General features: G+C 35.6%; 1 protein-coding gene and 1 pseudogene across 1 annotated transcript; one reads left to right on the forward strand and one right to left on the reverse strand.

The window, feature by feature from the left end:
• Nucleotides 1-25,258: 25,258 nt before the first annotated feature.
• Nucleotides 25,259-175,723, forward strand: TECRL (trans-2,3-enoyl-CoA reductase like). Its single transcript, XM_049887101.1, has 12 exons — nt 25,259-25,492; nt 59,312-59,363; nt 103,763-103,807; nt 120,784-120,887; nt 133,348-133,463; nt 139,244-139,349; nt 140,552-140,624; nt 143,147-143,190; nt 152,955-153,012; nt 173,999-174,084; nt 174,649-174,694; nt 175,596-175,723. The coding sequence occupies exons 1-12, from the start codon at nt 25,259-25,261 to the stop codon at nt 175,721-175,723; spliced, it is 1,092 nt and encodes a 363-aa protein (XP_049743058.1).
• Nucleotides 175,724-236,234: 60,511 nt separating this feature from the next.
• Nucleotides 236,235-236,724, reverse strand: LOC126077577 (ubiquitin-conjugating enzyme E2 C-like; annotated as a pseudogene).
• Between the last annotated feature and the right edge of the window lie 51,634 nt (nt 236,725-288,358).

Below are 288,358 nucleotides of genomic sequence, written 5' to 3' on the forward strand. Positions count from 1 at the left end.
ATTCATTGCTAATGGGATTGTAAGAGGCACAGCCGCTGTGGAAAACTATTTGGCAGTTCCTCAAAAAAACTAAATATAGAATTTCCACATGATTCAGCAATTCCACTCCAAGGTATATACCCAAAATAATTGAAAGCAGGAACACACACAGACAATTGTACACCGATGTACAATGCAGCACTATTCACAATGACCAAAACATCAGAACAACCTAAATGACCATCAACATATGAATGGATAAAAAAATATGCCTACATATGACAAAATACTACCCAGCCTTAAAGAAAAATGAAGTCCTGATACATGTCGCAACATGGATGAACCTTGAAAACATTGCTCTGAGTGAAATAAGTGAGTCATAAAATGACAAATTGTGTATCATCCCACTTATATGAAATATCTAGAATGCTGCTTTGTTGTTAGGTGCCATCGAGTTGGTTCTGACTCATAGCAACCCTATGTACAACAGAATAAAATACTGCCCAGTCCTGCACCATCTTCATCATTTTTGTTATACTTAAGCTCATTGTTGCAGCTACTGTGTCAATCCATCTCATTGAGGGTCTTCCTCTTTTTCGCTGACCCTCTACTTTACCAAGCATGGTGTCCTCCTCCAGGGACTGATTCCTCCTGACAACATGTCTGAAGTACGTAAGAAGCAGTCTCACTATCCTTGCTTCTAAGGAGCATTCTGGTTGTACTTCTTCCAAGACAGATTTGTTTGTTCTTTCCACAGTCCACGGTATATTCAATATTCTTCTCCAACACCACAATTCAAAGGTGTCAATTCTTTTTGGTCTTCTTTATTCATTGTCCAGCTTTCACATGCGTAAGAGGCAACTGAAAATACCGTGGCTTGAGTCAAACGCACATTAGTCTTCAGGGTGACATCTTTGCTTTTCAATACTTTAAAGAGGTCTTTTGCAGCAAATTTGCCCAATGCAATGCGTCTTGATTTCTTGACTGCTGCTTCTATGGGTGTTGATTGTGGACCCAAGTAAAGTGAAATCCTTGAAAACTTCAATATTTTCTCCATTTATCATGATGTTGCTTACTGGTCCAGTTGTGAGGATTTTTTCCTGAATTTAAAGCATGCAGTATCCCTGTGTTCTGTTCAAACCACTGCCCTTTGATCTACGTACAAGTTCCTCATGAGCACAATTAAGTGTTCTGAAATACCAATTCTTCACAACGTTAACCTCAATTTGTTATGATCCGCACAGTAGAATGCCTTTCCATAGTCAACAGACACAGGTAAACATCTTTCTAGTATCCTCTGTTTTCAGCCAGGGTCCATCTGACACCAGCAATGATATTCCAGGTTCTGTTTCCTCTTAAAAATCTGGCTTGAATTTCTGGCAGTTCCTTGCTGATATACTGCTACAGCCACTTTTGAATGATTTTCAGCAAAATTTTACTTGTGTGTGATATTAATGATATTGTTTGATAATTTCTGCATTCCGTGGGAACACCTTTCTTAAAAATAGGCATAAATATAGATCTCTTCCAGTCAGTCGGCCGGGTATCTGTCTTCCAAATTTCTTGGCATAGAGGATTGAGTACTTGTAGCACTGCATCCATTTGTTGAAATATCTCAATTGGTATTCTGCCAATGCCTGGGGCCTTCTTTTTTTGCCAATGCCTTCAGTGCTTTTTTTTTTTTTTCAGTGCAGCTTGGACTTCTTCCTTTAGTACCATTGGTTCCTGCTCATATGTTACCTCCTGAAATGGCTGAAAGTCAACCAATTCTTTTTGGTATAGTGACTGTGTGTGTTCCTTCCATCTTCTTTTTTTTTTTTTTTTTTTTTTATTAACTTTTATTAAGCTTCAAGTGAACGTTTACAAATCCAATCAGTCTGTCACATATAAGTTTACATACATCTCACTCCTACTCCCACTTGCTCTCCCCTTCTTGAGTCAGCCCTTTCAGTCTCTCCTTTCGTGACGATTTTGCCGGCTTCTCTCTCTCTCTATCCTCGCATCCCCCCTCCAGACAAGAGCCGCCAACACTGTCTCAAGTGTCCACCTGATACAATTAGCTCACTCTTCATCAGCATCTCTCTCCCACCCGCTGACCAGTCCCTTTCATGTCTGATGAGTTGTCTTCGGGGATGGTTCCTGTCCTGTGCCAACAGAAGGTCTGGGGACCATGGCTGCCGGGATTCCTCTAGTCTCAGTCAGACCATTAAGTTTGGTCTTTTTATGAGAATTTGGGGTCTGTATCCCACTGATCTCCTGCTCCCTCAGGGGTCCTCTGCTGTGCTCCCTGTCAGGGCAGTCATCGATTGTGGCCGGGCACCAACTAGTTCTTCTGGTCTCAGGATGATGTAGGTCTCTGGTTCATGTGGCCCTTTCTGTCTCTTGGGCTCTTAGTTGTCATGTGGCCTTGGTGTTCTTCATTTTCCTTTGCTCCAGGTGGGTTGAGACCAATTGATGCATCTTAGATGGCCGCTTGTTAGCATTTAAGACCCCAGACGCCACATTTCAAAGTGGGATGCAGAATGATTTCATAATAGAATTATTTTGCCAATTGACTTAGAAGTCCCCGCAAACCATGTTCCCCAGACCCCCGCCCTTGCTCCGCTGACCTTTGTAGCATTCATTTTATTCCGGAAACTTCTTTGCTTTTGGTCCAGTCCAATTGAGCTGACCTTCCATGTATTGAGTGTTGTCTTTCCCTTCACCTAAAGCAGTTCTTATCTACTGATTAATCAATAAAAAACCCTCTCCCACCCTCCCTCCCTCCCCCCCTCGTAACCACAAAAGTATGTGTTCTTCTCAGGTTTACTATTACTCAAGATCTTATAATAGTGGTCTTATACAATATTTGTCCTTTTGCCTCTGACTCATTTCGCTCAGCATAATGCCTTCCAGGTTCCTCCATGTTATGAAATGTTTCACAGATTCGTCACTGTTCTTTATTGATGTGTAGTATTCCATTGTGTGAATATACCACAATTTATTTACCCATTCATCCGTTGATGGACACCTTGGTTGCTTCCAACTTTTTGCTATTGTAAACAGAGCTGCAATAAACATGGGTGTGCATATATCTGTTTGTATGAAGGCTCTTGTATCTCTAGGGTATATTCCCAGGAGTGGGATTTCTGGGTTGTATGGTAGTTCTATTTCTAACTGTTTAAGATAATGCCAGATAGATTTCCAAAGTGGTTGTACCATTTGACAAATTCCCACCAGCAGTGTATAAGAGTTCCGCTTTCTCCGCAGCCTCTCCAACATTTATTATTTTGTGTTTTTTGGATTAATGCCAGCCTTGCCGGTGTGAGATGGAATCTCATCGTAGTTTTAATTTACATTTCTCTAATGGCTAATGATAGGGAGCATTTTCTCATGTATCTGTTGGCTGCCTGAATATCTTCTTTAGTGAAATGTGTGTTCATATCCTTTGCCCACTTTTTGATTGGGTTGTTTGTCTTTTTGTGGCTGAGTTTTGACAGAATCATGTAGATTTTAGAGATCAGGCGCTGGTCGGAGATGTCATAGCTGAAAATTCTTTCCCAGTCTGTAGGTGGTCTTTTTACTCTTTTGGTGAAGTCTTTAGATGAGCATAGGTGTTTGATTTTTAGGAGCTCCCAGTTATCGGGTTTCTCTTGATCATTTTTCGTAATGTTTTGTATTCTGTTTATGCCTTGTATTAGGGCTCCTAGGGTTGTCCCTATTTTTTCTTCCATGATCTTTATCGTTTTAGTCTTTGTGTTTAGGTCTTTGATCCACTTGGAGTTAGTTTTTGTGCATGGTGTAAGGTATGGGTCCTGTTTCATTTTTTTGCAAATGAATATCCAGTTAGGCCAGCACCATTTGTTAAAAAGGCTTTCTTTTCCCCAATTAATTGACACTGGTCCTTTGTCAAATATCAGCTGCTCATAGGTGGATGGATCTATGTCTGGGTTCTCAATTCTGTTCCACTGGTCTATGTGCCTGTTGTTGTACCAGTACCAGGCTGTTTTGACTACTATGGCTGTATAATAGGTTCTGAAATCAGGTAGAGTGAGGCCTCCCACTTTCTTCTTCTTTTTCAGTAGTGCTTTGCTTATCCGGGGCTTCTTTCCCTTCCATATGAAATTGGTGATTTGTTTCTCTATCCCCTTAAAATATGACATTGGAATTTGGATCGGAAGTGCATTAAATGTATAGATGGCTTTTGGTAGAATAGACATTTTTACTATGTTAAGTCTTCCTATCCATGAGCAAGGTATGTTTTTCCACTTAAGTATGTCCTTTTGAATTTCTTGTAGCAGAGCTTTGTGGTTTTCTTTGTATAGGTCTTTTACATCCTTGGTAAGATTTATTCCTAAGTATTTTATCTTCTTGGGGGCTACTGTGAATGGTATTGATTTGGTGATTTCCTCTTCGGTGTTCTTTTTGTTGATGTAGAGGAATCCAAGTGATTTTTGTATGTTTATTTTATAACCTGAGACTCTGCCAAACTCTTCTATTAGTTTCAGTAGTTTTCTGGAGGATTCCTTAGGGTTTTCTGTGTGTAAGATCATGTCATCTGCAAATAGTGATAAATTTACTTCTTCCTTGCCAATCCAGATACCTTTTATTTCTTTGTCTAGCCTAATTGCCCTGGCTAGGACTTCCAGCACGATGTTGAATAAGAGCGGTGATAAAGGGCATCCTTGTCTGGTTCCCGTTCTCAAGGGAAATGCTTTCAGGTTCTCTCCATTTAGAGTGATATTGGCTGTTGGCTTTGCATAAAGATGCCCTTTATTATGTTGAGGAATTTTCCTTCAATTCCTATTTTGGTGAGAGTTTTTCTCATAAATGGGTGTTGGACTTTGTCAAATGCCTTTTCTGCATCAATTGATAAGATCATGTGGTTTTTGTCTTTTGTTTTATTTATGTGATGGATTACATTAATGGTTTTTCTGATATTAAACCAGCCTTGCATACCTGGTATAAATCCCACTTGATCATGGTGAGTTATTTTTTTGATGTGTTATTGGATTCTATTGGCTAGAATTTTGTTGAGGATTTTTGCATCTATGTTCATGAGGGATATAGGTGTGTAATTTTCTTTTTTTGTAATGTCTTTACCTGGTTTTGGTATCAGGGAGATGGTGGCTTCATAGAATGAGTTGGGTAGTATTCCGTCATTTTCTATGCTTTGGAATACCTTCAGAAGTAGTGGTGTTAACTCTTCTCTGAAAGTTTGGTAGAACTCTGCAGTGAAGCCGTCCGGGCCAGGGCTTTTTTTTGTTGGGAGTTTTTTGATTACCGTTTCAATCTCTTTTTTTGTTATGGGTCTATTTAGTTGTTCTACTTCTGAATGTGTTAGTTTAGGTAGGTAGTGTTTTTCCAGGAATTCATCCATTTCTTCTAGGTTTTCAAATCCGTTAGAGTACAATTTTTCATAATAATCTGAAATGATTCTTTTAATTTCATTTGATTCTGTTGTGATGTGGTCCTTCTCGTTTCTTATTCGGGTTATTCGTTTCCTTTCCTGTTTTTCTTTAGTCAGTCTGGCCAATGGTTTATCAATTTTGTTAATTTTTTCAAAGAACCAGCTTTTGGCTTTGTTAATTCTTTCAATTGTTTTTCTGTTCTCTTTTTTAATTCATTTAGTTCAGCTCTAATTTTTATTATTTGTTTTCTTCTGGTGCCTGATGGATTCTTTTGTTGCTCACTTTCTATTTGTTCAAGTTGTAGGGACAGTTCTCTGCTTTTGGCTCTTCTTTTTGTATGTGTGCATTTATCAATATAAGTTGACCTCTGAGCACTGCTTTTGCTGTGTCCCAGAGGTTTTGATAGGAAGTATTTTCATTCTCGTTGCTTTCTAAGAATTTCCTTATTCCCTCCTTGATGTCTTCTATAACCCAGTCTTTTTTCAGGAGGGTATTGTTCATTTTCCAAGTATTTGATTTCTTTTCCCCAGTTTTTCTGTTATTGGTCTCTAGTTTTATTGCCTTGTGGTCTGAGAAGATGCTTTGTAATATTTCGATGTTTTGGACTCTGCAAAGGTTTGTTTTATGACCTAATATGTGGTCTATTCTAGAGAATGTTCCATGTGCACTAGAAAAGAAAGTACATTTTGGAGCAGTTGGGTGGAGAGTTCTGTATAAGTCAATGAGGTCAAGTTGGTTGATTGTTGTAATTAGGTCTTCCGTGTCTCTATTGAGCTTCTTACTAGATGTCCTGTCCTTCTCCGAAAGTGGTGTGTTGAAGTCTCCTACTATAGTTGTGGAGGTATCTATCTCACTTTTGAATTCTGTTAAAATTTGATTTATGTATCTTGCAGCCCTGTCATTGGGTGCATAAATATTTAATATGGTTATGTCTTCCTGATCAATTGTCCCTTTTATCATTATATAGTGTCCTTCTTTATCCTTTGTGGTGGATTTAAGTCTAAAGTCTATTTTGTCAGAAATTAATATTTTTACTCCTCTTCTTTTTTGCTTATTGTTTGCTTGATATATTTTTTTCCATTCTTTGAGTTTTAGTTTGTTTGTGTCTCTAAGTCTAAGGTGTGTTTCTTGTAGGCAGCATATAGATGGATCGTGTTTCTTTATCCAGTCTGTGACTCTCTGTCTCTTTATTGGTGCATTTAGTCCATTTACATTCAGCGTAATTATAGATACATAAGTTTTTAGTGCTGTCATTTTGATGCCTTTTTATGTGTGTTGTTGACAATTTCATTTTTCCACATACTTTTTTGTGCTGAGGCGTTTTTCTTAGTAAATTGTGAGATCCTCATTTTCATAGTGTTTGACTTTATGTTAGTTGAGTCGTTACGTTTTTCTTGGCTTTTATCTTGAGTTATAGAGTTGTTATACCTTTTTGTGGTTACCTTATTATTTACCCCTATTTTTCTAAGTAAAAACCTAACTTGTATTGTTCTATATCGCCTTGTATCACTCTCCATGTGGCAGTTCAATGCCTCCTGTATTTATTCCCTCTTTTTGATTATTTTGATCTTTTACCTATTGACTTCCATGACTCCCTGTTATGTGTATTTTTTTTTTAATTAATCTTAATTTGTTTGTTTTTTTGATTTCCCTATTTGAGTTGATATCAGGACGTTCTGTTTTGTGACCTTGTGTTGTGCTGATATCTGATATTGTTGGTTCTCTGACCAAACAATATCCTTTAGTATTTCTTGTTGCTTTGGTTTGGTTTTTGCAAATTCTCTAAACTTGTGTTTATCTGTAAATATCTTAATTTCGCCTTCATATTTCAGAGAGAGTTTTGCTGGATATATGATCCTTGGCTGGTAGTTTTTCTCCTTCAGTGTTCTGTATACGTCGTCCCATTCCCTTCTTGCCTGCATGGTTTCTGCTGAGTAGTCTGAACTTACTCTTATTGTTTCTCCCTTGAAGGAAACCTTTCTTTTCTCCCTGGCTGCTTTTAAAATTTTCTGTTTATCTTTGGTTTTGGTGAGTTTGATGATAATATGTCTTGGTGTTTTTCTTTTTGGATCAATCTTAAATGGGGTTCGATGAGCATCTTGGATAGATATCCTTTCGTCTTTCGTGATGTCAGGGAAGTTTTGTGTCAGGAGTTCTTCAACTATTTTCTCTGTGTTTTTTGTCCCCCCTCCCTGTTCTGGGACTCCAATCACCCGCAGGTTATCCTTCTTGATAGAGTCCCACATAATTCTTAGGGTTTCTTCATTTTTTTTAATTCTTTTATCTGATTTTTTTTCAGCTATGTTGGTGTTGATTCCCTGGTCCTCCAGATGTCCCAGTCTGCATTCTAATTGCTCGAGTCTGCTCCTCTGACTTCCTATTGCGTTGTCTAATTCTGTAATTTTATTGTTAATCTTTTGGATTTCTACATGTTGTCTCTCTATGGATTCTTGCAACTTATTAATTTTTCCACTATGTTCTTGAATAATCTTTTTGAGTTCTTCAACAGTTTTATCAGTGTGTTCCTTGGCTTTTTCTGCAGTTTGCCTTATTTCATTTGTGATGTCTTGAAGCATTCTGTAAATTAGTTTTTTATATTCTGTATCTGATAATTCCAGGATTGTATCTTCATTTGGGAAAGATTTTGATTCTTTTGTTTGGGGGGTTGGAGAAGCTGTCATGGTCTGCTTCTTTAAGTGGTTTGATATGGATTGTTGTCTCCGAGCCATCACTGGGAAACTAGTTTTTCCAGAAAATCCGCTAAAAAAAAATGCAGTCAGATCCCTATCAGAGTTCTCCCTCTGGCTCAGGCTATTCGGATGTTAATGAAGCCGCCTGGGGAGGGTGGGGGAGGGAACAGAGAGATAGGAGAGTAGCACCTCAGAATATAGCCAGAGTTGCTTGTCTTGCTTGGAATGACTATTATATCTGAGATTCCCGCGGGCATGTCGCCTATGTGTGCTGGCTGTGTGGAGATTGCCCCCGGGGGGTCTGGCCCGCTGGAGTCAAGGTCAGATCCTCCGCTTCCAGCCCCACGCCCAGCGTCAAGGCTCCCCTACTGGGACGGTGCACTCTCGACTCCAAAATCAGTCACTGCTCCCGGGGACTTGTCCTCCCTCCAGCCGCATTTCCGTGTTGCCCCCGCGAACCATTTGGGCCGCCTCCCGGGGTTAGTTCAGGTGGGTGGAGCAGCTCCCCATGCTTGTGCCGTGACCGAGTGTCCCGGCTGGGACGCTGTTCTCCCTGCTCCAATACCAGTCGCTGCCTCCCGGGGACTTCTCCTACCGGCTGCGTCCCACGCCACCTGCGCGACCCGACTGGGCCCCCTCCCGGGGTTAGTTCAGGGGGGTGGAGCAGCTGTCCATGTTTATGCCGTACCTGCATCCAGTCCAAATCCCGGCAGGATGGTTCCCTGGCTGGGATGCTGCTCTCCCCGTTCCAAGACCAGTCACTGCCTCCCGGGGACTTCTTCTACTGGCTGCGTCCCACGCCACCCGCGGAACCGGCTGGTTCCCCTCCTGGGGTTTGTTCAGGGAGGTGGAGCAGCTCTCTGTGCTTGTGCCGTACCTGACTGGTACGCTGGCTCCAGGGTCTGAAAACAATCGCTGCTTCCCCGTATTAGTTCGTTTTCTGTCTCTAAATCTGTGTTTGTTGTTCAGGGTTCGTAGATTGTTATGTATGTGATCGATTCACTTGTTTTTCCGTGTCTTTGTTGTAAGAGGGCTCCGAGGTAGCGTCTGCCTAGTCTGCCATCTTGGCTCCGCCCCTCCCTTCCATCTTCTTTTGATGATTTCTGTTTAGTTCAATATTTTCCCAGTAGAATCCTACAGTATTGGAAATCAAGGTTTGAATTTTTTTCAGCTTGAGAAAAGCAGAGCGTGTTCTCCCCTTTTGTTTTTCCATCTCTAGGTCTTTGCACATGTCATTGTACTACTTTGTCTTCTCGAGCTCCCCTTTGAAATCTTCTGTTCAACTCTTTCACTTCATCATTTCTTGCTTTATCTATCTACTCAAAGTTCAAAAGCAAGTTTCAGAGTCTCTCATGACATCCATTTTTGTCTTTTCTTTTTAATGACCTCTTGCATTCTCCATGTATGATATCCTTGATGTCATGCCACAGCTCATCTGGTCTTTGATCATTTGTGTTCAAAACATCAAATCTATTCCTGAGATGGTCTCTAAATTCAGGTGGAATATACTCAAGGTCATACTTTGGCTCTCCTGGAATTTTTCTAATTTTCTTCAGTTTCAACTTGAACTTGCATATGAGCAATTGATTGTCTGAGCCACCGTCAGCCCCTGGCCTTGTTCTGACTGATGATATTGAGCTTTTCCATCCTCTCTTCCCTCCGATGTAGTTGATTTGATTCCTGTGTATTCCATCTGGCTAGGTCCACATGTATAGTCACTGTTTATGTTGGTGAAAAAAGGTATTTGCAATGAAGAAGTCGTTGGTCTTGCAAAATTCTATCATGTCATCTCCGGCATCATTTCTACCACCAAAGCCATATTTCCAACTATCAATCCTTCTTTGTTTCCAACTTTGACGTTCCAGTCACCAGTAATTATCAGAGCATCCTGATTGCATGTTCAATCAATCTCAGACTGCAGAAGTTGATAAAAATCTTCAATTTCTTCATCTTTGGCCTTAGTGGAAGGTATGTAAATTTGAATAATAATCGTATTAACTGGTCTTTCATGTAGGTATGTGGATATTATCCTATCATTGACAGCGTTGCACTTCAGGACAGATCTTGAAATGTTCTTTTTGGCAATGAATGCAATGCCATTCCTCTTTAAGTTGTCATTCCCAACATAGTAGACCATAGTATGGTCCAATCCAAAATGGCCAATACCAGTCCACTTCAGCTCACTAATGCCTAGGATATCAAAGTTTATGCATCCCATTTCATTTTTGACAACTTCCAATTTTCCTAGATTCATACTTTGTACGTTCCTGGTTCTGATTATTAATGGATATTTGCAGGTGTTTCTTCTCATTTTGAGTGCTGCCACATCAACAAATGGAGGTCCTGAAAGCTTTACTCCATCTGCATCATTAAGAACAACTCTACTTTGAGGAGGTAGTTCTTTCCCAGTCATCTTTTCAGTGCCTTCCAAACAGAGGGGCTCATTTCCAGCACTATATCAAAAAATGTTCCATTGCTATTCTTAAGGTTTTATTGGCTAAATCTTTTCAGAAGTAGACTGCCAGGTTCTTCTTCCTAGTCTGTCTTAGTCTGGAAGTTCAACTGAAACCTGTCCACCATGGGTGATCCTGCTAGTATTTGAATACCAGTGGTATAACTTCTAGCATCAGAGCAACAAACAAGCCCCCACAGTATGACAAGCTGACAGACTTATATGAAATATCTAGAATAGGCAAGTGTACAGAAACCAAAGTCTATTAGTGGTTTCCAAAAGTGGGAAACAGGGAGGGAAGAAGGAGTCATTGCTTAGGGGGAACAATAGAAAAAGATGAAAATAGTGGTGATCGTTGCACAACATAATGAATATACTTAATGTCGTTGCACTGTATATGCCAAAGATATTGAAATGGCAAATATTTTGTTACATATTTACTTACTAATGTATAAAAAGGAAAAATTACAGGCTAAATTCTCTCATGGACATAGAAACAACAATTCCACGAAAAAGGTGCCAAAGTGAACCCAGCAATACATTCAAAGCATAATACATCGTGATCACATGTGGCGCATCTTGGGAATGGAAGGACATTTTAACATTTGAAAATCAATCAGTGTAATTGACCACATAAACAGGAAAAAGGAAAAATATCATATGATCGTCTGGATGAAAAAACCAAAGCCATTGCTGCTGAGTAAATTCTGATTCATAGCGACCCTACAGAACAGAGTAGAATTGTCCCATAGGGTTTCCAAGGAGCATCTGGTGGATTCAAATTGCCTACCTTTTGATTAGCAATGGAACTTTTAACCACTACACCACCAGGGTTCCAATCATCTAGATAGATGTAGAAATATCATTTGTTAAATTTCAACACCTATTTATACTAAAAAATAGACAATATAATAAAAGAATGAACAAAATAAAATATTTTTAATCAAATAAAAACCACCGAATACTTACCAAAGTTGTAACACATAATTTTGCATGTGCTTAACAGTTACCGAAACCCTTCTCCTGAGTTTGTAAATGAGAACACCTATTCCTTTTACAATGTATTGTTTGAATCTGTATCCTGTGCAAATTCCTTAAGGAAGGAAACACAAATTAAATCTGTAAAAATGAGAAGAATGATATGAAACTAGCGTTATATATATGACAAATCCTAAAGGATCTATAGATGCTTAACTAGGATTTATCATTTTTTGACTTGTGTAAATTCATTATTTATTTTTTTCCTGAGCCATTTGAGAGTCAGTTCCAGACATCACGGCCACTTCTTCCTGGATAATTCAGCATTTATTTATTAAGAAGAACATGCTCATACATAATTACAATGAAATGATTTACCTCAGGACATTTATGTCTATATAATAATACAACTTAATATATAGCTCAAAGTTACTAGATTGAAAATTTACTATCAGGAAGTCATGAATTGTCCTCAGAAGACCTGAGGTCAAGCATCTGAGTACTTTCACATTGCAAATGGCACTATTTTGCAGAATCCGCTTCTATTTAATGAAGACAAAAACCTATTATACATGAATAATTTAAGGAACAACTAAGATTATATTTTGAAAAGTATATCAAATGGTATTTAAAAATGTGAGTTTTTTTCTGTACTTATTTTTCAATGTCAGTACACCTCAAGAATATTTGTACAAAATTTTATGCTTTCTGTAATACATTTTGAAATTGTATTAACAGAGTTTGAAGCAAGCACACTTATTTTCCTTCCTTCTGTATTAAAAACAGGCATTACCTCATAGCATATGACTTGGTCATTTGTGAAACTAATGATGGCACAGTCCAAACAACACGAGGTGCTGGGAGCTTTTCCACACGAGGGAGTTTTGAAAGTACAGCATGACCCACAACGCAGTTTAAGATTGTGACTAATAATAGTAACATAGAATTAAAAAAAAAAAAAAGTCAATTTATCTGTGTTATTTTGACATCAGATCTTCAAGTAAAATATGTAATTATATAGTAGTAAATCGGGCAAGTATGTGTTTTATTTTTATTTCAAAATTGTATTTCATGAAGTAAAATGCACATCAGAGAACAACCATTGAGTAATATTTTTTAATCAAATTTGTCTTTGTTAATCAAATTAGAAGTAGCAAGAGCCTATCACTTTGCAGAGTTTTTCCTGAAGTGTCTTCAGACACAGAATTTATGAAAATTAATATGTTTATATTATTTCTCTTTTAATCTAAAGGAAATATCTTAAAGTTTTGCCAGGCTTTAAACATTTGAAATGAAAAGTAGCCACGAGTTATAATTAACTCAATGACAACTAACAAACAACATAGAATTAACAAGTGGTTTTTGAAAAACATGTATGTGGGATGAGTACGGTGCTTCGTGATGCAAAATTACATCACTTTATGGGACATAATACCAGTATAGGCTGAACTAATAAGGATTTTAAAGAGAAAACTGATATCCATCTTCTGAAGCCAACGTGTTGTTGTTGTTAGGTGGAGTCGAGTTGATTTCGACTCACAACGACCCTATGTGCTACAGAACAAAACACTGACCGGTCATGTGCCATGCTCACAACTGTTTTTCTGCTTGAGCCCATTGTTGCAGTCACCGTATCAATCCATTTTGTTGAGGGTCTTCCTCTTTTTTTTGCCAACCCTCTACTTTACCAAGCATGATGTTCTTCTCCAGGGACTGATCCCTCCTGATAACATGTCTAAAATATGTAAGACATAGTCTTGCCATCCTTGCTTATAAGGAGTATTCTGGTTGTACTTTTTCCAAGAGAGATTTGTTCATTCTTTTGGCAGTCCATGGTATATTCAATATTCTTCTCCAAAACCACAATTGAAAAGGCATCAATTCTACTTCAGTCTTCCTTATTCATTGTTCAGCTTTCTCATATGCATACAATGTGATTGAAAGTACCATGGCGTGGGTCAGCCACACCTTATTCTTCAAGGCAATATCCTTGCTTTTCAACACTTTAAAGAGGTCTCTTTCAGCAGGTTTCCCTGTGCAACTGCGTCTTTTGATTTCTTCACTGCTGCTTCCATGGGTGTTGACTGTGAATCCAAGTAAAATGAAATCCTTGACAACTTCAGTCTTTTCTCCATTTATCGTGATCTTACTTATTGGTCCAGTTGTGAGCATTTTTGTTTTCTTTATGTTGAGGTATAATCCATACTGAAGGATTGGTGAGGACGCTGGTACTAGTCCAGAAAAAAAAAACAAACCCAGTGCTGTCGAGTCGATTCCAACTCATAGTAACCCTATAGGACAGAGAAGAACTGCCCCATAAAGTTTCCAAGGAGTGCCTGGCGGATTCAAACTGCCAACCCTTTGATTAGCAGCCATAGCACTTAACCACTACACAACAAGGGTTTCCTATATTAGTATAGTAAATATATTCTTATCTTGCAAACTATAAACAATCTTTTTTAATGCTAGGGAAAGTGTCATGTCTCTATGTGTTTCTTCTTGTATCAGGTACTATATTAGTTTTCATTCTTTACCAATTTAGTTTTTCTCAATATCCCATCTAACATTTATTCTTTGTTAGAGTAGTTGGATTAATGATTCATTTAGCTTTGTCAGCTAAATAAATATGAACTTGGAGAATATGCAAAAATATAGAATGACAGATGATTTTTACAAGAGAGAAAAAAGAAAGCTTAAAAATGTGAGGAAAATATTGCTATTAATGATGAAGTGAGTTAGGGAAAATGAGAGAAAATTTAAGAGTTAGCCCATTAAATAAAATATGTATAAGTTAGTTGAAATTACTTTTTTTTAAGTAGTTTTTAAATCGCAAAACATAAGAATTTATTTATTTGAACTGATGCTGAATGCATTAACATCAACAATTGCCTCTGTTCTCAAAATTGGCAAGGTGTATATACCTGTTCTCTATCAATTATTTTTTATTAAAAATTCAGGATATGAAGTTATATTGACAGTCAAGAAATATTAGTTCTTCTATACATCTTTTTCTAACTTACATAAAATGTTCTTCCAGAAAAAAAAAAAAAAAAAAAGAAAGTTTTTTAAAAAGGCAAGAGTTGTGAAAGAAATAGCTTCTAGTCTAGAAAGGGTTTCTAGATGTTGGTGAGAATGTCAATTATTGTATCTTTTATTTTTATTCTGACAGTTGTAAAACAGCTAAACCTTAAAGACTATTTTTTGATACAATGGTCTACAGATCTTTAAGTTTTTTGCTTTGCTTTGTACCAAATGCATTCAAGACGCATTAGAAAAATATTTCTCATTTCCTACTATATGCTGGGCAATTATTTTCCATGGTGAAGGTACAATAGTGAACAAAACCAGATTAGTTCCTACTCTAGTTGAGTTAATATTCTAAAGGGGGTAAGAAGGAGAAAAATATATACTTAATGTGTCAAATGATGATATGTGCTAAGAATAAGAACATACTGTTATGAGAAAATACCAATAAAGTTGAGGTGGCCAGGGTGGTCCTCGTTGATATGGTGATATTTAAGCAGACATCTAAAAAATAATAACTGTAGTCTTAGAAATATCTGGAGTCAGTGCACTCCAGGAAGGGTGACGATCAAGTACAAACCTGAGGGGAGAGATGCTTTCTAGAAATAACTAGATCAGGGTGATGGAGCAGAAAGAAGTAGAAGAGTAAGGAAAGACAACAGGAGATTGGGGCTCTGACATTACAAGATTTTGTAGTCTATGATATTATCTTTGTGTTTACTTCTGAGATGGTAAATGCAGAGAAGCCTTATGGCCTTATCCATATTTTAAAATCAGTATTTTGGTTTTAATAATAATAATAAAAATAACGAGAAGTAAAAAAATCACATTAATGTTTATCATTTAGTAAATTACCTATATGACACAGAGTCTAGCTTTAGAGTGTTTATAAAATCATCTTGTGTATGTAATAATTTTTAGAGAAAAAAGAAAAGAGTCATGAATAACAACTCTCAAATAAGGACAAAATATGGATTATTTGTATGGTATTTTATTTTTATTTTTTTTATTTTGTCACAGTTCCTGGTTGAAGATAGTTGGTGCAATGTGGAATTTATACCAATATCATGGCAATTATTCATTTTTTAATTTATTGCATGACCTTTCTGTGTAGACTACACTAAAATATAAATGATGGGATGTCCTAAGAGTGAAACTCAGTACTCTGAACACTAGATGTGAAACAAAGCTACTAATATACTTATCAGGTAATTAAACTCTGTTAAATGCAAGATGTCATTGAGTTCTGGATGAAGACTCTAGATTCCTACTTTATTTTATGTCTGCATGCATTTCAAGTGAAGAATACCTTTCAAATATAAGGTAAAGGTTTTTACACTTATGTATTCATCTCCCATACCTTTTGAATTTTATATATCATGGCTTCTTCATTTTTAAAATCTATTTCTTATTTTGAAATAATTATAAGCTTGCAGAAGAGTTCTGATAAAAATACTAAAAAAAAAAAATTCTGTATACTTTTAATCTGAATTTACTATTTTTTGACATGTGTGAATATATTATTTTTCCAGAACCAGTTCCAGATATCATAGGCCTTTTTCTCTAATCAATTTAGCAATTATTTCCTAAGAACACTGTCCTACATAACTATGATAAAATTATTCCACTCAGGACACCTAATATCTATACCATAATATTATTTAACATATAGTTAACTATTTTTTCCATTATTTCAAATACATTCATATAGCATTATAGTAATGTCTACCTGATCCTGGATCAAAACCAGAATTAAAGATTAACTCTTTCAGGAGTTGTAATATATATAGCTACCACTTACTTTTTGTACCTCTGGGGTTCATTGGGAAGCATCTGTCCCATTGGTATGTGCTGCTGGGAGGTAGGGACCTATGTAACATTTTGAAGTGGAAAAAAATAGATGTGTGCTGCAAATTACTGTTTTTATACAGTATTGTATGAGGTAGTGCTGAATCATTGAATTTTCGGTGGGAAAAACATGAATTTTGAAAACTCTTATTTGGTACACACACGTACTATCACATGCAAGTAAAATTTTGCTGAAGATCATTCAAAAGTGGCTGCAGCAGTATATCCACAGGGAAATGCCAGAAATCTAAGATGGATTCAGAAGAGGATGTGGAACCAGGGATACCATTGCTGATGTAAGATGGATCCTCGCTGAAAGCAGAGAATACCAGAAAGATGTTTACCTGTGTTTTATTAACTATGCAAAGGCATTTGACTCTGTGGATCATAACAAATAATGCATAACATTGCAAAGACTGAGAATTCCAGAACACTTATTTGTGTTCATGAGGAACCTGTGCATAGACCAAGAGGCAATTGTGTGAAAAGAACAAGAGGGATCCTGCATGGTTTAAAGCCAGGAAAGTTCTGCATCAGGGTTGTATCCTTTCACCATAGTTATTCAATCTGTACGCTGAGCAAATAATCTGAGAAGCTGGACTGTATGAAGAAGAACGGGGTACCAGGATTGGAGGAAGGCTCGTTAACAACCTGTGTTATATAGATGACACAACACTGCTTGTTGACAGTGAAGAGGACTTAAAGCACTTACTGATGAAGATCAAAGACTACAGCCTTCAATATGGATTATACCTTAACATAAAGAAAACAAAAATTGTCACAACTGGACCAATAAACAACATCATGATAAACAGAGAAAATATTGAAGTTGTCAAGGATTTCATTTTGCTTGGATCCACAATCAACACCCACAGAAGAGGCAGTCAAGAAATTACAGGACACATTGCATTGGGCAAATATGATACAAAAGACTTCTTTAAAGTGTTGAAAACAAAGATATCACCTTGAGGACTAAGGTGTGCCTGACACCAGCCATGGTGTTTTCAATTGCCTCTTAGGCACGTTAAAGCTGCACAATAAATAAGGAAGACCAAAGAAGAATTGATGCTTTTGAATTGTGGTTTTGGTGAAGAATATTGAATATGCTATAGACTGCCAGAAGAACGAACAAATCTGTCTTGGAAGAAGTACAACCAGAGTGCTCCTTAGAGGCAAGGATAGGGGAACTACCTCTCACATACTTCTGACATGTTTTCAGGAGGGATCAGCCCTGAGAGAAGGACATCGTACTTGGTAAACTAGAGAGTCAGCAAAAAACAGGAAAATCCTCAACGAGATGGATTGACACAGTGACTGCAACAATGGGCTTAAGCATAACAACAATAGTCAGGATGGCACAGGACCAGGCAATGTTTCTTTCTGTTGTACATAAGGTCTCTGTGAGTTGGAACTGACTCAACGGCACCTAACAAACAACAATAATGTATATCTGGACTCTGGGGGAAAATTTGAGTTCACAAGGGGTACACATATGTATCTCTGGATTCCAAGGGTATGATTTTTGGAATGAGATAGTAAAAAAAAAAAAGTATTTCAAACAAGTTACCATCAAGTTGATTCCGTCATAGTGACCCTATAGGACAGAGTAGAACTGACCCATAGGGTTTCCAAGGGGCTACTGGTGGATTTGAACTCCTGATCATTGCTTAGCAGCCTAATTCTTAACCACTGGACCACTAGGGCTCCAAACCTACCTAAAATTCAGACACTGTCGATGACTCAGCATGCCCTCCATTTCTGAAAACACATAGTGTCAACAATAAATTAAGAGAAAAAAATAACTGGGCCATGAACTATTGTTCATGTTTCGTTAAACCCATTGTTATCTAGTCAACTCTGACTTACAGTGACCCTATAGGACAGTGTAGAACTGCTCATAGAGCTTCTAAGGGTGTAATCTTTATGGAAGGAGACTGCCATGACTTTTTTCTGTGGAGCAGCTGATGGGTTTAAACTGCTGATCTTTTGATTAGTGGCCAAGTGTTTAATCACTGTGTCACCAGGGCTCCTCATGTTTCATTAGTCTCCTTTAATCTGGAACAGTTATTTGGTCTTTTTTTTTTTTTTTTAACGTTGACATGTCTTAAGAATTTAGTGCAGGTGTGTTTTTGGAATGTCACTCAGTTTGTTTTTATCTGATGTTTTCTTATGATTGCTGTTAGTTGCCCTTAAGTTGGCTCTGACTCATGGCAACCCCATGTACAAAAAAAATGGAATGTTGCCCAGGTCTGCACAATCTTCATTATCTTCAATTTGTGTGTATTTACTTCTCTGGCCATTGTATATTGTGAGTGTGTTCCATCTTCCAGCACTATAAAAGACAACATTCTGTTTCTGATCCATAGGTTTGTTATTGGCTAATTTTCGGAAGGAAATCACTAACCCTTTTGTTCTAGTCTGGGAGCTCCACTAAAACCCATCCATCGTGGATGGCCTTGTTGGTATTCTAAATAGTGGCCCCATAGCTTCCAGCATCACAACAAGTAAGTCATTATAGAACTACAAACTCATAGATGGGAGGTGGTCCTTTTGAGTAGAGTGAATTTATTTATTTATTGCAGAAATACCACAGACTAATATTGTGTTCTTCAGTGCCTATCAGTAGACATGAAATGCCAGTTTATTGTATTTTTGATGATGTTAACATAAATCACTTGGTTACGGTGGTATTTACCAGGTTACTTCCCTGAAACATTAACATTTTCTCTCTAATTAGTAGTTATTATATGGGGAGACACTTTGAAGCTACGTAAATACTCTGTTTCATCATCTATTGAAGATTCTTATATGAAAAATAAAATTACTAAAGTTATTGCAAAATGGTATCTTTGTGATTCTATTATTCTTTTGAAGTATTATTCTACTATAAGAGTATCTTATCACCCTCCAATGCTTATGTTTTGGAAAAGCAGATAAGATGAGAGAATTTTTTTTTTAGAAATTGAATTTTACAGTTACCTGCTATATAATGCTTCTTCATTCATCTATTATGTATGAACATGAAAAGTGGTGCTGTGAAAGGATTAAGAGTATAAACTCTGGCTTTGTAAAAAGTTGAGCCAGCTGAGTGATACTTTTTGATAGTATAACTTTGGGAAAATTACTTAAATTCTTTGTGCCTCTGTTTCTGCATCTGCAATAATACCCCATCTTATTATTTTTTTTTTTTATAGAGTTAAGTTAATGAGCATTGAGGGCATTGCATTTATAATAATAAGCATCACATGAGTATTTGCTACTATTATTGGATACCAAGTAGTTTAATACAGACATGTTTTTGTTTCTTTTTCTAAATTGTTTAAACAACACAAATATCACAGAATAAAATATGCCCCAAATTAAAACAATCTGAGAATTCCAGAGAATCACAGGACAAGATGATATCTAAAATTCTGATAGTCAGTCCCTCTGCTTCTGGGTAGAAATGTGCCTTAATCATCTCAAATCATATTACTAAACTTTGAAATATGCATAATAGACCAGAATAAAAATAATATTGCTGACATTTATATGATGGAAGAAAAGTTAATCCCTTCTCTATTTGTAATGCCTCATTCATTCATATCTCTATGTATATTTTAAGTTTTCTTGAAGATCCATGAAACTAACATGTATTATCTCCTGTCTCCCTCCTCAACTGAACAAAACAACCCATATAATTATAAAAAAAAAAAAATTTGTTGTTGATTATTATTTTACCAATCTATTTAGAGATAAAGCCAGGAAGAAAATGTTTAATTTTGTTTCTAAATATGTGGATGCTGAGTATTGGGATTATTATTATTTAAGTTTTTCTTTCAACTTTGATAAAGGGGTTCTAGAATCCACAACCATTCATGGAAAGAAAACCCCTGAAAACGTCAGGGTAAATAGGCATGACCTCGGCTGCCAAAATAAAGGGCACTTTGTGCCAATACACGTAGAAGAACAACTGTAATCCAAAGACTTTGACTGTGGGGAAGTATGGGCCTGAATTGCCTGGAAGCTCTCCAGCAATGATTCAGAGAACACAAGAGAGGGAAGAGCCATCTGCCCTAATAAAATAATAGCATGTAATTGACAAAAAAGGGGCAGATAGAGCTGAATTAAAAGACCAAGACAGAATGGGCTATGGTGAGTTTGTATAAATTGTTCAATCACAACATTTTAATAAATATTCAAGTTAAAATTTTAAAAGAAAATATATATAATCAAGATGAATAGAAATACATGAATTGGAGTCCTGGTGGTGAAGTGGTTAAGACCACAGCTGCTAACCAAAAGTTTGGCAGGTTGAATCCACGAGCCATTCCTTGGAAACCATATGAGGCAGTTCTACTCTGTCTTATAGGGTCGCTATGAGTGTTAGAATTGACTTGCCAGCAAGAGGTTCCCCCCCGCCCCAATTCCATGCATATCTTAATTTTACAAGAAACTAGAAACTTTTGCATATAAGATGAATTTTTTTTTCTCAGTTTTCTTAAAAAGGAAAGATTAAACCTCAGTTCAGTTGATTTACTCTTCAGGAATCCATTGAATTTCACCCATTCTTGGTGAAGTTCAGAGTCTTCTACTCCAGTCTGATTTATTAATTAATAATAAGGTCATAGTATTTCATGCAGGTTTTATTTCTTCTTTTTTTAATGGCTGATTTTAACTGAAAAAAACATTAAAAATATTGCTTGGAAATCATATTGTAGTTGTTGTCAGGTACCATAGAGTCATAGAAGAGTCATTAGAGATATTGAGAATGTGCTCATTTCATGGATGATATAATTAGTGTTCACAGAGGCTACCCAAGTTGTCCAATATCACCTGGCACATGGTGGCAAATTTCGAACTTTAACTCCAGAGCTCTTATCACCCTCTCTGGTAGCCACACTGTCTTTTTTGGTAGGACATTTGTTGCATCTCTATAATTTTAACTGATTTATTCCTCGGTAGTTCTCACTGATGATTGCTTTGGATCAACAAGCCTAACTTATTTATCAGAAATGAAAAACTGAAACTTTGTCATAGTACCCACGCCACTTTTACCCTCTTCTCTCTTTCCTTCTCTAACAGGTGATAGACATCACGTAACCAAAATAATTTTTTTTTCAATTAAATATTAGTGATTTCAATTTTATTGGTAGGAAACTTAAAAAAAATGTTTAGGACTTTCAGAAGCTTGTGAATTGGATCAGAATATAAAATATTCTTTTGGGAATGCATCCTCTAGAGACTCAGGAAATAATTTACTATTTTTATTATTATTTTTTTTTTATATTAACAAGTTCCTTTGTATGTGCTCTTTGGCCTGTGATTCAGAGCCCATTTCATAGTTCACTGGTTTTACTATAAACAGGTAAAATAGAGAAAAATAAATCCATATCAGTTTTACAGGAGAAGAGGATAAAATATGTGTAGATATTTTTGGGAGTCAATTGACTTAAGTTGAAAATGTATCTGCTTCTTAGTGTGGTTATTAAGAGTAAATTAGATTATCCTATGAGCTAGTATTATAATTATCTAAGTTTTGAATGGTAGAGAGCAGGAAGAATCTGAATGCTTAGATGATGGAGTGAAAAAAATTGGAGGTTAGAGTCTACCCAGAAGTGCCTGGGAAGAAAGGCCTGGTGATCTGCTTCTAAAAAAATCAGCCACTGGAAATTCTATGGAGCACAGTTTTACTGTGACACACATGTGGTCACTATGAGTTGGTATCAACTCCGTGGCAAGTAGCGTTATATAAATACTAATTCAAAGTGTTATTTTTATTATGATTCATGTAGCAATAAGCTTCTAAAAGTGACTTAGGCAAAAACAATATATTTCATTCTTTAAAACTACTTTATAGTTCCATAATAGAAATAATAGGTAACGTAAATCTGAAAATAATGATTTTATTACCTTCCAGAGATTTTAACTTAGGTAAATGGACAGATAAATATAAATGATTTTGAATAATGTCCTTTTTTAAAATTTTTCTATTTTTTTCATTTCCCTTGGGAATACTTTATTTTTTTTATTTTGGAATAATTTTATATTTATAAAATATTGCGAAGACCATAATAGATTATCTGTGTACTCTTTAACCAGCTTCCCCTAATGTTAATATCTGAAGTAAACATCCAAAAACATGGTATATATCAAAATTCAGAAATTAACATTAGTATAATACTATTAAACATTGGTACAATAGTATTAAACTATTATTCATATTTCAACAGTTTTTCTACTAATGATCTTTTTCTATTTCGGGAAGCATCCAGAATACGAAGTTGCTTTTTCTAGTCATGTCACATATTGGTTGGGTATTTTGTATAATACCCCTCAATTTGTGTTTGATATTTTCTTATGTTTAGACGACAGTTGAGGGTTTTGGGAAGAACTCAACAGAGGTGAAGTGCTCTTCTCATCTCGTGATATAGGCAGAAACATAATATCAACTTGATTTTTGTGGTGATAATAAGTTTGACTACTTGGTTGAGGTGCTATCTGCCAAGTTTTGCCACTATAAAATTTTTTTTTCCCTCTCTGTTCACAATTTTTTAATTGTATTTTAGATGAAAGTTTACAGAACAAATGAGTTCCTCATTAAACAATGAATACACATATTGTTTTGTGACATTGGTTGCCAACCTCACGACATGTCAACAGTCTCCCCTTTTCCACCTTGGGCTCCCCATTACCAGTTTTCCTGTCCTCTTCTGTCTTCTTGTCTTTTCTCCTGGGCTGGTGCACCCATTTAGCCTCCTATGAGTTGGAATTGGCTCAATGGCAATGGGTTATTTTTATTTGTTTGTTTTGTTTTATTGGCCTGTTTAACCTTTTGCTGAAGGGTGAACCTAAGGAATGACTTCAGTACTGAGTTATAAGGGTGTCCAGGGGCATATTCTTGGGATTTCTCCAATCTTTTTTAGATGAGTAAGTCTGGTCTTTTTGGAGTTAGAATTTAGCTTTACATTTTTCTCCAGCTCTGTCTGAGACTCTCTTTTGTGATCCCTGTGACAGCAGTTGGTGGTGGTAGCTGGATACCATTTAGTTTTGCTAGGCTCAGTCTGCTGGAAGCTATGGTAATTGTGGTCCTTTAGTCCTTTAAACTAATGTTTCCTTTGTGTCTTTGGTTTTCTTCATTTTCTCTCACTCCAGACAGGGTGGCAACAGTGGAGTATCATAGATGGCTGCTCGCAAGCTATTGAGACCCCAGATGCTACTCACTAAAGTAGGATGTAGAACGTTTTCTTTATAAACTGTGTTATGCCAATTGAGCTAGGTGTCCCCTGAGACCATGGGGATCATTCACTTTTTTTTTTTTTTTTTGATTGTTTGTCTTGTTTCACTAAGTGAAACCCACATTGAAGGGGGAGAATATCTGCATGTTTTATTAGAACTCTTCTGTAAGGAAGTTTTGTCCCTTCTCCTATTTATTTACCCAATCATTTATAAGACTAGTGCTCTCACTGCTATGTTAAAAATAGACTATTGATTGGCCAGTGTCAAAGCAAGAGACTGGTTTGGAAGAGCAATATGAAAGACTGATGATTGGATGGTAGCTGGAATGGTGAGCTGGAATGGTGAGAAAGTTTTCTGATGAATTCAGTATGAGATGTGAGAAAAAAGGAGGAGTTAAAGACGATTTTAACAACTAGGAAGAACTAGGTTGATAAAGTTGCACAGGATGTGTGTGTGTATATATGCCTGTTTTTTGCTTTAAAAAATATTGTATACCAATTATAGGGTGTCTTAGAAAAAAAAATTTTTTTTTTTTAGTTATCTAGTGCTCCTATTACAGAAATACAGACTTTAACAAAGAGAAATTCATATTCTTTCACAATTTAGAAGGCTAGATGTCAGAATTCAGGGTGCCAGCCCCAGTGGAAGACTTTCTCTCTCTGTCAGCTCTAGAGCAAGGTCCTTGTCCTCAGTCTTCCCCTGGACTAGGAGTTTCTCTCAGTAAGGACCCAAGGTCCAAAGGACGTGCTTTTCTCCTGGCACTACTTTCTTGGTGGTATGAGGTTCCCCATCTCTCTGCTTTCTTCTCTCTTTAACAACTCAGAAAAGACTGATTTAAGGCATAGTCTAATCTTGTAGATTGAGTCCTGCCTCATTAACATAACTCTCTCTAACCTTGCCTCTTTAACATCTTAGAGGTAAGATTTACAACACTTAGAAAAATCACATCAGATGACAAAATGGTGGACAATCACACAGTACTGGAAATCATGGCCCAGCAAATTTGACAGATGTTTTAGAAAGACACAATTCAATGTATGATATAGGATTATCTAGGGTATAAAAATTATAACTGAACAAAGTTCAAATAAATCTCCAGTCCTTAATGTCTAGTCAAATTAATAATAATAATATATTTAACCTTATATGTATACATAAACAATAGCTTCTACAGTTTTAATAATTTTTTTTTTGTTATTTTCATTGAAAATAGAGTCCCAAAATTGACTCGATGCAATGAGTATTTATTTTTTTTTTTTTTTGGTTTTTATTCTAATATCCAACATACCTTAATGTGAATGTGTGTGGTAGGAAATGTGTGTTTGAAGGTTAGTACATCCAGAATTTAGAGATAAGGAAAATCCTCTGTTCAGAATCTTTACTTACTTTGCAATTTCAAAACTAGTGATCGTATTAAGAAGTAGAACTAAAAGAAGAGAACAAAATACAATTCAAATGCTGGTAAAGAGATTCTTTTCATTGCAGCAAATCACAATACTGTGTTATATATAGAAATAAGACCAGTCATTGTTTTCAAGCCTGCTAAATAAAACCAAACTCTTGGAATGGCATGCCACTTGACCTTCCAGGGTTTCACCAGCCGTATTTAACTGATGCAAAGGGAACACACTTGCAAGTGTCTCCTGTTGACATGACAGATTCTCCAGTTAGTTCACACAATGTTCAAAAGACACAAATCCCTTGCTTCAGCACGCAAGAAAGAATTATTTTCCAAAGGAGCATCACGGTTCATATTGAAGAATGATTTGAGAAATTTTCAGTGTGTGTCGCAACTTGTGCTCTCAGCAGGCCCTCTGAAACCAGCTCCAGTGGTCAAACATTCAAAAACTATTCATTTTGAGATTGAAATACTTGACGCTCAAACAAGAAAGCAGATATGTATTGTGGACAAGGTGAGTTTTCTTTCTTTCTTTTTTCTTTCTTTTATAGACCCCAGAGATTATTGATCACTTGATTGAATGTTGACAAGTCAGTATTATACTGAATTCCTGTTCTTTAACCCTAAATTTATGAAAAGTAGTACAAACACTTTACAGATTCTTTCATGAAAGATGTGCTGCATATTTTGTACTCAATGTTGGTGGTAGCTAGTAATTAGATTTTAGTTTTCTGGCTAATTATGCCATTGTTTAGGCTGAAATTTCCAGTGCTTAGCCTCTCAGACTACATGACTAAGTATCTTTAGGTTTTCTAATCCTGGAGCTATAAAATAACCCATTGCACATTAAAATTATCATAGTTTTTTTTGGGGGGGTGTGTTTGATGGGACATTTAATTGGTCTTTAAAATCTGAGTAGTTTGCAACAATCATAGGGCCACATTCTGGCCATATAAAAAATTCACTGAAGCCCTGTTTTACTTATGCTATAAATAAATATTGATTTGAAAGGCCGGCATAAATTTAAAGGCTTGCTTTAGGTCTACATGCTATGGAAGAATTTGCTGAGCTTGTATTTCCTAATTCTCTTAGGAAATGAGGCAGGGCCCCTTGGAAGTCATTCTTTGAAATTATCATAGTTTTAATAGTATTTGTAGAAGATAACAAGCCATAGTCTATGAAGTTATTAAGTTAGAGCAGTTTAGAGTATATGACAAAATTTAGTCATTTAAGAAAGTATACTGAATTGTCTCAATCATTTGCTTTGAAAAAGACAATCTCATCTTTTATGTAAAATTTTCTGTTTTCAAAACCACAGTATGCAAGTTCCTAAAACAGTCACTTGCATAATACAATATCCCATTTTTGTCATATTTGCAGATGTTTCACTAAACCAAAAAAAAATCAATTGCTGACTAGTCTATTCCCACTCATAAGTGACTCTCTATATATATGCTTCGCTAGGTGAGATAAAAACTGTATTTCCCAGGTTTAAAATTAAAACACACACGTTTATTTTGTAGAGGTATATACGTATGTGAAATTTCAGTACTAATGAGTTTGAAAAGACACTAGTAGTATAACTTATTATGAGAAAGACAGATACTTTCCGTAAAATTATATCTTCATCTATTTTGACTTAACAGAAACATTAAATTTTTTTCCTAAAAAAAGAAAAAAAAGTCTATCACTTATTCCCTATACCCACAGTCTAGCTGTGCTTCTAAATAAGAAGAAAAATTGTATATTGCTTTAATTGCCCAGCAGATTATGCATGCTTTTTTTTTTTTTTTAGTAATTGCAACACTGTGACTAGCCTATTAGTAGAGTAATATTAACTTTTATTTCTAGATAAAAAAAGAAATATTTAGAGTGTTTCCAAGTTTATACAGGTCACAAGTGGCAGAGAAGAGATTCCAAACCATTTTTATGTAACTTTAAATCTATGCTTTTTCTGCAATACCACTGGGTCTATATATAAATGATGAATATGTATTTGTGTTGTTTGTTGCTGTTAAGTTGATTATTACTCACAGAGACACCAAATGCATGGAGTAGCACTCTATAAGGTTTTGAAGGCTGTGACCTTCAGAAGCAGATTGCCAGGTCTTACTTTCAAGGTGCTTCTGAGTGGGTTTGAACTGCCACCTTTTGGTTACTCCTGCAGGGCTTAACCATTTGCACCATCCAGAGACCTGAATATGTATGAGTTCAATGCAATTTTAACTTATGAATTTTGTGCGTAGTATAGTTTCCTTGTTTTATTTTAGTACCTCAGTATTTAGACTTTTTTTTTTTTATCATACAGGAATAAGTCAAATCTAAAAAAAAAAAATCACCATTCAAAAGTTGATATAGTATCGCACTACAAAAAATAAATAAATAAAAACTTACAAGAAGAATACAATTAAATAAGGGGAAACATGGCAGTGAGTGGAATTGAAATGAACATGGCCAGGGATTTTCCAACACTAAGATTCTGAATTAAAAATGGTTATTGTGCACTTTCAGGCATGTATCCAAAGTTTGAAAACAATCCACCTTCAAATAATATGAGAAACTAATGGATTTCTGATGATATTCTTTGTTATTAAGATTTTATTTGAAGCTAAGTCATGGCGTTTTACATTTCTAGGTGTAAAGTAAACTACACAAAATTTTAAGAATTCAGGAAGAGTGTTTTTTAGAGATAAGGACATTAGCTTCAGAATCACACGTTTGAACTAGGAAGGACCTGGTATTTACATCTCACTTGGCAAAAGCTTAGAGAAACCCAGTAGGCTACACAGGGGATTAACTTTGGATCCCTCTCCATCTTCCAGTGCATAATCAGAGCTACGTTACTACATCCAGATCTTTGACTTCTCAGAAGAACTGGATTTCGTTTCGTATTGTCTGGTTTTGTAATTTGATAAGTTGTTTTATACTGACAGCAAGACGTTTCAGAGGACAAAAAAAATCTGGATTCATTTACATATTTTTGCTTCATGGTTTCTAACAATTGTATTTCATAAACATGAGAGAGATTGATTTTTCTGTTCAAGATATTGTTTTTGTAGACAAATTAAGGTCATATTAAGTGACTCTTTGAACTTGTCTCTACTCAGTATGCAAAGAAGTGTTGTTTATTTCACTGTATTTCAGTAAACACTATTTCATAAAATAGCAAAAGTTAAAGATCTTGTGCTTTGGAAATATGTATTACTGTATTTGAATCCTGTTACATCACTCGTATGTGTCAAGGCTTAGGAAACTCACTGAATATTTGAAACACAGGACCCTTTTAAGAATATGGTTTAATAAAATCTTATTTTTAAGTTTTTCTAGTTTAAAGTAAAGGGTCGGAATAATATATGCATGTTCTTAGTACTGTGACTTGAACATAATGGGGATAAATTTAAAGAAAGTTTTTTTTTTTTTATTTGTGTAGTTTTAATTGTCATTTGGAGAAATAAATTCTTATAAATGTCCAAGTAAAAATAAGTGATGGACCTTGTGATGCTGAAGCATAATTTAAATCTAACTTCTTGATATTTGATTATCCATTCACATGACTTGTATAATGCTCAGGTTACATACAATGTTTTCAAATATCATGGGGGGGTATATATATTTTATTCATATATGTTGATCTAAGACAAAATTTATTTTGCATCTAGATATTGTAATTCAAATTTAAAATGGACAATGTATGTCCTCGAATATTCCTAAGATAAAAAATATTGATTGAAATTTCTGGATTAAAGAAAATAAACAAAATCATATTGTTTTATTAATCACACACACACACACAAACAAGCAAACAAAAAATATTCTCTTGCCTCCACTATCTTCTTCAGCTTCTTCCTCATATCCTTCTTTACTTTCCTGAAACGTTCAATTTTTCTCTCTTCTTATTCTTGCCTAAACCCGTTTCATTCTGGGGTTTGCCTGCACTACTTCTCAGAATCTGTTCTTGTTAAGGTCACCAGTGAGGCAGTGGCAAAGGTTGATTCTCAAGCTTTGGCTTACTTGATATATATCCGCAACATTTACCACTGTTAATCACATCCTCTTCTTTAGGCTATTTTTGTTATTTGGGTTCCAGGATAATACGCACATTTTTTTTTTTTTTTTTTTAATGCCTATTTGATTGTCCTTGTCGTCTTCTTTGATGATTCTTCATCACCTGATATTAGGTGATATGTGGAGTGGTGCCAACTCAGTATCAGAACTTCTTCTCAACTACAATCATTTACCTCATTGAGCCCCATAGCTTTAAGTGTTATCTGCCTTTTGGAGGATGGTGACTCATATATAACTGCAGCCTATTCTTTTCCCCTGAAATGCAAATCCTTATATCTATCTATCTGGATAATTTCTAGGCATCTGAAACCTAATTATATCTAAAACTGAGAACTTGGTCTTCCCCAAATATCTGCCTCTCCCACAGAGATCGCCAAGTTAGTAAGTGGCAACCGTATCCTCCAAATAGTTTAAGCCAAACACTTGGCAATGTCATGACCTCTCTCTTAATCTCACACCCCATGCAAAAGTCATCTTGGCGATACCTTCAAAATATATCCAGACTCTGACTCAATTTTCCCCACCAATGTTGCCAGCACTTCCACATCTTCCATCTGCTTTTTCCATAGTTCCTTCAATATATTTCCTACCGAGTAGCCAGAACTACCCTGTTAAATCTCAGATATCGTTAGTAATTCACATTTCATTCTACTTTATGTCTTTATTTAATTCATTTTTACCTCAAGCCTTTTCCTATCTATTTAAAATTGTAAAATCCACCAACCTTATCTATATTCCTCCTAATGGTTTATTTCTCTACTAATACTTATTTTCATCTAACTTTTTTTTTTACCATGTATATTTTCCTGGTTTTATTTCGTTTAGTATTTGGCCTACCCCAATAATATTTCAGTTTCATGACATGGGAGATTTTTGTTTTGTTCACTGCTGTAGCTCTAGCACTTAGAAAAGTGCTTGGCACACACATAACAGTCTTAAATCAGTATTTGCTGACATGATGAATGGTTGTCCAAGGCTGTATGGATATGACATTACACTCATGTTTAGTAGTGATAGTGTTGGGATGGAGAAGCATAATTTTGGAAACACATATGATTTTTTTTTTCCAAATCAAATTAACTTTGGGATAAATATAAGCACGTTCATAGAAAAAGACACTTCCTCAAACCATTCCACCAAATGCCTAAATTACTCTTGGCTTTCCCTTTTTCCCTCAGCATGGATGTATAAAATTAAAAATTGTAATACTGTATAATTTACTAATAAATAACCATGTTCTAAATGTAAAACCTAACATGTTTTTCATATAAAACATTGCATATAAAGTTATTTATTTAACTAATTTAATAATTCTCTAAGAATGATAAAAATTATATAGCAAATCAAGGTGATAAAATGAAGGGCAACAACTATTGTTTAAAAAAGTTTGCTAATGTCAGTCTTTTATGGTGATATCAAAAGATTCAAGATATTGTAGAAAAAATAAATTTTAGAAATTTAACGACGAATTATTTCCAGTTGCTAACAATCCTTGCCTCACTTCTATTTTAGAAAATACCAGGAGCTTGTCTAGCCATAAGTCAATGATTCAAGAGCACAGCATGAACTCTAAAAGCTGGGGCTGGTGAATGTCCCCAATATTATTCTATTCTTTTTTCTTTTCTGCAAGGAATTTGACTTCACAAGCCCTCTTCTTCCTCTTATTTTATTTTCTCTGCATTTAAACTCTCAAAAGCTTTTTTTAAAGAATTCTTTTCACAAATAAAATAAAATATTCAATTATTCTCTAATCTTTCTAATAGTAAAAATACCAATTTGCACAAACCCAAATACCAATTTGTACTAGAAAATAGAATTATAGGACAAATTTTAAGAATGTAAGTAAATTCATATGTAAAAATTATACCTTTAATAATCTGGGTAGAGATTTGGAGAATTTGTAATTTCCAACATTGTCACTGTTAATGTACGACCTTAGGCATGATACTTAGTATATTTTGGCCTCTATTCCTTCATCTGTAAAATGGGAATGGTGCCTGCTTTAAAATGGCATCATGATAGTTTTAAGACTTTCATGAATATGCAAGTTATACCTTCTTCATTTTCTTCCTCTACTCCTCTGCCTTGAAGTCCCTCTCTTCCTCAGTTCTCTTCCTCCGACTTCTTGCTATATTGCATAACAAAATTGAAAGCTCCCAAAAGTTGAGTTCAGAGAGAACAGAATTTTAATATAAATGTGACACTTATTTTTCCTTTATCCTTTGGCATGGCCCTATATCTTTAACCCTCATTGTCCTTATGTATAAAAGTAATTAGGTACTATTACTCTTCCTTTTTACAGAGGGAGAAACTATGGCATGGAGAGTTTAAATGACAAGCTAAGTGTATGGTAGTATATGTTCTGCACCTTTCTTCTGTTATAAACTACTTCTTTAAAAAAAATAATAATAACATGTCGTTAGCATGTGTAGTTTAAAAATGCCCATGTTCAGTTTAATTTTATGACTGCACTGTTTGATTTCCCATATAGACGCTGTATTTCAGAACAGGGGAGCATCTTTGGAGGATTATGTTTGCCCTTCCTTTTGAGACAAATAATAATGGCTTTTAAGTTTGTTTTGTTTTAGACACTAAGGATGGTATCATTTACTGAGTCCTCTTTGTTTTGTTGTTATTTGTTTGTCTGCTTCTTATTTTTAGTACTAACAAGTAGGGGGTAGATAAGAAGCACTCAGTTTTGTTCATTTTTAAGCTGGAGATGTTTGTGAAACATCCAATTAGAGATGAGTTAGAATGGATTCCACTGCAATGTTTGTTTGTTTTTTTAGTAGGTGACTAAGTTCCCCTGGTGGTACAGTGGTTATAGCAATTAGCTGCTAACTGAAAGGTCAGTGGTCTGAACCCACCAGTCTGAAGGAGAAAGATGTGGCAGTCTGCTCCCATAAAGATTACAACTTTAGAAACTATGAGGTAGTTCTACTCTGCCTTATAGGGTCACTATGAGTTTGAATCAACTCAACAGCAATGAGTTTTTGCTTTTAATAGGTAACTGGGTGTGAAGATTAGTGCCTAGATCTCAGGTGAGTGACATTTATTTAAGCATATTGGTTTGGGAATCAGGGATAAATAGGTAGTCCTTGCAATCATGAAAGTAAAGATGATAGAATTCAGAAAGGACAGTGTGATAGACGAAAAGAAAAGTACCTATGACAGAGGCCTGAGGAATCTCAACACGTTATGATCTGGCACTTAAAGTGTAGATAGCAAAGGAAATTGGAGCCAGAGGAGAAAATGTTGCATCATAGAAGCTTAAAAGAGAGTGTGTGAATGAGAAGGGAGTGTTTGGGAATGTCAAATACTGCTAAGAGGCACAGATAAATATTATAGGTATCCCTTGTATTGAATGTTTGGGTGTCCATTGTCGAATTTAGTTCGACCACTTTAGATAGAGTGGTTTTGAGGAAAAGGTAGTCTGGAATGGGGTGACACCCAAAGGGAACTTAAAAAAAAGTTTACTGGAAGACATTTCTTTTGTATGTAATAGTATCTGAAAAAACATATTTGTCCCAAACTCTTCTTTCTTGAATTCTATACTATCTGTTATGTAGCCCAATTTACATCCTTGGAATTATTTTCTACCCCTTCTCTATAACTCCACATTTTAGCAGGTTTTTTGAGTATACTGCTCACCAGTCCCAGAATACATTTTGTAATTTTCATTCTTCCAGTTTGGGGCAAATGTGATCCCTCTGCCTGGATTGTCTTCTGTCACAATTTGTCCTTTTCATATTCATTCTTCAGGGTTCAACTAAGATGACAATGGCTTTGTGTGCTACTCTTGATCTCTTATAAGCAGATAGATTCTTTTTCCCAGAAACTGTTTTAATGTAATCCAGAAGTTAGGAATGAGCATTTATAAACTATCCTATCAATTTATTTTGTGTTTATTGAATCTAATAAAAATAATGAAAATTTGAGGAATTGTATTAGCTATATCAATATTTCATTTTTTCTATCAATTTCTTTTTATTATATTTTAAGAGAAAAAGAAAAAAAAAATCTTTGTCCTCTGTAGTTTGAGAGCATCTGAACTGGATGACATGGGCATGAACTTTCCAACATTGCTACAATCCAAATGGATCAAGTGACCTGAATGATATAGTGCAATAAATACACCTCAGATACAAAATTAGAACATGTCATCTCCAGGCTTCTCACAATTTTCATCCTAAAGATTCAATTTTTTTGACAGGCAAAGTAAAACAATCATTCTCAAAGGCTTGAGTGGTAAGTACAGAACAAAACATACAGCTAAAGTGACTTAAAGGTTTAAACCAAGAAAAAAGTGGCAAAATCATGATTTCTTGGGAAAATTCCTATTTGACCAAAGTAAATATGGAAAAATAGGAGAACAAAGTCTAACCATTAAAGGAAGGGAATTCAGAGGAGCATATTGTACAATTAAAGGAATTCCTGCCTTCTATTAAATCAAAGGAGCCCTGGTAGTGCAGTGGTTAAGAGCTACGGCTGCTAATCAAAAGGTTGGCAGTTCGAATCCACCAGCTGCTCCTTGGAAACCCTATAGGACAGTTTTACTCTGTCCTATAGGGTCGCTATGAGTGGGGATTGACTTGGTGGCAATTTTTTTTTTTTTTGGCTTGTTTTATCAAAAGGCGCCCTGGTGTTGCAGTTGTTAAATGCTCAGCTCCTAACTGAGAGGTTGCTGGTTCAAACCCACCAACCACTCTGTGGGAGAAAGATGTGGCAGTCTGCTTCCATAAAGATTACAGCCTTGGAAACCTTATGGGGCCCTTCTACTCTGTCCTATAGGGCTGCTATGAATCAGAATCAACTTGATGGCAATAAGTTTGAACTTTTTTTTTAAATCAAAACTGAGTTAAAAAAAATCAAAAGCTAGAAATTCATATTTAAAAACTACATAGGCATAGATAAAAATTCCCGTGTAAATAATCTAGCAGTAGATTAGTAGCTATATCCAAGGGAGACATGTTAAGGCCGGAGGACTATGCTTACTTTGTTATTAAAATTAAGCAGCCATTTTACGAGTGGCTACTGGCATAATGGTTAAGCTTTCAGGTGCTAACCAAAAGATTGGTGGTTGAAACCCACCTAGCGGCTGAGTGGGAGAAAAACCTGGAAATCTTTTCCCATAAAGATTGCAACCTAGAAAACCCCGTAGTACAGCTCTACTCTGTCACATGGGATCGCTGTGAGTTGAAATCGACACCATGGCACTCAAGAACAACAACAACAGCTATACTTTAGATTACATGTGGTTGAAAATCAGGTATATTCCCTTATCCGAAGATATATGGATGTAATTGGAATGACAGGTACACATGTGTAATTTAAAAGAAATTATTGTACGGCCAAAAAAAAAAAAAATGTGATTTTAGCACAAATTATACAAAGAATAATAATGAAATAATTTTATCCAATAGAGGCTTTGGCATGAGGTTGAGAATCTAATCATTATTCAGCTGAAGGAAATACTCAGAATAATCTAAGAAACAAACAAACAACAACAAAAAACAGTAAAATATACAAACCTGGTTGGGGTGGAGAAAGCTTTCCAAGAAGAGGAGTTAGAATGGCAAAGGCAAAACCCAGGAAAGGAGCAAACAAGACCTCTGGCCTTTTATGATTAAGTTCAGGATGCGATGGTGCAGACTAAACTGAGACTGGAATGGTGTGGTTAGAGCTGATTGAGGAGGGCCTGGATGTCTTGCTAAAGCATTTGTAAATTTTCTCTCAAATCGAGGGTTCAATATCAGATGTAACTTTCAAGAAATTGACTCTGGCCACAAGATGGAAGATAGAATGGATACAATAAAGACTTAAGAGAGAGAGTCCAGTAAAACTGAGAAGGAAAGCTTTAGTGAGCTTTCCCAAGACCTCCATGTTTGGGAGGCAGCATATCATGGAATCTGCTTAGGTCGTGGAGCTACTCACACATCTCTCCTCTTTAACCAACTTTGTGGTTACCATGTGGTAATCCCATTATTTTCCTAAAATTTTGTCTTCTAATTTGTAATTTTTTAAGATATCAATACATTTTTAAAACATTTATGTTTATCGACACCATATTTATATTTACTGACACCATTATCTTATTGGAGGCACCGGGTAAATATCCTTTTCTTTAAAGAATTCCTAGAAATGGCTATGGCCCAGAGTATTGAATAAATTAGGACATGTCTAACAAGTTAAAATTGACAACCTTAATAATAATTAATATAAAAATTGTTACATCCATATATGTTAGAAAATTTTAAAATAAAGGAAGCAATAAAATTTTCACATTTGTAATTAACGTATTGAATGTAGATAACTATCTTATCTTTTATGTATCTGTGTATAATATGAGTTTGGGGAATAAGTATAAAACTGTTCAAATTAAGTACAAATCCTTGGGCATGTGTCTAGGACACACTTGAAACCTTTTAAAACATTTGAACAACGATCATGTATTTAGCAAAATAGAATCAATAATAAAAAAAAAAATACTGTAGTTGCTGTTAAATGTCACAACAGTCCACACAGGTTGTACAGATGTATATTGCCAGGTGCAATAGAATTTAAATGTGTTATTATAAGGGAAAGGAATATGATATTTCATTACTGTTTTAATTAAATTTAGTTTATCCTACAATTTTATCCTTTTCATTTGTAATAAATTACGACAAGCTCCCTGTCTATAAACCTGGAAATTTACATTCTTTACTAATTAGTTCTTTTGCGGTCTAACAGTTCAAACAAAAAAACATAAAAACTGTGTTTGCATAATAAATTTTTGAGGGATAATCTTGGGGTGCATTTTTTTTTTTTTTGCTTTTGTTTGATTCTTTTTTCAGAAATTAAAGTTTTATCATAGGCATGTCTCTTTTCCAAATCTGTTGATTTTATCTGTATTTTTTTCCAGCATAACAAAAAATGTCACAATCATTGCCTAACTTTATTCTGTGGCTTAGAGTATATTTAATCACACTATGATTTTTTTGTTGTTATTTTTCTCTTTCACTACTCTTCATGAGCATAGGTTACTAGTAACGACTTTGTTTTCTGAAACTGTTCCTCAAAAAATTACATTTAACTAATGAGCAGTGACTTGAGGCATTGATAAGAAAGAAAATTCCATCACTTCATATTCTAAATTCTCTAAAGCCTTTGGAGAGAGAGGTCTGAAGGGGCAAAAGTACAAGTGGAAACTGATATTTATAGCACAATATGACTTTTAATGTTCTCACACCACATGTTTCTGGGCACAAATGTGTGCCCTCTGAGATCTGAAACATTACATTGTTAGAGGCATGGAAGTGATGACATTTATATTTTTTTCTAGAATTTATATAACAAAACATCGAAGCTCAGCATAGTCCTAAATTATGCGTACATGTGTATGATCTTAGATTTACATATATTGACTTTGCATCTTGTTTTCTTCTATGAAACATATGATATGTGTGTGGCTACAAGGCTTTGCCTTCTTCCACAGATGCTCCAGAGATATCTCTACAGCAATGTGCCTTCAGTTAAAGCCAAAAAGGCTGGGGATCTAAGGCATTTACAGGAGATAATTCAAAGGCTTAAAGGACAATTGCTTGAAAACAGTATTACCACTTAAACGATTTCAGTTGATTATTATCAAGGACCAACAAGAATATCTTGCAGGGCATAATCTTAGGAACATTGCCTTCCTTCCTCCCTCCCTCCCTCTTCCTTTCATCTTTCTTCATTATTAACCAAGCATCTTTCAGTTGATAGTCACTGTAATAGACCCTGGGAACTCCAGCATGAAAACAAAATATAACAACACAAAATATAATACAAGTTCTTCATACGTTCAGGGAATTGTGACGGATAGTGACATGTAAACAGTCTAACTCAAGATAATGCAATGCAGGCTGAAATAGAGGTATGAATACGGGGCTGGCTCAGCACAGATGACGAAATGTTTTTTTACTGAAGAAAATGAGAACAACTTTGGTAATCTCTTCCAGCCCCAGCATACTGAAGGATCATCATGGGGACATCTCTAACAGTAAAGGGCAGTCTCCTAAAGTAGAAATTATCTCCTGTAAATGCCTTAGATCCTCGGCCTTTTGGGCTTTAACTGAAGGCACATTGCTGTAGAGATATCTCTGGAGCATCTGTGGAAGAAGGCAAAGGTGAATTCCCTACTCACTTAAGAGTTTCAAATGTGCAAACCTTTCAGGCTTCACGCGATTACTATCTTTTATTAGTGGATTTTAAAACTGACAGTCACCGAATAAATTTCAATCCCTGTTGATCTACTGGGATTCAATTGAGTAACCTGAGCCCACCAGTCTGTCACCACTTAAGGCCTATGAATGTTGCACTCACTTATTTTCCTATCGGAAGTCAGGTCTCTTTGAGACACATTTATTTTGAAATGCCTACTGTATCTAGATAACAAACCTTATACTTGAGAACTGCTCTTATTCTTAAATTTTAAGGAATGCTTCACTTCTGCCTACTTATAAACTCATCATGCCAACATTATTTTGTGAAAGGAGTGAATTATTTCAATTCCTGTCTTTTTTAAAATTATCTTTTAATTTTTGTCATTAGGAATCATTAGCGTTTCCAAAATTAGAAGTTAATATTACTTCAATTTGCTTATTCAGGCCTTTCTGACTTTGCAACGATTGGTTATTTGATTTAAAAAATTCAAAATGCAATATAATTACTAATTTCTTTTAGCAAAAGATTTGATAAATTACTGGCTGTATCACTGAGTCCTTTATTGCCAATACTGATTTGTGTGTCTTTGAATATAGATTTATTATCTGTTATGGTAAGCTGTATTTAATAAAAACCTGTAAAAACTATTATAACCCACAACATAATTTAATCATGATTATCACACAGAATCCTGAGGCAATAATCCGAAGGATGTGGTACTCATCTGTTGCAGCTGGAAACATTTCCAAAACCTCTCACTCTCAAATTCCTGAGGAACTATCTTTATCTTATGGGCTATTTTTATGTAGAAATATCTTAACTCTTGACGTGATAATAAGAACATAAACAGCAAGAACAGCCAGAAACCTTGAAGAGCTGATTACTAAAATAAAATATGAATCATTTTAACATAGAAAGGAACTATCAAATAGGTTTTTTAGTTACCAAAAAAAAAAAAAAATAGAGCCATAAATTTACTTATTTGTGTTTCCTTTTCATTGACCATTTCTGGCATTCTATAAATATCTTTTTAGACCTGTGCTGTTAATAGAATTCCTACAACTTAAGTTAATGGTCCATGCATGTCAGCTTAGTTATTTACATATAATTTGGCTTGAAAATTAGGTATTTTAGCAAGGGACTGAGAGATGGTCAGGGGGCTCCCTATAATATAGAACTCACCTATCCAGCTAATTCTTGAATAATTTGATCAATAAAGTCTCATTTAGACAGATTAGACAGCAGCTGACTTTCTGGATTCCCCTTTTTTTCACTACATCCAGTAAATTGATTAATCATGCCCATTACATATTTAATTTGCTGCCTCACTGACCTGTTATCATCATCGTTTAAATCACAATCATCTCAAACATCAAATAGTTTACACTGGCTTTCACTGAACACCAACGATGTGTTAAAAAAAATAAATAAATAATACAGTTCTACCAATTGGTTATAGCATAGATAGGTTACACAAATTTATATTGGCAGGTGATATAGAATTTAGAATTTGGTATTACAAGGGAAAAGATCACGTTATTCTCTTATCATTTGAATTGTCCTCTGAAGTTCGTTCTCTTTCTAGGAACCAAACTGATTCTTTTAAAGTTATATTACATCACTCCTCTGATCGAAACTTTCTAATGGCTACCGTATCATTCAGGACAAAATCCAAAGTGCTTTTCCATGGTGTACAAGGTTAAGCATTATTTCCTCACCCTTATTTCTTGGATCAGAACTTCGACCACTTTCTCCCAAACTCACTTTGCTGGAAGCACACCAGCCTGCTCGAGTTTCTCAAAAAGTCCTGATGCAGTGATCACTTAATATCTCTACCCTTGAAGTTTTCTCTGCCTGGAACAACCTTCTTCAGGATATCTGCGTAATTTGCTAGCTAGCTTAGGTCTTTATTCATAGATCCTTCCCTTCCCTTTCTATCAGAATCATACTTATTTCCATCATTTCTACTTAAGGTTGCTATGAGTCGGAATTGACTCGACGGCAATGGGTTTAGTTTGGCTTTGGTTTTACTTGCTTTATTTTTTTCTCCTTAGAACTTGTCATCCTCTGATACATTACATGTGTATTTCCTCATTGCCTGTCTCCTTTCTTATGGAATATAAATTCAGCAAAGGTCATTATGCCATAGCAATTTAAATGTAGATTCAGGTACCAGACTGTTTTTAATCCAACTCTGCTGCTTACTGGCAATTTGACATGGGTCAGATTACCTACGATATTACTATATCAGTTTTCTCACTCTCAAGTGGCATTAAGAATAGTATTTGACTTGTTAAGAAGGATTAAATGAGGTCACTGTTTATGACAACGCCTGGTACCTAGAAGGCATTGTATGAATCCATAAGTGTTATTTATTGTTTTAAAACAGAGTGAGGCATTTTTTCTGCTCCTATATATACGGAACATAGAAGAGTTACAGCTGTGTAGTTACTGCCCAATGAATATTTTTTTGAATTAAAGAAAACTCATTTTTTTACATAGTTTTATCATATTATATTTGTTTAGCTTAGATTCTTCAGAGAATGATGGATTTGTAATTCACCAATGTGTTAAAGTTTATATATATGTATATATGTACATCTATATGAGTCGTAATTATGTTATTGCAATATATAAAAAGTATTTTGATACAATACAAAACAGTTTTCCAATTTCCTAAACAGTAAAGGAAGTCCAGATTACCTTTAAATACTTAAACATCATTGAAATGGATAATTCTCCATTTGGACAGTACAATTTGATTTTACTTACAGTGAAAATTCTTGATAGTCTATAAAATTCTGAATGTATTCTGCATTCATAAAAGTTATTTTATATAGATTGTATTTTAGGTAAAATCTGGAGATGACTTACCTGTAAGATATTTGCTTACTAAGAAACACTCCTGCCTTGTCCATTCTGAGTAAAATGCATACAATTACGTAATATATTTGCTAATATAAAACCTTTTAATGGGAATTCTAACAGGTTTTCTTCCCCCCCAACTTTCCCAAGTAAATATGACTTAAACATAATTCTCTAGGCTAGTAGTCTTTCTCATGTACCAAAGATCCAGAAGGAAAAGCTCTTGCCAATGTGGATACTTGATCCTCAATTGTGATAAATTAACATTTAGAAGCAAAATTTTGGTCAAAATAAACTTAATTTACTTTTTTTTACTTACTATTTTAAGATTAATCTCCTTTGATAAGACAGAATCAGTAATGGGGAGAATTTTAAGGTTTTCAGATTCCGGCTTACTTACTTATTTTTCCCATCTACACAATTAATGGACATTTTAGAAAATGGATAAATAATTTTGATGATTCTTTATCCTTTTTAACAGCTGTCAAACTAATAAAATGTATAAAAAATTATGAATAAACTTCTTGAAGCTACAGGGACATCAACTTAGTAATTAGAAGGTCTTATATGTTTTGTTAATTATCATCTTTTCCTGTCTTTGTGCTCTGAGTACAACTAAAGAATTGAAAGAGTAGATCAAGCACAGACCTGTGACTAGTTGAGTAGCACTGTCTGAATCAGTTAGTGGTTAATTACAATTTTCCTACTCTATTTGTCTAAAATTGATCCAGAAAGGGCACTTCCAAAGATTTATTCAAAATTAGCATTTTTTAACATGTGAAAGTCAAAGGGAATTTAAAAAAAAAAAACTTCATTAAATCTTGTACTAAAACCTATTCCTTCAGAAGAACGTATTAGTCTTCAAAGTTTACACATTCAGAGCAAAAAATACATGTCAAATTGGAATATTGTTATCTAAATTGTTCTAAAGAAAAACATACAATGTTTCCAAAGGAATTTAATCTTAAAACACTTTCTATATCAAATAAGGGAATTTAAATCCTACTCAATTATCCGACTTGATAAAAGAAAAAAACAAACAAATTATCACGACTTGATACACGTGGTTTATTTTGGACTTCTTCAAACATTAACTAAAAATGTGTTAAATCCCGTATAATGTAAATAAATGTTGAAATATTAACTACAATAACACTGTTGTTGTTGTTAGGGGCTTTGAGTCAGTTCCAATTCATAGAGACTCTATGTAGAACAGAAGGAAACACTGCCTGGTCCCGCTCCATCTTCACAATCATTACTATGTTTCAGTTCATTGTTGCAGCCACTGTGTTAATCCATCTCAGTGAAGGCTTTTCTCTTTTTCACTGACCATCTACCAAGCATGATGGCCTTCCCCAGGTACTGGTTGGTCCCTCTGGATAGCATAGCCAAAGTACGTAAAAACAAAAGTGTATCATTTTGCCTTCTAAGGAGCATTCTGGCTATGCTTCATCCACAATAGAAATGTTTGTTCTTCTAGCAATTCAAGATATATTCAATATTCTTCATCAACACCATAATTCAAAGGCATCAGTTCTTCTTTAGCCTTCCTTATTAATACTCCAGCTTCTGCATGCAATCGGGTATGGGTATGAAGCAATTGGAGATACTATGGCTTGGGTCAGGCACACGTTACTCAAGGTGAAATCTTCACTTTTTAACACTTTAAAGGCATCTTTTGCAGCATATTTCCTCAATGCAATATATCTTTTGATTTATGGACTGCTGCTTCCATCGCCATTGATTGTAGATCCAAGTAAAATGAAATCCTTGACACCGTCAATATTTTCTCTCTTTATCATGATACTTGTTATTGGTCCAGTTGTGAGGGTTACTGTTTACTTTATGTTTATGTGTAATCCACACTGAAGGCTGTAGTCTTTGATCTTCAACAGTAACACTAGCTTATTATCATTAAGGCTCTTATGGATTGTTGGAACAACCAATATGTAAACCTTTGATAATGGACCTTCATAAAATGCTAGCTGAACACATGCAAAACTCTTACTAAGTAAGGGGTTATGGATGATTCCAATTATTTTTTCCTAAATTTAATGGATCTTGAAATGAGTCTTGATAGACGTATTTTTAGTCTTGGAATAAATAGCATGTGAGCTTGAGGTAACCCTATCAAAGAAAGGCGCATATAATAGCGCTAATGAGTAAGTAAAACTGAAACAAAACAAAGAACCATGTTAAAAAAAAATAGAATACAACATTTCCAAAATATAATACAAATATCTAATTTTAATGATCAAAATATAAGTTAAATATACATGTGCAAATATGTAATATATGGAGCCCTGGTGGCACAGTGGTTAAAGCTCGGCTGCAAACTAAAAAAAGTCAGCAGTTTGATCCTCCAGCCGCTCCTTGGAAACCCTGTGGGGTCCTCTGTATAGACCATTTTAAAAATATTTTCTATTATCTTCTAGAGGGATCAGTGCTATAAAACATTTGAACATTTCATACTCATAGAATGCTTTAGTGTCTTTTGTTATTTGCATTATAACTCAAATGGGAAAAAAAAATACTTGTCTTAGGCTGGATTCTCTAGAGAAGCAAAATCAGTAAAACATATAAATATATATATAACCAAACCAAACCCACTGCCGTCGAGTAGATTCCGACTCATAGCGACACTATAGGACAGAGTAGAAATGCCCCATAGAGTTTCCAAGGAGCACCTGGCGGATTTGCACTGCCACTCTCTCGGTTAGCAGTCATAGCACTTAACCACTATGCCACCAGGGTTTCCATAAATATATGGAGAGAGATTTATATCAAGGAAACAGCTCATGTAATTGTAGGGGTTGGAACGTCCCAAGTCCTTGGATCAGAATAGAGGCTTTCTCCAGTTCATGGAGCGGCAAAAGCTGGTGAACCCAAGATGAGCAGGTTGGTGAGCAGGGCTCCAGCTCACAGGCTATGATGGTCAAGGAATCCCCAAGGCTGGCCGCCAAGACTACAAGGTTTCTCCTGAGTCACATAGCTGCAGGGGCTGGCAAACTCAAGATAGGCAGGTCAGGGAGCAGGACTCTTGGAGGCTGTAAAGGTCGACTAATCCCAAGGTGGACAGGTAAGCTGCAAACTCAAGTCCCAAGAACCAGAGATCAGACAAGAGAGATCTGCTGGATCCAGAACAAGCCAACAACCTTTGCAACATGAGCAGAAAGGAAGTAGGCAGTGGAAGGTGGAGAAATGAAGGCTGATAGGGTGGTGAACCACGACAGGTCTTAACCCACCAGTATCACTCAGCAGATTCCATCATGGGGGTGATCACACATCAAATTTCGACACGGAAGTGATCACAACATTAGATAACTTCCAAAACACTGAGAATCATGGCCCAGCCAAGTTGACATGCAATCTTAACCATCACAGTCCACCGTTTTGTCAACTTGGCATCTGTACACATCTCCCAAACCACACATAATCTCTGAATTACAAAGTTATGCTTGTGCCTAACATGATACAACTAACACACATAAACCAAAACTGCAGTAGCCCCATTTACATCTTATATTTTTTAAGTGAAAAAAAAACAAAAATATCTGATGCACACATACAAAGCAGAAATATTCAAAGCAATTACAGCCCTCGCTTCTGCAATGGGTCATGTGGCTGTAACCAGTATTTAGAACTACCTTCTTCCACCACCCATTCTGTATTCCCTTTGCCCTTAGCAAGCACCTCAGCTGGTCGTGATTCTTTGCCTGGTGACCTTCATTCCTGAAGGGCCTGGGACATTATTAGTCATGTCAGAGCTGAGTTGCTGTAGTTTTTCATTGATTTTAATCAAAGAACATGGTAATGCTAAGAGAGCCACTAAGGGTTCTTCTGAATTCCAGGCGTACTCTTCTTTACCTCCATTATGTAATATCAATCTGATTTCCTCTTGGTAGTCTGACTAAATCACATTAGCCAGTATGGTAACTCCCTTCTTTCCCTGTTGATCCAGAAGCATAAGGAGCCCAAAGTGGCCAGCTGGTGTTCTTAGCTTCTAGTTCAATGGAATCAGTGATGTGTCTCCAGGTGGAAGCATTCCTCCCTTTGGAACTAAGGCCTCTAGTTCTGTAACACATAAGCTCACAAAGACAGAAAGAAAAAAATCTTACAAGTGGGTTACTAGGGCAATTGTGAGTGGTGCCTCTCCCATATCCACCCCTTGATTCCTGGACCCATGAATCCTTGCTATGGAAGAAACAGCACCATATATTTGACGCTGGTTTGGAGCATATACAGTCTACTAGAGAACATCACCCCAACCCTGCAAGGTATTGCCACCTAGCTGGCACTGTAATTGTGTCTTTAGGAGGCCATTCCATCATTCTATTAAGCCAGTTGCTTTAGAATCATGGGAAATATGGTAAGACCAGTGAATTACATGAGCATGGGCACACTGCCACACTTCATTTGCTGTGAAGTGAGTCCATTGATCAGGGGCAATGCGGTGTGGGATATCATGACAGTGGATAAGGCATTCTGTAAGTCCATGGATGGTAGTTTTGGCAGAAGCATAGAGTGCAGCAAGGCCAATCTATATCCAGCAAAGACAAAACATTGCCTTTTCCATGATGGAAATGGTCCAATGTAACCAACCAACTTTCCACCAAGTTGCTGGTCGGTCACCTTGAGAGATGGTGCCATATCAGGGACTTAGTGTTGGTCTCTGCTGCTGGCAGATTGGGCACTCAGCAGTGGCTCTAGCCAAGTCAGCCTTGGTGAGTAGAAGTCCAAGTTGCTGGGCCCATGCACAATCCCCATCTCCACCACCATGGCCACTTTGTTCATGAGTCCATTTGGCAATGATGGGAGTAGCTGGGCAAAGAGGATTAGTGGTTTCCACAGAATGCGTCATCTTACCCACATTGTTAAAATCATCCTCTGCTGAGGTCACCTTTTGGTGAGCATTCACATGAGACACAAATACCTTTACCTCTTTGGCCCATTCGGAGAGGTCTATCCACACATCTCTTCCCCATAAATCCTTGTCTCCAATTTTCCAATCATGCTCCTTCTAAGTCCCTGACTATCCAGCCAAACCATTGGCCACAGCCCATGAATCAGTACACAATCACACATGTGGTCATTTCTCCTTCCAAGCAAAATGAACAACCAAGTGCACTGCTTGAAGTTCTGCCCATTGAGAGGATTTCCCTTCACCACTGTCCTTTGGAGGGGGGGTCCCAGAAAGAGGCTGGAATGCTGAGACTGTCCACTTTCGAGTGGTGCCTGTATATCTTGCAGAACCATCTGTAAACCAGGCACGAGTTTTCTCTTCTTCAGTCAACCAATCATGAGGAACTCTCCATGAGGCCATAGGTGCAGACTGGGAAATGGAATGTAATGTGACAAGAGTGGAGACTGTGGGCATTTGGGCCACTTTCTCATGCAACTTACTTGTGCTTCAGGTCCTGTTTGGGCCTGATCTCGTATATACCACTTCCATTTAATGATGGAGTGCTGCTGTGCACATCCAACTTTATGACTCTGTGGGTCAGACAACACCCAGTTCATGATGGGCAGCTCAGGCCACATGGTGACTTGTTGGCCCATGGTTAAGCTTTCAGTCTCTACTAAGGCCAAGTAATAAGCCAAAAGCTGTTTCTCAAAAGAAAAGTAGTTATCTTCAGAGGATGGAAGGGCTTTGCTCCAAAATCCTAAGGGCCTACACTGTGACTTACTGATAGGGGACTGCCAAAGACTCCAAACAGAATCTCTATCTGCCAAGGACACTTCAATCACTATTGGATCATATGGCCGAAGTGGCAGAGTGGCTTGCACAGCAGCCTGAACCTGTTGTACAGCCTTCTCTTGTTCTGGTCCCCATCCAAAACTAGCAGCTTTTTGAATCACTTGATAAATAGTCTGGAGTAGCACACCAAATGAGGAATATGTTGCCTCCAAAATCCAAAGAGACCCATTAGGCACTGTGCCTTCTTTTTAGTTGTGGGAGCAGCCAGATGCATTTACTTGTCCTTCACTTTAGGGGGAATATCTTGACACGCCTCACACCACTGGACTCCTAGAAATTTCACTGAGGTGGAAGGCACTTGAATATTTGTGCGATTAATTTCCCACCCTCTAGCAAGCAAATGTTTTACAAATAAGTCCACAGTCATTGACACTTCTTCCTTACTGTGTCCAGTCAGCATAATGTCATCAATGTAATGGACCAGTGCAATATCTTGTGGAAGGGAAAGACATCCAGGTCTCTGTGGACTAAATTAAGACATAGGGCTGAAGAGTTGATGTAGCTCTGAGGTGGGTAAGTGAAGGTGTATTGCTAGCCTTGCCAGCTGAAGGCAAACTGCTTCTGGTTGTCCTTGAAATAGCTGTGGAGAAAAAGGCATTCACCAGATTAATACCTACATACCAGGTACCAGAAGAAATATTAATTTCCTCAAGCAATGAAACTACATATGGAACAAGAGCTGTAATCAAAGTTACCACCTGTTAAGTTTTTGATAATCTACTGTCATTTTCCAAGAGCCGTTTGTTTTTGTACAGGCCAAATAGGAGAGTTGAATGGGGATATGGTGGAATCACCACTGCTGCATCCTTCAAGTACTTGATGGTGGCAGTAATCTCTGCTATCCCTCCAGGAATGCGGTTTTGTTTTTGGTTCATTATTTTCCTAGGAAGGGGCAGTTCTAATGGCTTCCACTTGGCTTTTCCTACCATAATAGCCCTTACTTCAATTGTTAGGGGTCCAATATGGGGGTTCTGCAAGTTGCTGAGTATATCTATTCCAATTATGCATTCTGGAACTGAGGAAATCACTATAGGATGGGTCTGGGAACCCACTGGGCCTACTGGAAGGTGGACATGAGCCAAGACTTCATTAATAAACTGACCTCCATGTTTCCCTACTCTGACTGGTGGGCCACAGTGATGTTTTGGGTCTCCTGAAATTAATGTCAATTCAGAGCCATTATCCAGTAATCCCTGAAAAGTCTGATTATTTCCTTTTCCCCAATGAATAGTCACTCTTGTAAAAGGTCATAGATGCCTTTGGGGAAGGCTGGGGAGAGATTAACAATATAAATTTTTCGTCAGTGTATTGGAGTCCTTCCTCAAGGGGTCCCGGCCTCCCCTTCAGTCAAGTGGTTGTGGGTCTTTAAATTCACTCAAGCCTGGGAATTGCTTGAGAGACTGTGACTTTCTAATTTGGTTATTTGAGTTAGATTGCTGTTCACCTGATCTAGAATTCATCCATTTGTACAGATCAAGCAAATATTTAGTAGGTCTCTCATTTATCTCACTCCTATGGACACCATGACTAAGTAGCCAGTGCCATAAGTCCATATAAGTTAGACTATTCTGATTACTGCTTTGACTCCACTGTCCATTACTGTAACTATGTCCACCTTGTCTTTGTTGATTGAGAGCAGCTATATGGCCTCTATTACTATGGGCTCCCATCAGACCCACTGTAGCTAGGTGTCTGAATTCAGTTAGGGCAGTTCCCACTGTCAAACCTGATTTACATAAAATAGCAACCACAGTAGTCTTCAAGAATGCTGGAGCTCCCTTCACAAATTTGTTCCTCAGAGTTGCAGTAAAAGGTGTGTCCTTTAGGGGTTCCATGTGTGGGTCTCTGGGTCTAACCTGATAAATCCACTCTAGCATGCCAATTTTCCTAAGCCTTTGGAGACCTTCTTCTATAGTACATCAAAGCAGGTCTGGTACTTCGACTTGGTTTAGTGTAGGCCACCGTGTAATCCATGCTTCAGCAACCCAGCCAAATAAACTATTAGATCCTTTCCTAACTTCTCAAGCTGAAACATTGAATGAACAATCTGTGCTTAATGGACCCATATCAATAAATGCAGACTGATCCACCTTTATGTTCCTTGCACCATTATCCCACACCCTTAACAGCCATTCCCACATATATTTCCTAGGTTTCTGTTTGTACATATTAGAAAAGTCAAGTAGTTCTTTTGGAGTGTAGCGTACCTCCTCCTGGGACACACTTTGTACTTCACCTTTTGGAGTTCGCTGTGACTTAAGTCTAGTTATAGGCCTAGAAGCCAGGATCCATAGTGTGGAATTTTTTTGAAAATGTTCAACATTGTCTTGTAAAGCATCTACCTCATGCAATGCCACAGGCAATGACTCTGACAAGCATGCTCTTTAGAGGAAGCTGGGCTAGCTAGTGGTAATCTCATTAGATGGGATTGGAGGGACTGATGGTTTTTCTGGGAAGGGGAGTGTAGCAGACAAACATGAAGTAATCTCTTCAGATGGGAGTGGTTCTGTTGGCCGGAGTGATTCAATGTAATTTAGGGGCTCCGTGTCCTGATTATCTGCCCATATGTCTCCATTCCAAGTTTCATGATCCCATTTCTTCCCAATCAATGCCCTCACTTTAACTTCAGACACCTCCTGAGGTTGTCTATTGAGCTGGCATTGTAATTCAGCCTCTTTTACGATAAGAGTCTGGGTTTGGCTTTCAGCAATATCAGTTCTGTTACTACAAGAAATAAGGCTTTCTTTCAAAGCACAAGTGGAAGCTCTGAGGTCATTTATGAGTTACTTGAGGTTTGGCTCTGAAGCCCTGAGCTCATCTCTTTCTTTCACCACTTTGTCTAGTGAAAGTAAGACCCACCAACCAGCTTCTTTATACTTCTCATTCTGACAAAATTCCAGAAAGATATCGCCTTTCACTGATGCCTGATCTGGTGATATTTTGTGTATTTGTATCGCCGCCTCAGCCCATGGATTAGCAGCACCCACTTCACTGTTGGAAGCAGAGTCATCAACATCTTTAAGACTAACCAGACTTGAGAAACATCTTAGAAATTCATCCTTATAATTTTGTTTCTTTAGAACCACTCTTGGTACCAAATGTCTAAGGCTGGGTTCTCTAGAGAAAAACCAGTAAAATATATAAATATATAGAGAGATATTTATATCAAGGAAACAGCTCACGTGATTGTAGGGGTTGGAATGTCCCAAGTCTTTGGATCAGGAGAGAGGCCTTCCCCAGTTCACAGAGCCGCAGAAGCTGATGAACTGAAGATGAGCAGGTTGGAAAGCAGGGCTCCCACTCACAGGCTGTGAAGGTCAAGGAATCCTCAAGATCAGCTGGCAAGACTGCAAGATTTCTCCTGAGTCACATGCCTGCAGGGGCTGGAAAAACCAAGATAGGCAGGTCAGGGAGCAGGACTCTGCTTGCAGGCCGTGAAGACTGATGAATCCCAAGATGGACAGGTAAACTGCTAGCTCAAGTCCCAAGGACCAGAGGTAGGATGAGAGACAGCTGCTGGATCCAGAACAAGCCTTTGCAAGGCAAGCAGGAAGGAAGTAGGCCATGGAAGGTGGGGAGATTGAAGGCTGATGAGGCAGTGAGCCACCACAGGCCCCCCCACCCCACCACCGGTACCACTCAGCAGATTCCATCATGGGGGTGATCACATATCAAATTTTGACAGTAAGTGATCATAACATTATACAACTGTGAAAACACTGAGAATCATGGCTCAGCCAAGCTGGTACACAATCTTAACCATCACAATATTATCCTCCAGTGATCAAATCTTAGAACTTTATTATTTCATAGTACATATACAAAATTTTTTTTCTTTTTTTTTGTACATATACATACAAGAAATCAGAAAAAAAAATTCTGAACAATATAGTGAACACTTGCTCATAAAAAAAAAAAACATAGTTCTTTTAAATGAGGGTAGAAATACGGTATATCAAATGTGTTCATCGTCATACTTTTTAATGTGTAATAAGGCATTAAAGATAATCTAGATTTTTTAGTAATATGATAATATTAATAAGAACTGTCTGAAAAGTTGTAATGTGTCTGGAAATGTTCTATGTGCTATGCTTTATGTTCCAGTTATTCCTTTATTGATGATTGTTCCATCAATCCAAAAACTCATGCAATTATTGACAGTTGTTCTATCAATCACACAGAAAAAAAAACAAAAACAAAAACATTACTATTGGGTCAATTCTGATTCATAGCAACATTTTAGGACAGAGTAGAACTGCCACATAGTATTTCCAATGCTGTAAATCTTTAGGAAGCCGACTGCCACATCTTTCTCCCCTAAAGCAGCTGGTACTTTCTAACTGCCAACCTACCGGTTGACAGCTGAGAATTTAACCACTGCACCACCAGGCTTCCTCCCTGCCTCTCCATAGCCTTATGTAAAATTTTGTTTGGTAAAAAGAAATTTAGGATGTACATATATGATCATAAGACATATAATCAAAATTCTATGGTTATCCACAAGAAGGAAATACAGACATGCCTCATTTCATTGTGCCCTTCTTTATTATTCTCCTCAGATATTGTGTTTTTTACATATTGAAACCTTGTGGCATTGAACCAGTCTATCTAGACCATTATTTCAACAGCATGTGCTCACTTCGTGTCTCTGTACCACATTTTGGTATATCTCACAATATTTCAAACTTTTTCATTATTATATCTGCTATGGTGATCTGTGATCAGTGATCTTTGATGTTACTATTATAATTGTTTTGGGGTGCCGTGAACTGCACCCATATAAGACGGTGAACTTAATCTATAGATGCTGTGCGTGTTCTGGCTGTTCCACTGACCAGCTGTTACAGTGTCTTTCTCAGTCTCTTCGGGTCTCCTTATTCCCTGAGATACAACAATATTGAAATTAGGCCAATTAATAACCCTACAATGGCCTGTAAGTGTTCAAGTGCAAGGAAGTGTCACTCATTTCTCACTTTAAATCAAAAGCTAGAAATGATTAAGCTTAGTGAGCAAGGCACATCAAAAGCTGAGACAGGCCGAGAACTAGGACGCTTCCTCCAAACAGTTAGACAAGTTGTGAATGCAAAGAAAACTTTTTGAAGGAAATTAAAAGTGCTACTCCAGTGAAAACACAAATGATAAGAAAGCAAAACAGCCTTATTGCTGATATGGAGAAAGTTTTAGTGATCGGATAGAAAATCAAAGGAGCCACAACATTCCCTTAAGCCAAAGCCTAATCCAGAGGAAGGCCTTAACTCTCTTCAATTCTTTGAAGGTTGAGAGAGGTGAGGAAACTGCAGAAGAGAAGTTTGAAACTAGCAGAGGTTGGTTCATGGGGTTTAAGAAAAGATGTCATCTCCCTAACATAAAAGTGCAAGCTGAAGCAACAAGTGATGAAGTAGAATGTCCGGAAGATCTAAGACAATTGAGGAAGGTGGCCACACTAAACAACAAATTTTTAGTGTAGACAAAAAAGCCTTATATTAGACAAAGCTGACATCTAGGACTTTCACGTCTAGAGAGGAGAAATCAATGTTTGGCTTCAAAGCTTCAAAGGACAGAGTGACTCTCTTCTTAGGGGCTAATGCAGCTGAGGACTTTAAGCTGAAGCCAATACTTATTTTACCAGTCCGAAAATCCTAAGGCCCTGAAGAATTATGCTAAATCTACTCCGCCTACGCTGTATAAATGGAACAACAAAGCCTGGATGACAGCACATCTGTTTACAACATGGTTTATGGAATATTTTAAGCCCACCATTGTGACTTACTGCTCAGAAAAAAAGATTTAAAATATTGCTTATTGACAATGCACCTGGTCACTCAAGAGATCTGGTGGAGATATACCAGGAGGTTAACCTTAGGTCATGTCTGCTAACACAACATCCATTCTGCAGTCCATGGATCAAGCAGTGATTTCAACTTTCAAGTCTTATTATTTAAGAATTACATTTCATAAGGCTAAAGCTTCCATAGATAGTGATTCATCTGGTGGATCTGGGCAAAGTAAATTGAAAACCTCACAGAAAGGATTCATCATTCTAAATGTAACGAAGAACATTCATGATCCATGGAAGAAGGTCAAAATATCAATATTACTTGGAGTTTGGAAGAAGTTATTCCAGCCCTCATGGGTGAGTTTGAGGGGTCCAAGACTTTAATGGAAGAAGTAATCACAGACTCGGTGGAAATAGCAAGAGAGCTAAAATTAGAAGTGCAACCTAAAAATGTGACTGAATTGCTGCAATATCATGACAAATTTTAACTGGGGGTGTGAGGAGTTGCTTCCTACAGATAAGCACAGAAAGTGGTTTCTTGAGATGGAGTCTACTCCTGGTGAAGATGCTGTGAACATTATGGAAATGACAGCAAAGGATTTAGAATATTACATAAACTTGATAAAGTAGCAGCAGGGTTTGAGAGAATTGACTCCAATTCTGAAAGAAGTTCCATGGGTAAAATGCTATTGAACAGCGTAGCATGCTACAGGGAAATCTTTTGTGAAAGGAAGAATCAATCAATGTGGCAAACATCGTTGTTGTCTTATTTTAATAAATTGTCACAGCCACCCCAACCTTCAGCAACCACCACCCTAATCAGTCAGCAGCCATTGACATCAAGGCAAGAGCCTTCACCAGCAAAAAGATTATGACTCGCTGAAGGCTCAGATGATGGTTAGCACTTTTTACTAATAAAATATTTTTAATTAAGTTATATACATTGTTTTTTAGACAGAATAGTGTAAACATAACTTTTATACCCACTGGGACACCAAAAATTTGTGGGACTCACTTTTATTTCAATATTTTCTTTTTTTGTGGTGGTCTGGGACCTAAGTTGCAATATCTCTGACATATGCATATATGTTTTCTTGAATGATCAAGAAAATATCTTGATCATTAGATATTTTGTATTAGATTTTGAAGGACAATTGTTGATGTTTTTGTTTTTTAATGCTGATGAAGGGACTGTAAAACTAGCTACAAAGTACAAAAAATTATAAATATAATTCCAGAGGTGGAGGTGATTTTCAGTTTTCAAGTTTGATTTGAACAAAGTTATAAAATCAAAAATATTGAGATAACTAGTGGTGTTTTGGTACAATTTGTTATGGATTGAAGTGAGTCCCCCCCAAAATAAGTGCTTTAAATCCTAAATTCTATGTCTTTTGTTGGAGCCCTGGTGGTGCAGTGGTTAAGAGCTTGACTGTTAGCCAAAAGATCAGCAGTTTGAACCCACCAGTCACTCCTTGGAAACCCTATGGGGCAATTCTACTTTGTCCCATATGGTCACTATGAGTCGGAATTGACTCAACGGCAAAGGTTTTTTTTCAGTGCCTGTGGTTATAATCCCATTTGAGAACGGGTTGTCTTTGTCATGTTACTGAGACAGGATTAGTGTAGGGTTTGTCTTGAGCGAGTCTCTTTTGAGATATAAAAGAGATTAAAGAAGCATGACAGAAGCAGAGAGGGGGGAAGAGAGATATCAAGCCTCATAAAGATCACACAGAAACAGAAGCTCAAGAAGACAAGGACTTTCCTCCAGAGCTGACAGAGAATGAAAGCCTTCCACTAGACCCAGTAGCCTAAATTCAGACTTCCAGCCTAAACTGTGAGAACATAAATTTCTGTTAACCACCCACTTGTGATATTCCTGTTATAGCATCACTAGGTAACTAAGGCAGAATTTGGTACTGAGAAGTGGGGATGCTGCTCTAACAAGTATCTTCAATGTCAAAGAAATTTTGGAATTAGGTAATGGGAGACTGGAAGAGTTCTAACATGCCTAATAGTAAAAGCTGAGATTACCTTGAAAAGACTGCAGGTAGGTTTATGGACGTCAAAGGCAATTCTGACGAGGGCTCAGAAGGAACTGAGGAAAGCTATAGAGAGAGTCTCTGTTGTCTTAGAGAATATATACGCATGAACAACAGAATGATGCCAGAAATGCAGGCATTAAATGTGCCTCCAGTGAGGCTTTCAAAGAAAATGATGGACATGTGATTGGCAATGGAGGAACGGTAATGTTTTTTGTGCAGTGGCAAAGAACTCATCTTTATTACGTTCAAATGTTTAGTGGAAGGTAGAACTTGTAAGTGACGAACTTGGATATCTGAATGATGAGATTTCTAAGGAAGATCTTAAATGGGCTGCAGGGCTTCTCTTTGCCCTTTATAGTAAAATATGAGAGGAAAGAGATGGACTTAAAAACCAACTGTACAAAATGAAAACAGAACTTTAAGATTTGGAAAAGTCTTTTCCACAAACTGAGGACACTTGCCCTAGAATGTGGCCACACAATCTTTTGTTAAAGAGATTAAGCCTGTGACTGATGGAAATAACCAACTACCACAGCAGAAAACCCATCAGCTTAGATTAAAGTGGACAGAAAAAGAACAAAAAGCAAAAACGCTGTCTGTCTCTTGGAATTCTACGTTGTTGCTGTTGTTGTTAGGTGCCATCGAGTCAGTTCCGACTTATAGCAGCCCTATGCACAACAGAACGAAACACTGCCCAGTCCTGCACCATCTTTACAATCACTGTTATGCTTGAGATCATTGTTGTAGCCACTGTGTCAATCCACCTCGTTGAGGGTCTGTCTTCCTCTTTTCCGCTGACCCTGTGTTCTGCCAAGCATGATGTCCTTCTCCAGGGACTCATCCCACCTGACAACGTGTCCAAGATATGTAAGATGCAGTCTCGCCATCCTTGCCTCTAAGGAGCATTCTGGCCACACTTCTTCAAGACAGATTTGTTCGTTCTTTTGGCAGTCCATGGTATATTCAATATTCTTTGCCAACACCACAATTTAAAGGCGTCAATTCTTCTTCAGTCTTCCTTATTCATTGTCCAGCTTTCACATGCATATGATGTGGTTGAAATACCATGGCTTGGGTCAGGGCACCGTAGTCTTCAAGGTGACATCTTTGCTCTTCAACACTTTGAAGAGGTCTTTTGCAGCAGATTTGCCCAATGCAATGTGTCTTTTGATTTTTTGACTGCTGCTTCCATGGGTGTTGATTGTGGATCCAAGTAAAATGAAATCCTTCACAACTTCAATCTTTTCTCTGTTTATCATGATGTTGCTCATTGGTCCAGTTGTGAGGTTTTTGTTTTCTTTATGTTGAGGTGCAATCCATACTGAACGCTGTGGTCTTTGATCTTCATTAGTAAGTGCTTCAAGTTCTCTTCACTTTCAGCAAGCAAGGTTGTGTCATCTGCATAAGCAGGTTGTTAATGAGTCTTCCTCCAATCCTGATGCCCCTTCTTCTTCATATAGTCCAGCTTCTTATATTATTGTTCAGCATAATAGAACCCTGCTGCACACCTTTCCTGATTTTAAAGCAATCAGTATCCCCTTGTTCTGTCCAAACTACTGACTCTTGATCTATGTAAACGTTCCTCATGAGCACAATGAAGTGTTCTGAAATTCCCATTCTTTGCAATGTAATCCATAGTTTGTTATGATCCACACAGTCGAATGCCTTTGCATAGTCAATAAAACACAGGTAAACATCCTTCTGGTATTCTCTGCTTTCAGCCAGGATCCATCTGACATCAGCAATGATATTCCTGCTTCCATGTCCTCTTCTGAAACCAGCCTGAATTTCTGGCAGTTCCCTGTTGATGTACTGCTGTAGCCGTTTTTTAATGATCTTCAGCAAAATTTTGCTTGAGTGTGATATCAATGATATTGTTCTATAATTTCCACATTCAGTTGGGTCACCTTTCTTGGGAATAGGCGTAAATATGGATCTCTTCCAATCAGTTGGCCAGGAAGCTGTCTTCCATATTTCTTGGCATAGACCAGCGAGCACCTTCAGTGCTGCATCTGTTTGTTGAAACATCTCAATTGATATTCCATCAATTCCTGAAGCCTTGCTTTTTGCCAATGCCTTCAGAGCAGCTTGGACTACTTCCTTCAGTACCATCGGTTCCTGATCATATGCCACCTCTTGAAATGGTTGAATATAGACTAATTCTTTTTGGTATAATGACTCTGTGTATTCCTTCCATTTTCTTTTGATGCTTCCTGTGTCGTTTCATATTTTCCCCATGGAATCCTTCACTTTTGCAACTCGAGGCTTGAATTTTTTCTTTAGTTCTTTCAGCTTGAGAAAAGCCGAGCATGTTCTTCCCTTTTGGTTTTCCACCTCCAGCCCTTTGCACATGTTGTTTTAATACTTCACTTTGTCTTCTTGAGAGGCCCTTTGAAATCTTCTGTTCAGTTCCTTTACTTCATCAATTCTTCCTTTTGCTTTAGCTGCTCGCCACTCAAGAGCAAGTTTCAGAGTCTCCTCTGACAATCATCTTGGTCTTTTCTTTCTTTCCTGTCTTTTCAGTGACCTCTTGCTTTCTTCATGGATGATGCCCTTGATGTCATTCCACAACTTGTCTGGTCTTCGGTCACTAGTGTTCAATGCATCAAATCTATTTTTGAGATGGTCTCTAAATTCAAGGTCATATTTTCACTCTCCTGGACTTGTTCTGATTTTCTTCAGTTTCAACTTGAACTTGCATATGAGCAATTGATGGTGTGTTCCACAGTCCACCCCTGGCTTTGTTTTGACTGATGATATTGAGGTTTTCCATCGTCTCTTTCCACAGATGCAGTTAATTTGATTTCTGTGTGTTCCATCTGGCGAGATCCATGTGTATAGTCGCTGTTTATGTTGGTGAAAGAAAGTATTTGTAATGAAGAAGTCGCTGGTCTTGCAAAATTCTATCATTCGATCTCCAGCATTGTTTCTTTCACCAAGGCCATTTTTTCCAACTCCTGATCCTTCTTCTTTGTTTCCAACTTTCACATTTCAATTGCCAGTAATTATCAATGCATTTTGGTTGCATGTTCGATGAATTTCAGACTGCAGCAGCTGATAAAAATCTTCTATTTCTTCATCTTTGGCCCTAGTGGTTGGTGTGTGAATTTGAATAATAGTCGTATTAACTGGTCTTCCTTGTAGGCATATGGATATTATCCTATCACTGACAGCGTTGTACTTCAGAATATACCTTGAAACCTTCTTTTTGACGATGAATGCAATACCTTTCTTCTTTGACTTGTCATTCCCAGCATAGTAGACTATATGATTGTCTGGTTCAAAATGGCTGATGCCAGTCCATTTCAGCTCACCAATGCCTAGGATATCAATGTTTATGCGTTCCATTTCATTTTTGACGATTTCCAATTTTCCTAGATTCATACTTCGTACATTCCAGGTTCCAATTATTAATGGATGTTTGCAGTTGTTTCTTGTCATTTTGAGTCGTGCCACATCAGCAAATGAAGGACCTGAAAGCTTTACTGCATCCGTGTCATTTAGGTTGACTGTACTTTGAGATACCAGCAGGGTCACACATGAAGGACAGGTTTCTGCTGAGCTTCCAGACTAAGACAGACTAGGAAGAAGGACCCAGCAGTCTACTTCTGAAAAGCATTAGCCAGTGAAAACCTTATGAATAGCAACAGAACATTGTCTGATATAGGGCTGGAAGATGAGCCCCCCAGGTTGGAAGGCACTCAAAAGATGACTGGGGAAGAGCTGCCTCCTCAAAGTGGAATTCTCTATAGGCAGGGAACAGGCCAAAAGTAACATCTGTTGTCCTCCAAGAAAAGATAAGGACCACACTTGGAGCAACTCAGAGATCAGAAGAAACATCACCTGCTGGGTTTCAAAGGGTGGGGCCATGGCTTCCTAGATTTAAAAGAGTCAGATCTTCACCAACTAGGTTCTGGAGTGTGGGGCTGCCATTCACAAGTGCCAGGGGGCTGGGACACTGCTCAAAGCTGAGGAAACAGACCTGTCATGGCCAAGGGGTAGAAAAATAGGTCTTGCCTGCTGGGGCCATGGGGGTGGCATTGCCACTGAAATGGACTAAGAGAATGGGGCTGCCCAAGCTGAAGGAGCAGAGTTGCTGTCTCAGTGGGCCTTGAAGGCAGAGCTGAAGTCCAGGGCTGAGTGGCCTCCATCCAGAATTCAGTAGGCGTGGCCAACACCCAGAGTCCAGAGGGCAGGGCCGTTGCCCAGATAATCTCAGAACAGAGGATTATTCTAAAGCCTTGAAAGCTAATGAATTTCTTCTGCTGGGTTTTGGACTTGCTTGGTGCCAGTTATTCTTCTTTCCCTTAAATTTCTCCCATTTGTAATGGAAATGCCTACCTTACATTTGTCCCACCGTTGCTGTTTGGAAGTAGATAACTTGCATTCCAGATTTCACAGGTTTGTAGGTAAAGAGGAACTTTTCCTTAAATTCTCACCCATATTTAATTTAGATGATATTTTGGACTTGTAGTTGATTTAAAACTTTTGGGATGATGTGATGGGTGAACGTATTTTTCATGTCCCACGGACATGAATTTTGGGGGCCAAAGGGTAGAATGTTACGAATTGAAGTTTGTCCTTCCGAGCTGACAGAGAGAGAAAGACTTCTGCTAATGCTGGCACCCTGAATTTGGACTTCAGCCTCCTAAACTTCAGAAAACTCATTTTTGTTTGTCTAAGTCACCCACTTGTGGTATTTCTGTTATAACAGAACTAAATAGGAAGCCCTGGTGGCATAGTGGTTAAGAGCTAAGGTTGCTAACCTAAAGATCAGCTGTTTGAATCCAGGACATGCTCCCTGGAAACCCTGTGGGCAACTCTACTCAGTTCTATAGGGTAGCTATGAAACAAAATTGACTCGATGGCAATGGGTTTTTTTGTTTGTTTTAGAACTAGGTAAGCAAGATATAACTCTTGTTCTCAAGAATTTTCCCGTGTAAATGAAGGAAAAGATTTAAGAATAATAATTAAAATAAAAATTTATGAATAAAGAAACTTTTTCTGATATGGAATACATCATTTTTAGTAGCTTAGGCATAAATATTTGGCCAAACTTCATATATCTAAAGAATCCAAATAATACACCTCGTGTGGATTTTTACTGGAACTGTATCATTTTGAAACAGGCATTTTTACAACATACTAATCAGTCATAGCTTATACAGGTGATTTTTCCTATGATATTCTTATATAAACTTTTTCCTTCGTTGCCCATGTAAATCGGTTCCTCACCCTCAGGCACATCTCCTATTAATTCTTTTACCCCCTGTCTTGTGCCTTTACTCAGGCTTCTGTTTGATAGCATCATCCACCTGAAAAACAGAAAGTGAATATTTTAGGCAAAGAAAATTAAAAAATGTATTCTAGAGTTCAAAATTTGGATGAACACATATAACACCGTTGTTGTTATATACAAATAAACATATTTTTAAAGGTTTGTTGTTTATGATTGCTATGTTCTAAAGTTTTCAAAGTTGCAGTGACTAATAAACAAAACAAAGCAGTACATGATTTTCTCCGTGTACTCTTTTACTTTTAAAGTTATTAAAGTATTTTTCATCTTAAACAAACATCCAAAGAAAAATTAACACGTGAATTTTTTTCTTATAATTCTCTATTTTTGTTTTTCTTTTTCAGGTGACACAAAAATCTACTATTCATGATGTTAAACAAAAATTCCACAAAGCATGTAAGTTTTATGTACAATTTAGAATTTATATTGAAATAATTTTCTTCAAATTGTTTCAAATTACCTGTAGTAATAAATTCAATATTATAATTGAAAGAGTGTATGGAGACCATATTTTTACACAGAACTCAGAGATTACATTATGTAAATTTATTTTTGACCACAACGTTCTTGCATCTCTGTCTAATGGATGCTTTAATCTCCAGTACTATTCTAGTTTTTCATGAAGTTTTTTCCTAGTTCATTAGTTGTAGCTTTTTTATAATAACAAGAAATTTCCTGTATATGAAAGATTTTAATAGACACAAAATATTTCTTTTCACTAAACTAAATGCTAAGCAAAAGTCTTACTCCATGTATTTGATTTTTTGATCAAATTTCTTCCACATAGGAATGATTTGTGCAATAAATCACAACTTCCTTATTTAATTTTATTAATAGCTAAATTCACCTCTTGAAAAAGATCTATTATGATTTGCTTGGGAATAATTATATGAGGTATATTTAAATTAGATTTTTTTTCCATCATCTCAAAAAGGTTTACTCATAAATGCTAATCAAAGTGAAAATATCTCTAATTAGTGTTGTTGTTGTGTGCCCTGGAGCCAATTCCAATTCATAGTGACCCCGTAGAACAGAGTAGAACTGCCTGGTAGGATTTCCTAGGCTGTAATCTTTACAGGAGCAGATTCCCAGGTGTTTTCTTGCACAGAGCTGCTGGTGGGTTCAAATTGCCAACTTTTCGGTTAGCAGTCATGTGCTTAACCATTGCACACCAGGGCTCCTTCCGTAATTACTAGGGAGCATTTATTATACCTTTAAATTTAGTAGAACATATTTTTTTTCTAAAAACTAATCTTGAAGTTCTCAGATATATTAAATAATTTAATAATACTTGGGAGTAAAACAAGCAAAGTTTGTGTTCTACCAGGGAAAATTTTTTTAAAAAGCATATTTACTGAATAATTTCTATATAGTGACATTATGCTAGGCATATCAACTAATTCAATGAAAGTAGAAGCAGTGACGTCACTGGGTGGTACTGGGAATGGGGATCACACTGGGTGACAGTCAGAGGGGATGACATCAAAGCGACTCTTAAATTTTTGTACAATGTTTCAGCAGAAATGTTTATATAAAAATATTCCTGTGGGTATTATAGTAACAAAAACAATTTTTGTAAACCCAGATATATGTGTCAATATGCCTACAATGCTAAAACTCTATGCTTACTTACTATGAGTAAGTAATCCACTCAAAGGCAACTGGTTTGGTTTAATGCATTCCAGTTTTTTTTCTTTTTAGAGCTGTCATTATTACCCAATTACAATGACACTTCGAATTCCTGGTTTCCTTTACAAGCAGACATTTTTTTTTTTCTGTCGTGGCTGGTATTTTTACAGTCATAGATTTAGTCAAATTTTCTGATGTTTGAGCTACAATATTGTGGTAATCAGTATTTGTGAATCTATATCATTAACTTTTTTGAGAATGAAGTAGTAATTAAAGGAAAAAGAAAAATTCAAATAAGTCTTCTGTTCATTTATTAACAATATTGTAATTCAATGTAGATATATGTTACAAAACAATTTTGCTGTTAATATTCATGTAATCTAAGAATATTACATTTAAGTAATTTACAACTATATAAAAAAAAACTAGTGCCATTAATTTACAACTATATTTATCACATATTATTCTATGATTAAAACTGATAACAAACATTACTAAGGATTCTGTAAGATCTGGTACTGGAGAAGGTCTGTAGGGGGCTAACACCATGAGTTACCACACTGAATGACACCAACTGTAGTAACACCACTGATAGAAGTCATATTATTTGCCCTTAAAAAAAAATAGAAATAAATTCTGAATATCTAAGCTTTATAAACATCTGTGAATAATGCACTCAGCAGCTAACCAAAAGGCTGGCAGTTCAAATCCACCAAGTGATCCATGGGAGAAAGACGTGGCAGTCTGATTTTATAAAGTTACAGGCTTGGGAGCCCTATAGGGTAGTTATATTCTGCCCTATAGGGTCACTATGAATGGGAGTCGACTCCTTGGTGATGTTTTTTTGTTTTGTTTTGTTTTTTGAAATGCATAATACTAACAGATCTCATATACAGATGGAATATAAAATGCCTTGAAGTATGATGTCTTAGTTTGGTACTCTAGAGGGATGAAGCCAGTGGGACGTGTATACATGTATACATTATATATGTATATATATATATATAAAGGAAATTCACCTTTCAACTGATTATATGATCACATCACATCTCAGAAGGTGATTATATTACAATACCTTATGTTATATTGTATTGAGTTACACTGCATTGTATTGTGTTGCCTGCCTTCTGTTGTGTTGCATTGTATTGCATATGGACTAGCAGCATGTAGTCAAACTGCTGAGAATCACAGACTAGGTAAGCTGACACATAAAATTAACCAGTTTAAACTCCTCTATTTTTTTTCTGAAATACTTATATGATTTTTGATCTTAACAATATAAATGATCTAGATGTGTTGAAAAGAGTTAAAAAGGCATCATAGTATGGAAAAATAAACAGAAGAAGAGAAGTATAGAGATATGCCATGATTTAATTCCCTAACTTGTGGTACAATAGTTGAATTAATTGTATCTTTATATCAATAATTTCTAAAATTTCAAGAATTTCTAAAAACTCAAAGTTTGTATGATATCAACTAATGTTTGTGAGCCATGTTACCCTGGATATTTCCACAAATATTTCTATTCTAAATGCATTTGTTTTCAGAGTTACTACTATCTTGTATTAGACCAGCAATTTATTTGTCATCTTTGGAAGGCCTTAGATCATTTATTATTTACAGTAAAGTTGCCTGAAAATGTCAAAATTAGTCAAGACTAACCTATGTGTAGAATATGCAACCACCTAGCTGTTTGATCCTATGGCTACTTTTAAGGTAGTATATATTACCTAATAAACACAATTAACAATTACATAGAATCTCAAAATTTTAGAACCAGAAGTACTACATTTATATATTTCAGGCCTACAAAGTAATTAGGAAACAAAGTGAAGCAGCTAGTGAAAAATTCCAAAAATATTCAGTTACAGAACTAGACAACTGACAATATGCCAATAGTACAATAGTATGGTTACTATTGCATGATTATATTCAGAACAAGGCCAAGGGCCTACTGAGGAATAGACTGCCATTTGCTCACCTACAAGTTCAAGTTGAAACTGAAGAAAAATAAAACAAGTCCACGAGTGCCAAAGTATGACCTGGAGTATATCCAACCTGAAATTAGGGACTATCTCAGGAATACATTTGACACGTTGAACACTAATGTTTGAAGACCACATGAGTTGTGGAATGACATCAAGGACATCATACATGAAGAAAGTAAGAGGTCATTAAAAAGACAAGAAAGAAAGAAAAGACCAAAACAGATGTCAGAAGAGACACTGAAACTTGCTCTTGAATCTAGAGTAGCTAAAGTGAAAGGAAGAAAGGATGAAGTAAAAGAGCTAAACAAAAGACTTCAAAGGGCAGCAAGAGAAGACAAAGACCTGGAGATAGAAAACCAAAAGGGAAAAATGCTGTCGGTATTCCTCAAGCTGAAAGGACTGAAGGAAAAATTTGAGCCTTGAGTTGCAATTTTGTGCGATTCTAAGGGGAAAATACTAAATGAAGCAGGAAGAATCAAAAGATGGAAGGAATACACAGATCACTGCACCAAAGAGAACTGGTCGACATTCAACTATTTCAGGAGGTAGTATATAATCAAGGACTGATGGTACTGAAGGAAGGGGTCCAAGTTACACAGAAGGCAAAAACACAATCTTCAGAAATTGACAAAATACCTATTGAGATGTTTCAACAATCAGATGCAGCACTGGAAGTGCTCACTTGTCTATGCCAAGAAATTGGGAAGACAGCTACCTGGCAAACTGGCTGGAAAAGATCCATATTTGTGCTCATTCCAAAGAAAGGTGATCCAACAGAATGTGGACATTATTGAACAATATCATTAACATCACACAAAAGTAAATTTTTGCTGAAGATCATTCAAAAGCAGTTGCAGCAGTTACATTGACAAGGAGCTACCAGAAATTCAAGCTGGATTCAGAAGAGGATGTGTAACAGGGATAAATGCTGATATCAGATGGATTATGGCTGAAAGCAGAGAATATCAGAAAGATATTTACCTGTGTTTAATTGACTATACAAAGGCATTCCACTCTGTGGATCATAACAAATTTTGGATACCATCGCAAAGAATGGGAATTCCAGATCACTTAATTGAGCACGTGAAGAACCTGTACACAGATAGAGAGGCAGTTGTTCTAACAGAACAAGGGGATGCTGCATGATTTAAAGTCAGGAAAGGTGTGCGTCAGGGTTATATCCACCAGCCACTCCTTGGAAACACTACAGGTCAATTCTACTCTCTCCTATAGGGTCACTATGAGTTGACTCAACAGTAACAGGTTTGGTTTTGGTGTGTGTATACACGTGTATAATTTTTATATATGTGTATATATATGTATGCGTGTATATACATACACATATATATATGTATGTATCTATATACACGTATTATATATAAGCATTTAAAAAGTTGTATATATGTATATATACATACTTTCATGTGTATATATAAAATTTTTTTCTTTTATATATACACATGAAAGTATGTATATATACATATATATACAATTTTTTAAATTAGTAAATGCTCTTAAGGTTTCAATATCTTTTTTTTTCTTTACTTTTCAAAGTCCTTTAAATGCTTAAAAATTTAATAAGGAAATCCATCAGAATTAATACTACTATGAAATCGAAATGCTGTTTTGTGAGATTTTTCACTTACTGGTGTGTGAACTAGTAATGTATTTGTCAAAATTAGTCATCATTTTTGTTTAAGATGACTGGTGGAAGCTGTAATGGTAGAAAAATGAGAAAGATTGAATTGTGTCCACCATAATATGTGTTATAAATCCTAGCCTCTATGCCTGTGGTTAGAAACCTTGCTGACGTAGTGGTTAAGAGCTACAGCTGGTAACCAAAAGGTCAAATCCACCAGGCTGTCCTTGGAAACTCTATGGGGTAGCTTTACCCTGTCCTATAGGGTCGTTGTGAGTAGGAATCAACTCGACGGCAACAGGTTTTTAAGGGTTATAATCCCATTTGGGAACAGGCCAGTCTTTTCTGAGATATAAAAATGATTAAACAAGCAAGCCAGAGAAGCAGTTATGAGGGAAGTGAGATGACAAGGCACATTAAGATTGTCCAGGAGTAGAAGCTCAGAAGAGACCAGGGCCTTCTTCCAGAGCCAACAGGGAGAGGAAGCTTTCCTCTAGAGCCAGCACCCTGAATTCAGACTTCTAGAGTCCTAAACCGTGAGAGAATTAATCTCTTTTTGTTAAAGCCATCCACTTGTTATATTTCTGTTATAGAAGCACTAGATAACTAAGGCAGTTTTTTTTTTTAACTTGAAATTTTTTTTCTGATTATTGTTTTCTTTATTGCCTTCAACTGTAGATGTTTCTCCAAGAAATAATTAGTATCCTTGTGCTCTTCAAATATTTTCCGTGAAAAGTGTGTCTGTTGTAGCTTTTATCATTCTTGGTCTGGTGAAAGTTCTTCTTATTGTAGAAGCTCTTTCAAAAACCTGCACAGTATATCTCCACATAGTTGTCCCTTGATACTTAAAATGTATATTCTTCCTTCAAATGAGACTCTGTTTGTTAAATTTAATATTTTCTATCAGCAATTATGTCATTATTTTTTTCTTGGTTCCTTGGACATCTAAATCACCTTTGAAATGTTTTTCATTAAGGTAAATTTTCTGTTAGAGTGCATATTCCTATTCTTCTTTCATATGCACTCAAATCTTTTTATACTACTTGAAATTATCTTTGTATCTTTAAAAAATTCACTCAGTTTTTAAGGTGTCTACACCTTTTTGTCTTCTATGAGAATTTCCCTAACTCTCTAATTAATAATCTCACTTTTCATAAATTTTGCTAAAATTACAATTAACATGCAGTATGAGCACTTACTGTCAAGTACTGTTCTATATACTCTTTCATGTCCTACTCTATCTACATGTTATACCATTAATAATAGTAATAACAACACTAAGTATAAAAAAATAGATAACTATTATTCACTCTATGCTACAAATGCTACTAAGATATGTAGCAACTATTTTATTAATTCAACAACTCTATTTTATGATAATCTAGGTGCTACTATCATCTTCTTTTTACAGATGAATGTATTTAAAGAAAGACTAGATACTTTGACCAAGGTCACATAGCTACTAAGTGGCAGAACTGGAATTTAAACTCAGACAATATGACTCTGTAGCCTGTACTCTAACTACCATTATTATTTTACTGTATCATACAAAAAAAAAAAAAAAACAGAAATATTTGCCCCGGAGTTGATCTTGAGTCATGGCAACCTGGGATGTAGCAGAGTAGAACTGCACTCTATAGGATTTTCAAGGCTGTAACTTTTCAGAAGCAGATTGCCAGGCCTTTATTTTAAGGTGGCTTTGTGTGGGTTTGAACCACCAACCTTTGGGTTAATTGTCAAGAATTTAATCATCTGTGTTCCCCAACAACTCTGTATAAAGTGCCATATTTTTTTAAATCAATTTCTTCAAGAAGAAAGAAAACATACTTGCTTATTTTACTTGAGAAAGTCTGCCATTAGTCCTCATTTTGCAATTAGGGAAATAATCAAAAATTTTGTGTTAGAAAGCATGTAATAAGCACAGTTACTTATTCACAGTTGGTTACAATAACTGAAATCCCTGTCTAAAGTCATACTGGCAGTGTAAAACAAAGTATTACAATTAAAACAGCATTTAATATGAATAAAGGGAAAAATGCAAATACAGCCCAAAATTGCTAATGGAATTTTCTTCTGTCACACCTACCTAAGAAGTAGTAGTAAGCAAACAGAATTAAAAAGCCAATGAATGACAAGCATTTTCAGTAAAATTTATACACTGTTTTTGTGGCATAAAATAAGCTTCACAAAGAAAGAGAAAACATCATTATACCCATGATTTCTCCTTTATGTATTAGTTGGCAACACCATAGAAATTTCAAGAATGTTTATAATCTATTAGACTATTGTCTATTCTACCCAAAGCAATCTATACATACAATGCAATTCCAATCCAAATTTCAACATTTTTTAATGAGATGGTGAAAAAATCACCAAATTCATATGAAAAGGGAAGTGGCCCTGGATAAATAAAGCATTACTGAAAAAGAACAAAGTTGGAGGGCTCACACTACCTGATTTCAGAACCTGTTATACTATCAACATAATCAAAATAGACTGGTACTCGTACGACAACAGACACATAGACCAATGGAACAGAATTGAGAATTCAGACGTAAAATCATCCACCTATGAGCAGGTGATATTTGACAAAGGCCCAAAGTCTGTTAAATGGGGAAAATAAAGTCTCTTTAATAAATGATTCTGGCTGGCATAAGTGGATATCCATCTACAAAAAAATGAAACAAGACCCATACCTCACACATGTACAAAAACTAACTCTAAATGTATCAGAGACCTAAATATAAAATGATAAAGATCAGGGAACAAAAAAATAGGGACAATGCAGCAGCCATAACACATAGCATAAAGAGAATACAAACCCTAACTAAGAATGCACAAACCCCAGAAGAGAAACTAGATAACTGGGAGCTCCTAAAAATCAAGCATTTATGCTCATTCAAAGACTTCACCAAAAGAGAACCTACGGACTTGAAAAAAATTTTTTAGCTATGACTTATCTGATATGGGTCTAATCTCTAAAATTTATAAGCTACTGTAACATCTCAACAACAAAAAAGTCCAATAACCCAATTAAAAAAATGGGTAAAGATTTTGAACAGACACTTCAGCAAAGAAGATATTTGGGTGGCTAACAGATACATGAGGAAATGCTCATGATCATTAGCCATTAGAGAGATGCAAACCAAAACTACAATGAGATACCACCTCACCCCAACAAGGCTGGCACTAACCCAAAAAGCACAAAATAATAAATGTTGGAGAGGTTGTGAAGAGACAGGAACACATAGCATTGCTGGTGGGAATGTAAAATGGTACAACCACTTTGGAAATCAGTTTGGTGCTACCTTAAAAAGCTAGAAACAGAAGTTCCATACAATCCAGGAATCCCACTCCTTGGAGTATATCCAAGAGAATTACAAGTCTTCACATGAATAGATATATGCATACCCGTGCTCAGCGCAGCATTGTTCACAATAGCAAAAAGATGGAAACAACCTAGGTGTCCACCAACAGACAAATGGATAAACAAATTATGATATATGTATACAATGGAATACTATGCAATGATAAAGAATAATTATGAATCCAAGAAACAACTTACAACATGGACGACTATGGAGGGCATTATGCTGAGAGAAATTAGTCAGCTGCAAAAAGACAAATATTGTACAAGACCACTATTATTAGAACTCAAGAAAAGGTTGAAACACAGAAGAATTCATTATTTAATGGTTACAAGAGTGGGGTGGGAGGGAGAGGGGAATTCACTAGCTAGACAGTAGACAAGAATCATCTTAGGGGAAGGAAAGAACAGCACACAACACAGGGGAAGTCAGCACAACTGACTTAGCAAAGATATGAAGTTTCCTGAACACAAACAAATGCTTGAGGGACAGAGTACCTGGGGCTGGGATCTGGGGACCACGGTTTTGGGGGACATCTAGATCAATTAGCTTAATGAAGTTTTTTTAAGAAAATGGTCTGCATCCCACTTTGATGAGTGCCATCCGGGGTCTTAAAAGCTTGCGAGCAGCCCTCTAAGATGCATCAGTTTGTCCCAATCCACTTGGAACAGAGGAGAATGAAGAACACCAAAGACACAAGGAAAATATTAGCCCAAGAGATAAAGGGGCCACATAAACAAAAGAGTCCATCAGACTGAGACAAAAAGAACTGGATGGTGCCCAGCTACCATCAATGACTACCTTGACAGGGAGCGCAACAGACAGTCCCTGACTGAGAAGGAGAAAATGTGGAGGAGCACTGAAATTCAAGTAAAAAGACCAGACTTAATGGTCTGACTGAGACTAAAGGAATCCCCGAAGCCATGGTCCCTGGATGCTTTGTTAACCCAGAACTGAAACTATTCCCAAAGCCTACTCTTTAGGCAAAGATTAGACTGGACTATAAAACATAAAGTAATACATGTGAAAAATGTGCTTCTTAGTTCAAGCAGATACACGAGACCAAATAAATGGACGGCTTCTGTCCAGAGGTATGATGAGAAGGCAGGAAAGGACAGGAACAGGTTGAATGGACACATAAAAAAAACCCAAGGTGGACAAGGAGCCAGTGCTGTCACATCACAGGGATTGCAATTAATGTCACATAACAATATGTGTATAAATTTTTGTATAAGAAATTAACTTGAGCTGTAAACTTTCATCTAAAGTGTAATTAAAAAGAAAGAAAGAAAGAAACCAAAAATAAATAAATGTGCCTCAGGCCAGCACCTGGAATGTGGCAAAGAGAAGCAAACTGCTGAGAGGCAGAGATTATTATTAGTACCACCGCTGTTGGGTACTTTCTTTAAAAAAAAAAAAAAAAGATCAGGTTAGGTTGCAGAAAAATAAATTATAGAGAAGAAGGAGAAAAAAAAATTGTCTACTGCTACCACAAGAAATAAAAAAATCTTTGCTCTAAGCAAAAAGAATCACTAGCCTTGTCAATAATTTAGACAGACAAATGAGGTAAATCGGCAAATTATGCATTCTTTGGTAATAGTGAAAATTGCATTTTGAAAAGCTATGGGAATTAAATTGTCATTAACCTCCTAGTAACTTTAATCCCTGAAGTCCAATAAGAGCTTTTCTTTAGATAGCCATGACAAGTTTTTCATATTATAGGTAAATATTAAGATGGAGAAAAGTTGATAAAACTTGTTGATATTGGTGCTCTGGTCATTGAAGATATCTTAACAAATGTGCCTACTAGGGAAACAGAAACTGGACACACCCTACCCAATCTGAGCATTGCGAAAGAGATCTATCCAACAAAATGTTACAGAAAAAGAAGGCAAGCATACTCATCTTGAATTCATACTTGATTTTTTTTTCTGCAGTGTCATGTTTAAAAAGCAGAGCACATCAATTATATTTCTCCCATTTAAAATTGAGCAGAATTTTCAAAACTTCTATTGTTCATTTAACGTACTTTAACAATTTATGCCACTTACTGTTAATTTTTCTTCAATTAAAAAAAAAAGAGAATCATAATTTTAAAGCTCAATAATATTTTGTAATTTACAAAATTTTGTTGTATATAAAATTTCATAAATTCCCAGTTAAGTGTCTTACATCTCAAGAGTTTTTTTTCTTTTTCAATTTTATGTTAAAAACTGTTTTCTCGTTTTGCTACTCAAGTATCAAAAATAATTATTTAATTCAGCAAATACTCATGAATCAAGTTAAATGGGCAGGAAATTTGCTATACCATTAAAAGATGAATATAATCTAGCCATCAAGAAGTTCTGGCACACAGAAAGACACGCACTCATGCCAGTTCACAAATATAATGATATTCTAGAATGTATTAATGTTCAATACATTAAGTTAAAAAATTATAAAATTTTATTTTATGTCTTGTTAATCAGTGTCACTCTGTGAACTCACAGATGCTCTTTAGATCCTTAAAAGAAGTTGCCAGGATATTTCCAACTTACTTTTTCTTAAGCATAGTTCAGAATAGTTCAACAAATATTTATGCATGTTATTGAATGAATGTCAAATCTTAATATAATAATTCTGGAGGAAGTTGGCTTCATTAACCTTCAAAGTTCAGGGAGATGAATGATTACTTTGTTCCTAAGGTGCAAAGTGGAGATAGAAAAATATAGAGTATCATGAAACAGCCTAATATTAGTAAATGCAAACATATGTAGATAATACATTGAGAAACATTGTATTTCAAATAGATTCCATTATGCTATGCTATATGTACTATTAATCATAAAATGTAATAATACATTGTTGAAAACATTGTTTCTTATGGTACCTTACTTAATAATAGCTAATAATATATAACATAATATAATTTTTATTGTATTATCTGTAATTTTTCTTGGCTGTTTCGTTAAAAGGTAGATTCCCTAACTTTCTTACAGGGCCCTTGTGGCACCGTGGTTAAGAGCTCAGGCTGCTAATGGAAAGGCCAGCAGTTCCAACCCACCACTCACTCCTGGAAATCCTATGGGGCAGTTCCACTCGGTCATATAGGGTCGCTATGAGTCGGAATCAACTCGATGGCAACTTTTCTTTTTTGGTTTGGTAGAAGTTACTGTCTCAGGCTGTATTTGGCACTGAAAATGAACCTATTCTCACTGCAACTACTTTAAAATACTGGTCAAATTTACATTGTTACACTCTTTATACTACGAGATACTCAGGTTCTGAGAATTCCATTTTTTTTTTTTTTAATGTGTTACATGTTGGCTTGCAGAATCTTAAGGAGTTCAAACTGTTAGGAAGGTTCATGTAATAAAACTGTCATAACCAATACTAATAAAAGTGCACAAAGTGTGACTCTGTCTACAAATATTTTTGTTTGTTTCTCATTATGGCACAGCATTTAAACTGTGCATTTCTGTGCAATGTCAGCGTTATTTTGTTTGATCTTTCACGATATGGTCCATCACGATGACACGTTGACGTTTTCTAAGCTGGATATTACAGAATACTTTTGCTTTATAATGTCCAGGCATTGAGATGGTTGGGATAGCAATATCTGAACACAAGCAGGCACCTACGTTACAGACGTGCCAAATAGTAGAAGTGATAGACTGTTTACAGCAGAATGGTTGATCTAGAAAACACTTGGGCACTGAAAGCAGATTGTTGCTAAAATTTTAATCAAAATTGACTTTTTTTTTTTTACTTTTTTTGGCAGCTACTGTTTCTGATTTAATTGCATTTATTAGCAGGACTATGGATATAATGTATGATGAGTAATAAAAATTAAAAACAAAAACAAACCAAACAAGCAAAAAATCAAGGGAACCCACTGAGGCAAAGCTTGAGGCAGCATTAGACTTCCCTTTCCCCTAGGATTTGCCTCTACAAGGATATTTTCAGAAATACAAGGAATAAATCACAGTGACTGTCTACGTAAACAATCTAAAAACAAGCACATGAGCTTTTTAATACTTTATTAATGATACTTCATTATTATAAGGAAATGTCAGAAAGTGGCTTATTAATTCTTATACATTTTCTCATCTATGTAGTTGGTTTTAAATCATTTTTCATTTTTCAACTTTTATAAGCAGGTCATATTCTAGTAATTACTTAGACCCTTTTATAAATATCTTGAAAATATTATAAATAATCTCATTGTTAAAAGCCAACTGTGCTAAATTGTATCACAATATTTTGTGACATTCCAAAAGCTGATAGTGTCATTTTCTCATTTTTATGAGTAATTTTTTTATTTGTACACCTTATTTTTTGCAAATAGCATGCCCACGTAGATAATGCATACACATATAATGTGCAGAAATCACAACATTTCCAGAAATGAATTTCGACCTTATTCACCCTCATTAAATAGTTGAAAAATGTTACTTTTTATCATATTTGTGTAATGGGGTATAACCATGCTCAAGAGGTCATGGATCAAGTTTGGTAGCACCCTGCTGATGAGAAAATAAACAATGGAAACTCTGCATTTTCTTCTATTAATTTAAGTTGATAATTAGAATTCTGTCACTTTTAGTTATCAGTCACATCCTTGAACTTATTGAAGCCTGTCCATAAGTCACGTGAATTCAATTGGCAGCGTACACAAAGTGAAGCCTGCACTGGCATAAAAGACATGGAATAGCTATTTATAAGAATCTCGATTCAATCTACATTGACATAATTATCTCAGTTATCTTCTTACTCTGGCTTTTAATTGGAGGAGTATACAATACAAAACTGATGCATTATCACTCTTGACTCAACAGTTGAATGAGAAAACCTTACCAGATCATCTTAATTGGGACCATTAAGCTAAGTTAGGTCTCTTTATTTTGTAATCTAATTATGTCTTACTAGCTCCAATGTCTTTGATTAAAGATCATGAGTCATCTCAATCATATTCTCGTGAGCATATAAAAAGACCATTTATTCTTATACACCTCGCGTTTGAATTTTGCCATCCCTTTACTAGAACCAGCCAGTTACTGATTATATTGTGCACAGTTTTTCGCTTCGTAAATCTAAATCTTAGGACCCTTCAAGATCATGTCAGGAATTAAATGCAAGTCCTACACTACCAAAATCAAGCTAAAAGTCCTTGCGAGGGCAGAAGAAACAAGCAAAAGAGCAGCAGCGAGAGAGTTTGAGATTGGCGAGTGGTCCACACAGGAATGGAGAAAGGAGAAAAAGGAATTGGAGAAAATGAATCTATGAAAACGCACTCATCATGGGCCCAAAGAGAAATGGCCTAAGCTGGAGAGTGACTTGAAAAAGTGGATTATTTCTCGAAGGAAACAAAATCCAGCCGTCTCTAAAGTTTTAATTCAGATCAAAGCTAAGCTTCTGGAAAATAAAAGAGATATCCCAGATTTCGAGGCGAGTTTCACCTGGATTTCTAAATTCATGAAAAGAAATGACCTTTCCTTCACAATGAGAACCACTGCATGCCAGCAACTTTTAGATGACTTTGAGCAAAAAATGGTCAACCTGCAGGAATTTGTCACCAAAGAAATCTCTGAACTAGGTATCTGTGTAATGGATGTAATTAATATGGACAAGGCTCCAATGTCTTTTTGCATTCCAGCCACCAGGATTATAGCTGCTTCAGGAAAGAAATCTATAGCCATTACAATCACTGGGCATGAGAGTGTTTACTTCACTGTGCTCCTTGAATGTACTGCAAAAGGGGTGAAATGAAAACCAGTGGTGATTTTCAAGACAGTTATCATGCCCCATGAAAAACTGCCTACCAGTGTGGTTATTCATTGTAATAAGAAGGGGTGGATGGGCTCTGATGTTATGAAAGTATGGGTAGATAAATATAGGTTCAGCCACTGGTAATTCTTTTCAAAAAAGTCTTAAACTAATTTTTGATGCCATGACTGCTCACAAAGAAAAGAAAGTTCAAAATTATATTAACTCAATTTGTGTTCACATAGCAGCCATACCTGGTGGCCTTATTTGCAAGCTCCAGTTACTAGATATAGTGGTCAATCACCCTTTCAAGACTTTCTTGAGAAGAAGTGGGATGAATCGATGCAGCCTGGGATTCATGAGTTCATAACTGATGTGTGAAGTTTACAGAAGTCTGCAAGCGGGTGGCTTCTGTTTGGGGGAAAATAACTCCAGAAACAATTCAAACAGCTTCAGAAAGGCTGGGACTGTGTACCAGCAGAATATCAATGATGAAAATGAAAACTCAAAAGCAACGATAATGATGACATCACTTCAGAAGTCACAGAAGATTGTCTGCAGGCAGCTCTGAGGTATTTTAACAATGATATTGATGACAGATCAGACTTTGAAGGGTTCTGGGAGTTGGATGATGATGGTGATGGTAATGAATGAATAAACTAGAATGGCCTATTTGAAGATGAAAACAGAATTTTTTTTGTGACTTTTATTTGTTGACTTCAAAGACATTCATTACCAAAAATTACATTTCAATTCAAGATTTATGAAAGCAATAAAATATAAACAACATCTCGTTCTTGTAGTTTTAGGACTAGGATCACAACTGCATTATGCAGATGACACAACATTGTTTGCTCAGAGTGAAGAGGACTTGAAGTACTTACTGACGAAGATCAAAGACCAGAACCTTCAGTATGGATTACGCCTCAACATAAAGAAAACAAAAATCCTCACAACTGGCCCAATAAGCAACAGCATGATAAACAGAGAAAAGATTTAAGTTGTGCAGGATTTCATTTTACGTGGATCCACTACAAACTCCCTGGAAGCAACAGTCAAGAAATCAAAAGACGCATTGCACCAGGCAAATCTGCTGCACAAGTGTTAAAAAGCAAAGACATCACTTTGAAGACTAAGGTACACCTGACCCAAGCCCTGGTACACTTGACCCAATCACCTCATATGCATGCGGAAGCTGGACAATGAATAAGGAAGACCAAAGAAGAATTGACACGCTTGAATTGTGGTGTTAGCGAAGAATATTGAATGTATCACGGACTGTCTAAAGAATGCACAAATCTGTCTTGGGAGAAGTACAACCAGAGTGCTCCTTAGAAGCAAAGATGGCAAGATTATGTCTCACATACTTTGGACATGTTATAGGGAGGAATCAGTCCATGGAGAAAGACATCATGCTTGGTAAAATAGAGGCTCAATGAAAAAGAGGAAGAACCTCAAGGAGATACATTGACACAGTGGCTGCAACAGTGGGCTCAAGCATAACAATGATTGTGAGCACGGCGGAGGACCAGGCAGTATTTCGTTCTATAGTCCATACGGTTGCTCTGAGTCAGAACTGACTTGAAGGCACCTAACAGCAACAATTTCTAGCTCAACATGCAGTCCCATTTCATCATGATCCCGTTCAGTTCACCATTGTTTGGGTTTGGTTTAGGAAAAGATCTACCTTAAATGAAGTTTCCATTAAATCATTTTTATTGCAGGAACATTAAATCCATTGGACAGGAAAAAATTGAAATTGAAATCAGCAACATGTAAAAAAATGTTGGTATAGTGGGCTTATGAAAATAACACGAGGCATTGTGTAATTTGTAAAATTATATAACATTCATGTTATTTGAATAAAATACTGCATACTATTTTGGGAAAGCATCAGATTCAACGATACATTTTTTCAAGATAATAATTGCTTTATTTTTTACTATAACATGATAAATAACCAAAACAACAACAGTAACAACAAAAAGTTGCTGTTGAGTTGATTCTGACTCAAAGCAACGCTATGGGACAGAGTAGAACTGCATCATAGGGTTTCCAAGGATCTGCTGGTGGATTCAAACTGTTGACCTTTTCGGTTAGCAGCCAAGATCTTAACCACTGTACCGCCAGGGTTCCAACATGATAAACATGATAAATTACCCAAACACAAAAACTTACAAGAATAAGGTATTATCCACTTACTATTTTAACTTAACGGAAACCGTGGTGGCACAATGTTTAAGTGCTATGGCTGCTAACCAAAAGATCGGCAATTTGAGTCCACCAGGCACTCATTGGATGCTCTATGGGGTAGTTCCGCTCTGTTCTATAGGGTCGCTATAAGTCAGAATTAACTTGAAGGCAACAGGTACAGGTGTTAACAGAGTCCCAGTGGTGCAGTGATTAAGAGCTTGGCTACTAACCAAAAGGGTGGCAGTTCAAATCTACCAGATGCACATTTAAAACGATGTGAGGCAGTTCCACTCTGCCCTCTAGAATCACTATGAGTGGGAATTGACTCGATGGCAATAGGTTTGGTTTCGTCTATGTCAGTCAATTCCAAGTTGTATCTAAGTAATGTAAAACAAATTGGAAAGTGAAACATTCAGTCTAGAAAGAATCGTTTAGATAGAAAATTTTACAGCATTGTTTTCAGGTTGATGTAAAATCTATATAGTTTCTCACAAATCTCAGTAATTCATTTATCTAATTTTCTTTTAAAATCTAGATCAGTAAGTTTTATCTCTCATAAAAACTTCACCAACTATAATATTTACATCATTCTAGTACCTTTCATTCTTTCTTTCCTTGTTTCATGCTTACCTATTAAAATTATTCCTAATTTCTTTGAGGTCTCTGGAGCTGTCTTATAGATTTCCTCTTCATTCTAATCCCTGACATTACATTGAGAATTACATCTAAAATAATAATTCACCTAATATGCTAATCTCAAAGCTAATTTCTATTCTGGAAACTTCGCTCCCGCTATGCTTTAGCTTCTCACTCACACATTTATCCACACCATTGGTCTTTCTATTAATTAAAATAGAATTTTAATGTTTGAAACTCTAAACAAAGTCATTTGACTATTATTCTGTCTCATTCTTTTGCCCCTGGACTACCGGTTCCTGGAATTTACGGAGATGAATATTCTCTAGAACATTCTCTTTCTTTCAACTTAAAGAAACTTTTAAAGCTTGATTTTGTACTTCATCACTCTACTCTTACTCTTTGATCAATATTATCACTCATCATTTCAAAAGATTCAGTCTCCACCATGCCAGTTCCATTCCATCTATCTGTATGTTTTCTCTGACATAAAAGTTCTTTCACTGCTGAGTTCAATTGGAAAAAAAAACACACACACACACACAAGCAAAACTCAAAAAACAACAAAAAAACATGTATCTAAATCATTGTTTTCAGCCTCTGGTATGTTACATATAATATTTAGTAATATCTTTAGTGATTATCACTTTCTCTCATTTCTTAGAACCTTTCCAAATATTAATTCCTTTATTCAAGATTTCTCATATTATAGACCATGGATTTTTCTCCTGCTTCACCAAGAAAATTCCCTACCCTCTCCCATTTGATCTACTGCCATTCTGTCTCCCCTGTTTTTAAAGAAAAGCATGTACATGTTTCTGAACCTGATTAACTTACCTACTTGTGTAATGAATTTTAATTTCTCCCATATCATTAGAGGATTTTTTGTTTTAAGCTTCATCGCCCTCCTTTTTATAGCTTCAACTCCTTCCTTTTTTTTTCTCTTTTTAAATTTTTATTGTGCTTTAAGTGAAAATTTACAAATCAAGTCAGTCTTTTATACAAAAAATTTATATACATCTTGCTATATACTCCTAGTTGCTCTCCCCCTAATTCCACAGCACACTCCTTCTCTCCACTCTCTATTTTGGTGTCCTTTCAGCCAGCTTCTGACCCCTTCTGCCCTCTCATCTCCCCTCCAGACAGGAGCTGCCCACATAGTCTCATGTGTCTACTTCATCCAGGAAGCTTACTCTTCACCAATATCATTGTCTATCCCATAGTCCAGTCCAATCCCTGTCTGAAGAGTTCACTTTGGGAATGGTTCCTGTCTTGGGCTAACAGGTCTGGCATCCTTCTAGTCTCAGACCATTAAATCTGGTCTTTTTTATGAGGATTTGAGGTCTGTGTCCCACTGTTCTGTTCTCTCAGGAGTTCTGTGTTGTGTTCCCTGCCAAGGCAGTCATCGGTTGTAGCCAGGCACCATCTAGTTCTTCTGGTCTCAGGCTGATGTAGTCTCTAGTTTATATGGCCCTTTCTGTCTGTTGGGCTCATAATTACCTTGTGTCTTTGGTATTCTTCATTCTCCTTTGCTCCAGGTGGGTTGAGACCAATTGATGCATCTTAGATGGCCGCTTGCTAACATCTAAGACCCCCAGACACTGCTCTGCAAAGTGGGATGCAGAATGTTTTCTTAATATATTTTCTTATGCCAATTGACCTCAATGTCGTCTGAAGCCATGGTCCCCAAGCCCACACTCTTGCTACACTAGCCTTCGAAGCGTTCAGTTTATTCAGGAAACTTCTTTGCTTTTGATTTAGTACAGTTGTGCTGACATCTCCTGTGTTGTGTGTTGTCTTTAATGCCTTCCTATTTAATAACTGTTTTATCAAGAGCTTCTTACAAACCACCCGTAATTGTATCACCCTCTTCCCTATTCATCATGTAACATTCATTTCATTTTATTTATTTATTTGTCAGCATGCCAAAGACCTTTCTAAGGTCACTGGCAGCTTCTTCTCCAGCAAAACAATGCATTGTTTTGGTCTAGTTTGAATTCTCTACTTCATTTGAGATTATACACCATCTATCCTTTGTTTGACTTCTTTGGTTTGTTTGTTTGATTTTTACTCTCTACTCACTTCATTTCTAAGATATTATATTTTATTTGACTTTTCTAGCCTCGTACTCAGACTCCTTTGCAGACTGCTCCTCATTCTTTGACCTTTAAATCTTATTGCTGCCCAGGTCTTATCTCCGACATTCTTTCCTTTTAATTGTACATTTCCTTGTCTTTCTGTGTGCTCTCAAAATCTCCAATGATTTTTTAAAAAGATAACAGCAATAAATGGATGAAATCAAAACTATCTCTTTCCCAGAACTTTTTACTTTATGTTCAGGCATCTCAATATCTTGTATATGTATTTCAGGCTCTTCAGCTTCAACGTGCACAAAATTAAACGTATTAATTTACTCCCTCAAACTTGCTTTTCTTATTTTTCTTTATTCATTCTGTAGTAATTCAACTCAGCTAATCAGACTTGAAATCCATGAAACATTACAAACACCACTGTCTCTTTGTTATTCTGTCTCCAATTATCCACTAACCTTATAATTTCCATGCCATTGGTATATGTGAAGCTTGCACATTTTTTCAATTCTCACTACCACCACTCAAACCTTCAATTTTTTAAATCTATGTACCTATAATAGTCCCCTTTTGGGGTACATTTTCTTATTTATTGGCCTGCTCGAATATGTCATTTATTTCCTATTACCTCCAGCATCAGGCTCAATTAAAAACTCCTTATGATGTAAAAACAAAACAAAACAAAACAAATCCATTGTCATCAAGTTGATTCCAATTCATGGTAACCCCATGTTTTACAGAGTAGAACTGCTGCATAGGGTTTTGTTGGCTGTATACTTTATGGAAACAGATAGTCAAGCCTGTCTTCTGCAATGCAGCTGGATGGATTTGAACCACCAATTTTTAGGTTAGGAATGAAGTGCAAACCCTTTGCACCACCCAGGGACTTTCCTTATGGCATAGAAAACAAAAACAAATAAAGAAAAACCAAACTTGTTAACGTGAAGTCGATTCCAATTCATTGCGATTATAAGTATTATAGAGTAAAATAACTCCATGGAGTCTTATTGGCTGTAATCTTTATGAAAGCACGTCCCCAGGCCTTTCTTTCACATTGCAGTTGCATGGGTTTGAACCGCCAAAATGTAGGTTAGTAGGCAAGCAAAAACCTTTTGTGCCACCCAGGGATTTTTATGGCATAGAAGATCCTCCTAATGTCCTCACACTCTAAGTGTTAGCAAGGTTATACTTCTTGCTTTTTTTGTACTTTAATAGTATTGGGTTTATTGTTCCCAAGCACTTCTCATATAATTTTGTGATCATACCTTCACTTCTCAATTTTCTGTGGGAAAATAGTCATGCACTATTCATCTTTATTAACCACATGACTATTGTTCATTCTTTCAAAATTCAAGTAATCTCATGGTATAAAAATGTGTAATTTAAAAAGTTGATACATTGGAACAAACTATACAACCTCTATAGAGTTATTAGTTGGCTATGTGAGATCTAATCTGCATTACAAGAAAGCATGTTTTGACTTCAATATTTGCTTGTGTACATGCACACTTTGGCATATGTGTGATGACTGTGTATATGTGTGTACGTGCATGAATATATACGTACTGACAGAAACAGCTCTCTTTAGAACAATGTATATACAGTTTCTTTCTTTTTTTTTTTTCAGATTAGGAGAGATTTCCTAAAACTGTCACATGAGTCTTGAATTATTGAAGGGAAAATTGTTAACTTTATACATCTGTGCTATAGAATTGGGTGTGTAAGATTGGGAGAGAAATTGGAAGAGGATTTTTTTGTTCATTTGTTTTCAGAAAAAATAGCTGTAGAACATATGCCTTTCAGAGGTGAGAAATATCTTGACCATCAGAATAAAGTTCTCAGTTGCTTTCAACATAAATGCCTGTTGTCGTTAGGTGTTCTTGAATGGGTTTGACTCATATCAATCTTTTGTATAACAGAATGGACCTTTGCCAAGGCCTGCACCACCATCACAATTGGAGGTATATTTTAGCCTATTTTTGCAGCCTTGTGTCAGTCTATCTCATTGAGAGTCTCCTTTTTAGCTGATCTTTTACTTTACCAAGCATGATGTCCTTCTCCAGACATTGGTCCCTCTTGATAACATGTCCAAAGTAAGCAAGATGAAGTCTAGTCATCCTTGCTTCTAAGGCACATTCTGTCTGTACTTCATCCAAGACAGATTTGTTCATTCTCCTGGCAAACCATGGTCTATTCAAAATTCTTTGCCAATAACACAATTTAAATGTGTTAATTCTTCTTCAGTCTTTTTTGTTGTTGTTGCTCAGCTTTTGTGTGCATAGCAGGTGACTGAAAAGACCACAGCTTTGATCAGGCCTACCTTAGTCCTCAATATGACATCTTTGCTTTGTAACCTTTTAAAAAGGTCTTTTGTAGCAGATTTGCCAATGCAATGAATCAGATTTCTTGACCACTGTTTCCAGGGGCATTGATTATAAATCCAAGTAAAATGAAATCCTTCACAACTTCAATCTTCCTTTGTTTATCATGGTGTTACTTTTTGGTTCAGTTGTGAGGATTTTTGTTTTCTTTATGTTGGACTGTAATCCACACTGAAGGTCAAAGTCTTTGATCTTCATCAGCAAGTGCTTCAAGTTATCTTTACTTTCAGCAAGCAAGGTTGTGTCATCTGCATAACACAGGTTGTTAATGAGTCTCCCTCTGTTCATGATGCTGTATTCTTTGTATAGTGCAGCTTCTCAGTTTTTCTTTTGCTTAGCATACAGATTCAATAAATACGGTAAAAAGACACAAGCCTGACACACACCTTTTCCAATTTTAAGCCACACATTATCCCCTTTTTTGTTCAATGATTGCCTCTTGATCTATGTGCAGGTTGTTCATAAGCATAATTAAGTGGCCTGGAATTCCCATTTTTGGTGACATTATTATAATTTGTTATGATCCACACAGTCAAATGCTTTTGCTTAGGCAATAAAACACAGGACTATTCTCTGCTTTCAGCCAAGATCCATCTGATATCAACAATGATATCCTTTATTCCATGTCTTCTTTTGAATTCAGCTTGTATTTCTGGTGGTTCCCAATCAACATATAGTTGCAGCCATTTTTCAATGATCTTCAGCAAAATTTTACTGGCATGTGATATTAATGATATTATTTGATAATTTTCACATTCTGTTGGATCATCTTTCTTTGGAATGGGCACAAATATGAATCACTTCAAATTGGCTGGCTAGGTAGTTGTCTTTTAATTTCTTGACATAAATGTCTGCTACTGACATAGAACATCATGGAGAGTAATCAGGTAAACACCCACAGGTGCCTTTATCACCCATTACTAAGAAAACCAGGTATTTAATTATTTTTAAGAACAATAGGTAGGAGTATGTATCTGAGAAGTCTTACCAATATTTTCTCCCTTCTCAATTTCACAAAGAAGAAATTTTTCCTTTTCTTCTTTCATATTTTCTATGTAGGTCAAATTAGAATAGTATCACTGAAGTATCTAAATATTGTGTTGCATAGTGTCATATCTCAAAATTACTATATCTTAAAGAATAATTCTTTCTTCCTACAAGAGTTCAGTATTCTAAAGAAGCTATATACAAAACAATTTCACCTTCTCTTCTGGTTCATTTTATTAATTTTGTTTACTTTTCACTTTGTTTGGGGCCCTGTTGGCACAGTGGTTAAGAGTTTGACTACTAACCAAAAGGTCAGCAGTTTGAATTCACCAGCCGCTCCTTGGAAATCTTATGGGGCAGTTCTACTCTATCCTATAAGGTAGCTATGAGTCAGAATTGACTCGACAGCAATGGGAGTTTGTTTTGGTTGGTTTACTTTACTTATTCTAAACTAAAGCTCTTAGAATAGCCATAAGGTATAGTTATTTGACAGAAAGTCTTTCATTTACTGAAATAAAACTTTAACGTAATATAATTATTCTATAAATGTCCATAAATATATTTTCTTAAAACTCCCTTTGGAACCCTGGTGGCGTAGTGGTTAAGTGTTATGGCTGTTAACCAAAAAGGTCAGCAGTTCAAATCCGCCAGGCGCTCCTTGGAAACTCTGTGGGGCAGTTCTACTTTGTCCTATAGGGTCGCTATGAGTCAGAATCGACTCGACGGTGGTGGGTTAGATTCTGAAAGGGATTAATCATTTATTATTATGGAAATTTATTCTGCTTAATTTCAGAAATTATGCCCAGGAGGATTATTATGAAAGTATCCTTTATAAGACAACAAAATTCTAAGCTTGGAAAAATTCTGAAAATTTTCTGTAGAATAGCCAAAGATATTATTACCAAAATTTCTAATTAGGTGAAATATTTAAATGTTTTTCATTACTGTTATTTGTTGTTGAGTCACATTGTTTGTTACTTGAGAAGTAAAAACTATCTAATAAAGAAAAAATGTTAAACCATGTTTTATATCCCATATACTTTGGAAGTAATACATTTTAGGATATTATATATATTTGTCCAGGTTAAGAATCAAAAATGGTTAATTTTCTTCACTATATTTTTCTTGACCCCTGTTCATGTGTCAGTTTGTCATACTGTGGGGTTTGCATGTCCGAATGAAATGGAGCACAAAAGCATTGATATCCCAGACATTACTGAGCAGCTCTTTGGAAACCCTGTGGGTTCTAATCTGTCCTACAGGGCCATTAAGAGTCGGAACCAACTCAATGGCACACAATAACAACAAAGATTAGATTGTGACACTCAGATAATCCAGAACTCTCTATTTTTAAAATTTGTAACCTTAATACAAGGAGCCCTGGTGGTGGAATGGTTAAGCCCTCAGCTACTAACCAAAAGATTAATGGTTGGATCTCCTCAGCTGCTTTTTGGATATGGCGGTCTGCTTTCATATAGATTTAGAGTCTTGGAAACCCTATGGGACAGTTCTACTCTGTCTTATAGTGTCACGATCTTTTGGAATCAACTTGTTGGCAACAGGTTTTTTTAAGCTTAATTACATCCATTGTACTTGTTATAAGTTGCCTTCCAGTCCACTCCCACTCATGGAGACCCCACATGCTACAGGGTAGAACTGTTCCATGGGGTTCTCTTGGCTGTAATTTAATGGAAGTAAGTGGCCAGTCCTTTTCTTCCATGATAATGCTGGATAGGTTTGAACTGCCAACATTTAGGATAGTGTTCAGCACAAACTGCATGTGCCACCTAGGTATCTTGATTATGTCAGCAACTTCCCTTTAACTTGGTAACGTACCATAGCCACAGGTTCTAGGGATTAGAAAGTGATATTTTTGGAGACCAATTATTCTGCTAGCCATGTTTGGTTAGGTTCTTTTTTTTTTTTTTTTTTTTAATGTCTTTTGGTCACCAACTGTCTTAAGTATAGGTGTTTGTTGAACTGAACTTTAGCTTTCAGGGAGACTTAACTGTATAAAATTAATGCGAAAAAATAACACATGCAAATTTTGGTAGATTTTCTGACTCTTACCATTTGTGTCTTGGTGGTCAAGTCACTGAGCTTAACATTTAAGCTTGAGAAATGAGAATATTATTGTGAAGGCTACAGGACTGTTATAAAATTTAGGTAGCTTATCTACCTATATACTTATATATCTATCTTGCTTTCTTCTACCTGTGTATTTAACTTTCTTATTTTTGCACCCAGAAAAACAACAAATCTAAAATCATACAGTCAAAATTTGTTTAAATATTCATCTCAAATATAAAGCAAAATTAAATTTAACTTAATATTTGCAAAAATGGTTCCCAGGTAGAAAATATTATTTCAATTTTCTTTTCTAGGCCTAGTTAGGGCTCGACTCAGCTGCTTTACAAAAAAAAAATGCATATTTTACAGCAAGGTCTTGATGTTAGTGCTTTGAGCAAATTGGTTAATAAAATTAATGTGTTCAGTGGATTAGTACTAAGCAATAATATCTTACATTAGAATAAGGCTCTGATTAGAATAATTTGTAAATTGTATTCACAAGCATCCTCCATAAAATAAGATGTAGTAATTACTATGTACTTAGACTGTCTAAGTGTCAGTTTGTTGTACTTTGGAGGCTTGAATGTTTCTGTGATGCTGGAAGCAATGCCACCAGTATTCAGATACTAGCAGGGTCATCCATGGTGGACAGGTTTCAGCTGAGCTTCCAGACTAAGACAGACTAGGAAGCAGGACACGGTGTTCTATTTCTGAAAAGATTTAGCCAGTGAAAACCTTATGAATAGCAGTGGAACATTGCCTGATATAGTGGCAGAAGATGAACCCCTCCAGGTTGGAAGACACTCAAAAGACAATTGGGGAAGAATTGTCTCCTCAAAGTAGAGTCAACCTTAAGGACATGGATGATGTCGAGCTTTCAGGACTTTCATTTGCTGATGTGGCACAACTCAAAATAAGAAGAAACAGCTGCAAACATCCATTGATAATCAGAATGTAGAATGTATGAAGTATGAATCTAGGAAAATTGGAAATTTTCAAAAATGAAATGGAACACACAAACATTGATATCTTAGGCATTAGTGAGCTGAAATGTATTGATATTGGCCATTTTGAATCAGACAATCATATGGTCTGTGTTTTATTGACTATGAAAAGACATTCGACTGTGTAGATCATAATAAATGATGCATAACATTTCAAAGAATGGGAATTCCAGAACACTTAACTGTGTTCATGAGGAACCTGTACATAGATCAAGAGGCAGTCACTCAGACAGAACAAGGGGATACTGTGTGATTTAAAGTCAGGAAAGGTGTGCATCAGGGTTGTATTCTTTCAACATACCTATTCAATCTGTATGCTGAGCAAATAATCCAAGAAGCTGGACTATATGAAGGAGAACCAGACATGAGGATTGGAGGAAGACTCAGTAACAACCTACATCATGCAAATGACACAACCTTGCTTCCTTGCTGAAAATGAAGAGGACTTGAAGCACTTACTGACGAAGATCAAAAACCTCAGCCTTCAGTATGGATTACACCTCAACACAAAGAAAACAAAATTCTCACAACTGGACCAATAAGCAACATCATGATAAATGGAGAAAAGATTGAAGTTGTAAAAGATTTCAATTTACTCGGATCCACAATCAACACCTGTGGAAGCAGCAGTCAAGAAATCAAAACACACATTGCTTTGGGCAAATCTGCTGCAAAAGACCTCTTTAAAGTGTTGAAAAGCAAAGATGTCACCTTGAACACTAAGGTGAACCTGACCCAAGCCATGGTATTTTCAATTGCATCATATGCATGCGAAAGCTGGACAATAAATAAAGAAGATCGAGGAAGAATTGACGCCTTTGAATTGTGGTGTTGGAGAAGAATATTGAATATATCATTGACTGCCAAAAGAACAAACAAATCTGTCTTAGAAGAGGTACAAAGAAAATGCTCCTTAGAAGCGAGTACAGCGAGACTGCAGCTAATACACTTTGGACATGTTGTAAGGAGGGATCAGTCCCTGGAGAAGGACGTGGTGCTTTTTAAAGTAGAGGGTCAGCAGAAAAGAGGAAGACCCTTAAGGAGATGGATTGGCACAGTGGCTGCAATAATGGGCTCAAACATAATAATTGTGAGCATGGCGCAAGACCAAGCATTGTTTTGTTCTGTGGTACATGTGTTCACTATGAGTAGGAACCGACTGGATGACACCTAACAACAACAATTTAGACTAATTTTTTTTTTTAATTAAAATGTTACTCTGCCACACACAATAGTTTTCATTCCATCTTAGTGTTATCCATGTTAACATATTTTTCAAGTGGTAGCACTTACATGAATTACCATTGCAAAAAGTTAACTGATAAAACTTATTTAAAAAATCACCAATTTCCAGAAACCTTTCCATACAATCTAAGTAGTTTGGGCACTTACCGATGGAAATAAAGATTGTGTTATTCTCTCTACCTCATTTGGAATTGAGATTCACGGGAGACAAGTTTTGTGAAAGCATTACAGTGATAAATGAGATTGCAAGCTGAATCAATCCTGTGATTATTCTTCTTGAGAAAATTAAGCCATAGCAATATTTTATGGAATAAGGTACAACTATAAGTTACCTTTTTGTTTCAACTTACCACTTTATTAAAGTATAGTTTTGTGGGCTAAATACGATATTTTTTAACTAAGTGCCAATCTTGCTTCAGTGCAACAAAACAAAACCAAAAAAGGAAACCCTGGTGGCGTAGTGGTTAAGTGCTATGGGTAGACATTAATTCTTCCTTTATGTTAAAATACTGAAAATAAACTCCATATTCTTTAAAGATGAATCATTAGATAATATTAAATATTTTATAATTTCTCATGAGCCAGTATTTTAGTTATTGGAATCTGAGCAATCGTGTTTGGAAGATAATTTTGAGAATTGAATTAACACTTACTAATACTTTTTTTTTTTAATAGGGTTGCTATGATTCAGAATTGACTCAATGGCAATTGATTTGATTTGGTAAATTTGAGGGATCACTGAATAATGCATTCAGTTGCTAACAGAAAGTTTGGAAGTTCAAGTCCACCCAGAGATCCCTTGAAAGAAAGTTCTGACAATCTATTTCTGAAACTCAGCCATTGAAAAATCCTATGAAGCATAGTTTTATTCGGACATACATAGGGTGGCCATGAGTTGGAATTGGCTCAATGGCAACTGTTTTTTTTTTTTGTTTTGTTTTAATTTGAGGGGTCTCTTTTCTTTTAGCCACATTGCCATTTCTCACATGTAAATTTTATTACCCTCTTCCATAAATTATAATCAAGCTATTTATTTTTGTAATGGCATACATATCCCTTCCAGAAATGTTAGAATTCCATGTGGGGAGTGGCTTCTAATCAAGTTATCTCTTCAAAGTTACCCCTGGGCACTGCAGCATGCTGTAGTATGTTATTTAGGTTTCATTCTTTATAGCTCTCACATTTAAATATTTTGTTGCACTTTAACTGTCCCATGGTTTTTAATCTTACGCTGTCAGTAACTGTATAAGCTCATGAATGGTAGAGGCCATGTGGTATTTGTTTCTTTCATTCTTGATTTGCTTAGCATGGCATTTTATAGTCACTGCTCAACACATACAGAGCACGTTAGATATAAAAATCTACGTTTTATTATGAAGAATTATACTTTTAAGAATTTAAGTTGCTTGCAATATTTTCAAATTTGGAACTTAATGTGATGTCTTAGTTTCTTAGTGCTGCTGTAACAGCAATACCAGAAGTTGGTGGCTTTAACAAATAGAAATTTATTTTCTCAGTTTACGAGGCTAAAAGTCTGAGTTCACACACTGGCTCTAGAGAAGGCTTTCTCCCTATGTTGGCTCTGGGGGAGGTCTTTGTCTCTTTTTAGCTTTTGCTCCTGGGTTCCTTGGCAATCTTCATACGGCATGGCATCTCTCTTCCCATATCCGGAATTCCTTGCTTCTGTGCTTAACCTGCACTTTTTATATCTCAAAAGTGATTACCTTATGGCATATCCTACACTGATACGACCTCATTAACATAACAAAGAAACTCTATCCCCAAATGGAATTACATCCACAGTTATAGAGGTCAGGATTCCAACACATATTTTGGGGGGGACACAATTCACTCCATAACATATTATATTTCAAAATGTTTTTTTTTTCACTGAAACAGTATTAAGATAGGTATGAGTTTTTTAAAAAAAAAAGAATAGAAAAGGAAAAATCATCTCTATTTCAGTGGTAGCTAAGCTTATGGGTCATTCAATTAGAATAATATTAGAAAACCATTTCTGAAAACTTTTTGCAGATTTATATTACACTGTTTCTTTGGGATATTAAACAGAACTTCAAAGTATATATGATGTAAGATCCCCTTGTGGTAATTGCAGAACTTATTTGTATAAATGGGATAAGAGCAGAATTTGTAGCCGTGAAGTTTGGTCTCTTCTAATAACCAGCTATTCAGTTTTAATCAATTCAATGAATAATTTTGAATATTGTGTTTCTTAAAATTTAAACTATGATGCTTTATTTTAGGGTACAGCCAGAGTCAAATAGGTAAAAAAAAAAACCATAGTCTTCAATTAAATATTTCATATTAAATCACTTAATATACATCAATATGCTAAACAATATTAGTCTTTTCAATGCATATAATGTTTACTTAACATAATATTTTCCGTTATGTAAATGGTTAGGATTTAGATTTATCTTCGTGAGTCTAAAAATGCTTTTGTAAAATTTTGAATCTTAAGTCAGGGTAATCAGACTTTGTCTTATTTAAAAGCAAGACCATAGAGGCTCACAGGACCAAAGTAACCAAAGCAGAGAAGAAGGTGCACTTCTGCCCCTTTACAAATGCATGAGCTGCTGGCTTTTGTTGCTGCTTCTCCATCAGTTTCCCCGGGGTATGGAGTGAACAGTTTCCCTAGGAACTATGTAAGGTTGTGGACAAAGGACAGACAAGACCTTAGAATTAAACAACAACAACAAAAAATCCCAAAGGGTGCTCAAAGAAGATAGACTGGAAGAGGGGATGAAGGTGGAGGTAGGAAGACAGGTAATGAGATAGCTCAATAGACTCCAGCCTGTACTTTGGATGTGGCAGTAAAGCAGGGAGAAGTGACCAGACTCTGAGTAGATCATAATGATAGACCCAGAAAAAATTTCTGCTGTGCGATGTGAGCAAAAACAGAAAGTGGAGGACCATCCCAAGTTCCTTTGCCTCAACATCTGGAAAAATGGACGTTGAAAAGTCATGGAGAAGCAGGCTTGAAGGGGAAGATCAGGAGTTGGATTTTGAACATGTTTATTTTGAAATGTGTAAGAGTAAAGGCATCACATGGGCAGTCAGACATGTTCCCATGAATGCAGAAGTATACATGGGCTTTGTGCAGGGCTATGTGACCTTTGAGGATGTGGCCGTGCACTTCCACTGGAAAACATGGGAGCTGCTTGATGAGGCTCAGAGACTCCTGTGTCATGATGGGATGCTGAAGAACTTTCAATTGTGATATCTCTGGGTTGTTGGCATTGAACGGAGGATGAGAAAACACCTTACTGAGCAGAATATTTCTGTAAAACTGTCAAAAATAAGGACTTCTAGGGCAGCTCTGCCTACTCAGAAGTACCACTGTTGTGAAATGTGCAGTCTTGAAAGATATTTCTCACCTCAATGAGCATCAGGGAATTCAGTCTGGGCAGAAACAGTACACATGTGAGCACATGGGAGAGGCTTTGAAACTTACAGAAAGGATGAGGACAGGGCCTTGTTTGTGAGGAAATACAGTGTCCACATGTGAGAGATGGCAGGGATAATAGGAAGATCTTGCTGACCAGTGCTGGTCTTCTTTAGCAACAGGCTATATGCGTGAATGAGAAGCCACCAAGAAGCACCCATTGTGGTGAGATCTTTCACAGTAGATAAAGGCCTTACATGCGTAGCAAATGTGGAAAGCCCTCAGCTACAAATAGCCAGTTGTTAGGATCAGAAATTTCACAAAGGAGAAAGGTCTTATGAGTGCAGCCAATTTTGGAGAACCTTTGGGTACTTTTCTAAGGTCATCCTGCAGCAGAAAGTTCACCCTGTAGAAAGGCCCTAGGAGTGCAGAGAATTTGCTATATCCTTGTTCAACATAATGGCTTACACCAGAGAGAACCTCTGAGATTGTGAGTAAGCAATCAGTCAGAAGCTGAACTTCATACATCAGGAGGTCTCCGGGACTCCGCAATCAGTGTCAGCTATCTAAGAAATTTGGAGGAGTTGTATTACACTTTCCAACCTTCCCAGTGTCTTTGCCAGAGTTATGTCACTACTAGTGCGTATGGCAGAAGACACATCACCCTACCAACTGGCAGAGAATCACAGTGTGCATCTGCCACCGTGATATGCTCAAGGAAGGCAGATCTCTGAGTTTTCTCTCTAATCGCTGAAGGAAATCATAAGGATCTCAAGCTCATTGTGCACGTCAGGCCCTTCTCTATGATGGGTTAGGGTATGGGTATGACCCAGCTTTACTCAAGAGGACTTAACTGGTGTCTGCTTGTGACTTGCAGAGAAGTCGTATCTCCTTCTTGGACAATGTTGGTCATGGATGACTTATGATAGGTTTGTTCAGCCTCCAAATTACCCAACCCAGGACCTGCCTACCTCACATTCCTATGATATATGAAATAATAAAAGTGTTATTGTTTAAGCGAAAAACCAAGGGAAAAAAAAATCATACGGCATTCCTTTTTTTTTTGTCTGATTTTTTCTTATCATTTTCTCTTTGCTGAGAACTGTGGTTGGTAATGTACATTTAGTATTTCGTTTTATCTGAAGCCTTAAAGACTTTTAGTTTTAGGCAGGATCTGTGCTTTAAATTACACTTGAAACTGCTTGCACAATTTTCAACACTCACTATTAATGTCTCTGACTGCAAATAGTAAGTAATTGCAAGTCTTTTCACCTCAGTCTATTTTCCACTCTGAATAAAAATAACTCCAGGTGTGTTTTTCCTCATGATTTATACTAAAATACCATAAATTGGGTTCCTTCCATATTGCTTCTTATAATGTACCAGTAATTTCATATTTCTATATCATAAATCACCAGAGTCCTGGTGGAACAGTGGTTAAGAACTCAACTGTTAACCAAAATGTCGGCAGTTCAAAATCACCAGCAACTCCTAGGAAACCCTATGGGTCAGTTCTACTCTATCCCATAGAGTCACTATGAGTTGGAATCAACGCAAAGGCAACAGGTTTTTTGGTATCATAAATCAGAACAGATATTTAGCATGTGTGGATTTCTTGAATTTTTTTTCTGATTTTTCCTCCATTTTTTTCCTTCTAGGTTATAAGTTCTGACAGTTTCTAAATTCATTGCACATAGTAACCTAACTGCTTTGCTTTTTATTCATTCATCTATTCCACTAATATTTATTGACAGATAGAGAGGTAGAGAGAGAACGAGCTGCCATTCAGTTGACTCCAACTCACAGTGACTTATGTTCAAGAGAATGAAATGTTGCCCAGTCTACATCATCATCATGATTGCTGGGGTGTTAGGGTCCATTCTGATGGCCAGTGTGCCAATCCATCTCACCAAGGGTCTTCTTTGCCCTCAGTGGCCCTCTACTTCACCAAACATATTGTCTTCCACCAGAGTTTTATCCTTCTTGGTGGTGTGCCCAAATCACATGAGTCAGACAGTGTTTGATTGTGATCTGTAGGGTTTTCATTGCTTAATTTTCAGAAGTAGATTTCCACGTCTTTCTTCCTCATCTGTCTTAGTCTGGAAGCACCACTGAAACTTGTCCACCATGAGTGACCCCAGTGGTATTTGAAATACTGGTGGTGTAGCCTCCAGCATCACAGCAAAACACAAGGCACAACAGTACGACAAACTGACAGACAGGTGATGACATTTACTTATAAAACCCAGTGCCGTAAGAGTTATGAAAAAATGACGGAAGACCCCCTCTCATCTATTAGTGTTAAACAAGAAGATTTACTTTCTTCCATGGTTTATGTTTCTAAGCATTAAAAAAGTCAGTTTCCAGTTTATAAATAGCAGGAGAATAAAATTTTCTCCTCAAGCCATGACATCTTATTCATCCTCCATTTTTTATCTGTGGCTGTAAAAGATATATTTGTGGTTAATCTATTGACAAACTGATGCTTCAGCAGCCCACCAGGAAGATTGTTTAAGCAAATTTCCTTTCATGACTTCAAACACAAGTGTCGAATAATCTGGTAACAAGAACAATTTTTCTCATAAACACATCTAATGGCAGAGTACATTTTATTTACCAGTTTATTTTTGGAGATGCATGAAATTTAGTCTGAAAGAAATGTTTTGATTATGTATGCACATTCAAGTGTGTGTGTGTAATCCAGTTGCTAAGAGTAAAAATCTATCAATTTAACAGAAAAATTTGAGTGGTCGATGAGAACTGTTTGTTTTGTTCCCGTGCGACAATTCCATTTGGACTATGAGACAATTCCTACTCAATTATATAGTTTTGCTCTACTTGCTTCTGTATCTCTAATTAGCTTATTCATGATTGGTAAATAAGAAACAGCAGTATCAGTATAACGTGGAGTTTGTAATTGTTCATGCACAATTTTCCTGAGCATGATATCATTTTGGAACACTAAGGAGCAGTAGCTGAAAACAGAGTTTATAACACAGCTAAATGCATAAAGACATAGACTAATACTATATCCCAATATGTACTTCTTAACTTGCCTCAGTTTGGCCATGTGCACTGGCTTGAAGTGTTTATTTTCTGTTTCTCCTTTACCTTTTGTCTTAGTTATCTAGTGCTACTGTAACAGAAATACTAGTAGATGACTTTATCAAAGAGAAGTTTATTCTCTCACAGTTCAGGAGGCTAGAAGTCTGAATTCAGCATGCCAGCTCCATGGGAAGGCTTTCTCTCCATGTCAGTTCTGGGGGAAGGTCCTTGTTATCAATTCTCCTCATTTGGGGAGCTTCTTAGTACAGGAATCCCCAGTCCAAAGGACACCCTTTTCTCCTGGCTTTTGTTTCTTGGTGGTATGAGGTCCCCCTGACTTTCTGCTCACTTCTCTCTTTTACATCTCAAAAGAGATTGATTCAATACACAACCTAATCTTGTAGATTAAGGCCTGCCTCCTTAACATAATTGCCAATAATCCCACCTCATTAGCATCATAGAGGTAAGATTTACAATGCAGAGGAAAAACACCAAAAACCAAAAAACCAAACCCACTGCCAGTAGAGTCGATTTTGACTCATAGTGACCCTGTAAGACAAGGGATTTGAACTGCTGATCTCTTGGTTAGCAGCTGTAGCACTTAACTGCTACGCCACCAGGGTTTCCATCAGATGACAAAATGGGAATCATGGACTAGCCAAGTTGACACACATTTTTTGGAGGCACAATTCAATACCTAACACCTTTGTTAATTTTGTTTGTGTCTTTATAATTTAGCGGTCTCAATCTTTCTTATACACCTTAGCATAATTTTTTTTTCTTTCTAAGATAAATAACTACTTAATTGCAGATCCAAGATTCAAACTCAATCAGTAACTGAAAATTTTGCAATTAACTAGCAACAAAACACTGACCATCTATATTGGGAAAGGATTTATTAAAGGTAAAGTCTTAAATTTTCTGTGGCATTTATTTTTTTAGGAGCATCTTTTTTAACTGTACTGGTGTTTTTACTATGATTATTATTATTTCTCTTAGTTGTATAAATATTGAATAATCTGCCCTGACTCTATATTTTCACAATTTCTGTTATTTTCAGAGTGTGATTGTTTTAGCAGAAATATTTATTTATATACAAATGACTGATATTTTTGGTCTGAAACTAAACTAAATAATACATAGTAATTGAACATTTGATACTTTTCCAATAACTTACATGAACTCATTTACTTCTCACAATAGTCCTAATAGTTGTGTTTGTTACACTTTCACTTTTTTTTCCTTTAACAAATGAGGAAAATAAGATTCAAAGAGGTAACTTGCCCAAGATAAATAACTACTTAATTGCAGATCCAAGATTCAAACTCAATCAGTAACTGAAAATTTTGCAATTAACTAGCAACAAAACACTGACCATCTATATTGGGAAAGGATTTATTAATAATAACTAATCCCACATTTTAATAAAACCATATATATGTGTGTATATATATACTTATATATAGGTGTATGTATTTATATATATAAACATTTATATCTTGATGTTGTTGTTAAGTACTGCCGTGTTGGCTTTGACTCACAGTGACCCTATGAACAACAGAACAAAAAGCTGCCCCGTCCTGCAAAATCCTCACGATCCTTATTATGCTTGAATCCATTGTTGCAGCCACTGTGTCAATCCATCTCGTTGAGGGTCTTCCTCTTCTTTTTTTTTTTTGCTGACCTTCTACTTTACCAAGCACGACACTATCAGGAGGTATCAGTCCCTGGAGAAGGACATCATAAATAAAATATATATATATATATATATATATATATATATATATATATATATATATATATATATATATATACTGATATAATCTGCCAGGCGCTCCTTGGAAACTCTATGAAGCAGTTCTACTCTGTCTTATAGGGTTGCGATGAGTCAGAATCGACTTGATGGCAACGGGTTTGGCTTTGGTTATTCCTCTTCAGTAATAAAACTATGTAGTTATTCAAATCTTATAAAATCACTCAGTCTTCTATCTCTACATATTTTGTAATGATCACGACTACCTGTTCTCATAGAGGTTGCATTATAGTAAGGAGAGATGTATACTAAACTTCTCAAGAGGTATAAAGATACTTTCAGAGAGGAAGATCAAAAACAATGAAATGGGCAGAAAAGTACCTGGGGAGTAAGTACTGGGATCTGCTCAATTTGATAGTACCAGGGAAATCCTTTCTGTGCAGGAGTCATTCAGAAACTCAGATTCAGACACGGGGAATAGGATGGATGAGGTTAACCATCTACCTGGCTAAGTAGTGAGACAGAGGTTGAGTAGAGAAAAAGTAAAGAGTATTTGTCATGTTGTGACTGCAGCTATAGTTCTTAGTAATTAGCCTGGGTAAGAATGAAAATATGAGAGCAATAAGGAGCTTATGGCTTGACAAATTATTGGGTAATTTTTATAAAATCAAGAAATACTTGAGAAAAAAATGTTAACAAAGAATCTGGAAAGGTAGATGTTGGTGGATAGAAAGTAGGATGTTTGAAATTTGCATTTTGGAGGTGGTGCATTTGTTGGGGAGTATAAAACTCGGGAAAGAGGGACAGAGTAGACAGATAATCTTTGGATTCGAGTAGGTCAGAGAAATGAAGGACAGAGCATTAAAGCTGACATTAAAGTCACCAACAATAATTACTAATCAGTGAGGATGGAGAGTGTGTTATGAGCTTTAAAGTCACCAGTGATACAGGTCCAAAGACCAGTTGATCACCAAAGGCAGCAAGGAGAAATAATATTGGGTAGTAAAGTTTAGTGATGTTGATTCCAAAAGTAGAATGGAGAGCAAACATTTTGGAAGCAACATTTAATAATAATGAGGACGCCTAACACACAAGTAGGTCCACTTGGGGGGGTTTGGTGTGAAGAATAAATACCAGTTAAAGAAACTTCAGGAAGTTTTATATTAAAGCAAGATGATGGAGGCTTTTTTTTGAGTGCAGTTTGATGATGTAGAAATATTTGCTGATTGCAGGTTATGAGTCCTGCAGTATAGTGGGAGAGTCTGAGAAGGCATGGAGGGGTAGCCAATCAGGTTTGATAAGTGGTTCTACAAATGACAATTGGAAATGTCTCTGTGATGACAGATGCTGTGGGAGGTTGGACAGGTGATGATACCCAATGAAAATGGAAATGTAGGCAGGATGGAATGTAGATAATGGTGGTTAATTAGGTGAATATGCTGATGATTTACGTGCAAGGTAAGAAATCCATTAGGATGAAAGTAGTTAAAAGACATAGCTCAGTTGCACTCTATATAATTTTCTTCCTGTCCCACATTATTCATGCTTTGTGTCTTGCATTTTGCTGGGATATTGGCTTGTGTCTTTACGCTTCTTCCCCTCATCACTTTTTATTTTATAATTCTGAGTATTTGTTTATGCATCTTTTAACTACTCCATTTTTAGTACTATATCCTTTTTACCCCTGCAGAAGGCTTGCTCTGCAGTTGTTGATTATTCAGTGTTATAGCGCTCTGTCTTTCTTACTTGAGCACTTCGTTATAGCAACTTCTGGCAGATGCGTTTTCTTTTCAGGATCAGCAAAACTCTATGCATTGATTGGGCTGAGATGAGTGTTAAAACCTTTTTCAGGGGATGGAGGATGAAAGAGGAAATGTGTCTCATATTTTTTAGATACATAAACACCAGTACACATTCATGCTAAAGCATTAAACATCTTACTGACATCCTTGATTCTATTTTTTTTTTTTTGATCACTTAACTATGCAGGTGAAATTTACAAGACTGCAAAAAAATGTTTTACGGGGAATAAAATGGTTCATTTAGTTCTAGTGAAGTACTGAAATGAATGAATCATTTCAAACAAAACAGCTGACTCAACAATACTAAATCAGAAGCCATTATTTTTAAAACAAAAAGAGAAAGTTTTTGATAATATTTAATGGTTATTTCATATGTAAGAGAACCAGAGAATCCATGTGCCTTCTATTTACTGTAAGCTTTTAGGTATTTATCGTTTGGAAACATAAAAATATTAACTAAAAAACAATGTACATATTGAGATAATTTAACGTAAACAGAAAGTTCTGTCATCCCATTACGTTCTTTATTTAGCATCCTATTCCTTTGTCAATGCTTTCTCCTCTGCTCACTATGATTCCTGTTCCTTTATTTTGTGTTGTACAAGTGAGAACTTCCTTTCGGATCAAGGCTCTTTCTTGGTAGGAAAGAGAAAGACATATAAAACCTTGAATTCCAAAACAAAGAACATAAATGAAAGTTATTAAGAAAAAGTTTAATTTGATAAAACAGTTAAATTAAACTAATGAATGGTACATGAAATTTTAAACTAAACCCTTTTACTAAAATCTGAGATTAATTAATATCAAAGCATTTAGATTGCTTTCTTCATATATGATGTCCTTGATATCATACCACAACTTGTCTGGCCTTTGGTCATTAGTGGTCAACGCACCAAATCTATTCTTGAGATGATCTTCAAATTCAAGTGGGATATACTCGGGGATACTCAAGGTCATGCTTTGGCATTCATGGATATGTTTTAATTTTCCTCAGTTTCAACTTGAACTTGCATGTGAGCAAATTGATGGTCTGTCCTGCAGCTGGCCTCTGGTCTTGTTCTTACTGATATTGAGCTTCTCCATAGTTTCTTTCCACAGATGTAGACTATTGCATTCCTATATATTCCATCTGGTGAGGTCTGTGTGTATATTCATTGTTTATGTTGTTGAAAAATGATATTTCCGATGAATAAGTCATTGATCTTGCAAGGTTTTATCATACAATATTCAGAGCTGTTTCTATCACCAAGGCCATATTTTCCAAATACCAATTCTTGTTTGTTTTCAATATTTGCACTCCAATCACCAGTGATTATCAATCCATCTTGATTGCATGTTTAATCAATTTCAGATTGCTGAAGCTTGTGAATATCTTTAATTTCTTTATCTTTGTCATTAGTAGTTATTGCATAAATTTGAATAATAGTCATATTATGTGGTCTTCCTTGTAGATGCATGGATATTATCCTATTACTGACACCTTTGTATTTCAAGACGGATTTTGAAATGTTCTTTTGGACAATGGCTGTGATGCCATTTTCCTTCAATTTGTCTTTCCTGGCATAGTAGACCCTATGACTGCCTGATTCAAAATGGCCAATACCAGTCTTTTTCAGCTCATTAATGCCTCAGATAACTATCTTCAAGTGTTCATTTAATTTTTGTCTACTTCCATTTTTCCTTGCTCATACTTTGTACATTCCACATTCCAATTATTAATAGATATTTGCAGCTGTTTCTTCTCATTTTGAGTCTTGCCATATCAGCCAATGAAGGCCCTGAAAGCTTGACTCCATCCAAGTCATTAAAGTTTACTCTACTTTGAGGAGGCATCCTTACCCAGTCATGTTTTGAGTGCCTTCCAATGTGAGGGGTTCATCTTCTACACCACGTCGTACAATATTCTGCTGCTTTCTAAAGAGTTTTAACTGGCCATTTTTTTTCCAAAATAGAATGCCAAGTCCTTCTTTCCCCCAGCCCATCTTAGTCTGGATGCTCTGTTTAAACCTGTTCCCTTGGGTGACTACCACTTGTCTGTCAGTCTGTAATACTGTAGTGGCTAGCATGTTGCTGTGATGTTGGCAGCTGTGCCACTGTTATTTCAAATAAATTACTATTATTATTATTTTATAATCTCAAATTTCATAGATATTTTGTTATTTGACACAGAATTATCCATAGTCATGTTTTTTGCTCAATGTTACTTAGTTTATCTCATTTCTTCCTCCTGGAATCAATTTTTTTTTTTCTTAAAGTTGACCCTAGAAGTGTTCATCTAATAATAGACCTATTGCCGTTGAGTTGATTTCAATTCATAGCGACCCTATAGGACAGATAGGGTTTCCAAGGAGCAGCTGGTGGATTTGAGCTGCTGACCTTCTGATTAGCAGCCAAGCTCTTAACTACTGCACTACCAGGGCTCCAACTCATCTAATAATAGTCTATTAATTGTAATATTTGTCTTTCTAACTAATGTCTTAATTTTACACTTTCTTTAGAAAGAACCATATTTGGAAGCTGTTTGGTCAATACCTTTTATTTTTTCCATTTAGAAATCTGCTATTAATCTTATTGACATTCTTGATGGTGTTATATATTTATTTTTTAATCTGTTTTTGGTGGTTTTCTTGTGTTCATCAATAATATTGCTCAACATGATTTTCATTGTATATTTCATTTTGGCATTTATAGTATTTCTCTAACCTATATTACTTTATCTTCTGCCAGTTTTGTAATACTCACAGCCATCAACTCTTCCGACACAGCTTTTATACTTTGCTTTCACTCTTTTGTTTTAGGACTTCCGTTTCATCCTCATTAGGCTGTTTTGTTGCATGTTACTTACACCTCTTATACTCTTTTCTGTTCCATGTTGTGGTCTCTCTTTGCTTTAGTCTGAAAATTTTCTTCTAATTTCCAGTTCACTAATTTTCTATTCAGCTTAAAATTATCTTCTCTTAGACCTAGTCATGAAGTTCTTAATTTCATTTATTATATTTTACAGTTTCAGAATATGTGTTTGGTTCTTTCTGTAGTTTCTAGATTTTTAACCAAAAGTCTCAATCTTATATTTTGTGGGTACATTAATCATAGTTATCTTTAAGTCTGCTTAAAACCACTACTAGATTCTCTGTGCATATTTAAAATTTCTGATGGATTTTCCCTTTGTTTTTGATCATGTCTTATTTTATACCTGGTTATCTTTATTGAGGCCTGTATTTTGATTATGAGCATGTTAGAGGTAATTGCAGACTCTGGATGAAGTTATTATTATCTATATGTGGTTGCTATGACTATGAATGGACTCAATTTTGTTTCTGTTATAGAGGATTTACTCTTCTTACAGAATACAGTTGGACAGAACATTCAAGATTACAAATGATTTTAACATAAACAGGGATTGAGATGACTCAATATTTGGCTTCATTCCCTCTAAGGATTTGTCTATTTCGGATTCACCTTATTTTAGATTCCAGTTGAAATATTGAGATTTTACCAGGGCTTCTCATTTTTGTTGGGCATAAAAGTTTTGACTTTTTCCCTTCAGCCTGCAAATCTGTGTAAATCCTCACTCTGATTCTTAACTGCTCAGTTTCCTATTCCAATCTATGCAGATAAAAAAAAAAAAAATGCAGATGCCCATCGGAAAATGAGGCTCCTATTGCAGACTCGAAGGCACTGGTTTATTTTTTATTGCAGAACTCACCTTCCTAGGCTTCCCTTCTCCTGATGATGGTTTGGTAATTCTTCATTGTTGTAATCATTATGTGAAGACTTGTATAAAATATTTTGTCATGATTTTCTAGGTATTTTTAGGAAGAAAGATGAGTAGGAATGCATAGTCTGCCATTGCATTAAATAGGATTCTTTGCTTCTGAATGACTAAAATTTGTTACACCATTGAGTTATAACCTCCATTTCTTTTCATCTGCCTTTCATAATTTTTCTCTCTTTATCTTTTTGTTTTACTTTCTGAGCAATTTCTCTGGTCCACTTTTCTGTTCACTAATTTTCTCTTTAGCCTGATCCATTCTGTCATACAATCATTCCATTACATTTTTTTTTAACAAAGTCCAATTTTTTTATTGTTATGAATTTCATTTGGTCATTTGTCAAACAAGTTTGTGAATGTTTATATAGTGTCACATTCTTTTCTTATATTTTGGATTCTATATTTTATATCATCAATTATTTTTTAATGCATTTTGGTGATGAGTTTTGTAAAAATCTTCATATATACAGTGATGTCTGAAATTAATATTGTTATTTATGATTTCACTTGGCTTTTCCCCAGGGTGGATTGACTCCCTGTATGTTTTGTAAAATTCATATTGTAAGTTTATCTCTTTCAGTGGGCACATAATAGGTATTAAAATATATTATGTAACCATGAAATGTATTTCCATTCCTATGGAAACAAAAAGACATAAATTATTATGCATTTGGTAAACATGCAACTACTTTCCATGTCGAGAGGCTCCAGAGATGATATAAATCATTTAATAGCTGTATGTTTTATTTTTGACTCTTTGAATTTGCTACTGACATTTCAAGGTTTCAAAGACATTAATGTATGTAACAGACAAAAGATGAAATGAAACAAGAATTTAAAATTCTTATTTAAGTCTTAGAGCAATCAAAGAAGTCAGGAGTAAGAGTGGCAACAGGTGTTGTCCTTCCTTTTTCTGCTTTCTTTCCTTCCTTTTATTCCTCTTCTCCTTGCTACTTACAGATTAAAAATAATGTTAGTAAAAACACAATTTGGTACATTAGAAATGTTACTAAATTGAAAAGAGTGCCTTGAATGCTAGATGAGATTTAATCATTGAATTTTTTTGTTGAAATCAGCGAATAATTTTTTCACACTTGGTCTTATTTTTCTCATTGTTAAAATTATTGTTAACAATACATGTTTCAAAGACTTTTACAGCTTGAACAGTCTATGCTGAAAAAGTAATTTGGTATATGTTTTAGTATGCTAGTCATTTTTATTAGTTTAGTCTACATCAATCAAGTATTATAAGTAAATATTATTAAGATTACTATCACAAAACATTGAAAATTTCAAGGTATCTTTTTTTTTTTTTAAATAATGGTATGGAATGAGATGCTTTTTGGAGAAGTGAGAACTATCTTAAGAAGTTTTTAATTCCAACTTTCTACCAAATAAGAGAATATAAGGTACACTATCCTTTCACTGTGATCATCACCCATACATTTTTTTTTATTGTGCTTTGAGTGAAAGTTTACAAATCAAGTCAGTCTCTCATACAAAACCTTATATACACCTTGCTATATATTCCTATTTGCACTCCCCCTAATGAGACAGCACATTCCTTCTCTCCACCCTGTGTTTCTGTGTCCATTCAACCAGCTTCTGCCCCCTCGGCCTTCACATCTCCCCTCCAGACAGGAGCTGCCCACAAAGTCCCATGTGTCTACTTGACCCAAGAAGCCCACTCCTCACCAGTATCATTTTCTGTCTTATAGTCTAGTCCAATCCCTGTCTGAAGAGTTGGCTTCAGGAATGGTTCCCGCATTGGGCTAACAGAAGGTCTGGAGACCATGACCTCAAGAGTCCCTCTAGTCTCAGTCAGACCATTAAGTCTGTTCTTTTTACTAGAATTTGAGGTCTGCATCCCACTGCTCTCCTGCTCCTTCAGGGATTCTCTGTTGTGCTCCCTGTCATGGCAGTCATCGGTTCTAGCTGGGTACTATCTAGTTCTTCTGGTATCAGGCTGCCGTCACCCATATTTATGACAGGGAACCAATTGTTAACTAATTTTAAACTTAAGAGAATTCTTAACTTGCACATAAAACTTTTTTCTTCCAATTGACGCCACAGCTGTCCTTTTGAACAATCGTTGTCTTTACTCTACTTAACAATTTTTCAAATATTTAAAAATGACTTCAAATTTTCTGATATCTTTTCTTCTTTAGATGAAATATATACAATACTTCAGAATCATCTTATAAAAACAAAGTTTCAAGTCCAGTCATGATTCTAGACCTTGTCAAATGATAGTTTCTTACCCATTATATGTTTTCTTTAAAATATTAAGTCTTGGAATATATGCTAAACTCAGATATGGCTTCATTTAATTTAAGTTGCTGTTGTTAGGTGCCACAGGGTTGGTTTAACTACAGGGAGACTATCCTCATTTTTTTCTGGAAAATTCATTACATTTATTTACTTTGTACTTTTAACTCCTTTAATTCAGGGCATTCTTAATTCAGGGCATTCTTAGGAGTTTCTTGATGGTCTCCGATTCTTCCTTGCTCAAATATTCAAGACAATTTCCCCTCTAACTAGAGCTTAAGAGAGCAGAATCATTGTTTATTTTTGCCTTCACAGAGCATAGTATGTGTCAGGCACATACTATGGAAGTCACTCTGATATATTAAACCCAATGCCATGACATTTAATTTCATTCTATTCCATTCCACTCCAACACATCCCATTCCATTCGATTCCATTCCTACTAGCATGTTCCATTTATCCCATTGTATTTCTTTCTTGCTTTTTATTTAAAGCTGAGAAAGACACACTAAATGCATGTTGCTAATGGGTCATAAACACCAGTTTGGAAAAACAATGATTTATTAAATATGTTTTAATTACAGAAGGGCATTACTTATCTGAATTGTTATCACATAGTGATATGAACATTTCAATTATCAAGGAAAGAACTCTAAGGCAAGTATAGAATATGATAGGAGTTACACATATCAAGTTCAATATCTTAGATAACATAAGGTATTGACAGATGTGGTGGCAACTGTCACATGGTTATAGTTGAGCCGTAAGACATTTACCCAACTTCAATGCACTCAGGATTGCAAATAATTTTATAAATTACTCATATATGCTAAGTATCCCTTTGGGATATATGTCTTTTATGATTTAAAAATTGTCTTGGTTCTAGCCTTCTTCCAGGCTTACCCTTATAAGCACATAGCATTTCAGCAAATCCTTATTTTGCTGTTTGAAAAGATGACTGAAACGAACGCAAAGGATTGTATATACAATTGTAAACTTTCTTTCAATGGGATATATTGTTAAAAAGCTATAAATGCTAAGTAGACACAGTTTGTCCATGTTGAGAGAGTTGAAGGGCCAGATTTTTCTTAATGGAGTTTCTATAGAAACATTAAAAGTACACATGAGATTTATTTTAAGTGGAAACAATAACATTTTGGGACATGTCAATCAACTTTTCATTATGGCAGTGTATAACAAATATTTTTGTTTTTCCTATAGGCATAACATTATTTAGTATTGTATTTATTCCTGAAGGTTTTATAAGGAAAACATCATAACATCAATATTTCTGCTATCATTAATATACTCAGTATATTAGAAGTCCATATTGCATATTACCAATGGTATGGTATGTCACTTTCAGGTGCCAATATGAAAAAAAAAAATTAAATAAGATCAAAGATCTTTGCTTGCAGATGAATATTTATAAGCTTTTTTATTGAAGAATACATTATATAAAATAAGAAACACAAATCATAGGTCACACAGCTTGAACCATGATCACACTGAACACACCTGTGTAACCAGTACACAGATCAAGAAGCAGGAAACTACCAGCATCCCTGAAGATCCACTCTTGTCTTCTTCCAACTAATATCCACCGCTCCCTTAGAACTCCCTGCCAAAGATAACCTTTATAACCTCTTCTAAACTAGGTAGCCGTTTTATTCACTTCCTAAGATCTAATTTGTCTTCCAATGGAAATTACTAAATGCATAAAATATGTATTCAATTGTGTTGAAAATTAAATGCAGTTATTTTTCTTGAATAGGTCCAAAGTGGTACCCTTCCCGGATTGGTCTGCAACTAGAATGTGGTAAGGAACAACTTACAATGATTTATTAATTAAATTTTGAATCCATTTTCTATCAACAATATTTAACATTTATTTCAACTCATCTCAGTCCATTGCCGTCGGGTTGGTACTGACTCATAGCGACCCTGTAGGACAGAGTAGGACTGCCCCATAGAGTTTCCAAGGAAAGCCTGGTGTATTTGAATTACTGACCTTTCAGTTAGCAGCTGTAGCACTTAAGCACTAAACCACCACCAGAATTTCCAGCTCTTACTAAATGCTAAGTAGGAGCTCTGGAGGAGTGACTAAGCAATCAGCTGCTAACAGAAGTTTCAGTAGATAAAACCCACCACCTACTCCACAGGAGAAAGGTGTGGTAGTCTCTGTAAATATTACAGCCTAGGACACCTATGGGGCATTTCTACTCTGTCCTGTAGTAAACCCACAAGAAGCATGTCTGTTAAGATAATTCAATCCCTAAGTTTTTCATACACTATCAAACTATGTTTGTTTGTTTTTCTTGGTGTTTCTGCTGATATCCAAGCTGTCCTCTCTCAGCTACTATGTGCACGTGAAAACAAATGATGATTTTTGTGAATCTCTCAAAGATGGAGTGCCTGCTTCTTTGCTATCTTAACCATTCCATCTTTCTGTGAGATCTGTATGTTGGAAACCTAGGGTTTCAGGGCATTCTTAGGAGTTTCTTGATGGTCTCAAATTCTTCCTTGCTCAAATATTCAAGACAAATTCCCCTCTAACTAGAGCTTAAGAGAGCAGAATCATTGTTTATTTTTGCCTTCACAGGGCATAGTATGTGTTAGGCACCACAAATGCCTTTTCATGGTCAAATAATATGAACTGGAATTGTGGTATTATTTTCTAAACTTGACTCTTATACAAAGTGAACTCACTGAGAATGCCACACATATCAATGTTAAATGTAATTTCAATTTGAAGGACACTATAAAGACTAAAAAAAAAAAAAAAAAAGACGGGAATTTCTATTAATTCAACCTGTCAGGTGAATGTGACTTTTTACTTTCCCCTCACCTTTATTAGCTTGGTTGAATGTAACAAGGTGTTGTCTGAGTGAGGGATGGGTGTCTAAGCAGAGTGGAACATGACAATGCGTTTGAAAAAAAGGAGCCAATTAATTTGGTGAGAGCAGCAGGGTATGATGCAAACAAAAGGTTATTTGAGTCACTCAGCTCTGAATTTTAACCGTCTCTTCTACTCACATATCTATAGTGTCTCCTTATGTATAGCAAAGCTAGTGAGGTAGGTAACAGTAACACACTTTGTGTGTGTGTGTGAGTGTTATCTCACATTATGTTTCTAAAACAGTATAATAATTGACATATGGAAGATACTCCATATAGTTATAACTTATTATACCAAAGCAAGTTCTTTATATTTGCATATTTTTCTTCCAGAATGTATTTTCCAGAATGAATGTACCACAGAAAATGCACCTGTGTGAATTAAGCATACTTTTGAGTTTCCTCACACAAAAGAAGTCCCAAAAATATAAATAATATAGCAAGTATTCATTTTTATGTATTAAAATAACAAATATTTGTTTAGCTCATGAGTCTATGCTCAGTAGTTCTGTTGAGCTGGACTTGGTTAGGGTCATTCACACAGCAGCAGTCTGTTGACAGATTTTTGGGGATTATCAGGTCTGAGATAGCCACACAGCAGCAATTCCCTTCTACTTTTTAAAGTCTTACACCCTTCATCACGCTAGTCTGGGCTCATTCACATGGAGAAGCAAGGGTACAAACAAATGAGAATACTCAAGAGCACTTATGACCTAGGCTGGATACTGGCAAGTATCCCTTCACCCACATTCTGTTGATGTTGTTGTTAAGTGCTGGCTCATAGCGATGCAATGTGCCACAGAATGAAACACTGCCAGGTCTCGCGCCATCCTTACAATAATTGTTATGCTTGAGCTCATTGTTGCAGCCACTGTGCCAATCCACCTCATTGAGGGTCTTCCCCTTTTCACTGACCCTGTACTTTGCCAAACATGATGTCCTTCTCCAGGGACTGATCCCTCCTGACAACATGTCCAAAATATGTAAGACCAGTCTCGCCATATTTGCTTCTAAGAACCATTCTGGTTGTACTTCCTCCAAGACAGATTTGTTTGTTCTTTTGAAAGTCCATGGTATATTCAATATTCTTTGCCAACATCACAATTCAAAGGTGTCAATTCTTCTTTGGTCTTCCTTATTCATTGTCCAGCTTTCACAGACATATGATGCAATTGAAAATACCATGGCTTGGGTCAGGCACACCTTAGTCTTCAAGGTGACGTTTTTGCTTTTCAACACATTCTGTTAGCCAAAGCAAATCACTAGTGCAGAATAAAGGAGTGGGTAAATAGATGAAAACTCTTAATGAGAGGACTAAAAAGTCATATTATTAAGAGTGTGAATCTGGGAATACATCTATAATATAAGCTGTACAGTAATTCATCTATAATATAAGCTAGTAAAATAATTTTTTTTCTCTCTTCTTACTCTGATTAGTATACCTTTAACATGCTATATAAAGGCAGTTTTGAATCTCTAAATATTGAAATCATTGAAGTTCCATGCTGGAAAGTTGAAGCATGGTAGAGCAATCCTTCTTCTCTTCCCACCACTGGCTCCAACTCACACAACAAAGATCCATGCACACCATTTATACAACGTCCCTTTGCAAATATCTAGGTTTATAACTGTGAACCTAAACCTAGGTTTGGCTCTTGAGTCTATCCTTGGGAGCAAATGTTAAGAGAAGAGATTATGCTTAGGTTAATTTTTGCAAAAAATTCTGGAAGTTTAGATGGCTGAAGCATGATCTAACAGGAATGGCATAGATTTCAGTTAGCATGTTCCCTTGACTACCCACACTCATCTCTCTTTGGAAAGGGTCACAACCAAGGACAGGACACTGTTGCCCAAGTCTAAGGGTAATGTGATAAATGATGCCTGTGCCTTTTCAGATTTTTTTTTCTAAATGGCATATTGATGAGACAACATTTTTCAATGTAATGACGATGTTCTCCTCTTTGAAGTGATACTACAAAAGTAGAAATTAACCCCCTCAAACCAAAATCTAAACCTACCACCATCAAGTCAATTCCAACTTATAGCAACTTCTCAGAGACTATTAATAGCAATTCTGATCTGGGTGTTGTAAAACATATTTTTGGGACACTTTCATGTAGTACAAAGACATTAGAATTTTTTGTCTTTATTATAATTTTCTTGTTTTTATATATGATTACCACAATGGCACTTTTCACCATTTGAATATAGTTTTCTTGATTCATATGGTATACATTTCCTTTTGCTGTGTAACAGATTATCACAAATTCAGCATCTTAAAACAAATAACTTATAAGCTTACAGCTATGATGCAGCTAGAATATCTAGTGAGGGTATCGCAAGGCTGGAATCAAAGTGTTGGTTGGCTGGGCTGAGTTTTTATCTGGAGGCTTTTGAGGAAAACCTACTTGAAAACTCATTCTTGCTTTTGGCAGAATTTAGTTTTTTGTGCTTTTGTATTACTGAGGTATCTTTTTCCTTGTTGGCTGTCAGCCAGGGACAATTTTTATTTCCTAGAGGACAACTACATTCATTTACATGTGGCCCTTTCCAGCTTCAAGTCAGTATTGGCACAGTAAATCCTTCTAGTGCTTTGAATTTCTGACTACATTTGTCCATGACTTCTAGATTCAGATTCAAGGGCTCAAGTGATTAGGTCAAGCCCAACAGGGTAATCTTCTTTCTTAAATCCATATAACACAATCTAATAATGAGGCTGAGATCCTATCATATTCACAGTTCCACAAATTATATAAAGTATAAACATAAGACATAAGGAATATTAGGAAAACTTTTAGAATTCATCATACAAAACACATCATCTTTGCTGAACTCAGGGCTATATTAACATTCCCATAATAATACCAAGTTATCTTTATATGAAAAAATACATATATGTGTGCCACAAGTGTGAATCCATTTAGCATAGATGTTGCAATGTAACTGTGAAATGGTTTTTATTTTAAAAAAAAAGCAGAGAATGAAATACATCATCACGACCCCCTAAATTCTCTATTAAAAATGGATTTACTGAGTTTCTGGTCCAACACGTAAAGAGTGTGGAAGTTTTCATTCCTGTCTACAACAGTTAAAAAAAACAACAAAAACTGAACATACTGAAAATCAATGTCTTTCTCTTAGATCCATTAAAGAATTGACAACACAGTGTAAAATGCTGCCACCACAACTTGACAGACAGACAGGAAAACACTGAGAATCAGAGTGTATCTGGTGTAGAAAGAAGTCCAGAAGCAGAAAGTCATAGCAGGGGACAGTACTGATAGAAACACTAAAAACTGTCATTGACAAATTGTGGGAGGCTCTGTATGGACTAGCACGAAAGTCAAAAGTTCAAGGAAGCCTAGGCTTATGGGGTCCCCACAGTTCTGTGAGTTTTAATTCTAGGAGCTCCAACAGGTTTCCACTGTAAATATTAGAAGAAATTTCTCATGCTTCCAGCAGGAAGGGGAAAATAAAAATTATTAAAGATGTATAAAGCTCTCTGTTCTGCCTAACAAGGCCTACCCTCAAGGGAAATTATTTTACCAGACCCTAGCTGACTTGGATTTTATCAAAGTCTAACTGATGTGGGATAAGGGAAACAACCCAACTCTAAATCCTTTTAGCCTTTAAAGTGGGGGAAGAAAAATAATGAATTCCAGCCTCCTCTAGTCTTCCTGCCTCATAAAAGGATTAATAAAATAAAAATATGAGGATTAATTGTGAAGTTCCCAGCTTAGTGACATGGGATCAATAAAAGACTGAGATCTTATTAAAGAACAATAGAATGTTTCCCCCAGCCCCTTATACCTCATATCACATCAATAAAGCTATTGTATAGAATATTAGAGCTAAAACAATTGCCAGCTCAGATCCTGGTTAAGAAGGAATCTCTAGGAAAATCCAAAGAGAAGAAGAGAGACAACAAAAAAAAAGACATCAGAAAAAATGTTAGCCTCTGACACTAGAGTTACTGCAAGCAGTAAACACAGCCTAACTCCAAGTCAGAAAAATGTAATACCTCACACTGAGGAACTATGGGCCCAGGTTTCTTTTACTCAATACATCATGGCCAGCTTTCAACAAGAACAAGAAAAAATTACAGGAAATGCTAAAAGGCAAAAAAGACAAAAGTAAAAACAAAACAAAGCTGTCTGAGTACTGCATCGGAACCAGATTCAGTTATGACATAGAGTTTGGAAACATCAAGCTGGGAATTTAAATTACCAGTAATTGATAGGTCTCACAGTGGTGCAAAAGTTTGAGCTTGACAACTAACAGAAAGGTTGGCAAATCCACCCAATGGTGTTGAAGAAGAAAGTCCTGGCAATTTGATTCCATAAAGATTATTGTTAGGTGCTGTACAGTTCGTTTTTTTACTCATAGTAACCTCATGTGACGGAGTAGAACTGCCACATAGGGTTTTCTAGGCTGTAATCTTAATGAAAGCAGATCACCAAGCTTTTCTCCCACTGAACCCCTGGGTGAGTTGGATCCGTGAATCTTTCAGTTAGGCGAGTGATAACCACCAGAAGATCCTATGGAGCTCAGTTCTATTCTGTAAAACATGGGGTTGCCATGAGTTGGAATCAATCAGAAGGCCATGGGTTTTTTTTTTTTTCTTTTTTGAGTGATATGCTAAGGAATTTAATGGAAAAAGGGGACAACATGCAAGAAAAAAAAAATGCAAGAGTAGATGGATAATAAAGCAAAGGGATTAAAACTTTTACAAATACTCAAAAGGAAATGTGAGAAACCAGACACTGTAACAAAAATGGAGAGTGTATCTGATGGGCTGACTAGCATAGTGGATACAGCTGACAAAAGAACCAGTGAACCTGAAGATATACTAAAAAAAAAATTCCCAAACTGCAAAGAGAAAATAAATAAATAAATACAAAGTCCAAAAAGATAGAAGAGAATACCCAAGTATCGTAGGAAAATTATAAAAGGTATAATATACAGGTAATGTGGACACCAGAATTAGGAGATAAATAAATAAAGGAAGGGAGGAAGGAAAAGAATATTTGAAGTAATAATGGCTGAGAATTTCCTAAAATTGCTGATGACATGAAACAACAGATTAAGAAATCTCAGAGAACATCAATCAGGATAAATGTCAAAACATATATATGTAGTAAGAAGTCAAAAGACTCTGGTGGTGCAATTGTTAAGTGTTCCACTACTATTCTAAAGGTCAGGGGTTCAAACCCACCAGCCACTATGTGAGAGAAAGATGTGACAGATTACAGCCTTGGAAACCCTGTGGAGTAGATCTACTCTGTCCCACAGGGTCATTATGAGTCAGAATTTGACTCAATGGCAATGCGTTGGTGGGATAGGCAGAAATTAAAGACAAAGGAAAAAATCTTGAAAGAATCCAGTGGGGAAAAATATCTTACCTGTAATGGAACGGGAACAAGAACTACATCTTTGCTTCAGAAACAAAGCAAGTAAGAAGAAAGTAGAGTGAAATATTTAAAGTGTTCAAAGAAAGAAAGAAAAAAAAGCTACCTAGATTTCTCTACCTGGTGAAATTATTCTTCAAAAGTGAAGGAGAAATAAAGATGTTCTCATAAGAACAAGAATTGAAAGAATATGTGACCACCATGTCTGCCTTGTAAGAAATGGTAAAACAAGTTCTTCAGAGAGAAGGAAAATGATACAAGTCACAAACTCACATCTGTGTAAAGAAAAGAAGAACATTAGCAAAGGAACAAGGTAATCTTAAAATAAATCTTTTATCTTTTATTCTTAATTGATCTAATAAATAACAGTTGGATCAAAATAATGATAGAACAATGTATCAGGTGATTTTACTTATGAATAAGTGAAGTGGATGACAACAATGCAATAACGGTTGAGAGAGAGGAACTGGTCATCTTCTTTTATAATGTATCTGTTTACCAGTGAGTCAATATAAGGCTATTTGGAAATGTACTTAGATTAGTTGTAAATGTATAATGAAATCTCTAGGACTACAACAAAGGAAAAAATATTAAAGAATAATTGATATGCTAAAAGAGGAGAAAAAAATGGAACTACATAAAATGCCCAATTAGAACCAGAGTACATAGAAAATATGTGGAAGTCCAAAAGGGAACAACAACAATAAGAAGGCCAAAAAATTAAAAAAAAAAAGTTAAAAATTTGGTAGATATAAATCCAACTATATCAATAATTACCTTAAGTATAATTGGTCTAAAACCACCAATTAAAATAAAGATATTTTCATAGTGTATAAAACAATAAGGCCCAACTATATGTTTTTGTTTTCTTGTGTTGTACATAAGGTTGGTATAAATCAGAACCAACTCGATGGCACCTAACAACAACAACAGCACATGTTTTCTACATAAAACCTACTTTATGTATAAAAATGCAGGTAGATGAAAAGTAAAGGGATGGAAAAGGATATATTATCCTAAAATTAATCAAAATAAACATGTGGTAGTTAATTTCAGACAAAGCAGACTTCAGAGCAAGGAAAATTATCAAGGATAAAAATGGCGGTACATAATGATAAAGGGGTCAGTTCTTCAAGGAAACATGAGAACTTTAATGTGTATGTACCTAACAACATAGCGTCAAAATACATAAAGTAAAAACTGGATAGAACTATAAGAAGAAATAAACAAACTAGTATAGTTGAAACTTTTAACATCCCCCTATTAGTAATTGAAAGGACCCCTGGTGGAGCAGTCGTTAAGTGCTCAGCCACTAATTGAAAGTTTGGCCATTTGAACCCATGAGTCACCCTACAGGAGAAATGATGTGACAGTCTGCTTCTGTAAAGAATTATAGCCTTTGAAATCCTGTGCAGCAGTTCTACTCTGTCCTATAGGGTTGCTGTGAGTTGGAATTGACTCCACAGCAATGCATTTGTTTTGTTTATCAGTAACTGACAGATTCAAAAGCAGAAAATCAGTGGGGATATAGTTGCACTGAATAGCAGTGTCAATCAACTGGATACAATTAGCTATATAGACTAATTCATCCAACAATGGTAGAACACACATTCTTTTCAAGCTCACATCAAATGTACACCAAGATAGATCACATCCTGGGCATTTAAAAATTAAGACAAATCATGCAAAATAAGCTCTCAGACTAAAAAGGAATGAAACTAGAGATCAATGAAGATAGCTAAAAGTCTCAAAATATTTGAAGATTAAAAGACATTTCTAACTAACACACGGGTCAAAGAAGAAGTCTCAAGAGAGATTAAAAGGTATTTTGAACTAAATGATAGATGCTGATTTTTGTAGACGTACTTTATTGAGCTGAGGAAGTTCCCCCTATTCCTAGTATGCTGAGAGGTTTTTTTTTTTTATCACGAATGGGTGTTGGATTTGTCAAACACTTTTTCCGTGTACATTTGTATGACCACATGACTTTTATTCTTTAGCATGTTGATGTGAGGCACTATACTGATTGATTATAAAATGTTGAACCAGTCTTGACTACCTGAGATAAATTGCACTTTTTATGCTGTTTGACACTTTTATACATTTTTGAATTTGATTTGGTAGTATTTTTCTGATGATTTTTGTATTTATGTTCATGAGAGATATTGATCTGTAGATTTCCTTTCTTGTAATGTCTTTGTCTGACTTTTGTGTTAGGGTAATGCTGGCCTCATAGAATGAGTTAGAAGGTGTTCCCTCTGCTTCTATCTTCTGGAAGAGATTGCAGAGAATTGGCATTATTTCTTCATTAAACGGTTGATAGACCACTGCTGAAACCATGTTTTTGTATTTTTTTTTGGGGAAGGTTTTCTTTTTTTTCAATTTCTTTAATGGTGGAAACCAGATGCTTTCCTTTTAAGACTGGGAACAACAGAAGGATGTCCCATCTCACCACTCCTAATAAATATCATAACCAAAGTCCTATATAGAGCGATGCAACGAGAAAAGAAAATGTTTACACATAGGAAAGGAACAAGTAAAATTGTCTTTGTTCACAGAAGCTATGATTATATATGTAGGAAATTCCGAAGAATCAACACCAACCAAACAGAACAAACTCATGAAAGTACTGAAGAAATTATAACAAGATTGCAGGATTCAGGGTTAATATATAAAAGAGGGTTGATATATAAAAATCATTTGCTTTCCTGTATATCAGCAATGAGCAATTGGAATTTGTAATTAAAAAATAACACTATTTACTTTAGCACCAAAAAAATGATAATTAGATGAAAATCTAACAAGATACGTATATGATCTTACGTAGAGGAAAACTACAAAACTCTGATGAAAGAAATAACAGAAGAGCTAAATAAGTGGAAAGATATTCCATGTTCATGTGTAGGAAGACTCATTGTTAAGGCTGACCCCAATTTGATCTACCGATTGACCACAATCCCAATCAAAATTCCAGAAAGTTACCTGGCAGCTAATTACAACAGATTCTAAAGTTTATTCAAAGGAAAGGAAAAATACATCAAACAGCCAACACAATACAGGTAGTCCCTGAATTACGAGGTATTTGAGTCATGATGAACCACACTTATGTCTGTCTGCTTTCAGTTTTTTTTTAGTGTGTTTTTTGTACACTTTATCATTGGCACATCTTCCTGGGAAGAAGTTACAAGAAATGCAGAAGATATGGGAAAAAATTGCTAAGTTACGTGAACAGGCTCCAAGGATTTGATCAGAATAACAAGATGGAAAAGATCAATGGAAAAACCATACATATGGCAAGAATCCTGAATTTAGAACATGACATCACTGATGTGGAACAGCTTATAGATCATGAAGAAGGAGACTTGACATATCAAGACTTAATGAAATTTGAAGGGGAAAGAAATCCTGAAGAAAAAAGAGATAATGAGGAAGAGGAAAAGGAGAAGTTGTCAAAAAATTTTACAGTGAAAAGATTAGCTGAAGTTTTTTTTCTAAATTATTTCAGGGGCTTCAGTTGCTTGAAAACATGGACCCAAACACTGATCCCTTTGCTGAAGTCGATAGGCAGATTTGGGAAGCAGTGAGATATTACCACAAAATATATGAAGAAAAAAGATCATACAGACAACTCTCACTAATTTTCTGACTAGAAATGCCATCCGCAGTCCCAGGGATAATCCAGATGATCCAGAAGCTTCCATAAATAGAGTTATTACTTTAACTGACAAAACTTCTTCATCATTAGAGTAAATTTTTACGTGTTGTGTGTGTTTATTAGACACATTGCGTTGTATTGGGCAAATCGGCTGCAAAAGACCTCTTTAAAGTGTTGAAAAACAAAGATGTCCTTGAAGACAAAGGTGCACCTGACCGAAGCCATGGTGTTTTCAATCACCTCATATGTATGAAAGACTGAAGAAGAATTGATGCCTTTGAATTGTGGTGTTGGTGAAGAATATTGAATACTCTATGGACTACCAAAAGAATAAATGAATCTGTCTTGGAAGAAGTGCAACCAGAATGCTCTTTAGAAGCAAGGATGGTGAGACTGCTTCTTACATACTTCAGACATGTTGTCAGGAGGAATCAGTACCTGGAGAAGGGCATCATGCTTGGTAAAGTAGAGGATCAGTGAAAAAGAGGAAGACCCTCAGGGAGATGGATTGACACAGTGGCTTCAACAATGGGCTCAAACATAGCAACAATTGTGAGGATGGTGCAGGACCAGGTAGTGTTTCGTTCTGTTGTGCTTAGGGTCACTAAGAGTCAGAACCGACTCAATGGCATGTAACAACAACAACATGTATGTGTCGAAATATATCTGTAAGTTTATATATAATGTTTCCAATCCCCAAAGGCAAATAAAGATCATATCTATAAAGATACTGATAAGAAAAGGCAATAATAATGAAAACTAAATTAAAAAAAAAATGAGGTATTTGATTTAAGTCAGAACCAATTTACAACGGAGAGGAACCTTGTTGTAAGTCAGGGATTACCTGTACTGAAGGAGAACAAAGTCAGACTACTAACACTGCTTACTTTCTATAAAGTTATAGTGATCAAGACAGTGTGGTACTAGTCAAAGACTAGATAAATAGTTCCATGGAACAGAATAGAGAACTCCAAAATGGACCTACGCATATATAGTTAACTGATCTTTGACAAAGGAGTAAAGATGATCCAGAAGAGAAAGCACAGTCTTTTTATTTTATAGTGTTGGAGCAATTAGACATCTACATATAAAATAATGAATCTATGCACTTACCTTTTAACTTACACACACAATAAAAAAAAAAATTAAAAACCTCAAAATGAATAAATGTAAAATATGAAGCTATAAAACATCTTCATTATAACATAGAGGAAAATCTGGTGACTTTGATACAGCAATAAATTTTTAGATACAACACCAAAAGCATGTCTCATGACAGAAAAAATGATAAAGTGGATTCATTAAAATAAAAATATCTCCTCTGTAAATGACACTTATAATAAAATAAAAAGATAAGTAACAGACGGGCAGAAAACAATTTGCAAAACATATAGCTCATAATGATTTGTATCCAAAATACACAGATGAAACTGTACTATAAGAAAACACACAACTCAACTACGAAACACTTCACAAAAGAAGATATACATATGATAAATAAGCATAAAAAAGATTTTCAACCTCATAGGTCATTAGGGAATTGGAAAGTCAAACAACAATAGCACTACACACCTATTAAAAACCGAAAAAAAACTAAACTCGTTGCCGTTGAGCCAATTCTGACTCATAGCGACCATATAGGACAGAGTAGAACTGCTCCATACAGTTTCCAAAGAGTGCCTGGTAGATTTGAACTCCCGAAGTTTTGGTTAGTAGCTGTAGCACTTAACCTCTACACCACCAGGGTTTCCACATACCAAGGGCTAAAATCCAAAGCAATTATGACACCAAATGCTCACATGAATGTGGAGCAACAGGAACTTTCATTCGTTACTAGTGGGAATGCAAAAGAATACAGTCACTTGGGAAAAGAGTTGGTATTATGTTACAAAGCTAACATAGTCTTACCACATAATCCAGCAATTCTGACACTGGGTATTTATCTAAAGGAGCTGAAAACTTAGTCTACACAAATATCTGCAGATAGATATTTCTAACAGCTCTATTCATTATTACTAAAAATTGGAAAAAACAAGATGTCCTTCAATAGGTGAATGTATAAGCAAACTATGCTGTTGTCGTTGTTAGGTGCCCTTGAGTTGGTTCAGACTCACAGAGACCCTATGTACAACAGAAGAAAACTCTGCCTGGTCCTGGCTTATCCTAACAATTGTTATTATGTTGGAGCCCATTGTAGCAGTCACTGTGTTAATCCATCTTGTTGAGGGTCTTCTTCTTTTTGTTGGCCTTCTACTTTATCAAGCATGATTTCCTTCTCCAGGGACTAGTCCCTCTTGATAACATGTGCAAAGTACAAAGTCTTGCCATCCTCACTTCCAAGGAGTATTCTGGCTGTATTTCTTTCAAGATGGACTTGTTCATTTTTCTGGAAGTCTGTGGTGTATTCAACATTCAGAGTCTCAATTTTTCTTTGGTCTTGCTTAGCCATTTTTCAGCTTTTGCACTCTTATGAGGCGATTAATAACAATATTACTTGGATGAGGCACACCTTAGTCCTCAAAGTGACGCCTTTGCTGTTTAACAGTTTAAAGAAGTCTTTTGCAGCAAATTTCCCAAATGCAATGTGTTGTTTGATTTCCTGACTGCTATTTCATGGGCATTGGTTGTGGATCCAAGTAAAATGAAATCCTTGACAACGTCAATCTTTTCTCCGTTATTATTATTTTTTTTTTCTTTAGTGGTCCAGTTGGGAGATTTTTTTGTTTTGTTTTCTTTATGTTGAGGTGTTATCCATACTGAAGCCTGTAGCCTTTGATCTTTATCAGTGCTTCACATCCTTTTTACTTTCACCAAGCAATTTTTTGTTATTTGCATGTTGCAGGTTGTTAATGAGTCTTCCACAAGTCCTGATGCCACATTCTTCTTCATGTAGTCCAACTTCTCAGATTATTGGCTCAGTGTACAGATTGAATAAGTATGGTAAAAGGATACAACCATGATGCACACCATTCTTGATTTTAAACCACAAAGTTCTAATCCACCAGGTGCTCCTTGGAAACTGTATGGGGAAGTTCTACTCTGCCCAAGGGGTCGCTATGAGTTGAAATTGACTTGATGGGTAAGGGTTTGGTTTTTGTTTTTAGTATCCCTTTGCTCTGTTCAAAAGACTGCCTCTCGGTCTATGCACAGGCTCCCCATGAGCACAATTAAGTGTTCTGGAATTCCCATTCTTCACAATATTATCCATAATATGTTATGATCCACACAGTTGAATGACTTTGCCTAATCAACAAATTATGGGTAAACATCTTTCTTGTATTCTGCGCTTTAGCCAAGATCCATTTTACATCAGCAATGATATCCCTAGTTCCATGTCCTCTTCTGAATCCAGCTTGAATTTATGGCAGTTGCCTGTCACCATACTGCTGCAACTTTTTTGAATGATCTTCAGCAAAATTTTATTCGTGTGCAATATTAATATTATTCTATAATTTCCTCATACTTTTGGATTACCTTCCTTTGTAATGGAGAAAAATATGGATTTCTTCCAGTGGGTTCGCCAGGTAGCTGTCTTCCAAATTTCTTGGCATAGATGTGTGAATCCCTCCAGAGCTGCACCCTTTGTTGAAACATCTCAATTGGTATTCCATCAATTACTGGAGCCTTGTTTTTCACCAGTGCAGCTTGAACTTCTTCCTTCAATTCCACCGGTTCTTGATTATATATTACTCCTGAAGCGGTTGAACATCTACCAATTCTTTTCAGTACAGCGGTTGTGTTCCTTTCATCGTCTTTTGAGGTTTCCTGCACCATTCAATATTTTCCCCGTGGAATCCTTCTAAATTGTAACTCAGGGCTTGATTTTTTCCTTCAGTTCTTTCATCTTGAGAAATACTGAGTGTGTTCATTGTTTTTGGTTTTCTATCTCCAGGCCTTTGCACATTTCATTACAATATTTTACTTTGTCTTCTTGAGCTCCCCTCTCAGATCTTCTGTTCAGCTTCTTTACTTCATAATTTCTTCTATTTGCTTTAGCTACTCTATGTTCAAGAGCAAATTTAGAGTCTCTTCTGACATTTAGTTTGGTCTTATCTTTCTTTCCTGTCTTCTTGATCACCTCATGCTTTAGCATGTATGATGTCCTTGATGTCTTCCCACAACTTATCTTGTCTTAGGTCGTTAGTGTTCAGTGGGTCAAATCTAGCCTTGAGTTGGTTTCCAAATTCAGGTGAGATGTACTTGAGTTCATATTTTGGCTCCCACGTGTATGGCATATCCATAGAATTTAATGTTATTCATTGTTAAAAAGAAATGCGCTACAAGCCAAAAAAAAAAAACAACTTGGAGGAAACTTAAATGTATATTGCTAAGTGAAAAAAATCAGTCTGAAAAAACTCCTAACTGGATGGTTCCAACTATTTGACATTCTGGAAAAACGCAAAAATATAGAAACTATAAAATGATCAGTGGTTGTCAGGAGTTTGGGCTAGAGACTAGATACTGGATAAATAGATGAAGCATAGAGGATATTTAGGGCATTGGAACTATTCTGTATGACACTGTAATGATCAACATATCTCATTATGCATTTATCAAAATTCATAGAACTGAACCAACACAAAGAATGGATCTTAAAGTAAACAATATAAATGTTGGTTAATAATAACTAGTTGGTTAATAATAATGTATCAATATTGGTTTATTAATATATTTGTGATAAATGCACAGTATCAACATAAGATGTTTTTAATAGAGGAAATTATGAGCAAGAGGAGAGGGAGTTCATGGTAACTGTGCTTTCTGCATAATGTCTCTATAAACCTAACATTACTCTAAAAAAAATTGTCCATTAATTTAAAATGCCACCTTCTAATTTAATCTACAACTTTTGTATATTTTATCAACTTGTTTTAAAACACCTGAAGTTGTAAACATAAATAGCTATCTTAGAGACTCTGAATATCATCTAATAGTAGTGATAAATACTTTAGTTTCCTTCAAAATTAGACAAAAATGGAGCAAGATTTTTCATAAATATATGTTATAATTTAAATCATAATACTATAAATGAAAACTAAAATGCCATTAAGTATAAAAAAAAAAAACTAGTTTTTTTTTTTATAATACTATAGTGTGCCATACCTGTTGCCATCAAGTCCATCCTGACTCTTAGCTGTAGAATATTAATAATAATAATAAAGAAAACTCTGTTAGTGACATACATTCATATTGAGAGATCTAGCCCACTCATTTTTTCTTTCAGCTTGCCTATAACAAAATGTACTTAATTATGTCAGTTATGAGCATTCAAATTGTTTCCAATTTTTTTTCTATTACATATAATTCCGAAAAGGACATTTTCATCAATATTTTCTTTTGTGTTCATGCCGGAATTGTGTTTATTTTTCAAAATGGAGCACTTCCTGTATAAGTCTTGAAGACATTTCTCTTCAATTTCCCCATATTCCATGAGTGCTCCGTTCAATGTGTTGCCACCTCCTCCATTGTTATACTCTATTTTACAGACCTAGGTCAACAAACCAGTTGGACTATAGTAAGTATTGGTTTGAATGCAATGTATTACTCCCACATTTTGCTGGGAAAAATTTGATGGCAGAAAGACTAATTCTACCAAATAAACTCATAGTGAAAAAAAATACATATTATTGGATGATATTTCTAATTTTTCGGTCTTAGTTTCCATTGTTTTCTTTTTAAATTGAATATACAATAATCTCATCAAGCCCTATGGTGCTAAATGTTAGTAGCATCTTGCAAATACCTGCAGAAACATCTACCCAGCTGCCTACTTGACAACTACTACTTGAATGTCTATTACATATCACATATTTAACAGTACCAGGAGAGAACTCTTAATTTTCGCCACCAAATCCTACTCCTGTCCAACCTTCTTCATGTCATTTAATGAGATTACAATGCATCCCAGGGCTTATGCCAAAAATCTTAGAGCTCTTTATCTCACTGAATCCTCTTCAGGCAATCAATATAGTTCAGCAAGTTGAACCAGAACTATGTTCAAAATATAACTGGAATTTGATGAATTTTTAACATTTCCATCAGCACCAGCCCAATCCAAACAAACGTCATCTCCTGTTTTATAATTTTAAGTGTAACTCCTAACTGATGTTCCTGTATCTGTTCCCATTTATCTCACAGAATCCAGAGTCATCTTTCAAAAAAGTAAATCAAACCATTCCCTTTGTGCTTTGGAATGAACCGCTGGAATTCATCTACTCCAACTAATTTATCCTGTAATGAAATCATTTAGAGAACATTTGAGAGTTGAATTTAAGTATAACGATACCCAACATTGTTGTTGTTAGTTGGCATCCAGTGGATTCTGGCCCATGTCAAACCTTTGTGAGCAGAGTACAATTGCTCCCACAGGGTTTTCAGGGCTGTGACCTTTCAGAAGTAAATTGGTAGCCTGTCTTCCGAGGCCCCTTTAAGTGTGTTCTGACTACCAACATTTTGGCTAGTAGTTGCGCACTTATCCATTTGCTCTACCCAGGGATTTTAACCAACTTTATACTTTTATATGTATAGTATCTTGTTTGATATATATATATATATATTCTAATATTATACATTTTTTCTGAGCATACAATAGCATAGGGGAAGGCTGAAATTTTGTTAGATAACATTAAGAGACCACTGTGCATTTGAGGATGTGGTAGATATATTTTATAAAATCGGTCTGTTTACATTTTATTTTACTTTAAGGATTTATTGTACATTGTGATTTCTATATAAATTTCATCCTTAGTTTTCACTGATCTCACTTTAAAAAATTTTTCTATATTGCCTTGATATTGTATTAAAATGATTTTTCCTTCTTGTCTTTTATTTTAGGTGGGCCTTTTTTGAAGGACTATATCAGTATTCAAAGTGTTGCCGCTTCCTCCATTGTTACACTCTATTTTACAGACCTAGGTCAACAAGTTAGTTGGACTACAGTAAGTATCAGTTCAAATGCAATATATTACTCCCATATATTGCTGTGAATAATTTGATGGCAGAAGGACTAATTCTATCAAATAAATTCATAGTGAAACAAAATATATTATTGTATGGTATTTTTAATTTTTCAGGTTTACTATGTGCAGTTGCTCATGTTCCAGTTGAGAACTGAGACAAAGGAAAATCACAGTTGAAAAAAGATACAGAAATATCTTTTTAAAATCAGAATCCATCTTATGAGGGCTGGCCCTCTTCTTCCCCTGTGCCTTGGGAGTTAAATGGTATTTATTCACCATTTCCTTCCAAGAGTACTGGGAATATTAAAGACCCTATCAAACTTGGAAAAAGGGGAGGTAGAATAAAGAATAGCCAATAAAAAAAGAAAGGAAAAAAAAAAAAAAACAGCATTTTAGTGTGGGGGAAGAAATATTTGGAAATTCTGAGAGTCAACAAGTAAGATTTCTTTTAGTTTAGGAGAATATTCTTTTGGTTCTTTGAGTGGGACAAATAGGAACTCTAAAAGTGGTGGCAACTGAATTTGAGGACTTTGGTGCTAGGCTGCCAACTGTAAGTTTGAAGGTTCAAACCCACCAGCTTCTCTATGTGAGAAAGATATTGCCATCTGCTTCCATAAAAACTGCAGCCTTGGAAACCCCATGGGACAGTTCTTCTCTGTCCTATATGGTCACTATGAGTAGGAATTGACTCAATGGCAACAATGTTTCTTTTTTTTAAAAAAAGAATGAAAGCTACATTAAAGACATAGATGGCTAAGAAAAAATGAAAGTATTTGACACAAGTTTGCAAGAATTGAAACAATTATGCATCATGGAATAGATCATTGCAATAGATTTAACAGCAGGAGTAAATACTATTTGGAATTTAGTGACAGAAGCAATAAAGAGTTAATCTGATAACTATGACATTGATTTAAAACATAACCCAATCATTTTAAATTTTCAATTAAATTATTTTATTTTTATTTTTTAAACTTCAAAGTTTTTTTCAGATTACTTTTATCTTTTAACGTTTGTGATGCGATTACCCTTTTAATGTTTTCTATTCAAGATTGCTTTTCTTTTGCCGGCATTAATTATCAACATTTTCATTCATAGTGCTTTGAACTTTCCCTATAAACAACCAATTTTAAAAGTTATTACAAGTGAGGCCTAATTAATACATTACTATAGAATTTTCTAAAAGATAAATTCAACTTTATATTCTTTAGTTAAAATATTATCACATTCTTTACTTTCATAACAGTACTTCTTTGAGTCCATTTCCTTCCTACATTTAAATTTTATTTTTTGTTAAATAGTTCCTTTGGTTTCCAAATTTCATTAAGAATTTTTAATACCAATTTTATGAGCTAAAATCAAAGAGTTTAGAATATTCTGAATCTTTGAGAAGTTTATTATAAGGTGCAAAGAAACGAAATTTTCAATACTTAAATGTGATATCTACAGACATTTGCTAATAAAGCTTTTAGATAAGTAAATTTTGATCATTAAGGTTCAAAATATACAGAGGGTCTCGGTCTATATTCATGACAAAGACAGAGACTCTTTTGTTTCAAGGCGAACTGCCTTAACTGGGCGTTTATTAGAAATTCCAACCGCATCATCCAGATAAAGCATTGAGGAGAAAAAAGTGCAAGGTGGAATTCTATGACAATTGTACTAGAAAATTACAGCTTATTTGAGAGGAATGTTATCTAGGTGACAAAGGGAACTCTGGAAATAGGCTGGATATTTTTAAAACAACGCAATGGTTCACACAGACTTTTGCTCCAAATGAGTCATTCCTATTTAATGCTAAAAATACGCATACTGCTTTGCAATCACACCCACTTTATATCAGCTAAATTATGTAGCAAAAGCAATATTTTACCACACATAACACTCTCATGCATTTATAAATTATTAAAATATGCCCACATTAAAAAAACATTGTTAGTAGGTATATCTTTTTTTTTTTTTATATCTTTAGAAACAAGCTCTTTAAATTAGTAAGGCCAAAGTTAATATATATATCAAATAGGAGTGTGCTGTCATTAAATATGGAGCAAAATTTTTGCTCCTCATAACTTCCTGAAAGATGTATGAGTTAATAACATAATAATTCTTATCATATAAATACTCTTAACTAGACTGTAGATCTTATTTAGTTTTTACCATTTTTAAGTGTATTTATTCATTGCATGTGTGTGTGTGTGTCTGTGTGTGTATTCTTGTTGTTAGGTGCCATCAAGTCAGTTCCTATTCATAAAATAAATAAAATAAATTTAAAAAACTCACTACTGTGGAGTCGATTTCAACTCACAGCAACCCCATAAGGTTTCCAAGACTGTAGATCATTACAGAAGCAGACTGCCACACCTTTCTCTCACAGAGTCACTGGTGTTTCAAACTGCCAACCTTTCAGTTAGCAGTTGATTGCTTTAATCACTGCAACACCAGGGCTCCAACTCCCTGTGTGCAATAGAACAAAACACTGCTCAGTCCTGTGCCATCCTCAGAATCATTGTTATGCTTCAGCCCATTTTTGCAGCCACCATGTCAATCTATCTCATAGAGGGTCTTCCTCTTTTCCTCTGACCCTCTACTTTACCAAGTGCGAAGTCCTTCTCCAGGGACTGTTTCCTGCTAAAAACATGTTCAAAGTACTTGAGAGGAAGTCTTGCCATGCTTGCTTAGAAGGAACATACTGGCTGTACTTTGTTGAAGACAGATTTGTTTGTTCTTCTGGCAGTTCACGGTTTTTTCAATATTCTTTGCCAACATCATAATCCAAAGGCATAAATTATTCTTTGGTCTTCCTTATTCATTGTCCAGCTTTCCCAGGCATATAAGACAATTGAAAATACCTTGGCTTGGGTCAGAGACACCTTAGTCCTCAAGATACCCTTTTTGCTTTTTAACACTTTAAAGAGGTCTTTTACTATACATTTGCCCAATGCAATATGTTGTTTGATTTCTTCACTGCTGCTTCCATGGGCATTGTTTGTGGATTCAAGTAAAATGAAATCCTTGACAACTTCAATATCTGGTCTGTTTATCATGATGTTGCTTATTGGTCCAGTTGTGAGGATTTTTGTTTTCTTTATGTTGAGGTGCAATCCATAGTGAAGGTTGTAATCTTTGATCTTGATCAGTAAGTGCTTCAAGTCTTCTTCACATTCAGCAAGGAAGGTTGTGTCACCTGTATATAGCAGGTTGTTAATGAGTCTTCCTCAAATCTTAATGCTGATTTCTTCATATAATCTAGCTTTTAGGATTATTCGTTCAGCATACAGATTGAATAAGTGTGGTAATGGGATACAACCCTGACGCACACTCTTCTTGACTTTAAACCATGCAGCACCCCCTGTTCTGTTCAAATGACTACCTCTTAGTCTATATACAGGTTCCTCATATGCACAGTTGAGTGTCCTGGAATTCCTGTTCTTCACAATGTTGCCCATAATTTGTTATGATCCACACAATCAAATGCCTTCGCATAGTCAATAAAACACAGGTAAACATCTTTCTAGTATTCTCTGCTTTCAGCCAAGATCCATCTGACATCAGCAATGCATCCCTTGTCCCATATCCTCTTCTGAATCTGGCTTGAACTACTGGCAATTCCCTGTCGATGTACTGCTGAGAACACTTTTGAATGACCTTAAGCAAAATTTTACTTGTGTGTGATATTAAAAATAATAATAATAATAAATGGATAAATAAATAAAGCCCATTGCTCTCCAGTCACTTTTGATTTCCAAGGAGCGGCTGGTGGATTTGAACTGCTGGCATTCTGGTTAGCAGCTTTTTGATAATTTCTGCATTCTTCTGTTGAATCACCTTTCTTTGAAATGTGCACAGATATGGATCTCTTCCAGTCAGTTGGCCAGGAAGCTATCTTCCAAATTTCTTTACCTAGACTAGTGAGCACCTTTAGAGCTGCATCTGTTTTTTGAAACATCTCAATTGGTATTCTGTCAATTCCTGGAGACTTTTTTTTTTTTTTGCCATTCCCTTCAGCCCAGCTTGAAATTCTTCCTTCAGTACTATTGGTTCTTGATCATATGCTACCTTTTGGAATGGTTGAGTATCCACCAATTCTTTTTGGTACAGGGATTCTGTGTATTCCTTCCATATTCTTTTAATACTTCTGCATCATTCAATATTTTCTCCTTGGCGTCCTTCAAAATTGCAACTGGAGGCTTGAATTTTTTCTTCAGTTCTTTCAGCTTGAGAAATGCCTGGCACGTTCTTTCCTTTTGGTTTTCTAACTCCAGGTCTTTGCACATTTCATTATGGTGGTTTGTTCAAGTAGCCTTTTGAAATCTCCTATTCAGCTCTTTAACAAGATAATTTCTTCCATTTGCTTTAGCTACTCTAGGTTCAATAGCAACTCTCAGAGTCCCTTCTGACATTCATTTGGTCTTTTCTTTCTTACTTGTCTTTTTAACGACCTTTTGACCTTTTGCTTTCTTCAGAAACCCTGGTGGTGTAGTGGTTAACAGCTATGGCTGCTAAGCAAGAGGTCACCAGTTTGAATCCACCAGGTGTTCCTTGGAAACTGTATGAAGAAGTTCTAGTCTATACTATAGGGTGGCTATGAGTCAGAATCGACTAGATGGCAGCGGGTTTGGTTTTTGGTTTTTGCTTTCTTCATGTATGATGTCCTTGATATCATTAACTCATCTGGTCTTTGGTCATTAGTGTTCAATGTGTCAGGTCTATTCTTAAGATGGTCTCTAAATTCATGTGGGATATACTTCAGGTCGTATTTTGGCTCCATAGTTTGTTATAATTCACACAATCTACTTTGAGAAAGCAACTCTTCCCAGTCATATTTGGAGTGCTAATTTTCTTCAGTTTTAACTTGAACTTGCATATGAGGAATTGATAATCTGTTTCGCGGTTGGTCCCCAGCCTTGCTCTGACTGATGATATTGAGCTTCTTCATCAACTCTTTCCACAGATGTAGCTAATTTGATTTCTGTGTTTTCCATTGGTGAAGTCCATGAGTACAGTCACCTCTTATGTTGTTGAAAAGATATTTGCAATGAAGAAGTCCTTGGTCTTGCAAAATTTTTCATGGATCCGGTGTCATTTATATCACCAAGGCTGTGTTTCCAATTATTGATCCTTCTTCTTGGTTTCCAACTTTCCTATTCCTATCACCAGTAATTATCAATGCATCTTGATTATATGTTTGATCAATTTCAGACTGCAGAAGTTGGTAAATATCTGCAATTTCCTCATCTTTGGCATTAGTGATTGGTGTATAAATTTGAATAATACTTATATTAACTGGTCTTCCTTGCAGGAGTATGGATATTATCCTATTTCTGACAGGTTTCTACTTGAAGATAGATCTCGAAATGTTCTTTTTGATAATGAATGTGTCACCATTATTCTTCAATTTGTCATTTCTGACATAGTACGCACTGTGATTGTCTGATTCAAAATGGCCAATACCAGTCCATTTCAGCTCACTAATGTCTAGGATATCTATCTTTATGCATTCCATCTTATTTTGATGGCTTCCAATTTTCCTAGATTAATACTTTGTACATTCCGTATTCCAATTATTAATGAATGTTTGCAGCTGTTTCTTCTCATTTTGAGTCAGCAAATGAAGGTCCCAAAAGCTTGACTCCATTTACATCGTTAAGGTAGACTCTACTTTGAGAAGGCAGCTCTTCCCAGTCATATTTTGAGTGCTTTCCCACCTGGGGAGGCAGGGTTCATCTTCCAGCACTATATCAGACATTGTTCCACTGCTATTCATGTTTTCACTGGACTTTTTTTTTTTTCAGGAGAGTGCCAAGTTCTTCTTCCTAGTCCGTCTTAGTCTGAAATATCCACTGAAACCTGTATACTATATGGGTGACCCCGCTGGTATTTGAAATACCAGTGGCATAGTTTCCAGCATCATACTAACAGGCAAGCCACCACAGTTTGACAAACCGACATACATAGATTAATGTAATTACCACCTAAATCAAGATACAGAAATGTCCCATCACCACAAAGGTCAATCTGTTGCTGTTGAGTCAATTTCAAGTCATAAAGACCCTATAGGATGGAGTAGAGAGTAGAACTGCACCATAGTGTTTCCAAGGCTGTAAATCTTTATGGAAGCAGACCGCCAAAGTTTCTTCCATGGAGTGGCTGGTGGGTTCTGACCACAGACTTTTCAGTTAGCAGCTGAACACTTTAACCAATAAGCCACAAGGGCTACACCACAAAGGTTACATCATTATATTCACATCCCCTTTTCCCCATCCCCTGGAAGCCATTAACCTGTTCTTTATAGTTTTCTTGTGTGAAGAACATTACATAAATGAAGTCAAACAGATTTTTGAGATTGACTTCTGCCCCCCAACTAACCATATTGCCTTTGAGATACATGGTGGTTATTGCATATACCAATACTAGGTTTCTTTTTATTTGTGAGTAGTATTCAGTTGTATGGGTAGAGGAGAGTTTATTTAACCATTCAGCCATTAAAAGACATTTAGGTTTTTTTTAAGTTTTTTTCCATAAAAAATAAAGCTTTGTGAACTTCCCTGTACAGGTATTTCTGTGAACATATTTTTTTTTTTTTTTACTTTTCTGAATTTTTAGTGTTTTATGTATTCTGAATACAAGTGATTTGTTGCTTATGTGGTTTTCAAATATTTTCTTCCAATTTACACCTTTCATTTAATTCACCTAACATAGTGTAATTTATCAATATTTTCCTTTTAAGAATTGCACTTTTGGTGTCATGTCTAAGAACCTTTTGCTTAGCACTTGATTTGAAGATTTTCTTTTAAAATTTTAGTTTAATGAGAGTTTACCTTTTAACTATAGTCTATTTTTATTATAAAGACTGATATATTTGTGCTTTATATTCTCCTGACTGAATGTTTTAGTTCAGTGTGTCTCAAGTATTCTAAACGCTTTTTCTGTCTTTTTTTTCTTTACCTCTTTTTTTGGATTGTCTTTTTTTCTATTCTGTCCTCTGATATTTTTGCAGTTATGCTTTCTTTTTACTAACCGTAGTGGGTTTTTTTTTTTTTTTTTTTTAGTGGTTACTCAAGAGATAGTAACGCAAATTCTTAAAGTATTAAACATTAGTATAAACTGTCTAATTTTATTTTACAAGTGGGAAAATATTTCATAGATCATTTTTTTTTTTTTAGATCATAGACTTTATAATATTTCAGCTGTTCCTGACTCGTCTGCTATTGTTGTGGAATATTTTAATTTTCTACATATTTTACATCCAAAATTCATGATTATAGCTTTATATGGGCAACATCTTTCATACTTACTCATTATTTATACTTACACTTCCTGCTTCAATTTTTTCATTTCTTCTAGTGGAATGTATCTGGAATCATCATTCTTCTACCTGAAAAGTATATTCAGTACTTTATTCTATTTCTGCCATTGACAAATTATCTCAATTTTTGTTTTTACAAAATGTCTTTATTTGACCTTTCTTCGTGCAGAATATCTTAACAGAAAATTAATTTCTTGCTTGCAGTTATTTTTTTCTTCACTTTAAAAGATTTCATTAATTTGATTTCTGACTTCTATCATTTCTGTTGCAATGTCAGCTATGTTCCTTTGAAAGCGATGTGCCTTTTCTTTGGGTAATGTTAAATTTGTCTTTTGTTTGATTTTTAGAAGTTTGCCTATGATGTGCGTTGTCAGGCTTATATTTTTATTTATCCTGCTTTGGGTTAATAGTGTTACCTGAATGTATGTTGTGGCATATTAATTTTATTTAATTTTAAATATCCTTCACCTTTATCTCAACTATAACTTCCACATTGTTCTCTCCATATTTCCCTTCTGGGATTCATATTTCATTCTCATATTTTTATTTTCAGAAGTTAAAGATACCTGCTGAAATTCTGAACCTTGTCTTTCTATTATTTCAAAGTTTAAAATATAGTTTTTTAAAAGCCTATGTCTGATAATACATGAAACTTTAGCTTATCTATTTTGAATGTTTGCTATTTATTTTGATTTTGGTCACATTTTCTTGATTCTTTGGATACTAATGATTTTAGGCTGGGCTTCAAAATCTGTGAACCCAGGTCTATTTCTACTTTTCCGCTTAATCCCTATTCTTATGTTGTAACTCTTCTATTTCCCAGCTCACAGCCTGAAGTGGTTATAAGACCACCTCCAGCCTTGCAAGATAGATAGTGCCAATATTTGTCCTTTCATTCCTAACACTGTAAAAAGCTTTGCTTCTCTTATCAGGTATTTAGTTGCTAACTCTGTAGCTGGTAGATGTTTCTAATTGCTCCATACCCCAGGCTCAATTACTTCTCTAGACACCTTTTCCAAAATTTTACTTTGTAAATCTTCAATGATAGTACCTGGGTAGTAAAAATAGTTATTGGACTTAGATGCAGACTGAAAGGTTAGCAGTTCAAGTACACCCAGAGGTGCTTTGGAAGAAAAGTCTGGCAATCTATTACTGAAAATTAGCCATTAAAAACCCTCTGGAGCACAGTTCTACACTGACACACACGAGGTCACCATAAGTTGGTGTTACTGAATCCTGGAGGGTGGGTCCTTGTCTGGCACACTCAGAATGCCAATTATCTGGACACCGGTCTTTGAGAAAGAGAAAGTAACTTTATTGCAGTGTGCAGACCAAGGAGTTAGGAGGAAGTTCCTCAGACCTGCCTCGCTGAACTACAGGGAATCAGGGCTCTTATGCGATGTGGGTGGCAAAATGGTAACCACACAGGCATGTTGGGGAGGGCCAGAAAATAGGAGGTGATGTGGTTCTTGTTGGACCTTTGGAATAGGGTCCGGATGATGATTTTCCTTCTGATTTGTTCCTCCTGTTGCGGGGTCCTCTGTTGAGGTCAATTAGTGGTCACAGCCAGCACTTCTGTGCATGTGGGGCAGGCCAAATCTGGCCTGGGATAGTTTAAGGACTTTTGGAAATTTACTGGCATTTGTGGGGTTAAGTTACATTGAGATCGACTGAACAGCAACTGGTTTAATTCTTCAATTACTCAGTAAGTTTCTGAAGCCTGAAAAACAATGTCGCCTTTTTTAAAATATTTTCATCATTTTTCCTTACTGGTCTCATTAGGACAGTTTGTCTGAATTACCTGGAAAGAATTCTCCATTATAAGCTATTCATGAAAAAAAAAAAAAAAAAAAGACATCTTCATCTAGTACAATACTACCTTCACTAGTACTCATTAAGCACCAACTGGTAGCCATATTAATATTGGAAAGTGCTTTCGTAATCTTTATTTTGCATGTCTGCTATCTTTAGGAGATTACCGTTAGAACTACTCTATTTTTGTTAATTTTCAACGACAGTGAAACTTGCAGTTTGTTTTATTTTCAACTTCCAATTCTAATTATCCTAGAAAACATAAAAGTAAAGTCAACAACATCCTCGATAATGACAGTGATAATGATAAAGTTTTTTTTTTTTTTTTTTGGAAGAGAGGATGAAATGCATTTAAGTACAATCTAAAGAGACAGCTGAGAACAAATTTACGACAATCATAGCCACTTGTTTAAATTTATATTTACTAAAATAGCTTATTGCCTTCTTCCCTTGCACTTTAGGTGTGCACCAAATTGAAGATTCTATGAGTGTTCCCAAAACTCCCCAGTACCTTGTTTGCCTAGTAAAAGTAATAAATCTTAAATTTATAGCAACACATTAGTTTAATACAGAGAACTTTCTATAAAAGGAAAGCACTAATACATTTTGACAATGGAAATGAATTAGAATTTAAATATGCTGTGTGATGTTTAATTTAAATATAGAGTCTCCACTAAAGTTCTGGATTTTAATGGAGTTTCTAGTCTTTATAAGTTCATGCAATTTGCTTGGGCTCTATATCTTGGCACATGTCTATGTTTTTTTTAACCTTTGCTTTTTTTTAAATTTTTTTATCTTTTCTAAGTAGAAAAACAGCAATTCTATTTTGAGAATGTTTTCTATAAATATTTGTCAACATGGCCCCTGTGTTTCTTTGTTCAAGACAATTTTCTGATTGCTTTCCAAGTACAACAATAATAATAAATAATTTTTCCTCCTTTCTTCTATTTGCCCCCAAATGGATTTTTTTTTTTTTTAAAGATGAATTGTCAAAAAGTTATTTCCTATCATTCTTTAGGGCTTTCAGGATATATCATTCACACTTTGATGCTATTTTAACCTCTATGCTCCATGAGGAACAATGTTTGTGTTAAAATATTGGGCCTCCTAGAACATCTTCCTGTAAGCTAGGTGGCTCTTCAGATTTATTTGCATGAGATGAAGGAGATAAGATTGTAGTTTAATTTCCTCTGACCCAAATATGATAGCATTTTATTAACTTAATAAAGAGTGACATCTGGTCCATGTTACCTATTGTTTATAACATTGTTCATTTCCAGTAAGTTTTTAGAGTCCTCACTCAAATTTGACTTGACTGTACCAGATGCTCTTAAAATAAATATTTGAAATATTTAGTTGTAATAAGACAAAATATCATAACTCTCATTATTCTAGAGTAATGGCTATATTCTAACATCAGGCATTCAAAAGTGGTAAACATTTTCTCCTTATTTATGAATAATCAGTAATGCTGCAAATCATTAAGTCAATATGCTCTTTTCAATGGTACTATTTTTATACTAAATGTATCAGATGGTGAACTGTTCTTACCCTCACATATTTGAGTCAATAAGCAGCAAAGTTTTACTTGGTAGATAACAAACGCTGCTGAAAGAATTAAAACTGGAAAAATCTACATATATAAATAACTACATATAAATATTAGAAAATGATATCTTGTTTGGTAAAATAGAAAGTCAGCAAAAATGAGGGAAACCATCTGTGAGATAGGTTGACGTAGTCAGTGGCTGCAAAAATGGGCTCAAACATACTACCAGTTGTGAGTATGGTACAGAATCAGGTAATGTCCCCTTCTGCTAAACATAAGGTTGTCATGAGTCAGAGATAACTCCATGACAACTACCAACAGCATACCTAAATATGTGAGTATACATATATAAATAATTATACACATATATATAAAAAAAATACATAGAATCATACATGTCATATGTTCTAACCACATACTTGCAGAAAATTCTCAGCGGAGATAAGAACACAATTTCTAATTAGGTGCACACCTACATATTTGAGAAAAATGTTCTTCAGGAAATAATGAAAATGAACCAAAGCAAAGCAAAGTAGTGAAAAAAAAAACAACAAAAAACCCAGTGCCGTCGAGTCGGTTCCGACTCATAGCAACCCTATAGGACAGAGTAGAACTGCCCCATAAAAGTAGTGAAGACAGTCTAATTTATCATTGTCAGATTCGGTGTTCTTTCTCTTCTTTTTGAACATGGAATGTAAATTATTTTCCCCCTATCTGTCTGAAAAATCCAAATAGCGGTTTTAACTTGGGGGTTGCTATGAGCCAGAACCAACTGAGCAGCACGGGTTGGGTTTAGTTCTATTTATTTATTTATTTTTATAACTTCAAAGCAAAGCAGAGTGATTGGAGTCACTAGATTCAGAAGGTGATCAGAAAACTAATCAGCCAATTACATTTTTTGCAATCACATGGTCTTTTTTTTTCTATTTTCAAATCATTTTATTTTTGTCTCTTTATAGATTATAAATCTCTCTTTATCCACTCATATAGTTGCCCTGTGCTCAGCTCCAGAATTCTGAATCCAGTTCTTTAACCATTAGAATCAAAGTATAATATTTCTAACACAGATAACAGATTACTTCAATTTGAATCATGGTCAAATCAATTGTGTCCAAGATAACAGGGCCATGAGAAGCTAAATAAATAAATAGAGTACAGTAGCTCATTCCCTTTAGTGACAACGCCAGTCTGTACACGTAGAAGATGGTATATGTGTTAGGCTGGGGATACACAAATATGGTATTTTATAATAGTTTGGATGGTCAAATAAAATCTCTCTCATATTATTTCTGAAGAAAATGATATATTACTTTCGATATATTTTTTTTTTATTTTAACTATTCTTGTGTTGTCTTTTCTCTTAAAATCTTAGCTGACTCTTCCAAGGCAGACCTCTTGTTTATTTGCATAACACCTACTCTAATTCTTTTAAAATGATATATGTTCAATAAATATTTATTAAATTTCAGTGAGTTGAAGAGTTCAAAGAAAAGCATATAGAAATAACGTCTTAATCCAAATGCATGCTTAACCCAGTAGAGGCAGGATCTTGTTTATTTTGTTCATTACTGTATCCTCTGACTCCAGTCTAGTTGTTGCATGATTAGTGTGTTACTCTCTGAAGCCTGATGCAAGCTAGTGGATTAATGTCTCAACTAAATGCAGTTCATGCAGTAGGTTAATCTGTGAGCATGCTCATTGTAGTAAGTAAAATATATTTCACTTAAATCTTAATATATTGTTTAATCTAAATCATTTTTTTTTATTTTCAGGTATTTTTGGCTGAATACACAGGACCTCTTCTGATATACCTCCTTTTTTATTTGAGGATGCCATATATATATGATGTGAAAGAGAGTTCTAGAATATTACGTCATCCAGTGGTACAGTAAGTGTTATGTGTTTGTATGTATGTGTGTATATATGTGTGTGTGTGTGTGTGTGTGTGTGTATATATATATATATATATATAGTACCAGTGTTCTTTGGGTCAATTCCGACTCATGGCAACCCTGCCTGTGTTAGAGTAGAACTGTGCTTGATAGGATTTTCATGGCTGTGACCTTTTGGAAGATCACCAGGCTTTTTTTCTGAGGCACTTCCAGGTGGGTTTGAGCCCAGTGCTTAAGAGTTTTTGCCACCCAGGGACTCCAGTCAGTGATACATATAAAAACCCATTGTTGTCAAGTTGATTCTGACTCATAGCAAACCTATAGGACAGAGTAGAACTGCAAGACATATAGTAGAACTGTGATACATATAACCCACACTACCCACTGCCATCGAGTCGATTCCGACTCATAGTGACCCTAAAGGACAGAGTAGAACTAGCCCATAGAGTTTCCAAGGGGTGCCTGATGGATTCGAACCGTGGACCTTTTGGTTAGGAGCCATAGCACTTAACTACTACACCACCAGGGTTTCTTTGATACATATGACTGACTGACCCAGTGCCATAAAAAAAAAATATATATAAGTACCTATATATTAAGGTAGAGAGGAACTTGTAATCAGATACTACTTTTATAAACTTTGGTTGCAAGCCTCATTAAAATGGTTTCAATTTTAGGAAAAAGTATCCCTTAAAAAAAAAAAAAAAGTAACCATAAATTGAGTATACACAAACAGTTTGACAATTTATAAACAATGAACTATTAAGCATACTGCAAAGGTAATTTAAGTCAATAATGATCACAGTTTTACTTATAATATATCAATAGCAAGAGATATCTGGAAAATTAAGAAATATTATTAATTATAAAGTTGAGACCATGTATGGGGTAAAAAAAAAAAAAAATTTCCACAGAAAATTGACCACATTGCACAGGAACAAAATAAAAATAATGACCTAAATTATAACAGGGGAATAAAAAAGATTTGTACAAGTTGTGTTATTATGCCAAAATCCAAAAATTAAATTATACTAAGAGTAAGCTGACAAAAAAAAAAAAAAAAGTCAACCATCAAAACAGACTATATAACAAAGGTAGTTAGCATATTGTGGAAATAATCCCCTTCTCTCTCTCCCTCCCTCCACTCCTTCCTTCCCTTTATCTAACTTCTTTATATCAAATTGAAAGGAAAGAGAATATTCAAATGGTGTCATTAGGCTGTAGGATTCGTAACATGATTTAAAAACAAACAAACAAAAACAAAAGTTCAGACCAGACCTAAATCCCATTCATTAACAAAACTTCCAAGTGAATCAGGGGAAATATAAATATTTATGTCATAGATACTAGAAGAAAGTGAACAATTTGGTCTTTCTTTCTCCTAGCCTTCCTTTTTTCTCTGTACCCCATCCACACTGATCTCCTTTCTCATCCTCAGACACACCATATTCCCTTTCACACCAGGGCCCATGCACGTGACATCCCTCCTCCCTCATTCTCTTTACCTCGTTATTATCTCCTATTCAGACTTGAGATATGAGCTCATCTATTTCTTACTCATGGTAGCCTTTCCTGTATTATCTATGACAGTGATTTTGCTAAAGTGTTTTTTGTTATACAATTTACTATTGTTTAATGTTATGTTCACATAAACATTTGCTTTTCTATTTTCTTCTTGAAGGAAATAGTGAAGGCTCTATAAATGTATTTACTTTAATATCTGGGGTATCTTCATTGCTTAAAACATTACCTGACTAAAAAAAAAAAAAGTATACTCGGTAAATAATGTGTCGACTGAATAGATAGATGAACCAAATGCATGAATATTTATTTTACGTGGAGGGCTATGACAGCATGAAAGAGGGTAACCTGACCTGATATGGGAGTTCTGAGATGAGTTTGCTGAGAGAGTGACCTAGATTTTTTTTTTAAGAGAAAGGTCAGATTTTTACTTGTGAATTTGAGGAATCAAATTTATCTGTTGTAGAAAACAGCAGTTTGGTGGATTTTAGGAGCAGAAAGAAAATCAACCAAAATCAAAAACCAAACCCACTGCCATCGAGTCAATTCCAACTCATAGAGACCCTATAGGACAGAGTAGAACTGCTCCATAGAGTTTCCAAGGAGGACATGGTGGATTTGAACTGCAGACCTTTTGGTTAGCAGCTGTAGCTGTTAACCACTACACCACCAGGGTTTCAAAAGAAAGCCAGTGTAGCAGAAATGCTGAGAGGAAAAGGGAGATTGGATCCCAGGGATGAAGGTCAGGTAAGTAGGAAATCAGGTTTTCCAGGGCCCTTAAGGACATTTAACTTGATTGTTTTTCTTAAATGAAGACAACTTCCAATCTATTTTGGAAAGAATCTGGGAAGGAAAAATTGAAAGGAAAACATAATAACACTAATTTCTTTAGATCAAACGCATAACATTTACCAAATATATAACACAGCATGAGAGAAAAAAACAAATAAAAACAAAAAACATTTTTTTTAAAGTGGCATTCTCAAAGGAATTGACTGGCAGTTGGTTACTATTCTTAAACACAAACACAGCATGTTTTATAACATCTTGGTGATAAATATATTTGTTGCCACGCTGTTCCAAAATAGCAAACAAGTTAAGTTTATATTGAATTATTCCAGAGCAGAGACACACAAACTACTTTTGAAATTTACGTGTCTGGGAGGGATTTATAATATAAGCACAAGGTTTCTCAGGAAACTCAATTTCAGGATGACCTGGCTTCTTGAAGTTAAGAATATCAAATTTCAAATATCATCTTCAGTTGCCACAATAACAAATGTTAATATCCCAAATTGATTTGGATCATATCATAAAGTTGAAAGTAGTTTTCTGCTTAGCTGAGATAGAAGGCAGATATCTCAGATAAAAGGCACAAGATGACTCAGCACCCTTAGAAATATCTGCACACTTTAACTAAGGTCACATCTCCTTCATAACATGTGTCACTATCATCCATAGTGAAAAGGCCTCTCCCAGAGTGGTGTAATTCACAAGTTCTTCATTCACTCAACAAGAGTTAAGATTCAGGCTATTATGTTCCCTCCCACAATATGGATCAAGAGTCAACTAGTATGCTGCAACTGAGGCCACGCTTCCCTTAAGATTTGTAAACCCTTAATGAGAGATAGGAAGTAGCCTTTCTATACTAAGCACTCACCAGCTGTCTGCTTTGAATGCAAAAGGACTGATCTCTTTGGACACATTATCTCTGTTTATGTCAGAACACGAGAGCCTCACCATTTTAGATCATCCCTTATCTCTTATACTCTTACCTCCATAAACACTATGATCCTCACTTTATTTCTTTGAGTCCTCCCCAACTTCCAAAATCCTTCCACTTTTTCCTCTACGACTCAATCTTCACTGTTAGCAAAATACCTGTATCTTCGACCTATTATATGAACATTTTCTTCGCTGTCTTCCTCAATAGAAAACTGGTACTACCTTTTGTAAAAGGTCCTTGCAACTCTAAAAAGTTGAGGTTATGTTCTTTTTCCATAGCCCTCATATCTTAACCCTTGTTTGATAAAGAATAAATTTTTGTTATAAATGAAAATGTAAAATTTCAAAAATTTTGCTGATCAAGAAATCAGCATGGGTCAGATTTTACATACTAAATCAATAGGGTGGGAGCATAAAAAATCTGCATTGCTGTTTGTAAAATGGAAACCCTGGTGGTAGAGTGGTTAAGAGCTACGGCTGCTAACCAAAGGTCAGCAGTTCGAATCCACCAGGTACTCCTTGGAAGCCATATGTGACAGTTCTACTTTGTCCTATAGGGTTGCTATGAGTCCTAATTTACTTGACAGTAATGAGTTGTTTTTTTTTTTTAGTCTGTAAAATATCAAGCCATTACTGGGAATTTATTTTATTAAAATGAATTAATGATTCCTAGTGTTAGTAATAGTGACTTTATCAAACAAACAAACAAACAAACACAAAGTAAAGCAAGAAGGAATTGGGCACAGTGGCCACAACAATGGGCTCAAGCACAGCAACAATTGTGAGGATGGCGCAGGTCTGGGCAGTGTTTCCTTCTGTTGCGCATAGGGTCGCTATGAGTCGGAACCAACTCAATGGCACCTAACGACAACAAAATAACAACAATACTCATGCATGCACTGTTAATTTAACCCTGAGCAGAGGAAAAATTGGTGTTGAAGGGAAGTCAAACATAATTAGATAGAATGAAGATACATTGGAATGAAAAAAACTTGGTTATTGAGTTACTAATCATGTGCAAAGTGGCATATAACCAAACAATAATGCTATAGCTTTATATATTAGTTTTATTAGTCTTTAAACTCCGATGGTGTAGTATAAAATAACTAAGTGACCTAATTTAAAGGCACCATAGTTTTAACCAAAATTTCTCATTCGTGCTCTGCTGTATGGTTTGGCTTAGCTCTATGGTTTCTTTCTTTCTATTTTTTTTTTTTTTTTCGCTTTCTCAGAAAATGGAGAAAGTATTTACATCATTTCTTCTAAGAAAAAATAAGAAATACTTATTTCCTCACCAGAACACACCAGACAACCTCTTATTTCCAGAACTTTCTCTTGCTTGTATCACTGTGTAGAAATCTCTCCCTATTTCCATTGGTTGGTCTCTTACCTTGTTCAGAATTTTGCCTATTGTTTACAGCTTCATCCATATCCTGTAGAACATATCTCTCACATAGTAGGCATACACTTACATTTATGATGACAGTCAGTAATAGTAAATCCCCTGAAGACATAGCCAGGTTTTGTTGTGTTTATTTAATTGATTATTTGTTTTCTATAAGTCGCTGTTACTAATACCAGAAATCATGAATTTATTTCAATAAAATAAACTCACAGTAGCAACTTGATGTTTGCTTTTACAAAAAGCAAATTCTGTGTTGATTTTTTATGCTCAACTCATTGACTTAAGTATGTAACATTTGATCCATACTGATTTTCTTGAAGAGTAAAGTTTTTAAATTTTCCGTATTTATTTATAATAAATACAGATTGCAATAAAAAATATTATTTTGAGCCTAACCATGATAATATACCTTCATAAATCACATTTCACAGTATACCTTCATAAATCATAAATAATATACCTTCATAAATCACATTTCACAGTAACTTAAAAAAAAATTCATTATATAAAAAAATTACAAGAAGTAGTGGAAACTTAAACACAATAACAACAACAAAGAAAAAAGAAAAGAAAAAACAAAGAGAGACAAAATAATAGATAGGCCAAAAACAAACACAATAATATGAAACAAAAAGCCTCATTACTCCCGCATAGAAAATGAAATTCAGAATTTATCAATATATAATACTTGCTAAAGGACAACCAGACAATTCAAAAGTTATTCTAAATATTAGAAAATGTCAAATGCACTCTAAGTAGGCTTCAGATATTTCAAAATATGTAAATTGTCTGCTCCAATCTTGAGGCACTTTGATAGGAACACATTTTCAATTATATTTATATCTACTCCTGGGCCAGGTGTGAGTATAGCAATTCATGATTGGTATCGTAAAATATTTTCTGTGTAAATTTACAGAAATTAATATAAAAGTTACTTATTAAATAAAAATTGGAAAATTTATAGAATTAAAATATTGAAATAAACATGTTTTAGCTACTGGAAATAATTATTTCTGATAAATAGAATATTGTAGTAAACTAAAAAAGTATATAAAGTCTCCTGAGTAAGGCAAGCCATAATTTTGGAAGAGAATTTAATGTATTTATGTTTTATTTTCTTTCCAGCTTGGCCTGCTTTTGCCATTGTATACACTACATTCGATATCTTTTGGAAACCTTATTTGTTCACAAAGTTTCTGGAGGACACACACCTTTGAAAAATTTGATTAAGGTGGGGAATGATGTGTTTTATAATTTTGGTTGTGAGAGATTGAGAAGTTGTGATATCTGATTGTGTGATAATGATTGTGATGATGGCACAGGACCAGCACTGTATTTAGCTCTGTTGTTTATTGGATTGTTGTGAGTCAGAAGTGGCTCGGTGGCACCTAACAACGACAACATTTATATGATTTATTTTAAGTAATTGGATAACATGATTGTGGGAGATAGCAAGCATGAAATCCGTAGAGCCTGGAAATATCACAGAAGGAATTCCTGCAGTCTTGAGGCAGTGTTTCTTTTTCCTCAGGAAAATCTCAGTTTTAAGTCCTTTCAACTGAATGGATGAGGCCCACCCCACATTATAGAGAAAAATTACCTTGACTTAAAATCAAAGGATTCCAGATCTTAACCATGTCTACTAAACACCTTAAGAACAATACCTAGACTAGTATCACACTATAGCCTAGTCAAGTTGACCTATAAAGGTAACCATCAGGTTATCCTTACCAAAATCTGTCTGGTTTTCGGCAAATAACTGTTTTCAAAAAATTTCAGTAAGGCAATCATTTTATTGTTGTCATGGTAATAAAAAGCTGCATTCTAAAAGTAGAAGAGATCTCAGAAATCATTCAGATCAACTTCTCTTTTGACATAAGATACTAAAGTTTTTTACATCAGTGGAAGATCAGGATTATACCATAAGACTTCTAAAACCAGACCATTTTCCTTTCAAATCAATCTATGTTTTACTATATTAATAATTAAATCATTTATTTTTTAATTTGTTTACTTTTAAAAAAAGAATAATTAGTCTATCTTATGAATTACATCATTTATATATTTTTATTATTTCCTGTTTGTTAATTGAAACAAAAAATTCTTGAAAATATGTATTTTTCTAAATACATATTTCTGTGAAAATGTATTTCCAAAATATGTTGTTATATGTGTCTGATATCTTGTACACCCATTTATATAAGAGTGGGGCAAAGAATGCATTGTCTTTGAGATATCAAAAAAAGCATTTTTATGATGCTAATTTACCGAGTGAAACAGTAGCAGCCTATTCATCTAGCCTAGAAATAATTGTACTACTTTGTGCACAAAAATGCTGCAGAGGTGGGGAATAAATTGATATTTTGTTTTGAAATGATGTCATATATGTAATGTATTTTTCATAACTTTTATTTTATTTTATTTTATTTGTAGAGTTGTGCCTTTTACTGGGGATTCACTTCTTGGATTGCCTACTACATTAATCACCCACGGTATACACCACCATGTATGTAGGACTTTTTCTTTCTTAACTAACCCCATACTAAATTACCAACATAAAAACTCTGTTCTAAACTACATAGAAGTGAAATAAAGAACAACAAAACATTCTTAAGTGAATTAGCAAATAACGCAAATAACAATTTTAAATTTTTCCACATATTATCCCGTTAAATTTTATGTAAACCTAAAACAGCATAGTTAACAAACAAACTTCGGTTTACTCTCTCTCAACAGAAACTCTAGCAAAAATATTGGGTCATAGTCAATCTCCAAAAAGACAGACAGTAAAATGGAAATGAAAGGAATACTCCTATGTAATCACATAGTAATCAGTTACGAGATATTTTTTAAAAAAGTAAAAAATAAATATGATTATTCTTTTAAATACCATTCAGTGGGGGAAATAGGAGTGACTTTTTTCTATGACATATTACTTTCTTATTATAACTTAATTTACCAGATGCCTTAGCCCTTGGCTCGGAAATGATGCAATGTGGCATAAAGCATGCTGGACCAAAACATAACTCCTCGCATCCTAATCACAGAGGAAGAAAAAAAAAAAGCCTATTCTGATCACCAAATTCCTTTAAAAAAGAAATTCAGTATGAACTTTTCTCTCTTCTGCTTTTACTGCAGTCAGTAAGGTATACATAGCAGAGCCCTAGTGCTACAAGGATTGAGACTTCAGATTGAATCGGCAATATTCTTTATGCTCTATTTCTGGTGTTTATAAAATTTTAGATATATGGAAATGAGGTATTTAAGCTTTGTTTTAGATTTTAGACATAATTGAAATTGCTTGAAGTATTGCTATAGATAATTACCCTAGTCAGGGCCTATGCTAAGATCAACGAACCTAGTTCTGCATGTTAAGGGTCATTGATTGGAATTTTTCAAAATGCTAACTCTTCTAAAATTAATGAAATATTAACTGTAAGTATTAAAGGACAAAAAATTCTGATATATAACTGTGATATTTTTCATTTTATTAGGTTTAGGTATAATCTTTAGAATATTAATAAACATCATTTGCTTTGCAACATGTTTAAGAAGAGAAGCCTCTGGAAAGTGTTACATAGACATTTCTGATATGCATTCACAAAAAATATCATTGCTGTTTATCTTTCTGTAACCATAAAAGGACACAACATGGCATGAAGAGTAATGGAACAACTGCAAATTCTCTTATGTGAGAGAAGAATTGTAAATAATAACCAGGAAAGATGTGGCAGCTAAAACACTTCATGGTGGAAGAAGGCATTTTATCTTTTCCTGCAAATAATAGTGTAGGTACAAGCTAAATTATAGAGTAAGTACAAAACCAAAAAAAAAAAAAAAAAAACAAACCCAGTGCCATCGAGCTGATTCCAACTCATAGCGACCATATAGGACAGAGTAGAACTGCCCCATAGAGTTTCCAAGGAGCGTCTGGCTGATTCGAACTGCCAACCTCTTAACAGCTATAGCACTTAACCACTACACCACCAGGGTTTCCGTATACAGATATGGATGTATAATTAAACACTCATAGAACCTTCGATTAAACTATACTTTCAAATTTCTAGCCCAAAGAAAGAGAACTTTAGAAAAAGGTTTATATAGAAAGCTATTCAATTCTGTATAATTATCATAAATAAAATTAAAATGATCCTAATTGTACAAAATTAGATAATATTTGATGTTTAGAGATTAATCAATAATGTGTTATAGTGTAAAGATTGTCATAGTTTTGACAATAAGTGTTTAATAATATTTGAAATGTCTTTAAATATACTCATAGGTGAAAAATGCAAGATTCAAAAATGAAGCATGGTATTTATTTTTACTTATAGATATATGAATATAGAAATACAATTTACATTCATGTGCACAAAACCTAGAAGTTATGAAACGGTTAATAGATATGAGATTATAGGATAATTTTACTTTTGGTACTTTCCAAATCTCCACCATGAGCAAGGATATTTAGGACATGGTTTTGAATCCCAATTTGTCCATTCATTACTCCTTATATGATCTTAGGAAGTTATGTAACCTATACCTAAAGTTATATTTCCTTATTTTAATGTGAGAGCAACATTTGCCTCATATATTTTTTTATGATGAAAAATGTAAAACACTTAAAATAGCTCCTGTTACATAACACTAATGCAAAAATACAAGATATTATTATTAACATATTTATTGTTAAACATTAAGGAAAATCAGTACATATTCATGCGGTGTCTATATGTCTTGAACTGACAAGAGAGATTAAATTTTCCTTCAACAAGCTTAAAAATGCAATTTGGTGGTATTTCCATCTGTATTTTAAATATTGTTAAGATATGAGAGTAAAAGGACAGGTAGAAAGCAAAACTTTTCAATTCCTTAGACTGCAACCATACTTTCCCAAAAGGTTAATTACGTGACACATGGTATTTTTGATCGAAGAATAGTGATATCCTGTGTTATCAGAGTAATGTCTATGGTGTGACAATCCAAAATATAATTATTTGTATGACATCTTCCTTTCCTACTTCCCAGCATTTGGAAACAGACAAGTCACAATTTCTGCTGTCAGTTTTCTGGTATGTATGATATTTATTTTTTTGTCACTCATGGTATAATTTTGGTATTGTTAAGAATACAAAACAGACTGTATTTGAGTTATGATATTTATTTTTTTGTCACTCATGGTATAATTTTGGTATTGTTAAGAATACAAAACAGACTGTATTTGAGGATTTGCCATGTAGAAAATATGATCTTTGTTTACATCCTATACGTAAGGGTATAACATCAAGTAAATCCAATAACTTCCCACAATCAAGGTGATAGCTTTCTAAAGCTTTTTATTAAAATGATCTCAGCATCCATAGACTGGATAAACAAAATGGTACCACAAACAATGTATTATTCTGCCATAAAGAAAAAAGAGGTCCTGATACATTCTACAACATGAAAGAACCTTGAAAACATTATGCTGAGGGAAGTAAGTCAGTCCCAAAAAGACAAACACTGTATGATCACACTTCAATGAAGTATTTAGAAGAGGCAAATATATAGAGACCAAAGTTCATTAGTGGTGACCAAGGGTGGGTAAGAGGTAGGGTGAAAGAGGGATTCATTGCTTAGGGGGCACTGAGAATTCTGTTAAGGGTGATGAAAAAAGAGTTGGAAACAAATAGCAGTGATGGTTACACAAAAGGGTGAACAGAATTCCTGTCTGTGAATTGTACATGTAAAAATACTGAAATGGCAAATGTTTTGTGTCATGTATACTTATCACAATAAAAAGAAAAAAGTTCATAACATCTATAAAGAAATAGTAGAATTATTTGAAATAGAATAGCTCTTTGAATAAAATACTCAGTGACATTTATTATTATCTACAAATCTACCAATTTACTAACTAACCTCTAGAGCAAAAGCTTTTAGCAGTCTAACAAACAAACATTTAATAAACATCTAGGCATAATTGTGAGATAAGTTAACACAACCAGAATGAAGACAGTCTGCTTTTTTGAGTGAAATAAGTTTCCTTCCAAATGAGTTTCTTTAGCCCATTTCATTTTACTAAACGTTTACCTTGATGTGAGTACACCAGAATTTTTATTTCTCGAACATTATTTATTTTATCAAATATATATATAATCTCTTACTTTTATCCTTTATTCATATTCTTCCTTCACCTCTGACGTTGACATATTGATAAACTCCCATCTTTCAGTAACAAGTCCCACTTAAGTTTATTGACCCATCTACAATCCAACACTTCATACAAAGTGTGAATCACCTTTTACACTTAGTAAAAAGCTCTCATATAACCCTTCCCATATATACGTATACTTTTTTTTTAACTTAATAATTCCCATATCTCCCTCTCATGTATTATCTGTGAGAAGAGAAAAATTTTATTTTCTTTTTTCAGTACCTAGCTGTGCATGAATTAGGAGCGTAGTATCTTCTTGAATGAATAAAAGCAACTAGGTGACAGACATCATTTTTTTGTTTAGAATTTCTTCAGCAAATATGTTGTAATATGCCACAGAGTTTTAATCTCCCATATTATGTATATTGTTTGTAGAGAGCAATCTTGCAGTACATTTATTTTGACGCCTTTACTCGTAATCCACATTGTACCAAAGTCTAATGCTCCCTGCATATTAACTGCTCAGCATATTTACTACTCAGTAAATTTGAACAAATAAGAGAATAGATTAATGGTCAAACTAATGTATTTCCACATTTTGGGCCTTTTTTAAAAATATACTTTTAGATTAGTATCTCATTCTTTCTCTGATTATTCCCGTTTGTGATGTTACCCGTTACTTCTTGCACCTGTTTACTGTCATCCATTTGTTTATAATTAAGACTGCATCTCTTTTTATTTGACAATTTGTGTTTCTTCCCTTTGTTCAAATAACTACAATAAATTGTTCTACTATAAAATAATTTTTTAAAGAAAAGTTAAAGTTTTTTTTTTAAAAAAAAAAATCATTGTGCCTTAGAGTTATAAGGTATAACAATTTTTCTTTAAAAAGTTAAAAGAGGCACTAGACATAAATTCTAGAGGCATGTAATATATACTTTTTTCCCTCCATAAAATTAACAACAACAACAACAAAAGTCCCTCTTTTTTTTTAAGTTACTGGAACATTCTCTTCACATATGTTTTATTAAAAAATGCTATTTCATACATTCCCTGGACAAAAGTTAATAATAAGAAGAAAAAGAACGAGAACAAGGTGGGAAATAGTAATTCTTTATAACAATTGCTGTCTTGTAAGGTCCAAGATGCCAAACTACACCAATTGCCATCAAGTCAGTTTCAACTCACGGAGACACCACCTGTGTCAGAGTAGAGCTGTGCTCCATAGGGTTTGCAGTGGCTGATTTTTTTTGAAGTTCATCACCATGTCTTTCTTACAAGATACCCCTGAGTGGACTTGAACCTCCAAACTTTAGGTCAGCCAAGGTCGTTAACCATTTCAAACCAAAGAAATGATATAAATAGTAGCTCATAAAGTACACAAATGTAATAACTTTACATCCACATCTAAGCATGTAAGGAGAATTGTCTATTTGGTTTACAGATTTAAAATATGATAAAAATACTGTTCATATATGAGAAAACTTTTGAAAGTCTAAATATTGAATTGTATTGCATTGCAAAAAGAAATTTAGAAATGAGAGTTTATTAAAACCCTAAATTATGATGACAAATCACAAAGGGCTCACTACCTTTGACATATCTTAAGAATGATCAACGTAGGAAGATATATTTAACTTTAACAAATAATACATGATATTAAGATATAAAAAATCAGTTTGAATGAAGTATAGAATGACTACTGAATGGATCAAGTTTTCATTTATCAGCTACATTGAGGAGGACTACCATGCCACTGTAAGCATAACATCTTGTAGCAAGGTTCATTTTTTTATTCATACAACTGAATTCATATGTGTGTATATTTAAAGTTTATCACAAATAATGCATGTGTAAAAGTAATGGTTTGAAAAAAATAAGCAAACTGTTTAGATTCCAAAGCATTTTAAATTATTATTTTGTTATTAAAATTAGCAGTATAAAAGAAAATAAATATTGTACAAAAGGAACAAATGTTAAATCAATGGATCAACCACCAGGAAGTGCCTACCTTAATTGCAAGTGCCAAATACTTTGCTAATAAAATGTAATGTTTGCAAACCATCCTGTTCTGCATTTATTGGTCTATGTGCTTTCTCAACAGAAGAAGACAAAAGTATTATCTAAAGTTGGTCTTGCTTCTGTTATTATGTAGAACCAGATTAACACTTGGTAAGAAGATACTGTATTAGAACTGGGTTGAACATGATTATAGTTAATTCTTGATTATTCATTTGTTACTGATACATTTTGTGGACTATTATCAATAATTATAAATTCCCTTTAGCTCTCTCTGCTTTCTTCGTACTGCTATTCTGAGTTCCCTATTATACTAAGCTAGATATAATGTAAGCAAAACAAAAGACTTCACAATATTTTTTTTTTTTTTTTTTTTTAGATATAATGTAAGCAAAACAAAAGACTTCACAATATGTATGTAATACATTTCAAAATTAGGTAAAAATTATCTGTAGGGATTTTTGACTGAATTTTGCCATGTCCATTCTATGGTCTAAGAAGTATTCTATTACCTTTGTTTGCATTCTCTATGGCTTTTAACACAGCTTTTTTTTTTTTCCATCAAATATGTTCACATATCACAAAATCTACAAGGAAAAAAGTGAAATAAACAGAATCAAATATAAAAAAAAAATTATACAGACATTAAAAATTTTTTCCCTCAACTTTCAGATACATTTTGCTTTTCCAGTATAAATATCATGAAGATAACCTCTAATCTAGCCAGTTCAGATTTTTATGACCTCTCTCATCATCTGCAGTTGCCAACTTCCCCTAAAAAAAACCCAAAAACAACAAATAAAACACCAAAATCACATTTGCAAAACAAATAAAATATATTTTATATAAATAGCAATCCTGTTTCCCTTTTCCTGTCTTCTTTTCTATGTAATTTTTCCTCTCCAGAAGAATTATGGTTTGACAATTCTTTGCGATAAGCATTTCACCAACAAAATAAGATTTCTTTTATGCCTTCCCTACTCTCCTTAATAATGCAGTAAATGAGAGGAAAATATAATAATATGTAAGACATGATTTGAAGAGTGTTGAGAAGAACTCTTTTCCCTAGTCTTTCTTCTGTGTTTTCAGTTTCACCATTAGTTATTCATTCATTTAGGTTTTTTTTTTTTTTTAGAATGCAAATATTCTTGGAGAAGTAATAAATCATGCTCTTATAAATCTTCACATCTTCTCCCATAACATTTAGCTGAAAGAACCTCAGGGCACAGAACAGATAAGTTTTGATTAGGGAAGAGGATGCTGGGAATAATATAGCTTTTAATAAAGGCAGAGGAGAGTGGGGCCCTGCTGTTGGGACCACAGAAATGCTAGGAGGCTGCTTGTGAACATTTGATATTTATGTGAAACATGGATGAGAGAGGAGAAATGTGGCAAACTTCTGCATTTTTATTACCAGCAGCCTGCTCAGGTTTGGTTGTGACATTTTTTTTTTCCTACTCCTTTGCCTACTATTCACAGACAGTATTAAAAGGTTTTACAATTAATTAATACTGAAAACTTAAATTCTTGGACTCTAGGTGTTATCATTAATTGACCTGATATAAATAATAACATATGTAAGAATCAACTTTTATAGCTAAATTTGGGTGAATTCTTTCCCTTTAAATTATTTAAAAAAAAATTAAGTTAAGGATGTAATTGCAAATATTAAAAAATATATATATATTACTCTTCATTAATTACATCGTAATTTGGTGTGTAATTACTATTGAATTTTACAATGAAAGCAGACTTACCCCTAACTTTCATAATGACTGTAATTAAAAATACTAGCTACTATAACCATAATAGTTATGATTGTAACCAAAACAACATCAAATCTAACCTAAAAAGAATTCCTGAAAAAAAACACAAGATTTTAATTATTTATCACAGAGTTAGTATATTCATCTCTTTTTTTTTTAATTGTACAGTTTGCTATTACAGTATATTATAGTACTCTATGTTTTTTATAGTATATTATGGGAGAAAGATATGGCAGTCTGCTTCCATAAAGATTTACAGCCTTGGAAACCCTATGGGGTAGTTCTGTTATGTTATAGGATATTTTACTTTAGAATATTATATAGCACACGCTGGTATTACAAAATCTTTTATGAAACTTCTATACATTGAAAAAAAATAATTTAGGTATTCCAGAAGGTGTGTTAATGAGATGGGCCACACAAATAAAATGAAGATTAAAATATTAAAAATATTCAATCAATTCCCACATCAAATTGAATGTACCTGTGAAAAGAGACAATGAAGAAGCTCAATATTATCAGAACAAGGCCAGGACCCAACTGGGGAACAGACCATCAATTGTTCACATGCATGTTCAAGTTGAATCTGAAGAAAATTAAAGCAAGTCCAAGAGAGCCAAAAAACAACCTTGAATATATCAAGAATCATCACAAGAATAGATTTGAACATTAAACACTAATGGCTAAGACCAGATGAGTTGTGAGATCAAGGACTTCTTCTATAAAGAAGCCAAAAAGTCATTAAAAATAAAGGAAAGAAACAAAAGACCAAAATAGATGTCAGAAGAGACTCCGAAACTTGCTCTTTCATGTAGAGCTGATAAAGTGAAAGGAAAAACCGATCACATAAAAGAGGTAAACAGAAGGTTTCAAAAGGCAGATGGAGAAGATAAAGCAAAATAGTATAAAGAAATATGCAAAGACCTGGAGTTAGAAAACCAAAAAGGAAAAACAGCTTGGCATTTCTCAACGAGAAAGAGAAAGTCTCAAGTTGTAATACAGAAGGATTCCATGGGCAAAATATTGAAGGACGTAGGAAGCATCAAAAGAAGATGGAAGAAAAACACGGAGTAACTGCACCCAAAATAATTTTTTTATGTTCATTCGTGATAGGAGATAGCACACGATCAAGAACTGATTGCAGTGCTGTGGCTCTTAATCACTGTGCCACCAGGGCCCAGGGATCCTTTACAGTGATCCAAAAAGAAAAAAAAAATCTGTTTCTGTGGAGTCGATTTCGACTCATAGCAACCAGATGGAACAGACTAGAACTGCCCCATAGAGTTTCCAAGGAGCTACCAGTGGGTTAAAACTACTTTAGGTTTGCAGCCGAGTTCTTACCCATTGTGCCACCAGCGCTCCAAGTGAAAGTCACCTAGAAATTAAGGTGAATTCTGTAGGTCCAGTTTTACATATGAAGAAATGAATATAGAACTTGTTTAAATTAAAGAGAAATATCAATATATTTTAAATGATTAACAGCATTAAAGGCTTGAAGTTAAAAGGGTTTTCAATTCATGGTATATATTGCAGTGAAAAGTTGAGTGACTAAACAGTAGTTTTGATACCATAATCTGTTATCAATAGGTTTGTATTAATATGCTTGTCATGGATTCAATTGTGTCCCCCCAGAATATGTGTTGACTTGGTTAGGCTATGATTCCCGGTATTGTTTGGTTGTCCTCCATTTTGTGACTGTAATTTTATGTTAAAGAAGATTAGGGTGGGATTATAACACCACCCTTACCCAGGTCACATCTATGATCCAATGTAAAGGGAGTTTTTCTAGGGTGTGGACTGTACCACATTTTATCTCTCAAGAGATAAAAACGAAAAGGAAGAAAACAGAGAGGGGGACCTCATACCACCAAGACAGCAGTGCTGGGAGCAGAGCCGCATCCTTTGGACCCAGGATTCCTGCGTGGAGAAGCTCCTAGTCCAGCGAGCTTCTGATGAGAAGGCCGACAGAGAGAGAAAGTCTTCCTCTGAAGCTGACTCCCTGAATTTGGAATTTTAGCCTACTTTACTGTGAAGAAATAACTTTCTCTTGTTAAAGCCATCCATTTGTGGTGTTCCTGTTATAGCAGCACTAGATGACTAAGACAGAGTTTGGTACTGAGAGAGTGGGGTGCTGCTCTAACAGACACCTAAAATGTGAAAGTGGTTTTGAAACTGAATGGATAGAGAACCAGCAGCAGCAGAGAGCCAGCAACAGCAAAGAACCAGCAACAGCAGAACCAGGAGACCAGCATGAGACTGCACTGGAGCCAACCCACAGAGCTACAGAGCTGCACAGGAGATTTCCTGGAGGAATGGGGTGACTCTGGGTGCTTATCAGTGGAGCTAGGCTTGCCAACCCATGGAGCCGGAGGGCTGAATGCCTATGTGCAGGAGGCTTCCTAGAGGATTGGGGTGCCTCCAGGCACTTATCGGTGGAGCTCCTGAGAATTGGAACACTTACCCCAGCAAGGCAGATGTGGGTGTGAGGCCCAAGGAGTCCAGATGCAAAGAAACTAGGAAGCAGAAACTGAAGAGACAATGAACACAAGAAGCTGAACAGCTTCAGTCTCAAAAGGTGTGGCCATGACCTCAGGGTTTTCAAAGGGTGGAGCCATGGCCTCTGGTGTTTCTAAGGGTGGAGTCACCATTCAGACGGACTAGAAGAATGGTGTATCTAAAGCCTAAGGAGCAGAATTGCTGTCCCAGTGGACCTGGAAGGCAGAGCTGAAGGCCAGGGCCAAGGAGCCTGTACTCAGAATCCAGAGAGTAGTCAATACCCAGAGTTTGGAGAGCAAGATCATTGTCTAAATTGTCTCAGAGAACAGAGGACTATTTGCAAAGCCTTGAGAGCTAATGTGATGTGTTCTGCTGACTTGCTTGATGCCTGTTATCCCTTCTTTTTCTCCAGTTTCTTCCATTTATAATGGAAATGTCTGACAAGTGCCTGTTCTGACATTGTACCTTTGGAAGCAGATAACTTGTATTCTAGATTTCACAGATGAAGAGGAATTTTTGGATTTTGGACTTGGAGTTAAGAGTTTTGCTGTGATATGATGGGGTGAATATGTTTTGCTTGTTGGAAGGATGTGATTTTTTGGGAGCCAAAGGGTGGAATGTTGTGGATTGAATTGTATCCCCCCAAAATGTGTGTCGACTTGGTTAGGCCATGATTCTCAGTGTTGTGCAGTTGCCCCCCATTTTCTGATTGTAATTTTATGTTAAAGAGGGTTAAGGTGCAATTATAACACCACCCTTACCCAGGTCACATCTAGGATCCTATGTAAAGGGAGTTTCCCTGGAGTGTGGCCTGCACCACCTTTTATCTGTCAAGAGATAAAAAGGAAAGGGACACGAGCAGAGAGGGGGATCTCATACTATCAAGAAAGCAGTGCTGGAAGCGGAATGGATTCTTTGGACCCAGGATCTCTGTGTGGAGAGAAGCTACTAGTCCAAGGGAAGATTGATGAGAAGGCCAACAGAGAGAGAAAACTTTTCCCTGGAGCTGATTCCCTGAATTTGGACTTTTTGCCTACTTTACTGTGAAGAGATAAATTTCTCTGTGTTAAAGCCATCAGTTTGTGGTATTTCTGTTATAGCAGCACTAGATGACTAAGAAAATGCTGAATTCATACTTTTTATCAAGTCAGAGAGTGGTTTGTAGTAGACAAAAGAAAAAAAAGGCCTTAAGTTCACAGAATATATGTTGCAAAGTGCCCCAGGATCCATTGGCAAAGCATAAAACTTCTTAGAGGGTCTAGTGACATCTGCCATTAATAGGGACAAGTGAGCATATTTGATCAAAAGGTCAGATGACACACAAACAGAATGTTTTTTTGTGAGACAGTACTGTTTAGAAACAACACTTGTCTGTCAGTTCGTCATGCTGTGGTGGTTTGTATGTTGCTGTGAAGCTGGATGCTATGCCACCAGTATTTCAAATACTAGCATTGCATTGGGCAAATCTGCTGCAAGGAACTATGGTAATCAGTTAAAATATATTGATATTTATCTTTGATTTTAAACAAACTGGGTTTATATTCATTTCTTCATACCAGCAGGTTCACACATGGTGGACAGGTTTCAGCAGAACTTCCAGACTAAGGCAGACTAGGAAGAAGGACCTGGGCTCAAACACAGCAATGATTGATTGTGCAGATGGCACAGGACAGGGCAGTGTTTTGTTCTGTTGTATATAGGCCATGAGCAGGAACTGACTTGACAGCCTCTCATGACAAAAACAGTGATTAGAATAGACGTGCTAAACTGAACTGAAACTAGCAGGAAACCAAAGTATGAGCCTTGTGTTATAAGAGCTGCTACTATGTTAATGAATTGAGATTATATAAACCTATGGAGTCCCTGGGTGATTCTAAAGGTTAACACACTAGGCTGCTAACCAAAAGGTTGGAGGTTCCAATCCACCCAAAAAAGCCTGGAAAGAAAGGCCTGGCAATCTACTTCAGAAAAATAAGTCATTGAAAACCTTATGGAGCACAGTTTTACTCTGATGCACAATTATTGCCCTAATTAGGAATCGACTTCATGGCAACTGATTTATGTTGAATATGCCTTCAAGAAGATGAGTTGTCTGCAGACGGCATGAAAATTTACCCATCCCACCCAGTGCAAAACAGATAATCAGCACTACTAGATTAACAATGTAATTTGAACCTGTTTCAAAGAGGTCAAGAATATCTTTAGAAATTCTATCTGAATGTAACTGATTATTTTGATTTATTCTATACCCACAAATAGCTTCTTTGATTGCTGTAAAATTTCCACTCAACACAATGAAAGATATATCCATTGAGTATGTAAAATTCATATACTACATGGATATGTATAGGTCAATAGAATAAACTTTTTAAAAGAGGTGTAAGTGCATCACATTAAAAAGATTTATAATATTTTTCAGATTTCTGAAGCTGGGAATCATTTCATCAATGTAGTTCTGGCTCATCCCAATCACACAGGTTAGTTTCTTTCTTTTCTTCTCTACAGTAAATTATGTTAATTATTATTTTTTGAAGTTTAAATCAATAATTTTAAGGGAAATAATAATAGGAAACATTTAAGACAGTATGCTCTAGCTCCTACCTTATTTTCTAAATATTTGAACTAAATTATATCCCACATAAATGGTTTCTCTAAAATGAAGTGTGTATCACACCCACACACGCATCATACAAAATTACCGCTTAAATATGTGAAAAAGTCCAAATGATTAGGATTTAAAGCAGTATGAAATCCATTGATGAGTATTCTAATTACCTACCTCAACTTTCAATCTTGACCTCGTTTGTACCATATTTGAGAAAATCCCGCAATATTTCAAAACACTTCCTAATTTTTTTTCTAGTAAAAGTAACCTTTGCTTGACAAATTCAATAGACCTAAAAGGGAAACTCCTGGAAAAGCAGTTTGCATTTGGTTGTTGTTGTTGTTAGGTGGCCGTCAAGTCAGTTCCAACTCAGAGCAACCCTATGTACCACAGAACAAAATGCTGCCTGGTCCTGTGCTAAGCTCACAATCCTCGTTAGGCTTGAGCCCGTTGTTGCGGCTGCTGTGTCAATCCATTTCATTGAGGAGCTTCCTGTTTTCCACCGACCCTCTTCTTTACCAAGCATAATGTCCTTCTCTAGGGACTGATCCCTTCTGATAACATGTCCAAAGAATGTAAGACACAGTCTCGCCATCCTTGCTTCTAAGGAGCATTCTGGTTGTACTTCATGAAAGACAGATTTGTTCATTCTTTTGGCAGTCCATGGTGTATTCAATATTCTTCACCAACACCACAATTTAAAGGTGTCAATTCTTCTTCAGTCTTCCTTATTCATTGTCCAGCTTTTGCATGCATTAGATATGATTGAAAATACCATGGTTTGGGTCAGGTGTATCTTAGTCTTCAAGGTGACATCTTTGCTTTTCAAACCTTTAAAGAATCCCTTGCAGGAGATTTGCCCAGTGCAATGTGTCTTTTGATATCTTGACTGCTGCTTCCATGGCTGTTGATTGTGGATCCAAGTAAAATGAAATCCTTGACAATCTCGATCTTTTCTCTGTTTATCATTCTGTTGTTTAGTGGTTCAGTAGTGAGGATTTTTGTTTTCTTTATGTTGAGGTGTAATCCATACTGAAGGCTGTGATCTTTGATCTTCCACAGCAAGGGTTTCAACTCCTCTTCACTTTCAGCAGCCAAGCAAGGTTGTGCCTTCTACATAACGCAGGTTGTTAATGAGTCTTCCTCCAATCCTGATGCCCTGTTCTTCTTCATACAGTCCATCTTCTCGGATTATTTGCTCAGCATACAAATTGAATAGGTATGGTGAAAGGATACAACCCTGAAGCACACCTTTGCTGACTTTAAAACACACCTATCCCCTTGTTCTGTCCAAACAACTGCCTCGATCTATGTACAGTTTCCTCATGAGCACAATTAAGTCTTCTGGAATTCCCATTCTTTTCAGTGTTATCCATAATTTGTTATGATCCACACGATGGAATGCCTTTGCATAGTCAATAAAACACAGGTAAACATCCTTCGGGTATTCTCTGGGATCATCTGACATCAGCAATGATATCCCTGGTTCCACATCCTCTTCTGAATCCAGTCTGAATTTCTGGTAGTTCCCTCTTGATATACTGATGCAGCTGCTTTTGGATGATCTTCAGGAAAAAATTTGTGTGATATTAATGATATTCTTTGATAATTTCTGCATTTGGTTGGATCACCTTTCTTGGGAATAGGCATCAGTATGAATCTCTTCCAGTCATTTGAGCAGGTAGCTGTCTTCCAAATTTCTTGGCATAGATGAGTGAGCACTTCCAGTGCTACATTCGTTTGTTGAAACATCTCAACTGATATTCTGTCAATCCCTGGAGCCTTGTTTTTCTCCAATGCCTTCAGTGCAGCTTGGACTTCTTCCTTAAATACTGTCAGTTCCTGATCATATGCTACCTGTTGAAACGGTTGAATGCCGACCAATTATTTTGGTATAATGACTCTGTGTATTCCCTCAATCTTCTTTTGATGCTTCTTCTGCTGTTTAATATTTTTCCCATAGAATTCTTCACTATTGCAACTCGAGGCTTGAATTTTTTCTTCAGTTCTTTCAGCTTGAGAAACGTGAAGCGTGTTCTTCCCTTCTGGTTTTCTATCTCCAGCTCTTTGCACATGTCATTGTAATACTTTACTTTGTCTTCTTGAGCCACCCTTTGAAATCTTCTGTTCCGTTCTTTTACTTCATCATTTCTTCCTTTTGCTTTAGCTCCTCGATGTTCATGAGCAAGTTTCAGAATCTCTTCTGACATCTATTTTGGTCTTTCCTTTCTTCACTGTCTTTTTAATGACCTTTTGTTTTCTTCACGTATGATGTCCTTGATGTAATTCCACAACTCGTCGGGTCTTCGGTCATTAGTGTTCAACGCGTCAAATCTATTGTTCAGATGGTCTCTAAATTCAGGTGTGACGTACTTGAGGTCCTACTTTCGCTCTTGTTCACTTGTTCTAATTTTCTTCAGTTTCAACTTGAACTTGTGTATGAGCAATTGATGGTCTGTTCCACAGTCTGCCCCTGGCCTTCTTCTGACTGATGATATCGAGCTTTTCTATAGTCTCTTTTCACAGATACAGTCTATTTGATTCCTGTGTATTCCATCTGGTGAGGTCTGTGTGTATACTGGCTGTTTATATTGGTGAAAAAGGTATTTTCAATGAAGATGCGACTGGTCTTGCAAAATTCTATCACGCAATCTTTGGCATAGTTTCTACAACCAAGGCCAGGTTTTCCAACTACTGATCCTTCTTTGTTTCCAGCTTTTGCATTCCAATCACCAATAATTATCAGTGCATCCTGATTGCATATTTGATCAATTTCAGACTGATGATGAACGCAACGCCATTTCTCTTCAACTAGTCATCCCCAGCATAGTAGACCATATGGTTGTCAGATTCAAAATGGCAAATGCCAGTCCATTTCAACTCACTAATGCCTAGGATATCGATGTTTATGCATTCCATTTTTGATGATTTCCAATTTTCCTAGATCCATGCTTCCTACACTCAAGGTCCCGATATTAAAGGATGTTTGAAACTGTTTCTTCTCATTTTGAGTCATGCCACATCAGCAAATAAAGGTCCCAAAAGCTGAACTCCATCCACATCATTAATGTTGACAAACTGACAGACACTTGGGGGTTGAATTTAGTAGTTAAAATATTTCAATAAGTTTACAGTGTTTATGTTATTTATAGATATTTTTGATAAATAAATGCTCTCATTCAGGATAAATTATAGGCAGGGATTCCAAACTGTATTCTGTATGGTAAATAAAAGTACATTTTAAATAGGAGTGACCAACAATTTGGATTTCATGTTATTATTAATTTGCCTGAAAACATGAAGATATATTTATCTCTCTAAGATGTTTTAAAATCTACCACAGTTTCTTAAAATTGTATTGTCTTCCACGTTTCTAGAAGGCTGGTGAAGTACATGGAACATTTTCTGCAATGATTTTTAATATACTAGAATGCATAGATTTAAAAAAGAAACAGAATACTTGCCAACATTAGGAAAAAAAAAAAAACTGTAGCATAATAATATGTGTCTTACTGCATTGCATAACACTGTAATAACTCTTCAAATTTTGAAGTATTGATAACCTTAAATTATTTATCTGATTATAGAAGCCAACTGCAATATGACTAGAAAATATCTGTGCCTTCTCTTTGTGAAAAAAATGTACTGGAAATTCAAATGCTATTGTGTTTTGTTGTCGGCATTTTTATTGAAGTAAATACCTCAAATCATTAAGAGGTTGGATATCATTTTATCTGAACTAAATTCATAAATGCATTGAGTTCTATCTTTGGATGTATTTGAACATCCGATGAAAAAAATCTCAGGTAGTAAATATGTTTAGTGCAAAGAAAACACAGTATCATTTTATAATATTTTAACATAGCCACCACTTACCCACTGCCTTCAAGTTGATTCCAACTCATAGCAACTCCATATGACAGAACAGAACTGCCCCAAACAGTTTCCAGGGAGTGCCTGGTGGATTCTAACTGCCAACCTTTTGCTTAGCAAACATAGCACTTAACCACTGCACCACCATGGTTTCCTTAACATAGCCAAAGCTATAAATATCACAAATTTTATTCTTAATTCAGTCTCTTAACAACGTGACCTTACTCAAGCGTCTTCATCTATCTGGAATGTGTTATCTTAATTTTCAAATTAAAATTTTTAATTCATCAAGTGATTTTGAAATTGTTTACGTGAGAAAATACTGCTAAAAAAAATGTTCTTGAGAAATCATATGCCAATCAAATTTTTCCTCTTACGTTAAGTGACTTGGACATTTTGCTTGGAGATCAGAAGGCTGTTTCATTATCATTAAAATCTATTAATCTTTTAGGGTCTTGTCTTAATGTTGACCATTCCAGGTCAATATGCCCAGGAATTGTGAAGTGTGTGATCTAAAAAAATTTAAGTAAACTGTTTGATTAATATTCCAGTAAGTTTATTCAGATCATTTAATCTTAGCTCTAGAAAATTTTCTTGCATTATACTTTTTGAATTAGTATTGTTTTGTTGTGGAGTAGAGAAGTTCTATTAAACATATGTTTAATCATCTGTCACTATCTCCTGTATCTACCACTTTTTCTGTGATCATTTTTAGATTTCTGCTTAATTTTATTGTCTTGTTTTTTTTCATGTACTTCATATCCTCTGTTCTGTGGAATGTTCTTTCCTTAAGCAAATTGAAATATACTTCACATTTCTTAGATAACTTTATTTTTCTTCTACAATATCTTTCATAATATCTGTCAACTCTCATTTCTTTTATTGTATATATTTATATTTTGTCCAAATCTCTGTTGAGTTTTGGATATTTCTAATGGTTATAGTCTTTGGTATTCACCAACGCTTGTGTGTGTGTGTGTGTGTGTGTGTGTGTGTGTCTGCATGTTCTGTTGAATTTTTGCAGGATGACTTTATTTTTATTAGCAGGAATTAAAAACAAAACAAAACCATAATTCTCATTTTCTATTCTGTTCCTTTAGAAGCTTTGTTTTAATGCCAATCAGCTTATGTTCATTTTTAAGTGTATGGAGTATCCTAGGTGAGAAATAACAAATGTTTTACAGAAAAGGGTGATTGAAGTAAATTCTCTAAAAAATAGTGTACCCTATGGGGCAGGGGAGAGTCAATGTGTCTTTGGATTCTCTGACATACTTTTGTTTCTATAAATTATTTAATTACCAGAAATTGTTCATGTGTTTTCAGTCCACTTGTCTTAGGCCAGGTTCTCTAGAAAAACAAAATCAGTGAAGTATGTGTATGTGTGTGTGCATATATATATATATAAATAAATTTTTTTTTTTTTTAATATATATATACACTCATACATATAGCGAGTGAGAAAGACAGAGAGAGAGAAAGAAAGATTTGTATCAAGGAAATGGCTCACATGGTTGTTGAGACTGGAAAATGTCAAGTCCATGGGTCAGGCTTCAGTTTTCTCCTGATTCGTGTAGCTGCAGGGACTGATGAACGCAGGATTGGCAGGTTAAACAGCAGGCTGGTGGCTCAAGTCCGAAGAACCAAAGATCAGATGATGACAAGCTGAATGCAGAATTCAGAGCACAGCAAAAGCCCATGAACTCTTTTTCCTAAAGGAAGCAAATGAAAAAAAAAAAAAAGCATTCCCAGAATTTGTGGCCTTTCTTGTAAGTATGAATTATTGCACTTTTCAGAATAGATAGGATCCAAAAAAATCAACTTGACTACTTAGTCTCTATGAGTGATGGTGCTTAATTATAGTATCACTATTGTTCTTTGTCACTAGTGTCACTATTCTTTGACATTTGTCTCCAGCATTAGCTAGATCTGCCTTGCTAAGTGGGAGCCCATCTACTGAATCCTAGAAAAGCTTCTGTCCCTGCCATCATACCCCACTTATGCATGCATTTTACCACCAACAGAGTGGTTCATGACAGAGGATGGCTGATGTCAATTGGCTGAGTCATCTTTTCTACCTGGTGTTCGTTGCCTCTTCCGTTATAGATACTCGCTGTTAAGTATAAATATATACCAATCTTCAAACTTCATGCCCACTCTCATATGCCCACGGATATGCTTACAATCCTGGCGTGTTTATCCATTTGCCACTGTCTCGATTATATGTAGAAAGAGAGGGAGGGAGAGAGAGAGTAACGTTTGACACATCTCTTTGAATTCCAGAAACTCTGTCCTTTGAGAAGTATTTCTCCCTCACTATTGCTCTTGTTCTGTTTTTGGCTTAACTCCAAACACATCAACTTTATAGTTCAATCTTACAGAACAGAATTGATGGGCTCATTCAATGTTATGACTTGGTAGGTCTAACACAACTCGGCTCATAATGTACATTTGGGACCACATGGCCACTTGTGGTAGGATCTTTATGTTTACCAGAATCCTAGGACTGTTTTCCAAAAAGGGTATGATTCTCTACTACAGATGGCATGGCCTTGCTCTAGAATATCAGGGTTCAGCTTTTTTATTATCCCATTGGGGCTTGTCACATTTCTATATATCATCTTTTCCCACCACTATACATTTAATATCTATAGTCTACCTGATCCTAAGGCCCTAGTGGGAGGAGTGTTTTCACTGTAGAATCATTTTCTTCCTTGGGTTTTGTCTTAGTTACCTAGTGCTTCTGTAACAGAAATACTGCAAGTAGGTGCTCTAAGGATCCGAAGTTTATTTTCTCATAGTTCACGAAGCTAGAAGTCCAAGTTCAGCGCATTGGCTCTAGGGAAAAGCTCTCTCTGTGGTGTCTAGGGTAAGATTCTTGTCTCTTTCTATGTCTTAATTCTGGTGTTTCTTGGTTTCTTGGAAAGCTTCACATGACACCTATAATCCTCTCATTTGAATAACCATTTTTCGTGTAATCAGCTCTTTTCATAACTCAGAAGTGATCAGGTTTAGGTTACATACTACAGTGACATTGCCTCATTAATATAACAAAGAAAATCCTAGTACCAAAAAGAATAACATGGGTTAGGATTCCAACACAAATTTTGAAGGGCCGTACTTCAACCCATAATAGACCCTATTCATATCTTGCAGCTTTTTATGCTACATGGTATGTGGCTTGCAGCAGTTTTCACTGGTCTGGAATATGAAGCTTCCAGAACTAGAAGAGGCCTGCAAGTGTTTTTTTTCTACTTTCTTAATGGTGGGAGGTAAAATTGCAATATGTTTTCCTCTATTCTAGAGAAGTTATGGCCTTCCCCAAATCTTTCGGCCCTTTAACATTTTATTGATTTATGGGCCCAAAAATTCTGGTAGTGTTTTTCTCCCTCCTCTTTGGATTACGTATGTCCTAATAAGATCTTCAGCATGCTAGCCACTTCCTGTCCATCCATTCTTAATAGCAAAATGTTATTGATTTAGTGGAAGAGTGTTATGTTCAATGAGATGTCCATCAAGTCCAGGTCTTCTTGTATTATTTTATGACAGATGATGGGAACATTAACATAGCCTTAGGACAAGATTGCAGATGTATATTATTGTACACATTAAGAAGATAAAAACTATCCCTTTCTGATAGAGTTGGAAAACAATATATTTATCAATTTAGTGCCTTGTCCATATATCTAAGACTGAGTTAATCTGCTTTAGTGAAGATACCATACCTGGAAATCAATCACAATGATGGGTAATGCTTGATCAAGAAAACCTGGTGGTACAATGGTTAAGTGCTCAGCTGTTAACCAAAAGTTCAGCAGTTTGAACCCACCAGTGGCTTCACAGAAGAAGAGACCTGGAGATCTGTTCCTGTAAATATTGCAGCCTAAGAAATCCCGTGGGGCAGTTATACTCTGTCCCATAGGGTCTCTAAGAATTGGAATCAATTTTATGGCAAACAACAACAAAAATGCTTGATTGAATTGGCAATATTCTACTCTCATCTTCTAAAATATTTCCAATTTATGCAGGGGTAACCTGTAACTTGTGGCATTCGAATTGATTCCTACTCCTAGTGACCCTATAGGACAGAGTAAAACTGTCCCATAGAGTTTCCAAGGAGCACCTGGTGGATTTGAACTGCTGAACTTTTGGTTAGCAACCATAGCACTTAACCACTACACCACCAGGGTTTATAGTAGTAAATTAAATGGTGCCAGACAGATATGGGGTAAAGAATCACCTTACAGAGAGGAACTTTGCCTTTGTCCTTGATTCCTGAGATAATCTTTGGAATTTCCTGAGTAACTAAGGTGCCTTTTGTTATCTAGATCTAAAGGATTATACCTGAGTATTTGTGGGAGACTGGCCAAGCCAGAAGAACACCTCATGGCCTGATATCAGTTGATCTCAGGGAAGGAGGGGAGCATGATTCAATCATGCATATGCAATAATGTACCCATCATACATGTACAATGAGGCTCCAATCAATACTATACAATGAAGCCAATAAAGGCTGTGGACATGTAGGTTCAAAAAGCTTCCCAGTTGGTGAAAGATATCAATGCATATGTGAGGATAGCATGCCTTTTTTTGAGACATGGAAGCTCTACATTGGGAAACCTCTCAGACTTTGCCCCATGAGTCTCTTCTTTATGCTGATTCTGATTTTTTTGCTTTTGAAATACTAATACTGTAATCATAAGCATAGTACTTTCTGTGAGTACTGTGAATAGTTCCAGAAAATTAATGAACCCCAGGGAGTAGCCGGAGCCATCAGAAGAAAGTGAGGGACCCTGGTGAGGCACCTGAGCTTGTGCCTGGCATCTTGAAGGGGTAATAGGAAAACCCTGAATTTTCAATCAGCAAGTCAGAAGTAAGGGTTTTGTGTGGACTCCTGAGCTTCTAGCAGACATCCTTTTAACTTGTGAGATTTAAATTAGCTCCAGGTGGCCAGGGTTAGAGGAAGAAGTGCTGCAGGAGCATTTGGCATTTAAGACCTTGGGCTGAAGGATGGTGTCCTTTTAGCTTGTGAGATTTGACCTAGCTTCAGGTGGCTAGGGTCAGAGAAAGAAAGTGCCATGTGGGTGGCTGGCGTCAGAGATGATTGAGAAGTAGGAAAGTGGGTATTTGATTAGTCTTCACATTTTAGGGTTTGAAGTTATATTGATTCTTATCTTTAAAATGAACTGGAAAGAAAGGCCTTCTGAACTACTTCCAAAAATCAGCCAATGAAAACTCTATGGATTACAACCATTCAATCCCCAACCAATCTGAATGATGCAGGACTGGGCAGTGTTTCCTCCCATTTTCATGTGGTCACCATAAGTCAAAGCTGACACCATGGCAGCTAACAACAACAACATGATGGAAGATATCACTCTTAAATGTATACTAATTTCTCCCTGGGGTGCAGTGCTGTATTTGATTTATAAGAGTGAAGAGGTGCAGTTCCAGAGACATCCAGTTGGGCTTACTACAACAATTCCCCAAAGGCAAAGCAATCAATGTGGTGGTTGTGCAACTAAAAAGTACATGTACTCCAATTATTCACTCAGGGACTGGAGACATAAACAACTTTGACCTATTGTACCCACTGCCAGCCAGAGCTGGACCAGATATTCCTTTATTACCTGACCCCTGTATGCTGTCATACAAGTTTTGTGGGCATGATAATGCTTTGTGTGTCCAGTTATCATGAGAATGCAGGACTTGTGTCTAACAGTCTTTGAAATGTAGGGATGTTTATTCCACTTTTTAAAGTGTAAATTTCCCTGGGAAAATGATCATAGGTTTCATTAATAAAGAATGGTGGTCAGCATAGTCATGTACATTTGCTTTGGAGTTTCATGGTCTTTCATCCCGGGAGGCCTGACTGTTCATCAGTCAGTGAGTTTAGCGTCTTAGAGCACACTCAGGTGCAAAAACTGGAACACAGATAGTGAATTTGTTTTTTTTTTTAAATAATTTTTATTGTGCTTTAAGTGAAAGTTTACAAACCAAGTCAGTCTATCACATATAACTTTATATACACCTTACTCCATACTCCCACCTACTCTCCCCTTAATAAGTCAGCCCACTTCCTCCTTCCAGTCTCTCCTTTCGTAACCATTTTCCAGTTTCTAACCCTCTCTACCTCCCATCTCCCCTCCAAACAGGAGATGCCAACACAGTCTCAAGTGTCCACCTGATACAAGTAGCTCACTCTTCATCAACATCTCTCTCCAACCCATTGTCCAGTCCCTTCCATGTCTGATGAGTAGTCTTTGGGAATGGTTCCTGTCCTGGGAAACAGAAGGTTTGGGGACCCTGACTGCCGGGATTCCTCTAGTCTCAGTGAGATCATTAAGTCTGGTCTTTTTACGAGAATTTGGGGTCTGCATCCCCCTGTTCTCCCGCTTCCTCAGGAGTTCTCTGCTGTGCTCCCTGTCAGGGCAGTCATTGGTTGTGGCTGGGCACCATCTAGTTCTTCTGGTCTCCGGATGATGTAAGTCTCTAGTTTATGTGGCCCTTTCTGTCTTGGGCTCATAGTTATCATGTGACCTTAGGGTTCTTCATTCTCCTTTGATCCAGGTGGGTTGAGAACAATTGATGCATCTTAGATGGCCGCTTGTTAGCATATAAGACCCCAGATGCCACATTTCAAAGTGGGATGCAGAATGTTTTCATAATAGAATTATTTTGCCAATTGACTTAGAAGTCCCCTTAAGCCATAGTCCCCAAACCCCCGCCCTTGCTCCGCTGACCTTTGAAGCATTCAGTTTATCCCGGAAACTTCTTTGCTTTGGGTCCAGTGCAGTTGAGCTGACCTTCCGTGTATTGAGTAATGTCCTTCCCTTCACCTAAAGTAGTTCTTATCTGCTAACTAATCAGTAAATAACCCTCTCCCACCTTCCCTCCCTCTCCCCCGCCCGTAACCACAAAAGAATGTATTCTTCTCAGTTTATACTATTTCTCAAGATCTTATAATAGTGGTCTTATACAATATTTGTCCTTTTGCATCTGACTAATTTCACTCAGCATAATGCCTTCCAGGTTTCTCCATGTTATGAAATGTTTCACAGATTCGTCACTGTTCTTTATAGATGCATTGTATTCCATTGTGTGAATATACCACAATTTATTTAACCATTCATCTGTTGATGGACTCCTTGGTTGCTTCCAGCTTTTTGCTAGTGTAAAGAGTGCTGCAATAAACATGGTTGTGCATATATCTGTTTGTGTGAAGGCTCTTATTTCTCTAGGGTATATTCCGAGGAGTGGGATTTCTGGGTTGCATGGTAGTTCTATTTCTAACTTTTTAAGAAAACGCCAGATAGATTTCCAAAATGGTTGTACCATTTGACATTCCCACCAGCAGTGTATAAGAGTTCCAATCTCTCCACAGCCTCTCCAACCTTTATTATTTTGTGTTTTTTGGATTAATGCCAGCCTTGTTGGAGTGAGATGGAATCTCATCGTAGTTTTAATTTGCATTTCTCTAATGCCTAATGATCAAGAGCGTTTTCTCATGTATCTGTTAGCTGCCTGAATATCTTCTTTAGTGAAGTGCGTGTTCATATCCTTTGCCCAATTTTTGATTGGGTTGTTTGTCTTTTTGTGGCTGAGTTTTAACAGAATCATATTGATTTTACAGATCAGGTGCTGGTCAGAGATATCATAGCTGAAAATTCTTTCCCAGTCTGTAGGTGGTCTTTTTACTCTTTTGGTGAAGTCTTTAGATGAGCATAGGTGTTTGATTTTTAGGAGCACCCATTTATCTGGTTTCTGTTCATCATTTTTGGTAATGTTTTGTATTCTGTTTATGCCTTGTATTAGGGCTCCTAACATTATCCCTATTTTTTCTTCCATGGTCTTTATCATTTTAATCTTTATGTTTAGGTCTTTGATTCACTTGGAGTTAGTTTCTGTGCATGGTGTGAGGTATGGGTCCTGTTTCATTTTTTTCCAAATGGATATCCAGTTATGCCAGCACCATTTCTTAAAAAGGTTATCTTCTCCCCAATTAACTGACACTGGGCCTTTGTTAAATATCAGCTGCTCATATGTGGATGGATTTATATCTGGGTTCTCAATTCTGTTCCATTGGTCTATGTGCCTGTTGTTGTACCAGTACCAGGCTGTTTTGACTACTGTGGCTGTATAATAGGTTCTAAAATCAGGTAGAGTGAGGCCTCCCACTTTCTTCTTCTTTTTCAGTAATGCTTTACTTATCCGGGGCTTCTTTCCTTTCCATATGAAGTTGGTGATTTGTTTCTCCATCACATTAAAAAATGTCATTGGAATTTGGATCGGAAGTGCATTGTATGTATAGATGGTTTTTGGTAGAATAGACATTTTTACTATGTTAAGTCTTTCTGTCCATGAGCAAGGTATGTTTTTCCACTTACGTAGGTCTCTTTTAGTTTCTTGCACTAGTACTTTGTAGTTTTCTTTGTATAGGTCTTTTACATCTTTGGTAAGATTTATTCCCAAGTATTTTATCTTCTTGGCGGCTACTGTAAATGGTATGGATTTGGTGATTTCCTCTTCGATGTTCTTTTTGTTGATGTAGAGGAATCCAAGTGATTTTTGTATGTTTACCTTATAACCTGAGACTCTGCCAAACTCTACTATTAGTTTCAGTAGTTTTCTGGAGGATTCCTTAGGGCTTACTGTGTATAAGATCATGTCATCTGCAAATAGAGATACTTCTTCCTTGCCAATACTTCTTTCTTGCCAATCTGGATGCCCTTTATTTCTTTGTCTAGCCTAATTGCTCTGGCTAGGACCTCTAGCACAGTGTTGAATAAGAGCGGTGATAAAGGGCATCCTTCTCTGGTTCCTATTCTCAAGGGAAATGCTTTCAGGCTCTCTCCATTTAGAGTGATGTTGGCTGTTGGCTTTGTATAGGTGCCCTTTATTATGTTGAGGAATTTTCCTTCAATTCCTATTTTGCTGAGAGTTTTTATCATGAATGGGTGTTGGACTTTGTCAAATGCCTTTTCTGCACCAATTGATAAGATCATGTGGTTTTTGTCTTTTGTTTTATTTATATGGTGGATTACATTAATGGTTTTCCTAAAAAAAAAAAAAAAAAAAAATTAAACCAACCTTGAATACTGGTATAAATCTTCCTTGGTCGTGGTGGATTATTTTTTTTGATATGTTGTTGAATTCTATTGGCTAGAATTTTGCTGAGGATTTTTCCATCTATGTTCAAGAGGGATATAGGTCTGCAATTTTCTTTTTTTGTGGTGTCTTTACCTGGTTTTGGTATCAGGGATATGGTGGCTTCATAGAATGAGTTAGGTAGTATCCCATCATTTTCCATGCTTTGAAATACCTTTAGTAGTAGTGATGTTAACTCTTCTCTGAAAGTTTGGTACTACTCTGCAGTGAAGCCGTCTGGGCCAGGGCTTTTTTTGTTGGGAGTTTTTTGATTACCTTTTCAATCTCTTTTTTTGTTATGGGTCTATTTAGTTGTTCTACTTCTGATTGTGTTAGTTTAGGTAGGTAGTGTTTTTCTAGAAATTCATCCATTTCCTCTAGGTTTGCAAATTTGTTAGAGTACAATTTTTCATAATAATCTGATATGATTCTTTTAATTTCAGTTGGGCCTGTTGTGATATGGTCCATCTCTTTTCTTATTCGGGTTATTTTTTTCCTTTCCTGTATTTCTTTAGTCAGTCTGGCCAATGGTTTATCAATTTTGTTAATTTTTTCAAAGAACCACCTTTTGGCTTTGTTAATTCTTTCAACTCTTTTTCTGCTCTTTAATTCATTTAGTTCAGCTCTAATTTTTATTATTTGTTTTCTTCTGGTGCCTGATGGGTTCTTTTGTTGCTCGCTTTCTATTTGTTCAAGTTGTAGGGACAGCTCTCTGATTTTGACTCTTTCTTCCTTATGTATGTGTGCATTTATCGATATAAATTGACCTCTGAGCACTGCCTTTGCTGTGTCCCAGAGTTTTTGATAGGAAGTGTTTTCATTCTCATTGCATTCTATGAATTTCTTTATTCCTTCCTTAATGTCTTCTATAACCCAGTCTTTTTTCAGCAGGGTATTTTTCAGTTTCCAAGTATTTGATTTCTTTTCCCTGATTTTTCTGTTATAGATTTCCACTTTTATTGCCTTATGGTCTGAGAAGATGCTGTGTAATATTTCAATATTTTGGATTCTGCAAAAGTTTGTTTTATGACCTAATATGTGGTCTACTCTAGAGAATGTTCCGTGTGCGCTAGAAAAACGGTATACTTTTCAGCTGTTGGGTGGAGTGTTCTGTATAAGTCTGTGAGGTCAAGTTGGTTGACTGTAGCAATTAGGTCTTCCATGTCTCTATTGAGCTTTTTACTGGAAGTCCTATTCTTCTCCAAAAGTGGTGTGTTGAAATCTCCCACTATAATTGTGGAGGTTTCTATCTCACTTTTCAGTTCTGTTAAAGTTTGTTTTATGTATCTTGCAGCCCTGTCATTGGGTGCATAAATATTTAATATGGTTATATCTTCCTGGTCAATTGTCCCTTTAATCATTATGTAGTGTCCTTCTTTATGCTTTGTGGTGGATTTAACCTTAAAGTCTATTTTGTCAGAAATTAATATTGCTACTCCTACTCTTTTTTGCTTGTTGTTTGCTTGATAAATTTTTTTCCATCCTTTGAGTTTTAGTTTGTTTGTGTCTCTAAGTCTAAGGTGTGTCTCTTGTAGGCAGCATATAGACGGATCCTGTTTCTTTATACAGTCTGTGACTCTCTGTCTCTTTATTGGTGCATTTAGTCCATTTACATTCAGCATAATTCTAGATAAGTATGTGTTTAGCGCTGCCTTTTTGATGCCTTTCTATGTGTGTTGTTGACAATCTCATTTTTCCACTTCCTTTTTTGTGCTGAGACATTTTTCTTTGTAAATTGTGTGTTCCTCTTTTTCATAGTAGTTGAATTTATGTTTGCTGAGTCATTATGTTTTTCTTGGTTTTTATTTTGAGTTATGGAATTGTTAGACCTCTTTGTGGTTACCTTAATATTTACCCCTATTTTTCTAAGTAAAAACCTAACTTGTATTGTCCTATATTTCCTTGCTTTCCTCTCCATATGGCAGTTCTATGCCTCCTGTATTTAGTCCCTCTTTTTGATTATCGCGATCTTTTACATAATAACTTCAATGATTCCCTGTCTTGAGCATTTTTTTCTTTCTAAAATTAATCTTAATGTGTTTTTATGATTTCCCTATTTAAGTTGATAGGTGTTCAGGGTGTTCTGTTTTGTGACTTTGTGTTGTGTTGGTATCTGATATTGTTAATTTTCTGATCAAACAATTTCCTTTAGTATTTCTTGTAGCTCTGGTTTGGTTTTTGCAAATTCTCTAAAATTGTGTTTATCTGTAAATGTTTTAATTTCACCTTCATATTTTAGAGAGAGTTTTGCTGGATATATGATCCTTGGCTGGCAGTTTTTCTCCTTCAGTGCTCTATATATGTCATCCCATTTCCTTCTTGACTGCATGGTTTCTGCTGAGTAGTCTGAACTTGTTCTTATTGATTCTGCCTTGTAGGAGACCTTTCTTTTATCCCTGGCTGCTTTTAAAATTTTCTCTTTATCTTTGGTTTTGGCAAGTTTGATGATAATATGTCTTGGTGATCTTCTTTTTGGATCAATCTTTATGGGGTTCAATGAGCATCTTGAATAGATATCCTTTCGTCTTTCATGATGTCAGGGAAGTTTTCTGCCAAGAGATCTTCAACTATTCTCTCTGTATTTTCTGTTATCCCTCCCTGTTCTGGAACTCCAATCACACGCATGTTATTCTTCTTGATAGAGTCCCACATGATTCTTAGGGTTTCTTCATTCATTTTAAGTCTTTTATCTGATTTTTTTCAACTATAAACTTTTTTTTTTATATTGGTGTCAATTTCCTTACTGTCCAGCTCCCCCACTCTGCATTCCAATTGCTCGATTCTGCTCCCCTGACTTCCGATTGAATTGTCTAATTCTGTAATTTTATTGTTAATCTTTTGGATTTCTGAATGCTGTCTCTCTATGGATTTTTGCAGCTTATTAATTTTTCCACTATGTTCTTGAATAGTCTTTTTAATTTCTTCAACTGCTTTATCAGTGTGTTCCTTGGCTTTTTCTATAGATTGCCTTTTTTCATTTTTGAGGTCATCCCTGATGTCTTGAAGCATTCTGTAAATTAGTTTTTTATATTCTGCATCTGGCAATTCCAGGATTGTATCTTCATTTGGGAAAGATTTTGATTCTTTAATTTGGGGAGTTGTAGAAGCAATCATGGTCTGCTTCTTTATGTGGTTTGATATAGACTGTTGTCTCCAAGCCATCTATAAGATATTGTAATGATTTATTTTATTTTATATTTGCTCACTGAGTCTTATGTTGTTTTGTTTTCTTTCAATATACGTAGATGGGCTACTAGATTGTGCTGTCCTGATTGTTGTAGCCTTTGAATCACTTATGTCCTATTACCAGCTGTTCAGGGCTGTTACCAGATATATAAGCCTAAGAGTCCATTCACTATTCTTGAGTAGAATCTGATTTTGGGTCATCTAGTGGGTGGTGTAGACTGTCACCTACCCACCTAGAGGAGTAGTGATAGTTGCGTGCACAAGATTCTAGTAGCAGCAGGGGGTCACACTCTAGGGGAGGCAGGATACTGACAGGCTTCCCCTAAGTGCCAGTGAGGTAGATGTGTCTCTATTCCTAAAGCACTTTGGTGGGTGGGCTCTGCAGCTGTACCTTAGGCTTCCAATGTATGTACCTCTATAGATCGTTAGGTGTCACCATCCTCAGACCCCTATGGCAGGAGGCTAGGTGGTTTGGGTGGAACTTCAGGCTTCAGGCCTCAGTTCCCCGTTGTGGGTCAGTGAGGGCTCTGTTGAATACACAGAGATACCAGACCCGGGAAACTTGTCTTTCCAGTAATCCGCTAAAACAATTACAGTCAGATCCCTATCAGAAATGCCTTTGCATTCTAATAGCCACCTTGTTCCCTGTAGGATGAAAGCCCAAGACTGTGGATCTCATATGCTTGGCTGGAGCTGGTTCTGTATTTTTAGTCCAATTTTGGGAAGTCAGGGAAGGATTTTTGGTCCTGGGTTTTTTGTAGCTGCTTCTCTCCAGCCAGGAGAATGGGTTAGGAAAAGACAAAAGAAAAAAAAAAAAAAAACCCGCAGAGCACTTCACTCACTGGCTCAGGAAATTCCAATGTTAATGAAGCTGCCTGGGAAGGGGAGAGGAGGGATCAGGTAGATAGGAGAGAGTAGCACCCTGGAATGTAGACAAAGTTACTTATCTTGCTTGGTGATGACTGTTTTATCTGATATTCCCAAGGGGTGTGTAGCTTGTGTGCATTGGCTAGGTTCAGATTGCCCCTGAGGGTCAGGCCTGTGTTCTGTGCTTGTGCTGTCTCAGAAGCCATGGTCAGTTCCTACGCTCCCAGTCCAAAGCCCAGCGCCAAGATTCCCTGGCTGGGACGCCGCACTCCAAGCTCCAAAACCAGTCACTGTCTCCTGGTGACTTCTCCTGTCAGCCGCATTGCTGTGCTGCCTGCGTGCACTGGCTGGGCTTCCCCCAAGGTCACTTCTGGGGGCTAGGGCTGCATCCCGTGTTTGCGCCATCTCAGGATGCCGTGCTCAGCTCCCCTGTGCCTAGTCCAAAGCCCGGAGCCAAGGTTTTCTGACTGGGACACTGGCTCCAGTCTCCGGAAACAGTCGTTGCTTCCCCGTGGTTGCTCATTCTCAGTCTCTGTCACTCAGGTCAACTCTTTAGAACTGTGTTTGATGGTCAGGGTTCGTAGATTGTCATGTATGTGATCAATTCACTTGTTTTTCCAAGTCTATTTTGCAAGAGGGATCCGAGGTAGCTTCTACCTAGTCAGCCATCTTCGACTGCTATTTTTCCAGATAGTGAATTTTATATTGAATGAGCGCCCTTAGTTTCCTGACTATTCATCCATCATGTCTTTTATTTGTCTAAATTCAGCAGTAGCTTTATTGAGTGTCTATCTATGTAGCCTCTAGGGGCAATATGTTCTATTAACCAACCAACCACTTTCTGTGGAGCCAGGCTCCTTCAAACTTACTTGTTAAGGCTTTTGAAAATTAACTGTTGTCTTCTATTTTTTCAGAGTCCTTTAATACCAGTTTATATTAGTTAGCCTAGTTCTGTGATGACATCACTTACAATCAGCCTATCTGCAGAAGAGAGACAAAACTGAATTTAATGATGGTGATGCCACACTTGAAAGTATATTCCTTATTCTTTGTGTGGGGGGGAAAGGTATATTATCTAAGCCTTCCCATGGAACACAGTGCTCTGGTGGGTATTCCAGCATTATATAGACTATCTACTCTAGCATGGCTGCTTCTCTGAGTTTTTTAATATCTTCTTTTCATACATGGGAATTCTGACATTACTTCCTCATTCACTGTAGGCCAATTTTTTGCCCACTCTTCTAGATACATGGTTGTAGTTGTGTTTGTATCATCTTGCCTGAGGTTTTAATCCTATATTCCAGGAAACTGCTCCAACAATATAAACCAACCAATTAACTGTATCTTCCAGGGTTCCCCAGAGAAACTGCATCAATAGTATGTGTATATATATCTATACATATGTCCTGTTTCACATACACACTCACTCACATGAAGGTATTTATTTCAAGGAACTGGCTTATGCAATTGTGGGGGATGGCAAGTCCAAAATTTGTAGGGCAGGCCGATGACTCTTGGACAAGTGTTGATGCTCTAATTTTGAGGCAGCATTTCTTCTTCCTCAGGGAAACTCGTTTTGCTCTCCAAGCCTTTCAACAGATTGGATGTAACTCTTCTATTTGTGGAGGATAATCACCCTTAATTTAAAAGTTACTAATGGCACATATTAACCACTTATTCAAAAGTGCCTTCACAGCAATATCTAGATTAGTATTTGATTGAATAATTAAGTATTATAACCTAGTCATGTTGATACATAGAATTAATTATCACCTCAAGCCTATCCAATTGTAAATTCTGTCCCTCTTATCAAGCACCCTTAGAATCTGATCACATTTGTTTTCTCCTGTCATTTGCTGGTTTACGCTGATTGCATCCTGCTTTGGAATACTTTGGAGTACTCTTTGGAATACAGTCTCTTTATTTTCTTCTCAGGTCCAGCACAGCCTCAGCGGCTTATGTTGAGTTGTAATCCTATTTAGCAATGACGAGAAGGGTAGCTAAGGAAGCTCTTAGGGAGGTTTTCTTGCAACGTAGTAGCTGTTCTTAAGAAAGAGTTTTGCTAGCTTTTCATAGGGAGGAGTGGACCACTTTTGAAGGCTGAGAGAGGTCATGAAAATCTGGGAATCCAAGATTTTGTGGGCATCAACCTTGTCTTAGCTGACTTGTCTTGCATAATAGTTTAACATTCTTTGGAGCTTGACTGCGTTTGCAATTAAGCTCTGAGCCTGGTCCTTCACTTTCTCTGCCATTTCATTGCAGGAGATAGTTGTTATTGGGTGCTGTCAGTTTGATTCTGACTCATAGTGATCCCATGTGATAGGGTAGAGCTGCCGCATAGAGTTTTCTAAACTATAATCTTATGGGAGCCTATTGGCCAGTCTTTCTCCCATGGAGTGGCTGGCTGAGTTCTAACTCCCAAACTTTCCACTAGCAGCCAGGTACTTAACTGTTTGTGCCTTCAGAACTCCTTTGCAGGATATTAGAGCCTCTTTATACAATACCGGGGAGACCCCTCTACCCTTCACTTATTTTTTCTTCAAATGAAAATAATCTGGGTAGTTTTTTCCAATGACCTTTCTTTTGATGAATGCATGGCCACTACACAAAGGTGTTAAGATGTTAAGAAGAGAATTAGTAATATACACTAAAAAAAAAAAAAAAAAATTCACTGTCGTTGGCTCGACTCTACCTCATAGCGATCCTATAGAACAGAGTAGAACTGCCCCACAGGGTTTCCAAGGAGCCGCTAGTGGATTCAAACTACCGAGCTTTTGGTTTGCAGCTGAATGCTTAACCACTCTACCAGCGGGGTTCAGTAATAAATAGAGACATACATATTGATTTTTATCTTGAAATGAGCGGTGCTTGAATTCTGAAATGATACCAATTTTTTTTTTTTTTTGCTTTGGTATTTCAATACAATTTTGCAAACAACATACTGACATTTTATTATGACTTTAGAGTTACAACTAAAATATATTAGTTGATTTGTTAATCTGATTAAACCTTTCTGTGGAGACTAAAACAATAATTTTATAAATCATATTTACTTGTAGAAATGTCACAGCTCAAAGTGCAACTTGAAATCATTATAAATTTATTATCTAAACTGTTTCTTGAAAAAATTGAAAAGGGAAAAACAACTAACAAAAATCAAATGGCAATATGCTAAGTATGAGAGCTGTAAATAACAATCCAGATTGCTGAGCAGAAATAATTTGTGTGGTATTTCTGAGCATTACCTGAACTGATATTCAGTGTAATCCTCTTATAAGAGATTTTCACACTTTTCTGATGTAAATGACATTCTTATATAATTCCCTTTGGATTTTCATAAATTAAATACAAACAGAGTTTTGAGTTATTTAATAACTTGAAACAAATATAGCTTCTTGAAACTAAAGGGGGTATGAAGACGTATATGATTGTTAAAACTAGTTTTTTTTTTAATCTCAGTATGTGCTCTGCTTTACATATTATACAAATAATTATACACATTATTTTAATTAAAAATAAATAAATGACTATCATTGTTTATTTCATAATTTTACAGCAACACAGCAGTAGAAATAGTCAGAAAATGACAGGTACCCTATTACATTCAAAAGGTCATGACATTTGAAACTGAGTCTCTTCTGAGTAATTTGTAAAATAGGTTGCTATAAATATAGGGTAACATTTCATGTGGTATATAGTTGTTTTATGGAATTTAGTAGTATATAATAAGTATATGAGCAAATTTGCAATATGTAACATCTTTGACATTTTTATCTCCTTCTTACAAGGACATAATGCCCGTTTTCCAAGTCCGACTTATAACCCCTTCACATGGTTGTTTTTTCTGGTTTCATGTCCTAACTACACCTATGAGGTAGGCTATTTGTATTCATAATAAATGAACTTTATTCAATGATATACTAAACACAGCTTTTTTTGTTTACATAATTGTAGGTAAATACATATGATAAAGTTTACATACAAATGTTTTAAATGTAGATGTTTTAAATATAGTCAAGCATTTATATCATGATACAGACTTCAATTCATGCTTTAGAATAGAAAATTGGAACATTGCAACCACAATGTATTCTGCAAAAGTTATACTTTGAACTAAATTTAATCAATATTTAAAGAAGATTTTGTAATACTTATAAAATGTCTTGAGATGTTTCAGGACTTTACATTTATCATTTTTCTTTGGGAAAATGTAATTTTTTTTTAGATATAGTACTGTTTTATTAGATTGTGTATGACTATCATATTTGTCAATGTATTTGTTATATTTGGAAATTTATTGCTACCTATAGCTAATAAAAAAAATTTTTATAGCTATTTTGACTATTCTTTTACTCTCAAATTAACTATTTAATGCCACAAGTGAACAAATTACATGTTCAACCATAGATTTCTGTTCATTTTTGTTTCAATTTAACAGATTGGATCATGGGTTAGTTTCACAGTGATGACACAAACACTGCCAGGTAAGAAGAATTAGGTTTACTAGTAATTAATCAAGGTAAATGTAGGTTAGAAGAAATGATTTCTGAGAACAAGTTGCTACTGTTCCAAAGTTTACATGTTTGTGAAATTATTTGTGTATTCATTTTTAGTTGGGGTTTTTAGCAATATTAAAATATACTGAAACAGCATTTGCTATGTATCTTTACATAAATGCTACTTAATCCAAGCTAGGAAATATAGTCCAGGTATATTAAACAATGAAGTTAAAACAAAAAACAGAACTCATAATAATGGACTTCCCTTGAAACTCTGTTGTGTGTGCACGGGCATGTTTATGTGCTGTGCCTTGTATTGTCCATGAGTGTCTACAAAGGGAGAACTGGGGAGTGTGGATGTGTACTCTTGAGTGCTGGGCCTCATAACTCAAACTGAGAAGTTGAAATGCACAGTCTTCACGTATTTGAAGGATTTGTGTAATAATCATTTCACCTATTCTTTGTTTCACTGTGAAAATGTTTTGAGTCACAATTAGTATGGTTTATGTAACATATGTGTATGTATTTATATATATTTTTTTGTGTAGAAGGATATTATGAAACTGTTATTGAAAATTTCAGAGAAAGTCAATTACATATTTGGATGTATTTGTAGCACTGGAGTTTTTTTTTTTTTTAAATATGCATTTATTTTGAGCTCTACTATTTATTTCCTATGTTTATGCATCCATGCAATAAGCATTGATTGAACATATGCTAGACAAAGAGTATGAATAATAAAATTGATAGTAAATTATGTAACATCTAACAGATACTTTAAAAGCTATATGTCTGCTTGTGTGTGTGTGTGTGTGTATGTGTTTTATAAACTATATCCATCGCTGGAATAAGAAGGAAAATGATAATTATTTCTTTTTTCTTCCAGTTGGAATTTTTACACTCCTAATAAGTATCCAGATGTCATTGTGGGCACAAAAGAAACATAAGACTTATCTGAAGAAATTCAATTCTTACATGCACAGGAAATCAGCAATGATTCCATTCATATTGTAAAAAAATAAATAAGTAATCTTATGTCATGCAATTTGGAAACTCACTATATCCGACTTAGTCATTCATAGCTGGCTATTGTGTTCAAGAAATTCACAAACACCACAGTACTTTTCTTGAGCAAAATAACCATATCAAATTTAAAATTTAGCTAAATTTAGATTAATAAACTTGATGCAATTTTAAACTAGAAATTAGAAGTAAAATTAATGGAATATAGCACTGAACATATTTGTAAGTCATTGCTGCTGGAACAAGGCTTTTTGCGTCATTAAATATTCCACAACAGCATTTTCATGAAACAATCAATATATTCAAATTCTAAAGGAAATATTTGTTAAAGTTGTGACATTTAAATCACTTGAATTGCACACATTATTTTGACAGTAGTAGATTTTTTAAATTACTTAATATGTTACCTAGAATTGTCAAATGTCTTATTAGTTCAAATTCTTGTGAAAATTATACCTGTATTGTAGGTGAAACACAAGTAGTTAGCCACAGATCTTGTTTAAATTATCTATAAGGCATCCATTTTGTGATAGCATAAGTACAGTTTATTTGTAATGGTTATTGTGATGGAAAAGAGAAAGTGTATTGGAGATTTGAGTGGAAAGAGTTTTTTTTTTTTAATTGTTTACATTTTAAAATATCTTTGTCCTTCTCCCAAAGTGTATATGTGTATTCCAGTGTTTGCATGGGTTATTTTTGTTGTTTTCTGGTGCCATTGAGTCTATTTCAACTCATAGTGACCATATATGTTACAAAGTACAAATGCTCCATAGGGTTTACTTGGCTGTAATCTTTACAGAAGCAGATCAACAGTCCTTTTCTTCCATGGCACCCCCGGGTGAGTTCAATCCCCCAACCTTTTAATTACTGGCCAAGTGTAAACTTTTTGACCCAGGGACCTTGGTATATGGGTATGGATATATATTTCAATCAAAAAGTTGGTTAATATTACAAAATTCAAAATACACATCAGTTAAAATATTTAAAAGACACTTCTATAATTCATTTATAAACTGGAATCCTTTAGTTTAGTTAATTTCTAGATCCTTTCTAACTCTCAGATTATATACAAATGTAACAAAATACACTCATTAAAGTTCTCAAATTATCTATATATGTGACGAAACATCCAGGATAAAATAAAAATAAAATTAGGACTATACGCACTCTGTGGATGTTTATTAATACATGTGAATAAGTATTCAAGAAATAACAAAAGCACCTCTTTAAACATTCTATTACCATTAAAAAATGTGTAGTATTAAAATACCTCAGTGGGTGGAACAACAACCAAAAGAACAAGAAAATTCAATCCCCTGTAGGTAACACTCATTAGGTAAAACAGAATCATGTATAATCTTAGTTAAATAGAAATACTAAGAAAAAAAACACATACACTTAGTACGCACTCCCTAGCTAGTGAAAGAGATATTGAAGAGCCAGTCTCTCGTGATCAATAATAATGGCCCCGTCTTTCACCAAAGAAAGCTAGAGTTAAACTTCCCCCTCTATAGAATTAATACCAAAGTTCCTTTTCTTGTAAGACCATACGTAAAATATAGCAGTGACAATAGGGTACAATTTCACATTATTTGTTGCTTGACATATTTCTATCTCATCCTTTTTTACTTATCTTTCTTTGGTGACTTCATAACCATTGGACCTAGGCTTGGGGTGCTAGATAGCTAGATTCAGGGTCAAATGATTTGCTCATATTTTCTCAGATATAATTCTCTCTGTTTATGCTTTTCTCTGAATCTCAAGGATCTACGTGTCCCAAAATTCCTTGTTAACTGACTTTCAGGTAGATTCAGCCATTTGAAGTCACAAACAGAATTCTGGAGCTCAGAAATGGAAAGAAACCTGAGTAGCTGAGTCTCTTTTATGTCTCTTGGTCCCACTGGATAGCCCACGCCTCCATGATCCAGTCTTTCATTAGACACCCCTTCTGTGACCCACTGAAATCCCTGTGCTCAGTTCTACTCCATAGGATTGCTGTGATTTATAATTAACTAGATTCCAACTGGTTTATCATTGTGGGTCTGGCATTGGATGGCCGAGGCATCTTTGCTCTGGCAGTTCTATCTCATCCCAGTGTCCCTCCTTCCCTAGGTTTGGTAGAAGCTTTCTACTGTTGCTAATATATTGGTTATCTCATTATCACCTATTGGACATTTCAGCTCTTCCCAAACACCAACAAATCTTTCCTAAAAATCATATATTCTGTTTATACATTATCCTTCTGTATAAAGAATAAAATTCCTTATTGTTTACAATATAATTGTTTTCATCTATGTAACCAATTACCTGAAATAAAAATCCCTTTGTTGAAAGAATTAGAATGGTTTATGTTTTCTTGATTGGATAATGACTAATAGCAACACAGGAAATTTGTAATTCTTGTAAGACTACCATGGGATCCCTGATGTAGCAAGAAAGACAAGGTACATAAAAGACAGACTTTTCCCTTCCTTTTGTGCTATGTTTCTAGTTCTCAGTATTTTCTTGTATGTTTCTTATATCAAGCATTCCTTTATAATTGGCTGATAAACCTTAGTTAACGGGTATCTCCATTAGAAAGCCGTGTTTTACTTTTCTCGTTATGATTTCCTGAGATTCTTATTGCCTAAGATATCAAAAGAGAGTCTGACAAACTTACACAATCTTGCTATCAGTATTAATGTTGCAGATATAATGCTGTATCAGCAGTGTGTCTGCTTTCATCCTTTAAAATCCAACCTTCATTTATAGATTTAGAGACACTATGGGATAGTTCTATTCTGTCCTATAGGGTTGCTATTAGTCAGAATTGACTTGATGGCAATGGGTTTTTTTTTTTTTTTTTTGATACATAAATAGGAGCCATGGGACACAGTGGTTATATATCTTGGCTACTAACTGAAAGGTCTGCAGTTCAAATATACCAGCCACTCTGCAATTCAAATACACCAACCACTCTGCAGGAGAAAGATGTGGCAGTCTGGTTCCATAAATATTTATAGCCTTGGAAATCCTATAGGGAAGTCCTACACTGTCCTACAGTCAGAATCCACTTGATAGCAGTGGGTTTGATTTGTTTGGTATACATAAATATGTATGCATGCACACTCACATTAAAAAAAAAAAATGTTGCCATTGAGTTGACTCTGACTCATAGCGGCCCTACAGGACAGAGTAGAGCAGCCGCATAGGGTTTCCGAGAAGCAGCTGGTGAATTTGAACTGCTGAACTTTTGGTTAGCAACCTAACACTTAACCACTGAGCACCCTCACATACACACATACAAATGCACACATAATTTCTGTTTTCTTATATTTTTATATATTTCCATTTCCTCTTGTTCTAGGTCTAGCCAAGTCTGCACTCTTCAATTAATTTATTCCAATTGTTTTAAAATTCTCAACTCTGATATGTTTCCATAGCCATACTTTAAAAACTATGATGCAAATTTTCTAATCAAATACAAGTTATGAGAATCACTTAACCCTTTTGTTACTACAAATTTTGTCCTTTTTTTTTTTTTGATAGCTTGTGCATTCTGTATTGGAATGCATGCCTACTAATTGAGTGTGTTTAAATATTTGGTTGGTAGTATGGATTTTGAGAAATAAGATGTGATAATACAAACCACCAATGAGGCAGGTGGCACTGTGGTGCCAGTGATCTGTGGTATGACAGTATACCAATGAGAGCTATATAAATAATTTATTGTGGCAGTTTTCCATTAGGTTACATGGGGACCCTCTGGTTTTCCAAATATGACACAGGAAAACCAAAACAAATCCTTTGGGCTCCCTATCTATCACACCAGAAAGCCATAATTATGCTTGCAAGACTTATCTCACAGAAAAAAAAGGTAAAAAATTTTTATAACACTAACACTTCCAAGAAGCATCACCTAATAGAATGCTGGACTTATGCAACAATGAGGCTCCAACTCTGGTCTGGTAAGCTTTGTGCATATCAGAAGGGACCCACCTTGATACTAAATGCATTAGTACCAGAATGACACATTACCTCTGAGGTTTGGAGTTATAAAAAGTAGCTGGTGTACTGTTAACCCAATAGTAATGAAAGAGGTAAAGAATGAATTTGCCTTCCTATTTAAGTAATTGCATATCTTCTCAAGTAGTAAACTAATCTATATGAGAAGCTCATGTAATTACTTATGTGCCCCTCTGGCACATATCCAGGTAACTTAATCTGAGGTTATGAGACCCTTTGCAGAAACAGAATTGCATAGATTAGTTGTAAGTGCCTGGGTTGTATTTATATGGCTATGTGTTTGTGATGTGAAATAGTTTAGAAAATTGTTGGGAATTATTAAAAAATTGAGCATTTAAATATAAAGTTAAATCTAAAACAAAGTATAATATACTTCCTTTAAGGTGGGTGTCATAATTTAGTCATATTTGGAGACAATACAGGAAAAACATTAGTGAAAATTTTAAGCCTACAATTTTTGATTAAGTAGAATATTGCTCAAAGAACCATCTCTTCAGAAATAAAAACAATTTAACAGAAATATATATTTTATCTTCATAGCCCCTGATTTAATTTCTAGGCCCCTCCAATACTGGAAAGTGCCAAACATGTGAAAACAAGGATTCCATCATCTCTTCCTCCACATCTGCTTCTTTTGCGCCCTTAGTTTTTCTGACCAAATTCTGTGAATAAGGATGCTTAAGATAGATGCTGCTCTTTCATCAGCATTAGGCTATTTTACTTATCATCATCAAAGAATCAAGTACATAAGTGGTTTTTACTTTCATAAGAATAGAACTCTAAGTGTGAAGTGGAACTTCAAAATCAACTACGGGGTCTTTCCTTTGTATTCTCCCAGGATGAAAGCAAGATTTCTCCTTAAAAGACAAGGACAATAATTATTCTGATTCAACAGCTCAGCAGTCACATTTTATTTCTAAAGTCTTCTTAAAGATGAGAGGATAGAATGCTTCAGCAAATATGAAGCTGAGCAAATGGGATACTCAACAAGTTAAAATGCTTACCTGAAGAAAATCTGGAAAAAAACTTTTTTTAAAGGATGTAATGCCTGTGGTTGTTTATGTCTATGTCTGAATAACCAAAGAAACAATATAAAATCTCCTCTCAGCCCTTCATGATTCATTATAAACAAAACAAAAAACTAAACACAAAAATATAAGAGTACCCTGCTAGGGTATATTTTTATGAACATCCCCGAAGTGATAATGTAATTTCTCCAAATATATTTAGTCCATTTCCTGAATTAAGATATCTAAGGAAAAAATTAGGGCCACCTTAAACAAAATCAATCATCTATACTCATTTATTTAATAAAATGCTGTCCAAAATATACTGATTAAACCATGTCTCCCAAAGGTGACAATGCTTTCGTCCTATAAATAAGACTAACTTAACATTTTCAAACGATGTTTACTCAAAAACTCATGGACATTTTTTCAATAATTTTAATTTTGTGTACAGTGAAGACTATGATAACATTAGCAAGTCATAAATTTTCAAGTTTTCAAAAGAGAGAGACAACTGGGCCATATTTTTTATTTTAATGATGCATTTATACACATAACATCTTTTTAAAATTCAGGTTGGCCAAGAATTCTGTAGTTTTGATAAAGGACAAGTTTAAGACTATCATCAGATATATCATTTGAAGAATATTCCTAAACTGCTGCCACTTTGCATCCAAATTTCATACTCCATTAGTTGAATTAGTTAAGTAATTAAATGTTGATTTTATGCAATTAGTAGATACAGTGAAAAATGAACCTAAAACAGATTCTGTTCTTGTTAAATAGTTTATACTTGTAGGAGAGAAAACAAGTTCATTATAAATGAACTACTACATATATGTTTGTTGAATTGGTATGCAAAATTTTAAATTAAAAGTCCTTTGTAATAGCTAGGATTTAGAATATGACTACAAAAGTAACTTGAGCAGGAAGCTTTCCCACACATATGGGAGCCATTCTCCTATTAGCCTCATCATAAACACATTTTGCTTCTCTCAAATCATTCCACTTTCTCACTCTTAGTATTATGTCACTGCCTCGTAAGATTGCCTAGGTTTTTCTGTTTCTTTGCCTTTAAAATTTGTGTCATTATTGTGTACTCAAAAGTTCTTAAAAAGTTTTTGTCAAAATCCATGCCTAATGAAATGTAATTGGCTTCAAAATAAAGTGTTCTGTATTGTGCCATTCAAAATCAATCAAACATGCCTTCTTCCTGCAGGATACTACAAGTCTTAAATAAAGATTATTTTGAGGTGGGGCCAAGATGGCAGAACAGCCAAATTCTTCCTACTATCCCTCTTACAACAAAGACCCCAAAAAGCAAGTGAAATGATTATATTAATGACAAGCTAGGAGCCCTGAACATTAAAGGCAAATAAAGAAAATGGACTGAGTGGCAGGGGACTGAGAGATGGTTCAGAATTTAGAGGAGTTACCAGACCCAAATCACCGGGATCCCTCAGGCACCATTCCCAGAAGCTCCTGTGATAGGCTGTTGGTAACGTTAACACAGTTTTCTCAGAGAGAAACAGCCAACTGCACAGCCTACACATACCTCTGGAACCAGAGAAGAACAACACTCTCGGCAAAAGCTAAGTACTTGCTTATATTTTATTTTGCTCCCCACCCGAAAGCTGGCTTCAGTGGCTATTGATTTCCCTGGGCCTGAGATAGGCCCTGCTGAGTGCCTTGAGACATTCTCCTGGCCTTGGAGAAGTAATAAATTCACAGTTTGGGGAAAAGATAATTTAGCAGCTCCACTAACCTGGGGAGCTCAGGACCGAAGCAGCTCCTGTCCACACATAAACAGTCATGAACTTTGAATGTTTTATGTTTGACATCACTTTGCCTATTAAACAGGGTCCTCACTTACCCACATCAGGGACTTAAGGATTGGTGGCTCCACTCAGGTCACCCAGCCACCTGTGACAGGGCTCCAAGGATAACAGGTACCTCCCAGTCCTCACAACCAAAAACTTTGGGTGCCCATGGTCTATCTGCAGAACCACCTACCTGTACACTCTAGGGAAGAGGGATGTGCTTTCCTTTCAAACACTCGGAGGATGGTTGTCAGCCCCCTGCCTTGTTCAGAGCATGACCCCCTGCTGCAACTAGATACTGATACCTACACCAATCTCCCCTGACCTTCTAAGATTGTAGGGCAGAGCTTTACCACACACTTGATGACCAGCTATCTGGACACCTGAACTGAATCCATATAAGAAAAGTGACTGGACTCCTAGACTGATATACGTGATAACAGCTCTAGCCATCTGGTGACAGGACATCAGAGCTTCAAAGGCAAAAATAATCAAGCTAGCTCACTCAAGCAACCGATTTGGGCATATCAAAACAAAACAAAGCAATAACCTAGGATACAGTCAGCAAACATAAAATAAACTATTACAATAACTTATAGATGGCTTGGAGACAACAGTCAATTTCAAATCACATAAAGAAGAGAACCAAGATCCCTTCAACAAGCTCTCAAAACAAAGAATCAAGTGACCTTCTGGATGAAGGTGGCTTCCTGGAATTACCAGATGCAGCATACAAAAGATTAATACACAGAACATTTCAAGACATCAGGAACGAAAATAGGAAGATCAGGCAACACACAGAACAAGCCAAGGAACACACAGATAAAACAGTCAAAGAAATTAAAAAGGTTATCTAAGAACATAATGAAAAATTTAATAAGCTGCAACAATCCATAAAGAGACACCAATCAGAAATTCAGAAGATGAACAAAAGAATTACAGAATTGGACAACTCAGTAGAAAGTCAGAGGAGCAGAATTAAGCAAGTGGAAGGCATAATTGGTGAGATTAAAGGCAAAACACTTGGCACCAATATATTTGAAGAAAAATTAAAAAAAAAAAGAATTTTAAAAAATGAAGAAAACTTAAGAGTCATGTGGTACTCTATCAAACGGAATAATCTAGTACTGATTGGAGTGCCAGAACAGGGAGGAATCACAGAAAATACAGAGAATTGCTAAAGATTTGTTTGCAGAAAACTTCCCTGATATCATGAAAGATGAGAAGATATCTACCCAAGATGCTTATCCAACTCCACATAAGGTAGGTCTTAAAAGAAAGTCACCAAGACATGTTATAATCAAATTTGCCAAAACCAAAGATAGAGAATTTTAAGAGCAGCTAGGGATAAACAAAAAGTCACCTACAAAGGAGAGCCAATAAGAATAAGGTCAGACTACTCGGCAGAAATCGTTCAGCCAAGGAGGCAATGGGATGAAACATACAAAGCATTAAAGGAAAAAAAAATGCCAGCAAAGAATCATATATCCAGCAAAACTGTCTTTCAAATATGAAGGTGAAATTAGGACATTCCCAGATAAACGGAAGTTTAGGGAAACTGTCAACAACACACACACACACACACACACACACACACACAAAGAAAAATCAAAATGGCAGCACTAAACTCTTACCTTCTTTAATTATTCTGCAACTAAATGGACTAAATACACCAAAAAAGAGACAGAGAGTTGCAGAATGGATTAAAAAACAAGATCCATCTATAAGCTGCCTACAAGAGACACAACTTAGACTCAAAAGCACAAACAAACTAAAACTCAAAGGATGGAAAAAAATTGTCAAGCAAACAACAACCAAAAGAGAGCAGGAGTGGCAATATTAATTTCTAATAAAGTAGACTTAAAAGTTGAATTCACCACAAATGATAAGGAAGGACACTATATAATGATTAAAGGGACAATATACCAGGAAGATATAAACATATTAAATATTTATGCAACTAATGACAGGGCTGCAAGATGCATAAAACAAACTCTTACAGCAGTTCCACAATTATAGTAGGAGACTTCAACACACCACTTTTATTGAAGGAGAGAACAGCCAGAAAGAAGCTCAATAAAGACATGGAAGATCTAAATGCCACAATCAACCAACTCGACCGCATAAACATATAGAGAACACACCACCCAACAGCATCCAAGTATACTTTCTTTTCTAGTACACATGGAACATTCTCTAGAATAGACCACATATTAGGTCATAAAGCAAACCTTAGCAGAATCCAAAATATTGAAATATTACAAAGCATCTTCTCTGACCATAAGGCCATAAAAGTGCTAATCAATAACAGAAAAAGAAAGGAAAAGAAATCAAACACTTAGAAACTGAACAATACCCTGCTTAAAAAGCCTGTACCATAGAAGACATTGAGGATGGAAAAAAGAAATTCATAGAATCTAATAAGAATGAAAACAATTCCTATCAGAACCTTGGGGACACAACAAAAGCAGTGTTCAGAGGTGAATTTATATCAATAAATGAACATATACAAAAAGAAGAAAGGGCCAAATTCAAAGAATTATCCATACAACTTGAACAAATAGAAAGAGAGCAACAAAAGAAACCCTCAGGCACTAGAAGAAAGCAACTAAAAAAAATTAGAGCAGAATTAAATGAAATAGAAAACAGAAAAACAATTGAAAGAGTTAACAAGACCAAAAGGAGTTTGAAAATTTTAACAAGATTGATAAACCATTGGCCAAATTGACAAAGAAAAACAGGGGAGGAAGCAAATAACCTGAATAAGAAATAAGGTGGGCGATATTACAACAGACCCAACTTAAAATAAAAGAACAGTGTCAGATTACTACAAAAAATTGTACTCTAATAAACTCAAAAACCAAAAAGAAATGGATGAATTCCTAGAAACACACTACCTACCTAAACTAACACAAACAGAGGTAGAACAACAAAACAAACCCATAACAAAAGAAGAGATTGAAAAGGTAATCGAAAAACTCCCAATGAAAAAAAGCCATGGTCCAGACAGCTTCACTACAGAGTACTACCAAACCTTCAGGGGAGAGTTAACACCACTACTACTAAAGGCATTTCAGAGCATAGAAAATGACGGACTACTCCCAAACTCATTCTTTGAAGCCAGCATATTCCTGATACCAAAACCAGGTAAAGACATCACAAAAAAATAAAATTACAGACCTATATCCCTCATGAACTTAGATGCATAAATCCTCAACAAAATTCTAGCCAATAGAATTCAACAACATATCAAAAAAATAATTCACCATGAACAAGTGGGATTCATACCAGGTATGCAGGTGTGGCTCAACATTAGAAAAACAATTAATGTAATCCATCATGTAAATAAATAAAAGACAAGAACCATATGCTATTATCAATTGATGCAGAAAAGACATTTGACAAAGTTCAACACCCATTCATGATAAAAACTCTCAGCACAATAAGAATAGAAGAAAAATTCCTTAGCATAATAAAGGGCATTTGTACAAAGCCATCTGCCAACATCATCCCAAATGGAGAGAGCCTGAAAGCATTCCCCTAGAGTTTGGGAACCAGACAAGGATGCCCTTTTATCCCCACTCTTATTCGACATTGTACTGGAGGACCTAGCCAGAATAATTAGGTTAGATAAAGAAATAAAGGATATCAAGATTGGTAAAGAAGAAGTAAAAGCATCTCTATTTGCAGATGACATGATCTTATACACGGAAGACTAAAGAATCCTCAAGAAAACTACTGAAACTAATAGAAGGGTTCAGCAGAGTATCAGGATACAAGATAAACGTGTAACAATCAGTTGGATTCCTCTACACCTCCAAAAAGAGCATCAAAGAGGAAATCACCAAATCAATACCATTTATAGTGGCCCCCAAGAAGATAAAATACTTAGGAATAAATCTTACGGGAGATGTAAAAGTCCTATACAAAGAAAACTACAAGACACTACTGCAAGAAATCAAAAGAGACCTACATAAGTGGAGAAACATACCTTACTCATAGATAGGAAGACTTAACATTGTGAAAATGTCTATTCTACCAAAAGCAATCTATAGATACAATCCAATTCCAATCCAAATTCCAATGACATTTTCTAATGAGATAGAGAAACAAATCACCAACCTCACATGAAAGAGAAAGAGGCCCTGGATAAGTAAAGCATTACTGAAAAAGAAGAACAAAATGGGAGGCCTCACTATACCTCATTTTAGAACATGTTATACTGCCACAGTAGTCAAAACACCTGGGTACTGGTACAACAACAGATACACAGACCAATGGAACAGATTTGAGAATACAGGCATAAATCCACCCACATATGAGTAGCAGATATTTGACAAAGGCCCAAAGTCAGATAAATGGGGAGAAGATAGTCTCTTTAACAAATAGTGCTGGTATAACTGGATATCCATGTGCAAAAAAATGAAACGAGACCCATACCTCACACCATGCACAAAAACGAACTCAAAATAGATCAAAGATCTAAATATAAAATCTAAAACAATAAAGATCGTGAAAGAAAAAATAAGGACAACACTAGGATCCCTACCGCATGGCATAAACAGTGCACAAAATATTACTAACAACGCAGAAGAGAAACTAGATTACTGGGAGCTCCTAAAAATCAAACACCTATGCTCATTCAAAGATTTCACCAAAAGAGTCAAAAGATTATCTACGGACTGGGAAAAAAATTTCAGCTATTAACACTTCCAATCAGCACCTGATCTCTAAAATCTGCCAGATACTGCAAAAACTCAACTGCAATAAGACAAATAACCCAATTAAAAAATGGGCAAAGGATATGAATAGGCACTTCACTAAAGGAGACATTCGGGTAGCTAACAGATACATGAGGAAATGCTCACGGTCATTAGCCATTAAAAAAAAAAAGCCATTAGAGAAATGCAAATTAAAACTATGATGAAATTCCATCTCACTCCAACAAGGCTGGCATTAATCCAAAAAACACAAAATAAAAAATGTTGGAGAGGTTGTGGAGAGATTGGAACACTTACACACTGATGGTGGGAATGTAAAATGGTACAACCACTTTGGAAATCAATTTGGTGCTTCCTTAAAAAGCTAGAAATAGAACTACCATACCATCCAGAAATCCTGCTCATTGGAATATATCCTAGAGAAATAAGAACATTTACAGGAACAGATATATGCACACCCATGTTCATTGCAGCACTGTTTACAATAGCAAAAAGATGGAAGCAACCAAGGTGCCCATCAAGGGATGAATGGATAAATAAATTATAGTATAGCCACACGATGGAATACTACACATCGATAAAGGACAATGAGGAATCTGTGAAATATATCATAACATGGAGGTATCTGGAAGGCATTAGGCTGAGTGAGACTAGTCAGTTGCAAAAGGACAAATATTGTATGAGACCAGTATTATAAGAACTTGAGAAATAGTTTATCCAACCCAGTGCCATCGAGTCGATTCTGACTCATAGCAATAGTTTAGAGAAGAAAGTATTATTTGATGGTTATCAGAGTGTATAGGGAGGGAGCGAGGAAGAGGGATTTTCACTAATTAGATAGTAGATAAGAACTATTTTAGGTGAAGGGAAAGACAGCACACAATACCGAACAGGTCAGCATAACTGGACTAAACCAAAAGCAAATAAGTTTCCTGAATAAACTGAACTCTTCGAAGGCCAGTGTAGCAGGATTGGGGGTTTGGGGACCATGGTTTCAGGGGACATCTAAGTCAATTGGCATAATAAAATCTATCAAGAAAACATTCTATATCCCACTTTGGAGAGTGGCATCAGAGGTCTTAAACATTAGCAAGCAGCCATCTAAGATGCATTAATTGGTCTCAACCCACTTGTACCAAAGGAGAATGAAAAACACCAAAGACACAAGGTAATTATGAGCCCAAGAGACAGCAAGGACCACATAAACCGGAGACTACATTAGCCTGAGACCAGAAGAACTAGATGGTGCCCAGCTACAACTGATGACTGCCCTGACAGGGAACACAACCTAGAAACCCTGAGGGAGCAGCAGAGCAGTGGAATGCAGGACCCAAATTCTCATAAAAAGACCAGACTTAATGGTCTGCCTGAGACTAGAAGGACCTTGGAGGTCATGGTCCCCAGACATTTTGTTAACCGAAGACAGGAACCATTCCCAAAGCCAACTCTTCAGACAGGGATTGAATTGGACTATGTGATAGAAAATGATACTGGTGAAGCGTGAGCTCTTTAATCAAGTAGACACATGAGACTATGCGGGCATCTTCTGTCTGGAGGGGAGATGAGAGGGCAGAGGGGGTCAGAAGCTGGCCAAATATACATGAAAAGAGAGAGTAGAAGGAAGGAGTGTGCTGTCTTATTAGGGGGAGAGCAACTAGGAATATATAGCAAGGTATATGTAAATTTTTGTATGAGAGACTGACTTGATTTGTAAACTTTCACACAATAAAAATTAATAAATTAAAAAATAAAGATCATATCAACAATTCACATTCTCATAATGTAGAAATTTTATTATTTTTAAAACTTAGTAATAAGATCTTTGCTGGTGTATCCCCAAAGTTTTTAATAAGAAAAAATGAAATACTTAATTAAAAAAAATTTAATATGTATACTAAATTTTTACAAAACATTTTTTTTAATTTTTTTTGTTAACTTTTATTGAGCTTCAAGTGAACGTTTACAAATCAAGTCAGTCTGTCACATATAAGTTTACATACATCTTACTCCGTACTCCCACTTGCTCTCCCCCTAATGAGTCAGCCCTTCCAGTCTCTCCTTTCGTGACAATTTTGCCAGCTTCCCACTCTCTCTATCCTCCCATCCCCCCTCCAGACAGGAGATGCCAACACCATCTCAAGTGTCCACCTGATATAATTAGCTCAGTCTTCATCAGCATCTCTCTCCCACCCACTGTCCAGTTCCTTTCATGTCTGATGAGTTGTCTTCGGGGATGGTTCCTGTCCTGTGCCAACAGAAGGTCTGGGTCCATGGCCGCCGGGATTCCTCTAGTCTCAGTCAGACCACTAAGTAGGGTCTTTTTATGAGAATTTGGGGTCTGCATCCCACTGATCTCCTGCTCCCTCAGGGGTTCTCTGTTGCGCTCCCTGTCAGGGCAGTCATCGATTGTGGCCGGGCACCAACTAGTTCTTCTGGTCTCAGGATGATGTAGGTCTCTAGTTCATGTGGCCCTTTTTGTCTCTTGGGCTCTTAGTTGTTGTGTGACCTTGGTGTTCTTCATTCTCCTTTGCTCCAGGTGGGTTGAGACCAATTGATGCATCTTAGATGGCCACTTGTTAGCATTTAAGACCCCAGACGCCACATTTCAAAGTGGGATGCAGAATGTTTTCATAATAGAATGATTTTGCCAATTGACTTAGAAGTCGCCTTAAACCATGGTCCCCAAACCCCCGCCCTTGTTCAGCTGACCTTTGAAGCATTCATTACAAAACATTTTAATGATTTGTGTAAATATTTAGGAAAAAATAGTTAAAATTTAAATATAATTAAAAACAATATTAAATTTTATTTATGCTTTCATTTCAAGACTACACTGGATATAAAATTGTAGACATTACTTCATCTGCAAATGTTTGTTCCATAATTATGAAGTTGTGATTCTGGTTCACATGATGGGCTGTCTCCAAGGCCATGTCTCCATTTTAATTGCTGAGAGTGTATTTGCTGTCCATCTTAAATCACTTATGCAGAACCTACCACGTAAACCAAAACAAACAAAAATAGAACACTTGAATCTAAATATGTACATATGTATATATATATATATTTTTATATATCACCTCAACATAAAGAAAACAAAAATCCTCACAACTGGACCAATGAGCAACCTCATGATAAATGGAGAAAAGATTGAAGTTGTCAAGGATTTCGTTTTACTTGGATCCACAATCAACAGCCATGGAAGCAGCAGTCAAGAAATCAAAGACACATTGCATTGGGCAAATCTGCTGCAACGGACCTCTTCAAAGTATTGAAGAGCAAAGATGTCACCCTGAAGACTAAGGTGCGCCTGACCCAAGCCATGGTATTTTCAATCGCATCATATGGATGTGAAAGCTGGACAATGAATAAGGAAGACCGAAGAAGAGTTGATGCCTTTGAATTGTGCTGTTGGCGAAGAATATTGAATACACCACGGACTGCCAAAAGAACGAGCAAATCTGTCTCGGAAGAAGTGTGGCCAGAATGCTCCTTAGAGGCAAGGATGGTGAGACTGCGTCTTACATATTTTGGACATGTTGTCAGGAGGGATGAGTCCCTGGAGAAGGACATCATGCTTGGCAGAGTACAGGGTCAGCGGAAAAGAGCAAGACCCTCAAGGAGGTGGATTGACACAGTGGCTGCAACAATGAGCTCAAGCATAACAACGATTGTAAGGATGGCGCAGGACCGGGCAATGTTTCGTTCTGTTGTGCATAGGGTCGCTATCAGTCAGAACCGACTCCACGGCACCTAACAACAACAACAACGTATCATCAATGTTCATAAGTGCTTCTTCAGAGAAATGTGTATGTAGGCCTGTGAATTTCTGCTTAATGGCATTTTCACGAATAAGATCACTATTGATTTACTCGGTGTTTATAAGCTTGATGGGCTAGTAAAGAAAGAGCGAACCAGGTTAGGGAATGTGTCTTCCTATCAAAGGAAGACTTATTAAATCTTCACTAATAAAGAACTTTTTCTAAAGTTAAGCTTATTTTTTTAATAAAGAATTTTTTCTAAAGTTAAGCTAGAAATAATCTCAAGGAGGAGTGGACAGATAAAATCATAGATACCAGCTTCTAACTCCATATCGTTTTAATGAAACAATCATTATCCCCTTGCCAAACCAGAGCTTTCTAAATTCAATGCCACTACATTTTATTAAGCTTAGATATTTACTTTTATAAGCATAATTACACATATGAGACTGGATAAGTTAACATTAGAATTGTCTTACTATTTCTAGATTTGTGATAATATATAATATTCTTATATTCTAGTTATTACTCAGAGCTATTTTGAATAAGTTATTGGAAGAATGGTTTTCTAGCCTAAAATATTTTACAAAGAAACTGTGTTTTTAAAATAGCATATTTTCATCTCTCCCATGTTTCCTATAAAAAATAACCAGAGAGGGAAAAATTAAATGAAAAAGAAAAAAACAAAAGTTGAATCAGGTGCCAGGACACCCCACACTGTCTCTCTTCCCCACTCCTTCATCATTTCTAATTCATGTTATTCTTAAGATATTTTTGGTTTGTTTGCATGCTTTTTAGTTTTCTAAGTTTGATTAAAAATAAATCAGTAATGCATTAAGTTTTATAGCAATACTTTGTGGAAGACTGCATTATTTTTTAGTTATCACATGTAGGCACACAGCACAATTTTAAACAACACTGTTTCTAGAAAGGGAAGAAATCTATCTATATATAAAATGAAAATATTCTCACTTAAAATGTGTCTGTTCAATCTTCTCTAAAAAAAGTTATGTCCATTGAACAAACCTAGTTAAATCATAATATTCATATAGTTGACTAACTTGTATATTGACCTTTAGCCTTCTTTCAGTTTTTAAACACTTTTAAAAGATAATTTAAGCTTAGTTTTAAATAACTAGATTTTACTGCATGTTAAATTTTAACAGTTAATTTACGTCAATGTTACATTTCTACTCATAAATTAAAAAAAAAAATCTGACTTATGGGTGATCAATAATGAGAGTTTTTTATATTTTTTATTTTAATTAAAAAAAGAAAAAACTAACCTCTGTGGTTGCTCCTGGATATTAGAGGTGATTATAACAAATGTTGCTTTATAAGTACAATTAAAGGCATTTATGCAGCTCTTACATAATGATAATAATTAAAAACCGTTTATTTTAAAGGCTGCTTAAAAGTTAATTTTTACCCAGGTGCACACTGAAACCTATAATTAGCCTTCCTTCAGAGAAGGTTTGGTAGAGAAAATGTACAAAAGCATTTTCAGAGGCAGAATTTCCCTGCTAAAATTGAATTTTCCGATTTTTAACTCTAGTGCAGTATTGGTGCTTGAAATGTGTGAGGAAAATGCACAGAAATATTTAAAAATACAGTTGTAATTATCTCAGATTTACAATCTTGAGAGCAGGTTGTTGTTGAGTACCCTCAAGTCAGTTCTAACTTGTAGTGACCCTAAGTACAACAGAAGGAAACAATTGCCCGGTTCTGCTCAATCCTCACAACATTTGCGATGTTTGAGCCATTGTTGCAGCCACTGTGTCAATCAATCTCACTGAGGGTCTTCTTCTTTCACGTCGACCCTCTGCTTTACCAAGCACGATGTCCTTCTCCAGGGACTGGTCCCTCCTGATAACATGTCCAAAGTATGTGAGACAAAGTCTCACCATCCTTGCTTCTAAGGAGTATTCTGGCTGTACTTCTTCCAAGACACATTTGTTTGTTCTTTTGGCAGTCCATGGTATATTCAATATTCTTTGCCAACAACATAATTCAAAGGCATCAATTCTTCTTAGGTTTTCCTTACTCATTGTCCACTTTTCACATGCATATGAGGCGACTGAAAACAACATGGCTTGGGTCAAGTACACCTTAGTCCTCAAAGTGACATTTTTGCTTTTCAATACTTTAAAGAGTTCTTTTGCAGCATATTTGCCCAATGCAATGCATCGTTTGATTTCTTGACTGCAGCTTCCATGGGTGTTGATTGTAAACAAAAAAAAAAAAACCAAACCCACTGCCGTCGAGTCAATTCCAACTCATAACCACCCTATAGGACAGAGTAGAACTGCCCTGCAGAGTTTCCAAGGAGTGGCTGGTGGATTTGAACTTCCGACCTTTTGGTTAACAGTTGTAACACTTAACTGCTACACCACCAGGGTTTCCAGGTGTAGATTGTAGATCCAAGTAAAACGAAACCCTTGACAACTTCAAACTTTTCTCCTTTTATCATGATGTTATGCATCAGTCCAGTTGTGAGAATTTTTGTTTCCTTTGCATACTAAAGGCTGTGGTCTTTGATCTTCGTCAGTAAGTGCTTCAAGTCCTCTTCACTTTCAGTAAGCAAGGTTGTGTCATCTGCACCTTACAGGTTTGAATGAGTCGTCCTCCAATTCTGATGGTAGGTTATTCTTCCATCATACTTCTTCACAGAATCACTAACTGGAGGGAATTATTTCACTTTATTAAACCACCTATTGCCTAATTCAACAAACATAGAATACAATAAGAAGTATAATCCAAGTACTGTTACTTTAAGAAGATTATGATAATAAAAAATAAGTAGTATAGGAACTATGACTAGTTATTAAAAAAAATCTAACATTGCCTAGTTTCATTCACCTGTTTATATTTTCTTTTCTGTAAAAATGAGAAGTTTGAAGTATGTAACCAGTAATATTCTTCCCCTGGACCTCTGGTGCGTAATGGTTAGGAGCTATGGCTGCTGACAAAAAGGTTGGCAGTTCAAATCCACTAGTTGCTCCTTGGAAGCCTATGGGGCAGTTCTACCATGTCCTACAGGGTCTCTACGAATTGGAATCGACTCAAAGACAATGTTTTTATTTTTTTTTATTCTTCCCCTATATATCCATATGAAATTGTCGTAGATTTAAATAATTGTCAATTCTCATTGTCACTAAAAATATTTGTTACAATATTCATCTTTGGATTCCATGAGCAATGTTTAATTTTTATATTGCACCATTTATACTAATGTATTAAAATTTTTTTGTGCCTGATATGTGAAAAACAGATATGACAACTTTGAACAAAGTAAACAGGGTTCCTGCTTTCATGAAGCTTTCTATTTAAGGTAGAAAATTACAAAATAAACAAATAGTGAGTGACAAATAATTTTAGACTGTGTTCAGTGCTATAAGGAAATGAATTGTGTTTGATGACAGAGAATAAATAGCAACGTGAGGAGTAAGGAGGGTTAGATGTTGTGATTGTAAATTTCTTCTCTGAAAAGGTGGTCTTTCAATTAACATCCATACTAGGATAAAGTTTCTTCCAGGTGAGGGGTTGGGTGAAGAATATTTTAAGTAAATCGAAGGTACTGAAATAGGAAAGTCTTGGGATGTTTGAGAACCAGTAAACCATTCGGTACAGCTGAAATGTAATGAATAAGAGAAAGAATCATGCTCACTGAGTTTGGAGAGATAGTGAGGAGACAGGTAACGTCTGGGCCTTAGGCCAGGCTAGATCTAACATCACTTGGATGTATTATTTGAGATTATTCAATTCTTCCATAGAAAATAAGAAAATGATGGGTTGGAGGAGACACGTAAAAATTACAATGAGATAGTTTTCCATATAATGAAATTTGGATTTTATTCTAAGTAAAAGAAAAGTTATTTATGCACAGGAAAAAAATAATATATCATCTGATACACTTTTTAAAAGAGAAAATTCTGTCTTTTATGTAGAAAAATATTGTTATAAGAAAAAAACATCAAGGAGAACACTTAAAAGAATACAGTAACATTCAAAGGGAGGCATTTATTTGCTATGTTATTCTCTGGGTTTTGCTTTTGTTACAAAAAGCAGAAAACTAATAGTATAGAGTTGCCACCACCATCTGTGGCACATTCTGGATTCCAGAGAAGGGTTGGAGAGAGGGCTCGGTGGGCCTGAATTTACACTTTTAAAGACTCTTTTTTATCAGCCTGAGTAAACAGACCAAACCACCACCCCTCTGTCAGTTTTTCATGTTGTGGTGGTTTCTTGCATTTGGCTATGATGCTGGAAACATGCAACCAGTATTTCAAATACCTGCAGGGTGACTCATGGTGGACAGGTCTCAGAGGAGCTTCCAAACTAAAACAGAGTAGAAAGAAAGACCTGGCGATCTCCTTTTGAAAATTAGCCAACGAAAACCTTATAGATCACAACAAAATATTATGTAGTAGAAGGCAATATACAATAACTGTAACAATGGATTTAAACATATCAACAATTAAAAAGATGATGCAGGACTGGGAAATATTTTGTTCTGTTACACATAAACTCATAGTGGGTTAGAGCCAACTCAAAGGCAACTAACAGCAACAACTAATAGATCAAAACGATTGCAGTGTCAGTAAGTCCAAGCCCCTCTAAAGACAGAGCTTATTACGTATTTGGCATGTATTTGCCAAACATGCTGTAGAACTGCATTCCCATTTGGAGTATGTAGGACGCTGCCAAAGCCCACGAGCCTGCACAAGTACATCTTTCTAGAAAAACTGAAATGACGCAAATTATTCCAGATGCATAAAATGGGACTGTAGAAGACACCATACAACAAATCCTAATGGGTTTCATATAAAAACTATTTCATATACACTGATCAGTCTGAACAGAACAACAATTAAGACAACCTTCTTTTGTCTAAACAGCCAACTGAGACGAACAGATTATACTGGCTAGACAAAAATCTGGACATATTGAGGGCATAAAGTGCTGCAGGGGTTCAAAGGCAGAATAAATCTGGCAACTTTCAGCAAAGTTTAACTACTGATTTCTAGACACAAAGGAATCACCAATGGTTTTCCTACCAAAATTAATCAAAGGTTTATTGTATTCTAAAATTATGGTGTATATTCAAATTTGGCAGTATTCTGCAAACACTGTTTATGTTTTAATTTCAAGATTTTTACCTGAGAAAGGGTTGCAATATAAATATAATAATATGTACATATATGCACAATTACAATGCTTAGGTAGAAATTAAATATTGACTTAAGAGAGAATGGATATAACAAATCAATTCAAGCTATAACTAAATGGTGGAGCAACAGGTAGCCTTTAAAATATACATCCTATCAGTTTTAATTGGAATATTAAATCCTCATAACAAAGACTACATAAGTAAAATAAAATGTAAAGATGTATAAACACTTTATGGATTGAATTATGTCCCCTCAAAAATATGCGTTGTAAATCCTAACCCCTGTACCTGTGACTGGAATGGGTTTTCTTTGTTAGGTTAATGGGGCAGTATTTGTGTAGAGTGTGTCTTCAGTTAATATTTTTTGAGACATAAAAGAGATTAAACACTGAAACGAGGGAGCAGAGATGGGAAGACAGTTTCCACGGCACGTAAAGGTCACCAAGGATCCAAGGAATAGAAGCTACGGAGACAGGACCTTCCCCCACAGCGGACAGAGAGAAATTCTTCCTCTAGAACCAGTGCTCTGATTTTGGACTTCAAGCCTCCTGAACTGTGAAAAAATAAATTTCTTTTTGTTAATTAAAGCCGCTCACTTGTGCTATTTCTGTTATAGCAGCATTAGATCACTAAGACAGTATTTTACAACATTTAGTAAAAGATTCAGAAATAATACAATTTCAATTCAAGTAAATCACCTACAAGTGAAGCAAGACAAGTTTATTTTCTACATTACAGTCATAACATAAAAGCAAAAAAGCTGCCAAAAAATGATATCAAAATATTGAATATAACATCTATCACATCTACGTATTTTTCTATGGCTCAATCAATCTAGCAAATATCATCTTCCATTCTATGGACTGCCTTTCAAGTGCCTCTTGATGTATTTTGATAAATAATAATTTTTAATATTCTTATTCATCATTTTTATAATTAGTGCTTTTTGTATCTTTTCAAAGTACTTTTTGCCTCATCTAACGTCAAAACGGTGCTCATCTATATTGTCTGCCAAATAATTTAATATTACATATTTTTTTTATATATAATATATATATTATAATTATATATATATATTATATATATTTGGAAACTCTGATGGCATCGTGGTTAAGTGCTACGGCTGCTAACCAAAGGCGCCACAGTTTGAATCCCCCAGGTGCTCCTTGGAAACTCTATGCGGCAGTTCTACTCTGTCCTATAGGGTCGCTAGGAGTCGGAATTGACTTGACGGCACTGGGTTTGGTTTTTTTAATATATATATGTATTTAAGTCTAAAATCAACCTGGAACTAAAGCTTTTGTGTACAGAATAAAGTATGGGTCAAAATACATTTTTAGGATATATATCTGATGTCCAACAATAAAGAAAGATGGTACAGAACTGGGTAATATGGATTATTTAGAAATATAATTTTATTTTCCAAGAAACTAGGATTTTTTTCTACTTGTGCTTTATATCAGTCTAGCTTAATTCCATTTTGAGCAAAAAACATAATCTGAATGATTCATTTCAGTTAACTAACTGTGATGACTAAAGTTGCATGTCAGCTTGACTGGGCCATGATTCTCAGTGGTTGGGCAGTTATGATGTAGTTTGGCAGTTATATAATAATGCAATCACCTCCCTGATGAGATCTGCTATGAGCAGCCGATTGTTTGAAAGGGAGTTTGCTTGGGGGTGTGGCTTGCATCCAATATATGTGGACTTTCTCCAGTTCTTGGGACTTGAGCCAGCAGCCTGCCTTCTGACCTGCTGATCTTGAGTGCATCAGCCTCTACAGCTACGTGAATCAGAAGCCTCCAGCCTGATACCTGACTCGTGGACTTGGAACTTCCCAGCATCTACAACCATGTAAGCCATTTCCTTGGTATAAAATCTCTCTTTCTCTTGCTGTCTTTATATATGTATATATTTGCTTCAGTGGTTTTTCTTCTCTCAAGAGCCCAACCTAAGATGATAACTTATTTTTTAAAAATCTGTTGAGGGTTTCTTTATGGTACAGCATGCAGTCTAATTTGGTAGATTCCGAGTGTGCACTTGAAAAAACAATTGAACTTCATAAACTATGTGCAATGTTTTATATGTGCTTGCTGGAATACAATGAAATTTAGTTCTATATATATTTTAAACTATACATTGTTGATTTGCATCACGAATAAGCCACAAACATTGGTTTATTACATATGTTACTGAAAATGTGTATGCATTACTGAAAAAATATTAAAAATGTCTTAGGACATTCAATTGCTCTTACAATGCATCCAAATATCTCCAGAACTATCTCCTATAATTTCTTCATTTAAGCATTTCAAAATAGGAATTTATTTTATTAATATTTATTAAACTCATTTTTCTTGCTTGTACAATTGATAATTTATATTTCACAAAAGTATGGGAATAAAATGAGAAATATATATTTTAATTGGGCCCTGGTGGCAAAGTGGTTAAGAGCTTGGGCTGCTAACCAAAATTAATTTTCTGATATATAGGTGAAATCATCATCCTGATCTCTGTTGCTCTCTCCAAGAGAAATGTCAGAATAAACAAATGTTATTTGAAATGCAACTCTTGCTTGATATATGAATGAAGTGTATAAAATGTGATGGAAAAGTTTAGTTAGTAAAAAAATAATTGAGTAAGTAGAGGGATTTGTGAAGTACACAAAGAATAAAATATGTTTTAGACAAAAAAATTATTAAAGATATATATTAGCTATTGAAAGTTATATCATGAAGAACAGAAAATCTTTGCCTAAATAAGCATCTGAGCTTCAAAGTATAGGACAGAATTGACAAGACTCAAGAGAAATTATTTAACCAAATAAAATCAATGAGATTATTTTTCTCTTTGTTGATAACATGTTTTATAATTTTGGTGTTTGTCACTCAAATGTGTAAAGTGCTTGGTCTTGAGTTTAGTTGCTACTTTTAGTAAATGAATTGATAATTTGCAATTCTTAAAGACAAGAGGATTAAAAAGCCTAATCCATCCCTGGGGTTTCAAAAAGACTTGCCTGACTAGAAGTGTGAAGACCCATACATTGATTTGAATATTAATCCATAAATAAAGGATTTGATTTTCAAAATTTAGGGAAACATATTCACAGGACTTTGAGAATGTGTTCTCTTATTCTAATGAGTCTAGGACATAAGTCACAAACAGAGCTAAATTCTACAAATATGGATTGTATCTGAAAATTAAATATTAGCTTTTGGGTATCTTATTAGAAGCTATAGGGTATGTATGCCCTGGTTGTTCAAGCAACATTATCACTCTGGAGCCAGGGGCTTCCTAGAAACATTCTCCATGTGCTACAGGGAGAAACCTGTCTTGGATTTGACAACTCACCGATTTAAACAAACATTAACTTAGAATTCAGTATATAAAGATAAAAGTGTGTTTGCGTGCGTGCATACATGTGTGAATGTACACATGTGCGTTTTCACATTATAGTTGATTTTAGAGCTGTGTACGTGGGAAGTGTTGGCATTTTTACAATGCAAAACTGTATATTTCTTCTTTATGTCTCAAGTCCATGAACAAATATCATCTTTTTCCCTAAATTTCAAATTAACACCTTTGAAAAAAATATTTGTACCTATACAAACATGCATATAATTCTCAGGCCTCATAAATTACAAATAATAAGTAACCCTCAATTAATTTTATTAGTCAAGATAAATGTAACCATTTTACAGGCAAAAGCCTATAAAAAATTGAGCTTATATAAACTCAAATATATTACTATATTTGTAAAATAGAACATTTCAAAACACTCCTAGTGGTGACTTTCCTCCAAATTTACCCTAGTCCAAAAATTTCAATTTAGCCAGAAAGCCATTAAATACTACCAGAGAGACTGTTTCTCAATTATCACAATACAGTTATCCCTTCTCATAAAAAGTGAGAATAGACATAAAAGGAAGTACTTTCAGTTTATCTCCATTAAAGGCCACTTATCTTTTACAGTGCCTCTTAACCAGCTGCATTCTAGCTGAGATGCAAAAACACAATGTGAAATCTTGCTCATATCAAATACTGAACTATGGAACCTCTCTCCTTCTTTGAATCCCTTTTGCTCCTCCAACAGATACCCTCTTACTTCCCTGATCCTCTTTAATATCTATTCAGTTATGGTTATAATACATGTCTTCTCCATTAACTACTTCTTTCAAATTCACGTAACTACCATCTCATTTAATTTAGTAGAGTCGTCTTGAGATTTCATTCTTCACAAGACAAATGATGAAATCCTCCCTTCATGCTTTGTCTTATCCATCATCTCGCAGCATACACAGTACTTACCCACCGGAGTGTATCAGGTCTTCCCATTCTTCCATTTCTCAGAAAAAAGCTTATTTGCATTCTCATTATTCTTTACTTCTTTTTCACACAGGTAGAGAAAAATATATTTGTAATGTATGTTGTTGCTGAAGTTAAGTGCTGTCAAGTTGGTTCCAACTCATAGCAATTCCACAGGTAAAGTAAAACTGCACTATGGGGTTTCCAAGGAGCGGCTGGTGGATTTGAACTGCCAACTTTTTGATTAGCAGCTAAGCTCTTAACCACTACACCACTGGGGTTCTTTTTAATGTCTAGGTAGCTAATAAAATCATTTTTTTGAAACATATACATATGTGTATATATATGTATATATAATTTATGCACAAATATATATTTCACAAAAGAATAAGCTATATATGTTAACTTATAAAAATGTAATAAATCATAAATAATAGCTAATATTTATTGACAACCAGGAACAGCATATTTTCATTTCATATCCTTAACAACCTACCACTGTAGATGTTTTTATGATCCCTATATTACCATTGAAGGCACTGAATTTTCAGAGGGTATGTAACACTTGTGCTCATTCTGGGGAGATTTTGTCCCTTGGGGGATATTTGTAATATTTGAGGGCATTTTTGTCTGTCATAACTGGGAGGGTTTACGATTAGAATCCAGTGGATAGAGTCCATGATTGCTTTTCCACATCCTACAGTGCACAAAATTGACTGTGAAACAGATACATACACAAGATAAGGACTTATCCTTTTAAAAAATTTAATATTACCAAGGTTGAGAAGCCCTAGTATATAGGAGAAGCAACTTTTCAAAATACAATCACACTATCAGTAAGTAGTAAAGCTGCTGGGATCAGCTTTTTCATACAGGTACATATTATTTGGCCCAAATGTAGCTCAAAACTTCTTAGGAGTGTGTAATAAATAGTTATTTTCTCTGTATTCTTTTGTTTATTAACTTTCACATTTTCTGGCATTATTGACATTGCTTCTAATTTGTGTGGAAAATTTTGCAAAAAGATGAATAGATTATTATATATAAAATATTAATCTGGAGATATCTCTCCTCTGTTGAAAGCCATTAATTGGTTTTCCATTCATTCCAGATTTGAGACCAAGCTGGCTAATTTGGTATGCAGGACTCTCCACGGCAGGCCATAACTGTCTCAATCCCCTGCATAGAACAATCACTTATATTTCCATACTCATACATATTGCTTCTTATATGCCTACTTTTGTTTATGAATTTTCCCTGTTTAAATACAGTTGATCACAACCCAATCTTTTCTAACACAGAAGCCCCAGCCCAAAGTAGGAACACTGGTGGTGCAGTGGTTAAGAGCCATTACTGCTAACCAAAAGGTTGGCAGTTTGAATCCACCAGCGACTCCTTGGAAACCCTATTGGGCAGTTGTACTCTGTCCTATAGAGTTGCTATGAGTCAGAATCAACTCAACGGCAACAGATCTAGTTTTTGGTTTTTGAAGCTCAAAGTTTATTTCTAGAAAGTCTTTTTTTCTTCCAGTAAGTTTTATGTTTCACTTCTGTCTTCCTCTAATATAACGTGCATATCTGTTTCTTTCCTGAGTAGTTAGTCATGGAACTAGAGCTAGGTAGACCAGACTTCAATTTGTTCTCTCATATTTATCAAATTTGTATTATTGGTGTTGTTAGTTGGGTCTCAATGAAAGGAAGATAGCAATGATGAAACCACAGTAATGATTTTAACTCAATGTGTGGCCTATAATACAGACTCAGTAAATGTTAGCTTTAATGGTTTTATCACTGTAATGGTACAAATATAATATTAATCTCACTGAAGTATTCTCTTATATACTAGTCTGCGCATATTTTAGGACAAAGACTATGCAGTTTTCCCCTGTCTACATCTAAGCCTTAGCACTATGTATGCATGGGTGCTCAAGAAATGTCTGTATTATCAATGAGTTTTGGTCTCTGTTGTGATGTTTTCATGTATAGGTTTTAATCCTTCGTGACCATGTCTGCAAATATCAGAGGAAAGTAGTTGCTGTAAAAAAATAAAGAATAGCAATACATTTCTGGTTGTAACTTTTTATGTAAATAATATTGCCTCTTTGATTCTGTGAGAAGAGAGAACAGGGACGGATTTAAAAAGAAAGTGATATGTGGACAAAAATAAATGTGCTAATAGGTACACATTTTGCATATATAACAAAGAAATAATAATACTTATTTCACTGGGTTATTGTAAGAATTACATAAGTCCGAAAGTTTGTTTAGTTACTTTTCCCATATGCTTGCTTAATTCGACTTTCTTGTATATTTTAAGTCATTTGTTAAAAGTTTTCAATTAACAATGCAACTTTAAGTCATACTTTCAAAGGGTGATGTTTTAAGTCCACATTGATATTTTTATTTAACAAAATTATTTAACTAGCACCATTTTGGCACTATTATATTCTTTATTTTTTTTAATATTTTATAGAACTAGCTGAGTTAAAAATTAATACATAAGTAAACATAGAAATAAAAGTAAATATAGAAATATTACCATTCTTTTACTTGAACAAGGTCTAAAACCAAGGGCTTTACACTCCTTTGTATACATGTCGTGAACAATGAATTAGGAAGACCAAACAGGAATTGATGCTTTGGAATTATGGTGTTGGTGAGGACTATTGAATATACCATGGACTGCCAGAAGAACGAATAAATCTGTCTTGAAAGAAGTAGAGCCAGAATGCTCCTTAGAATCAAGGATGGTGAGACTTCATCTCATGTATTTTGGGCATGATATAAGGAGACCAGTCCCCAGAGAAAGACATTATGCTTGGTAAAGTAGAGGGTTAGCAGAAAAAGAAGAAAATCCCCAATGAGATAGATTTGACACTTGGCTGCAATGAAGGGCTTTAACATAGCAACAACTGTGAGGATGGTACGGGACCAGGCCGTGTTTTGTTCTGTTGTACATAAGGTTTCTATGAATCAAAACTACCTGTATGACACCTTACAACAATGTATACATGTCATAGGTAATTGCAAAAGAGAAGAAAAAAATAACAACCTTCTAACTTGGGCAAATAGATATTTAAATATAGTTGAAATCATAACTATATAGAGAACGTTAATCAGTGGCATAAAGAATTTATTATTGTTGTGTGCCTTACAATCAATTCTGATTCATAACGACCCTAAAGGACAGAGTAGAACTGCCCCATAGGGTTTCCTAGGCTAAAATCTTTATGGGAACATGTCACCAGGTCTTTTCTCCAGTAGAGTGGATGGGTTCAAACTGCAGATCTTTCAGTTCGCAGTCAAGTATTTATATCATTGTGCCCCCAGGGCACCTTGCATAAAGAATTACCTGGAATAAAAAATAACGACTTCCTTTTTCTCATTGAATATCTGCCAAGATATAGATTAGTTTGTTTGTCTACAACTTAATTTCTTCTTCTACAAGGCAGAGTCATGCTAATTTACTCCAATAAATGCATCTTATAACTATTTTATAGACTTCATAAAGTGTGATTTTCCTGTAAAGATACTGTAAAATATTACACACTATACAGATAATGATTTAGAAATTTATATTTAAATACTAATGTTACTACATAAATTAGTGTTTTAATCAGTATTAAATACGAAATTAATCTTTAATACTATATTAAGTTTTAGCTTTGGTGAAGGTTAAGACATTACACGATACTGGGGAAGTCAGCACAACTTGACCAAGGCAAGGTCAAGGAAGCTTCATAGACACATCCAGACTCCCTGAGGGACAAATTACTGGGCTGAAAGCTGGGGACCATGGTCTTGGGGAACATTTAGCTTAATTGGCATAACATAGTTTATAAAGAAAATGTTCTACATCCTACTTTAGTGACTAGTGTCTGAGTCTTAAAAGATTGCACACTGCTATTTGAGATACTCCACTGGTTCCACCCCCTCTTGAGCAAAGGAGAATGAAGAAAATCAAAGACACAAGTGAAAAATTAGTCAAAATGACTAATGGACCACAACTACCACGACCTCCGCTCCACCAGACTGAGTACAGCGTAAGTAGATTGTGCCCAGCTACTACCATTGACTGCTCTTACAGGGATCACAATAGAGGGCCCTGAACAGAACTGGAGAAAAATGTAGAACAAAATTCTAACTCACAAAGAAAGACCAGATGTACTGGTCTGACAGAGACTAGAGAAACCCCAAGAGTATGGCCTCCAGATACCTTTTTAATTCAGTACCGAAGTCACTTCTGAGGTTCACCCCTCAGCAAAAGATTAGACAGGCCCATAAAATGAAACAAGACTAAATGGGCACACCAGCCAGGAGCAAAGACAAGAAGGCAGGAGGGGAGAATAGAGATGGTAATGGGGAACCCAAGGTCAAAAAGGAGAGAGTTTTGACAAGTTGTGGGGTTGGCAGCCAATGTCGCAAAACAGTATGTGTATTAATTGTTTAATGAGAAACTAATTTGTTCTGTAAACCTTCATCTAAAGCACAGTAAAAAAAAAAAAAATACTATACTAAGAATTTACAAAAATTAGACTTGAACTATTATAGGGCTACTAATTTGTTAATTTTAGTTTAAATTAGTGAACTGGTTCCAAATGTACTAAAATTACAGGGTAAATAAAAATAATAATATGATCAGTTTAGATTAAAAATATTTGTCAGTACTTGATAATAATGTAAAATCATACCAAAATTGTGCTTAAAATTTCATGGGGGAATAGTTTCCAGTATCCATGAATTTTTCAATTTGAAAAATTCCCAAAAATACATAATTCATGCTGTTGTTAGATCCTGTTGAGCCTGTTCCAACTCATAGCCACCCTCCATAAAACAGAATGAAACACTGCCCAGTCTGTGCCATCCTCACAATCATATAATTCATTAGTACCATCAGAAGCAATATCACAAGTGTTCAGTAAAAATGACATTCTATAATAACACCGTGCAATCATATTTTGGCTTTTAACTCCATGAACTGAAAGTTTATATTCTTATAATCCATGCCATCCTCAGATCACTTTCCAGATTCTTACAGACTATTCGGCCAAACTGATTTTTAACTCTGTTCTAGAGATTGAGAACCCAGTGCCTGACATTATCCCACAACAATAACTGAGGTTGAATAGAGTCAAAACTCTCATTCCTTCACACCCTGCTCTCTCACCTCTACCGGAACACCCTCATCATGCCCCAAATTTATAGTCTGTTGATCCAGAGATTATTTGAATGAGTTGCTTTGTACACTTTTAGTATTTGGATGTACATAATCTCTCTTTGTACTGTGCTGTCATTACTGTTCAATGCATTTTTTAGTTCTTTAATCTACATTCCATATTTTATTCTAAATAGCTGTTTCCTTCTGCATACTGTTTCCCCAACACCTCTGATTATAACAAAAAAACTACATTAGAGGTGACTAGTATATATGTATATTTCTAAGTTTTAAGGCCCTGACTATAATTACTTTTCACTGTTAAGCACGTACACTCAAATAACGCATGGATTTAAGGTTAATTTAAATGGAAGTGAAAATAATGATCTGCCTTCTAGTGGTACCAGCTTCTGAGACAACTGAACAGCACAATATGAGACCAGATTTTAATATTTAAAATGTGTTTTGAAGGTGTTTGTTTAAGTTTTATGAGTGTTCATTGCAATTAACTGTGTGTGTGTGTGTGTATGCACATTTGTGTGTCCCAAAATGGCCAAAACCATAAAGCTGAGAAATAATCTTTAAACATAAGGTGAATTGACAACTTGTCTATAAAACTTTCCCTAACATGAGAGTCATGGATTGAATTGTGTGCCCCAAAAATATGTGTCAACTTGATTGGGCCATAATTTCCAGCATTGTGTGGTTGCCCTCCATTTTGTGATTTTTCCTATGTGTTATAAATCATAATCTCTCTCTGTGGTTAAAGAGGATTAGGGTGGGATGTAACACCCTTGCTCAGGTCACATCACTGATTCAATTTAAAGGGAGTTTCCCTGGAGTATGGCCTGTACCACCTTTTATCTTACAATAGATAAAAGGAAAGGGAAGCAAGCAGAGATTTGGGGACCTCATCCCACCAAGAAAGCAGCACCAGGAGCAGAATGTGTCCTTTGGATTTGGGGTTCCTGGCAAAGAAGGTCCTAGTCCAGGGGAAAATTGATGAGAGAGAGTGTCCTTTAGAACTGACAGAAAGAGAAAGCCTTCCCTTGAAGCTGATGCCCTGAAGTTAAACTTCTCACCTACTAGACAGTGAGAAAATAAATTTGTCTTTGTTAAAGCTATCCACTTATGGTGTTTCTGTTATAGCAGCACTATATAACTAGACAATGAGCCTTTCTTTTTTTCTTCTTGTCTGGCAGATTCTAGTTGTTGTTTCCTCTGGGCTGCCAAACACGTTTATCCCTTTGAGTTGATCCTGATTCATAATGACCCGCTAGGACTGGGTAGAACTCCCCCATAGAGTTTCCAAAGCTGTAATCTTTACATAAGTAGATTGCCACATCTTTCCCCCATGGAGCAGCTGGTGGGTTCACACCTGACCTTGTGGTTAGTGGCTGAGCACTTAACTACTGTGCCACGTGGGCTCCTTAAAAATCTCACAACATGGATGAATCTGGAGGGCATTATGCTGAGTGAAAAAAGTCAATCTTAAGAGGGCAAATATTGTATGAGACTACTATTATAAAAACTCAAGAAAAGGTTTACTACTTTTAATCATTAAGTGTGAAGTGAGGGATGGGGAGGGGAAATCAATAACTAGATAGTAGACAAGTGTTAACTGTGGTGAAAGGAAAGGCAACTCACAACTGGGAAACTCACACTACTTGACCAAGGGAATAACATAGAAGCTTCCTAGAAGCATCCAAACAACTTGAGAGGCCAAGTTACTGGGGTAGAGGGCTGAGGACCCTGGTCTCAGGACACATCTAGGCTAAGTGATATAACATAGTTCATGAAGAAAATGTTCTACATCCTACTTTGGTGAATAGCTTCTGAGGTCTTAAAAGCTTGCTAGTAGCCATCCTGGATACATCTATTGGTCCCATCTTGTCCAGAGAAAAGGAGAATGAAGAAAACCAAAGATTAGTCCAAAAGATGAATGAACCATATCAACCACAGCCTCCGCTAGCCTGAGCCCAGAATAACTAGATGGTACCTTGTTACCACTACCTACTGCTCTGACAGGGATCACAATAGAGAGTCCCAGGCAGAATGGGAGAAAAATGTAGAATAAAATTCAAATTCACAAAAAAAGAGAAGACTTACTGGTCTGACAGGGGCTGGAAGAACACCCTAGACTACAGCCCCTGGACACCCTGCTGACTCAGCAATGAAGCAACTCCTGAAGTTTACCTTTCAGCAAAAATTTAGACAGGCCTATAAAACAATAACACATGTGAGGAACATGCTTCTTAGTTCAGACAAGTATAGGAGACCAAATAGGCAACATCAGCCCAAAAGTAAAGACCAGAAGGCAAGAAGGGACAGGAAACCTGAACCACTGGACACGGGAACCAGGAGTGTAAAGGGAAAGAGGAAGAGTATTGACACATTTCAGGGATTGCAATCAATGTCACAAAACAGTTTGTGCACAAATTTTTGAATGAGAAATTAATTTACTCTGTAAACTTTTGCCTAAAATACAATAAAATTTAAAAAAGAAAAACTCCATGGCTTGAGTCAGATGTACCTTAGTCCTCAAAGTAATATCTTTGTTTTGTAACACTTTAAAGAAGTTTTTTTCTTTTTTTGCAGCAGATTTGCCCAATGCAATACGTCCTTTGATTTCTTGACCGCTGCTTCCATGGGCATTGATTGAGGATCCAAGTAAAATGAAATCTTTGGCAACTTCAATATTTCTCCATTTATCGTAATGTTGCTTATTGGTCCAGTTGTGAGGACTTTTGTTTACTTTATGTTGTGGTATAGTCCATACTGAAGGCTGTGGTCTTTGATCTTTATCAGTAGGTGCTTCAAATCCTCTTTACTTTCTGTAAGCAAGGTTGTGGCATCTGCATATTGAAGGTCCGTAATTAGTTTTCCTCCAATCGTGATACTGTGTTCTTCATATAGTCTGGCTTCTCCAATTATTACCTCAGCATATAAACTGAATAAGTGTGGTGTAAGGATACAACACTGACACAAACCTTTTCTGATTTAAACCACTCAGTATCCCCTTGTTCTGTTCAAACAACTACCCTTTGATCTATGTACAGCTTCCCGATGAACACAATTAAGTGTTCTGGAATTCCCATTCTTCACAATATTATCCATACAGTTGAATGCTTTTGCATAGTCAATAAAAGATAGGTAAACATATTTCATATATCATCAGCAATGATATCCCTCATTCCACATCTTCTTCTGAACCTGTTTTAATTTCTGATGTTTTCCTGTCCATGTATTGCTGAACTGTTTTTGAACTATCTTCAGTAAAATTTTACTTGCATTTCTTATTAATGATATTGTTCAATAATTTTGCATTCTGTTGAAACACGTTTCTCTGGAATGGGCACAAATATGGATCTCTTCTGGTCATTTGTCAAGTATCTGTGTTCTGAATTTCCTGGTATAGACAGACAATTGAGTGCTTCTAGAATTACATCCATTTGCTGAAACATCTCAATTGGTATTTCTTAGATTCCTGGAATTTTTTTTTTTTCACCAAAGTCTTCAGTGCACCTTGGATCTCTGCCTTCAGTACCGTCAGATCTTGACCATATGCTACCTTTTGAAATGGTTGAACGTCGACCAATCCTTTTTAGTGCAGTGACTCTGTGTATTCCTTCCATCTTCTTTTGATGCTTCCTGTGTCATTCCTTATTTTGTCCATAGAATCCTTCAATATTGCAACTCTACAGCTGAATTTTTTCTCCAGTTCTTTCAGCTTGAAAAATTCCGAGTGTGTTCTTCCCTTTTGATTTTCTAACTCCAGGTCTCTGCACATTTCATTGCAATACTTCACTTTGTCTTCTGGAGCCTCCTTTTGAAATCTTCTGTTCAGCTCTTTTATGGAACCATTTCTTGCCTTAGTAGATAGCATGTTCTATGCATTTCTTATAAGCAGAAATCAAGCCTTAATCATTCCTGTGTCCACAATGATGAACAGTAGTCAAAGAACATTACAAGCAATCAATTTATAGCTGAGAGTTCAATTTAAAGCCACTTTTTCTTTCTTTCCTTCATTCCTTCCTCCCCCCTTCCTCCGTTCCTCCCTTTTAATTCCCTCTGTTTATTTCTCTATGTCTCTGCTTCTTTCTCTCTTTCTTTTAAACGGGAATGTTGAATCTAGCATTGTTAATGTAAAATCACTATTCCACAATAATATAATGTAAATGAATTCTTCATTCTGGCATCTGCTGCATGAACTGGTGTACAATTTGAAATAGCTAAGAACCAAGCTGTCATTTTGTTTTTTGAGAAGTGCTGTTTAAACATATGGACACTTCCATCTACTTGAACTCGGTTCATGTAAGGGCACTAAATCTGAATGTTTGCAACAGGCTATGGGGAAATGCTGAGCAAAGCAGCAGTTTTATGTTTTGAGGACTATAAAAACATATATCAAGTAAGAAAACATCTTAAAATTCCAACATTGCTTGCATAAGTGTAGTGTAGGATCACACTGCTTTAATATGATTATTTTTTAATAATACATTATAGTATGATGACAAAAATTTGCCCCTGAGAATCACTGAGAACATTGTTTTTCAGAAATACATCACAAGTGGAAATACAATTCAATTTCTTTGAGCACTCAAATATCCAGCTGACATTTACCATCAATAGAATATTTATAATAGAGAAAAATACAGCACTAGGAAACAAAGAAGTCAAAGGAGAGTAACCATGTGTGGGGTTATTTGATAAATTAAACTAATGGTTATAGAGTAGACAGGTCATTAAAATCTGCCATGCAGCTAATAAACGTTTGTGGTACCAAAATGAAAGGTCTAGGCAGCATTAAAATCAAAATTGATCTTCAATACAATTGTCAATTTAACATTTACCTTCATAAACTAGTGATGTCAGAATTGAAAGGTTAAATAAGCATAGGATTTTTCCCATTTATCAGTGATGAAAAAATCTTGATCCATTTCTGGACATATGAATTGTGTATTTTTCTGAGTTTTTTTTTTTTTTTTGTCTCTTTCATATCACATAAGTATAAATTGATTTTTGTTCCCCAAAAGATGGCAGTGGGAATGTAAAAGTAGAATTCAAATATGGTTTTACTTGCAAGTAAGTGTGTACTAGAAGCTTTATAGCCTGGATTGATTCATTATTCCACTGTAAAACAAGGCTTCTATAAAGAATAAAAATACCATTGTAAAAAAAGTTATTAATAAGGTAATAATTCTACTTTAAATAAATTAAAAACATAATATTGGCTCCTTATATTTATCCAGGGAAATCCTGATGGCATAGTGGTTAAGTGCTATAGCTGCTAACCAGAATGTCAGCAGTTTGAATCCACTAGGTACTTCTTGGAAACTCTATGGGGCAGTTCTACTCTGTCCTAAAGGGTCACTATGAGTCAGAATCAACTTGACTACAACAGGTTCTTATATTTATCCAGATATTTATATGTCTATTTTTCCCCCTCATTCTTGGTTATAAAATTCCCAGTTCACATGATTTTTTTTCTTTTAGCACTTTAAAGTTATTTGTCTACTATTTTCTAACTGACGTGCTTTGATAAAAATCTGCAGATAGTCAAATCATTGTTTAACATACGTAATGTTTTATTTTTCTTTCTTTTTTTTACGTTAAGACATTTCTTTATCTTTGGTTTTCCTTTTCTCCTTTCTTTCTTAGGGACTACAATGATATAAATGATAGAACTTTTGTTATTGTCCCACAGGTCCCTGAAACTCTGTTTGTTTTTTGTAATTGTTTAGTATTTGTTTTGTTTTGTCTTTTTCTCTATTTTTCAGACTGGGTAGTGTTTATTGATCTGTTTTCAAAATCACTCACTCTTTGGCAGTCACCTTGATTTTGGTATTTAATCCTCCAAGTGAATTATTTTAAAATTTGAGATGTTGTTTTATTCCAGTTTAAAAAAAAAATCAGTTATTATTTTATAGGTTCTATTTCTCTGCTGAGAAGTCATTGGGTGGCTCAAATTGTTAAGTGCTCAAATTCTAGGCAAAAAGTTGGCGTTTTGAACTCATCCAGAGATGACTTGGATGACAGGCCTGGTGATCTGTTTCCAAAAGATCACAGCCTTGAGAACCGTATGGAGCACTGTTCTACTCCCCACACATGTGCTCACTATGAGTTGGAATCAACTGCATGTCAACCAACAGTGACATATCTCTACTGAGAATATCTTTTTACCACTTTACTGCTGCATGTTACTACTATTGTATCCAAAATCCTATTTAAATTAAAATAATTGCAAAAAGCTATGGTTTTGAAAATATATAATCCATAAGGTTTTCATTGACTAGTTTTTGGAAGAAAATCTCCATGCCTTTATTCCTTGTTATGGCCTGAACTGTGTCTCCCCAAAATGTTTATCAACTTGACTTTGCCACGAGTCCCAGTATTGTGTAGCTGCCCTCCACTTTGTGATCTGATGTAGTTTTCCTATGTGTTGTAAATCCTAAACTCTATGATGTTAATGAGGCAGGACACAACCTATAGGATTAGGTTGTGTCTTGAGTCAATCTCTTTTGAGATATAAAAGAGAGAAGTGAGCAGAGAGGAGAAGGGCCTCACACCCCCAAAAAAGAAGCACTGTGAGTGGAGTGTGTCCTTTGGACCCAGGGTCCCTATGCTCAGAAGTTCCTAGACCAGGAGAAGATTGATGACAAGGACCTTCCCCTAGAGCTGACAGAGAAAGAAAGTCATCCGCTGGAGCTGGTGCCCAAATTTCAGGCTTCTATACCCCCAAAACTGTGAAAGGAAACCTGACAGAGCGGTGGTTAAGAGCTAAGGCTGCTAACCAAAAGGTCAGCAGCTCAAATCCACCAGCTGCTCCTTGGAAATCCTATGAGGCAGTTCTTTGTCCTATAAGGTCGCTATGAGTTGGAATCAACTCCAAGGCAACAGGTTTTTTTTTTTTTTTTTCAAACTGTGAGAGAATACATTTCACTTTGTTAAAGTCTTTCACTTATGGTATTTCTGTTATAGCAGTACTAGATAAATAAGACATTCCTACTCTACCTTACTTTGAAAACTCTGTTGAAACTTGTTTCACATGGGTGGGCCGGATGGTATTTCAAATATCACTGGCAGAGCTTCAAACTTTATGGGAACATGCAAGTAACAGTACAACAAACTGACACACATTAGCACATGATCAAGAACTACTGGTACTGAAGAAACAAGTTCAAACTGCATTGAAATTATTGACAAAGTAAGGCTCTGGGAATTGATGGAATACCAACAAATGGATCCAATGCTGGAAGTGCTTACTCCTCTATGTCAATAAATTTGGAATATATCTACCTGTACCCATTTCCATTCCAAAGACAGGCAATCAAATGGAATGGAGAAAGTAAACAATATAATTAGTATCACATGCTTGCAAAAGTTTGCTAAAGATCATTCAAACATGAGTGCAGCTGGGTATCAACAGGTAACTGCCAGTGATGAAAGTTGTATTTGGAAGAGGATGTGGATGAGGAATCATTGCTGTTGTCAAATGAACCTTGGCCAAAAGCAGAGAATACAAGAAAGATGTTTATTTAATTTTTTTGACTATGAGAAGACATTCAAATCTGTAGATAATAGCAAATTACAAATAACATTACAAAGAACGGAAATTCCAGAACACTTAATTGTTCTCATGTGGAACCTGTACATAGATCAAGAGGCAGTTGTTCAAACAGAAGAAGGGGATACTGTATGGTTCAAAATTTAGAAAAGGTGTTCAGTAGGGTTCTATTGTTTTATCTTAGTTATTAATTATGTATACAGAACAAATGATCCATGAAGCCAAGCTGTGTGAGGAATTGGGCTTCAGATCAATGGAAGCTCATTAACAGTCTTCAATATGGAATTATATGATCCTGCTTGCCAGAAATGAAGACTACTTGAAGCACTTAGCCATGAAGGTCGAAGACAACACCCTTCAGAATGGATTATCCCTGAACATGAAGAAAATGAAAATACTCACAACTGGACTAATAAACAAGGTCACTGTAAATGGGGAAGAAAGTATAGTAAATTATTTCATTCTATTTGAATACACAATCAGTTTCCCTTGAAGCAGCAGTCAAGAAATCAAACAACATATTTCATTGGGCAAATCCGATGCAAAAGATCTCGTTAAGTTTTCAAAAAACAAGGACAACATTTTGATGACTAAGGTACATCTGAGTCAGTCTATGGTTTTTTCAATTTTCTCATTTGCCTGCAAAAGTTGGATAACAAAAAAGGAAGACAGAAGAACTCGTGTTTTCAAGTTGTGGTGTTGGTGAAAAATATTGAATATTCTGTGGACTGTCAGAAGAATAAACAAATCAGTCATAGAAGAAGTACAATGGTAATGTTTCCTATATGTATGGATGGTGAGACATCGGCTCACTTACTTTGGACATTTCATCAGGAAAGACCAATAGCTAAAAAAGGATATCATGTTTGGTCAACAAAAATGAAGGAAATTCTCAATTCAATGAGATGAGCTGACACAGTAGCTACACTTTCTAGTTTTATCTAATTATCAACATCACAATAATATGTAACCCTAAAACTAAGGAAAATCCATTTATTGGAAGGCTTTTTTTTTTTAAAAAAAAGATAACATTGTTTTTCAACAATATAATTATTGGACCTCAGTTTTCTCATATATATAATATTGCTTCTGAACTAAATCAGTGATTTTTTAAATAATTTGTTTTACTTTTTGTTGCTGTTCAAAATACACAGCAGAACATACACAAAGTCAATGATTTCTACATGCATAATTCAGTGACATTGATTACATTCTTCAAGTCGTGCACCCATTCTCACCTTTCCATTCCAAAATGTTCCTCACCCATTAATATAAACTCACTGCCCCCTAAATTTCCTGTCTAATCTTTCAAGTTGCTGTTGTCAGTTTTGTCCCATACAGATAGTTCTTAAGAGGGCATAATGCTCAAGGCAGACATTCTTTACTAGCTAAGCTAAGCTATCATTTGGTTTCAAGGAGACTTCAAATTATTGAATTTCAGTTTACGGTAATGGAAAGATCGAGTTGATTAAGGGTAGGGTTGCACACCCGATTATTTTAAGTGCTATCCATTAGTTGTATACCTGTAAAAAGTTGAATTGGCAAAAGTTGTGTGATAGACATAATTACAACAACAATAACAAAACCAGTAGCTGCCGAGCTGTATGAGGTACAACCACATACCTCATGCAATTTTGTTCCTAGGTATACAGGTTTATGGTCATGGTTTCATGGGCCATCCCAATTAAATCAGTGATTTTTTAATGATGGAGTCACTTTTTTTTTTTCCCAAAAATATTACATAATTCTTAGTAATTTGAATAAAACTATTCAATCAAAGGGGAAATTCTTCCTGGTGTTTTATTCTAAAGAAACTCAAATAATACGCAAATCAAATACCTAAAAACATACTGCTAAGTAATTTAAATATTTTGTAGGTCCTCTGAAAAGATTCAAGAGAATTTACATTTCACAATAGAAAGCATAACACCTACATATACTATTCATGTATTCATCTTTCCAATGGTTCATTCAAAATGGCACTCTTTCACACACACACACACACACAAAAAAAAATGTATATATAAAATTTATATTTCCCCTCTCTTTCTCCCATGTTCTGGATCTGTTGTTTTTCTTCAATAAACAGATAAATAATTTTTAAATGTAATTCAGTTTAGATTTTCTAGAATTCTGTATGTATATGTTCAATGCTCATACCTTCCACCTTATAAAAATAAATCTTTTTTAGACAAAAATATCTTATATGTTGTTATTCCAGTAAAGTTTACCTAAAAGCGTATTCTAACTAACTAGAAAAGTGGAATAAAAATGTGATTATTTCCATTATATCTATATTTTACAATTGTATATTGTACAATTGTACAACTCATGTTCAATGGAGGAAATATTGAAATTGTCAGGGATTTTATTTTACTTGGATCCACAATCAACATCTGTAGAAGCAGCTGTCAATAAATCAAACGATGGATTATATTGGGTAAATTTGCTGCAAAAGACCTCTTGAAAGTGTAAAGAAACAAAGATGTCACTTTAAGAACTAAGGTGCTCCTGTCCCAACCCATGGTGTTTAAATTGTGAAAGCTGGACAATGAGTAAGGAAGACAGAAGATTTGATACTTTTGAATTATAACATTGGTGAAGAATACTGAATACCCCATGGACTGTCAAAAAAAACAAACAAATCTGTCTTGGAAGAAGTACAGCAAGAGTGCCATCAACATCAACAACTTCTTTTCCCCTGGGTGTTTTATCTATGGTTTTAAAAATCTTAATTACTTACATTTGTTTTTTAATATGTTATTTTAATGGAGGCAATTTTCCCATTGGTGTCTTTGAACTCATTTTAAGGTTGTTGACAATTGTAACTAATGTTTCTATATATGAGCAATCAACGGTGCCTTTTCACTCAAAGGGAATAGGCCAATTCTTCTGGTATGAACCATATAAACAAAAGGAAATGATTGTCCATAAATAAACTATCCTACACATTTTATTACTTAATACACGGTCAAATGTTTCAACATAGTTCACTATTAAGAAAAGTTGATTTTTTTTCAGAAGACTCTCGATATGAAAGCATTAACATATTTATTTCATGTCAGAATATTCATGTCTCTGATTCACCAATGTGAGAGTCTACTTTTCATTTGCTCTATGGCACTAAAGTGTGGATCACCACACCGGTTATAATATTTAACATGCACTGTTCTCAGGTCAATCCAGTAAGCCTAGAGAAAAGATGAGATGTCTGCCTCATTAGCGTAAGGCACTGTACCTAAGTGTGTTCATTGAACAAGGTTACAGATTCAACTTCACAGACCGAAAATCTGCTCAGAAAGATAATTTACGTGGCACTGAAGTGAAAATATCTTTGAGTAGCTGATGGCTGAAATTGACCTTATGTGTTTAATAGTTTGATTCCTCTGAAAGTAAATCATAGATACTCATTATAAAATATTCAATCTATTATCCTGATCAATGCAGTATTGTTTTTATGGCTCATTTGCTAGACTTTTCTTGAAACTGAAATCTAGCATTTTCAAGCTAGAAGAGATTTCATAGATGATAAAGCTAAAGATACAGGAAGGTTAAGTGTCTTTTCTTTTATTCACTCTTCTGAAACTGGAATCTTTTGTTTTTAAATTGAATGCTGTGTAAAGATAATTAGAAACATGACTTACAAGCTCTCTTTTAGCTTATCCCAGGCCCAATTTCTAGTGGAACATTGTTCAAATGCTTGATTTTTTGGCTTAAAAATACTTTAAAGAAAAAGTTATTTAAACAAAAAAATCAATCAACCATCCAGCAAAAAGTTCTGTGGGGTTTTACAAATGGCATATAGCAGAAAACAGTTGCTCGCCTAGCACAAACTTTTGAAAAACTTGGTTAGTTTACAATTCTGACAAGTTCTTACAATCATCCTATATCACAGAAGTATATGTCATTATTAGAAACATAATGAAAAATTCTGGCGTACAATATACCTTTCGTCACATAGAACGGTGTTCACTTATAGATTTAAACAAAAGGAATGCTTCGACTATTTCTTTGAAATCTTATTTAATACATCTCGGCATATGATATAAAATTTATATGTTAACATTTAAAGGTTTTCCGTTCAGCAAAAGGGTAATGTTTAGAGCCTTAGGCACCAAATTAGTATTGCTGTTATTGATACTACATAAAGGAAAAACAATTTTAAAAAGTTATATTTTCAATCCTAATATCACATTAATCATCTTCAATTATTGATCATTTTGGTGAATATCTTTGTTTTTGAATCTATTGATATCAGTGCACTTTTTGTTCAATCAGAAGAGTGCATATATCCAATTGTGTGTACAACTTCAAGGGATTTGTGGACCCCAACGTTCATTTCTGTATGTCTTTGGACCTCAGATTCAAAATATCTGCCTAAAATATTAAAATGGAAAATACTATTATTTCTTAGGATGAAGGATAGCATTAACTCATATGCCTAAAATTTAAGCTCAGTGAAACTGTCCCTTTAACAATTGTAGCTGATAGTACTTTAAAATTTTTAATCACAGTGTGTCATACGGAGGAAAAACAAATTATCCTAACCAGTCACCATTCAAAGTCAAAACATTGTGATATAAATATTCAATAGTACCTTAACACATGTGTAATATTAAGAATGGATTTTGCAGTTGAAAATTTAATTCTTCTATCAGAGAATATATCATAATGCACAAAACTCTCATTAGGACTATTTCCAAATGAGTATTTGTATTGTTTTAGTGGAAAAAATAGTGTGTGTGGATTTAAGGCAACTAATGATCTACTTCAGGCAGCTTGGCTATGGCATAAGAAAGGGACAGCTGGTCGTCAGCAGTGTTTGCCGTGACTTTAACAGACAACAGCAGCTACAGAATGCAGAGCCTTGATGATAGAGAGATTCTAACGCTGCTTGTGGATAGAATTACAAATGTTTCAGGAATGTCACAGTAATTTGTTTTCTTCTAAGGGTAACTAAATAAATTTGAGATTTCATTGTCTGAAAGAGGTGCAGTCCACAAGATGCGAATGTAATAAATCCTTCAGGCTTTTTGCACACTAGATTCTTTTATTCTTTCTACTTTTCATTCCTTAAGTGCTATATTATTAACATGGAACAAAGGAAATAAATCCTTACATCTGTTTGACAAGTTAAAGTTCAGTACTGTGGGGCACCATCAATTTGTATCTCATGTACTACTCTGTCACTTGACAGTTTACCATAGGGGGATCTCACAGATTTACCACATTTCTACAATGGATGTGTGAAGGTATTTTTAGCAGATAATGAGCTGATGCACAAGAGATTGTGAGAGCTCAAGTCAAGGTAATTTGTCACCAGACATGTGGAATTACATCTTAATTGGAACTGGGCTGAGTATTTCAAAAAGCAAAGGTGTAGTATCTACATTATTTAGTGTCAGAGGGAGGATGCATGTGTGGTAGAAATTAGGAAGTAAAGAATGAATAAAGCAAGAAAGTTACTTTTTTTATACATAGTTTTATGAATTTGAAATTGAGTAGAATCCAAGGCAAGATAGATTATCAGATTCTTCTCTTTTTTTTTGGTTGTTTCAATGAGATGTTCTAGACTAGGGCTGAGCAAACTGCTACCCAAGGCCACCTGGTTTTGTTTTTCCTTTTTATTTTGTTTGATTGTTAAATAAATCAATTTTATTGGACCACAGCCACAGTCACTTATTAATATGTTGTATATGGCTGATTTTGTACTGCACCTACAGAGTTCAGTAATTAAGACACAAGCTATATGATGTGCAAAGTCTAAAACATTTTTCTGTCCTTTTACAGAAAATAGTTTACTTATCCCTGCTCTAGTTGCATGAAATGTATTGAAGACTAAATCACTGTTGCTTGAATTCTTTGCAGATTTCTTATATTCAACATCTCTTTTGCAATATGATTCAGAAAGTTAAAACCAGGCTTATTTTTGCCATAGATATTTTAATAGAGTAAGTGATAAATTCATAGCGTTATAAGCCAGTGTTTAGCTAGGACAGCAGATCCACAAAACATTATAAGACTTAGAGGTTTGCTATGGAATTTAAGACTTCTACAAATATGAAAGTAATTGAATGAGTGAAATTGGAAAGATAATCAAGTACAATCACTGTTGACAATGAATCACTGAGTTAAATTCATTTAAGGAAAATCCTAGGAACTCTACATGTCTGGTTGCCAAGGAGAAACCAATAAGAGAAAATCTTGGAGAGATCTGTGAAAGTTTATAACTTTGAGGCAACTTTACTCAAGAGCTTAGTAGTTGACTTTAGTCCAATTTTGGCCACTGGGGCCAATTCTCTGAAACACTGTCTGAATACTGGAGTCCATCAGCTCCCTTTATGCCTTTCTCTCAACCTGCCTGGCTCTTGAGATCTTTTAAAAATAATGACTGATTTTTTTAATTGTATTTTATTTCTGACTTACAATTCTTGACCAAGTTCCTCTTGATCTTCTCTAATGGAGAATTAAGTAAGAAAGAAGGATATGGGAAACATAGCTCTTAGTTTTAGCCAAGTTATCAATGATTTATTATGATCACAGATTCCTGGAATCAGAAATTTTGACAGGAAAGACCTGTCTCTGCTCCAATTTATATCTGCTGTGGCCTGAGGACCAAAGGATAGGTTCGTCTCAAAATGCTTCCACTTAAAACTCTGAGGCTTGATGCTGAGAATACTCAAAGAAGCTCTTTGGGCATTTCTATTTTATGTGCGCTTTTAAAGTGGTCTTTCCAGCATGGAGACTTTATGGAATTGAGACTTCTTATACGTCAGCTCAGGGCTCCTAAAAGACCTTTTCTAAGAGAGTGAGAAAGTCAGGTGGAAGCCGTAAGCTTTTAACGAACAGGCTTTAGATGTGACTTAGAATCATTCCGCCATTCTCTACTATAAGAAAGGTGGAATTATGAGGCAAATAAAGAACTTGATGAGTGACTAGTTTCTGAGTATATACTGAAGAAAGAAGTAAAAGAATATTCCGGGGGAAAAGGACTGGGAATGAAAGAAATAGAGTAGGAAATATGCGGAGTTTAGAACAGATGTGTGACCATAGGATATATAATTGTGCATTGGAGATGTATACATTCTGATGTAAACTAAAAGCTGGATGAGTTCACCAAGATACTGTTTGTAAATAGAAAAGAGAAGAGAACCACTTAATTCTGGGACACTCCAAAGTTTACCCACTGCCATTGAATCAATTCCTACTCATGTTGTTGTTGTTAGGTCCCATCCAGTTGTTTCCGACTCATACCAACCCCATGTACCACAGAATAAAACACTGTCCAGTCCTGCACCATCCTCACAATGGTTGTTATGCTTGAGCCCATTGTTGTAGCCACTGTGTCAATCCACCTCGTTGAGGGGCTTCCTCTTTTCTGCTGACCCTGTACTTTACCAAGCATGATGACCTTCTCCAGAGACTGATCCCTACTGACATGTCCAAAGTATGTAAAATGTAGTCTTACCATTCTTAGCTTCGAAGGGGCATTCTGGTCGTACTTCTTCCAAGTCAGATTTGTTCACTCTTTTGTCAGTCCATGATATATTCCATATTCTTTGCTAACGCCACAATTCAAAGGCATCAATTCTTCTTCAGTCTTCCTTGTTCATTGTCCAGCTTCCAAGTGCATATGATGTGATTGAAAAGACCATGGCTTGGGTCAGGGTCAGAGTCAGGCACACCTTAGTCTTCAAGGTGACACCTTTGCTTTTAACACTTTAAAGAGGTCCTTTTTTTGCAGCAGATTTGCCCAATGCAATGCATCTTTTTATTTTTTGGCTGTTGCTTTCATCGGTGTTAATTGTGGATCCAAATGAAATGAAATCCTTGAAACTTCAATCTTTTCTCCGTTTGCCAAGATGTTTCTTATTGGTCCAGTTGCGAGGATTTTTGTTTTCTTTATGTTGAAGTGTAATCCATACTGAAGGCTGTGGTCTTTGATCTTCATCAGTAAGTGCTTCAAGTCCTCTTCACTTTCAGCAAGCATGGTTGTATCATCTGTATAATTCAGGTTGTTAATGAGTCTTCCTCCAATCCTAATGCCTTGTTCTCCATATACTCCAGCTTCTTGGATTATTGGCCCAGCATACAGATTAAATAAGTATGGTGAAAGGATATAACCCTGACACACACCTTTTCTGACTTTAAAACATGCACCATCCCCTTGTTCTGTCTGAAAAACTGCCTCTTGATCTGTGTACAGGTTCCTCATGAGAACAATTAAGTGTTCTGGAATTCCCATTCTTTGCAATGTTATCCATAATTTGTTATGATACACACAGTCAAATGCTTTAGCATAGTCAATAAAACACAGGTAAACACCTGTCTGGTATTCTCTGATTTCAGCCAGGATCCAACTGACATCAACAGTGATATCCCTGGTTGTAAGTCCTCCTCTGAATCTGTTTGAATTTCTGCTGGTTCTATGTTGATATACTGCTGCAGCCACTTTTGAATGATCTTCAGCAAAATTTTGCTTCGGTGTGGTGTTAATGATATTGTTTGATAATTTCCCCATTTAGTTGCATCACCTTTCTTGGAATAGGCATAAATATGGATCTCTTCCAGTTGGCTGGCCAGGAAGCTATCTTCCATATTTCTTGGCACAGATGAGTGAGCACTTCTAGCACTGCATCTGTTTGTTGAAACATCTCAATTGGTATTCCATCAACTCCTGGAGACTTGTTTTCCACCAATGCCTTCAAGGCAGTGCAGATGTCTTCCTTCAGTACCATTGGTTCCTGATCATATGCTACCTCTTGAAATGGTTGAGTGTTGACCAATTATTTTTGGTATAATGACTCTGCATATTCCTTCCATCTTCTTTTGATGTTTCCCACATTGTTTAATATTTTCCCAATAGAATTCTGCAGTATTGCAACTCGAGGCTTGAATTTTTCTTCAGTTCTTTCAGCTTGAGAAATGTCAAGTGGGCTCTTCCCTTTTGGTTTTCTATCTTCAGCTTTTTGCACATGTCATTAGAATACTTTACTTTGTCTTCTCAAGCCACACTTTGAAATCTTCTATTTAGTTCTTTTACTTCATCATTTCTTCCTTCTGCTTTAGCTTGCTTGATATTCAAGGGCAAATTTTAAATCTCTTCTGACCTATTTTGGTCTTTTCTTTCTTCCCTGTCTTTTTAATGACCTCTTGCTTTCTTCATGTATGATGACCTTAATGTCATTCCACAATTGGTCTGGTCTTTGGTCATTAGTGTTCAATGTGTCAAATCTATTCTTGAGATGGTCTCTAAGTTCAGGTAAGGTATACTGAAGGTCATACTTCGGCTCTCATGGACTTGTTCTAATTCTCTTCAGTTTCAACTAGAAATTGCATATGAGTATTTGATGGTCGGTTCCAAAGTCAGCCCCCAGCCTTGTTCTGAGTGACGATATTGGGCTTTTCTGTCATTTATTTCCACACATGTAGTTGATTTGATTCCTGTGTATTCCATCTGGTGGGGTCCATATGTATAGTCGCCATTTATCTTGGTGAAAAAAGGTATCTGCAATGAAGGAGTCATTGGTCTTACAAAATTCTGTCATGCAATCCCTTGCATTGTTTCTATCGCCAAAGCCATATTTTCCAACTACTGACCCTTCTCCTTTGTTTCCAAATTTTGCATTCCAATCACCAATAATTATCAATGCATCCTGATTGCATGTTTGATCAATTTCAGACTGCCAAAGCTGGTAAAAATCTTCAATGTTTTCATCTTTGGCCTTAGTGGTTGGTGTATAAATTTGAATAAGCCATATTAACTGGTCTTCCTTGTAGGTGTATGGATATTGTCCTATCTTCAACAGTGTTGTGCTGCAGAACAGATCTTGAAATGTTCTTTTTGACCATGAATGCATTGCCTTTCCTCTTCAATTTGTCATTCCCAGCATAGTAGGTCAAAGATTGTCTATTCAAAGTGGTCAATATCAATCCATTTCAGCTCACTAATGCCTAGAATATCGATGTTTATGTGTTCCGTTTCATTTTTGACAAATTCCAATTTTCATAGATTCATAATATGACATTCGACATCGTAATTATTAATGGATATTTGCAGGTGTTTCATCTCATTTTGAGTCATGCCACAACAGCAAATGAAGGTCCAGAGAGTTTGACTCCAACCACATCAATAAGGTCAACTCTACTTTCAGAACCCACCTTTTCCCTAGTTGTCTTTGAGTGCCTTCCAACCTGGGGGCTCACCTTCCAGCACTATATCAGACAATGTTCCACTTCTATTCATAAGGTTTTAACTGGATAATTCCTTTCAGAAGTAGACTTCCAGGTCTAGTCTGTCTTAGTATGGAAGCTCAGCTGAATCCTGTCTGCCATACGTTATCCTGCTGCTATCTGAATACGGTGACATAGCTTCCAACATCACAGCAACACACAAGCCCGCACATTACAACAAATGTTTAGACACATGGAGGCTTCATAGACACATCCAAACTTCTTGAAAGACTGAATTACTGGGCTAAGGGCTGCAGGGATCATGGTTTCCTGGAACATCCAGCTCAACTGTTATAACATAGTTTATAAAGAAAATGTTCTAAATTCTACCTTGGTAAGTAGCATCTGGGGTTCCAAAAGCCAAAAAGTGGCCATCAAAGATAGTCCACTGGCCCCAGACATCTGGAGCATGGGAGAATGAAGAAAATCAAAGACACAAGGGAAAGATTAGTCCAAAGGACTAATAGACCACAACTACCACAGCCTGTACCAGACTGAGTCCAGCACAACTAGATGGTGCCCAGCTACCACCACTGACTGCTCTGACAGGGATCAAAATAAAGGGCCCCAGATAGAGTCAGAGAAAAATGTAGAACAAAATTCTAACTCACAAAAAACACCAGACTTACTGTCCTTACTGAGACTGGAGAAAGCCCAAGAGTATGGCCCCCAGACACCCTTTTACCTCAGCAGTGAAGTCAGTCCTGAGGTTCACATTTCATCCAAAGATTAGTCAGGCCCATAAAACAAAGTGAGACTAAAGGGGCACACCAGCCCAGGGGCAAGGACTAGAAGGTAGGAGGGTACAGGAAACCTGGTTATAAGGAATCCAAGGTTGAGAAGGGAGAGTGTTTCCATGTTGTGGGGTTGTTAGACAATGTTACAAAGACAATATGTGTACTAATTGTTTAATGAGAAACTAGTTTGTTTTGTGAACCTTCATCTAAAATACAATAATAAGAAAAGAAAAACCAAAACAAAAACAAAAGCACTACAAAATGACAACATTAAACTCACACCTATTAATAATCACACTGAACATAAATGGCTTAAGTGCATACATAAAGAGACAAAGAGTAACAGAATGGATAAAAAAAAAAAAGGACTCCTCAATATGCTATCTAGGAGAGACAAGCCTTAAAAACAAGGCATAAATGTATTAAAAATCAAGCGACAGAAAAAAATATATCAAGCAAAAAGCAATCATAAAAGAGCAGGAGTGGCAATAGTCATCTCAGATAAAATAGACTTTAAAACAAAATCCACCCACAAAGGACAAGGAAGGACATTATATAATGACTAAAGAGATAATCCACCATTAGGGCATAACCACACTCAGTGTAGTGGCTCCAAAACACATAAAACAAACTCTAACAGCACTGAAAAGAGAAATCGATAGTTTCACAATAATAATGAGAGACTTCAACACACCACCCTTGAAAAAGGACAGAATATCTAGAAAGAAACTCAACAAAGATACAGAAGATCTAAAGGCCACAATCAAGCAACTTGACTGCATAGATGTACGTAGAAGACTCCAGCCAACAACAGCAAAGTACACATTCTTTTCCAATGCACATGGGATATTCTTCAGAACAGACTACATCTTGGCCACAGAGCAACCCTGAACAAAATCCAAACCACTGAGATAAAGCAAAACGTTTTCTCTGATCACAAAACCATAAAGGTAGAAATTAATAACAGGAAGAGCAAGAAAAAAAAAATCAAATACATAGAAAATGAATGACACCCTGCTTAAAGACCATTGTGTAATAGAAGAAATCAAAGATGGAATTAAAAAAAAAAATGCCTAGAAACAACGAGAATGAAAACACATCATACCAAAAACTTTGGGACACAGCAAAGGGGTGCTTAGAGGCCAATACATAGCAATAGATGCACATATAATCAAGAAGAAAGGGACAAAATCAAAACATTAGCTACACAACTGGAACAAATAGAAAAAGAACAGCAAAAGAAGCTCACAGCAACCAGAAGAAAGAAGATAAAGATCATAGCTGAAATAAATGAAATAGAGAATAGAAATCAATAGAAAAACCATTGGCCAAATCAACAAAAGAAAAACAGGAGAGGATGCAAATAACCCAAATAAGAAATGAAATGGAGGACATTACAACAGACCCAAATGAAATAAAAAGGGTCATAACAAGAGTATTATGAAAAACAATACTCCAACAAATATGAAAATCTAGAGGAAATGGACAAATTTCTAGAAACATACTATCTAGCTGAACTAATACAAACTAAAGTAAAAAATCTGAATAGACCCATAACAAGAGAAGGGATTGAAAAGGTAATAAAAATACTCCCATCAAAAAAGCCCTGGCCCAGATGGTTTCACTGAAGAATTCTACCAAACATTCAGAGAAGAGCTTGCACCTCTGCTATTCAAACTATTTCAGGACATAGAAAATGAAGGAATGCTTCCAAATTCATTCTATGAAGCCAGCATTATCCTGATACCAAAACTAGGAAAAGGTGAAACAAAAAAGAAAATTACAGACCAATATCACTCATGAATATAGATGCAAAATTTTTCAACAAAATTCTAGCCAATAAAATTAAAAATGCTATCAAAAAATAATACACCATGACCAAGTTGGATCACACTTGTATGCAAAGACTGTTCAACATTAGAAAATCAATGTAATACAGCACCTAAATAATACAGAAGAATCACAGGATCATCTCAATCGATGCAGAAAAGGCATTCGATGAATTCCAACACTCATTCCTGATTAAAAAAAAAAAAAAAAAAAACTCACAGTAAAATAGGTATAGAAAGGAAATTCCTCAACATCATGTGTTTCAGACTCATAGCGTGTTTCCGACTAATAGCGGCCCTATAAAATAGACTAGAACTGCCCGATAGGGTTTCCAAGGCTGTACTCTTTACACACACAGACTGCCACATCTTTCCCCTGCAGAGCACCAGGTGAGTTTGAAAGGCCAACCTTTTGGTTAGCAGCCGAACCCTTAGCCAGAGCGCCAGCAGGGCTCCTTATTCCAATGGTTAGTTGTCAAAAATATGTGAGAATCCAGGAAAGAAAACTGAGATTGTCTTTGTAAAAATTGTTGTTTGTAAGTGCCATCAAGCCAGATTCAACTCATAGCGACCCTACGTACACCAAAAGGAAACACTGCCTGGTCCTGCATCATCCTCACAATCATTGTTATGTTTGAGCCCATTGTTGCAGCCACTATGTCAATCCATCTCATCAAGGGTTCTCCTCATTTTCACTGACCCCTCTACCTTAACAAGCATGATGTCCTTCTCCATGGATGGGTCCTCCTGATAACAAGTACATGAAACAAAGTCTCACCAACCTGGCTTCCAAGGAACATTCTGGCTGTAATTCTTACAAGACAGACTTGTTTGCTCTTCTGGAAGTCCATGGTATATTTAATATTCTTTGCCAACATCATAATTCAAGGACATCAATTCTTCTTCAGTCTTCCTTATTCATTGTCCAGGTTTCACATGCAGAGGAGGTGATTCAAAATATCATGGCTTGGATCGGGCGCACCCTAGTCCTCAAAGAGACATCTTTATTTTTCAACACTTTAAAGAGGCCTTTGGCAGCAGATTTGCCCAATATAATACATCATTTCTTGACTGCTGATTCCATGGGAATTGATTGTGAATCAAAGTAAAATAAAATCCTTGACAATTTCAATATTTTCTCTGTTTACCACAATGTTGCTCATTGGTCCAGTTGGGAGGATTTTTGTTTTCTTTATGTTGAGGTTATGTTGAGGTGCAAGTCATATTGAATGCTGTAGTCTTTGATCTGCATTAGTGTTCCAAGTCCTCCTTGCTTTCAGCAATCAATGTTGTGTCATTTGCATATCACAAGTTGTTAATGAGCCTTACTCTAATCCTGATGCCGCATTCTTTTTTCATATAGTCCAGCTTCTCAGAGTTTTTGCTCAGCATACATATTCAGTAAGGATGGTGGAAGGATACAAAGCCAGTGCACACTTTTTCTGATTTTAAACTAGGCAGTATCCGCTTGTTCTGTTTGAACTGCTTCATAAATTAGGACAATAAAAAAAAAAAAAATTTTTTTTTGAAAAAAATGCAAAATAAAACAAAAGCATATAGTTTCTATAAAGCCACATGAAGAAAGTTTATCAACTAACGATGCTTATCAATGTTAATTCTTTAAGGGTAAAGCAAGATAAGTGCAGAGAACTAAACAAATATTCTACGTACTTATCTACATTTCATCTACTTGACAAACTATATGTGATGAGTGTGTGTTGAAATCTCTCTTACAGTGAATTTGCTTCTTTTTCTATTTCTATCAATTTCTAAAAAAATTTATTATGAAAATTTCAAGCATTTAATAAAGTTGAAGAATTTTATAGTGGGCCCACCTAGATTTACCATACACATTTGGCTATAGTTGCTTATTATGCATATACCAATCTTTAGAATTTAATAGAAATGGAAACATAGAGATATGCTGTATGTAAAAAAAAATAAATAAATAAACTTGTTTCAGTAAGCTAAAGTTTTTGAGAGTCGTTCAATTTCTTGTGTTTTCCGCTATTGAAAACAAAACAAAACAAAAACCATTGTCATAAAGTCAATTCTGACTCATAGCAACCCCATAGGACAGAGTAGACCCGCCCCATAGTGTTTCCAAGGCAGTAGTCTTTATGGAGTCAGACTACCACATCTTTCTTCAGCAGAGCAGCTGGTGGGTTCGAACTACTGACCTTTCAGTTAGCAGTTGAGTGATTAACCACTGCACCACCAGGACTCCTTATTTTCTACTACTGCATACTTCCAATTTCCTATTGACAGATGTCAGGGATGTTTACAATGGTTATTACAAGAAAAATTTCCAATAAGCATTCTTGTGAAATGTATTTGTGAAATATATTTTCAGTTATCTTGGTTAACTACTGGTGGTAAGGTAATAGGTGTGTGTAACAAACATGCTGAAATCGGACCTGATATCTGTGAAAGCTATTCATTATTTTGATCTCTACGAGCCAGAACCAACCTGATGGCACCTAACAACAACATAATATTCCTGATAATAGTACTTGTGGAGACTTCTCTCAATTACAATGTTTTTATTTTTATTTGCCAGATCTGCTTATTAAAAATCTCAGTTAGAATAGAGGCCTGTCTAATGCAAGTCAGTGGTTGATTTTGGATTTGTGTGTTTCAGGTCTCCAAAAAAAAAATTTTTTTTTTTTTTTTTTAGTCTGTTTTCTACTTCTGTAGAGTACTGATTTCATAAGGTTGCTTCGAGGATAATGCTTCTGTGGGTGGTTTGCCCCTATCAAGAATTACTTGGGGGTTGTAGGGTTACCTTGTTTTCTAGTTTTTTGAAGATTTATGTGTGTGTGTGTGTGTGTTTTCTTTTGTCACCCTAGTTGTTTTGTGGCTTTATATAAGCAAATTTATGGAGATTTAAAAATTGTATCTTTTCATGATCTTGCTCCCTAGCTGTCCTGCTATCTACATTTTTAATGATTTCATGTGCATGGTAAAATGTACAATTGTAAAAATACCAATTTATCATCATTGGCTTTCCAGAAAAGATCAAAGAGAAGGGATGTGTATAGTGAGGCATGATAAATATAAAACAAAACCTGCATCAAAAGGTAAAGACATGGAAAACATAGTCCGCGCAAATGGTTTGTGCTAGACTGCTAATCTGAAAATTGGTGGTATGAACCCACACAATGCTACCATGAAAGAAAATACTGGAGAGCTGCATTCACAGATTACCGTCAAGAAAACTCTGTGGAGCAATTCTATTCTGTAGCACATGGGGCTGCCCTGAGTCAAAATCAAATTAACAATAATTAACAAAAACAACAGCAATGGTATTACAGTAAATATATAAAAGAACCAAAATGTAGTGACATAAATAGAGAAAAAGGAAGCAAATCAAAACTGCTCCAGATACTCTTTTGTCGAATTAGTAGCAAAGTAGTTCAACTCCCAAGGAAAATTTAGACCTGAGAATAATAGGTAGGTTATTCTCTATTTTTTTTATAAAGTGAGCAAAGTACAGCTTACACTAATGTTTACAATCAAAAAAAAATCTTTTAATCCAGTTATTACTATATACTATGTCTATTCTTTTATGTTATTTACTCCAGACAATTGCCTGAAGGGCTCGACATTCCATTTCTCTCTATAATTAAGAAAAGTCTACTTACATATTTTTTTTGTTCACCCACTGCTTCAAAGTGTATGTGTGTGTGTGTATTAACCTTAATATATATGTTGCTGTTGTTAGTTGCCATGGAGTGGGCTTATATTCATGGCGACCTTATCTGTAACAGTATAAAACCTTCTCCTGTCCTGTGCCATCCTCATGATTGTTGGTACATTTGAGTCTATTGTGACTATTGTGTTGACCCATCTCATTGAGGGTTTCCTTTGTTTTCTCCGATCCTCTATTTTACCAAACATATGTCCTTTTCTAGCAAATGGTCTTTCATGATGACATGTTCAAAGTAAGCAAGTTGAAGTCTCTCTATCTTTGCTTCTAAGGAACACTCTGATTTTATGTCTTCTAACACCGATTTGTTAGTTCTTTTGGCAGGCCACAGTATTTTTAGCATTCTTAGCCAACACAATTCGAATGCATTGATTCTTCTTTGGTCTTCCTTTTTCACTGTCCAGCTTTCACATGTATATGATGCGATCGAAAGAACCATGACTTAAGAAAAAAAAGAAAAAAAGGCACATAAAACAAAACACACACACGCACACACATACAGAAAATAATAATGGAATCTGTGGAAGAATTCAGGTCTATTTCTTTAAACCAAGTGTCAGGAGTACAATTTGGTTCTGAGTAATTGGATAAGAAACTAATTTTACCAGCTCTCCAAGTCCAAATAGTAGCTTACACCTCCAATTCTATACTTATTATTTTTAATTAATTAATTAATTTTTTTGCTGAAGACTCTGATTGGGTTTATACAGGATGAAATATGTTAGATTTTAGTTCAAGTAAAAAACTGAGAATCTTATTTCATATTATCTTGAATTGATTAAAAAATATTTTTAATTAAGTTTAGAACATGGGTTTATCTATAGTCTGATTTGCTATACTCAACAGGGCAAAATTACATAATCTACTCTTTCCTCAACAGGGTTTTGTTAGGAAAGATTGTCTGAGAAAGGAGTATGGGTAGATTCTGCTAAAGAAAGTGTGGAAGCAGGGTAGAAATATTTGACATATAGGAAAGGTTTGATATCTTTAATACATGAAGACAAACGTTTCCAAAAAAAAGGAAACAATGTTAAGAGATTTTTTTGCTTTACCAGGTTGATGTACTCCTTTACCAAATAGGAAAACATATCACAATTACTAAGGAAGGTCTATAGCATTAATTCGCTGTCCAGTCGATCCCAACTCACTCGACCCTAAAGGACAGAGCAGAATTGTCCACAGGGTTTCCAAGGAGCACCCAGTGGATTTCAACTGCCGATCCTTTGGTTAGCAGCCATAGCTCTTAACCATTATTCCGCCAGGGTTTCCAATAAAATACATAAATAGAATATACTGGAAACATAGTGGCATAGTGGTTAAGAGCTATGGCTACTAACAAAAAGGTCAACAGTTCAAATCTACCAGGCACTCCTTGGAAAATCTATGGGGCAGTTCTACTCTGTCTTATAGGGTTGCTATGAGTTGGAATCGACTGCACGACAACGGTTTTTTTTTTTTTTTTAATAGAGTTAAAGGCCTGAGGGTGGTGTAGACATTTGCATTCAGCTGCCAAACTAAGGGTTCATGGTCCAAATCTACCAAAGAGCTCCATGGAAGAAAGGCAAGACAATCCTATAGAGCATTTCTACTCTGTAACACATGGGGTCACCATGAGTTAGAATCAACTGGATAGCAGTAGATTCCCCCCCCCACTTTGGTTTTATGACATTGTTTATGGAGTATTGAAGCAAAGTTTAATAACAAAAAAATCTATCCACTTATGTAAGAGATGCAATACTTTATTCTTTTTCTTTTTAATGTAATCATATATTTTTAATGTAATCTTGTATAGCAAGTAATTTGACTTTATGGGAGGCAAGGAAAGCAATGATACATAATTAGGTTTTTAGTATGGTAAGATTCTTCACTGGTGTTTTAGACAAAGTTAGAATTAAATTTTAACAAGATGTATATAGAGTAGTGAATTACCTTGGAATAAAATTATCCAACCATCACAGAAACTGTAGCATACGTTTCATTGTTATACCAGAAACATAAAACCAATAATAGAGCATACAAGGCTATGTGATTGAAAGAGTCAAGGGCGTTTATTCAAATGCACATTTCCCCCCCTTTTTTTTAATATCTTGACAGTATGACTGGAACAACAGTGAGTTGGCTTTTTTTTATAGTAAAACTTAGGTATTTTATTCTAATGGATTAGAAATATCTACAAGGACTTTGGTAAGTGAAATACTTAAGTTTTATATACCTTCACCTTTATAAATTATCAGTTACACATACGTCTTGTAATGATATTCACAGAATTTTGATGCCTTCCCAAAAGTGTGCATTGAAAATGAGCATGAGAATCAAATAAATAACTTGAACCCAACTGAACCAGTTCAAAATAAAAAAGTCAAAATCCAGCAATAAAGCATTTTCTCTAAGTCTTTATTAATTTTAATAATTAATTTGACATTTTAATTACCTATATTATTAAGCATCATGTTTTTCTTAACATAAATACCACTGATGCATGAAAAATATATAACTATACAACAGTCCCAACAGTAGGCTTTATATCACATTCTAAGCATCTACCTAAGTATTTCTTTACATAGTAATGATTCCAAGAGATGTGAAAATTCTTATCATTCGAAATTTACATTTTTTAAAAATTTAGAACACTGAAATGCCTTTTTATAATAATAAATCTCTGTTTTCTCCTTAGCTTGTTGTTAAGAGATGCCAGGTGGTCTAGTAGAATAAAATCTCAAGAAAACCGTGTAAAATACTAAAATGATCATTATTTTTAAAAATGAAACTACTTACTCTAAACAATGAAAATGTTTAATACATTGCTTCTAATACAAGTGACATAAGAAGGAGGTCACATTTTAGTTAATTTTATCTGTCTTCTCCTGATCACATTTTATTATAAATATAATTTAAAAAATATATAAAGATTTTTAAGGCTAATGAATGAGCATGTGCTCATAAACTTAATTTAAATAAAAATCCTAAATGATAGATTTTATTAAAAATTTTGATATTTTTGAAAAAACGACTTACTGTTATATGGTACATATATATTAGAAACATATATTCAGTTGTTTATAGGGATTTTTCTCCTATGTTTTATCCCCTGAAGTACAGAATATAAATCTTATTCAAAATTTTACACATAGCTTATTTTATATTCATTTCTGTCAACATGCTATGAGGTTGTAAAATGGGTAAATGAGTTCATGACTAAAATGTGCAATTTAAAGAAAATCTAATTAAAACAAAGCCAAACTCATTGCCATCTAGTCGATTTCAACTCATAGTGACCCTACAGGACAGGATTTCCAAGGCTGTCAGTCTTTCGGAAGCCAACTGCCCCATCTTTCTCCCTCAGAGTGGCTGGTAGTTTCCAACAGCCGACCTTTCTGTTAGCAGCTAAGCACTTAACCAGTGCGCTACCAGGGCTCCTTTTTGAAAAGCTAATTAGAATATCTAATTTGTCAAGTAAAGTTTCTACGTGGCAGCCTGAAAGGCAAGATTTAAATGCAGTCTGTATAACTAGATCCAGAAAATTAAAATGTGAAGTAAAAATGGAACTACTGTTTTAAATGAAATTATCTCAAAAGAAAACTAGCAAAGTCTAATACCATCATAAAAAAAAAAAAAAGTACCATCATAGTGCCCAAAATAAGAAAATGTTAAGTTAAAAATTATATTTTATTCTACAGGACAGTCTACAGCACATTTAATTCCATGAATGAATACATGATAGATTGCATTTGGTAGAGATCAATAGACTAAATAAGACATTAACATTTCCCTTATGATCAATACTACAATATGAAGTCAAACTCATATTTCTCACATTTTGTAAAGTAAATACAGTTCCATAAATTTAAAACTTAAGAGGGCTTCCTAATGGACTCAACATGCTGACTCTGTATTATGCAGCCTCAGATCAATTCAATTTCCGTCCTGCACCCTATACTCTTACTGCTTTTTCAGGTCTTTTAATTGCTCAACCTTTCTACCAAATTAACAAAATATGGATGGGACAAACAAATAGTGAGACAGTAGGTTTTAGATTACTGACCAAATAAGAATGCCAGATATAAAGAAAAGCATTTCATGATGTTAAAAGTACCAATAAATCAAAAGAACATAGTAATCCTAAATGTTTATGTATTCAATAAAAGAGATTCAAAACACATGAATCATATATTCAAAGAACTACAAAGAGAAATAGGCAAATATAAAATTATAGTCAGAGATTGAATATCACTCTCAGTTACTTATAAAACTTATCATTTTTTTTTTTTGTGCTTTGTATGCCAAAAAAAAAAAATGCATCTTATTTTTAGAGTTTGAAGCATACTGATCGCTTCAAGTCCGTTAGAGGTGAGTGATATGGTAAGAGGAGAAAAGGAAGGTCAGGGTGAACAGCAAATGAGGCTGTCATTGCTAGCTTGCATCACTGAAGAAAATATCACGGAACATTATTCAACTAATCAGGGATAACATGAACGTCCTCATTCTGTCAGAAAATATGTACAAAAACGACCTCTCCTTTTATCAGGAACAATAGGATGCAATAGCCTGGCCATTATTTATGTATAGAATAGATAAGGACTTACTTTTTCTTTTTTTCCTTCTCAATGGTGCACACTTAAACAGCTTTTATCATCTAGTATTTTTCATTTCTGAAACATTTTGAATAAAACATTGATATAGGAATTGTAAAAGCATCTATTTTCTTATATAATCTTTTCTTTTTTCCCTAGTAAGCTTTGAGGTTAGATCCTAAGGCAACAGGAAGGTGAAAAATATGCAAAAATTTGTGCTTCCAGTGAGTTTTAAAGAAAGCATAAATAAATGTATACAATCACAAAACCTTAATGACAAAATTACTTCAACCTACCACCCCACCATCATGGATTTAAAACCATGTCCTTGTAGAACACATGAATATCAGTAACCAGTTTATGGTAAAGTCATCACTATTTTACATAGTTGATATATAATATAAAAGAAATAAAGGTAAAGTTTCCTTCATTATCATCAAATTGTAAAAAAATATAAAATACCTTTTCTACATATGAAAAGGTATTTTATAATTTAATAATTTATATAGAGTAAGCTAAAAAGCTTTGTCTTTTTAATTTAAAAACAAAGTAAACAGTTTTTAAGGAGATTTCTTAAATTTTTATTATACTTTATTCTTGAAAGATTAAAAAATATATTAAATAGGTGTCACTCTGTACATGGGAATTTCCTTTCTGAACACTGTTATGATTTTTTTCACCTTACATATAATACATATGTTTCAATAAAATAGTTATAAGATGTTGACTGGGAATCAATATCTGGTAAAGAAATATTTGTTATTTTTACTTACACTAGATTTTTTTTTTTAATGATTTTTATTGTGCTTTAAGTGAAAGTTTACAAATCAAGTCAGTCTGTCACATATAAGCTTATATACACCTTACTCCATACTCCCACTTACTCTCCCCTTAATGGGTCAACCCACTCCCTCCTTCCAGTCTCTCCTTTCGTGCTGGTTTTGCCAGTTTCTAACCCTCCTACCCTCCCATCTCCCCTCCAGACAGGAGATGCCAACACAGTCTCAAGTGTCCACCTGATACAGGTGGCTCACTCTTCATCAGCATCTCTCTCCAACCTTCCATGTCTGATGTGTTGTCTTCAGGAATGGTTCCTGTCCTGGGCCAACAGAAGGTTTGGGGACCATGACCACCGGGATTCTTCTAGTCTCAGTCAGACCATTAAGTCTGGTCTTTTTTCTGAGAATTTGGGGTCTGCATCCCACTGTTCTCCTGCTCCCTCAGGGGTTCTCTGTTGTGCTCCCTGTCAGGGCAGTTTGCACTAGACTTTTTTAAGTTAACAAAAAGCCAATAAATATTCCCCACCCAGCCCTATTTTTTTATCCATAGATCTTAGGAGGAAATATGCTAATGAAATCTAAAGTATTCTTTTAATTGTAACAGCCTTTATCCAAGGGTCTTGGAGAAGATGAAGGAGCAAGGGTAGGATTCTTTCTTCTGGAAGAAGAAAAGAAGAACTCCAGTCCAGGATGGGGCTACTCTGTTGCAAAGTCTGTATGTTTAGACGATGTTTTCTAACTGAATCTTACATCACCAGGTAACATGAGAAGTAATCAAAAGTTAGAGGCCTAGCACAATTAAGTCTTGTTTCAAGGGAAGTCAGTAATTTTACATTTTATATATCTTTGTGCATAGTCTAATTCAAAAATATTGCGAAGATTGTGGCAGTGTTCTATCTTAATTCTTTCTATGAAAGGCAAAGTAAGGGCTTTAGAGAGTAATGCTTTTTGTTTTTATCCTAAAATATATTTATTTAATATATTTATCACAGGGGCTCAAATGGAGACTTAATTTACAAAACAAACAAAAATGACACCACAGTTTAAGATACAGAGTCCTTTGCAGAAATTAAGGATAGGACAAACCATCTAAGAAAAAAATAAAGACAACACAAGGAGAGGGGACAAACTAGGTCAGGGCTCTTGGCTGGAGACTTCCTACGAGCAGATTTTCTGCAGGTGCTTGTTAAATGCTGTGGGTTTTTTCCAGAGACTTGAAGCATGTATGTTCAAAGGGTTGCAGATGTTGAGTTCTTCCAGCAGGCTCTGGATGGAGAGGATGGTCCTGACGTCATACAAGGCGAACCACTTGTCTTTCAGAATGTCTAGGCAGTGGTTACCCTGTGTGGCCACCTTGGTGTGATAGCAAAGTGTGAGGAACTTAAACGTGGAGGGCGTTGGAAGGGTAGCAACTGCGGAACTCCAGGAAGAGCTTACGCCTCAGGTCTTCTTCACTTACTGTTCCAGCTTCTCCATGGATAGTCCCCACCCACTTGAAAAGGTTATACGATTCAGGGAAGGCAGAAATTCCTTTGTTGCCAGATATCATGAGTGTCATCAACTCCTGCTGTAGCCTCTTGCCCGTGGAGCCCCAGGCAGAAGCCTTGCTGAGCTGGGCACTTTTCCGGGCGAGAGCACGCTGGCACTGACTGGGTCGCCATTCTGGGAGGGCAACCTTTTGTTATTTTCATTTTACTGTCAGTCACCTGTATCTTACAGGTTTTTATTGGAGGTGGAGAAAGAAAACAGGTGTGTCGTCTAACTTAAACATATCTGTAGCTCGTAGCCTTCAGTATTCGGGAGATTGTTGCTGGAGTATAGATAGGAGCTTTTTCGTTCATTAAATAGTCCCCATTTGGGACTAAAAAGGATTAACGACCAAATGAAAGCACAAGGAAAGGGGGAAAATATTTTTAATCTTTTTTTAATGAAAAATTAGAATGGAATTTTATTTGTATATTTATTTGTAATATAAATAAATTCACTGGAGTTATTCGGTAATATTAGGAAGAACAATAAAAAAGAATAGGAGCAGGAATTATTTTTCTATTTTTTCACTGTTGTATTCTCAGTGTCTATATCTAGGATAGTATCTGAAAAGAGAAGGAGATCAAGACATATGTGTTGATTGAAATTATTGCAGAATAAATGCATTCTCACTGTTGATAAAAGATACAAATGAAAAACTTGACTGGAAAAGTTTTTAAAAATGGTATATATGCCCAATATTTTCATTATTTTTTTCTTAATTTCTACCATTCTTGTCTTATTTTATTTTTATGTTATAATGTTATTTACATTATATATTAACAACTATTTAATTATGCATTTAATAGGTTTATATTTTAATATGATATCCCACGCTTTGCATAAAGTATTACTCTCGAGATTTATTTTCACTCTTTGTTTGTGTTCCTTGAATATATATTGTAGGATTTGAGGTAAAGCCTGGTGGTTATATGTCTTTTTCAAATCTTATCGCCATTATGTCAGATTAAAAATCATGAAATAGATTCTTAACAATTTATTTGCCTTGTATTCAAATATAGGTTAAGGATTTTATTTACATATCTTGCAGCTATAAAACCTAGTAAGCCAGAAGCATGCATGTAGTTTGGAATTATCTAAAATTAAAATGGAAAGCCACAATTGGGGGAAAAAAAGTTTGATTTACTTGTTATTAATTATATAATATGAGCATATCAACTCCAAATAAAAAGTTTCACTTATTGGCATTAACCAACACACGAAAAAGTGGCAGTATGTATATTTTTGCTATTTTTTCCATGAATTCATCAAAAATGAATGGCAGTAATTAAATCAAAATTACTTGAAAAATTTAAAAATAATGTTTATAGTTCCCTAATGTTTGCAGAGCTCTGATGGCTCAGTGTTCAAGAGTTCAACTGCTAACCATAAGATCAGTAGTTCAAATCTACCAGCTGCTCCTTGGAACCATAAAGAGAAGTTCTACTCTGTCCTATAGGGTCACTGTGAGTTAGAATCAACTCTACGGCAACAGGTTTGTTTTTTGGGGGGGGGTTTAATATTGGTGTCTTTAGCTTTTTTCCTGTAGAATTTTCTAACTGTACAAAAGCCTATCATCTATTTTTATTTGGCATCCATTTGCAACAGTAGTATAAATTACACACCTGTGTGTAATATTATTAATCACACAGAAAGTTTCTCACTTTTAAGGCTTTAACCAGTACCTCACCAAAAAAATTGAATTCAGGTTATTATTGTATGAGTCCTGAAGTATTATTATCTCTTTCTACACAGCTTCCAAGACTTCAGTTTCTTTATCTTCTAAACTATCCAACACAAAACAGATAATGGCTCTTTATCCTGAACCATGGTGCCGTGTTTAAGAGTTCCGACTTTGGAAAAGGCAAACTGGAGTTTAAGTCTTTCTAGATTTTGTAACTCTGGATAAATTATGTAAACTTTTTAAACCAAAGTTTTCTCATTTGTAACATGAATTTATTGCCACAGATTCATAAGATTTTATTAAATATTAGCTAAGATTTTATATGTAAAATACTTAATAAAATGTTTGACTTATACTGGTAACTCAATTAGTTGTAGTTGTTAGAATATTGCTGAAGAGTTGCACAATTTTTTGCCACTCGAATATTAAAATAAAATCAAATTCTAAGGCCTTCCATTGTTTTAATCCAAGTGGTATATACATAGTTAAATAATAATCATTTTAAAGCATCTATATTCCAGATATAAATTAAACCATGTGGCATATTCTGAATAGATTGCAATCACTGGTGCCTTAGTGCACTTATCATATAACATTATTTAAATCTTAACAAATCTTCAGACAATTGAAAATGAAATATTTTCCATTAAAACTTTAGTGACTATACCAATCAAAGTCAATCTCTTTTCTGTCTGTGTTTCACAATATTTTCTTTGTTATTTCTTGTAGTTATTTCATAGCTATGTGTCAAATACTATGTTACTGGAGAGATAAATGGTTTATTTCACATGAATGTTTATATTATTAAATTATATATTCTGGTTCAGGAGAGATATTTAAGAAGTGATAAGAGCCACAAGATGTTAACCTACTGAGCTCAATTAAATTTGTGTTCAGAGGAGTAACATAGGCTTAAATCCATCACATTCATCTTATATATTTGTCACATACCATGTTAAATTCAACACACAAATGCAAATGTAGAAATTCTTACCCATCTGTGTCAAGAAATTTGGAAAACATCTACCTGGCAAACTGACTAGAAGGGATACATATTTCAGCCCCATTCCAATGAAAGGCAATCAGAATGAGTGTGGAAATTATCGAACACTATCATTAATATCACATGTTAGCAAGATTTTGCTGAAGATTATTCAAAATAGCTGCAGCCTTACATCAACAGGGAACCATCAGAAGTTCAAGCAAGATTCTGAAGAGGACATGGAATGAGGGATATCATTGCTGCTACCAGTTGGATCTTGGCCAAAAGCAGATAATACCAGAAAGATGTTGTCATGGGTTGAATCATGTCCCTCGAAAATATGTATCAACTTGATTAGGCCATGATTCTCAGTATTTTGTTGTTGTCCTCCATTTTGTGATTGATGTGACTTTCCTAGGTGTGGTAAATCCTATCGCTATGATGTTAATAAGTTGAGATAGGTGGCAATTATGTTAATGAGGGAGGACTCAATCTACAAGATTGGATTGTGTCTTGAGCCACTCTCTTTAGAGATAAAAAAGAAGTGAGCAGGGAGACAGGGGAACCTCATACCACCAAGAAACAAGCACCTGGAGTAGAGCATGTCCTTTGGACCTGGGGATCCTGCATGGAGAAGTTCCTAGTCCAGATAAAGATTGACTACAAGGACCTTCCTCCAGGGCTGACAGAGAAAGCCTTCCCCTGGAGTTGATGCCCTGAATTTGGACTTCTAGCCCACTAGACTGTGAAAGAATAAACTTGTTTGTTAAATTCATCCACTTCTGGTATTTCTGTTATAGCAGCACTAAGACAGATGTTTACCTGTGTTATTGACTATCTGAAGGGATTTGACCATGTGGATAAGAATAAATTATGGATAATTTTATCAAGAATGGGAATTCCAGAACACATAACACTTAGTAGTACTCATGTGGAATCTGCACAGAGACCAAGAGGTAGTCATTTGAACAGAACAACGGAATACTGCGTGGTTCAAAATTGGAAAAGGTGTGTGACAGGGTTGTTTCCTTCCACTTTACTTATTCAAACTGTGTGCTGAACAAATAATTTGAGAAGCTGGACTATATGAAGAAGACCAGAGCATCTGGACTGGAATAAAACTCATTAACAACCTGCCATATGCAGATGACACAAACTAACTTGCCAAATATGAAGATGAAGTACTTAGTGACTGTCATGGATTGAATTGTGTCCCCCCAAAATATGTGTCAACTTGGTTTGATATGATTCCCAGTATTGTGTGGTTGTCCTCCATTTTATAATTGTAATTTTCCTATGTATTGTAAATCCTAATCTCTGCCTATGTTTAATGAGGCAAGATTAGATTATGCTAAAGAGAATTAGGGTGGGATTGTAACACCATTACTAAGGTCACATCTCGGATGCAATGTAAAGGGAGTTTCCCTGCGGTGTGGCCTCCATCACATTTTATCTTACAAGAGATAAAAGGAAAGGGAAGTGAGCAGAGAGAGAGGGACCTCATATTATCAAGAAAGCAGTGCTGGGAGAAAAGCACGTCCTTTGGACCCAGGGTCCCTGCACTGAGAAGCCACTAGTGCAGGGGGAGATTGATGACTATGTTCTTACTTCAGAACCAACAGAGAGAGAAAACCATCCCCTGGAGTTAATGTCCTGAATTTGGACTTCTAGCCTACTAGACTGCGAGAAAATAAATTTCTCTTTGTTAAACCCATCCACTTGTGGTATTTCTGGTATACCAGCACTGGATGACTGGTATAAAATTATACCAAAAAACTATAGCCTTTAAAATAGATTAAGAAAATGAAAATCTACATAACTGGTCCAATAAACAACATCATGATAAATGGTGAAGAAATTGAAGTTGTCAAGGATTTCATTCTACTTGGACAAACCATCAAGGTCCATGGAAGCAGCAGTCAAGAAATCAAATGGCAAATGGCATATTTATCTCATTGGGTGGATCTGCTGCAAAAGACTTCTTTAAAGTGTTAAAAAACAAAGATATCACTTTGATGACTAAGGTGCATCTGACATAAACCATGGTCTTTTCTATCACCTTATATGCATGCGAAAGCTGGACAATGAAAAGGGAAGAAGGAAGAATTGACACATTTAAATTGTGTTGTTACAAAAGAATAACAAATATGCCATGGGCTTCCAGAAGAATGAACAAATCCATCTTGGAGAAAGTACAGCCAGAATGCTCCTTAAAACTGAGAGTGGTAAAACTTTTCCTACTCTGGGCACATCATCAGGAAAGACTAATCACTAAGAACAACACAATATTTGGTAAAGTAGGGGGTCAGCAAATACGAGGGAAAGCCTCCATGAGATAGATTGACACAATAGCTGCAACCATGAGCTCAAATATGCCAACAATTGGCAGAGCCAACATGGCACTTATAAACAGAAGCACTATGCTGTTCCTCCACAGCAAAGACCCGAAATGCTGAGTAAAACAGAGACAAATATTAACCCTGAAACCTTAACTGTAAAATAAAGACATAAAGAACCCAACCAAGCACCGAATGGAATAAGAAACTGACAGAGAACAGAGAGCAAGGAAAGATATGAGTGGAGGTCCCTTATCAGCTAACGCAGCATGGATTTCCATCTTGAACTCCTGTGGGAGATCGGCGATCAGGGAGTACGGGAAAGCAGCTTCAAGGAGCTCCCAGCAGGAGACAGAGCACCTGGTCACCAGCAATACAAGCTTTCCCATCCCCCACACTTCTTCCCCCTGCTTGGCCTCAGCCACTTCCAAGCTGGCCACAGTCAGTATGACAGGAGGCATCAGCTCCACGCCACTTGGATTAGCCCTGTCCACACTGGCCAGCTGCTTCAGTGCCATTTTTTTTTGTTGCTGATGTTGCTTTTTTCAGCCTTTTTTGGTTTCTTCCCTGCCTCTCACCTCCTCCTCCTCCTTTCAAACACCTGGTTTTGTGTGTCATGTTTGCTTCTTCTTGACAGATTGTGAAGCACCACTCAGCTGGGGAACTTTTTCCTTGGTCCACGCCACCATGTTGGTGGGATCTCTGGGGTCTTTTTTTTTTTTTCCTTTTTGTTTTTCTTCATTTCATGGTTTCTCGTTGCTCTCTACTTACCTAATTTTCTTGTTTCTGAAATACCTGACACTGTGTCATCTCTGCCCGTTCTAGCCGGGTTGTACTTCATGGCTTGGGAGTCACTTCCCTGGTCTGTGAAGCCATGCCAATGGGATCCTTGGGGCCTTTCTATTTTTTATTTTTATTTGTTATGATCTTTTCTTCATTTCTCAGTTTCTCCTCTCTCTACTTTCCTTCTTTTCCTGTCTCCTGAATATGGGGTGTTGTGTGTGATATCTGCCCCTTCTAGACAAGCTGTGTCCCGGGGCCTGGGAGACACTTCCTCATTCACTGATGGAATCCCTAGGGGAGTTTTTTTTCTTTTTCTTTAATTTCTTTTTGCTTATTTCTCTTTTTCTTTTTTCCTTTTCTTCATTTCTTGGTTTCTCATCTCTCCACTCCAGTGGCAGTTTCCCTCAGCTCCCCCATTTTTTTTGGCTCCTGTTTCTCTTTCCTCTCTCTTTTCTTCCTCACACCCAACTTAGCTCCACACATCACAACCTCCCCCCTCCCTCCTGCCTATCTACACCATGCACTGAACAGCATAGGCAAGGCCTACCATAACCTGCCCTGCACTGATGCCAGTCCATCTTGTCAGCCATGATACATGACACAAACAACCCATCCCGTCCCTTCAGCTGGACCTGTCCTGCTACACCATAGCTGAGTGATTATCCCTTACCACTGGACAATGTGTGGAAAGTGTAGCATCCATAGATGAGGGAACAATGAAGAATGCACAGTCCACTTGCTCAGACATAACAAAATAAAACAAAAAATCGGAATGAAACAGACAAATCTACAATCGATAAACAAAGAAAATACTGAATGCCTTGAAGACAGCATACAATATCAAAACATATTAAAAGAAAAAACAACAGGATAATTCCAGTAGGCATCTGAAATAAAACATCAGATGACTGTCCAGTAGAAAAAAGTCACTGGAACTACCTGATCAGGAATTCAAATCTCTAATATTCAGAGCCATCTAAGAGTTAAAGCCAAAAGCAGACAAAAGGAGAAAAAAATATACAAATTCATGGAAAAGGCAGACAAATTCATGAAAAATACAGACTAAATAATGGAGGAATTCAGGAAAATAATACAGGAACAAAATGTCAAAATAAACTTACAGCTAGAAATCATACAAAAACAACAATAAGAAATACAAAAGGTAAACAACAAGATTTCAGAAATGAACAGTGTCATAGAAGGGCTGAGGAGTAGGTTTGAAACAATAGAAGACAGGATCAGTGAAGACAAATAGTTGGATACCACTTTCTTTGATGAACAATCAGAAAAAAGAACAAAAAAAAAAAAAAAAAAAAAAGGAAGAAACTCCGAGAATGATGTGGGGCACAATCAAAAGCAAAAATTTGCAAGTGATTACAGTTCCAGAACAGGAGGGAGAAAGGAAAACACAGAGAAGATCATTGAAGAATTGCTCACAGAAAACTTCCCCAATACCATGAAAGATGAAAAACTGACCACTCAAGAAGATCAACAAACCCCATATAGGATAGGCCACAAAAGAAAATCACCTAGACATATCATAATCGCAGTCACTAAAACCAAAGACAAAGACTCCTGAGAGCAGCTCAAAAAAAAAAAAAAAAAAGTCATGAACAGTGGGGAAACAATAAGACTAAGCTCTGATTATTTGGCAGAAATTATGCATGCAAGAAGGCAATAGGATGATATATATAAAACTTTGAAAGAAAAAAATTGCCAACCAAGAATAATATATCCTGTAAAACTCTCATTCAAATATGATGGTGAAATTAGAATATTTCCAGATAAACAGAAATTAACAGAATATGTAAAAACTAAACTAAACTTACAAGAATTATTAAAGGGAGTCCTTCAGTTAGAGAACAAACAACATCAGACAACAGCCTGAATCTAGGATGCAAGTCCACACCAACCAGATAACAACCTAGGAAATGAATTTCCAAGAATTAATCAAAACTAAATATTTACAACAAAGAACCAGAGAGGTTAATCTGTAAATGACAATGATATCAGAACAATAAAAGAGGGAATAAATGGTGTAGCTATAGAACTTTCTAATGGAGAGAAATGCAAGGTGTTACCAAGTAATAAAAAACTGGTTCAAACTTAGGATGATAAGGGTAAATTTCCAGGTAACTAGAAAGTTAACAAGCCTACTCATCAAAACAAAGAAGAAAAACATAAAGTCTCCATAAAAACAAAAATCTACAAAAAAGATAAGAATGAAAAAAAAACCCTCAGACAAAAGGAATTCAGCACAGGAGACTAGGAGGAATAAAGAAAATGTCTGCAACACACACACACACACACACACAAAGCACAAAATGACAGCAATAAACTGACACCTATCAAAAATTACACTGAACATAAATGGCCTAAATATACCCATAAAGAGGCAGAGAGTGACAGAATGGATAAAAAAAAAAAAAAAGAACCATCAATAATCTGTCTACAACAGACACACCTTAGAAACAAAGATTTAAATTTATTAAAAATCAAAGGATGGAAAAAAATATATCAAACAAGCAGCTACAAAAAAGAGCAGGAGTGGTAATGCCAATCTCAGGTAAAATAGATTTAAAACAAAATCCACAATAAAAGACAAATAAGGGCACTACATAATGATTAAAGGGATGATTCATCATGAAGATATAACCACAATAAACACATAGACACTCAATGACAGGATTTCAAAATACATAAAACAAACCAACAGCACTGAAAAGAGAAATTGACAGTTCCACAATAATAGTAGGAGACTTGAACACATCACTCTTGAAAAAGGACAGGACATCTAGAAAGAAACTCAACAAAGATGCAGAAGATGTAAAGGCTGCAATCAGCCAATTTTAACCCACAGACACATATAGAACACTCCACCAAACAGCTGCAAATTACACATTCATTTGCTAAGCACGTGGAATGTTCTCCAGAACAGACCACATCTTAGGCCTCAAAGCAACCCTCGACAAAATCCAAAACATTGAGATAATACTAAGTATCTTCTATGACCACAGCAGTGTCAAAGTAGAAATTAACAACAGGAAGAGCAAGAGAAAAAAAATAATAATTTATAAAAAAAAAAAAAAAAACTGCTTAAAACCACTGGGTAACAGAAAAAATCAAAGATGGAATCAAAAATTTTTGGAATCAAAGGAGATTGAAAACATATCATACCAAAACCTTTGGGACACAGCAAAGGCAGTGCTCAGAGGTCAATTTATAAGAATAGATGCACACATTAAAAAAGAAAAATGGGACAGAATCAAAACAGTGGTTACACAACTTGAACAAATATTAAGAGAACAGCAAAATAAGCCCACAGCTACCAGAAGAAAGGGAATAATAAAGATCAGAATAGAAATAAATACAGAATACAAAACAATAGAAATAATCAGTAAAACCAAAAGTTGGTTCTTTGAGAGGATCAACAAAATTGACAACCACTGGCCAAATCCACAAAAGAGGAGAGAATGCAAATAACCCAGATAAGAAATGAAGTGGGGACAACACAACAGACCCAACAGAGATAAAAAGGATCATAACAGAGCATTATGAAAAACTACTCTCCAAAAAATTTGAAAATCTAGAGGAAATGGACAAATTTCTAGAAATGCACGACCTTCCCAAACTAACACAGAATGATGTTGAAAATCTGAATAGGCCCATAATAAGAGAAGAGATTAAAAAAAAAGGCAATTAAAAAAAAAAAAAAAAAACTTCCAACAAAAAAATGCCCTGGCCCAGATGGCTTCACTGGAGAATTCTACCAAACATTCAGAGAGGAGCTTACACCAGTACTACTCAAACTATTTCAGAACATAGAAAAGGAGAGCATACTTCTGAGTTCATTCTATGAAGCCAGCATAAAGCTAATACCAAAACCAGGCAAAGATACCACTAAAAAAGAAAAAGAAAAAAAAGACAATTACAGACCAATATCTCTCATGAATATAGATGCAAAACTTCTCAACAAAATTCAAGCCAATAGAATTCAGCCCCATATCAAAAAAATATTAGACCACGACCAAGTATAATTCATACCAGGTATGCAAGGAAGTTTCAACATTAGAAAATCAATCTATGTTATCAACCAAATAAATGAAAGAATCGTGTGCAGAAAAGGCACGTTCAAAAAAGTTTGACACTCATTCCTGATAAAAACTCTCAGTGAAATTGGCATAGAAGGAAAATTCCTCAATGTAATAGAGGATATCTATACAAAACCAGGAAACCACGGAGCCATAGTGGTTAAGACCTACAGCTGCTAACCAGAAGGTTGGCAGTTCAAATCTACCATGCAATCCTTGGAAATTCTATGGGGCAGTTCTACTCTGTCCTATAGGGTTAGTATGAGTCAGAATCAACTCAATGGGAACAGGTTTCAGGTATACAAAACGAACAGCCAAAATCATTCTCAATGGAGTGAGGCTGAAAAGATTCCCTTGAGGACAGGAAGAAGACAAGGATGCCCTTTATCACCACTCCTATTTAACACTGTGCTGGAAGTCCTAGCTAGAGCAATAAGGCAAGAAAAAGAAATAAAGAGCATTCAAATTGATGGTGAAGAAGTAAAACTGTCCATATTTGCAGATAATATGGCAGATAATACGATATTATAGAAAACCCAAGAGACTCCATGAGAAAACTACTGGAACTAATAGAAAGCTTCAGCAGATTAGCAGAATACAAGAGAAACATAAAAAAATCAGTTAGATTTTTTAAAGATTTTTTTAGATTAAGAGAATGATGAAAAGGAAATCAGGAAAACAATACCATTTATAACAACCTCTAAAAAAATAAAATACTGGGGAATAAATTTAACCAGGGTTGTAAAAACCTATACAAACAAAACTATAAAACACTACTGCAAGAAACCAAAAGAGGCCTGCATTAATGGAAAATCATACCATGCTCATGGACAGGTAGACTCAACTTTGTGAAGGTGACAGTTGTACCTGAAGCAATTTACAAATACAATGCAATCCTGATCCAAATACCAACAACATTTTTTAAAATAATGGAAAAACCAATCATTTATACAGAAAGGGAAGAGGCCTTGGGTAAGCAAAGCAGTATTGAAGGAGAAGAATAAAGTTGGAAGACTTGTACAGCATATACAAGGCAAGGTCATGGAAGCTCCCTAGACTCATCCAAACTCCCTGAGGGACCAAATTACTGGGCTGAGAGCTGTGGGAACCATAGCCTCAGGGAACATCTGACTCAATTGGCATAACATAGTTTATAGAGAATATGTTCTACTTTCTACTTTGGCAAGTAGTATCTGGGGTCTTAAGAGCCTGTGAGTGGCTATCTAAGATACTCCACTGGTCTCACCCCTCCAGGAGCAAGGGAGAATGAAGAAAACTAAAGACACCAGGGAAAGATTAGTCCAAAGGACTAATGGACCACAACTACCATGGCCTTCACCAGGCTAAGTCCAGTACAACTAGATGGTGCCCAGCTAACACCACTGACTGCTCTGACCTGGAGAAAACTGTAGAACAAAATTCTAACTCACAAAAAAAGACCAGACTTACCGGCCTGACAGAGACTGAAGAAATCCTGAGAGTATGGCCCTCAGATACCCTTTTAGCTCAGTAATGTAGTCCCTCCTGATGTTCACCCTTCATCCAAAGATTAAACAGGCTCATAAAATGAGACTAAAAGGACACATCAGCCCAGGAGCAAGGACTAGAAGGCAGGAGGGAACATGAAAGCTGGTAATGGGGAGCCCAAGGTTGAGAAGGGAGAGTGTTGACATGTTGTAGAGTTAGTTGTTAACCAATGTCATAAAAAGATATGTGTACTAACTGTTTAATGAGAAACTAGTTTGTTCCATAAATCTTCAACTAAAGTACAAAAAAAAAAAAAAAAAGTTTAGTAATGGTAGTTGGGTGCCCTCCAGTTCTTCTGGCCTCGTGGCAAAGGAAGCAAAAAATAATTGTCAATTCCGAGTTTTTTAAATATGTGTAGAATTGGGAACTATCTGTTGTGGTAGGACAATTTTTACAATTTCTTTGGAAAGCAATTTATTATTATTTGGTAAGTTTGCAAGTCAGCCATTGCACTCGTTCTACTTCTAGGTGTAGGACCCTCAGAAACTCTAGGAATTCACACAGGAACATGACTATTTGTTAAAGCATTCTTTGCAATAGCAAATAATATATAAAATAAATTATATCCAATGAGTAGTGATTAGATACATATAGCATAACTTCAAAAGTGGAGTGCTAATCTGTAGTTAAAATTAATGAGCTAAAGTTTATTATAACAAAATTAATAATTCTCAAAAAATAATATTGAGCAGGATGGTGCGGTATGCTGCTACTTTCATACAAAGTTGGAAAGCCAGAAAAAAGCAATGCTAAATATCTTTTATGTACAGATAGAATCTGCATGGCTGCTAAAAACACAAAATTCAAACAGAGATTGCTCCCAAAACAGGAAGGATAGTAAAGGCATCAGGATGAGCTGCATGGAGGTCTTGAATAATAAGTAAACTACTGTATTTAATTGTATCTATTTTAACTGTTAAAAATGTTCATATTTGATAGGACTGGGTAGTAGATGGAAACCCTGGTGATGTAGTGATTAAGAGCTATGGCTGCCAACCAAAAAGGTCAGCAGTTTGAATCCACCAGGGGCTCCTTGGAAACCCTATGGGGCAGTTCTACCCTGTCTTATAGGGTCCCTATGAGTTGGAATCGACTTGATGATAATGGGTTTTTTTTGTTTGTTTTGGGGTAGTAGATACAACGTTTTTTGCAGGTTTTTTTTGTTGTTGTTGTTATGCTATTTTATACATATTTCTATGTGTCTTAAATTTTTGTAATACAATTTATTTTATTCTTTTTTAAATGCCAACAATTGTGAGGATGTTGCAAGAACTGGCAATCTTTTATTGAGTCATATGTAAGGTAGCCATGAACCAAAACTGACTGAACAGCAATTAACAACAACAACACATGTTAAACTTGTTTAGAAATGTCTACTTACAACTGTATTATTTCTTATGTTATTACGAGCTGTATAAGAGCAAGAGCACTTTCTTATTTATTTTTCATGGCTTGTGTTGACTACTTGATTGTTTGAGTCTTGAAAGGTATTTGTTTTATAAAGAGTACAATGAAAATAAATTTAAAATGGTTCAAATTTTAAAAAAATGATAAGAAAAGTCCCATTTGACATTTTAGCAATAAAAAATAGAATATCTGGATATTAGTTGCAAAAAAAATTTAAAAATATTTTTGAAAAGCTTTAAAACTTTCCCAAAACACAACCTAGACAGCAACAAATTGAAAAAAAATACTTGGACATTAATTTTAATTGGTGGCATAGTGGTTAAGAGTTACAGCTGCTAACCAAAAGGTTGGTAATTCCAGTCGACAAGCCAGTCCTCGAAAACCCTATGGAGTAGTTCTACTCTGTCCTATAGGGTCACAATGAGTCAGAATCAACTTGATGGAAACCAGATTTTAATTTTAATGGCTCTTCTATTAACCCTGTTGATGATGGGAGGAGGACTGCACTAGGGTTATGGGAATTTCTACACACATGATATTTAAGACTGAACAGATGAGACTGAAAGCAGTTTAGTAGTCACATATACTCACAGCCAATGGAAAAAGACTTGCATGCCATGCATATCCATGTGGTGGCTATACTTGGGAGCAGAGTGAACAGCCAGGTACTGCGGGAGTCAAGTTTTGTAATATCAAGAGGGTGCTGTGCTATCCAGTTCCCAGGGGAGGATGTGAGTGGCTTATATGAAAAAAATTGCTATCTGGCAGAGAAGTGAAACCTGCTATTCAGAAATAAGCAGGAACCACACATGATCTGCTCAGTAGGGAGGGCTCTTTGGCTAGGGATCTTATCCACAGGAATGAAGTTAAGAGGGGAACTCACCATTGGGACAGATGAGGACTTCCAGATTTCACCAGGTGTCAAGGTAGCACATCATATTGAGCTTTACTTTTATGCCTTACATCACACCCTTGGATAGGAAAAATTTGTATCAGGACAGAAAAAAAAAAAAAGTAAGTCCTCTCAAACTTATAAACATATAACTTTATTGATGTCCTCACTATAAGAGGCTTAATGCATCTCACATATTGCCATGTGATTTGGCATGTACCAGGAAGATAAAAAGAAGACGGAAGAAATACACAGAGTCACTGCACCAAAGAGAATTGGTCCATGTTCAATCGTTTCAAGAGGTGGTATGTGATCAGAACTGAAAGTACTGAAGGAAGAAGTCCAAGCTGCACTGAAAACATTGGTGAGAAACAAGTCACCAGAAATTGATGGAATAAAATTGAGATGTTTCAACACACTGATGCAGTGTTGGAAGTACCCACTCATCTACGCCAAGAAATTTGGAAAACAGCTATCTGGCCAACCTACTCAAAGAGGTTCATATTTATGACTGTGACAAAAAAAGTTGATTCAAGAGAATGTAGAAATTATCGAACAATATCATTAATATCGCACCCAAGTAAAATTTGGCTGAAGATCATTAAAGAGTGGCTGCAGCAGCAACTGACAGAAAACTGCCCGAACTTCAAGATGGATTCAGAAAAGGACGTGGAATATTATTGCTGTTGTCAGATGGACCTTGAATGGAAGCAGAAAACACCAGAAAGATGTTTACCTGTGTTTTATTGACTACGCGAAGGTATTTGACTGTCTAGATCATAACAAACTATGAATAATATTGCAAAGAATGGGAATTCCAGTACTTAATTGTGCTAATGAGGAACCTACGCATAAATCAAGAAGCAGTCATTCAAACAGAACAAGGGGATACTGCGTGATTTAAAGTCAGGAGGAGTGTGCTTCAAGGTTGTAGCTTTTCACCATACTTATTCAATATGTATGCTGAGCAAATAATCTGAGAAGCTGGACTACATGAAAAAGAACAGGGCATCAGGATTAGAGGTAGACTGACTGACTCATCGACAAGCTGTGACATGCAGATGACACAACATTGCTTGCTGAAAGTAAAAAGGACTTAAAACACTTACTGATGAAAATGAAAGACTGAAGCCTTCAGTGTGGATTACACCTCAACATAAACAAAAGTCTTCACAACTGGACGAGTAAGCAACAGCATGGTAAACAGGGTAAAGATTGAAGTTGTCAAGGATTTCATTTTACTTGAATCCACAATCAACACCCAAGGAAGTAGCAGTCGAGAAATCAAATGATGCATTGCATTGGGCAAATCTAGTGCAAAAGACCTCTTTAAAGTGTTAAAAGGCAAAAATGTCACTTTGAAGACTAAGGTGTGCCTGACACAGCCCATGATATTTTCAATCAGCTCATATGCATGCAAACACTGGACAATGAATAAGGAAGATGGAAGAATTGATGCCTTTGAATTATGGTGTTTGCAAAGAATATTGAATACACTATGGACTGCCAAAAGAATGAATAAATCTGTCTTGGAAGAAGTACAGCCAAAGTGCGTCTTAGAAGCAAAAGATGGTGAGACTTTGTCTCACATACTTTGGATATTTTATCAGGAGGGATAAGTCCCCGAAGAAGAACATCACGCTTGGTAAAGAGTCAGCAAAAAAAGACCCTCAACAAGATGGGTTGGCACAGTGGCTGCAACAATGGGCTCAAGGGGCACAAGGATCATGATAATGGTTCAGGACTGAGACCAGCAGTGCTCTGGCCATGCTGAATAAACAAATGGCCATGCCTGCCATCTGCAGTAACATAGAGAGTTAACTCCCAATGTTTCAACTCTCCCCTTATTAGGCAATATAGGAACTAACCTCTGCTATTAGAATATCTCCTTATTTAGGCATACTCTGGTTTCCAACTCAGTTAAAGAAAACAAGAGATCGAGGTCTTCAGTCCAGCCAAAACAGGCCTTGGATCAGTTCAGGCCCATCTGAACTGCACAGTACCAATGATGCTGTCCTTCAGATGACTTATTAACATCAGAGACCAAAAAACACATCCTGGTCTATACCTTGTATGTGGGCAAAATGCCATCTTTGTGGCCCTCTTTTCAGACTGAACAGGCACAGAAAACTGGAGGGCCCCAAGAACACCTTCTCAGGTTAAACCATTCAGCAAGCTGGCCCCACCATGGGGTGTTCCTGGGGACTCCAAATCCGATTTACTTCATCCATACGAACCGCTTGAGCTATTGTTCTGGGAGACACCTTGGCCATCCGAGTCCCAGTGTGTTCCTTTACTTGGCCAACTAAATAAAGCTCCTTTCACTTTCATCTACTCTGCCAAGCAGACCTGATAGTGTCAGGTTATAGGACTGGCCAGTGTTTCTGTCTGTTGTACATAGTGTCACTATGTGTTGGAACCGATTTGATGGCACCTAATAACAACACTGCAGAAGGAGTATATTTCACCCTCCATTGAAGAGAGACTTGATCATCTCTTGCCATTTGTTTTGGCCAAAAATTATAAAAAAAAAAAAAGTAAGGAAAAGTGATCTAGGTGTACAACTTAGAAGTAACACCTTGAAAAGGCTTCCAATGATTTTGCCGTGCTCTCTTTTCTATCCCACGAAATTGAGGTAGAAATAATTCTCTCAACATGATTCCAGAAAGAATAACACGTGGGGCTGCCCCAAAGATTATAGTAAATCATGTAGGTGAGATTTTGGGGTCATTTGTTAACGTAGCAGAAAACTCATTAACAAATTTGGAAGATTGGTCCATAAGGTTTATTGTTTTATTGTAATCTGTTCTTCATATGAATATTTGGAAATTTTTCAAAGTTATATGAATATTTGGAAATTTTTCAAACAAAATATTGAATACTGGGCAGTATGGTATGCTGTCATCAGAAATACATAACCAATGATAAAGTCTGAAATTTTATTTTAGCATAAAAAATCCACTCTATTTAAACTTAGAAAAAATATTTTTTTGTTTTTAAGTTAAAATTGAATCCTATTTTTGAGAATTTATTAAAATATTTATTTAAATATATAATTAATAGTTTCAGAATGATCATTACACATAAACACTTTTAAGTACTAAATATGCTGTAACCCACCCAACCTGTAAGCCACACAAATAAGTTGCCTCATTTAATATTTAAAATTCTTAGTTATAGAAGTTTTCTCATTTTTTTCTAAGAACTTAAAACTCTGTATACAGTAGGACAAGGATATGCACTGTATAGCATGAGATTAGGATTTTATATAGTTATATCTGCCTATTTTCATTTGGCTTATAATTTTTACCACTATTCAGAAACTATCCACAATAATCAGTTGGTGTGTTCACTTTTTTCCATTTTTTTCTCTCCATGTTTTATGTGGGTGCACACCCCATCACCTTTTTTTGGAAAATCATCTCCCTATTTGAAAAAAAAAAAAAAAATTTTACAAAAGAAAAATGGAATGTAGATTTAAAAAAACAAAAATAAAGAAAACGTTGCCATCTAGTCAATTTTGACTCATAGCGACCCTATAGGACAGAGTAGAACTGCCCCACTGGGTTTCCAAGGAACAGATGGTAGATTTGAACTGCCAGCCTTTTGGTTAGCAGCCTAGCTCTTAACCACTGTGACACCAGGACTCTGAAATGTAGATACCAGATGTAAAGTTTCTTTTTAAAGAAACATCATGAAATATGTGTTTTTATAAGCATTATACCAAGAACGTATTTTTTTCAAAATGAAAAACAAAGTTTACCATCAACATGAACGTTTCAGAGTTAACATTTTCCATAATTAGTTTTTATGTAATAGATTTCTATGAATGTGTGTTATTGGATTCGGTACTCAATGGATTAAATAGACTTTCTTGAAAGCCAGAATTTAAACAAAAGCAGGTGCTGCTTCTTAATGGAACACTGTGAGCCTATTTCTGTAATGAGTTTTACAGACACATAAATCTTATCTCCTTCTCCAACTCACATTCTGCATTTTAACAAACTTGTCACCTACTGAAACCAACATGAAAACTACAAGTTTTAAATTGGTTCTTAATTTGAGGATTTTTGTGTTTTTAGACCACAGAAAGGTATTTTTAAGTTCCAAGTCATTCCTGTTAAAGCATCGGGGTCATTCAAATATTTTTGATACCAATAAAAAAACCTTCAATATATTACATCATGATTAATTTCAACTAATCCCCGAAGGCATTGAAAGATCCAAATAGAGTGCATGAAAATTTCTTGTACATCAGATTTTGTTGATGGACACAGACATTGTATAGAATTTTTACAGAGAGTCTTAAAGCTTTGATTATTTTTATGTTTAAGTCTTCTTACTAAGGGCAAACTAACACATAATTATATTTGAATTATTTCACCACCAGTTTTACACAATGTCAATAACAATTATGTATTTCTATAAATCAGGTTTAAAATCAGGAAAAACATGTGTCAGCGTTATGTCCTTTCACTATACTGATTTAATCCGAATGCTAAGCAAATACTCTGTGAAGCTGGACTACATGAAAAAGATAGATTTATACTATATTATATTACATTTTTTCTTCTTTATAATTTTAGTAAAACGATTAACAAATCAGAAGGGAAATAAAGGGTGGTGTCACATAATGTAGACATTTGAATAGAAGAATGAGAAGTTTGGATTTTTTTCACTAGAGTATTCTAAACAGGAGTGAGACAAAACTATTTTATGTAAAAAAAGGTCAGCATGGTTGTGCTAACAATAGCACTTAGAACAGAAAAATAAGAGGCATGGAGTCTAGTTAGCTGACAGGAAACATTCCAGATGAAAAAGAGTAGCAGCATTGGAAATCAGATACATTGCCTAATAAGGCGTGGACCAATACTATTTAATGACCTGATAGTTACGAGGAATAAAAAGGGCTTGTTATTTTCAGGTCCGAACACAGAAACTTATTGATGTAATAAGAAAAGTAAAACAGAAAAATACAGAAAGAGAGCTGATTCTAGAGTTTTAATGACATGTTCATATTTACATTTGTTTATTTTCTAATGTCAAATTATGGATAACTTTGCAAAGAATGGGATTTCGGAACACTTAATTGTGCTCATGAGGAACCTGTACATAGATCAAGAGGCAGCCATTGAAACAGAACAAGGGGATAGCATGGCTTACAGTCAGGAAAGGTGTGCGTCAGTGTTGTGTATTTTCACCATACTTATTCAATCTCTATGCTGAGCAATTAATCTGAGAGCAACTAATCTGTTCTCAGATATGTGAAGAAGAACGGGCATCAAGACTGGGGGAAGACTCATCAACAGCCTGTGTTATGTAGATGACACAGCCTTGCTTGCTGAAAGTGAAGGTGCCTTGAAGCATTTATTAATAAAGATCAAAGATCACAGCCTTCAGTATGGATTACACCTCAACATAAAGAAAACAAAAATCCTCACGCCTGGACCAATAAGCAACATCATGATAAATGTAGAAAAGATTGAAGTTGTCAAGGATTTCATTTTACTTGGATCCACAATCACACCCATGGAAGCAGCAATTAAGAAATCAAATGATGAATTGCATTGGGCAAATCTGCTGCAAAATACTTCGTTAAAGTATTAAAAAGCAGATTTCACCTTGAAGACTAAGGTGTGCCTGACCCAAGCCATGGTGTTTCCAGTTGCCTCATATGCATTTAAAAGCTGAATGATGTATAAGGAAGACCAAAGAAGAATTCACACCTTTGAGTCGTGGTGTTGGCAAAGAATGTTGAATATACTATGGACTGCCAAAAGAATGAACAGATCTGTCTTGGAAGAAGTACAACCAGAATGCTTCTTAGAAGCAAGGATGATAAGACTATGTTTCACATCCTTCATATGTGTTATCAGGAGAACTTAGTCCCTGGAGAAGGACATCATTCTTGGTAAAGTAGAGGATCTGCAAAAAAGAGGGAGACCCTCAATGAGGTGGATTGACACAATGGCTACAACAATGAGCTCAAGCATAACAAGGATCGTGAGGATGGCGCTGGGCGGGGCAGTGTTTCCTTCTGTTGTACATACAGTGGCCATGAGTCAGAACTGACTCAATGGCACCTAATAACAACATTTTGTAATGTCAGCAATTTACAGGGAAAATATTAATAGAAAATTAGATGTAAGAAAATATTAAAAATGTAGATCATGCTTAGGAATGTACAACTAGGATTCATTCATAGAGTGAGGATAGATGATGTGGGGAAAAAAAGAAAGAAACACTGAACTTTAGAGGAAACTCTTAACTTTTTTTTATGTAAAATGAATAGATCATTTTTAAAAATCAATTTAGTTAGACAAATTCATAAAAACAGATTGACTATAAGTTAAAGTTCACTGTATTATAGGATATAGGTAAAAAGCAACATTTATTAGAAAAATATATTTTTTAACTTATTGTGCTTTAAGCAAAAGTTTACAAAGCAAGTCAGTCTTTCATACAAAAACCTATACACACCTTGCTATGTACTCCTAGCTGCTCTCGCACTAATGTGATAGCACACTCCTCCTCTCCACCCTGTATTCCTTGTGTCCATTCAACCAGCACCTGTCCCCCTCTGCCTTCTTATCTCAGCTCTAGACAGGAGCTGCCCTCAAAGTCTCATGTGTCTACTTGAGCCAAGAAGCTCACTCCTCACCGGTATCATTTTCTGTCTTATAGTCCAGTCCAATCCTTCTTTGAAAAGTTGGTTTTGAATATGGTTCCAGTCTTGGGCTAACAGAGGGCCCAGGGACCATGACCTCCAGGGTCCCTCCAATCTCAGTCAGACCATTAATCCTGGGCTTTTTGAAAAAATTTGAGGTCTGCAGCCCAGTGTTCTCCTGTGCCATGAGGGATTCTCTGTTTTGTTCCCCGTCAGGGCAGTCATCAGTGGTAGCAGGGCGGTATCTAGTTCTTCCAGTCTCGGTTTATGTGGCCCTTTCTGTCTCTTGTGCTCATATTTACCTAGTATCTTTGGTGTTCTTCATCCTTCTTTGCTCCAAGTGGGTTGAGGCCAATTGAGGCATCTTAGACGGCTGTTTGCTAATATTTAAGACCACAGACGGCACTCACCGAAGTGGGATACAGAACGTTTTCTTAATGCATTTTGTTATACCAAGTGACCTAGATGTCCCCTGAAACCATGGTCCCCAGACCCCTGTCCCTGCTACTCTGGCCTTTGAAACATTTGGTTGTTTTCAGGAAACTTCTCAGCTTTTGGTTTAGTCCAGTTGTGCTGACCTTCCCTGTATTGTGTGTTGTCTTTCCCTTCACCAAAAATATTTATAATGTTTTTTGAGTATTTGACAATAATCCTGAAAACTTTTTTAGGGGAAAAAAAAGATTTTCTTAGCATTTAAAACTATATCTGTGTTCTGCATTAAACCTATATGTAGTTTCTTTGAAGTCATGTATTTGTAAAACAGATGTGACAGCAGATGGTAGTAAACAATACATTTTTTTATGACTGATTAGCACCTTTCGCCAAATGCCAGTTGTAATAATGAAATCCACTCTATCTTGGACTATGAAAAATTAAATATTCAGTGATAATATAGGCAACTATTTTGGTTATTCAATATTGCTCATCTCTTTGCGTGGTGTTAAATAGTAGCAATTTTGTCTAAACTTAGCCCTGTTTTTACGTTGCCGTTTTTTAACTAAATAGGGTTGTTATTATATTTCATAAAGGCAAGATACATCTTTAATCAATTTTTTCATGGCTTGTTATTCACAAAACAAGGTGACAGATAAAAAAGAAGTAAAGTCTGTCCAACATAAGGTAAAATTTATTATTATAATTTTACAGAAGGGTCCCTTTGAAGTCATCAGCTGGAAGAAGAAAACATGAAGAGTTTATTAAAAAAAAGCATAAGAATAATGAGATGAGATTACAAAGTTTATAGTGCTCCACACTTTATATTGGCTAATTCATGCTTTCCCCACCATGGAAAATAGTAGATTGATTTTGATTTCAGATGTAGCTGTCTCAATATTTTTCAAAGCTAACCTTATGAAGATTAAAGTAGTAGAGTTTGCTAACATCTGCTTTGCAACCAAGAACTTATGCCTCTCTAAAGGAAAAAAAAAAATCTTTTATCAAGAAACACATCTGCAAGGCCAGCTACTGTCAAATAATTTTTACATGTAAATTCACTGTGTTGTACAGTTGACATATCCATTTCACTAAAATTGTTAGCAAAATGGTTTAAAAGTTGGGAAATTAGAGCCGGGCTTTTAATATTATTGATTTTATATATATATATATATTTTTTTAAATGTGGAGAGGTTTTACTTTTTCCATGGTAACACTTAGTGCATTTTCACAATTGCTGTGCCAGAAATATCTAATACCAAAGATAGATTTAAAGGAATTAGTTGATGTTAAAATGATTAACTGATTGATTTTACAATAAAAGTATTTTCTATGTATTTTTGATGCCTTTGTTTGTGTCCGAAAATGTACTTTTATTTATGAAATCTAAGAATATACTTGACATTTTTCTCTTAAAATATAAAATTTAAAAATAGTGCCATTCATTTAACTTCTTTAAACTGTAACAAGGAACATGCGCCCTTGCATAGTGACGGTGTTAGTTTGATCTCTCCCTCAGGCTTTTGTCACTTAATTGTCCATATGTGGGAACATAGAATCCACTTATCACTTCAATCATTTATTATTTTAGTCTCATATATTGGAAGGAATATCCAAAGAGTGTCCAGGACTGATAGAAGATTTGTACACAATTTGTATAATTTTTATTAGCTAAAAGTTTCAAACATTGAAACCTTGTATCGGCACATGAAAAAGCCTTGAAAAATTATGTCAACAATCTCAACAGGTGTAATCAGTCTTTTTAAATTACTTATTAGAGTTTTTTTATTAGAGTGAGTTTTCATGACAGAGGTAAATTTAGTGTAAATGCACTATAAAACCTCAGGCCTTGGCCAAATACATTAATATGTTGTTTGACTTAACTTGTCTAATGTTAAGGCAAATGTTTGTATGCATTTTGTGCATTTTTTAAAAAATAATTTGTTTTATTTTTGTTGTTGTGGAGACCATATAGAGAAGGACATACACCAATTCAACAACTTCTACTTGAACAATCCATTGATGTTGATCACATTCTTTGAGTTGTGCAGCTATTCTCATCTTCCTTTTCCAAGTTGTTCCTTCCCTATTAACATAAGCTCATCCAAGGCACAGTAATCGGTTTCTATTCACCTTGAGCAACAGAGTAAGAAGGAGAGTCAGGAATAGGAGGAGAAAATGGAATGTGTGGCTAATTGCCTCCATGAACAACTGGCCCTTTTGCCTTGAGACCTGAAGAAATGGATGGTACCTGGCTACCGCTACTGAACGCTTTGATCAAAAGTTCTGCAGAAGAATCCTAATCCAAAGGGGCAAAATGCATTGTCTCATTTTAACTGGCCATTTTATGTGATTAGATTTTATCTCCTCTCAATATATTAATTATAAAAAAGAAAAAAAATTAACGGTTGCCTTAAAGTGTGCTGTATACATTTATAACTAATCTAAATCCATAGTCAAATAACACTATACTGCTTCCTGAATAGTGCACATAATTTATAACACAATATTCCCAATCCCCCCATTTCCTGTCCCTTATGCATTACTGTCATGCATTTTACATGTCCATAGAGTGTAATTACCCAATACCTTGTTAATATTATTACCTTAATAAAGCAGTTTTATTTTAGATAATAAAGAATAACAGGATAAAATACGTTATTTTCCTTTCATTTATTCTTTTGCCCACTTGTTTCTTTTCTTTATATACATCTGAATTTCTGATGTATATTTGTTTAGAATTTACTTTAATTTTTTTTTTTTTTTGGCAGGGTAACCTGCTGTTTCCTCAGTTTCAATTTGTCTGAAAAAATAGTTTATTTTTCCTTCATTTTTGCATATAGAATTATAGATTTGTATTTTGTTTGTTTGCTTTCAACACTTTAAATACTTTACTCCACTCTCTCCTTGCTTACATAGCTTCTGACGAGAAGTACCCTATACTTTTTTGTCTATAATGAAAGTGTTTTTTTATTTCTTCTTTCAGTTTTTTCTCTTGTCTTCAGTCTTCTGCAGTTTATATGATAGGCTGAAGTACATATTTATTTTTAAGTTTTTTTTTTTGTAACTAGTTGCTCTAGGTAGAAATCCAGAATTCTTTAAAACACACATTTCATCATAGAAATCCCATATTAACACTCTTAATGACTATTAATTTTTAGAATGGGAATCAAAATCTTCAGCATACCTCATAGGATTCTGAATGATCTTATCCCTGCTTATCTGTCTCTACTCCCACCCCAACTGTAATATAACAAACTTATCTTTTTTTTTTTTTTAATTTTTAACCTCCAATGCAGCTGTGTTGCTCTCCTCTACTGTTTTACTGCTCTGTTTTCTGGAAGAATTCATCTTTCCTGCTAGAAAGTTCTCATTTTTCTGGCTAGTTCCTACTCAGTCTCATTCTTTATTGCAGATGTTAGGTCCCTTTACCGTCATTCAGAGAAGTAGAGTCTCTGTTTTATGGAGATATATGAACATATGTTTCACTAATGATATAGAGTTGACAAATATTTTCATGAAAAGATACACAGTATCCATTCAGCCATATGGTGAATGCAAATTAAAACAACAATGCTATACCACTAGACACTTATCAGAATGGTTAAAATAAAATAATAAGTAAATAACAACAAAACCAAATCCTAGCAAGAACACAAAGAGATTGGTTCAGTCACGCATTGCAACTGGGGACGTTAAATGGTACTGTCACTCTTTAAAACAGTTTGGCAGATCTTTTATAAAAGTAAACATGAAACTACTGTTGTTGTTTATGTTAGCTCCTGGTCAAGTTCCCTCCATCTCATGGTAACCCCACATACATAGGAATGAAATTTTCCAACGTTCTGCACTGTCACCATTTTCATTTGCAGATCAGGCTGTTGTGATCCAGAGATTTCATTGACTGATTTTCAGAAATAGACCACCAGGCTTTTCTTTGTCTTTCTAGAATTTCCACTGAAACCTGTTCAGCATCATAGAATCATGCAAGTCTCCACTGATAGACAGATGGTGGCTTCACATGAAGCATATTGGCTGGGAATCAAACCTGGGTCTTTGGCACGGAAGGCAAGTATTCTACCACTGAACCACCACTGCCCCCTGAAACTACCATTAGAATTAGCAACTGTACTCTTCGGAAATATTCCTAGAGAAATGAAAATGTACCATCACACAAAAAAAATGTACACAAATGTAATTAGCCCCAAACTGGAAACAACACAGATATGCTCCAGTGGGTGAATGGTTAAAGTGTGGTGCACATATACTATGAAATTTCATTGAGCAATTAAAACGAAAAAACACGTGATACATGGAATCACTTGGATGGATCTACGGGGATCAAATTTAGTGAAAAAGCTTTTCTTGAAAGGTTACACACTGTATGATTAGATTGATATAAAATTTTAAAGGGTAAATTTTAGAAGTGGAGGGAATCAAGGAAAAGGGTGTGAGTGGAGGGGAGGAGGTGAGCATGATTATAATAAAGTAAAAAGAGGGATCTTTTGTATTTTCTCTGTCATGTTGGATACATGAACTTACACGTAATAAAATGAGACACATGTTCACATATGCACACACACACAAATGTATACATGTAAAACTGGAGAAATATGAATTTTTAAAAAGTTTAAAAAGATGATTCTTACATACATGAAATTTTATGGAAACCCATTTCTTTGCCTATTTAATCAAAAAAACCCATTGTTGTCCAGTTGATTAAGACTCAGAGCATCCCTACAGAACACAGTAGAACTGCCCCATAGGGCTTCAAAGGCTGTAATCTTTATGTAAAACAACTGTCGCATCTTTCTCCCACGGAACCACTGATGGGTTCGAACAGCTGAATTTTCGATTAGCAACTGAGTACTTACCCACAGCACAGCCAGAGCTGCTCTTTAGGTACTCAATATTCTAAGTCATAAATATGTGTATTCTTAGGAGCATCCTTTCAATAGTAATAATAATTACAAAAGTTTGTAGCTCATGATATCCATATTTAACTTGTGCTGTTGAAATGTGCTTGTTTAAATATAGTGTATGGAAAGACATTATTATTGAGTAAAAAATGGATGTATTTGTGATTTCCATTAACAAATACAATGAATGCTTGCATTTTTAAGATTTCTTTGCTATTTTTGGCATATTACCCAGAACAGTTCAAAAGTGTAGCACTTCTATCAAACAAGATTTTACCCATTTTTCTTATATTTGAAAAAAATTAAATTCTCATGTAATTAACATATTAACACTATATGAATCATCTTTCATTTATGAACAAAGATTAAATGCAGTGGAAAATGAATAGTGTAAAAATAACAGTGGTATTAATCATATGCTTTCTAAAATACTAGCAAATAAATTAGCTTCATTATACCAAAATAGAGACCAATAAATTATAAACAACAAAGTTATTAGTAATGACATAATAATTTCCAGCATTAGAATGAAAGAAAATATAATAATTAACATATCTGGAATAATTTCTTTTATTAAAAAAAAAAATGAGGATCTTACCTGAACAGATTACTTAATAAAACTAAGGATGAATTAAGAATAATATATAAATTAAAGAATGATATGTGCTAATTAGCAAGCATTCAATCCCTTGCCTTCTTCTGAAAGCAGTTACCAAGAATCTGAAATAAGTCAAACTGCAGAATTTGGCCCTTGGGTGAGATTTTACTGACTTATTCAGAAATTTCCAACAAGAGAAATGCAAGACCCTTCTAGAAATGAATTGTGAACTGAGCCCATATGCTATTATATTGAATTATTAGTTGTTCACTCAGAGAAACTTTAGTGTATTAGAGTCACTGAGATTTCTCTTAAACAACTGCTATGAAAAGAAAAAAAGATGTGTTAAATGAATGTACCTCATTGCTGCAGAGCGAAGGCTATGCTGATATTTCCTTTTGTCTTTATTGTATACTATTTATTTTACGTGTGACTCCCGTCTCAATAACAGATGATATCATCACATTGAAAGTGATTTCCCCATTCTCCCTTATCCAATTTAACAAAAATACAAGACAAGAAGCAGCTGAGAACTAACATGCAACAGCGGCAAAAGTAGATAGCAACATAAGCAGATATAAAACTTAAGTAATGATGATATCCATATAATCATTATCATGTCCCACAAATTTTTATTATTACTATTATCATTAGTATTTAAAATAACTATTTGGGAAAATTTCCTGTATTTGGGTTAGGAAAATATTAGGAAACATACAGTTGAATCCTCCTGGGGGGAAATATGGAAAAAATATCTACAGAGATAAGACTTCTCATTCTTTTGTTGTTGTTGGTTTGTTCTTGCTCACCCCTTTCTTGATAAATCCTGTACTGAACAAGGTAGCCAAGAGCAAATCACACAGAATCTTGACCAATTGCATTATAAATTTAGGCAGTTTTTAGAGTCTGTACAAAACATTTATTCTTTGCAATAGAATAAAAAAAAGGCTATTCTTAATGGTGAAGTTGATGAATAAATATATTTACTCCATCTTTTATTTTTTTCCTTGACTGTACAGACATAAATATTTAAGTTATAAGGTATTTAGATTTTAAGGTTGTTATCAGCCACATCATTAAAAAAAAAAAAAGGATGACATTATTTTCTGTCATTTATTCACCTATTTATTTATTTTTTAATAACACAAGTTTATTAGAGTTTTGGAGGTCAGAAGTCCAAAATCAGTCAGTAGACTAAAATGCTGATAGCACCCTGTGACATATTTCCCCACAGCACTAGTCTCCTGTGCTTCAGGTAAGCAATTTGAACAGTAATTTGGTAGGCTTCTCTAGATGTTCTGAAGGTATCAAGCTTCCTTGACCTACAAAACTGACCTTGAAAATGGAAACTTATAATGGCTTTTTCTAGTCACCTGTTTTTCACCCTATTGTCTCAACCCTGCCTCTACCTTACAAATGAATACTTGGAATCAAGTTCACGTCTCAAGCTCAAACTTCTGGAAAAACCAAAGTAAGAGATTTTCTACATACTTTTAGAAACTAACAAATTATCAGATTATAGGTCTATCTGAATGCGAACTTGTATCTATAATATGAATTTGTATTTACGACCAAAATTGTTTTCTGTCTTCATTTTCCTTGATGCTTCAATCATTTGCCACTCTACTACTTTCTTAACTTTGGTAGCTTCTTATTTTTTCTATAAATGTTTCTTTTCTCTGTCCTATTTTCTGTCTTACCTGTTATCGAAGTGGCTGTTCTTTATAGCACATTCCTTGGTTACATTCCTTTAATTTATTTGTTTCAAGGATCTCATCCTATTCTGCAAATAGCTACTGAAGAATGAAGAAGGAGGAGAAGGAGAAAAGAAGAGGAAGAAGAAGAAAATAAAGAGGAAGGAGAAGAAATCAAAAAGAATTACAGTTCCTAACTGGACTCTTGGCAGTCATCTTGTTCCACTCAAATTATTTATTTATTTTTTTAAAGCAGCCAAAATGATTTTTTTTAAACCATGTGTCAAATTATTTGGATCTTCAAATCAAAATATTTTTTATCACTTTTCACTGTGTTGCTTTCCTTATTAGGCATACTCTCACAGGTAGGTTTTATGATAGTTGCAACTGAAAATACGTCTTGCTATGTGTTTAATACACCTCTCTCCCACTGTACTGACAGCTACACAAAAATGTCTAAACATGTAAATGATGAGGTAATCGTTAATTTAAACAAACAAAAAAGTAGAAGTCTATATGGCATAAACCATAAATAATGGTACATAGTGATAACAAAATATTTCAAGCAATTTGGTACTTACTCATAATCTCATTTAAATCATATATCAGCATTCTCAAGTGTCTCATTGTACTGTACGATATGTCCCACAGGTATAAAGTCCATTCTCTTGTGTATTACAATGGGCTCAAACATAACAACTACTGTGAGGTTGGCGCAGAACCAGGCAGTGTTTCCTTCTGTTGTACATAGGGTCGCTACGAGTTGGAATTGACTCAGCGGCACCTTATAACAACACAAGTCAACAATAGGGACTCAGTAAATATTTGTCTAAAAAAATTAATGAATGGTAGAATCATTATTTCTTGTTTGTGTTTTTGTTTGTTTTTTGTTCCATGGAAGAGAGGATCAACCCCCATACCAAATTTGTTTCAGATATTGAGTTTGATGATAACACATGTGCCAACAGGGTATTAATAAACTTATTGCTCACATAATGAGGCTTTCTGGGGGGTACAGGAAAGACATCCAAGCCAGTCTGAAAAAGGATTAAGTTATGCGTAGAGAGTTAGTTGGGCTTCTATACTGGCTGTGAGGTAGGACAGAAAAAAACATTCTTGTGCTCACCATGTGAGGTATGAATTTCCTACCAGTGTCAAAGAAGGGTGATTGCCAGCTTTCTTATCAGTTTTCCAATTTGCAAAAGAGGAAGGAAGAGATGGGGTTTGAAAGCTATCAGACTGTATATTGTACAATGGAGTTAGTCTTTTTTGTACAATTACATTTTCCAATATTTTGTCACTTTAATATGACCAAATCAGGGTTTTGAACTGGCTCTGCCTGGTTCAGTCATGGCTGATGAAGTGAAACAGGAACAGATCCAATTTTTTTTAAATAGAGGGATGAGATGGGCTATAAAATAGGGGGAAGTGGAATAATAACTGGGACGGGAAACATTATGGGTCAATGTCTTGCTAGAAACTTAATTTTCCTCTTAGAAAACAAAGGCAGTGTACACACTGCATGGTAACCAAATCTTTTGCCCATTTGGATTTTAGGCAGAGTAAGGAACGGCAGTGAATCACTCAGAGATGGCACCACCCAAGCTGCTTGCAATATGTGTCACAGAGCTGCAAAAAAATACAGTCTCCTGCATCAGATTTCTGATAGTTATGACAACTCCTCTCTAAGCTTCCCATTCCAGGGTTAAGCCCATAATTTTTCCCATTCCTGTTATCATTACAGTTCGCTGAAATTTTGAAAATTTGAGTCTGTTCCAGCTTTGTTTTGTTGGCCGTGACTGAACTGGTTTGAACCAATTCAAAGTCCTGGGGAAAATATTTTACTTACATTAAAGAAAAAAAAAAAAAGCAGAGACCACCAAAAAGACTTTTAGCCTGTGTTTTATTCACTATGCAAAGGCATTTAACTGTGCGGATCATAATAAATTATGGATAATATTGCAAAAATGGGAATTTCAGAACACTTAACTGTGCTCATGAGGAAACTGAACATAGATCAAGAGGCAGTCATTCAAACAGAACAAGAAGATACTGCATGGTTTAAAGCCAGGAAAGGTATGTGCCAGAGTTGTATCCTTTCACCATACATATTCAATCTTAATGCTGAACAAATAACCCAACAAGCTGGACTATATGAAGAAGAATGGAGCATCAGGATTGGAGGAAGACTCGATAACCTGTGATATATAGATGACACAACTTTGCTTGCTTACAGTGAAGAGAACTCGAAGCACTTACTGATGAAGATCAAAGACCATAGCCTTCAGTATGGATTACACCTCAACAAAAAGTAAAGTGCCATTTTTAGTACATTATATCAAGGATGTATACTACTGTCCCCCACGTGTCTGTCAGTTTGTCGAACAGTGGAGGCTTGCATGTTGCTGTGATGCTGGGAGCTATGCCACCGGTATTCAGATACCAGCAGGGTCACCCATGGAGGATAGGTTTCAGCTGAGCTTCCAGACTAAGACAGACTAAGAAGAAGGACTCGGCAGGCTAATTCTGAAAAGCAACTGGATCAATAAGCAACATCATGATAAACGGAGAAAACACTGAAGCTGTCAAGAATTTCATTTTACTTGGATCCACAATCAATACCCCATGGAAGCAGCAGTCAAGAAATCAAATGACCCATTGCACCAGGCAAATCTGCTGCAAAAGACCTCTTTAAAGTGTTAAAAGGCAAAAATGTCACTTTAAGGACAAAGGTGCACCTGACCCAAGCCATGGGGTTTTCAATCGCCTCATATGCATGTGAAAGCTGGACAGTGAATAATGAAGTCCAAAGAAGAACTGATGCCTTTGAATTATGGTGTTAACAAAGAATATTGAATATACCATGGACTTCCAGAAAAAAGAACAAATCTGTCTTGGGCAATGTACAGCCAGAATGTTCATTAGAAGTAAGGGTGGAAAGACTTCCACTCACATACTTTGGACATGTTATCAGGAAGGACCAATACCATCATGCATGGTAAAGTAAAGAATCAGTGAAAAAGAGAAAGACTCTCCACAAGATGGATTGGCATAGTGACTGAAACAATGGGCTCAAGCATAACAACGATTGTGAGAATGGCACAGGATTGGACAATGTTTTCTTCTCCTGTGCATAGTATCACCACGAGTTGGAACCAGCTCAACAGCATATGACAACAAGAATAAACACATTGAAAAGGATAATTTTCAGAACCAATTTAAATGATCAGTTTGGCTAAAAAAAAAAGTCGAAAAACAGCTGTTTTTTTTTCTTCAAAATGTTACCATAATATACTGCTTAATTTAAAGAAAACCGTAAGGATAAAATAATAGGGTAATACTCTAATGAAAATTTTAGTAAACTTTTTCATTTAAGAATACTTTTATATTTACAGAAAATTGTGAAGGTAGTACTGGCAGTTCTCATATATAATCCATGTATTGTTTCCCTGTTATTAAAATCTAAGATTAATATGTTAAATTTTTCATAAATTATGAACCAATATTGATATATTGACTATAGTCCCACTTAAAAAAAAAAAAAAAAACCTAGTGTGCTTTTCTTATTCCAGAAATCCATCCGGAATCCTACATTAAATTATTATCACTTTAGTCTCCTCATGGCTGCAACTGGTTTCCAGGCTTTCCCTGTTTGTGATGATCTTTTGAGGAATAGTTGTCAGGTATTTCATAGAATATAACTCAGTTGGGGTTCATCTAAGTCCTTTTCCCATGATAAGAATGGGGTGATGTGTTTTGGTGGGAAGACCGCAGAAGTAAAGTGCCATTTTTAGTACATTATATCAAGGATGTATACTACTGTCCCCCACGTGTCTGTCAGTTTGTCGAACAGTGGAGGCTTGCGTGTTGCTGTGATGCTGGGAGCTATGCCACCGGTATTCAGATACCAGCAGGGTCACCCATGGAGGATAGGTTTCAGCTGAGCTTCCAGACTAAGACAGACTAAGAAGAAGGACTCGGCAGGCTAATTCTGAAAAGCATTAACCAGTGAAAACCTTATGAATAGCAGCAGAACATTGTCTGATATACTGCTGGAAGATGACCCCCCCAGGTTGGAAGGCACTCAAAAGATGACCGGGGAAGGGCTGCTTCCTCAAAGTAGAGTCAACCTTAATGACGTGGATGGAGTAAAGCTTTCATGACCTTCATTTGCTGATGTGGCACGACTCAAAAAGAAAAGAAACAGCTGCAAACATCCAATAATAATTGGAACCTAGAATGTATGAAGTATGAATCTAGGAAAATTAGAAATCATCAAAAATGAAATGGAACGCATAAACATCGATATCCTAGGCATTAGTGAGCTGAAATGGACTGGTATTGGCCATTTGGAACCAGACAATCATATAGTCTACTATGCTGGCAATCACAACTGGAAGAAGAATGGTGTTGCATTCATCGTCAAAAAGAACTTTTCAAGATCTATCCTGAAGTACAACGCTGTCAGTGATAGGATAATATCCATAAACCTACCAGGAAGACCAGTTAATACAGCTATTATTCAAATTTACGCACCAACCACTAGGGTCAAAGGTGAAGAAATAGGAGATTTTTATTAGCTGCTACAGTCTGAAATTGATTGAACATGCAATCAAGATGCATTGATAATTACTGGTGATTGGAATGCAAAAGTTGGAAACAAAGAAGAAGGATCAGTAGTTGGAAAATATGGCCTTGGTGATAGAAACAATGCCGGAGGTTGAATGATAGAATTTTGCAAGACCAATGACTCCTTTATTGCAAATGCCTTCTTTCACCAACATAAACAGTGACTATACACATGGACCTCGCCAGATGGAACACACAAATCAAATTGGCTACATATGTGGAAAAAGATGATGGAAAAGCTCAATATCATCAGTCAGAACAAGGACAGGGGCCAACTGTGGAACAGACCATCAATTGCTCAAATGCAAGTTCAAGTTGAAACTGAAAAAAATCAGAGCAAGTCCACGAGAGCCAAAACATGACCTCGAGTATATCCCACCTGAATTTAGAGACCATCTCAAGAATAGATTTGACGCATTGAACACTAGTGACCGAAGACCAGACGAGTTGTGGAATGACATCAAGAACATCATCCATGAAGAAAGCAAGAGGTCACTGAAAAGACAGAAAAGAAAGAAAAGACCAAAATGGATGTCAGAGGAGACTCTGAAACTTGCTCTTGAGCATAGAGCAGCTAAAGCAAAAGGTAGAATTGATGAAGTAAAAGAACTCAACAGAGGATTTCAAAGGGCATCTCGAGAAGACAAAATATTATAATGACATGTGCAGAGAGCTGGAGATGGAAAACCAAATGGGAAGAACACTATTGGCGTTTCTCAATCTGAAAGAACTGAAGAAAAAATTCAAGCCTTGAGTTGCAATAGTGAAAGATTCCATGGGGAAAATATTAAACGACGCAGGAAGCATCAAAAAAAGGTGGAAGAAATACACAGAGTCATTATACCAAAAATAAAAAAAAAAAAAATAATTAGTAGATATTCAACCATTTCAAGAGGTGGCATATGATTAGGAACCGATGGTACTGAAGGAAGAAGTCCAAGCTGCTCTGAAGACATTGGTGAAAAACAAGGCTCCAGGAGTTGATGGAATATCAATTGAGATGTTTCAACAAACAGATGCAGTGCTGGAGGTGCTCACTCGTCTATGCCAAGAAATATGGAAGATAGCTTCCTGGACAACTGACTGGAAGAGATCCATATTTATGCCTGTTCCCAAGAAAGGTGATCCAACCGAATGGGGAAATTATAGAACAATGTCATTAATATCACACACAAGCAAAATTTTGCTGAAGATCATTCAAAAACGGCTGCAGCAGTTTATAGACACGGAACTCCCAGAAATTCAGGCTGGTTTCAGAAGAGGACATGGAACCAGGGATATCATTGCTGATGTCAGATGGATCCTGGGTGAAAGCAGAGAATACCAGAAGGATGCTTACCTGTGTTTTATTGATTATGCAAAGGCATTCGACTGTGTGGATCATAACAAACTATGGATAACACTGGGAAGAATAGGAATTCCAGAATACTTAATTGTGCTCATGAGGAACAAGAGGAAGTGGTTTGTACAGATCAAGGGGCTACTGACTGGTTTGAAGTCAGGAAAGGTGTGCATCAGGGTTGTATTCTTTCACCATACCTATTTAATCTGTATGCTGAACAAATAGTACGAGAAGCTGGACTATATGAAGAAGAACGGGCTTCAGGATTGGAGGAAGATTCATTAACAACCTGCGTTATGCAGATGACACAACCTCGCTTGCTTAAATTGAAGAAGACTTGAAGCACTTACCAATGAAGATCAAAGACCACAGCCTTCAGTATGGATTACACCTCAACACAAAGAAAACAAAAATCCTCACAACTGGACCAATGAGCAACATCATGGATAAACGGAGAAAAGATTGAAGTTGTCAAGAATTTCCTTTTACTTGGATCCACAATCAACAGCCATGGAAGCAGCAGTCGAGAAATCAAAAGACTCATTGCACTGGGCAAATCTACTGCAAAGGACCTCTTCAACGTGTTGAAGAGCACAGATGTCATCCTGAAGACTAAGGTGTGCCTGACCCAAGCCATGGTATTTTCAATCGCATCATATGCATGTGAAAGCTGGACAATAAGGAAGACCGAAGAAGAGTTGACACCTTTGAATTGTGGTGCTGGCAAAGAATATTGAATATATCATGGATTGCCAAAAGAACGAACAGATCTGTCTTGGAAGAAGTGCGGCCAGAATGCTCCTTAGAGGCAAGGATGGCGAGACAGCATCTTATGTACTTTGGACATGTTGTCAGGAGGGATCAGTCCCTGGAGAAAGACATCATGCTTGGCAGAGTACAGGGTCAGCGGAAAAGATGAAGACCCTCAAAGAGGTGGATTGCCACAGTGGCTGCAACAATGAGCTCAAGCATAACAACGATTGTAAGGATGGCACAGGACTGGGCAGTGTTTCGTTCTGTTGTGCGTAAGGCCGCTATGAGTGGGAGCCAACTCAATGGCACCTAACAACAACAACATCCATATATAATTACATTAAGCAAAAAATGAGTTCATATTGATGATTCCAACTCTATTCCATTACCAAGTGGATTACTCGCCTCCAAGTGTGAAAAACTTGGCTCTAATTGTTCTTCATTCAGTTATCTAATTGTACAATTCCAGAAGACATGTACAGTAGTATCAGAATTGTTAAAGTGTACCCCTCTGAAAAATAACTTTATCAAAAAGAGGACAGTGTGGTTTTAATTTTGTGTTTAGCCTTTTTTTTTGGTGTGCTCCATTCTTATTACAATGGATATATATGTATGTAGAAATAGAGACGGATGTTTTTATTTCATTTTAATATGATTTCCAAAAAAAGGTTATATAGTTTTTTTTAACCTAATATTTTATTGAGATTTTAGTGAAAGTTTGCATAGCAAGTAGGCTTCCCATTTGACAATTTCTGCACAAATGGTTCAGTGGCATTAGTTTCTTTTATCACAATTTGTCAACCTTCTCTTTAACTGTGTTCTGTTTGTTCTACATCCAGTACTCTAGTTTCCATGCCCCCTTACCTTTTCATCTTTACTTTTGAGTAATTGTTGACCTTTTTGTCCCATATTGATAGTTTTTAAGTACAGCACCAGTCTTATAGGTAATAAACTTTATTTTTGTGTGCCACTCTGTTATTTTGCTAAAAGGTGATTTCAGGGTCTAGGTTTGGTTCTAGGTTTAAAGAGTGCCTCAGGGTGATAGCCTCAGGGAGTCCTCTGTTCTCTACTGGCCCAGTTTGTTTTATTTTCTTTTAATAATAATTTGAGTTCTCCGCATTTTTCATCCCGTTCTACCAACACCATCATCTTGACTCTGGTCAGAATGGCCAGTGGTGGTAGGAAAGCACCATCTAGTATTTCTAGTCTCAGGGTAGTTGAGGTTATGGCTGATGTAGACTTGTTTCTTCTCTGAGCTTTGGTTACCCTCTTACTGTTTTTCTCTTTGAACTAAAAAAAAAAAAAAAAGAGGTTATGGCTGATGTAGACTTGTTTCTTCTCTGAGCTTTGGTTACCCTCTTACTGTTTTTCTCTTTGAACTAGAGACCTGTAATTTTGTCTTAGATGGCCAGTCATGGGTTTTTGAGTCCCGAAAAGCTACTCACTTCACTAGGATGTAGGTCATGATTTTTGTGAACTATATTATGCTGACTGAGTTGTCCCATGAGACTATATTCCTAAACTTTCAAACCCAGAAAACCAGTCTTGGAAGCTGTTTGGTTATATTTGTGGAGTATTCTTATTTGAGTATCTGTGTATGCACCTGCACCCACATATTTGTACTTACATGTACATAAAAATACTTTTATCTGTCCTCACCCATGAACACAACTATGCTTAGCCATACACCAACACGCCTATACCTATCCATGTGTGCTCAAACACTCTTTATTTTGGCTGTGCTGTGCTCTTGGTGCCACATTTCCGATCACCAAAATAAATAAATAAGTCTCAGTGATCAAAAGGGTACTTTCCCCCATCCTCTCCCTGATCACCATAAATGACCATTGTTCTTTATATATATTTTTGTCTTCTTATAAAAGAGGGATCCTACAATATTTGTGCTTATAGACTTGATTTATTGCACTTATCATTATGCCCTACAGGTCCATCCTTGTTATGTTTCATGACCACATCATTGTGCTTTACAGTTGAGTAGTATTACACTGTATGTATGTACAACAATTTGCTCATCCATCCATCCATTGATAGACACTGGTTGGTTACATTTATTTGCTATCGTGAGTAAAGCAGCAATTAACATAGCTGTGCATACGTTTGTTTGTGTCATTATCTTTAAACCTCTAGAGTGTATACCTAGGAGTAGAATTGCTGAATCATAGGATAGATCTATTTCTAGTTATTTGAGAACTGCCATGCTGATCTTTTGTTTGTTTTTATCAGTGCCATTATAGCTGGAATAAGATGGTATCTCACTGTAGTTTCAGTTTGCATTTCTTCTCACTGTAGTTTCAGTTTGCATTTCTGAAATGTCTAATCATCATGAACATCTTTTCATATGTCTGTTAGCTGCTTGGGTGTCCTCTTTAGTAAAGGTTCTGTTCATGACCTTTGCCCATTATGTGATTGGGTTGTTTGTTTTTTGTTGTTGAGTTGCAGTTTTCTATAGATTTTAGAGATTAGACTCTTAATGGCTAAGGCATTTTCAGTGATATATTTCCCAGTCTGTAGCTTGTCTATTAATGCTTTTAATGAAGTCTTTTAATTAGCATAAGTTTTTAATTTTTATGAGGTCCTATTTTGTCTTCTTTTACTAGTGCATTTATTGCTATGTTTGTTAACCTATTTTTGCAAAAGATTAGGTCCCATAGTTTTCTTTCTCTGTTTTCTTCCAGGAATTTTATGGTTTTAGGTGTAACATTTAGGCCTTCCACTCATTTTTGAGTTAGTTTTTGTGTATGATGTGAGGTATGGGTCCTGCTTCATTTTCCACAGGTGGGTATCCAGTTTGCCAGCATATTTATTAAAGAGACTGTGTCTGCCCCACTGAATGGACTTTGACCCTTTGCCGAAAATCAGTTTCCCATAGATGGCTGGGTTTAATTCCCAATTCTATTCCACTGGTCTACGTGTCTATCATTGAATCAATACTAGGTTGTTTCAATTACATAGGCTAGCCCTGGTTGCATAGTGGTTAAGAGCTTGGCTGCTAACCAAAAGGTCAGCAGTTCAAATACATTGCTGCTTCTCAGAAACCCTATAGGGCGGTTCTACTCTGTCCTGTAGTCACTATGATTTGAAATCTACTCAACTGCAACTTTTTTTTTTCATGATTTTGATTTTATAACATGTGCTCGGGTAGTGTGAGGTCTCCAGCTTTGTTCTTTTTCTTCAGTATTGCTTTGGCTATTTGGGTTTCTTTTCTTTCAATACGAAGTTCATCATTACTTTTTTCACTTAAGTGAAGAATTTTGTTGGAATTTTTGTCTGGATTGCATTGTATCTAAAAATCGCTTTAGGTAGAGTTGACATTTTCACTATATTAAGTCTTCCAACCCATAAGCACCAATGTCTTTCCATTTTAAAGGTCTCTTTTAGTCCCTTTTAGTAGGGGTTTATAATTTACATTGAATAAGTCTTTTATATTCCTGGTCAGGTTAATTTCTGGGTATTTTATCAATTTGCTGTTTACTGTAAAATGTATTGTTTTCTTAATTCCATTTTCAGAGTAGTTTATGTTAGTGTAGAGGAACCCAAATGATTTTTGTGGGTTGATCTTGTACCCTAAAAAGATGTGTTCTTCTATTAGTTCCAGCAGTTTTCTGTGAAATGTTTCAGGTCTTCTGTGTATAGGATCATGTCATCTGCAAATAGAGATAGTTTTACTTCTTCCTTTCTGGTTTGGGAACCTTTTATTTCTCTTTCTTGTCTGAATGCTCTGACTAGGACTTCCAGTACAATGTGGAATAAGAGTGATGATAATAGGCATCCTTGTCTCATTCCCATCTCAAAAGGAAGGCTCCCAGCCTTTCAACATTGAGTATAACGTTAGCTGTTGGTTTTGCATGTTGTTACAGTTGTTGTTAGGTGCCATTGAGTCAGTTCTGACTCATAGTAACTCTATGGACAAGACAGTGAAACACTGCCCCATCCTGCATCATCCGAACAATCATTGTCATGCTTGAGCCCATTGTTGCAGCCACTATGTCAGCTGGATTTGCTAGTATGCTCATAATTATGCTGAGAAATTTCCGTTCTATTGCTATTTTGCTGAGAGTTTTTAACCAGGAAAGGGTGCTGAATTTTATTGAATGCCTTTTCTGCATCATTCAATATGATCATATGGTTCTTTCCCTTTGCTTCATTTATGTGGTGAATTGTTGTTGTTGTTAGGTGGTGTTGAGTCAGTTCCAACACATAATGACCATATGTATAATGGAACGAATAACTGCCCAGTCCTGTGCCATTCTCACAATCCTTATTATATTTGAGCCCGTTGTTGCAGCTGCTGTTTCAGTCCACCTCCTTGAGGGTCTTCCTCTTTTTCTCTGACCTTCTACTTTAATTAGCATGATGTACTTCTCCAGGGACCAGTTCCCTCCTCATAACAGGTCCAAAGTACACGAGATGAAGTCTCATCATCCTCCCTTCTAAGGACCATTCTGGCTATGCTTCTTCCTAGACAGATTTGTTAGTTTTTCTAGCAATCCATGGTATATTCAGTGTTCTTCACCAATGCCATTATTCAAATGCATCAATTCTTCTTTTGTTGTTCTTTAGTGCCATCAATTCGTAGCAAACTCATGTACAACAGAACAAAATTCTTCTTCAGTTTTTGTCTTAGTTATCTAGTGCACTATAAGAGAAATACCAAAATTGGATGGCTTTAACAAAGAGAAAATTATTTTTTCACAGTCTAGTAGGTCACAAGTCCAAATTCAAGGTGTCAGCTCCAGGGGTTGCCTTTTTCTATCGGCTCTGGAGGAAGATTCCTTGTCATCCATCTTTCCTTGGTCTGGGAGCACCTCAGCACAGGAACCTCAGGTCCAAAGGATGCGCTCTGCTCCCAGAGCTTCTCTCTTGGTGGTATGAGGTCCCAGTGTCTCTGTGCTTGTTTCTCTCTTTTATATCTCAAAAGAGATTAGCTTAAGGCACTGTCTAATCTTGTAGACCTCATCAATATAACTGCCACTAATCCATCTTATTACATCATAGTGATCGGATTTACAACACATAGGGAAATCACATCAGAAGGTAAAACAGTAGACAGCCATACAAGGGAATCATGATCTAGCCAAGTTGACAGATATTTTGGGGGGACACAATTCATTCCATGGCAGCCTTCCTTATTCATTGCTCAGCTTTCATTTGCATATGAGACAACTGAAAATACCAAAACTTGGATCAGGTGCACCTTAGTCCTTAGAGGGACATCTTTGCTTTTTAAAGCTTTAAAGAGATCTTTTGCAACAGATTTGCCCAATGCAATACACATTTGATTTTTTGACCGCTTCCATCAAGGGCATTGATTGTGAATTCAAGTACAATGAAATCCTTGACAGCTTCAATTTTTTCTCTGTTTATCATGATGTTGCTTATTGGTCCAGTTGTGAGGAATTTTGTTTTTCTTATGCCAGAGTGTAATATATATACTGAAGGGTGTAGTCTTTTGTGTATATCAGTAAGTTCTTCAATTCATCTTCAGTTTCAGCAAGCAAGGTTGTATCATCTGCATATTGCAGTTTGTTATGGATTATGCAGGTTGTGGTGGATTACACTGATCCATTTTCTAATGTTGAACCACTGTTGTAATGCTGGTATGAATCCCACTTGACAATGGTGTCTGATTTTTTTTTTTTTTTTTTACATCTTGCTGAATTCTGTTGGCTAGAATTTTGTTGAATATTTTTGCATCTAAGTTCATAAGGGATATTTGTCTGTAATTTTCTTTTTTTTTTTTTGATTTCTTTGCCTGGTTTAGGTATCAGAGTTATGCTGGCTTCATAGAAATAATTCGGTAGAGTTCTTTCCCGTTCTATGCTTTTGAAGAGATTGAGTAGAATCGATGTCAACTTATCTTTGAATGTTTGGTGGAATTCTCCAGTGTAGCCCTCTGGTCCTGGATTTCCTTGTTGCTACTAGCAGTTTTTAGATGACATCTCCAATCTCTTCTTTTGTAATAAAAAAAAAAAAAAAAAAATTTGTTATAGGTCTGTTTAAATATTCTACCCCTATTTGTATTTTTTTTTTTTTTTATTTGTCTTACATTCGGTAGGTAGTGTTTTTCTAGGAATTTGCCCATTTCATCTAGGTTTTCAAATTTGTTGGAGTATGATTTTTCTTAGTGATCAGTTATGATCTTTTTATCTCTGTTGGATAGGTTGTAATGTCACCAATTTAATTTCTTAATTTGGTTATTTCCCTCTTCTTTTTTTTCTTCTGTGAATCTAGCCAGTCAGTGGTTTGTCTGTTTTGTTGATTCTTTCAAAGAACCAACTTCCAGTTTTGTTGATTCTTTTTTTTTTTTTCTATTTATTTCTGCCCTGATCTTTATTATACACATTTTTTTTTTTTGATACCTTTTGGTTTCTTTTGATCTTCCTTTTCTATTTGTTCAATGAAACAATTTAAGTTGATGATTTTGGATCTTTCTATTTTAAAATAGGCATTTATTGCTATGAATTTCCCTCTGAGTACTACTTTTTCTGTGTTCCTAAGCTTATGATATGTTGTGTTTTCATCTTCATTTGATTCTAGGAAATTTTAATTTCAATTTTGATTTCTTCTATGACCCAGTAGTATTTTAGTAGTGTCTTGTTTAGTTTCCAAGTACTTTTTTTTTTTTTTCCTTATTTGCCCTGTAGTTGATCTCTAGATACATACAGTTATGGTTAGAGGAGATCCTTTATACGACTTCAATCTTTTTAAATTTTTGAGACATGTTTTGTGCCCTCCCATACAGTCTATTCTTGAAAATGATCAATGTGTAATGGAGAAGAATGTGCATTGCTCTGATGATGGTTGGAGTCTTCTATATATGTATGATAGCTCCAACTGGCTTACGGTTTTAAGTTCTCAGTGTACTTAGTGGTCTTCTTTTTAGAGGTTCTGTCTGTAATTAAAAGCAGTATGTTGAAATCCCCTACTATTATTGTGGAGTTGTCTATTTCTCCTTTCATAGTAGGCAGTATTTGTTTCATGTATTTTGGTGCATTGCTGCATAGTAGGCAGTATTTGTTTCATGTATTTTGGTGCATTGCTGTTAGGTGCATGTGTATTTATAATTGTTATGTCTTCTTGCTGGACTGGCCCTTTTATTATTATGTAATGTGCTTCTTTATCTCTTGTTAAAGATTCTGTTTTAAAGTCTACTTTATCTGATATTAGTATGGCCACACCTGCTGCTTTTAGTTTATTGACTGAATGGAATATTTTTCTCCTTCCTTTTATTTTCAGCATGTATGTTTCTTATGTCTAAGGTATGTTTCTTGTAAACAGCAAACGAATGGATCATTATTTTTTTTAATCCACTCTGTCATTCTCTGTCTTTTGCATGGGTTTTTTAGATCACTCACAATAAGATTAGTACTGAAAACAACGGGTCTACCTCATTCAGTTTGCTATTTGTTTTTTGAGCGTTCTGTATCTTTTTTTTTCCTGTTATTTTTGTTTGTATTTGGCTGCTTTCTTGTGATAAGGCTTTTTGCTTTTGCTTTCTTCTTCTCTCCTGAATGTTTTTTCTTGGCAATTTCATAATGGTTACCGCATATATTTCATTACACAACTTAAAATTACAACAATGTTTAACATATGAACAGTAATTAACTCACAACCTTAACATAACGAATCTGTTTCTGCTATGCTCCTCCTTCCCCCATTTATATTTTTTTATATTAACATCAGTGTAAAACCTATAATTGATAAGTTTATTTTCTACTTATTTCATGCAAAATTTATGTTGTATTGTTTGCTGAATTTAATTATTGGGATTAATGCCTGAAAACATCATACACTTGGTCCTTACGATTGTGTTTTTTTTTTTTTTTTTGAGATCTCTCTTTCTTATTTTTTATTTATTTATATTTTTCCATGTACAGATACGAGTATTTATTTAATGCTGTTGCCTTTCCATTTGGAGTACCCCCTTGAGTAATACTTGCAAAGCTGGTGTAGTAGTGGCAAATTCTGAGTTTCTGTTTGTTTTGGAATATCTTGATTCTCCCTTCATTTTTGAAAGACAATTTTGCTAGATAAAGAATTCTTAGTTGGAGAAACCCACACTGATTCTTATGAAAGATTCTTGGTATATCATATTGTGTTTTTCTATTGGTCCTTTCAGAATTCTCTCCTTGTCTTTGGTTTTCAAGAATTTTACTTGAATATAGCATGGAATTGTTCTTTTTGTGCCTCTTCTGATTAGGTTTTGTGTAGCTTCCTTTATTTACAGATTTGGTTCCCTGTTCAGGTCTGGGAATTTCTGATTATCTCTTGGAAAATTATTTCTATGCCTTTGTTGTTGTCATGGTGCTCTGGGATTCCAACAATTCTAGTCTTAGATTTGTTAATTGAATCTCATATTTTCTTTTAGGTTTCTTTGCTTTTCTTTCTTCTTTTGTTTCACTTGAGATTTGATAAGTTCAGCTATTTTGTCTTGTAGTTCTTTTATACTATCTTCTGTCTGACTTGTTGAATGTTTCTCTTGCTTTTTCTAATTCAGTTTCTTTATTCTTCAATTCTCTCTCTTTTTTTTTTTTTGATCACTTCAGTTTTCTTGTTGAGTCTTTCATTCTGTTCCTCCATTTGTTTCCTGATCTGTGCTAGTTTGCTTTCTGTGTGCTTTTTGCTTTCTTTAAGAATATTTAGCACCATAGTTTGAAAATCATCAATTCTTTGCATTAATCTGGCCTGCATAGGAGAAATTTCTTCTTATTCATGTTTAGCTTTTGATCAGTCCTTCTTCTCTTGTCATTTTGTGTATTTTAATATTTTTTGTTGAATTTGGAACATATGGTTAATATTATTAACTTTCAATTTTGTATTCTGGTTTTTGTGGGAACATTTTCTGATTGGATACCCTGGTGGCACAGCAGCAAAGCACTTAGCTGCCAACTGAAAGGCAAGGGCTTGCACTCTGCAGAAGAAAGATGTAATACTCAGCCTCTGCAGACTCACAGCCCTGGGGACCGTATGGGGGAGCTTAATTCTGCCCCACAGGGTCGTTATGAGTCAGAATTGACCCAGCAGCAGTGTGCTTGTGTTTTCTCCTGAGAATTGCTAGACCCAGTGCCGTCGAGTCAATTCCAACTAGAGGGGACTCTTATCCTTATGATTTTTCAGTGCTGTTTCAGTAGTTTGGGTTGCTTGATCTCTGAAATACAATGCACAAGTGGGGCAGAGGAGGATTTTTGCTGGTTGCAGATGCTGACATAGGGTGTGGGGCTCAATTTCCTGTGGTGCAGGTGGGGAGTTGTCTATATCTTTACCACATAAGTGCCCTGCACAGGCTCTCCCAGTGTCCCGCTGTAGGCACAAAGCCAGCTGTTTCCCTCTGAGTTATCCATCAGTCTGAAGAGTTCCCCTTGCCCTGTTGCCTTTGTAGTTTCTCCCAATCTTACTGGCCATACATCTTCAGCCTCAGTGAGATTCAACAGCACTCTCTTACAGAGTGCCACAGTCTCCATTTGCCCATTCCCAATTGCGCTGTCCCTGAACTCCCATGGTCATTTAGCACTACCTTAAAAAAAAATCATGCTGCAGCTTCCTCAGATTAGTTCCCTTTCTGTGGGTTCCTATTTGGAGTGTTGCCCAGACCTGCTCCAAAAGCTTCTATACTGTATTCACTCTACATACTTCCTGTTTCTGGGCTCACCCCAATCCTCCAACATTTCAGTTGCCATCCAGGATTCTGAGATCTCTGTCTTTTCTTGTTTTTATTCATTTTTTTTTTTTTAATGTGGGTAGTTCCTGGGGGAATAATTGGGGGGATTCACTCACTTCACTATTTTGCCTTTAGTATGGTATACCTCTACTACGCTCTTTTCCAAAATTTCTTGGGTCAGCGCTTGTCCCTCCTTACTCCCTTAAGTGAAGTTGTTTCATATATTTGTAATACAGTTAGATTCTTCTGTCATAGCTTGCATTACATGCTGGGATATTACCTCCTAATTGATTTTCCCTCTAATTTACCTATGTTAAGAATCACTCTTCCTCTACCGACCAATGGCATTCACTAATTTGTTTATAGTCTGTATAGTTTCATTTCCTAAAATATCATATAAACAAAATCATACAAATATTGGTCACATTCAACTGACTTCTCTCACTTAGTAATATGTATTGACTACTCATCCATTTATCTTCATTGGTTGAGAGCTGAAAGGTATTTTCTTGTAAGGATGTACCACAATTTGTTTATCCATTCACCCACTGAAGAACATCTGGGTTGCTTCTAGAGTTTTGGTGATCATTAACAAACCTACTCTAAATATATAATTTTACTTGCATCCACAATCAACACCTATGGAAGCAACAGTCAAGAAATCAAATGACATATAGCGTTGGGCAAATCTGCTGCAAAAGACCTCTTTAAAGTGTTGAAAAGCAAGAATGTCACTTCAAGGATGATGGTGCACCTAACCCAAGCAATGATGTTTTCAGTCACCTCATAAGTATGTGAAATCTGGGTAACGAATAAGCAAGACCAAAGAAGGATTGATGCGCGTGAATTATCATGTTATTGGAGAATATTGACTATACCATGGACTGCCAGAAGAACTAAGGGTCTGTCAGGGAAGAAGTATAGCCAGAGTGCTCCTTGGAAGTAAGGATAGTGAGACTTCATTTCAGGCACTCTGGATATGTTATCAGGAGGGACCAGTCCCTGGAAAAGGACATCATACTTGGTAAAGCAGAGGGTCAGCAAAAAGAGGAAAACCCTGGAAGAGATGAATTGACACAGTGGGTTCAACAATGGGTTCAAACATGCAATGACTGTGAGGCTTGCACAGGACCAGGCATCGTTTTGTTCTCTTGTACACAGGATCACTATGAGTCAAAACTGACTCCACAGCATCTAACAACAACAATAACAAAACATACAAATATAGGTTTTTGCTTGTACATATATTTTTCAAATCAGTTTGGTAAATATATAGGAACATGATTACTGGATCATATGGAAAGACTATTTTTACCTGTATAAGGAACTACTAAACTGTTTTCCAAAGGTAATGTAAAATTTTGAATTCCAAGTGGAAATGAATAGGAATTCCTATTGCTCTTTCCTTTGCAAGAAATTGATATCATAAGTTATTTTACATTTTAAGTATTTCGTTGTTGTTTTAGTTTGTATTTTTCAAATTAAAAATTATATCGAGCATTTCTTCACATGTTTGTTTGCCACATCTAATTTATAAATACCTTCAAGTATCACTTCCACGGTGAAGTGTCTGTTCAGATCTGAAGTCTTTTTTCTTTTAACTTGTATTCAGCTACTGTTCTGAACGTAGAGACTTCCTCAAACACCAGGAGTTTTTAAAAAGGTAAAAAGAAAGAGGACAAAAAATAAGAAAACAAAAGGAAAATAGTGAAAAAACAAAAACTTCTTGCATGTTGCCTTTGTGTTAGAGGACTCCGGTCTTATCCTTGGCCTAGAGAACATCCCCAGGATTTCCTTGGTCCTTCTGGGCATACGTCTTGCCCTGGGCCTACATGTGACTTCTAAATTCCATTGTATATACAGAAGCTTCTGAATGCCTCAACTTCCCAAAGAAACCCTCTTCCCAGATCTTTGACATTAGGCATAGTCTTTCCATTGTGTGTCTCAATCACTCTCTTTTTTCTCCAGGCACCTCCAGGCCTTTCAGTAGGCCCAAAGCTCCCCTACCTTACAGCACTTCAAAGATAGATGAAACAGAGATGCACAGTGTACTTCAGTTCTTTGGATAGCTTCCCAACACGTTTGAATACAAACATGGTAATTTGTACATTGGTTGTGGTCTATTCTTTTCACAACTCAGGACCAAGGTTTTAAGCTAAAAATGTGGACTGCACCTTCAATCTATCTGCCAGGAAGGGCATAGAGGTGGCATGGTATAGTAACAAAGAGCCACATAGCTTTCCTGCCTTTTTGTATTGTTTTTGCTATTGCCTCTTTCTTGATTCAGTGTTCTATTTGTTGCTGTTAAACTCTGTTTACCACAGTTCTGAAGAGTATAGTTTCAACAGCTTCTACTTGTCTTTTGATGTTTCCTTGTACATCGAGGGCATGGAAGTTCTCACTCTCCCATCTTGCTGATGCCACTATACTATATATTTCAACTAATTTATATATACCTTCCAGCATCACAATACATTGCTTCACATATAGTGCTGGTAACTTATGACAAAGTATTCTCAACTTCTCTTTACCATCCCTTGTGATATTTTTGCCATTTATTTCACTTCTACATGTATTATAATACCAACTATGATACCTTATTGTTATTAAATGGACAATTATCTTTTAGATTGAATAAGATTAAGAAAAATATTATATTTTATCTTTATTCTTTCTCTGATACTTTTTTTTGAAGTAGAACCGAGTTTCTTACCTATATCATTTTCTTTGTTCTTTTTTTAATTTTAATAATATATTTTATTACACCAAAATAGCTAAAATATTTTCATTTGTACAAGTAATCAATGCAAAATTTTTTTCATGAGAAATTCTATTACTTTCTTTGAATTGAGTCTTCAAAATCCAATATTTCACACTTACAGTACATCTTGATTCAGACACTAAATTTTTAATGGAAATATTTGGTCTGTACTTAGCTTTACTGAAATTTAAAGTTGAAAAGTAGATACCCAAGTTGTCCAAACATATTTAATACTTTTCAAAAAAATGAATTATCAGTTTTTAAATTTAAGTGATTTAAAATAAAAATACTTCAGTTCTCCAGTCACATTAGTCACATTTCAAGTGCTCACTAGCCACGTGTGGCCAGCGGCCTCTGTACTGGATGGCACAGATCTAAAAGGTTAATCCAAGTGAGGAATTTAGGACAATGCTTGGTGCCAAGAGGTTCTCAGCACAAGCTGTGGATTTACGTGGTGTCCCTGGGTGGTGCAAATGGTTAACAGGCCTGGAAGTTAACTGAAAGGTTTGAGGTTTGAATCCACCCAGAGATGTTTTGGAAGAAAGGCCTGGCAATCTACACCCATAAAAGCAGTCTTTGAATACTCTATGAACCACAGTTCTACTCTGACAAATGTGGGGTTGCCATGAGTCAGAATCCACTTTTTTATTATCATTTAAAAAAAAATTTTTTGTGCCTTAGGTGAAACTTTACAGAGCAAATTAGTTTCCCATTTGACAGTTTGACATAAAGTATTCCATAGCATTGGTTTCATTCTCCACAATACATCAGCACTCTCCACATTTCTGTCCTAGGTTCTCCATTTCCTTTCGCCCTTATTTTCTATTGCTTCCTGCCTTCTCATCTTTGCTTTTGGGCAAATGTCACCTTTTTGGTCTCTTATAATTGATTGTTCTGAGGAACACGTTCCTCTCAGGTGTTAGTGTTTATTTTATGGATCTGCCTATGATTTGTCTGAAAGGTGGTCTCCAGGAATGGTTTCAGTTCCAGTTGAAAAGGGTGTTTTAGGGGTATAGTCTTAGGGATTCCTCCAATCTCTGTCAGACTAGTAAGTCTGAAATTTTTTCTGAAATTGACTTTTTGTTCTGCAGTTGTTCTTCCACTTTGTCTGGGATCCTGTTGTGATTCCAGTCAGAGTGGTCGGTAGTAATAGCAAGGCACCACCTAGTTCTTCTGGTCATTTTCTTTGTTCTCGAAGAAAATTTTTTTAACTTTTTTTTTTCTTTGAAGGGAATTTCTCCTGGTGATGAATTTCAAAAGTTTTGTTTGTCTGAGAAAACCACTATTTCCTTTTCCACAGTCTTAGCCATCTATTGCTGCTGTAACAGAAATACCACAAGTGGATGGCTTTAACAAACAGAAGTTTATTCTCTCATAGTCCAGTAGGCTAGAAGTCTGAATTCAGGGCACTTGCTCCAAGGGAAGTCTTTTTCTTTCTGTCGGTTCTGGAGGAAGGTCCCTGTCATCAGTCTTCCCTTGGTCTGGGAGCATCTCAGCACAGGAATCTCAGGTCCAAAGGACATGCTGTGTTCTCAGCAATGTTTTTTGGTGGTATGAGGTCCCCCTGTCTCTGTGCTCACTTCTGTCTTTTATATCTCAAACAGACTGGCTTAAAACACTAATTTTGTATATCTTACCAATATAACTGCCACTAATCCATCTCATTTCGTCATAGTGATAGAATTTATGACACATAGGGACATCACAGAACATGGTGGACAATCACGCAATACTGGGACTCATGGCCCAGCTAAGTTGACAGATATTTTGGGGGGACACAATTCAAAACATGACATACTTTTTTCCACCTTTGAAATATCTTCTTCTTGTTTTCATGATTTCTAATAAGAAGTCTAAGAAGCTCTGGTGGCATAATGGTTGAGTGCTTGGTGCAGTGACTGAGTGCCCATATATTTATGATTTTTTTTTTCTTGAATTTTCCAATTCTTTGCTTATAATACCCATCTGTTTTTGAATAGTCTATTTTTTCCCTTATATCCCTGAACATGTTAATCATGTTTATTTTAAATTCCCTGTTTTAGTATTCAAACACCTGTGTCATATCTGAATTTGGTTTCAGATGTATGCTTTGTTTCTTCACAGCGTTTTGTTTGTTAATTTGCCTTTTGGCATGCTTTATTATTATTATTATATTTGAATGCCAGATTTTCTGTGTTAGGCATGAAAAATGTAGTTAAATAGGCTTTTAGTGTGAGGAATTTATATTAAATGGTTAGGAGTTGGAATGTTTTTATTGTTTGTTGTCACAGAGGTTACAAATTCCTCTTGTGTTCTTGTTTTTGACTCTCCTGTCTTGAATATGGGCTTCCCTAAGTACTTCTCAAAGACGTTCTATTCCATACTGCTCTTTCAGTGGAAATCACTGTTGTCATACTGGAACCCTTTTGATGAAGTGGCAAGATATAGGGGAAATACAGCGCTTTGTAATCTTCCAGTTAAATCTCCTTTTAGTGACCTGAGCCTTAGACCTGTGACATCATCATTGTTTCTCCAATGGTATAGACTGCTCATTTTCCTGGTTGCAGTTTTCTCATCTACTTTTTAAAGCCCTGATCTTTGCTATGTTTTTTTGTTTGTTTTTCTTTTTTCTTCTGCCCCTTCCCTCCCTTATATAAGAGAACCGGAGGGAAAATGAGATGGAAAAATTTCTTTAGCCCATCTGGAAGAAGACTCTGGAAAACTCCATTCAACTGGAGAGTACACCATTTTTATGGAAAAGGCTCTGGGAGTATTTCACAACGATTACTTTCCCCATCCTTGACACATTCCTAGAGAATCTTTCTCCAATCTTCATTCAAGAACCTCGTGGGTTGTCTGGGAATAAAGCCTATAAAACTGTAGAGAACCTTACTTACTTAGACTGTGGTCATGAGGAATTTCTCACTCTCACGATTGTCAACACTCAGCATCTAGAAATTCATCAAAATTGTTGCTGAACATTTCCTACCAGTTTATAACCTGGGTCTCTCTGAATATGATTGTCTTTTGAGATTTCAGGGTGGCAATTTGCCCTATAATCTCATTTCTCTTTTGGGTCCAAGAATAGTCACTAATTTCAGTTTTTTCATGTGCTTTTAAACTCCTTAAATATCTGAGATAAAACCATAAGTCCCTTACTTATTTGGAAATTTTAAGTGAGATTTGTTAATCTTTAAAATTTTACTTATCAAAATGATACAGAAGACTATGTAAACATTTTATTAAATGTTGTTATGAGGTGTAATTAAAATTTATACTTTATTCTCTTGAAATATTAATAGCTACTTAAGTAACACAATGAATTAACTAGGAAAAAATTAATAAGGCAAATGTAAATGTCTTGTTGCTTTATTGTAGAGATTAATTGTTATACAAATGTAAAATAGATATAACGAAAAGCTCTGAATCCCATAGGATGCCTTAATCAATGTAAAGTAAAAGAATCATACTCTTCTTTGTACTTAAAGTGATGGAATGCATATTACATGCACATAATAAATTATAGTGAAATATAAACCAGCAAGGAGTAGTACTATTTAAAATGGTTCCATTTCACTTCATAAAATTTGAAGGCAATCAAACAGCTGGTTAATAAAATAAATCTAAATATTGAACGAGTACTGTTCCTTAAACACTGAGAATACTGAATTATAGCAAGCAATTCATAATTATCCCTTGTTAATAAATAAGTAGTGATACCATCCAAAATAATAAATTGTCAAGAAAACTCATCTTCTTTTCAAATTACATACCAAGGGAAATGCAGTTAAATTAAAACATTTCTCAAACCTTCATAACAGACCACAGATGGCTTTAAAAATATGACTTTGGTATTCAGGTCATTTATAAGTGTTCTATATTACCTAATTAGTAAATGAAAGGCAAACATTTTTTATGTTATGTTTAGTAAACAGTAGATTTGAACAGACCAATTCTCCAAAATTCAATGACAAATACTTGGGAAGAATACCCCAAATAGGCAGTGATGCTTCAACTGTCCCTACTACTGATACAGGTGTTTCAGGCAATGGTCATGTTAGACAGTTCATACCTTCACTAATTTTAAATGACAATTAAATATGAAAAATGCACTATATATTTGAAAACATGAAAAAATTGCAACTTTATAAAAGTTACTTTTTTCACTTAGGAAATATTTACTCTAGGTATAAAGTAAATGTGAACTCTGATTTGTGGTTGCTATTGTTTGTTTTTGCTATCTGCTGAGTAGCAATATTAAAAAATGTTGAATTCCAACACATTTTTTATGTTTCTTATGAATTAAGTATTTTAGATACAAAGCAAGTTAACAACATATCTAATTTTCAAAATTATTAAAAAGGAATTAATTCATCCTGAAGTTCATATTCAAGTTTTTGTTTTTGTTTCTGATTAATTGATTATTTAGATTTTTTCTCCAATTTATTCTACATATTCCAGCATTGCTATTAGATTGTATTGATACTAATTTCAAATTCTTTGTATTTTATATTCTTACGTAATTAACATGTAGATCATATTCAGCAAACATTTGTTGAATTATGTTGAGACTTTA

The sequence above is a fragment of the Elephas maximus genome, chromosome 5, assembly GCF_024166365.1.
Source record: "Elephas maximus indicus isolate mEleMax1 chromosome 5, mEleMax1 primary haplotype, whole genome shotgun sequence".
Lineage (NCBI taxonomy): Eukaryota > Metazoa > Chordata > Mammalia > Proboscidea > Elephantidae > Elephas > Elephas maximus.

Excerpts from the sequence above, each read along its gene's own strand:
- TECRL (XM_049887101.1), top strand. The coding sequence starts at position 25,259 with ATGTTCAAAAGACACAAATCCCTTGCTTCAGCACGCAAGAAAGAATTA. Across the intron at positions 103,808-120,783 it reads TGGTCTGCAACTAGAATGTG|GTGGGCCTTTTTTGAAGGAC; the intron begins GTAAGGAACAAC and ends CTTTTATTTTAG. Across the intron at positions 174,085-174,648 it reads GTCCTAACTACACCTATGAG|ATTGGATCATGGGTTAGTTT; the intron begins GTAGGCTATTTG and ends TCAATTTAACAG.